Here is a 288358-nt window from a genome sequence, read left to right as displayed (position 1 = left end):
GCCTGAGCCAGAGGCAAATCATCCATCACAGCAGTTAGAACCTGAGTTCTAGCAAGTCCTGCCGCTGTGGACTACATTGCTCTGGGGTCTTGAATAAACTTGAAAGGAAGTCTAGGCCATAAGGACTACAATTCCTGTGGTGGAGTGGACTTGGGTACATATGACCTAGTGAGACACCAGCTAGGGTGGCCAAGGGAGTGCTTCTACTACCTCTCCCCCAACCCCAGCAGTGCAGCTCATAGCTCCAGGAGAGACTCCTTCCCTCTTTAGAAGAAGAGAGGGGAGAGTAAAGAGGACTTTGTCTTGCAACTTGGATACTTGTTCAGCCACAGTAGATAGGGCACCATAGTCCTGAGGCCCCCATTCCAGGCTCTAGCTCCAAGATGACATTTCTAAATATACCGTGGCCCAGAAGGGAACGCACTGCTTTGAAAGGAAGGACCCAGTCCTGGGAGGATTCATCATCTGCTGACTAAAGAGCCCTTGGGCCCTGAATATTCAGCAGTGATAGCCAGGAAATACTTGCTGTGGCCTTGGGTAAGACTCAGAGCCATGCTAGCCTCAGGTGTGACCCAGTATATTCTCAGCTGTGGTGGCTTATGGGGACGAACTCCTTCTGCTTGAGAAAAAAAGAGGGAAGAGTAAAGGGAACTTTGTCTTGCAGTGTGAGTGTCAGCCCAGCCACAGTGGGGTAGAGCAACAAGAGGGCTCCTGGAGTACCAAGTTTCAGGCCTTAGCACCTAGACAGCATTTCTGGACCTGCCCTGGGTGAAAGAGGAGCCCACTGCCCTGAAGGGGCAGATTCAGGATTGGCAACATTCACCGTAAGCTGACTGAAGAGCCCTTGGGCCTTGAGTGAATATTGGCAGTAGCCAGGCAATACTCACAGTGGGCCTGGGGCACTGAGGACCATACGAAGAGATTCTTCCACTTGAGGAAAGGGGAGGGAAGAGTGAGAAGAACTTTTCCTTGAGGCTTGGATGGCAGCTCAGTTGCAGTAGAATAGAGCATCATATAGATCCCTAAGATTCTCTACTGCAGGCCCTGGCTCCTGGATGGCATCTCTGGACCTGCCCAGGGCCAAGATGAACTTTCCGCCCTGAAAGGAAGGACACAAGCCTGGCTGGATTTGCAACCTACTGATAATAGATCCCTTGGGCCTTGGGTGAACATAGGTGGTAGCCAGGCAGTGTTCGCTCTGGGCCCAGTGCTGTACTGGCTTCAGGCCTGACCCAGAAAAGTTGTAGTGGTGTTGGACACAGGGGTGCTCTTTCAATACTCCTCCAGCTCCAGGTAGCTCATCACAGAGAGAGACTCTGTTTGCTTGTGGGAAGGTAAGGAATGAGAGCAAGAGTCTCTGCCTGGTAATCCAAGGAATTCTTCTGGATCTTACTCAAGACAACCAAGGTGGTACCTCTATGAGTCTGCAAAAGCAACAGTGATACTGGGCTTGGGGTTTCCCCTAAAGTAGATATGGCTGCAGTGAAGAAAGACTAGATCATAACACCCAAGTCCCTTTGAATACCCAGAAAGCCTTCCTAAGAAGGATGGATACAAATAAGCCCAGACTGTGAAGACTACGATAAATACCTGACTCTTCAATGCTCAGACACAGACAAACACCCACCTGCATCAAGATCATCCAGGAAAACACGACCTTACTAAACAAATAAGGCACCAGTGACATATCCCAGAGATACAGAATTATATGACCTTTTAGATAGAGAATTCAAAATAGCTGTTTTGAGGAAGCTCAACAAAATCCAAGATAACATGGAGAAGGAAGTAAGAATCCCATCAGACACGTTTAACAAAGAGATTGAAATAGTTAAAAAGAATCAAACAGAAATTCTGGAGCTGAAAAATGCAGTTGACATACTGAATAATGCATCAGTCTCTTAATAGCAGAATTTATCAAACAGCAGAAATAATTAGTGAGCTCAAAAACAGGCTATTTGAAAATACACAATCAGAGGAGACAAGAAAAAAAGGAAAAACAATGAAGCATGCCTAAAAGATCTAGAAAATAGCTCAAAAGGGCAAATCTAAGAGTTATTGGCCTTAAGGAGGAGGCAGAGAGAGATCAGTGTAGAAAGTTTATTCAAAGGGATAATAATAACTTTCCCAACCTAGAGAAAGATATCAATATCCAAGTACAAGAAGGTTATAGAACAGTATGCAGATTTAAGCCAAATAAGACTACCTCAGGACATTTAATAATAAAACATCTAAAAGCCAAGGATAAAAAAGGATCCTAAAACCAACAAGACCAAGGAAACAAATAACATACAAATGAGCTTCAGTAAGTCTGGCAGCAGACTTCTCAGTGCAAACTTTATAGGCCAGGAGAGAATGGTATGACATATTTAGAGTGCTGAAGGAAAAAAAATTATCCTAGAATAGTGTATCCACGGAAAATGTCTTTCATATATAAAGGAGAGATGCTTCCTCAGACAAACAAAACCTGAGGGATTTCATCAACACTAGATCTGTCTTACAAGAAATGCTAAAGAGAGTTCTCCAGTCTGAAAGAAAAGAATGTTAATGAGCAATAAGAAATCATCTGAAGTTACAAAACTCACTGGCGCTAGTAAGTCCACAGGAAAACAGAATATTTGTGTCAAAAAACAACATATGAGTGTAAACTATTCATATGTTGAGTGGAAAGACTACAAGATAAACCTACAAAAATAATAACTACAGTAACTCTTCAAAACATGGTATAATAAGATATAAGTAGAAAGAACAAAAAGTTAAAAAGAAAAGGGATGAAGTTAAATAGTAGAGTTTTTATTGGTTTTCTTTTTCTTGTTAGTTTTTTTTAAAGGCAATTAGTGTTAAGTTGTAATCAGTTTAAAATAATGATTTGTAAGACATTATTTGCATGCCTTATGGTAACCTCAAATCAAAAAAACCACAACAGATACAAAACAAATAAAAAACAAGGAATTAAAAAATACCACCAGAGAAAATCACCTTTACTAACAGCAAGATGCAAGAAAAGGGAAAAAGGAAAAGAAGACAACAAAACAACCAGAAAACAAACAAAACAACAGGAGTTAGTCCTTACTTACCAATAATAACATTGTAAATGGACTAAACTCTCCAATCAAAAGACATAGAGTGGCTGAATGGATAAAGAAAAAAAAGACCCAACAATCTGTTGCCTACAAAGAACACATGTCACCTATAAAGACACATATAGACAAAAAATAAAGGGATGGAAAAAGATATCTATGCAAATGGAAACCAAAAAGAGCAGGAGTAGCTATACTTATATTAGACAAAATAGATTTTGAGACAAAAACTATGGAAAGAGACAAAGAAGGTCATTATGTAATGATAAAGGAGTAAATTTAGCAAGAGGATATAACAATAGTAAATATATATGCACCCAACACTGGAGCACCCAGATATATAAAGCAAATATTATTAGAGCTAAAGAGAGAGATCAACCTCAATATAATAATAGCTGCAGACTTCAACACCCCACTTTCAGCACTGGAAAGATCATCCAGACAAAAACAACAAAGAAACATCAGACTTAATCTTTACTATAGAACAATGTATCTAATTGATATTTCTAGAACATTTCATCCAATGGCTACAGAATACACATTTTCTTCTCAGCACATGGATTATTATCAAAGATAGACTGTATGTTAGGCTACAACAAAACAAGGCTTAAAAAATTCAAATTATTGACATCATATCAAGCATCTTCTCTGACCACAATGGAATAAAACTGTAAATCAACAACAGGAGGAATTTTGGAAACTATACAAACACATGGAAATTAAATAATATGCTCTTGAATGACCAGTGGGTCAATGAAGATATTAAGAAGGAAATTAAAAAATTTCTTGACACAAATGTAAATGGAAACATAACATATCATAACCTATGGGATACAGTGAAAGCAGTACTAAGAGGAAAGTTTATAGCAGTAAGTGTCTATTTCAAATAAGTAGAAAAACTTCAAATAAGCAACCTAACATTGCAACTTAAAGAACTAGAAAAGCAAGAGCAAACCAAACTCAAAATTAGAAGAAGAAATAATAAAGATCAGAGCAGAAATAAATGAAATTGAAATGAAAAATATACAAAAGATTAATGAAACAAACATTGGTTTTTGAAAAGATAAAATTGACAAACCCTTAGCCCAACTAACTAACAAAAACAGGGAGCGCTCAAATAAATCAGAGATGAAAATGGAGACATTACAATTGATACCACAGAAGTTCAAAGGATCATTAGAGGCTACTATGAGCAACTACATGTCCATGAATTGGAAAACCTAGAAGAAATGGTTAAATTCCTAGACACATATAAACTACCAAGATTGAACTATTAAGAAATTAAAACCCGGCCGGGCACGGTGGCTCAGGCCTGTAATCCGAGCACTTTTGGAGGCTGAGGTGGGCGGATCACGAGGTCAGGAGATCAAGACCATCCTGGCTAACACAGTGAAACCCCGTCTCTACCAAAAATCCAAAAAAAAAATTAGCTGGACGTGGTGGCAGGCGCCTGTAGTCCCAGCTACTCGGGAGGCTGAGGCAGGAGAATGGCGTGAACCCAGGAGGCGGAGCTTGCAGTGAGCTGAGATTGCACCACTGCACTCCAGCCTGGGCGACAAAGTGAGACTCTGTCTCAAAAAAAAAAAAAAAAAAAAAAGAAAAAAAGAAATTAAAACCCAAACAGACCAATAACATGTAATGAGAGCAAGGCCGTATAAAGTCTCCCAGTAAGGAAAAGCCCAGGACCCAATGGCTTCACTGCTGAATTTTATCAAACATTTAAAGAGAAACTAACACCAATCTTAATCGAGCTGTTCTGAAAAACAGGGAAGAAATACTTCCAAACTCATTTTTCTGAGGCTGATATTACCCTGATACCAAAACCAAAAAAAGACACGTCAAAAAAAGGAAAGGACAGGCCAATATCTCTGATCAATATTGATGCAAAAATCCTCAACAAAATATAAAAATACTGAATTCAACAACACATTAAAAAGATCATTCATCTTGATCCAGTGGGCTTTATTCCAGGGATGTGAGAATGGTTCAACATATACAAATCCATCAATGTGATACATTATATCAACAGCATGAAGGACAAATATCATATAATCATTTCGACTGATGTTGAAAAAGCATTTTATAAGATCCAACATTCCTTAATGATAAAAACCCTACAAAAACTGGGCATAGAAGGTACATACCTCAACACAATAAAAGTCATATTCAACAGACCCACAGCTAGTATCATACTGAAAGGGGAAAACCTGAAATTTCCTCTGAGATCTGGAACATAACAAGGATGCCCACTGTCATGTTAGCACTGTTATTCAACATAGTACTGGAAGTCCTAGCTAGAGCAATCAGATGGGAGGAAAAAGGGAATCCAAAAAGGACAGGGAGAAGTCCAGTTATCTTTGTTTGCAGCTATTATATTTGAAAAAACCTAAAGAATCCACCAAAAAGCTATTAGAACTGATGAACAAATTCAGTAAATTTGCAGGATACTAAAATCAACATGCAAAAATCAGTAGCATTTCTCTCTCTCTCTCTTTTTTTTTGAGACAGGGTCTCACTCTGTTGCCCAGGCTGGAGTTCACTGGCATGATCTTGGCTCTGCAACCTCCGCTTCCGCCTCCCAGGCTCAAGTGATCCTCTCACCTCAGCCTCCCAAGTAGCTGGGACAACAAATGTGCACCATCACTCCTGGCTAAGAGTGAGTGTGTGTGTGTGTGTGTGTGTGTGTGTGTGTTTTGTAGAGACAGGGTTTTGTCAGGACAGATCTTTCAAGTTGTCCAGGCTGGTCTTGAACTCCTGAGCTCAAGTGATCCGCTTGCCTCAGCCTCCCAAAGTGTTGGGATTATAGGCATGAGCCACTGTGCCTGACCCAGTAGCATTTCTACATACTAATAGCGAAAACTCTGAAAAAGAAATCACGAAAGTAATTCCATTTACAATAACTATAAATAAAATGCATAGGAGTAAATTTACCCAAAGAAGTGAAAGATCTCTATAATAAAAATTATAAAACATTGATGTAAGAAATTGAAGAGGATATAAAGGAAATGGAAAGATACTCCATGTTCATGCACCAAAAGAATCAGTACTGTTAAAATGTTCATACTACCCAGAGCAATCTATAGATTCAATGCAATCTCTATCCAAATACCAATGATATTTTTCACATAAATACAACAAACAATCATAAAATTTATATGAAACCACAAAAGACCAGAAGAGCCAAAGCTATCCTGAGCAAAGAGAACAAAACTGGAGGAACAACATTACCTGACTTCAAGTTATACTAGAGAGCTATAGTAACCAAAATGGCATGGTACTGGCATAAAAACAGACACATAGACCAATGGAACAGAAAAGAGAACCCAGAAACAAATCCAGACATCTGCAGTGAACTCATTTTCAACCAAAGTGCCAAGAACTTCCAATGGGGAAAGGACAATCTCTTCAATAAATGGTGCTGGAAAAACTGGATATCCTTATGCAGAAAAATGAAACTAGGGCCCCTATCTCTCACCATATACAAAAGTAAAATTAAAATGGATTAAAGACATAAATCTAGACCTGAAATTATGAAACTACCAAATGAGAACACTGGGGAAACGCTCCAGGATATTGGTCTGGGCAAAGATTTTTTGTGTAAGACCTCAAAAGCGTAGGCAGCAAAAGTAAAAATAGACAAATGAAATCACAGCAAGCAAAAATGCTTCTGCATTGCAAAGAAAACAATCAACCAAGCAAAGAGACAGCCCATAGAGTGGGAGAAAATATTTGCGAACTATCCATTTGATAAGAGATTGATAAACAGCATATTTAAGAAGCTCAAACAACTCTATAGGAAAAAAAATCTAATAACCTGCCTTAAAAATGGGCAAAAGATCTGGATAAACATTTCTCAAAAAAAGACATACAAGTGGCAAACAGGTATATGAAAAGGTGCTCAATATCATTGATCATTGGAGAAATGCAAAACAAAACTACAATGAGATATCATCTCACTCCAGTTAAAATGGCTTTTTTCCCCCTTAAAAGACAGGCAATAACAAATGCTGGCAAGGATGTCGAGAAAAGGGAACCCTCGTACACTGTTGGTGGGAATGTAAATTATTACAACCACTATAGAGAACAGTTTGGAGATTCCTCAAACAACTAAAAATAGAGCTACCATAGGATCCACCAATCCCATTACTAGGTATATAAATATATGCACCTACTATGCACATACCTCATAAATATGTGTGCCTATTATGTACCCATAAAAATAAAAAAAAAAAATGCTGTGTATTATAGTGAAAGACAGTAGGCAAATTCCCAGGTTCAGATCTGATTGCTTTTGACATGCAAATAAGTCTCCAGAACATGAATAGAAACCTAGCCTCTGTACCAGAATCTGACTGTAAAGACTTGGACTTTCAATTGTCCTCTTACATCTTGGAACATTTAATTACCTGCTATCCTGAAATTTGTAGAATTCCCATACCTGATTATCTCTTGCTTTGAGAAGCTTGACTCAACATCAGTGTAATTTGACATCTTGTTCTCCTAATTCATCGTGGCTGAAAAGATTTTTCTCTTGTTCCGTCTTCATTGAGTTTTCATAGATTCGTTCCACTCTCACGGCTTAATGACTTTGGGTTGTCTGTTGGCCTTGTGAATCTAATTCCTATTAGCAATGTTTCTCTCCCTTGAACTCAATTTCTTCTGGCATTTCCTCCTAATGAGAACACTGAAGTAATAAATTCTCTCAATAAAATTCTCTATACAGTCACAGTCTGAGTAAGTGGAGCCAGACTACTTATGCAGGTGAGCCAGGTATAAGCATACCTTCTGGCCCAGACACTTGTAAATGAGACAGTATCTGCCTTGCAGAGCTTGTTTTAAGAATTAATAATAATTTTTACAAGATGTCTGGTATGTAACAGGTACCCAATAAATGGAAGATATCAGTATTAACATTAGGTACAGGGCTATCTCTTTGAAAAGCAATTACATTAATGTACCAAAATGAAATATTAATATGATAAAAGCTATCCCATGTGTGTACAGGGGAGCTGGGAGAGGGGTACAATTCAGTGAAGTCTAAGTGCCTTATCTCTTGGGATCTTGCTTGACCCAGGGCTATATTAATTCTTTGCCAAAACAGGCCCCTTGTTTTTCAGACAATATTTTCCTCAGTGTACCTTCTGATTAATATTGAGTGTGAGACTAATGGCTATTAGTGGGGGATGCATTGAGTATTGACTCATGTTAAAATCAATATTCAGAATAGAGGGAGGTTGAAGCTGAGATACAACTTACATCATGGAAAGCATGGCTAAGCCATTAGCAATTTCCACCTAAACTTAAAAGAATGAGACCTTTTTCCTGGCTTCCTATAGGTTATGTGAACAATTTTTAGAATTCCATTTTGACTTATCTACAGCATTTTTGAGTGTATCTCTTTGTTTAGATTTTCTAGTGGTTGCTCTAGATACTACATTCTATCTATCTATTTATCTATCTAATCTTAACAGTTTACTGACACTGACATTTTACCAGTTTGTGAAGAGTAGAAAATTTACCTCTCTTTAAGTTTCTTTACCTTCTCCTTTTTAAGATAGAGTTGTCTTAAATATTTCCTGTCTATATCTTGAGCACCACATCATATAATACTATAATTTTTGCTTTAGCTATCAAACATAATTTGGAAAACTCAAAAGAAGGCAAATATATTGTACTTCCCTATATGCTTACTCTCTCTGCTGTCTTTTCTTCCTGATGTTCCAAAATTCCTTTTTTAGCATTTGCATTCTGTTTCAAGAATTTTCTGTAGCCATTCTTTTCGGGTGTAGATGCTGATAACAAATTCTCTTAAGTTTCATTAACTGGAGGATTCCTTGGTTCTCCAGATGCAGGATGCTACTAGGTTCACAGTTTTTTCTTTCAACATTAGAAAAATGTTGTCCCTGCTCCTGTCCTCCAGGGTTTCTGATGAGAAATCTGCTGTCTTTTCAATAATTTTTCCCTATATGTCATACATTGTTTTTCTCCCTGCTTTTTAAGTCTTTGTCTTTAGTTTTCAGAAATTTTATTATCATATCTTAAATTTCTGTAGGTTTCTCTATCTGGATTCTGTGGATTTCTATCTTTTGTCAAACTGGGAATCTGTCAGTCAAACTATGTTTTTCAAATACTTTTTCAGTCCCAACATCTCTTTCTGTTCCTTCAAAGATGCCAATGACATGAATGTTAAAACTTTTGTTATAATCCCACAAGCCCCTGAGGTGTGTTCATTTTATTTTTTCATCATATTCTGTATTGTTTAGATTTAGTGATTTTTTTCTTTTACTTCAAGTTTGCCAATTCTTTCCTCTGTTTTCTTCATTTCTCTATTGAGTTATTATTATTTGTTTAATTTCAGTTGTACTTTTCCACTTGAAAATTTCCATTTGGTTTTTCTTTTTATTCATTCTTCTATTTCTTTGCTGAGACTTTGTAATTGTTAAATTTGCTATAAGCATGTCTGTAATTGCTCACTGAGACACCTTTATGATGGCTGCTTTAACATCTTTGCCAGGTAATTCCAACATCTGTGTCATCTCCGTGTTGACATCTGTTGACTGGCTTTTCTCATTCAAGTTAAGATTTTCATGGTTCCTTGGTATGATGAATGTTTTTTGTTTTTGAATGTATTCTGGACATTAACTCTGAGAGTGGTGAAAGTCCTTGCTTCTTAGTTGGTCTTCTTGACACCATCACCCGTGGGAGGTGGTGCCTCATTATCCGCAGGTGGTGGAGGATGTCCTGGCTTTCCACTCGGCCTTTGCTTATAAAAGTGGTAGTAAAGCCATAACTTTTCTAACAACATTTGGTTGGAGTAGAGTGCTTATTGTCCAAAAGTTTTTTGTCTTTCTCGGCTGTGCCTCTCTTGTTTCTTTGGTTAGAAAGAGCACGCCTTTATTGGAGCTTATTTTATCTGTGCCCATTAGAAGTTTCAGGTTGCCAGTTTCTTCTGTCTTGATTTTAGAATATTTGAGGCAAAAAACAAAAAAACAAAAAAACAAAAACAAAACCCAGAGAACTCACCACTGTGTTATTTCTCCAGTCCCAAGGTCTCTGGTTTGCCTACTTCTCTATCTCTAAAAGTCTTCTTATGTTTGTTTTATTTATAATACCCATGATTTTTAGCTGTCCTTAGTGAGAAGAATAGAAATAAGTATATCTACTCCATCTTGTCTAAAACTCTAGAAGTTTTTCTCTGAGATTTTTATCCTTGCAAAGACCAAAACAACTCAGTTTAAGACTAAAGTTTAGAATTAGGGAGAAATAACACAAATAACTTTAATAATACTACTCCAAGCTATTGAATGCCAACTATGTGCCAGAAATGTACAATCAGTTATTTCTAATCCTTACAATAATATTATAAAGCAGTTATTACAATTCCAATTGTATAGATGAGGTAAATAAGTTCATAGAGATTCGTAATTTGTCCACGATTTCTTAACGACTATCCGGGAACCTGCCCCGATATTCACGTAGGTTCTTTTCTATTTTCCTTAAGCATCGGCCAGCTTGAGAAATAAAGGGACAGAGTACAAAAGAGAGAAATTTTAAAGCTGGGCGTCCAGGGGAGACATCACAGGTTGGTAGGATCTGTGATGCCCCATAAGCTGCAAAAACCAGCAAGTTTTTATTAGGGATTTTCAAAAGGGGAGGGAGTGTGCAAATAGGTGTGGGTCACAGACATCAAGTACTTTACAAAGTAATGGAATATCACAAGGCAAGTGGAGGCAGGGCAAGATCACAGGACCACAGGACCGAGGCGAAATTAAATTGCTAATGAAGTTTCAGGCACCATTGTCATTGATAACATCTTATCAGGAGACAGGGTTTTGAGATCAACCGGTCTGACCAAAATTTATTAGGTGGGAATTTCCTCTTCCTAATAAGCTTGGGAGCGCTATGGGAGACTGGGGTCCATTTCCCCCCCGGCAGTCTCGACCATAAGAGACGGCTATGCCCGGGGGGGGCCAGTTCAGAGACCTACCCCCAGGCACGCATTCTCTTTCTCAGGGATGTTTCTTGCTGAGAAAAAAATTCAGCAATATTTCTCCCATTTGCTTTTGAAAGAAGAGAAATATGGCTCTGTTCCGCCTGGCTTACCAGCGGTCAGAGTTTTAGGTTATCTCTCTTGTTTCCTAAATATTGCTGTTATCCTGTTCTTTTTTCAAGGTGCCCAAATTTCATATTGCTCAAACACACATGCTTTACAATTTGTGCAGTTAACGAAATTATCACATGGTCCTAAGGTGACATACATCCTCCTCAGCTGAAAGGATTAAGAGATTAAAGTAAAGACAGGCACAGGAAATCACAAGGGTATTGATTGGGGAAGTGATAAGTGTCCATGAAATCTTTACAATTTATGTTTAGAGATTGCAGTAAAGACAGGCATAAGAAATTATAAAAGTGTTAATTTGGGGAACTAATAAATGTCCATGAAATCTTCACAATCCACGTTCTTCTGCCATGGCTTCAGCCAGTCCCTCCGTTTGGGGTCCCTGACTTCCTGCAACAAACGACTACATGTTGAAACCAGGAATCAAACCCCTGTCTGATTCTAAAGACTGAGCTTTTATTAATAAGTTAAAATATAAAGATGAGTGGGTGTAACCACCCAGCAGGTTCACCTAGCCCACTGCCTAGACAGAGCCAATTTATCAAGACAGGGGAATTGCAATAGAGAGTTTAATTCACACAGAGCTGGCTGGACGGGAGACCAGAGTTTTATTGTTGCTCAAACCATTCTCCTCCAAAACTCAGGGATTGGGGTTTTTAAGGATAATTTGGTGGATAGGGGGTGAGAACATGGGGAGTGCTGATTGGTCAGGTCAGAAATGAAATCACAGGGAGTCAAAACTGTCCTCTTGTACTGAGTCAGTTCCTGGGTGAGGATCATAAGATCAGATGAGCCAGTTTATCCGTGTGAGTGTTGTGGTCGATTCACCCAGTGCAAGGTCTGCAAAATATCTCAAGCACTGATGTTAGATTTTACAACAGTGATGTTATCCCGAGGAGAAATTTGGGAGGTTTAGAATCTTTCAGCCTCCAGCCACATGACTCCTAAACCATAATTTCTTATCTCGTAGCTAATTTGTTAGTCCTGCAAAGGCAGTCTAGTACCCAGGCAGGAAGGGGGTTTATTTTGGGAAAGGGCTGTTACCACGTTTGTTTCGAAGTCAAACTATAAACTAAGTTCCTCTCAAAGTTAGTTCGGCCTATGCCCAGAAATGAATAAGGACAGCTTGGAGATTAGAAGCAAGATGGAATTGGTTAGGTCGGATATCTTTTAGTACCATAATTTTCTCAGTTATAATTTTTGCAAAGGCAGTTTCAGGGAGAATGGAGGTTGGGCCTGCAGATGAAAAGGAGAGTGGTTATTCCCAAGTTTCAAGCTATTATCATGATAATATGACAATACAAATATTCTAAGATGCCCTCACATACAGATAGCATGTGCTGGACTACATGTATGGGCTGTCAGAAAATATTCCTATTAGTGGTGGTTAAAATATTTCCTCTTTTTATACTTGGGTTGTTGCGGTGAAGAGTTCAAAATATATGAAGATTAGGAGGGAATTCAACTCAATTTATTCAACTCATGATTCTTTGCAGCTCATAATGGTAATATCAGATAAATATTTATTGAACGAATAATTACTATTTATCAAACACTTGTTAGGGTCTAAGTTTGGTGTTTTGCTACATTATCCCTCTTCCTTAAAACAATCTGTCAAGTGGGTGCTATTATTAATAATACAATTATATAATTATCTACATAAAGCAATGGAGGTTTTGAAACAAATTAGGTAATTTATCTAACATAGGTTAAAAATGGCTGAACTGGAATTTGAATCTAGCCCCTCTCTAACACCTGGGTTCTTGGACGCAACATACCCTACCAACAAGTGCTGAGAGAAATTAGAGGAAGCCTGACTGCAGAGATGAGATAGGCCCAACAGAGAGCAGAAACATTCCTGTAAATGCTGCTATACTGAAGCCAGGAATCAGAGTATGTTGTTAATTGACACCTATTGGTTAGAGCCACCTAGGTAGATACTTCAAATTCGCCCTTTTAGAATGGTTGGTACTTTGTCTTTGTACTCAGATCCAGTGACATTTGCCCCTAATTTATCTTCCTGTGTTAGTTCTGTCCAGAAAGCTCCACAGTCACTGCATGACCTTTGAGGAGAGGATACCATTATTTATATTATTATTTTTCTCTGGTTCCTTTTGTTCTTTTAATCTAAACCTTTGTCATTGATGAGTCTGAGTAATTAGGTACAGCAGAGGGAAAAAAAAGTTAACTTTGGGTTGAACACTTTTAATGCTGCAACTCCATAAATAGTTAAGTGCCAGTTTGAAATAGTGTCTTTTGTGTTGCTCTGATGTCATGCTGTCAATTATCATTATTTTGGACTTTATGATAATATATATCCAGCTAGTTGATGTTAAACTTTGAGTAATGTTTAGAATCAAATGCCTTTGGAAAAGTGAGTCTATGCCAAAAAATGGTGTAAATAAGATTTCAAGTAGGAACATTTACTTATTTAAGACAACAAACTAATTAAAAACTTGAGTAGTTATAAAACCAAATAGCATTAGGTTGCAATCACTCTGTCTATACAGTTTATCTTATATATTAAAAACAGACCATTTTTATCCATTCACTAAAGTGAAGACTTTAACAGAAATTGGATAAGCTAGATCCAGTTACTGTCTAAACTTGAAGGTAAACTATACTTATTTTTAACTAGTTCATTTTGTATTACTTCCTGAAGTACAAATGAGCTATTCACTGAGAATCTGGGGAAAATTCCAGATCTGTTAGCCAATTCAGCAGTCTGCACAGTGGTTGACTGATGGTGTTGATTGGTGTCTGTGAGATTTTGAGAGCTCTGGAAGTATCAAACAGAACAACACACACGAAAAAGTAGGGAATGGATTGGAAGACCTGGGAATGTTTCTAACCCAAAGGACTTTCTATATCCTTTAGTATCTAAAAAATTCTTGTCCTTCTATAAATCTGTCCCCAGCAGCAGATGAGGGTGGCCTTCTCCTAACTAGTTACCTTCCCCTGGGGTCCTACTTGTAGTTCCAGATCAGAGATTGGAAAACTAGTTCAGATGACCTCCTACTCAACACCGGATTTGAATTTAGAAACTTAGGTGCAAATGAATAATGATGTTTATTCCAAAAGAGAGTGTTTTTCCTAGTTTTGAAGATAAGTTGAAGATTATAAAGGATGGACCTTTGAGTAGTCATCATTTACTACTGGGTAAATGTTTCTCAGTGTTAGGGTCTGAAATTTTTACTTCCCTTTTCAGGCATTAGTCTGAAGCAGCCAGTGTATTTAAATAAGCCAGGTAGCACTTGATTGGCCTCTGGTGATTCTGTTTAAGTCTATCCATCCTGGGTCAGATGACCTAGAGGTAACTGCAGAAACAGATCTCCTGGTAATTGTTGCTAGCTGCAGAAATATTTTAACTGCTGGTTTTCTTTAAATTATGATTTACTCCATGGTAAAATGGTAAAGTCAGCACTCTTAATTCCAAATTTTGACTCTAAAGGTTAAGAAAAAATCAGGGTCTCAGATATAGAAGCTTTTGGAATAGGGAAGGATTTAAATCAAAGGTAACTAGCTTTAGGTAATATAGAAAGACAGTTAAAAAAATAACCCCAAAACAAGAATGACTCCCACCACCCACCACTGTTTTATTTCTTGGCTCACTGTACTTTGTATGTGTGTAAACTTGTTCACATTTAAAATTACTCTCAAATGTATTCAAGTAATAATTTGGTTCTAAAACTAGTCAGGGTGATTTTGGCATTTGGTTATAAGACAGTGTTATGTAAACTCTTATTGGGTAAGGCTTTAGAAAAGAGTGTTTCTTTTTCCTTCTTTTAAATAGTCAGAACTAGCTTATTTGTGGAAAGAATGTAGCTTAATATTCTTAACTTGCTTTTGGATTTTCTGCTTGCGTGTCTGTACATTAAAAGTTGGTCATGCTTCTCAATTTAAGAAGGAAAAGTGTTTTTCTAACTTCAGCAAGATGTTAGGTAAATAGTCAGCTTCATAAGAGAGCTTTATGCACTACTTGGATGGAAGTATCAGTATCAGATTATCTTTTATAAAGTTTTATAATTTGTTTTGTGCTGTGACACATGTTTAAAATACTCAGGATTCCTTCTGGCTTACATATCAAACTACAACAAAAATCCCTTTATTTGACTATACTGAAAAAAACTTTCTAAATAACAAAATCTTACTAGCTCAATAAAATACTCTATTATCTGAGGGAAAGTGGAAAGGGCATGTTAATCTAGACAATATGAAAAATGTAGGCTGGACCTGGTGGCTCACGCCTGTAACCCAAGTACTTTATGAGGCTGAAATGGGCAGATTGCTTGATCATAAGAGTTTGAGACTAGCTGAGGCAACACGGTGAAACCTCATCTCTACCAAACAAACACAACAACAACAAAACAAAAAACAAAAATTAACAGGATGTGATGGCACGGGCCTGTAGTCCCAGCTACTCCAGAGGCGGAGGTGGGAGGATCTTTTGAGGCCCGGAGGGGGCGGTTGCAGTGATCTGTGATCCTGCCACTGCATTCCAGCCTGGGAGATAGAGTGAGACCCCCATCTCAAAAAAAAGAAAAGAAAAGAAAGAGACAAATCTAAAGATGTCCCTGAGGGAGGCTCAGGTCACTACCTAAGGAGAAGTCAAAGAAGAACAAAGAAAAATGAAAAAGTCTGCTATGTTAAAAGTTCTGAAACATTTTCCTGTAAATGTTTATTTTTTTTTTAATGGCAATATTAAGCTTCAGAAACATTGGTTTAACATCTATATTTATTCTTCCAGCCAATCGATGCAGACTACTTTAGATGTGTATATCTATTACTTTTTTGTCTTTATTGATTTCTGGAACTCTCTCTCAATATTTATTTCTCTTTGTTCAAAATTTGTGTTTTGTCACATTAAGAAATCTTCCTTAAGATATCTGCTGTCCACCCGTTTCAAATTAATTTATTTTTTTCCTCCCGGTTCATAATCTTTACAAAAATACTCAAAGTTAACCTGGCCCTATTTCAAACTCTGGCCAGAAATGTCTGGGTTATTTTTAACTTAAGTGTCCTCTGGAAGATAATTTTATAAACAAACCAAAAGTAGTCTTTGATAATAGAATGTGCATGAATTTGGGATGCAGGTAGAATTCGTTAAATTATTTAGACTGAGCTTTAGCTTTCTTATCTATAAATTGGAGGGAAATATACTAATTTCATAATGTTACAAAGATCAGATATTTAAAAAGTGCACATTCCACTAAGGCTCTTTGCACACAAGTGCACAATAAAGGACCACTATTTTTAAATCATAAGAATTTTACAACTTAGTCCTGAAAATGAACAGAATGCTTACAAATAGAGTTGTTTTTTGTTCATTTTCTAGGCACATGCTAGCTCGACTGAATTTTTCTCCTTACCTAGTTTATGATAAGTCCTGATTATCTATATATCTGAAAAAAACCTTTATTTTGTTTGTTACCTTTGCACTGCCTAATTTCAGAAGTGGCTTTGAAAAATTTGTGATAGTCCATTCTCTTTCAAAGTATAGAAGCCTAGTATGCTTTTAACAGTTCTGAATGAATTGTTGTGTTTAGGCAATGGTTATTTGACTCTTCAAAATTAAGTGCATCCTCAAATTGTTTTGTCATATGGCGGTGCCATTAGAGGTAGTCATCTTTCAGGTTGTCTTAAAAGTTTGTCTCTCACTATCTCTCTTACTCTCCGTCAGATTGTGTTTTCTCAATAGCTTGCAACAATATCTTTCAATTCACGTGCTCCTCTTTCAATGTTACCTTGACACTCCTTCCATTTGAAATGTGGGTTTCTTGTTTCCTCATAAATCTGGTGGTACTATGTGACACTATGTGACTTCAAACATGAGGTCATAAAAGTAATAAGACTTCTGCCTGGCTCTCTTTGGATGTCTGCTCTTGGAACCCAGCTGCCACGCTGTGAGAACCAAAACTAGTCCACATTGGGAGACCACATGGAGAATACACAGGTATGTTTCTGGCGGACAGACCAGCTGAGGTCCCTGCTGACAGCCAGCATCAACTGCCAGACATGTTAGTGAAGACTGCTTAAGATGATTCTAATCCTCAGCAGTTGAGTCACACCCTCCTCTCCTTGCCTTCAAATCTTCCCAGCTGAGGCCTCTGACATCAGGAGCTGTGCTCTGTGTGAAATACTGACCCACAAAAATCAGTGAACATTAAAAAATCACTCTTTTAAGATACAGAACTGTGTTTAGAGATGGTTTGTTACTTAGCTGTAGCATCTGGAACACTTTCTTTTCCTTTTCTCTGTTCCTCCTTCCACAGGCATGTCAATGGAACTTAATTCTGCATTACTGAGATGCATATTTTGAATAGATGTGCAGTGATAAAAATGGCTTGCCTTTTCTCAGAGCATGCTATGTGCTAGGCACCATTCATTGTGAACACTGTATATATATATTTAAATCTTCCAATGATATGACAAGAGAACTACTATTACCTGTATTATTTTCCCTACCTACAAATGAACAAACTGAGTCATGAAGAATTTGTATAACTTGTCAATGTCAACTATCTACTAAGCTTTGGCTCCAAAACCCTCACTTGAACATTGTAATGTATAGAGGTAAGTGAAAGTAATATTAAAATTCCAGGCAGGGAGAGTTCAGTTTACTTTTTAGGTGTATAGATTGAAAATGTTAAATTCCAAATATACTAAAAACTTTTTTTTTTTTTTTTTTTTTTTTTTTTTTGAGACAGGGTCTCACTCTGTCGCCCAGGCTGGAATGCAGTGGCACGATCTCAGCTCATTGCAACCTCCACCCCCCAGGCTCAAGTGATTCTTCCACCTCAGCCTCGCAAGTAGCTGGGACTACAGGTATGTGGCACCATGCCCAGCTGTTTTTTAAAAGAAGCATTTTGTAGACACGGGGTTTTGCCATGTTGCCCTGCCTGGTCTCCAACACCTTGGTTCAAGTGATCCATCCCTGTGGCCTCCCAAAGTGTTAGAGTTACAGTTGTATCCCCTTTTTTTAGTAGCTTAACAGTTTAGTAACTTAATCCACAGTTTCTGGGATCCAGGAAACTGTGAATTAGTAAATCTAAGCTTAGAAATCAAGATTAGCTTTAAATTCTGTCTGTTACAATTATATTTCTTCTATCCTCAGATGCACATTTTTTTCAACATTTTGCCAACTCAGAAATGAGAATGCCTTTTACAACTGGTCATGTTTTGTCATCGAATTGGCAATATTTTAAGTCATTTTTAGTGTTATATATAAAATAATGATCCTTCTTACAATAGGTGCTGTCTTATTTTAGTAAAATGCATATATTTTACATTTTTAACCTATCAGATACTGGAATCTGACATACACTATTGTTGCAAAAACGGCATACATAGATAAGGACAGGACAAATAATTCAAGAACCCTCCTAAGTCGTTGCTGCAATGTTAAACTGAATAGTGAAAGAGTGTCAGAGATCTAGCAGGCTCTAAAATAAGGCCAGTGTTAGCACCCATTGTTACCTTGAAAGTATATGTATGAAAGCCCATTTCCCTTGGGTAATTGTCTTCACATACAGACACTTGGTGATCAATATTTAACAAAGTCACTGCTAGAATTAGGTTTCATAAGGATACAGCCCAAACCCAGCCCAATTTACTTGGGGAACTGCTGGTGTTGCCAATTAGTCTACTCTTCCGTACATAAAGGCAGCTCCCGCATCAAAGTTCTCTGGTACCTCATTTTATTCTGACATTTTTCTTGTAATATTTTTTCCTAAATTGATTATCTTATATTTAGCTTTTTCCAAAATATCAGAGTACCTTGCAAGCTTTCATATCAACTTACAGTTTCTTTCATCGTTGGTAGTGGTGAAAGTGCTAAACATTGCTGATTCTTGTTTTCATCCACCGTATCCAATTTTCAGAGTTCAGTCATGTTCCTACAGGTTTAACTTAGTGATTTTCATGTGTTTAGTGATTTTCATGTGCTGGATTGGCCAGTCCAAGGTCCTGATATTCATTAAAAGAATGATCACATTATAATAAGAGTTGGGATTCTTTTAGGTAGTGCTTCTAAAAGGAAAGCATTGTAGTAACCAACCAGGTGGTAAATGGCTGATCTACTGGGGCCATTGTAGCCATAATCCCTGACTCAATAGCTCCACATCTTTTAGTTTACATTCTTTCTTTTAGTCGGGCTGTTGCTCTTACAACTGACTTTCTGGTCAGGTTTCAAGAAATTGGTTCTTCTATACTCCTCTGAGAATTTCCTTTTGTTTCAAAGGGAAAAATAGCAAGTAACTGTTTTTAGATTAAATGAAGCATCTATTTCAGTTCATAATGTATAAATTGTAGTAATTAAAGGTAGAATGACTTTTTAAGTAATTATATTGCATGTGATGCAATCCCAAAGAGATACAGTGCTTTCTAAGACTACATGGTTAGATGGTTGGTGTGTACAACTGCCAGGGTTTACTAAAGCCAAAGAGGCAGTGTTCTGAGTTTAGATGAGAGAACAAAAGGAACCAGTCATTTGAAGAGCTGCCTGGGAAAAAGTGTTTCAGGCAGGAGCAGCAAGTGTAAATAATCTGAGGTAGGAAAGAGATTCTCAGCATGATAGAACAAAGTAAGCAGCCAGTGTCCCTGACATCACAAGTAAGCAAGAGAGAGATTGATGCTCAACTGATGGAGAGAAGAGCAGGGAAACAGAAATGGATCATAAGCACTTGACCTGCTAGGAATCATTGATATTGTTAGTTGCCTCCTTAACTTCCATTTTCTTCTTTTTGATGTTCCCTACTTTTTGAGTCTTACCTTCCTTTATGCATTGATCATGTACTTCAAGAGGAAGCTGACTCCTCTCCATTTCCATGATTGGGTCCTGGTTGGCTTGGGCCTATCAGCATATTTCAACTCTGTGGTCAATACATTGTTTCCAGGGAAAACCACAGGACCCTTGCTCCTTCCTTTTGGACATGAAAACAACTTGTTGTCCTGATTGCATTTTGTAGACATCTTATGAGCTGTCATTGGGAGAAATTCAACACTGTGGATGGTAGAAGAAAGCAGAAAATGGGACTTTGATGACAATTTTGAGCTCTGGATTTTAAAAATGTAAGTTAATAAATGTTTTTCATTGTTTAAGCCAACTTGATTTGGATTTCCTTGTTTTGGCCTGTAGAGTCACAGTCCATTGAAAAGTAATGGTTTTATTCCAGGGAATGGCATTGCCCTTGTGCCATTTTTAAAAAGTTTATTCTAGTTTAAATAATAAAGGTATCTATTGATTCACAAAGGGAAAAACCAGAGCATGGAGAAAGGGTAAGATGTAATTGTAGTAATGTATGCAAGGGAGTAGTGATTAATCCTAAGCTAGTGACATTGCAAATAGAGGAAAACACATATGGAAAAAAATATATTTTGGCACTAGCATCAACAGGACTTGTTAAAGGGTTGTTTTTAGAAAACAAGGAATACAAATAATCATGGATGACCTCCCCAAAACTGTAGGAAGGTTTTGGTTTAAAAAATTAAGATGGTTTTAAAAATTAAGCTACTGAAATGGGAGTAGCTGGTTTGGGCATGGGTGGAAAACAAGGATTTCAGTTCACTATATGTTAAAGTGTAAAAGAACTGTTTTTCTTTGATGAGGATATGTCAATTATATAGTTTTATATGTGAGTGTGTGACTCAGTGGAGAAATCAAGGCTGGAGATATGGTTTGCGAGACATCAACATGTAATTGGGTTTTAAATAAATGAAATGAGATGAAGTAATCTATGGAGAGATTGTAGATAAAGAGTTAAGGAGAGCCTGGGATAGAGCTCACGTACTTCAAAGTTTGGAGGTTGACTAGAAGACCTTGGGACGAGATTAGGGAAAATTGGCCAGAAAGGCAGATGGGAAATGGAGGATGGAGAGTTACAGTAACAAAAAGAGGAATTGTTTCAAGACAGGTATTAACACTGTGGAATCCTGATGAGAGTTTGAGTAGGGAGTGAAAGATATGTAAATAATCAAAGAATAATTTAATCATGTTTTATATTTAAGACAGATATGTTCTAATATCTATGCTTTGAAGATATTTCATGAATGATGAATCATAATTAAGCAGAATGTCACTTATATGTCCATACATTTCAGAGAAAAATAAATAAAGTAAGCAGAATATTTTACCAAAGTAATGATTCTAATTCAAATAACTCTCAGGCACTATACGGCTCTATCCAATAAAAAGAATTGAAAATATTCCCATATTTAATTGCAGTTCTCAAAGAACATTAATGGAGATCTATGCCATAGTTCATAGCCTCATTTCTCTTAAGTGTCTTTCCTTTTCTCCTTTAATTCTCTCAAATTTGTAGAAGAGAGAGGGGAGAGGGGAAGAATGAATGTGTGTGTATACACGTGTGTGTCTGTCTCTAATATTTTTCCCACATCTCTTGCAGATACCCATCTCTTTTGTTTCTCTTTTATTCCACCTTCCCCCATGTCTTACCACACTGCCATCTCCCTGTGGTTGCTGAGATTTTTGGTCCTAGTACCAGCCATCAGAGACCATTCTTGGAGGATTAAAAGACCCAATTATTTCTCTGGACCTTCCTCCTGGAGGGAAATGCAAGAAGTTCCTTGGAAAGTGTGTATTCTTCTTTCACTCTGATTGATGTTTCCTTGTAGAGAAACTCAGATGAATCAAATTATCTTTCTTCTTAAATCTAATTTTCTAGCCATGTTGGATGAGAGAGTTTAGGGTTCAAATGACTTCTCTTTTTGGGGGAATATTCATTTTAAATAAATTTTCCTATTCATTGATTCCAAAAGTCAAAATGCCAAATTTTAGAGGACTTAAAACATTCACTGAATTTGTGAAATAGTTTTTCATTCCAGTGGTTGAACCTTGCTTTTCTTTTGTTGCTGCTTTGGAGAAGGTTAATGTGCTTCCCATAATGTCATCACCCTGTTGAAATCCATCTGCCCCATAGCTCGGCAGTGGCGCAGCCCTTTCAAGTTCTGCAGGGAAACCAGATCAAATAAAAATATCCAGCTCTTCGACAAGTATGTGAAAAACAAAAAGAAAAAGCCCATAAAGAAGAGACAGAGCAGATACCCTTGCCCTAAAGGTGTAATGTGAAACTAATGTTCTGTTAAACCTGTTGAGCATTACTCAGATTCCTTCATGAGTACATTCACACCTGGGGGAAAAAAATGACCACTGTCATACTATGGAAAGAAACAACAGAAATTACTAGAGAAAGAAAAGTAGATAGGCTCCATTTTCTGGTTCCAGTTGGAAATTTAACTTGAATCTTTTTGTTAGAGCTAAAATATGCTTAAACTGTACATTTTTAAGAGTTCTCTCAATGGGAGAAACATAGAAATTCCTGAATATAACTCACTATGCTTGTGCCTTCCAAACATTTTCTTTCATTTTTCAGGGCAGGTTTGAAGCAGAAGAAAAAGGAAAGATAGGAGTCACAGCTCATTCACTCACTTCCTATAATGTTTAAATGCTGAGGTGTCCTAAAACTTCTGATATTCTTTGGAAGCTAAGCTGAAGAATTTTTTTTTAATTTATTCTGGTACAGTGCAAATATTTGTCCATTGAGCAATATATGGCACATTAGAATCATAAATCCACCATCTGCTTAAAATGAGCCAACACCCACCTGTAAGGAGACGGTTACAGGCTGGTATCCTGTTCCTCTAGTGCTTAAGTGAAGGCCACTGACGCTGTGGGGCCCTGCTTTGTTTGAGCTGCCCTGTGCTAAGATTGCCTCATGAAATTCCAAAAGGGTGTGTACGTTTGCTGCAACCCGCAAAGATTACTTTCAGGTTCCCTTGGAGAAATCTTTTCACAGTAATGGGGGCAGAAAGAGGCCAAAATGCCATCAGCTTTGGATATGTGGGTGCATTTGTGGATTCTCCACTCTGATATTCTAGTGCAAGGAATGAAATGAATGAATAGATTCTTTGGCATTCTGCGATTATGTCAACAGGCATGACTGCTGTCACATTAACCGAGCAAGAAAGGGATATTCATCACCTTATTCCTAGCAAGTACTGAAAGCAGGGTAGAAAAAAGACACTCTGCTCATAGTAGTTTATCTTTACTTTTTATTGATTTATTTAATTTATTTTTTGAGATGGACCCTCACTCTGTCACCCAGGCTGGAGTGCAGTGGCGTGATCTCGGCTTACTGCAACCTCTGCTCCTCCGGTCTCAAGCCATCTTCACACTAGTTTATCGTTTAAATGACCGTAAGTCCCCATTTTAAACTGACAGACATTCGACTGATACTATACCTTAGAATTCTCCCTGAAATATTTGTTCTTGCCACTCAACAGGAAGCTTATAGAATCTGGAAAATGAATTTGTAGTGGAGGCTTGTTCCCTGAGGTAGCTACTATTGCTTTTAAAAGAAGCCCTCCTGGCTGGGTGTGGTGGCTCATGCCTGTAATCCTAGCACTTTGGGAGGCAGAGGCGGGAGGATGACTTGAGCCCAGGAGTTTGAGACCAGCCTGGGCAACATAGCGAGACCCTGTCTCTACAAAAATATAAAAAATTGTCTAGGCACGGTGCCATGCACCTGTGGTCCCAGCTACTAGGGAGGCTGAGGTGGGAGGGTTGCTTGAGCCTGAGAGGTCGAGGCTGCAGTGAACTGTGATTGTGCCACTGCACTACAGTCTGGGTGACAGTTAGACCTTGTCTCTAAAAAAAAAAAAAAAAAATGCTCTTTAGAGGACAAAAGTTTCAGATTCACCGTAACACATGAAGTGTTCCCCTGAAGGGCTTTCCTCTGAGATTATTGTTTGGGAAAACCCTAATACAAAATGAAGGCAAAAAATCCACTAGTTATTGTATTTTAGATTTTGAAAGTTGGTTGTCTAAGACTCCTGGGTGATTTGGACAAATTTCTACATGTTATTTGCCAAATCTAGGTATGAAAGCAAATCAGGCAAAACCTGTTCGTTTGAGGTATAGTGCTTTACTCTGTAATTTTTTATTATTTTAGATTCAGGGGGTATATGTGCAGGTTTGCTACATGGGTACATTGCATGATGCAGAGGTTTGGGCTTTTAATGATCCCATCATTCAAGTAGCAAACATAGTACCCCATAGACAGTTTTTCAATCCTGGCCTCTCTTACCTTTTGGAGTCCTCAGCATCTATTGTTCCTATCTTTAAATCTATGTGTACCCAATATTTAGCTCCCACTTATAAGTGAGAACATGCAGTATTTGGTTTTCTGTTTCTGTATAAATTTGCTCAGGATGACAGACTCTAGTTGCATCTACATTGCTACAAAGGACATGATTTGTTCTTTTTTATGGTTGTGTAGTATTCTATGGTGTGTATGTACCACATTTTCTTTACTCAATCCACTGTTAATGAGCGCTTGGATTGATTCCATGTCTTTGTTATTGTGAACAGTGCTGTGATGAACATATGAGTGCAGATGTCTTTTTGGTAGTAGATTTATTTTCCTATGGGTATATACCCAGTAATAGGATTTGCTGGGTCACAAGGTAATTCTATTTTTAGTTCTTTAAGAAATCTCCAAACTGCTTTCCACAGTGGCTGAACTCATTTGCATTCCCACCAACAGTGTATAAACAGTCCCTTTTTTCCAAAGCTTCAGCCACATCTGTTATTTTTTGACTTTTTAAAAATAACCATTCTGACTGGTGTGAGATAGTATCTCATTGTGGTTATGACTTGCATCTCCCTAATGATTCGTGATATTGAATATTTTTTCATATTTTTGCTGGCCGCTTGTATGTCTTCTTTTGAGAAGTGTTTGTTCTGTTCATGTCCTTTGCCCACTTTGTAATGGAGTTTTTTTTTTCTTTCTGGTTTGATGGTTAATTCTGCAAAAAGGCATTTTATTTAACAGGCAGCATGGACTTCATACACATACATTATCAGTGCCTTGAAAACCAAAGAATTTTAAAAGTTAGCAGTAGTTTCTAGTTTCTGCATGTACAAAAAAATACACATTTATTTATTTATTTATTTGAGACAGAGTCTTGCTCTGCAGCCCAGGCTGGAATGCAGCAGTGTGATCTCGGCTCACAGCAAACCCCGCCTCCTAGGTTCAAGCGATTCTCGTTCCTCAGCCTCATGAGTAGCTGGGACTACAGGTCACTGTAGGCCCTGAGTCTGGGCTGGCCACATCCTCCACAGGCCAAGAGCTGGTCGGTGAGGAAGGGTGCTTGTTGGTTGAAAAGGGTGGTAGAGTCCTTTGGTTCTGATGTTAGCAGTGCAGTGTCTCAGAGGTGGCTCATTTTAATTCCATACAGATCTTCATGCCCAACGAGTGGGCATGAAGCCTCTTCTTTGCCAGAATTGACCCATAACCTGTAACCTCTCTGAGGGCCAGCTATCCTTAGCATTGGTAATGATACGTTGATAACTTCATTTGCTGTATGTGAATCCATTACTGTTATAGTTTTAGAATAGGCATAATTCTCAATGTCCTTGGTGGAGATTTTGAGGGAAATGCCCTTTGGGTCCTCCTTCTCTTTCTGTAGATTGATGTATCTCTGAAGGAGAGAGAGCTATTTGTCCTTCTGTTCTGGAGAACTGAAAGTGGCCACAAGTTCACTGCGGGTCAGCCTAGAGCCAAGGATTTCATGGCATGGGTGTTACCTTCTGCCACTTCATCCAGACAGCTTGCTGCCCACATTCCAGTTAATCTAATTTTATTTTGTATCTTACAGTTATGTTGTATTTGAGTTTGGCCGCAACTAACAGATCATTGGATAGGAAAAGATGCTGCTCCTGTCTGTGCAGGCCTCTTCCGAGTTCTACCTGGCTGTCAATCCGCAGAGTCCTATTGGAGCACACAAATGATGACAGAATTGCACATGTGTGATGCTAGTGGAAGGACTTTCCCTGCTACTGGGCCGTTTTTGCAGGACTTTATCCGGGTTAAAAGCTGTGGCACTTCTCCTTTCTGTTAGTGTTTTCTTCTTCCAGGGCTAAGCGCACAGGCAGGCATTGCTGGCCCTGACGACTTCGGAGCTGATCCTGCTGAAGGGCCGCACTCACCCAGGCCACTGCGGGGGATCCGGGCACGCTGAGGGGTCGGGGAACGGGAATCCCCCAACTCCAGCCTGGCGCCCCCACTGAGGGAGGAGTCGGGGTGCTGATGAGGCGGGAGGCAGCTGGAGATGGGAGGGAGGCTGCCGGGTCTGCTCAAAGAGAGAATAAGGCCCTAGATACGGGGGGGGGGGGGTGGAGGGTTTCGGGGGAGGTGGCAGCAGGGCTGGCCGTGAGGGGCGGGAAAGGTCCTCAGATGCCCCCTGCGGGAGCGCACCTCCAACGTCAAATCCCAGTGGCTTCAGCCTCGCTCCCAGAGTGGGGTCTGCGGCTGCGGAGGGCACGGGCTCCACTCAAGCGTCCTCACCTGCTTCCGCAGCTCTCCCCCCAGAGCCTCCTGCTGAGGGCACATCTTAAAGCAAATCCCAGCCCCGAGGGAACCTAGGCGGTAGGGTCTGTGGTGGCAGGAGGCGCGGCTGCCGTGCTCAGGCGGGCAGAGCTCCCCATGTGGGCAGCTGCCTCCTGCAGGGGCCTGTGTGTCGCCGTGCCCTGCATGGCGGGGTGGAAGCGGTTACAGCAGCGACCGCCCTTTGTTTTTTTCTTGTTGATTTGCTTAAGTTCCTTGTAGATCGTGTATCTCAGTCCTTTGTTGGACACATAGTGCCTTGTAGATCGTGTATCTCAGTCCTTTGTTGGACACATGGTGCGCAAATATTTTCTCCCATTCTGTAGGTTGTTTTCAACTCTGTTGATAATTTCTTTTGTTTTGCAGAGATCTTTAAGTCTCATTTTTAATTTTATTGTATTTGCTTTTGGGGTCTTTATCATAAATTCTTGCGATTTTTTTTTTTTTTTTTGCTACCACAGTTCTGTGATTAGTGTTAGTAAGATTCTTAAGTGTTCCATGCAGGTAATAAAATCAGAAGAGTATGACCTCAATATGGAACAAGATCCAGGTTTTGGTAGATAGACTAGGTGATTTTAGAGTGTATTAGTCCGTTTTCACACTGCTATAAAGAACTACCTGAGACTGGGTAATTTATGAAGAAAAGAAGTTTAATTGACTCACAGTTCCACAGGCTTATCAGGAAGCATGACTGGGAGGCCTCAGGAAACTGACAATCATGCCAGAAGGCAAAGGGGAAGCAGGCAACTTTTTTTCAGATGGTGGCACAGTGAGCGAAAGGGGAGGTGGCACACACTTTTAAACCATCAGATCTGGTGAGAGCTTACTATCTGAAGAACAGCATGGGGGAAATCTGAGCCCCCATAATCCAATAACCTCCCACCAGGCTCCTCCTTCAACAAGTGGGGATTACAATTCCACATGAGATTTGGGTGGGACACGGAGCCAAACTGTATCATAGAGGTACTTGAAAGCCTCACTTACTCTCTTTCATCACTTACTATTGGGGCCTGGAACTTCTTAAGGCTTTGATTTCCTCAGCTTTCCACTGTTAAATATGGAAATACAGGTGGGAATACTGTTAATTGCAAATACCTTACAGAAGATATTTGCTACTTTAATCATGAATGATTTCTAAGGGGAATCTAGACAAAGGGCAGATAAGGTTTTGAAAGATATTGGGGTGGGGCAGGGGTTGGGGGGGAGCGTGGGCAGGAGGCTTGAGGAAAAGCAAAAGAGACTGAGGAGAGCAAGAGATCCCAAAGTAAGAGTTTACCTAGAGCAAGTGTGGAGGGGAGGGAGTTGAGTAGTGAGTGATGTTAAGAGGGCAATGAATGACTAGGGAAGAGGTCCGAAAGAAAGTTAAGAATGCTGCCAAAGATCACTTGTCTTCTTAAAAAATTTTTTTATGGGTAACATTGCATAGCATTATAGAGTAAGAACACTGGGGCATTTAGATCAGGGATTTTTAAATGAGGGTGCATGTGTACATGATATTAAAACAATACTACTTTGTCCCTCCCCTCCTGGCCCCCAAGCCTCTCAGCCTAAACATCACAGTTACACCGATCCACCAAAAACTGATAGAACCTTGCCCTTTGGTTTGTTGGGGGGCAGAGTGAAACTCGGGGCTGAGAAAAGAAGGATTGCCTATGATTTTGCTATAAAACATAATTAAAATCGATGTTAACTGCCTTTCTTTAATAAGGGATATACTCTAAGGATTTTCAGTCATTGTGAGAGATAGGACTAGCTGGATTTCCTAGGCCGACTAGGAATTCCTAAACCTAGCTGGGGAAGGTGACCGCACCCACCTTTAATCACGGGGCTTGTAACTCAGCTCACACCTGACCAATCAGGTAGTAAAAAGAAAGCTCATTAAAATACCAATTAGGCTAAAAGCAGGAGGTAAAGAAATAATCAAATCATCTATCGCCTGAGAGCACAGGGAGAGGGACAATGATCGGGATACAAACCCAGGCATTCGAGCAGGGAGTGGCAATCCCCTTTGGGTCCCCTCCCGTTGTATGGGAGCTCTGTTTTCACTCTATTAAATCTTGCAACTGCACACTCTTCTGGTCAGTGTTTGTTCCGGCTCGAGCTGAGCCTTCACTCATAGTCCACCACTGTTGAACGCCGCTGCTGCAGACCTGCCGTTGACTTTCACCCCTCCAGATCTGGCAGGGTGTCTGCTGCGCTTCTGATCCAGCAAGACACCCATTGCCACTTCTGATCCTGCTAGAGGTTCGCCATTGTTCCCGCGTGGCTAAGAGCCTGGGTTCATCCTAATTGAGCCGAACACTGGTCACTGGGTTCCATGCTTCTCTTCCGTGACCCATGGCTTCTAATAGAGCTATAACACTCACTGCATGGCCCATGGTTCTATTCCTTGGAATCCATGAGGCCAAGAACCCCAGATCAAAGGACAAATGGCTTGCTGCCATCTTGGGAGCAGCCCACCCCATCTTGGGAGCTCTAAGAACAAAGACCCATTGGTAACAATTGTACAGTGTCAATTTTGATTGTCTTCTATTTTTCACAATATGTAAAATAAATCAGAATAGTATTAACTCAGGAGCCAGACTTGCTGGGTTTGAGCCCTGGCTCCACTCATTAGCTGTGCAACCTTTTTACCAAGTTATTGAAAATCTTCAGCCCATAGCTAACTCCTTAGTAAAATGAGTATAACAATATTTCACATTGATAGTAAGATATTAATCAGATAATCCATGCAAAGACCTCAGCACAGTGACTGGAACATAGAAAAGGTTCAATATATGTTGGCTTTAATAAAAACAAAAATACCAAATATAGTAATTAGCCCTTTTTTTTTTGAGATGGAGTTTTGCTCTGTTGCCCAGGCTGGAGTGCAGTATGGTGATCTCAGCTCTCTGCAAGCTCTGCCTCTCTCATTCAAACGATTCTCATGCCTCAGCCTCCTGAGTAGCTGGGACTACAGGTGCATGCCACCACGCCTGGCTAATTTTTTTTGTATTTTTAGTAGAGATGGGGTTTTGCCATGTTGGCCAGGCTAGTCTCAAACTCCTGACCTCAAGTGATCCACCCGCCTCAGCCTCCCAAAGTGGTGGGATTACAGGCGTGGGTCACCGCTGCTGATGGTAATGAGCTCTTTCTCTGAGAATGACTGTTGCTTTTGAATTAAAACTACAGCATTGACTTTAGGTATTTCCTAGACTTGATTAACTTAAACAATGACATAAAACTCTTTGGTACTGAAATAATACTTAATAGGGCAGAAGTTTGTTTGAAGGATAGAACAAAAACCTGACGAACTTACTGTGAGAAATGATTCTTCCATTCTAGCATAGCTCCTTTTGAAGTGTGTGTTAGGAAGTTTTGGTGTTTCCCCACCTGTCATGGAAATCATGTAAATTGGAGAGGCAAGGAAAAAGCATCTGTGTTGGTTTGCTAGAGCTGTCATAAAAAGCACCACACATTGAGTGGCTTAAACAATCAATTTATTGTCTCACAGATCTGGAGGGTAGAGATCTGAGATCAAGGTGTTGGCAGGGTTGGTTCCTTCCGAAGGCTCTGAAGGAGAATCTTTTCCGTGCCTGTCATCCAGTATGTTTGCTGACAACCTTGAGCATTCTTTGGCTTCTGCTGCATGATCACACTGTGCTTCCTGCTCACATGGCAATCCTTCTGTATGCGTGTCTCTATATCCAAATTTCTTCTTTATATAAGGAACCCAGTCATATTGGGTTAGGGGCCCGTTCTACTCCAGTATGACCTCATCTAATAACATTTTCCTTTAAAAAATTAATTGACACATAATAATCATACATGTCTATGGGGTACATAATGTTATGACACATATAATGTATAGTGATTAGATCAGGGTAATTCACATATCGATCATCTTAAACATTTATCATTCCTTGTATTGGGAACATTCAATATCTTCTAGCTATTTGAAACTGTATATTGTTGTTTACTATAGTCATCCTACAGTACTATGGGACACTAAAACTTATTCCCATTTTTAATGACCTTATTTCCAAATAGGAAATACCTCCATTCTGAGGTACTGGGGGATAGGACTTCAACCTGTAATTTTTTTTTTTGTGGAAGGGACACAATTCAACCTGTTACAGTATCCTATCCTGGAAAGTAACTATGATATACTTCTAGAAGTTGCAGTAGTCACTACTTAGCAAAAATCTAGTTGCATTCCAGTGAATTCATTCCAGAAAAGATGTTCAGAAACTGAATCACTGCTAACAACAGGGGATCCAAGTGTTTAATGGCCTCCTATTGTGGGTGCGCTCCACAATTTTGTTGCCCTCCTAACACTCACTCAACTTATTTTGTCAGATTGTGTGTGGGCGTGGGTGTGTGAAAGAGAAGGGGGCTGGGGACAGGGACTTTCTGCTCCCAAGGACTTTCCATTTAGTGAAAAAGACAGATATTGCACAAGAAACAAATTTTAAAAGAGAAAAGAATGCTTATCTTTCTTTACTCAGTAAGGAGGTTCATGAATATACATATTGTATATAATTGCATTTTAAGAAGTACTACTTGTAAACTCAAGTAATCTTTATGTATGTATGAAATCAATGGGTTTAAAAAGTACGCTTCCCTGAGGCTTGGCCTACTCTTATTAACTCTAATCTAAAAGTCTGAAAGATCCTACCTAGAAAACTTTGTATACTTATGTATTGTAAGATTATACCAATGAACAATAATTTCTTCATCCTCTGTAATATACCTGATTTTCTATTTTATCATGTTGTTTTCCATGATGGTGAAATATATTCTCCTTTCATTCAGGATTCATGGATACTGCATCTTGTGTAAAGCCTAACGGTTCTACTAGAAGGTTGAGCTGTTTCTCTACGGATTTCACACTATTTTATTAGCTTATTTAGTAAGGAGTTATTTCCCACCAGTGATATATCTTACCACTAGACTGTGAATTTCTTTTATCCTCTATCTTTGGATCCACAATATCAAAGTTAGTATCTGGCAGAGTGAAAATTAATCACTGAATAATTGGGAAAGATTAAATGGTAGGAAATAATTTAGGTTTTATTTTGATCTCAGAAATTGAGAGCTTGATCTGAATAGAAATGTTGCTATTTTAGGAAAACAAATGGGAAGGAGGACAAGGAAGAGGTGAAGGATCTAGTGCAGTAATTCTAAACTAGTATTGACAATATTAGCAAATAAAAACACAGGCCACCCAGTTTACTTTAAAATATCACATAAACAACAAATACATTTTAGTATGTCTCAAATATTAAATAGGACATGCTTATATTTTGAAAATGTTGTTTATCCCTTATTTAAATTTAACCAGATGGCCTGTACTTTATGTGGCAACACTGGACTTTATCTGATTAATCCCTTTTGAATGTATAACTTTTTTGACTGTTATCTCTTTGAAATGCAAATGAAAACTCTGAAAGCCTGCATTAAAATGCTTTGCACATAGAATTGTGCATACTATTTCAGGTAGGTGATGTTGGTAACTTTTTTAAAATGTTGGCTGTGTTAGGGAAGGAATAATTTCTTAGAGTTTATAAGGGTAAAAGCAAATGGAAGTAAAATTATACACATACACACACACCTATATGTATACACACACACACACACACACACACACACACATTCACTAAGCATAGTCCTACATTTCCAAAGTAGGGATAACCTAAGAAGGAATGGAATCCAAACAATTAATTTTATGAGAAGATGTGGGGTAAAATATCAACTACAATATAGAAAGGGTTTTTGTTTTTTTTTTAAACACGTTGGGGTCTCACTATGTTGCCCAAGCCAGAGTACAGTGGCTATTCATAGACTTGATCATAGCTCATTGCAGCCTCAAACCCTTGGGCTAAAGTAATGCTCCTGCCTCAGCTTCCCCAGTAGCACATGCCACTGCACACAGCGAGGATTATAGAGTTTGTTAAAGTGGGTAGAGAAGGAAAGCTAAATTGGTTACAAGATTACAATGACTGAAACTGATTATCAAATATTTATATGTAAAATATGTGCATATTAAATGTTGGCATACATATAATTATATGCATAATAAAATTATATGTATAACAAAATAGAAATACATGCATACTAAAATAGAAAGGTATATACATTTTCATTACAAAGAACAATTTATCATTTAGTAACATTTTTATGCTAATTGAAGACAGATAAGTGAATGTTCAATGTTATTTATTAATTCTTAAAAAAACTAAATTGTCAACTGATCTCTTTTATAGTCCACTGCAAATAACTGCTAACATGTTGTTCCTCTGAACTATTTATGCAACCATGGAATCAGCTATATTTCTTTAGTCTTCATATGTTAAACTATTAAATCAGAGAATGCCAGTGCATTCTGATCTCTTAGCATTCATTAAAATAAAAACTCTATACTTTTATCTAAAAAATCAAAATAGGCTGTAATATAAAAATTAAAATAGGATATTTAATATTCTTTTATAAATAAATAGGATACATGGGTCTCTAGTACTGATAATCATGTAACCTATTTATATCCAAATAGATCAATTTACTACAAGCTTGCTTAAAATTAACAGAATAGTGATCAAATAAGACCCAAAGGAAATCTTTTTTTCTCTGACTCATCAAATGTTGAAATTACAGGTGTCTATATCATAGACATTGCATATCTATCTCATATAAAAGTATAGTTTTATATCACAAAGCAATTCAAATTTTGCTAAATGCAATAAAATCCTATGAGTTAGGAAAATTTTTGCCCATCTAAAACATTTTCTTTTTTTTTTTTTTTGAGATGGAGTTTCACTCTTGTTGCCCAGGCTGGAGTGCAATGGAACGATCTTGGCTGACTGAAACCTCCACCTCCCAGGTTCAAGTGATTCTCCTGCCTCAGCCTCCTGAGTAGCTGGGATTACAGGTGCTCACCACCATGCCTGGCTAATTTTTGTATTTTTAGTAGAGATTGGGTTTCATCAGGTTAACCAGGCTAGTCTCGAACTCCTGACCTCAGGTGATCCTCCCATCTCAGCCTCCCAAAGTGCTGGGATTACAGGTATGAGCCACTGCACCCAGCCTCCAAAATATTTTCTACCTTCTGATAATTGCTCCCAGCTGATTTTAGGATTTCTATTAGCAGGATTTTTTCTTCTTGTTGCTGTTATTTAAATAAATAGAAGACATGGTATTAACTCTCTGGAGGCTTCCTGTAAAGAACTGAGTTGATGATTGGATATTTGATCATTTCAGAATAAATATAATCCTTTCCTACTAGTTAATTGGAGAAATTCTTCAATTTTCCTGAAGCAGTTACACTTTTCTTAAAATTATTAAAAGTTTTAAAGTATCTACCCAATAATTAAGAAAAACATGTAGCTGGATGCAGTGGCTCAGGCCTGTAATCCCAACACTTTGGGAGGCTGAGGCGGTGGATCACCTGAGGTCAGGAGTTCGAGACCAGCCTGGCCAACATGGTGAAACCCTGTTTCTATTAAAAATACAAAAATTAGCCAGGTGTGGTGGTACACACCTGTAATCGCAGCTACTTGGGAGGCTGAGGCAGGAGAATCGCTTGAACAGGTAGTGGCGGGGACGCGGAGGTTGCAGTGAGCCAAGAGTGCGCCACTGCACTCCAGCCTGGGCAACAGAGCAAAACTTTGTCTCAAATAAATAAATAAATGTAGTTGAATTTTTAAAATATAATTAGGTTTTAAATGTCTATCTTAGTGTAAAGTAAGAAAAGTAAGTAAGTGGTTAGTGCTGAAATATGTAGCTAAAAGTTAAAATCACAAGTGGACGAAGATTTATCCACTTGTTTTGGTAACATGGAGATCATTTATGCCCTGGGTTAGCAGGTATGGTACAGTGGAGGAGACAGAATTAAAATTAGATTAGTTGGTGGTTAGACCAGGAACAGTGGCTCAGGCCTATAATCTCAGCACTCTGGCAGGCCAAGGTTGGAGGATTGCTTGAGCCCAGGAGTTTGAGACCAGCCTGGGCAACATAGTGAGACTGCATCTCAAAAAAAAAAAATTTAGAAAATTAAAAATAAAATTAGATTAGTTGATGGAGTGAAGGAGAGGTGAAGAAATAGAGACAGACAGTATAGGCACCTCTTATTTAGGTCCTCCTGTCTCCATTATAACTCTTGGAAGGCTTTCTTTGCTACTGATGAGGTAGAAATAAAACTATATTGTCAGTCTCAGATTTAAAAAACATTTATTTTAATAACACTATTGCAAACACATTAAAAAAACTAAATAGTAATATTACAAAATCTATATACTTGCACATTCAGTATCTGTCAATGTGCCAGAGGTTTTCTTCATGAAATTTGACTTCTCTGAAGTGAAGGCTTTTTTCCATCATCTCTTATAGCTCTGATTGAGTAAGTCTTAATGCTTTCTTCATGTTTTCTATCACTGAAATAAGAGTTAATATATATTATGCTATTAATAAATGAAAGTACAAATGCTATGATCTATTAACTCTAGAACCTGAAATTGGCCCATTTAAATGAATAGCTTTGAATATAGGAATTCGTCTATGACATTAAAGAATATGCTAAAAATGTATATGTAAATATAGGGATTAGACCATTGAGAGCTGGTTGGTCAACTTTATCTTGAACAATTTCATCAGAGGGGTTTTGAGGAGTACCTCTTTTTTTTTTAATGGATCACTTTGTATTAATATTGCTAGATCTTACAGGCACAGTTGTCTTATTAAATATAGTTGATAATGAATGTTGTAAAAAATAGATTTGGCCAGGCATGGTAGGGCATGCTTGTAATCCCAGCATTTTGGGAGCTGAGGTGGGAGGATCACTTGAGGCCAGGAGTTTGAGACCAGCCTGGGCAACATACCAAGACCCTGTCTTTACAAAAAAAAAAAAAAGAAAAAAAAAGGATTAAAGTCCTAAGTAAGACTGTACCTCCTTGCTTATAGGCATTAAAGAAAAATGAAATGATTTTACTATCATTTGATGAAATCGCATGGGATCTTTGATACTAGGAGAATGGACTGTCTCAAGTTTGTGTCATTTTAATGTGTACTATATTCTTTTTAGTAAGCTCAGAATTTAGTAATCATAAAATCCCTTAGACATCCCTGTTAAAATAGATTCTGAGGTACCCTCAAAATTCTGATTTTGGTGGGAGCTAGAAGTTGGCATTTAAACACCACCACTAGCCTCAGTGACTGGTGTGTAGAAGCACTGATGTAGGGCATCATTGGCCCTTAACAAATAGTCAGGGGTCAGCTATGACCACTGTTTGAGATCATTTGTGAATACTTACATAGGGGTAAATCCCGAGGCTCATATGTGTACAATCTGTTAGAGTATCTTCCAGCTATATCAGCTCTAACTGTTAAAGAAGGGTCTGTCAAGAAAAAAACCAAGTCACGAAAGTATAATTTAGCATGTTCTTTTCTTTACTCTTGTAACAATTTTATTATTATTTTATATTTGGGGGTTATGTGTGCAAGTTTGTTACATAGATATATTGTGTGATGCTGAAGTCTGGGCTTCAACTGAACCCAACACCCAAATAGTGAACATAGTACCCAACAGTTAGTTTTTCATCCTTTGGCCCCCTCCCTCCTTCCCCCGTTTTGGAGTTCCTATTGTCTATTTTTCCTCTCTTTATGTCCATGTGTAACCAGTGTTCAGCTCATATTTATATGTGTGAACATTCACTATTTGGTTTTCTGTTTCTGTGTTAATTTGCTTAGGATAATGACCTCTGGCTACATCCATAAAATGTTCTTAAAATCATTTTTGTTTCTTAATCTGAAACAAATGTCAAGCCAATTTATAAGCAAAATTAGTTTTCATACATGTCGGTTCATGATGAATTAACCTGAATTCTCCTTTTAGTGTGTCATAGATCTCCGTCAATCTAGTCTGGGGCACTGTGTTGAAAGTACATTGGGATATAGATTTAATAGCATACATGCTTTGAAAAAATATTTAAAATTTTCAAATTACAGATATAGTGGATTTTGATTGTAGAACTAACAAGAGCTGATATTATTGGATGAGAAATGACTTCTCTTTAAAAAGAATAGTACTTGAACTGGCATTTAAAAATAAAAGCAAGAATGCTGATTTCTACCAATTTTGTAGATCTGATGAAATGACATCACATACATACCTACAAACATGATTCTAGGCACATATTGCCCATCAGGTGATAAATTCTTATCAGTGGTTTCATGCTAGCAGGAGAAGAAGAAAAAAGAATGTTATTGGATTCATTTGTTTTTGATAATTTCAAGATTATTTTGTGTGACTGTCAGTAAATTATATTTTGGCCTCTTATAATTCCATATAACTTTCTGTATTAACCAACATTTAGCTCTTTGTGCTGTAAAAATAGAAAAAAAGGAGGCTGGGCATGGTGGCTCATGCCTGTAATCCCAGCACTTTGGGAGGCTGAGGCGAGTGGATCACCTGAGGTCAGGAATTTGAGACCAGACTAACCAACAAGGTGAAACCCCGTCTCTACTAAAAATACAAAAATTAGCTGGGCATGGTGGCAGGTGCCTGTAGTCCCAGCTACTTGGGAGGCTGAGACAGCAGAATTGCTTGAACTAGGGAGGCTGAGGTTGATGTGAGCCCAGATTACACCACTGCACTCCAGCCTGGATGACAGAGCGAGATTCTGTTAAAAAAAAAAAAAAAGAAAAGGATTCAAATTTTCTGTGAAATTATAATATTAAGAAAACATCATAAAGTTTATGTACCATAAGGTTTAGCATGATGAACTTATTCTGAGCCATTTCTTGTATTTCTTCATTTTGGGCAAATACTTTCTTTAGTGCTGTAGGGGAAAACAAAATTGCCAGTTAGTTTTAAGGATCAAGAGACCTTTAATGTAACATAGCAAGATAAAGCTAACATTTAGCATTTGTTTGCATATATAACTCAGGTGTAAATATTAATAGTTCATTGGCCTATTGCCACTTTGTCCCTCATTGGAAAGCAATGAGGGACAGTCCGTTCAAGGAGACATCAAAGGATAATCACAGTGAGAACACTAGTTTTATAATTTTATGTAACTCATTGACTCATTGGTTAAGACAACAACTTTTTTTTCAGTGTTTCTATACCATCTCAGCTCACCCCTTTCTTCATGGGAAGAAGAGGAAAATCTAATTCCCAAGGAAATATAATAGAAATATTCAGTAGATTGGTAACAATCATTGTGGTCTTTAAGCACTTTAGTAAAATGATGGTACTCTGGCAGTTGTCTATTTTTTTTTTTAATGGGATTTGCTGAGTGCCTTCTTAGCTATTATTACCAGGTCACTTTTCCTATTTTATATTGGAAATATTATATATTATAATAAGATATCAGGGGCTAAAATTACCTTGGGAGTATTGACAATCCTCCAGGTGATGAATAACCATTAATGGCTTCTTACTAAACAAAGAAAGTATGGAATTAAGTCAAATGATTAACTTTGGGTCAAAACATACAGTAGAGTTAGATTTAAAATTTTATTAGCTTCAATAAGACTTACAGTAGTAATCTCAGATTTACAAATCATAGCACTATAGTCAATAGCAGTGTTACTCTATTTGTGGCCTCAGAACTGATAGTATCAGTATCACTAGGTAGCTTATTAAGAACTTAAATTCAAAGGCTCCATTCCCAAATTAGGAAAGGCTCCATTCCAAAATTAGCTGGGCATGGTGGTGTGAGCCTGTAGTCCCAGCTGCTCTGGAGGCTGAGACATGAGAATCACTTGAACCCAGAAGGCGAGGTTGCAGTGAGCCGAGATGGCGCCACTGCACTCCAGCCTGGGTGACAGAGCGAGACTCTGTCTCAAACAGACAAACAAACAGAAAACCAAAGGCTTCATCCCAGACCCACTCAATCAGAATCTCTGAGGTTAGGGGTGGTTTCAGGGATCTGTAGCTTAACAAGCTTATTAGGTAATTCTTATGTACTCTATAGTGCGGTTACAGAAAATCAATTCTGTATCCAGAGATAAAGGGATATTATGAACAATGTATTCATTTCCAATGAACACTTAGTATAAGATTTCAGGAAAGTCAAAGACTTTTAAATTTAGTCTTTTAAAAAGTTTTTACAAAAAAGCTGTTAATATTTGGCTATTTGGCTATTTTCACATCCTTTCATTCTTGCACGTTGCAGAATGTACAAACAACCTGAGTGGGAGTTCCCTATTGAACACATTTTTGGGAGGTCATTTTGATTTTAACCATAAAAAGTTAAAAAGATAAAAATTCTTCCTCCTACTGCTAGCTTCTATAACTATGCTGTATTACTTTTTCTTCTATTTTCTCCCAGAGGTTTTCAGGTCATATAACTGAAAATCTATATGAATATGTTTATATATTGTATATACCCAGATGCATGTTCACATTTATGTGTATGTATTTCTTTTTAAAAAACAAAAATACTAGCACACAAGTATCTACATTTTGTTTTTAAAATATAAATCTTAGATATGCCACTGTTCTTTTATATTATATTCTATTATATGAATATATTTTATCTTATTAGTCTCCCCAAAGATGGATATTTAAATTGTTTCCAATCTCTTGTGTTTAGATTGTTCCTAAACATTTACATTTGTACATTTATTTGCTAAACATGCTGTTTTTTTTAAGGCACACAGTTTCTTTACATTCATAATTGCATCCTAAACTCTTGTATAGTTCATATTTACAACCCCCCATAAAGTTTTTGCATTCTGAATTAGTCCTTCACATTTTGATATTTGGCATAATGTTCAAACACACTTTATACACACTGACCTCTCCTTAAACCACTCATAGATTTAATAAATCCTACAGAAAAAGATTCAGAGATTATTTGAAGGCTTAATCTTCTATTTACTTCAAGGTGACAGAAGAGTTAGTTTCTTGTGATGAAATACTACAGGAACGGAGAATTAACAAACTATTGTGTAATTCATCAGAGAAGTATATTAACTCTGCTGAAGTACCACTGAATGAAACAAAAATGAATCTGTGAAGTAGCAATCTCATTAGCAGGCTGGCTTCTATGTCCCATCACTCTTATAGTCTTCTATTATTGTGTTTTCTTCCACGTCTCCTTGGGCTGAAAAGGGCTGAGGCTGGCTGTCAGGCAGTTCACTGGCACTATTCTGACTCAGAGGAAGAGATCTGGTTTCCAGCTCTGTGTCCTGTGCAGGTTCACCCAGAGATTCCCCTGCAGAATGTCCTCCATTAAGCTGGGCTTCATCTCCACTGTCAGGGTCGATCATTCCATGTTCCCTGTCAGTCAGGGCTTCCATTTTCAGTCTTCCAAAGTGTTGCTTCAGAGGGAGCCTTCCAATATCTTCGATAAAATAAATCTGAGCTTGATTTCTCTTTGGAATGGTTGGTAGAGCAAGATATGGCAGTAGCTGAGTTTGGAAGCTGGTAGGCAGAAGTCATGAAAAAGTGCTTTTGCTGCCAGGCAATTTTCTCGATACTTTTTATTTATTAGAAACCACTGGGGTGTGTGCAAGGGTCAAAAACTTGATCCTTCTCCTTGGCAATGAGCATATCCTCCGGCTTTGTTGGAATGTATCACACCTCTCATAGCTATAGGTGTCCTATATTTCCTGAGTAAAGAGCATGTATTCCAGTCACCACTGAGGTTATCTGCAAAACTTAGAAATTCACTGGCTCTCACAATATCATCAATTTCCATGAAGAAATCTATGTAGTTTTGGTGAAGATATAAATTCAATAAGTCTCCTGGCATGTGTGACATTTCTACTACCTCCTCAGGTTCAACAAGTATGTATCCCGTTCATATTCTGATAAATGAGAGGGCAACCTAGGTGAGTCTAATTCTGTTAAAGATGCCCTTTTACTATATAGAATTTTCCCCAAAGCTCGGAAGAGAAACAGAGAAACGTCTTTGCCACCAATAGCTTGGACTTCTTGATTTTCAAAAACTCTTATCAGTTTTTTTTCTTTGTTTTGATTTTGACAGCATAGCATTCGATTTTAAAGACATTCTTTTTTTCCTTGGCCATAAGTTGTTTTCTCCTTTTGAAGAAGAAATCTGGAGGCTGTTTATTGCACTTCTCATATCACCAGAACATCCTTGATAGAGCACCTCTAGAGAAGTTTTGTCAGGGACAGTAATTTTTCATCCATTCTTGTTAGCTTCTATAGTCACTATTTGATTAAGAAATTTTATCGTAATTGTTGGTGCCACAGGGTTGAAACTAATATTTGAGGTAGAAGGCTTTTCCTGAATTTCTTTGGAGAACAAGAAATTTTGATTATTATCACCACTGAGACTGTCAGAGATTGTAAATATAAGAGGATATCGACCAATCTTCATATACTTCCTTAGAACTTCATGTAAAGTATGAGAATCCCGATAAACTGGTTAGGTAAATCTTCAACCAGAATTATCTTCTTATCAGTTCTCAGATGATCTCCAAGCATTTGTAACTTGTTATACTTTGTTGCTGTTAGTAGAAACTCTTTGAAAACTGCTATCTGAGACTGATAGGGAAACATATGGAAGCTTGATTCAGTATGAAACATTTCCTTGAAATCATCTTTTTGGAAATCTGGTAAAACTCGGTTAATCCACTCTTGTACTTGAATACCATGCTCCTTTGACAGTGTTTTTTTGGTCATTGTCTTTCCACATCCAGGAAGACCTGTTATTAATAAAATAGTTCCATCCTGTTTTGGTTGCCTTTCTAAGACTTGAGCTTTTTACCAGGTTTCAACTTCAATTTTCTTTTCATGCACAGCAAGTTCATGCTAAGTTTCTGGTTTATATTTATCTACCCATGGTTCATTTTCAGACAGATAGTCTTGAATTTTCTAAACCATAAATCTGTTCTAAGGAAGACAGATTTCCTATTTTTCTAGCTGGAAATATCTTACTTTCGAATGTAGAAGGCTCATTTTTTCTCTATGACTTGAGTTATTCACACCTAATGATGTGGCAGTAATAGTAGAGATGACTCTACACTCTAGAAAATCATTGAATGATGGGTCAATCCAGTCTGTTACCTTTGTGGAAGATACCTTTGGTCTAAGAAAAGTTTTTGACATTATAAGCTGTAATAGTTCCCATCCGTAGTATAGGACCTGTAGTACATTAAACTATAATTCACCTCCTTTGAAAAGTGGGTAACTGTCACTGAAGATGCCAGGTTCCTGAAATGAGAGACCATGCTGTTTTTTTAAAAAATGATTTTGCACATAGGTGGGTATGTTTGTGAATACATTTCCAGAAGTAGAATTTCTGGGTCAAAGAGTGTGTGCATTTATAATTCTGATATATACTCTCCATAGAAGCTGTACCAATTCATACTCTCTCTGGTAGCGTGAACAGTAATTGTTTTCACTATTCTCACTAAAGCTGGTTGTTAGTCAAAATTTTTTTTGTCCAACAGGTGAAAAGAGGGAAATGAATGTGGTTTGTCTTTCTTATAAAAAGTAGTCAGTCTTATATGTTTGAGTTCCTTATTTTTCTGTTCTGTGAACTTTCATATTCTTTGCTCATTTTTTTCTGTTGACTTGTTGACCTTTTTCTTGTTAATATATAGGAGTATGTTGTATATTAGAGAAAGTCACCCTTGTAATATGTGCTGCAGTTTTCCATTTAAAAGAATATTTTTCCTTTGTTTACTGTAAGTTTTTGGTTATGCAGAAAATTCCATGTAATCGAAAATATTAGTAATTTCTTTTTAGACTTTTTCTTTTATCTTCTCCTTTTCTTTGTTTGGCTATGCTCAAGCCTAGCAGACAGCACTAGCATGAGGCCAGGGGAGCATCTAGAGGACTAAAATAGAGGCTTTATTTTTGTACCACCAGTATCTTTCTTGCCTCACTATAATCTTGGCTCTCCCCTATTCCAAGCATTTAAAGAAATAAAATTTTGCAGTGGTATCTTCTAGCACCATAATGATTTAATTTTCATAATTATATATTTCTAATTTATTTTTGCATAAATGTGAGATATGGATGCGAATTTTTTTGTTTTTCCCAGATGGCTATCAACTTCTGACACTAATTGTTACATAATCTGTCTCCCCATTACCGATTTAAAATACCACTTCCTATATTAAAAAATTCCTGTAGTATCTATTTATCTATGGAATTTATCAACTACCTATCAATAATCAATTTATTTATTTATTTGACAAGTAAAAGTTGTATATATTTATGGTGTACAGTATGCTGTTTTGATATATGTATATGTTGTGCAGTGGCTAAATCAAGCTATTTAACATATTCATCATCTCACATACTTATTTTTTGTGGTGAGAATATTTAAAATTTACTCTCAGCAATTTTCATATATAAAATATATTGTTATTAACTATTATTCCCACAATGTACAACAGATCTCTTCAATTTATTTCACTTAACTGAAATGTGTGTCCTTTGAGCAAGAACTCCCCATCCTTACCCCCAGACTCTAGTAACCACCATTTCCTTTGTTTCTATGAGTTTGACTTTTTTAGATTACACATGTGAGATTATGTGACATTTGTCTTTCTGTATCCGGCTTGTTTCACTCACCATAATGTTCTCTAGGTTCTTCTATGTTGTTGCAAATGACAGTGAACATGGGAGTGCAGATATCTCTTAGACATACCCATTTTATCTTTTTGATATATGCCCAGCAGGGAATTGCTGGATCATATGGTAGTTCTATTTTTAATTTTTTGAGTAATCTCCATACATTATGCTTTCCATAATGACTGTACTAATTTACATTCCCACCAACAGTGTAAAAGAGTTCTCTTTTCTCCACATTCTTACCAACACTTGCTATTATTCATCTTTTTGATAATAGCCTTTCTAAAAGCAGTGAGGTGGTATTTCATTGTGGTATTAATTTGCATTTCCCCGATAATTAGTGATGTTAAGTATTGTTTTCATCTACCTGTTGGCCCTTTGTATGTCTTTTTTTTTTGAGATGGAGTTTCGCTCTTGTTGCCCAGGCTGGAGTGCAATGGTGCAATCTTGACTCACCACAACCTCTGCCTCCCAGGTTCAAGCAATTCTCCTGCCTTAGACTCCCAAGTAGCTGGGATTAGAGGCATGCACCATTACGCCTGGCTGATTTTGTATTTTTAGTAGAGATGGGGTTTCTCCATGTTGGTCAGGCTAGTCTTGAACTCCTGATCTCAAGTGATCCGCCCGCCTTGGCCTCCCAAAGTGCTGGGATTACAGGTATGAGCCACGGCGCCCAGCCTGTATGTCTTCTTTTAAGAAATGTCTATTTAGGTCTTTTGTCCATTTTTAAAACACAAATTCCATTTTTGTTTTGTTATTGAGTTGAGTTCCTTGCATGTTTGCCTCTTTTCAGATGTACGGCTTTCATATATTGTCTTCTATTCTGTTGGTTATTTCTTCACTCTGTTATTGTCTCCTTTGCTGTACAGAAGCTTTTTAGTTTGATGTAATCTCACTTGTCTATTTTTGCTTTTGTTTCTCATGTTTTTGAGGTCATATGAAAAAAATCATTGCCCAGACTAATGTCTGGGTATATAGAATGATTTTTAAATACTGCTTTAATTTTAAGTGGATAGTGAGCATCAAAGGAGATAGGCTCTTTGGATAGCTATTCAGGATTTCCTTCATTTCAATTGCTGAATAGTATTTTATTGTGTACATATACCATATTTTATCAATTCATCTGTTGATGGTCAGAAAAGATACTTGATATAATTTCAGTCTTCTTAAATTTGTTAGACTAGTTTTGTATATCATGTGATCTGTTCTAAAAAATAATCCCTACGCTATGAGAATGTATCTTTTCTTGCTGTTTGATTAAATGCTCTGTATATGTTTGTTAGGTCCATTTGGTCTAAAGTGTAGTTCAAGTCCAATGTTTCCTTATTGACTTTTTGGATGATCTGTTCATTGTTGAAAGTGGAGTATTGAAGTCCCTTACTATTATTGTGTTGCAATCTATTCTTCTTTTCAGATCTATAATATCTGCTTTATGTATTTAGGTACTGTGATGTTGGATGAACATATATTTATGATTGTTATACCTTCTTGGTAAATTAATCTCTGTGTTATTATATAATGACCTTCTTTGTTTCTGTTTACATTTTTTGATTTAAAGTCTGTTTTATCTGATATAAGTGTAGCTACTTTTTTTGTTTTGTTTTGTTTCCATTTATATAGGATATATTTTTTGATCCTTTCAATTGCACTTAATAAACATCCTTCAAGGTGAAGTGAGGCCTGGCATGGTGGCTCATGCCTGTAATCCCAGCACTTCGGGAGGCCAAGGAGAGAGGATTGCTTGAGCTTAGGAGTTTGAGACTAGCCTGGGCAACATGATGAAACCCTGTCTCTACCAAAAGTACAAAAATTGGCCCATGTGGTGGCACACATTTGTAGTCCTAGCCACTTGAAAGGCTGTGGCAGGAGGATCGCTTGAGCCTATAGTTTGGTCTTGTGAGTTTTTTTTTTTTTGCAGGGGGCAGGAGGAAGCTGTTTTTTAATCCATTGAGTCACTCTTTGATTGGAGGTCCAAATCCATTTACATTCAATGTTTTATTTCTATACTTTTATTATATTTTATTTATTTACAAGTAGCATACTGTTTATTATTGCTTTGTAAAATGTTTAATAATGATTAAGGCCTAATCCCTATTGCTCTCTTTTCAGAATGTTCCTAACTATCCTAACTACTTTTCATTTCAATTTTAGAATTATCTTTTTAAAAAATCTTATCACAATTTATTGTGATCATCTTAAAAAGTTTTTTAACTATAGAGAGAATTGGCATTTTGATGATGTTAAGTCTTTCTATCCAAGAATATAATAGGCACTGCCATTGGTTTGGAAATTTCTTTTTTCTTTTCAGTGTATATAGGTTCATATAGATTTTGCACATCTTCTGTCAAGTTTATTCTGGGGTATTTTCTTTTTTGTGATTGTAAATGAGGTATTTAACAAGTTTTTTTGTATGTGTTTTTCTATATATAAATGCAGTCAATTTTTAAATATCAATTTATTCTCATCTAATTCAACAGAATTTTTGTTATTCTGAATATTTAAATTTTTTTAGTTTTTCATGTATATAAATTATCATTTGCAAATAAAGATAGTTTTAACTTTTCCTTTCTACATGTTCTACTTTTTCCTCCTATAATTGCATTAGTTAGTACTTCCAGAAAAATGTTAGTAATTGTTGTGATTGTAGATATACTTGTCTTATCCACACTTTAATGGGACACTTCTGTTTGTTTTCCCAGTAAGCATAATGTTGGTTTTTTGTTGTTGTTGCTACTGTTGGAATGCTATTGTTGGGATTAATTTAAAGAAATTAATATTGTCAAATACAAAGTCTTAAAAATTCAAATATAGATGTTTTATTCTATTAATGCATTTTCAGAATTGATGGAGATGAGACATACTTGTATGAATTGTCTCCTTATAAATATTAAATTATTTTAATTAGTACATTTCTTAATCCTAAACCACCCTGGCATTCCCAGACTAAACCTCAATTTATCAGAGTATATTTTTAAATGTTCTTCTGGTGCTCCTTACTAATATGTTGTTTGTTTGTTACACTGATATTTGGAAGTGAGATTCTTCTGTAGACTTCTTTCTTTTCTAATACTTGTCCAGTATTGAAACAATAGTTAATTTGGAATCTTTATTCATCTTTAAAGAGTATTGCAATAGAATGTTCTTTAGATATGTCATTCATTCTTGGGGAGCTTTTAATAATATGTTTCTCAGCTTCATTCCCAAAGACTTAGTAGGTCTTTAAGAATAAAAATGGTATCATACTTGGTCATTGAGCCTAGAACAGTGTGTGGCACATAGCAGTGGACATTCAAGGAATACTTGACTGATTAATTATAAATTTGGATTTTTAAAAAAGCTACTCAAATTGCTGTGATATTCAAACAGGCAGGCCGTAGAACTGCTGCCCTAAACCAGTTTTCTGTCTAAGCTTGTGTAATGCCTAATAAGTAATACTGCTTTGTTTATACAACATACTCAAAATCTTGACTGAGTAATGAAGACATTAATACAGAGGTATTTAGAGCTTTTGTTTATAAAATGCATTCTAATAGCAACTATTAGTCCCTTTGGCATACAATAGCAGAACAAATACTTGTGGCATCCTTTTGAAAACTAAAATGCTTTTTTTTTTATTCATCAATGAGGTATCTATATGATCTGTTAAAATTAACGGAGAGTGGATGATACAAAATCAACACGCAAAACCAGTAGCATTTCTGTACAACAATAACAAACTAGCTGAAAAAAAGAAACAAGAAAGAAATGCTATTTACAATAACCACAAAAAGGCCAGGCATGATGGCTAATGCCTGTAATCCCAGCACTTTGGGAGGCTGAGGTGGGCGGATCACCTGAGATCAAGAGTTTGAGACCAGCCTGGCCAACATGGTGAAACCCTGTTTCTACTAATAATAAAAAATTAGCTGGGCATGGTGGCATGTTCCTGTAATCCCAGCTACTCAGGAGGCTGAGGCAGAAGAATCACTGGAACCTGGGAGGCAGAGGTTGCAGCGAGCTGAGATCGTGCCACTGTACTCCAGCCTGGCGACAGAGCGAGACTCCATCTCAAAAAAAACAACAAACAAACAAAAACCACACACACACACACACACACACACACACACACACAAACCTAGGAATATATTAACCAAGGAGGTGAAAGATCCCTACAATAAAAACTATAAAACATTGATGAAAGAAATTGATGAGAACACCAAAAAATGGAAAGACATCCCATGCCATGGATTGGAAGAATGAATTTTGCTAAAATGACCATACTACCAAAAGCAATCTACAGATTCAATGCAATCTCTATCGAAATACCAATGATATTTTTCACAGAAACAGAAAGAAAAAATCTTAAAATTTGTATAGAACCACAAAAGACTCCAAATAGTTCAAAGCAATACTGAGTGAAAAGAACAAAACTGCAGGCATCATACTACTTGACTTCAAAATATACTGCAAAGCTATAGTAAACAAAGCAGCATGGTATTGGTATAAAAACAGACACCTAGACCAATGGAATAGAATAGAAAACCCAGAAATAAATCCACATATTTAGAGTCAGCTGATTTTTGACAAAGGTGGCAAGAACATACATTGGGGAAAGGACACCCTCTTCAATAAATGGTGCTGGAAAACCTGGATATCCATATGTAGAAGAATGAAACTAGACTCCTATCTCTCACCATATGCAAAAATCAATTCAAAATGGACTAAAGACTTGAATGTAAGACCCCAAACTATAACACTCCTAGAAGAAAATATAAGGGAAGCCCTTCAGGACATTGTTCCCTGCAAAAAAATGTATGGGTAAGATTTCAAAAGCACAGGCAACAAAAACAAAAATAGACAAATGGGACTATGTCACCTGAGAAACATCTGAACAGCAAAGGAAACAAAAGAATAAGGGGACAACCTGTAGAATAGGAGAAATTATTTGCAAACTATTCATTTGACATGGACCTTATATCTAGAATATACAAGGAACTCAAACAACTCAACAACAAAAAATCCCAAATGATTTGATTTTAAAATGGGCAAAAGATCTGAATAGACATTTCTCAAAAGAAGACACACAAATGGCCAAGGATATGAAGAAATTCTCAACATCTCTAATCATCGGGGAAAGGCAGATCAAAACCACAATGAGATATTATCCCACCACAGTTAGAACTGATATTATCAAAAAGACAAAAAATAACAAATGCTGGTGAGGATGCAGAGAAGAGGGAATTCTTATACACTGTTAGTAGGAATGTAAATTAGTACAGCCATTATGCAAACATATAGAGGATTCTCAAAAAACTAAAAATATAACTACCATATGATCCAGCTTTCCTACTACTATTTATTTAAAAAATCAGTATATCAAAGAGATATCTGCATCTCCATATTTATGGAATCACTATTCACAATAGCCAAGATATAGAATCAACCTAAATGTCCATCAATGGATGGATGGATAAAGAAAAAGTGTTATATATTCACAGTGGACTATTACCTAGCCATAAAAATAATGAAATGCTGTCATTCACAGCAGCATGAATGAGCCTGGAGATGTGTTAAGTGAAATAAGTCAGATATAGAAAGATAAATACCACAAATTCTGACTCATATAGGGTAGCTTAAAAAAAAGTTGTACTAATAGAAGTAGAGAGTAGAACTCTGGTTATTAGAAGCTGGGAAGGGTTCAGAGCTGGAAGGATAAGAAGAGGTTGATTAATAGATGCAAAAATATAGCTAGATAGGAGGAATAAGTTCGAGTAGTATTCTACAGCACTATAGGGTACATACAGTTAACAATAGTTTATTGTATATATTTAAAAAGCTAGTAGAGAGGATTTTGAGTGTTCCCACCAGAAAGAAATGATATGTTTGAGGTGATGCATATGCTAATTACACTGATTTGATCACTACACATTGTGTACATGTATCAGCATATCACTCTATATTCCATAAATATGTGCAATTATTATGAGTCTACTACAAATAAAAGGAAAAAAATGAGCTGAGAGGCATGTTACCTTTTTTGAGCATAAAAGAGACCTTCTTCGTAAGTTTGTACCCAAGTGATGTCATCTCCCCATCCTGAAATAGAAGAGAGAGATCAATGCAGTAACCCAGAACTAGAGCAGAGCTCTGAAATGGGTATCTAATAATCAGATATCTACCTACAGATATTTAACTAAGCCATCAAGCTGTTGGCTGACATATGGTGCAGAGGACACACAATTTTCACAAGATATGGAGGTGACTTCCCTTTAGATTGCAGTACTGAGGTTTTGCTACTGCATTTCAAACCTCGAGGCCCATGGCCTTGAACCCAGTAAGTGCTTAATACATGTTGTTATGATTAGAGCTGATTGAAAGGACATCTTTGGATAATGTAAAAGCTGTGGCTTTAGGAACATTTGGAAAGTAACAGTTCATCTTTGCATGCTTTGTAATATTAGGAATCCTTTGGGCTGTACTCTACAATGCCCTCCTATTTTGGGTCCCAAGAGAAGTTGACCTCTTCTAAGTCAGTATACATTGTGAAATAAGGGAATTCCAAGTTTTGCTTTGAATTCTGACATGGAAAAAATTCTTGCGTGGGAATTTCATGGCCTAGAGACATAATACAACACATGTGTTTTGGAAACACCCAAAAGAATGGAGAGAAAAAACAGAAAGCAATGAATATAGACAGAACCCATTAGCCTTAAAGAAATGGTATGAGTAGTTGGGAATGTATATTAGCAATTAAAGAATAAGATCATCAAGGAGAAGAATGTGCAGAACCTCCAAAAACATTACTGAGTATTTTCAGGAAGTGTCTCAGTCTACGAATGAGAGAGATTGAATTAATGTGAAAATTAGCAATATTTGGAAGTCAGTTTGGGCCCAGATTTTCTTGTACGTTTCAAATGTTGTCAGACCACAATTTCTGGCTTTAATATCATGGTAAATATGATAAAATTTGATAAATATGATTCCATAATTTTTGCTTGTTTTTCATGTTTGTTTTCTGGTGACAGCTTTATTGAAATAAAATTCATACGCCAATACAACTCACCTATTGAAAATGTATACTTTTGGCCAGGCGTGGTGGCTCATGACTGTAGTCCTAGCACTTTGCGAGACCGAGGCAGGTGGATGATTTGAGGTCAGGAGTTCAAGACTAGCCTGGTCAATATGGTGTAACCCCGTCTCTACTAAAAATACAAAAATTAGCTGGGTGTGGTGGCATGTGCCTGTAGTCCCAGCTACTCGGGAGGCTGAGGCAGGAGAATCGCTTGAACCTGGGGGTGGATGTTGCAGTGAGCCAAGATTGCGCCACTGCACTCCAGCCTGGGTAACAGAGCGAGACTCCATCTCAAAAAAAAAAAAAAAAAAAGAAGAAAATGTATGCTTTTTTCAGTATATCCATGAATTTGTGAAACCATCATCACATCAATTTTAGAACATTTTCATCTCCTCAAAAAGAACCCCTATACCATTTAGCCATCACCTGCTCCCCATTTTCTTCAAATGCCATAGCCCTAAGAAACCCCTAATCTACTTTCTGTCACTATAGATTTGCTTATGCTGGACATTTCATATAAATGGAATCATACAATATGTAGGCTTTTGTGACTAGATTTTTTCACTCAGCATAACCTTTTTAAGGTTCATCCTTATAGTGACATGTATTATTATTTAATTCATTTTTTATGGTCAAATATTATTCCATTGTATGACTATACCATATTTTATTTATCTGTTCACCAGTTAATGGATATTTGGGTTGTTTCCACTTTTTGTATTTTATGAATAATGCCGCTATGAACATACATATACAAGTTTTTGAGTGGTATACATTTTCATTTATCTTGGGTATATACCTAGGAGAGGAACTGTTGATCAAATGGTAACTCTATATTTAGCTTTTTGAGGAGCTGCCGGGTTATTTTCTAAAGTAGCTGCATCATTTTATATACTCACCAGCAACATATTTGTTTTTTGTTTTTTGTTTTTTTTTTGCCTGATTTTAAATCAGGCAAAACATCTCTTGTTAGTTTAATGCCACATCTTAACAGGAATTCTTGCTCTCTGTAATAATCCTGAAAGATTCTCTTTCCAACTTTGGTTGAACACATGCAATATCTATACACCACATTTTACTTTAAGTAAAAGTTATTCTAAAACAGCAAGTGAGACTAGGCCTCTGCTTAATTTTCCCTCTTCTGTTGCAAATATCATTCAATGCTGGAGCATTAGCAGTGGGGAACATTTCTATTCTCTGCTCCTGCTCAACTTAGTTCCACAAACAGTAAAGGAACATCTGCTGCGTAACTTACTCCACAAAGCAATGGGAATACAAACATAGGGCAATATAATCCCTATTCTCAACAAATTGTCCATAGCTCTGTAGGAAAGCCTTATTGCATTATAATGATTTTTTATATACTCTGTTATAATCACAATAGGTCAAAGCTGGTACACAGTGTAAATGCACTTCATGGCTTCTGCTCATTACTCTAATTTCTAGCCCTATCTCTATCTCTGGCTATATTTTCTTGTCTTTTGAGATTTTATTCATTTATCTAACATATATTTATTAAGTATTTACTATCTGCCAATCACTGGACTAGGTACTCAGCAATTCTGATTCAAAGGAAATTGGATTTTTTTGGATGACTCTATGTGTGTGTATTTTTTTCTCCTTGAACCTTCTACTACCTTTTTCTAATTAATCTTCCTTTTCTCCTTACTACCTTCTCTACTTAACTGGTGCTGCCCTGTGCTCCAAGGGGCTCCATATGCTACTCTTTATTCTGTATCCAGACTCCTCCCACTCACCGCTACCTTTAATCTTCATTCATTCTGAGCCTCATTCTCTCCATTTTCTCCCATGTAGCAATAGATGGTAAAAGACTTTGCCAAATATAAGCCAATTCTCAATAATGGTGCTCTCAGCTAATATCAGTCATCTTCTGTGTTAAATTAGTTTCCTATCAATGGAAATAACAGAACCTTTAAGTTGTTTAAAATAGGGCATACAAATGTAATATATTTTTCAAAACATTCAACAAGAGTTTTAAATAAATATTTATAAGTGAGCACACAGAATGTTGATGCCTTGAGGTATAGTTATCACAGTGCTGCTTAATGCAGACGTGGAAAATCTTTAAGGGCAATAACTAGTTTAGTCTTTGTCACTTTAAGGCTACGGAGCTTATTGTTTTACAACAATTATGCTTATATAGAGAGACAGAGTTATGTTTAGGAAAATATTTCAACTTTTTCATTCCTTTCTTTTGCAAAAATATATTGACTTTCTGTATATATAGTTTGTGTGTTTATTAAACTGAAGTAGAGTTAATTAGCTTAGGTAAACATTGATGAGCACTTGGCTGGCACTCTACATCTGTTAAGAAATGAATATACTTGGGAAGCAAGTCAATGTTTTAGAATTTGAAATTATATAATATGTATTTATAATTAAGCATATATTTATATATAATTTATTATAACATAAATGTATACTATAATATATATTATATATAATTTATGTTATAATTATATATAATATATATATATCAGAGGTAGGAACAGAATTATTTGTTCCCACATGGTTATTCAAAACTAGCAGTATTACTACAAGGCACTTGACCACTATTTGCAGTGGTAATGTGAATGGAGCAAACAAATGGTCAAGTACTTTGTGGTAATACTGCTAATTTTGAATAGCTATGTGGCGACAAATAATTCTGTTCCTACTTCTGTTACTTAGAGATATAGAAACTAACTTTGAGGATGTTTTCTTGGCTGGGCACGGTGACTCATGCCTGTAATCCCAGCACTTTGGGAGGCCGAGGCGGGCGGATCACAAGGTCAGGAGATCGAGACCATCCTGGCTAACACGGTGAAACCCCGTCTCTACTGAAACTACAAAAAATTAGCTGGGCATGGTGGCGGGTGCCTGTGGTCCCAGCTACTCAGCTACTTGGGAGGCTGAGGCAGGAGAATGGCGTGAACCCGGGAGGCAGAGCTTGCAGTGAGCCAAGATCGTGCCACTGCACTCCAGCTTGGGCGACACAGCAAGATTCTGTCTCAAAAAAAAAAAAAAAGAATTTTTTTTAAATAAAATGTTTGTTTACAGATGAATATATATTTGTTTCTTAGGCCAAAGTAAAACAGTAAGTACAAAAAGAAATGTTTCTAAACATGTAGCCAATGGCAATCCTTGATTATGTCTAAAATCACTGTCTTCCAGAGTCAATATAGCAAAGACTTAGTTACCCCGAATTCTCAGGGTTTGGGGTATAGTATAATTTTCTGGGAAGGCTTATATAAAATCATTCCAAATTTTTTTTTTTTTGGAGGACTGGGAAATAGAGGACTGGGAATTTGAGCAAATTTTGAGGAATCTTAAATTGCTATTAGGACACCAACATGATGTAGCAATCAATCATTATTTTCTAGGACTCTGGTTACCAAAGTTATAGACAGCAAGCCAATTCTCCATTATTTTGGCAAAAGATAATGCAAATTTATGTTATTGTTTGCTAGTTGATTTGATTCACTGCCTAAAATAAACCGATTCCTTCTGTTTTTAAAAATCCATTTTGAAGTCACACACAACAAAAATCATTCAGTTAGTTGAATTTGCTTTATAATTAGACTATGAGTGAAGACACCAGATATTTTAAAAAGCAATCCAAATGACTGAGTTTAGACAATAAAATAAGATTACAACACCTCTTGAGAGTGTCTGAGGAGGCCTCTTTTCCTTTTTTATTGCAACGGCAAGGTTGGAAGAAATTGTGACGAGTAAGAGGCAGAGACCCAAAGCTGAGTGTAGCATCATGTCTTCTAGAGAATCTCTCTGAAGAAGCTAGATGACAAAAAGGAATTCTCAGAATACAGTGAGTTACTTCAAGCTATTATTAGAAGATATTTGCTACGAGTTGGACCAATACTGTGATGATAAACTGTTCTACTTTTTTGGTTTGACATGGTATAACCAACCACATAGAACTTTCATTCACATTTTATTTTTAAAATACTTAATCAACTCAGTACATGCTCAGTTGGTGAGAAATCATATTCTGAGCCTCCTGGGCATAGTGCTGTATGATTAAAAGAGAGCTGGATCAGGGCACACAAAGTCGGCTTCTGAACCGCCCTGTAGTGTTCACACCAACAAGATGAAACTCAAATAAGATTATGTTTTTTAATGTCTTGTAAACCATAAAGTGACTTTTAGCATGCAGAAATATTCTTTGCCTTTTGATTCTCCTTCATCTAATAGGTCAAAACATTTTAACTCTATACTAAGATAAGATTATACATGAATAAATATTGCTTAAAATAGAAATCAGAGGAAAAATAGAATATGGAGGATTCTTGTCCTTCACTTCCTTTATAGTTTCTTACCTTTCTCATCCTTCCAACAATTACTCAGACTTTTGCCCTTCAGTTTATGATACAGCTCTTTATAAAAATCAAGTACTATCATATTACTATAAATTAGACATATGTATAGAGAAGAGTAGACATGTCATGATTACATTCTCTCCTGGTTATCTAGAATTCAAACTGATTCTTAACTCAATGTGCGTCTTTTATACTTTGCACGTTAAGATAAAAACTAAAGTCCAAAGTTGGGCCTGATCAGGTCATAAACCACTTGATAAATATATTACAGGAAGTCTTTAATACTTGTGAGATGTTTAGTTACAGCATTAGCATATAAAACTCATTTGAAAATGGTTGGCGCATGCAGTTTTGAAACTTTACCTCAAAATATAAATATATAGACATCCTTCACATTGATTTAAAGTTCCTTTAAGATGTCTTTCCTATTGACTTATATTATTTAGTATTGAATTCATCACCAAAATAGTAAAATTTCCTTAGCCAAAATGGCTAGTGACTGATTCTTTAGTGATTCTGTTAAAAGATGTTGCTATATTTTACTGTAGTAGGCATTGTGGAAAATGAAAAGATATATAAGACATAATGTTTTGGCATTGGTAAAACATTTGGCAATTTTAATCACCTAGTTATTGTAAAATAGCAACCGCAGTCATAGAGGAGAACAACAATTTGGTGGTAAAGAAGTTTACAGATTCTAGATTTCTCCAGACATTTCCTCATTCCTCCCATTATACTATTTTCCCCTTCCCAGTGATGTATCTATTACAGCCTCTCTATGGACTGAAAATGTTACCACTCCAGGTTAACCTTACTTTATTTCCCTCCCTAATCCCCAGTAGTCCCTCCCTCCATCCCTTCCCCTTCCCCTTCCCTTCCTTCCTTCCCCTTCCCCTTCCCCTTCCCTTCCTTCCTTCCCCTTCCCCTTCCCCTTCCTTCCTTCTTTCCTTCCTTCCTTCCTTCCTTCCTTCCTCTTTCTCTCTCTCTTTCTTTCTTTTATTCCTCTCTCCTTTCTTTCTTTTGTTTTTTTTTGACAGAGTTTTGCTCTTGTCACTTAGGCTGGAGTGCAGTGGCACCATCTCCACTCACTGCAACCTCCACCTCCCGGGTTCAAGCGATTCTCCTGCCTCAGCTTCCCAAGTACTTGGGACTACAGGTGCCCGCCATCATGCCTGGTTAATTTTTGTATTTTTAGTAGAGATGGAGTTTCACCATGTTGGCCAGGCTGATCTCAAACTCCTGACCTCAAATGATCCACCTGCTTCGGCCTCCCAAAGTGCTGTGATTACAATGGTGCGCTACGTCGCCTGGCCTCCTTTCCTCTCCCCTCCTTTCCCCTCCTTTCCTCTCCTCTTTCCCCTCCTTTCCCCTCCTCTTTCCCCTCCTTTCCCCTCCTCTTTCCCCTCCTTTCCCTTCTCTTCCCCTCCCCTCCCCTTGTCTCCCCTCCTTTCCTGTCCTTTCTTTCCAGGCATATAAAAACCCTGTTAAACAATTATCATGGTGCCTGATAAGAATTTCAGTTTAAGTTCTCATAACTTATTAAACCATAAAACATTTCAGAATGTCATCTTATACCTTAAGGCCTTGGTCATCTTGTACTTTAAAGACTGAAACAAAGGGTGGATTTTAGTAGAGGACAGGGACAGTTGACTCTGGAACACGAAGCCCAACCCAGGGAAGGCAGCCTTAGTTAGACAGGTTGGGAGTTGCAGTGGAGGAACTGAAGCAACCATCTAGGACAGGATCTTAACCTGGATCCAGCAGGCTTCTAGAAGGCCTGTGGGTGAGCTACAGAAGGCTCAAAACCCCTGGAAATTGTGTGCAAAATTTTATCTGCCTCTGTTCCTTTTCCATGGGAATAGGGTCCAAAACTTCATTAAAATTCTTCCAGGGATCTTGGATATAAAGAAGAGTTAAGAAAAGTCAATCTGGAGGAATCTTTAGAAAGATTTTTCTATGTTAGGTACAGAGACAAGCAGGTGGAATCTGCATTTAAAAAAGAAAAAGCATAACTTCATCATTTTCGCTATTTTAAAGCTGCCAAGTTTAGAGTTAAGTGGGAACCATTTTTTCTTTAAAATTTCAAGTATTTATGTATTATTGTCAAATACTTTCTAATTAAAAAATAAAAATCTTGGTTTTCTGGTTTTACATTGATAAATTATAAAATAGATATTAAATATATTCTGTGACAAAGCAATACAACTTGTACATTGTAGATTTTGAATAAATAATGCTTTCCTTGGTAAAATATAGTGTAAACTGCTGAGGGTCCTTTAGTATCAGTTGCAAGGTTAAGCTACTCGGGGGAACACAGATAAATATGGCGTGGTTACAGGCCTACAGCAGCTTAAAATGCATTTGGGAGGCACATAACCATATGTCAGCAATTAGATTGTATAAATATTGATCAGTTAGCATTTTCTGACACTAGTATTTTATTTTTCAAAAGTAGTTTAACATAAGTAACTGATATTATAAGTTCCTATATATTAAAATAAAACAAGACTTAAAAGAATATAAAGAAGAGCTATTATTACTTGTAGAATACTTTTTAAAGAGTCGTTTTTGTGGTTGACGTCAATTTATTCTAATACCATTAATATAAATAGAGATAAAACTATGAAACCAGCAAAGGAAATCCAGTTCAGTAAAAGAAGAAAAAGAAAAATTCATTTCACTTTCCTACCCTTTACTGAAAGCTTCACTTTTAAATAGCAAAAGGTGATTATTTAAATATGGCAAAGCTTGACCACTGATTAAGTAATCTGGAAACTTTGCTTGCTTACCTGACTTGGCCAGTGCTCTTGTTGGAAATGTATTCTGGATGTTTCTGGTTAAAAATGGGTGTGGATTTATAGACACACACACACACCTGACCTACAACCTCACCTGCATAGAAACAAGAGCATAGTTACCGGAAAACAAACTTAGAAAAATAGGCCGGTCTGAAAAACTCTGTACTTCTTTCCAGTTCTCATGCTTCTCACACTAAAAAAGCTCTATTCTTTTTCTCTAAATTAAGATTGAATGTCCTCATAAAATAAGGTCAAATACCATCTTTGTGCTTCTTTCTCTTTTACCTTTTATTTCCCAAGGTAATTTAACGTTTGGCTGAAGTTCAGCACCAAAAAAAAAAAAAAAAAAAAAAAAGAAAAGGAAGAAAGAAAACGGAATGAATTTAAGAACTGTGTGCATGCCATTGTTCAAATAGAAATTCCTAAGGGTTACTCTGTTTACAGGAATATAATTAACAGCTAAAGAGATTGGGTCCTTTTTTTTTTTTTTTGAGAGAGAAGGAAATAAAAATTCTGTTTTAAAATTGAACATTTTCATAATTTGATTATTCTTTACAATTTTTCTATAAAACCTTTACTGCACAAAAAATTAGAAAAACAGGCCATTAGATAAGTTTAAATTTATCTAATAGATACTGTTTAATTAATTGAGAGTAATTATTTAATTACTGTTAAAATAATGTAGGGCAGGGTGTCATCAAATTTGGTATACCTGTTTTTTGTACAGCCCAGGAAACAGGAACGATTTTGACATTTTTAAACGGTTGGGGAAAAACCAAAAGAATCATATTTTGTGACATGTGAAAGTTATATGAAATTCAATTTCAGTGTCCTTAAGTAGAGAGAGATGTGGCAGATGGCATGCAGCCTTGTGCATTTGCTTACTAGTGTCTATGGCTACTTTTGCACTGCAACAGCAAAGTCCGGTACAGTCCAGGACAGTGGATACCAAAATCTGTGCACACTCAAAGTCCCGTATCTGGCCCCGCGTAACCCACAGATATGAAAAGTTGGTTCTCCACATATGCAGGTTTGGCATCCCATGAACACAGTATTTTTGATCCACTTTTGATTGTGGATGCAGAACTTGCCCATGTGAAGGAATATATTTATTAAAAAAAAATCCTTCTCTAAGTGAACCCACGCAATTCAAATCTATGTTGTTTAAGGGTCAACTGTGCTTGTGACACGGACTGTATGATCTGCAAAACCTAAAATTTTTACTATCTTTAATAAATGTTTACAGAAAATGTTTGTTGAACCTTAATCCAGGGTATTGTTTATAAATTCCTTCCTTCCTTCCTTCCTTCCTTCCTTCCTCCCTCCCTCCCTCCCTCCCTCTCTTCCTCCCTCCCTCCCTCCCTCCCTCTCTTCCTCCCTCCCTCTCTTCCTCCCTCCCTCCCTCCCTCCGTCTCTTCCTCCCTCCCTCTCTTCCTCCCTCCCTCTCTTCCTCCCTCCATCCCTCCATCCCTCCATCCCTCCATCCCTCCCTTCTCTCACTCTTTTTTTGTTTCTTTTTTTTGTGGGGAAGGGTCTAATTGCTCTGAATATATTAACAAATATACTGTGCAAGAATGGGAGTGATGATTGTCTTGCTCCTGATGTTAAAGGGGGTGTGCTTCCAGTATTTTAACTTTAGATGTAGTGCTGGATTTGGCTGAGTTGACCATGTCAAGAAGGTAAACATTATTCTTAAACTACATCTCTTAAAAGCAGGACTGTTGGATTTTGTTCTATAAAGATGGGTATATGGATTTTCTCATTTGATATAGAAAATTTTACTGTTTTCCTAATTAAACTTTCCATTGTCCTGAAAGAAACTTCATGTAGCTAGGTTGTATATTCTTTAACTGTACTGCTGATTTGTGTACTTGTCTAACTGTGATTTCTTCCTTACATAGGATTCTCAAAGGGACCCTTCCCTGGAACATGCTATTCAAATGGAATCCTTCTTGCTGAAGGTTATGAAACTTGACATATAATTTTAATTTTAAATCCAGCCAGCCTTTGCAAAGCAAAGAAATGGCTGGGCAATAATCCTTACATCTCTCTGTTAGTGAAAAGTCTGGGAAAGCTTTCAACTTCTTGTTGACTGAGAGTGGTTATGGAAAAATCTCAAAATATTCTGCATCCGTGTTAAACTTCTCACATAATATTCATTTAAATAAATTTTAAGACTGAGAAAGAGCAAGTCGAGTACCTGTGGGGTAGTGAAACTAGATCCTGTAATGTCTGAGCTGATCAGTGTCTTTGGGTCTCTCCCACTAGGGTGATAATGCAATGTGTCCTCTAACCCAGGACAATTTTGAAAGTAAAAGGAGGTAATAAAGTCATTGGAATTATAGCATCTTAAAATAATATTTTGAAATATATATTTGTCAGCCAAAATTGGTTTTATTGTGTAATAGATCACAAATAGTTCTATGAAAGATTATTCTTAGAAGTAAAATTATTTAAAGTATATTCATGTACATGATGGCAAATTATACAAATTATTCTTTGTATATATTTATGTTAATCATTTTCTTAACTGTACCTATCTGATACCAGGTGGCTGGTATTTTTCTGGCATTAACTGTCTTTATTTTTTCAACGTGACCTCATATTTATTTTTTCATAAAATTGCCTGCAATAATCTTCAAAATCAATCTTACGGTTAATGGATTTGGAATTGTCAACAGCTTCAATTGACTCTTCCTATAGGTCGTGTTACATCCTATTTTTAATTAAGAAAATAATTTTTCTATAGCTGATGGGTTACCTGGTAATTTGAGAAAGTTCAGTTCACTGGAGGACAGTTTTAATTCCAATTTTAATCTTACTGAAATATTATCTCAAATATTGTCTTATAGCCTCTGCTTAGAGTACCTTCTTCAACAGAAAATTTTACAAGATGAAACAAGTAAAATAAGTCATCTTGCCTTATAATTATTTTAAATGTTTCATTAAATTTCCAAGCTACAAAATTGTAGGGCCTCTCTATTTCATTCTATTCAGGAACAGAATATAAGTGTGTCTAATTATATACTCTTTTAATAATAAACCAAGCTATTTTGCTCTTGGAGTTGATTCTTTTGAGGGCATTGTTCTATATTTTTACAAGTTTAATTGGTCACATAAATCATTAAATATAGGATTAGGATTACCTATTCACTTTGTGTGTGTGTGTGTGTGTGTGTCCATCTGTTTGTCTGTATTTCAGTTTATCAGTCTCTTACTAAGAAAATATATATACATTTTAAAAGGCTGACAGTGGAAAGTAGGTATTCCTCTTGCCCAGTCTATGGGTCTTCTTGAGGCAATAACGATTACTTTCTGAGCCTTCTTCCAGAAATACTTTCTCTCTGTTAAAGCATGTCTCTATCCGTTTATCATCTATCAATAATCTATCTATTTATCTCTTTATATATCTACCTATTTATGTTTGTATATTAACACAAATGGTGCCATTCAATGAATACTTCTGAACTTCTTTTTTGTGTAATAATATTGAAGATTGTACCATATTAGGACAGGTATTTGTGAAACTATTCGGTAAATGAAAGAGAATAATGTCTTGCAGAGAGCATTTATGTATTACTATTTTCTAAATCCTGTAGAGGCAAATAGTTATTTTAAAAAATATTGAGTTTGGAGAAAAAAAGACTCTTTGGATTAAAGGAATAGATAGCTCCAGAATTCATTATTGAGCGGTGTAATTTTATACCAAACATTTAAATGCATAGTGTTTTTATAAGCCTCTCATAATCGATGTCTGTAACCTACAGGTTCTTGCTCTGTCAAAATTAGCTACACTTCCCATTGCAAAACAATAATGTCTTATTTCCATTAAGCATAAAGTCCCTGAACTTTCAGGGTAGTACATCTAAACACTTGATAAACCTGTGGTATTTTTACAATATAAATATAAATGAGATTTATTCCTTGGTATTTGCCCTGTGAGCTAAATAAGATTAAGTAGAATTGTGCATGTAGCTTTTGGATTAGAGATTCAAGTCCTTCAATCAGGCTCTTACCTGTAGCTTGTCGTGATAAACTTTGTACTTTTTCCCATAAAAATGTTCTTACATCTTAAACAGGCCTAGCATTTTTTCCACCCATGATGGAGATCAGGGACTTAGCCTGGCCAGTTTCCTCAGCCCAGGTCAGGGAGGGCCTGTTTTGGAAGACATGAATAAAATTAAAATGGATTGTGCAGAGCTGGGAGGCAGCCATGGTAAATCTGAAGTGAGATCCCCAAATAGTTCTCAAGTAGATGAAGAATAGATACAGAAAATGGGAAGAAGAAAGCGCAGCCAGAGAGTAACAGAAGCAGGGAAAGGAGGGAGACAATAATGGGTTTGGGGAGGAAAGAGTGGTAGGGCTCTTGAGTGATGTGTGGGGCATTTGGCTCCATTCAACAGGCTGGAGAATATGGATGTGGTCTTACCATGAGATTAGAGGATAAAGAACCTTTTTAAGAAGGCAAATAAGGTGTTATAATGTGATCCGAGTTTTAAAAGTTATGTTTTAACATAAAAAAAAATATTCGTAAGCTGCAGATGTAAAAGCACCAAGCCATAGACTAAAGTATGTTTCTAGGGAAACTATGAATCTTTCCATAGGGAATCATTTTATTTTGATAGCTTCAAAAATTCTAATAGCAGATTGTCTCCTGAAAGAGAATATAGCTCCTCTAGTTGATCTTCTTCTTAAGGGCTAAATATTGTATATACAAATCTACAGTGAAAATTAGTTTTCAAAGATGTATTTCTAAAAGTCAACTAAATTGTATATTCTTATAAGTAAAAATTGATATTTTCTGTGCTTGATGATTAAACCATACACTAACAGTCCTCATTTGTGCTAAAACTCTTCATTCATTTCCCTCTTGATTTTATTTATTTATTTATTTATTTTTTGAGACAGGGCCTCACTCTGTTTCCTAACTTGGAGTACAGTGGCATGATCACAGTTCACTGCAGCCTCTACCTTCTGGGCTTAAGTGATCCTCCCACCACAGCCTCCAGAATAGCTGGGACCACAAGCACGTGCCACCCATAACCAGCTGATTTTTGTGTTTTTTGTAGAGACAGGGTCTCACTAAGTTGCCCAGCCTCCCAAAGTGCTGAGATTGCAGGTGTGAGCCACTACACCCGACCCCTCTTAGTTGATTAATACAGAATTTTAAGTTCATATTTTTACCATTGCTGTATATTGTTTTTAAAGAATTACCATACAAGATATTGTTGGTTGTTTACTTAAGACCATTTTTCTTTCATATAGCTCTCTTTTCTGAAGCATACTGATTTGGTTCAGCTTTTCCCTTTCTACGGTGCTGTTTTATATTTAAGATGGGCCCCATAGCCAGACTCAGGGGCTAGATTGATTAGTGTATTCTGGTAGTTCTTAACCAGGGGACATTTGGCAATGTCTGGAGACATTTTTGATTGTTGCAATTGGGGAAGGTGCTATAGGTATCTAGTGGGTAGAGAGCAAGGAGGATTTTAAACAATGTACAGAATAACTCCCTCCAACAAAGAATTATCCATCCCAAAATGTCATTACCCAATCATGGTGGTCCCCTTTCTAAATCACTGTTGGTTTAGGCATAAACATGTGATATAATTCTTGCTGATGAAATAGGGGAAATCTAAGGAAAGTTTCTTCTCATTAATAAAAATCAATAAATGTAAAGAAAATGGCTCCCTTTTCCACTGATACAGTCATATCTGGATGCAATGTATTGAACTCTGACAGCCACCTTAGTTTCATGAGGATGATTAGGAAGAACAATGTTGATGTACCTTAAAGAGCCTGAGAGAAAGATGGAGAGAATCTCTGTGTGTGTGTGTGTGTGCCTGTGTGTGTGTGTCTAAATATGAGAATCACCATTTTAACCAGCCTCCAGCCTGAAACTGTCATATCTTAGGGCTTTTTCTAAGAAAAAAATTTCTTCCTATTGTTTAAGCCAGCTGAGTTTTTGTTACTTTTAGCTGTCAGGCAGCGTCTTAATTGATAACATTATTTAGCATTTGCTTATTTCATAATTAAATATTTAACCTTTTTCGACATTTAGTTTCATTTTTAATTGAAATTTCTTTTATGTCATATCTTTATCATTATTTATTTTGCTTTACTAATAGGCTGGGTAAAATTTGTGTGTGTATAATTTTAGAAGTAGTGTACATTGGTGATATTAATTAATCTTTGTAAGTCTAAAATGTCTTTTTGTTCATCTCATGGGAATGAGATCTTGCTAGAATGTTGGATTATTCATAGTTCAGTACATTTTAGATATAGCTGTTGAGGGTTCTGCTTGTTTAGTGTACACCATCTTCTATTTGGTATGGAAGAAAGGTTTGAGGACCATCTGTCGTTATTGTGTGACCTATTTTTTTTTCTTGTCTAGAAGCTTATAGAATTATTTTCTTGTTCTTAAAATTAAAAATGTTAATCAAGGCCGGGCGTGGTGGGCTCACGCCTGTAATCCCAGCACTTTGGGAGGCTGAGGTGGGTGAATCACCTGAGGTCAGGAGTTCGAGACTAGACTGGCCAACATGGCAAAACCCAGTCTCTATTAAAAATACAAAAATTAGCTGGGCATGGTGTTGCACACCTGTAATCCCAGATAGGAGGCTGAGGCAGGAGAATCGTTAGAACCTGGGAGACGGAGGTTGCAGTGAACCAAGATGGCACCACTGCACTCCAACCTGGGCAACAGAGCAAGACTCTGTCTCAAAAAAAAAAAAATAATAAAAATGTTAATCAAGGCCATTTCCATCACGGTTATGGTGGCTAACACTAGTACCAGCTCCTTACAGCTGCTACTGCTAGAGCTTGTAGACAAATCTAAGAATCAAAAATTCTCATTGTGATGAAGAGTGATAAGGAAATTGTTGATACTCTTCTAGGATTTGATAACTTTGTCAATATGGTACTGCAAGATATCACTGAGTTTGAAATCCCACCAGAAGAAAGAATACTAAATTAGATCAGATTTTGCTAAATGGAAATAATAATGTTGGTTCATGGAGGAGGAGGACCTGAGGAATGAATGTGTTTCCTTGACTTATGCTGGATTCTGTTTTGTTTTGTAATGAAAAGAAAATAGATTTTTTTTCGCCTTTTAGTGTTTAGATCCTATAAAGCTAAGTTTCCTATTAAGGGAAATGTTTTGAAGATGTATACCCATTTTTGTACGTTAATCATGATTATCTTGGAAAAAAAAGAAAAGAGTTTCTTTGAAGACTAAAATAGAAGTGTTTTGGTTAAAAAATTTCATCAAGATATTATAAAATATAAATTGCTACTTCTTAATTTTGCCTAAGACTCAATCAATGTGTTTAATTATAAACACCCAAGGCTGTGTTCAGTTTCTAGAAGTGTTTCTTCTTATCATCTAGCTGGTTATTGATTTTCATTATGATCAACTCTTTATTTCTGGAAAATCTGTTTTCCAGATTTGAGATGTTCCTCGACTTATGGTGGAGTTACATCTTGATAAACACATTATAAGTTGAAGATATTGCAAATTGAAAATGCATTTAATATACCTAAACTACTGAACATTGTAGCTTAGCCTAGCCTACCTTAAGTGTGTTCAGAATGCTTAATTAGCCTTCAGCTGGGTAAAATCATCTGGCAACACACTGCACTGTAGAGTATTGGTTTACCCTCCACATCGCATGGCAGACTGGGAGCTGGGGCTCGCTGCCTCTGCCCAGCACAAGAGAGTCTGCTACTACATATCACTAGCCTGGAAAAAGATCAAAATTCAAAATTTAAAGTATGATTTCCACTAAATGCATATGGCTTTTGCACCATTATAAAGTTAAAATTGTAAGTCAAACCATAGTAAGACCATCTGTATTGGAAATCTGACATTATTATCTATGTGTCCTTTATAATTTGCATCTCTTTAGCCTGCCTCCACAGAGGCCTGAATTTCTCATTGTTTTTTTTTTAACCGATTTGATCCTTGTAGTAGTCAGTTTATTCTTTATTGTTCCCATTACAGTAAAAAAGTTAGCAATCACATTTTTCAGTTTGAAACTTCTTTTCTAGCTTCAAATTGTTTTGTTTATGACTACAGATCTTGTTTTTATATCTGTATGATAAGATGCTTCTATAAGGGGTTTAGCCAGCTATTAAATCTCCAGAGTGACCTCATTTCCTAAGTCAGCACCTTTGTCAGGTTTACACTGTGGGTGCCTTTGTAGCTCCCCACTGCATGAAGACTCCAGATTTTATTGTACTTCCTGGAAATGCCAGCAGAATGAACAATTTCTCCCACAAATCATCGCATGACTTAGCTTTATTTTCAGGCCCCACTGCAAACCTCTTGGAGGCCGGTGCTATCCCTTCCCTTACACCCTGCAGGCTGTCTTTTATACATATTAGATTATGGGCACGTCAGTTCTCACATCTTGTCTGTGCTGTCTTAGAGAGATTTCTTGAATTTTCAGTTTGACTAAGTACATCTTTCTGTCATTTCCAAGAGGGTATAATTGTCTCCTTACTATATTCAAAATAGAAGAATGTGGGCTGAGTTTGGCATCTTGTATAGAATGCTACCATTTACTCCACTTTAAATTGAACCTAACATAGGTTGAGTGACTTGTCCAAACTCACAGTAAATAGCAGAGCCTGGTCTTAAACTTAGATCATTTGAACCCAAATTTTGTGTTCTTTCCACTATGGAAGGCCGTATGCATACTAGTTAAGAGTGGGAGTCCTAGAGAAGGAGAGTAGACAGGTTCTAACATCTGGAGGAGTGGGCCCATAGGGGATCATGACAAGGAATTGATTCTCTAGTCAAGCATGAACATGAAAAGAGAATTTTCTTTTCACACCTTACCTCACAGTGTGACCACTGATTTCAATCCCACCTTTTGTGATGCTTCCTCTAACACTGTTGTCATTGTCTTAACAATTGTCATGACTTGTTAGTTATGTGAGGAGAAGTGATCATGGGGCCATTTGCTCCGAGCATCCAGCCTCCAGTTGTCCTTCTATTCTGGGGCTAGGATGGCTGGGTTCCAATCCTGCTCAGTAGCCACCATGATCCCAGACAAATTACTAATGCAAATAGAAATGATGATAATGTTTATCGTACAGAAGTGTTGTAATGATGAAATGTGAGAGAACATGAAAAGTGACAGAAAGCAGGCAGTACCTTCCCAAACATGTGGGCCTACCCTAGGGCAGGCTCTTTGGTAGTTAATGAAGATAAGACAGCAAATACAAAGGTCAAGTATTTGCTCCCTTTTTTGGAAGAGAAAATAAATGAGTATTTAAAAAATGGTAATTGATGACTTCCCAATAAATATTAGCTTCTCTTATTTATTATATAATTATTATTCAAGTGAGCCCACTAAGCCCAGCAACTAGTGAGAAAACTCTCTTAACAATAAGATGGACTGATGTATTAGGTATTTTCCCAAAACATGATTTTTTAGAGGGTAGACTTCTCTCAAGAGGAGAAGGAGCCAGTTTTGAAAATTCATGATTCAAGTACTAACTCCATTTCAATTTAAACAAGTTTAATTCAGTTTTGTTCATGTTTTTCTTGGCCCAACAAATTATCCTAGTGAACTGTCTGTCTGCCAAGGAGGTAGGTTTACAACCTGAAGAGTAAATTTGGAAGCTCAACAGGAGCTGAGCTGAGCTACTCTCTGACTCTGACATTAGATGTCACTACAATCAAAGGAAAGCAGAGCGGGCAACCTAGCAGTGAAGGGAAACTTGAACATGGTGGAAGAAAGAGACATGTTTACACTGTGGTGCAAAGTTCCTGGATAAGAACTTGTGACATGATTTGCCTATCCACCTTGCCACGGGGAAAAAGGAGCATTTTAATATATGTATGACAGCCGCATTCATTTTCCTAAGACACTGACTAGGAACAACTCCTAACCACTTTGCACATCTTGGTATTTCTTCCCCTAATAGATAATAGAACTGATAGAGGCCCCCAAGGATTTTCAGTGCAGAATATTCCTAATAGGTTCTAAATGAGAATTTTACTGGACCAGATCACTAAGTCTAGTTCTTCTAATGAGCTTAATGCTTAAAGCTTAAGTTGGCTTTCAAATATTCTTCAATGATATACTTTATCAGGTGTTTCCAAAGCTTCTTTGCTTAAAGATGTGAAGAACCCCGGGTTACTGGTATTTGTGTGTTAAGAGTAGAATTACCAGGTACATTCACATTTGTTTACTTAAGCAAAATATCTACAAACAGTTGGAGGGCAGGGGACCCAACTAATGTTTCCATTTATTGATAGGCAACTGGGTGAACTGAAAAGTCCATCCTCCCAAGGGATATTATATTAAATATATCTTTTTATGTATGTGAACTGGCACACACTATTGGAATAGGTTCAGAATACCTAACAATTGATGCGGCATAGGTACCAATGAATTAAATCTAGTGATGGCTAGGGCTTCCAGAGGAAAATAAGGGTGCTCCATATGGGTGTAGGGAGGATCTGATGGGGAACAACTGCTGCAGTACCTATTTATCAACTCCTGAGGGAAGTACTTTTGACATATTAATAACTGGGATGACTGTACCAGTATCGACTGGTTGAATATCAGCCTGTGTATACATAACTTGGCTTATCAAGAGCCCACAAGATCTCTGGTTTAGGTTCCAAGTACAAGTATCAAAGTTCATTCTCATTACCCTCTTGATAATGGTCTGGGCTGCTAATTTTTACATTGCTTTAGTGATAGGAATGTCCCACATGGAGGGAAATTTTATGAAATATGCAGAGAGAAGCTTGGTCTTTACATGTCTACATCTTTTTTCAAGCTGTGATGAAGGCCTTGATTCTGATGGGCATCAAGAGGCGGATACAGCTCTGAAGATTCAGAAAGGCAGATTCGTGTCTAGCATAACTACGTTACCTTGGTGATCCCGGGAAGTAGACTGATACTGGGGATAGGAGTGGGGTTCTCAGTATTAGTGACAAAGTTTGTTTTAAAGTGCCCTGATTTTTTTCCTTTGCTCTACATGAGAATTAATGAACCAGTTTGCAATATATGTAAACTGTTTCATGTAGATTGGTTGAAGAAGAAAGACTGGATTGCAAGGGACTAAGAGCAGGCAGTTTTCATGTTTAAGGTGTTTTCGCATCATGTGCGGTGCTTAGATTACTGAGCCCATACTAGTTACCTAATTCTTATTTGATACTTGATTGATATTTTTGTTTTCTGTCGATTATTCTCATTGAGAAGAAATGGACCTATGACTGATTTCAGACCAGTGATTTTGGTAATGTTTTGAATTTGCTATAATTATTTAAGCTGTTCTTCTGAATACTTGTATCATTTTCTTGGTGATTCAGAACCAAACTTACAGCCAAATTATCTGGGTTATATTAATCTTTGCATGCATTAAAACTGCTAAGTTTTTATAATGGAAGGAAAGAGGACTACTACTTATGTATGTCTCAATGTGCCTGTGCCACGTTGTTTTAATTATGCCAAGTTTTCACTGACAAAACTGTGAATGGAGCATACAATTTAAAAATATGAACATGTTGTTAATATTTGGCACTATAGCTTTAACAATCACTGATTACCATCATGATTAGGGACCTTGTCTCACCAATACCAGACACATGTTGATGTCACAACGAACTGTATTTTTCTACTGTTATGTGAAATTACTTTCTTTTAATTCCACTATTTCTCATTGTTTGGCCACTTTTACTTAGGGGTTTTCTCTCTATTTCATTGTTACATGTATTTTTTTTTTTGTACAAATGTCTCAAAAATTCCAGTTCTTAAGGTTGATTCCATTGCACATCTTTGAATTTCACAGTATATAGTTAGGTTGTAGTCTTGTCAAGATGAGGAATTACCATGATGCCATGATAGCTTCTAACTATGCTACTGTTTCAGAAGTCAGGATCCAAGGTCTCACAGATCAAATTAAGACCTCAAACTACATGGCTTATTGATTCAGAACACAGTGAGAAGCAAAGGACAAAGAGTAACATAACTTTGATGGGATGCAAATGAGATGGAGGGACTACAATACTTAAATCTAGAGCTGCGTAATATCCATATATCCTGCCCCTTTCCACTTCATTAGTATTCCCTGTTAATGGTAGGCAAACGATGACTGAGTTGCTTGTGGGAAAGGAGGCACAGCAGAAAAAAGGTGCTCAAAGTCACCTTGGTATACATATCTGAGAGACCACAGGGCAAAATGACCAGTAGCTATTTTTATATAGCAATGACTTTTGTCTGTATGGGGCAGAAAACATGAGGAACCAGAATAAGTGTCAACAATGGGTGACTGACTTAACTATGATGTTACTGAAGGTGGCATGATTTGAATCTTGAAAAATATATAAATACATATATATATACACACACTTATATGTTTGTGTGTACTTTTACATCTTTAATGATATTTAATTTGAAAAAAATGCATCCATTTAAAATTACATTTCTAAGACTTTTGGAGAAATTACACACTTATGTAACTTCTAGCACAATTAAGGTATAGAATATTTTCATCAGTTTCCAAAATTTCCTTGTGCCACTTTGTAGTCAATGGCCCACCCTAAACCCTAGACAACCACTACTCTTCTTTCTGTCTGTATAGATTAATTTTGTCTTTTCTAAATAAAATTATATAGAATGCCATCTTTTGTGTTTAGCTTCTTATGCTAACCACATTTTTGAGATTCATCCATGTTATTTCTTGTATTGGTAGTTCATTCCTTGTTATTGCTGAGTATTATTCCACTATATAAACAGATCTCAATTTGTTTAGCCACTCAACTGTTTTTTTTTTCTGATTTTTTTCTTTTCTATTTTTTTTAACTTTTATTTTAAGTTCAGGGTTATGTGTGGAGGTTTGTTACATAGGTAAACTTGTGTCATGGGGGTTTGTTGTACTGATTATTTCATCACCCACGTATTAAGCCTAGTACGACTTAGTTATTTTTCCCTCTCCTCTCCCTTCTCCCATCCTCCACCCTCCAATAGGCCCCAGTGTATGCTGTTCCCCTCTATGTGTCCATGTGTTCTCATCATTTAGTTCCCACTTAGAAGTGAGAGCATGTAGTATTTGGTTTTCTGTTCCTGTGTTAGTTTGCTAAAGATAAAGGCCTCGAGCTCCATCTATGGCCCTGCAAAGGATATAGTCTCATTCTTTTTGGTGGCTGCATAGTATTTCATGGTATATATGTACCACATTTTCTTTATCTAGTCTATTATTGATGGGCATTTAGGTTGATTCCATGTCTTTGCTATTGTGAATAGTGCTGCAGTGAACATACATGTGCATGTGTCTTTATAATAGAATGTTTTATATTCCTTTGGGTGTATAACCAGTAATGGTACTGCTGAGAAAATGGTATTTCTGTCTTTAGGTCTTGAGGAATTGCCACACTGTCTCCCACAATGGTTGAACTAATTTACACTTGCACCAACGGTGTTTAACTATTCCCTTTTCTCCATAAACTCACCAGCATCTGTTACTTTTTGACTTTTTCAAAATAGCCATTCTGACTGGTGTGAGATGGTATCTCATTGTGGTTTTGATTTGCATTTCTCTAATAATCAGTGTCACTGAGTTTTTTTTCCCAAAGGATTGTTGGCTGCATGTATGTCTTCTTTTGAAATGTGTCTGTTCATGTTCTTTGCTCACTTTTTATTTATTTATTTATTTTTTCTTTTAAACTTGTTTAAGTTCCTTATAGATGCTGGATACTAGACCTTTGTCAGATGGATAAACTGCAAAAATTTTCTCCCATTCTGTAGGTTGCCTGTTCACTCTGATGATAGTTTCTTTTGCTGTGCAGAAGCTCTTTAGTTTAATCATATCCCATTTGTCAATTTTGGTATTCATTGCAATTGCTTTTGGTGTTTTCATCATGAAATCTTTGCCCATGGTTGTCCTGAGTGTTACTGCCTAGATTTTCTTCTAGGGTTTTTATAGTTTTAAGTTTTATATTTAAGTCTTTAATCCATCTTGAGTTAATTTTTGTATATGGTGTAAGGAAGGGGTCCAATTTCAATTTTTTGCATATGGCTAACCAGTTCTCTCACACTGTTTATTAAATAGGGAATCCTTTCCCCATTGCTTGTTTTTGTCAGGTTTGTAGAAGATCAGATGGTTGTAGGTGTGTGGTCTCATTTCTGATTTCTCTATTCTGTTCCATTGGTCTATGTGTCTGTTCTTATACCAGTACCAGTGTTTTGGGTACTACGGCCTTATAGTATAGTTTGAAGTTGGATAGCATGATGCCCCCAGCTTTGTTCTTCTTGCTTAGGATTGTCTTAGCTATTTGGGCTCCTTTTTGGTTCCATATGAATTTTAAAATAGTATTTTCTAATTCTGTGAAGAATGTCAGTGGCAATTTAATGGGAATAGCATTAAATCTATAAGTTACTTTGGGCAATATGGCCATTTTAATGCTATTGATTCTTCCTTTCCATGAGCATGGAATATTTTCCCATTTGTTTGTGTCCTCTGATTTCTTGGAGCAGTGGTTTGTAGTTCTCCTTGAAGAGGTCCTTCACTTCCTTTGTTAGCTGTATTCCTAGGTATTTTATTATTTTAGTAGCAATTGTGCATGGGAGTTCATTCATGATTTTGCTCTCTGCTTGCCTGTTGTTGGTGTATAGAAATGCTAGTAGTTTTTGCACATAGATTTTATATACTGAGACTTCGCTTGAGTTACTTAGCTTAAGAAGCTTTTGGGGTTTTCTAGATATAGGATCGTGTCATCTGCAAACAAAGATAATTTGACTTCCTTACTTCCTATTTGAACACACTTTATCTTTTATCTTTATCTTTTCTCTTCCCTGGCCAGAACTTTCAATACTATGTTGAATAGGAGTGATGAGAGAGAGCATCCTTGTCTTATGTCGATTTTCAAGGGGAATGCTTCCAGCTATTGCCCATTCAGTATGATATTGACTATGAACTTGTCAATAATGGATCTTATTATTTTGAGGTATGTTCCCTCAATACCTAGTTTATTGAGAGTTTTAAACATAAAGGGATGCTTAATTTTATTGAAGGCCTTTTCTGCATCTATTGAAATAATCATATGGTTTTTGTCTTTAGCTCTATTTATGTGATGAATTAAATTTATTGATTTGTATATGTTGAACTAACCTTGCATCCCAGGGATGAGGTCAACTTGATCATGGTGTATAAGCTTCTTGATATGCTGTGGATTCAGTTTGCCAGTATGTTATTGACAATTTTTGATCAATGTTCATCAAGGTTATTGAGCTGAAGTTTTCTTTTTTTGTTGTACCTCTTCCAGGTTTTGGCATTGGGATGATGCCGGCCTCATACAATAAGTTAGGGGGGAGTCCCTCCTTTTGATTCTTTGGAATAGTTTCAGTAGAAATGGTACCAGCTCTTCTTTGTACCTCTGGTAGAATTCCACTGTGAATCTGTCTGGTCCTGGGCTTTTTTTTGGTTGTAGGCTATTTACTACTGCCTCAGTTTTGGAACATGTTATTGGTCTATTCGGGGATTCAGTTTATTCCTGGTTCAGTCTTTAGAGTGTATGAGTGTCCAGGAATTTATCCATTTCTTCTAGATTTTCTAGTTTATGTGCATAGAGGTGTTTATAGTATTCTCTGATGGTTGTTTGTATTTCTGTGGGGTCAGTGGTGATATTCCCTTTATTTCTGCTTATTTGATTCTTTTCTCTTTTCTCATTTATTAGTCTGGCTAGTGGTCTATTTTATTATTATTTTTTTTTTCAAAAAACCAGTTCCTGGATTCACTGATTTTTTGAAAGGATTTTTGTATTTCTGTCTCCTTCATTTTGGCTCTGATCTTGGTTACTTTTTGTCTTCTGCTAGCTTTAGGGTTTGTTTGGTCTTGATTCTCTAGTTCTTTCAGTTGAAATGTTAGGTTGTCAACTTGAGATCTTTCTAGCTTTTTGATGTGGACATTTAGTGCTATAAATTTTCCTCTTAACACTGATTTAGCTGCTTTCCAGAGATTCTGGTACATCATCTCTTTGTTCTCACTAGTTTCAAAGAATTTCTTGATGTCTGCCTTAATTTTATTATTTAGCCAAGAATCATTGAGGAGTAGGTTGTTCAACTTCCAAGTAGATGTGTGATTTTGAGTGGATTTCTTAATCTTGAGTTCTAATTTGATTATGCTATGGTCTGAGAGACTATTTGTTATTATTTCAGTTCTTTTGCATTTGCTGAGGCATGTTTTACTTTGGCTTATGTGATCAATTTTAGAGGAAATGCCATGCGGTGATGAGGAGAATGCATATTCTGTTGTTTTTGGGTGGAGGGTTCTGTAGATATCTACCAGGTCCACTTGATCCAGAGCTGAATTTAGGTACTTTGTTAATTTTGTCTTGGTGATCTGTCTAATATTGTCAGTGGGGTGTTAAAGTCTCCCGCTATTACTATGTGGAAGTCTAGGTTTCTTTGTAGGTCTCTAAGAACTTGCTTTATGAATCCAGGTGCTCCTCTATTGGGTTCATGTATATTTAGGATAGTTCCCTCTTGTTGAATTGAACACTTTACCATTATGTAATGCCCTTCTTTGTCTTTTTTTTTTTTTTATCTTTGTTGGTTTAAAGTCTGTTTTTTTCAGAAACTAGGACTGCAACCCCTGCTTTTTTCTGTTTTCCATTTGTTTTGTAAATTTTCCTCCATTCCTTTATTTTGAGCCTCTGTGTGTCTTTGCAGATGAGATGGGTCTCTTGAAGACAGCATACTGATGAGTCTTGGCTCTTTATCCAGCTTGCTATTCTGTGTCTTTTATTTGGGGGCATTTAGCCCATTTATATTTAAGATTAGTATTGTTAAATGTGACTTTGATCCTGCCATTATGATGCTAGCTGGTTATCATGCAGACTTGTTTGTGTGGCTGCTTCATAGTGTCACTGGTCTCTGTATTTCAGTGTGTTTTTGTAGTGGCTGGTAACAGTCTTTCCTTTCCATATTTAGTGCTTCCTTCAGGAGCTCTTGAAAGACAGGCCTGATGGTAATGAATTCCCTCAGCATTTGCTTGTCTGAAAAGGATCTTATTTATCTTTTGCTTATGAAGCTTAGTTTGGCTGGATTAAAATTCTGGGTTGGAAACTATTTTCTTTAAGAATGTTGAATATTGGCTTCCTAATTCCTCTGGCTTATAGGGTTTCCACTGAGAGGTCCACTGTTAGTCTGATGGGTTTCCCTTTGCAGGTGACCTGGCCTTTTTCTCTGACTGCCCTTAATGTTTTTTCTTCTATTTCAATTTGGAGAATCTGATAATTATTTGTCTTGGGGTTGATCTTCTCATGGAGTATCTTTCTGGGGTTCCTGCATTTCCTGAATTTGAATGTTGACCTGTCATGCTAGGTTGGGGAAGTTCTCCTGAATGATATCCTGAGGTATGTGTTCCAAATCGGTTCCATTTTGCTTGTTTGTTTCAGGTACCTTCATCTGTCATAGGTTCGGTCTCTTTACATAACCCATAATTCTCAGAGGTTTTGTTCATTCCTTTTCATTCTTTTTTCTCTGTTCTTATCTGTTTGTCTTATTTCAGAAAGATAGTCTTCAGGCTCTGAGGTTCTTTCCTCCACTTGGTCTATTCTGCTATTGATAGTTGTGACTGCATTGTGAAATTCTCGTGTTGTGTTTTTCAGCTTCATCAGCTCAGTTATGTTCCTCTCTAAACTGGCTTTTCTGACTATAAGGTCCTGTATTGTTTTATCATGATTCTTAGCTTCTTTGCATTGGGTTACAACATGCTCCTTAACTCAGTGAAGTTTGTTATTACCCACCTTCTGAAGCCTCTTTCTGTCAATACAACTATCTCCGCCTCAGTCCAGTTCTGTGCCTTTGGTGGAGAAGTGTTGTGGTCATTTGGAGGAGAAAAGGCATTCTGGCTCTTTGAGTTTTCAGAGTTTTTTTTCATTGATGATTTCTCATCTTAATGGGCTTATCCACCTTCAATCTTTGAGGTTGCTGACCTTTGAATGGGGTTTTTGTGGGTTTTTTTTGTTGCTGTTGTTGGTATTTTCTCTTTGATGGATTTTCCACCTTGGCAGGGACCTGGGGGTCAGAGTATGTAAAACTCCTAGGTCTCTGCATGTCTGAGTGGCTGCTCTGCCAAGACTCCATACAGCTCTGTGTATTGGACCCAAGGCCCTGTGGCCTGGGCTCACAAGGCGATCTCCTGATTCACAGATTGCAAAGATCCATAGGGGAAGTGTGGCTTCCTGGGCGGGGTTGCACAATCACTTACCACCTCCGCTGGCTAGGGGTGGGAGTTCCCTTGGTTCTGTGCCACTCCTGGGTAGGCTGCTGCCTCTCCCTGCTTCTCTTTGTTCTCCATGGGTCCAGCTGCTTGCCTATTTATGCAAGAACCTGGATACCTCAGTTGAAGGTACTGAATTCACTCATCCCTTTTCTTTCCTCTCTGTGAGTGCCGTGGACCCTAGCTTTCTAATCAGTCATCTTGCCTCCACCTATTTTGTCATCCAAACATGCCTCCATTTCTTTATTTTAAACGTGGTGGAATTCACCATAAAGACAATGGGAACAAGAGTTTTATTTGTGGAAAGTTTAAAATAAAAAAAAAGCCTTTTATTTTGAAATAATCATATATTCACAAGGAATTGCAAAGATAGTCCAGAGAGGTTCTGCATAGTCTTCAGCAGTTTTCCTTGTTGATTATATCTTACCTAACTACAATAGAATAACAATGACAGGAAACTGGTATTGCCACAAAATGTGTATATAGTTCTGTGCAGTTTTTATGCTGTTAATCTATACAACTATTCCATCATCACAAAAATCTCCCTCATACTATCCTTTTATAGTCACCCCTATCCTCTTCCCTCTTTCAACTCTAAGCCATGACAACCACTAATCTCCATTTATGGCCTTTAACCTTCCTCTTCTTATAATACAATTATCTTAAAAATTTACTCTCTATAAATTAACAGCTACTTCAGTGTTCTAATGTTTGCTTCAACCTTGAAACATAATTTAGAAAACTCGAGAAGTTAAGTCTGTTGTATTTACTTATATTCTTACTCGTTCTGTTGTTCTTCCTTCCTGATGTTCTCAGATTCTATCTTTTATTATTTCCATTATATTTCAAGAACTTCCTTTAGCCATTCTTTCAGGGTAGATCTGCTGGCAACAATTTCTCTTTATCTGATTTTGATTCCCCATCTAATTTTTAAAGGGTATTTTCACTGGATGGAATTTTGTATTGATAACTTTTTTCTTTCTGCTCTTGAAAAATGTTGTTCACTATAGTGTCTGATGATAAATCTGCTGTCATTTGAATTGTTGTCACAAATTAGTTGATAATATATTTTTTCCCTTTAGGTAATATATAATTTTTCTCTCTAGATTTTTTTCTTTGTATTTAGTTATTTAGAATTTTTTATTATGATATGTCTCTAGGAGGAGCTCTCTGGGTTTTTTTCTGTTTGAGATTCACTCAGAATCTTGAATCCGTGAAATTCTGTCATTTACATTTTTGGAAATTTGTTAGCCATTATTTATTTTAATATTCTTCCAGCCTTACCTTCTTTCTCTTCCAAAATTCCAATGACATAGATGTTAGGTCTTTTGTTATGTTCTCGCAGGTCCCTGAGGCTCTGTTTATTTTTTGCCAGTCAATTTTCTTTTTGTTGTTTGGAGTGGGTCATTTATTTTGTTCTATCTTCAGGTTCACTGATTCTTTCTTCTGTTTTCTCCATTCTGCTGTTGAGCCCATCTAGTTAGTTTTAATTTTTATTACTGTATTTTTCAGCTCTAAAATTTCCTTTTGATTTTTTAATACCTTCTATTTATCTATTGAGACTTTCTTTTCTGTCTTTTTAAAAAAGTTTGTTTTTATCGTGTTTGTAATTGCTCATTAAAGGATTTTTATTATCACTGTTTAAAAATCCTTGTCAGAGAATTTTAATATTTCTGTCATCTATTGATTGTCTGTTTACTTTTCTGGGTCTTAGTATAACTCATGATTATTCACTGAAACCTGGACATTTTTGGTGTTATGTTATGAGACTATCTTAATAAATTTTCTATTTTAGCTGTCCTCCTCTGACTCCACTCTTGTAAGGGTAGGGAATTAGGAAATAATGCCCACTTATTTTTAGGGGAAGATGAAATTCCAGTTTCCCCAAATGGCCTCAGTTGGCACCTAGGGCGGGAGTATGCCTTGCTACTATGACTCCCCACTATGCCTTGCTAATACCACTCTGCCTGAGAAGAATAGTAGGACTTTGCCACTTTTCCCCATGCAGCCTCCATGAGGCCACAGGGGAGATGACCTCATTAACACTGATGGTGAATGTCCCGACTTTCTACTAGGTTTCTGACACTAACCCAGAAGTGTATGAAAAGAGTACTTTGTTATCACCTAGTGGGTGTGGAAGTCTAGGCTCCCTGTGTGATCTTCACAGACACTGTGAGATTAGACCTCACTGTGACCTCGTGAATATAAAAATCCAGGTTTCTCCTTGGCCTTCTTTGACATCACTCTGACAGGTAAGTTGAGGTGATTTCTTCCAGCCTGGCAATGATAGGAATCTAGACTCTTTATTTGACCTGTGTTAGTGAGCGTGAATTTTTAGGGGTTTTTCTTCTATGGTACTTTGGTGGAGTAGAGTAGATATTGTCTAAAAATGTTGTGTATTTCTAGGTTGTCCCTTTCCTGCTCTTTGGTTATATGAACTGACTTTTGTTGAAATTTCTTGTTGATCAGCTCCTGCTGGTGTTTTTGACTTGCTGCCTTCTTCAACACTAAGTTTGGGATATAAGAGGATAAAAAAAATTCCCAAAACTCACAAACATAATCTTTTTCAAGACCAGAGGTCTCTAACTTGTCTGCTTTCTTCTCTCCATCTTTCAGAGTTGTCATATGCTAACTTTATATATAAATGTCCTGACTGTTTAATTGCACTTATTTGGAATAGTAGAAAAAAGTATTTCTTCTACTCCATATGTGCAGAAGTGGAATGAAAAACTTCTGATTATGGAATTCTGTTTTGTTAAGTTGATATTCTATGCAGATTTTCTCTTTCTTCTCGGGTCAGTTATTGTAATATGAATATTTTAAGGAATTTGACTATGTCATGTATATATTCAAATTTGTTGGAATATAGTTTTTCATAAAGTTATTTTCTTATGCTTAAAATCTCTGCCATAATGTCACTTTTTCTCTAATATTGGCAATTTGTTTCTCTCTTTTTTCTAGATAAGTCTATGTTGTAGTTTATACATTTTATTAATCTTTTTATTGAACCAACGTTGGTTTCATTGATTTTTCTCTATTTTCAGTTATATATTTTACTGGTTTATACTTTATTATTTCCTTATTTCTGATTCCTTTGTGTTTAATTTGCTCTTCATTTTCTGACTTCTTAAGGTAGGAGTTTAAGCCACTGATTTCACTTCTTTTCTAATAAAAAGATTTAATTTATAGATTTCCCTTTACACACGATTTTAGCTGCATCCCCCCAAATTTTGACCTTTTCAAAGAATTTTGATTCAGTTCAAAAGATTTTCTAAATTTCTCATCTTTTTTTCCTTTTTTACACATTGGTTGGTAAAATCTGTTAATTTCTAAATATTGAGAATTTTTTGGGTATATTTTTATTATTGATTTTTAATTTCATTTTGATGTGTTGAATTATTTCTGACAAAAAAATCTATGATAACACTTAGATTTATTCTTTTTTGGGTGTGTATATATATAAATACATAAACATATAGATACATATATATCACAGATATATAACAAAAAGATGTATGTTTTGTCATTCTTGGGTAAGGTGGTCTATAAATATTAATTAGATTAGAGTGGTTGATAGTGTTCAGATTTTCTATGTCCTTATTCATATTTTGCCTACTTGATCTATCAGTGGTTGGAACAGATGTGTTGAATTATATTTCTACATGTTTAAACCCTATAATACATTGAATTATTTTTGCTTTATACTGTCAATTACTATTTAGAGAAATTAAAACAGATTTAAAAAATGTTTTCCTACATACTTACTATTTTAAGCTTTATTCACTCCTTTGAGTAGAACCAAGTTTTCATTGTGATCATTTTCCTTTTGCCAAAAGAATGCCCCTAACTACTTGCTTGAGTGCATGTTTGTGGCTGATAAATTCTTTTCACTCCCACTTTTGAAAAATGTCTTTATTTTGCCTTTTGTTTTTTAAAGACTGTTTCTTTAAAAGTGGATTTAGAATTCTAGATAGACATTCTTTTCTTTCAGCACTGTAGGATATCATTACATTGTTTTTTGTGTTAAATCATTTCTGACACAAAATTTATGACAATACTTAGATTTATTCTTTTAAAAATATTGAATCCTTTAGTTCTGTCTGGTTTTTAGAATTTTTTTCTTTATCACTATTTTTCAGAAATTTGACTTGCTATGATTGACTTTGAGTTCTTCCTGCTTGGGCTAAATTGAGTTTCTTGTATATGTGAATTTAAAATTTTACCAAATTTGGAAACATTTTCAGCCATTATATCTTCAACTTTTTTTTTCACTTTCTTTCCTGTCTCTCTTCTATCACTTTGTGAATGTTTATATAATATATAAATATATATGTATTTGGCATTTCTTAGAATTGTCTGTACTCCAGTATGCATAGTTTCTGTTGTTGTATATTGTCGTTGATCATTTTTCCTAAAGTGTCTAATGTGCTGTTAATCATACCCCATGAAATTCTTATTTCAGATATTGTATTTTTTATCTCCAACAGTTTCCTTTGATTATTTTTATATATTCTATTACCCTATTTACTAGACTTATGTTTTTTCTTTATATTCTTAAAAATATCCTATTTATATTTATAAAAGCTTGTTTAGAATTATTCTTCATAAATTCTTTCATCACTGTCTTTCTTGGATCTGTTTATATTGATTGATTTTTTCCTGTATAGTGGTTAAATTTTCTGCTTCCTTACATGTTTGGTAATTTTTGATTGGATGATAAATATTTAAATTTTTATGTTTTTGAGGGATTTTAAAAAAATTTATTTCAAATGTGTAGGATCTTTTCATGACAGTCTTGATTATTACAGGCCATGTTTTTAAGCTTTTTGAAGGTGGTCCTGGTGTAGCTTTTATTCTAGGGCAGTTTAGTCTCACTATTAAGGTGTGACCCAAGGGATTTCTTGTGAATGTTCATATGTTCAATGAGGTCTCTTCACTCTGGCTGGTGGAAACTCAAACAATTCCCAGCCCTGTGTGAACTCAGTGAATTGTTTAGTTTACAGATTCTTGATATTTGCTCTTTCCCAGCAGTAGTTCTTCTCTGGCCTCCCGGAATGTCACTTTATGTGTTTGTAAATTGGCATTCAGCCAAAGACTTAAGGAAAACCCTATGCATATTTCTGTAGTTCTTTCAGTATATAACCCTTTCTATGCCTAACCCATCCTCTGGTCCACAATTTCTAACCCTCGTGGTCTCCCTGAACTTGAATCTTTTTCCCCTCAGCTCTGTTAATATTATCCTTCCTTGTGCTATGGTTCAGAAATTACCTCCAGGCAAAAAGCTGGGGTGATCGTAGAACTCACTTCATTGTTTATCCTCTCAGGAATTACCTTCTATATTGCCTATTGTGTAATTCATGAAAAACAGTTGTTTCGGTATTTGTCTACTTGTCTTGTTGTCCAATCTTGTAACAGTTACTCCTTTATGAAAAGAAGTGAAGGTTTGTGCCTTATGCATAGTTAATGTTTACCTTATCCTTCTCTTCCTCTTTATTCCTAAATAATGCTCTTGGGTTTTTTTCCCCTCATCCTTTTAAATCTATGTAAAAATATCATATGTGCTACTTGCTTATTTCATTTATTCTATGCTAACATGTTTCACAGGTTACTTACTTACTTACTACCTATACTGGGCACATCTTACACATATTTCCCACCACATTTTTTTGTTCTTTATAGTAATTCTTTGTATGTTTGAGGTTTAAAATTTTCAAGTACTTATTAAGAATTGTCTGGACAGCTAGTTTATGATAGATTTCTCCATAAATGTACACATGTGGTTATTTTCTTAGATATAAGGAAAGAATATCTTTAAAATTTTTTAGTCAAAAAGGTCCCTGGTACATGATGAGACTCGTTCATTTTTCATTTTTGGTCAAGCATTATTGGCATGATCTCTTCCTACAGTGGTTCTTCAGGTCAAAGTTACTTTGTAATATTGTTCTGAGTCTTTTTTTGTGTGTATAAATGATTTTCTCAAGCTGATTGAAATTTTGGAAAAAATTCTACCCTAGGTATTTTATTATGTATTTACTAAATCTCTTTGGCCTGCCTGGATGCAATTGTGAGAATAAAACTAAGCTTGAGTTATCCTTTTGCTATTATACTCTACATTCCTTTACAGTGTTCTGCTGGCCTCCCTGAATTCTGATCCCTTTTTTTGAGATGTTTAAAACTCTCTTTGCTTATTTTATTCCTTGCAAAGTAAAATTCTGACTTGGGTTAAGGGTGAAGTTTTCACAGAGCTATTGTACTAAAGGAGTGAATGTTTTGGTGAAGCTCAAAGAGGTAAAAGCTTCTGTTTCCTCATGGTATGTTCTGTTTGGCTACTCCTCTCAAAGGGTTTACATGAAGCAGACATGATAAAACAGCCCAAGGTGCTTTTTTCTTGGGAGAGCCTTATCAAGGAGATTGTGGTAGCTGGCTTAGCTCTGTTTTCTCTTATTGAACTTTTCCTTGAGTTTATATTTCTTTGGTTCTTCTTGATAGAGTGGAAAAATGCAAAGAGTCAAGATATGGGTGCAAATTTAAAGGCCAAAGACACCATTAGTTACAAATGGCCAACAAATATATGAAAAAATGCTCAACATCACTAATGATCAGGGAAATGCAAATCAAAACCACAATGTGATACCACCTTACTCCTGGAAGAATGGCCATAATCAAAAAACCAAAAAAACAGTAGATGTTGGCATGGATGTGGTGATCAGGGAACACTTCTACGCTGCTGGTGGGAATGTAAACTAGTACAGCCACTAGGGAAAACAGTGTGGAGATTCCTTAAAGAACTAAAAGTAGAACTGCCATTTGATCCAGTAATCCCACTATTGGGTTATCTACCCAGAGGAAAATAAGTCATTATATGAAAAGATACTTGTACGTGCATGTTTATAGCAGCACAATTCACAATTGCAAAATTGTGGAAACAACCCAAATGCCCATCAATCAATGAGTGAATAAAGAAACTGTAGTATATATACAGGATGGGATACTACTCAGCCATAAAAACGAACGAATTTATGGCATTTGCAGCAACCTGGATGAAATTGGAGACTGTTATTCTAAGTGAAGTAACTCAGGAATGGAAACCAAACCTCATTTGTTCTCACTGATATGTGGGAGCTAAGTTATGAGGATGCAAAGGCATAAGAATGATGGACTTTGGGGACTTGGGGGGAAGGGTGGGAGGGGGCGAGGGATAAAAGACTTCAAATAGGGTGCAGTGTTTACTGCTTGGGTGATGGTTGCATGAAAATCTCACAAATTACCAGTAAAGAACTTACTTATGTAACTGAATACCATCTATATCCCAAAAACCTATGGGAAAATAAAAAAATAAAAAGGTAGAAAAACCAGTGAATTAAAAAAAAATTTGGTAATAAATATCAAGGAACTCAAAAAAAAAAAAAAAAAAAAGACTTAGAAAAGTCTTCACCAAAGCAATTCAGTGCCTCACCAGAGCTGGCCGTTTTACATAAGATTTTGACTTCAATGCCTTATAGTACTGAAAACATACATTGTCTTGAGTGTCCACTTTCTGAATCTCCATAAACTAGTGCTGGTGGTAGCAGGTTGGCTGAAGCTTTAGCATTCCTTAACTTTGTTTATCTTAACTTTTCTTTTACCATGAAGACATGGGTAAGTTTTAGTATAGTTTGACAGATTGTAGTTAGAATGTTCAAGATCCACATATTTCAGAAATAAAGTTCCTCATAAAGTTTAAAACTGACATCAGGAGCAGCCTCTGCTGTTAATACTACAACTTGCAAGTACTGTAAGTGCTAGGTGTAGTTAGTAAAATCTGGACTGATGAAAATAGTAGTTCTGAAACTTTAGGTCAAAATTCCACGTGGAAAAACAAGTTTGACAATAGAGAATATCTTTATCTCTGCCTCTTGCTAGTAGAAAACTGGTACTAGCTAATTATTTTGGGGGACAAAAAATCTCATCTCAAAACAGGCAGCACTTTAATATGTAACACTTTGGATTTTGGATTGATGGTGCCATGAGTGTTGGATTGTACAGAAATTGATCACCTGGATTATTTTCTTTCAGTTTCAGCTTCAATTTTCCTTATGTGACTACAACTGATATCCACCTGTCAACATCAGGATGAAAGAGGCAATCAAACAAGGAATAAATTCCTAATTTCTCTCATTCCTCAACAGGCTATTAATTTAACTCTGATTTATTTCTTAGATATTCTCTAATTTCTGTAATTGTGTGTATGATCATATCCAAAGAGAGGAAAAAAATGACCAAGTGGTGCCGATTTGAGGGATTGACATGAGATACCCAAGGCTTTTATTTTTGGTCGGGGATCTTCAGTGGATAGTCATGAAGTCTTACTCCCAGTTGTCATTTCAGGAATTTAGAATAGAGGTCAGCCACTGTTGGAAACGAATGGAATTAGAGATTGGTGGTGTCACCAATGCAAATTCCTTAAAAAAAAATTTGTGTGTGCGTAGTAGGTGCATATACTTATGGGGTACATGAGATATTTTGATACAGGCATACATTGTGTAATAATCATCTGGGCAAATGGGGTATCCATCATCTCAAGCATTTATCTTTTGTTTATTGTTACAAACAATCCAATTATACTCTTTTATTTTTAAATGTACAATAAATTATTGTTGACTGTAATCACTCTGTTGTGTTGCAAATTCTGACTTTAAAAGAAAAATAGTTTATTTCAGATGCCAATTTCTCACCTCGCAATAAAATTGGTCTCTCAGATAAGGTGAATGAAGAACAGAGTGGTAGCATTTACCTCTTTAAGAAATATTCAACTATTTGTTTATTTATTTTTTAAATTTTTGTGGGTACATTATAGGTGTATATATTTATGGGGTACATGAGATATTTTGATAAGGTATGCAACGTGAAATAAGCACATCATGAATAATGGAGTATCCATCCCCTCAAACATTCAGCCATTGAGTTGCAAACAATCTAATTACACTCTTTAAGTTATTTAAAAATGTACAGTTATTATTGACTATAGTCACCCTGTTGTGCTATCAAATACTAGGTCTTATTCATCTGTCAAACTATGCTAAATTTACCCATGTCTTCATGGTAGAAACAGTTAAGATAAACAGCTCTTTAAGTTCATGAGTTCAATTGTTGTGATTTTTAGATCCCATATATAAATGATAACATACAATGTTTGTCTTTCACAATTGGTTGCTCATAGTAACCACCAATGATCCTTTGAATTTCCTCAATATCAGCTGTAATGTCTCCTTTTTCATTTCTGATTTTATCTATTTAGATCTCTTTTTTTTTATTTAGTGTGACTAAATGTTTGTCAATTTTGTTTAACTTTTCAGAAAACCAACTTTTTGTTTCATTGATCTTTTGTGTTGTTTTTTTCAATTTCATTTATTTCTGCTCTGATCTTTATTATTACTTTTGTTCTACTAATTTTGAGTTTTGTTTGCTTTTGCTTTTCTAGTTCCTTAAGATGCATTGTTAGGTTGTTTATTTGAAGTTTTTCCTCTTTTTTTGATGTAGGAACTTACTGCTATGAACTTCCCTCTTGGTACTGTTTTTTGCTGTATCCCACAGGTTTTGGTATGTTTGGTTTCCATTGTCATTTGTTTCAAGAAATTTTTCAATTTCTTTCTTAATTTTTTTATCGACCCACTGGTCATTCAGGAGCATGTTGTTTAATTTCCATGTATTTGCATAGTTTCTAAAATTCCTCTTGTTATTAATTTCTAGTTTTATTCCATTGTGGTCAGAGAATGTACTTGATAGTATTTCAATTTTTCAAATGTTATAAGGCCTATTTTGTGACCTAACATGTGGTCTATCCTTGAGAATGATCCATGTGTTGAGAAAAAGAATATATTCTTCAGCTCTTGGATGAAATATTCTGTAAATAGCTGAGATTCATTTGGTCTGTAGTGCAGGTTAAGACTGATGTTTCTTTGTAGATTTTTTGTCTGGAAGTTCTGTTCAATGCTGAAAGTGTACTGTTGAAGTCTCTTGCTATTATTGTATTGAGGCCTATCTCTCTCTTTAGCTGTAATAATATTTCCTTTATATATCTGTGTGCTCCAGTGGTGGGTGCATATGTATTTAAAATTGTTATATCCTCTTGCTGAATTGACTCATTTATCATTATATAGTGACCCCTTCTTCTTATACTTTTTGTTTTGAAATCTATTTTCTCTGATATAAATATAGCAACTCCTGCTCTTTTTTGCTTTCCTTTGGCATGAAGTATCTTTTTCTATCCCTTTATTTTCAGTCTATTTGTGTCTTTATAGGTAAACTCTGTTTCTTGTAGGCAACAGAGCAATGAGTCTTGTTTTTTCATCCATTCAGCCAGTCTATGTCTTTTGATTACAGAGTTTAGCCCATTTGCATTCAATGTTATCATTGATAAGTAAGGACTTACTACTGCTATTTTGTTATTTGTTTTCTGGTTGTTTTGTGGTCTTCTCTTCCTTCTTTCTTTCCTGTCTTCCTCTAGTAAAAATGATTTTCTTTGGTGATATGATTTAGTTTCTTGTTTTTTATTTTTTGTGTATCCATTGTATGTTTTTTGGTTTGAGATTACCATGAGGCTTGCAAATAATAACCCATTATTTTAACCTGATAACAGCTTAATACTGCTTGCATAAACAAGCAACAGGAAAACTATAAAAACTCACCTTAACTATATCCCCCCACTTTTTTTTTTAACATTTAGTTGTTTCTATTTATACCTTATTGTACTGTGTCTTGAAAAGTTGCTGTAATTATTATTTCTGATTGGTTTATTGTTCAGTCTTTCTACTTAGGAGTGTTAGAAAGAGTAGTTTTCACAACACAGTTATAATGTTATAATATTCTGTGTTTTTCTGTGCACTTATTATTACCAGTACGTTTTGTACCTTCAGGTTATTCTTGTCAATTGATTTCCTTTTCTTACTGATTGAAGTACTCCCTTTAGCATTTCTTTTAGGACGGGTTTGGTATTGATGAAACCCCTTAGCTTTTGTTACTCTGGGAAAGTGTTTCTCCTTTATGTTTGAAGGCTATGTTTGCTGGATAACTATTCTAGGGTAAAAAATTTTTTTCCTTCAGCACTTTAAATATGTCATGCTACTCTCTCCTGAAAGTCTTTAGTAAATAAGGTTTCCATTGAAAAATCAGCTGCCAGACGTATTGGAGCTCTGTTGTATGTTATTTGTTTCTTTTCTCTTGCTGCTTTTAGGATCCTTTATTTATCCTTGTCCTTTGGGAGTTTGATTATTAAATGCATTGAGGTAGTCTTCCTTGGGTTAAATCTGCTTGGTGTTCTATAACCTTGTACTTGGATATTGATATCTTTTTCTAGGTTTGGGAAGTTCTCTGTTCTTATTCCTTTGAATAAACTTTCTACCCCTGTCTTTTTCTCTGCCTTAAGGCCAATAACTCTTAGATTTGCTCTTTTGAGGGTATTTTCTAAATCCTGTAGGCATGTTTTATGTTTTTTATTCATTTTTCTCATGTCTCCTCTGACTGGGTATTTTCAAATAGTTTGTCTTCAAGGTCATTAATTCTTTCTTCTGCTTGATCCATTCTGCTATTAAGGGACTCTGATGCCTTCTTCAGTATGTCAGTAGGATTTTTCAGCTCCAGAATTTCTGCTTGATTCTTTTTAATTATTTCAATCTCTTTGTTAAGTTTATCTGATAGAATTCTGAATTTCTTCTCTTTGTTATCTTGAATTTCTTTGAATTCCTCAACACAGTTACTTTGAATTCTCTGTCTGAAAGTTCACATATCTCTGTTTCTCCAAGGTTAGTTCCTGGCATCTTATTTAGTTCATTTGGTGAGGTCATGTTTTCCTGAATAGTGTTGATGCCAGTAGATGTTCTTCAGTGTCTGGGCATTGAAGAATTAGGTGTTTATTTTAGTCTTCACTGTCTGGGCTTATTTGTAGCCATCCTTCCTGAGAAGGCTTTCAGATATTTGAAAGAACCCGGTAACACTGTGGTTCTTGCAGACTTGTAGTGATGCCACCTTAATGGTCTCAGATAAGAATTAGGAGAATTCTCTGGATTACCAGGCAGGAACTCTCGTTCTCTTCCCTTACTTTCTCTTAAAGATACAGAGTTTCTCTCTCTATTGTGAGCCATCTAAAGCTAGGGGTGGAGTGACACAAGCACCACTGTGGCCACTACCACTATGACTGTGCTGGGTCTTACCCAAGGCCTGCTCTAACCACTCCCTGTCTACTGTCCAGGTTTGTTCAAGGCCCTGGGGCTCTACAGTCAGCAAGTGGCAAAGTCAGCCAGGACTGTGTCCTTCCCTCCAGGGTGGCGAGGTCCCTCAGGCCCTGGGTGGGTCCAGAAGTGCCGCAAGTCAGGGACTAGAGTCAAAAACCTTAGAAGTCTACCTGGTGGTTTATTGTATTGTGGGTGAGCTGGCACTTAAACCACAAGATGGGGTCCTTCCCTCTCTTCCCTTCCCTTTCCAAAGGCAAAGGAGTCTTAGCCCATAGCACTACCACCCTAGGCCATGAGGAGTACTGCCAGACTACCACCACTGTTACCTTAATGCCCAAGGGCTCTTAAGTCAGCTTGTGACTTAAGGATGGCCTTGGCCTCACCCTTCAGGGCAATGGGCTCCCCTCTGACCCAGGGCAGGTTCAAAAATGCCATCCAAGAGTCAAGTCCTGGAATTGGGGACCCCAAGATCCCACTTGGTGCTCTGCCCCCTTGTGGTGGTATTGATACCTAACGTGTAACACAAAGTCCCATTAGCTTTTCCCTCTGCTTTTCTCAAGCAGGGGGAGTTTTGCCCCATAACTCCACAGCTGGTAATGTGCTGAGTCTCACATGAAGCCAGCAAGTCCCAGAGGCTCACCCGTGGCAGTTGATGTACTATCTAGGTATCGCTGTTGGTTATTCAGGGCCCAAGGGCTCTTCAGTTAGCAGGTGATGAATGTTGGTAGCACTAAGTCCTTTCCTACAAGGCAGTGGGTTCCCTTCTGTCCTAGGGTATGAGACCCCTGGAAAGGGGGTCTCACGACTCTGATCAGTATCCTATCCTGTTGTGGCTAAGCTGGTATCTAAGATGCAAGGCAAAGTCATCTTCAGTCTTCCTTCTCCTTTCCTCAAGTGGAAGGAAGGGGTCTCTTTTGGAGCTTTGAGCTGTGCAGTCTAGGGTTGGGAGGGCTACGATGCCAACACTTCCTTGGCTGACCCAGCTGGTGTCTCAGTATGTCGCGTGCTCCCACAGTCTGTAGTCTCTGGGCCTAGTTCAGCCTAGGACTCTCCTAAGAGTTGCAGTCCTTATGGCCTAGACTGCCTTTCAAGTTTACTTAGACACCAAGCACACCTTGATCCTCAGTGGTGAGGTTTGCCAGCACTCAAGTTTGGACCCCTGGGGTGAGCAATTCCCTTCTGGTTAGGACTGGTTTAAATGCTCCCTCTGTGGGTGTCAGCTGAGTTTGGTCTGTTTTTTCTTTCTGCTCTGACGGACAGCACGGAGTTCAGTGCCTCACAATTGCTGTGTTCTCTTCCCCCAGCTCCCAGAGAGCTCTCCGCACCACACTGCTGCTGTTGCTACTGAAGAAGAGGAAGGGGTCGCATCTGAGATTCAGGATTGTTTTATCTGCTTCTTCAGTGCCTGTTTCAGTGATATGAAGTTAAAACCAGCTACCGTGAGTGCTCACCTGATTTTTGGTTCTTAGGATGCATTTCCCTGTGTCGATAGTTGTATTCAGCCATCTTGCTCTGCTTCCCCCTCTTTTATTTATTTTTTAAAAGATTTATTTATTTTAAAACATTTTTAAATAATTTTTATGGATACAGAAGAGTTGTATGTATTTATGGGGGGTACATGTGTTATTTTGATACTAGCATACAATGTGTAATGATCAATCAGAGTAATTGGGATATACATCAGCTCAAACATTAATCATTTTGTTGTTTTAGGAACATGCCAATTTCACTCTTCTAGTTATTTTGAAATATACAATGTTATTATTAGCTACCCTACTATGCTACAGAACCCTAGATCTTATTCATTCTCTTTAACTATATTTCTGTACCTATTAACCAGCCCCTCTTTATCCTCTGCCTCCCCAGTTCCCTTCCCAGATTCTGGTAACCATCATTCTACTCTCTGCTTCTATGAGATCAGCTCTTTCAGCTCTCTCATATGAATGAGAACATACGACATTTGCTTGCCTTTCTGTGCCTGGCTCATTTCGCTTAATACAGTGTCCTTCAGTTCCATCCATGTTTCTACAAATAACAGGATTTTATTTATCACTTGATAGTAGATTTCTCCAAGTCCAAGCTCCTTTAAGTTTATAGATGAAAGACTGTGAAAAACTAAGATTTCTTGTAAAAATGGCAACAAGCAAAAATACAGTCTTTCTTTTAATCTTCAATTTCCTCTTCCTAATATTTTAGGATGACAGATTCCCTGCCATTGTGTATATGTGGCTCAATACCCTGCATCTAGATCCGTGATGGTAAATATGCTACATGAATGCAATCACTCCTCTGTTTCATAACTGTGCGGACCTTGCTCCCTGATCACAACCTCTGTTGGTGTCAGATGTCAGGGAGGAGCCCTCTGGCTCTGAGCACTGTGTGGGTCATCAAGAGACCTGGTGTGCTTAGACTCACTTGGCTATTTTCAAGTGTTCATTGGCTTGCACTATTTATGTTAGCATTTTAAGCATTCTATGATCACCAGAAGATATTTTTGAGGTACAACAATTCTCAAAGTCCCTATTTTAAGATTCTGATTGTTAGAGGGTTAAATTATTGAGGAAGAAGATCTGCAAAAAGTATTATAAAGTATTTAGCTTATGTAGACTTTAGTGACTATTATTTGACCTGAAATTAAGACGTGCCCTCTATTACAAGATGCTGGTACGTGTTATGAAGTAAATAAAAATCGTAAGGGCCTGCAAACCACAGTGGCTTCAGTCTTCAATATGTTACTTCAACAATGTCCAGGAAGCCATAACTACTTACTACGGGGAATTATGGAACTGGTTAAAGCATTGTCACAAAATGTGTGATGTAACATACACCCTACCCTGCAGGTACAAAATGGTCCAGAACCTGTTCTGCAACACTAGAACGCTAGTATCTTCACGAGTAGAAAGTATTTAGATGGGCTTTCAGTGCTGACTGTGAAGCTAGGAGAGTTGCTTACCCCAGGGTTTATCACAAGTGATGAGGAATGCATGGTTGTTTCTTGTGGTCTAGGTGTGGAATGTACTGGCAGATGCAAAGGTTTTCTACTATTTGCATGAAGACAGTGAGATACAGAACTTTCACAACAAGTCAGGCAAAGCAAATTTATTATTCACTGATAGCAAAAACACATAGTCTAGGATCTATGGCGAGCTGGTCCCCCAGGGCTCAGGAAAGCTCTCCAGTGTGGATAGAGTCTTGTCTGTGTGTGTCCCATATTGTACTGCAGTCAAGGGACCCCCAAAGCACATCATCTTGTATTTTGCACCTTGGGTATCATTTGCTCCCTAAGCTCAAGTATTGCAGAATATCCTGTTCTAGAAGGAACATAGCTCCGGCTATTCTAGCCTGTTTCTTTTTTTCTTATGGTAATGCATTCTGCACAAATTCTACAGTAATTCTGAGAACTACAAGTTGGAGAGGGGAGAGCTGGGTCGAAAAAGGCCACCCAAGGACCTGCCCTCCTACAGCAGGGACATTTGTATCCAAAGAGTGCTGCCTATAGGGGAGCAGCAACTTGGAAGAAAAGGCCTAATACTTAAGGGTCAAGGAAGGAGTTGCAAGTGATCACCCAGCATGGAGAAGCATCTGCCCGAGTCAAGGAAACTTTACAAGAGAAATCCCCAGTGTGCACTTCTGTGAAGAGCCTACAATGGTATTTCTACAAGAGTGAGTCATCCTTACTTCTGCCAGACCCAGAGAGTTGCAAGCTGTCTTTGGTACCTTTTCAGGTAGGATATTTCTCATCTAATTTCAATGCTTTGCTCTTTCTGATCCTGTACCCAACCCTTCACTCCATTCAGGAGGAAGAAGAAACCAGCTAGGAAACAGGGAAGGAGACAGGAGGGAGGAAAGTACAAGTGGGAGAAATACAAAATAATCCATCTGTGCCCCTTTCTCCTATTGTAGGTTTAGCCTGAAGCCAGCCTGGGCCAAGAAAAGGGAGAAGGTTTTGCTGTTTAATCAAAGTAGGAGTTTTGATTTATATTTTGTACTGAAAGTTTTATTTTTTGAAATTAGTCTGTTGGCAACTTCCAATGTATGTAGAAATGTATGTACCTAAGAATGAGCAGAAAAAGCATGGGACATGCTGTTTATCCAGCCGCAAAGAAAGATTACTCCCACTGGATATATTTTAAAAGGCAACAGGAGGCAAAAAATAAAATTGTGTTTTGCATACAACATGAGTTGTGCTTAGTCAACACACCAGAAATAGTATCAAAGGGAAGAAAACTGATGGGCTGTGGTGCTAGGAGTTGGGCAGGGGGCAGCGCAGTGTGAAGAATGAATAAATTGGAAGCGATGCTTTTGTGTGTTGGGGCCTCTTGGGGTTGCTTTTGTCCTTATGCTCCTTCCCATGTCACCTGTGGAATCTGCCATGCTTAGGAGCTTAGGAAGGCCTCTCTGTCCTGGGGATGCCTGAGAGAGGTTTCTCTCATCTTGGGTCTGTCCTGATTTGCTGTGGGAAAGGTAAAATGACAAGGGCTAATGTTCAGATGTGGCTTCCAGTAAAGGGACTCTGGGTTTTGTATTATGCCAGAGAAACAACATGGTCTAGTCCAGTCCATGACGGTTGATCCTAAGTGCCTGGGAATAAAATCTTATTGAATTTATTAAAACCACCATCATGTGCTTGAAGTGTTCCTTCTTCTCCTGAGGGTGATGGTATCAAATGATTGAATGAGAAAATGGAGCAATGGGTTCTGACCAGTCCTCAGTTATCTTTACTTGTGAGATGGCTAACGATTTTTTTTTTAGAGAGAAGAAAAAACTCTCATATAGTGTTCAATTTGTTAAAAACAGATAACCTTTATAGATCCTTACATAGGATGTGTCTATCAGAAAGATTTAGAATATTTACGCTGTGCTCTACTTCCTTTTTCTTCAACTTTTGCGTTATATATCAAACTGTTTACTCAGAATAGTGTCATAACAGCAAACGACTATCTGATCATGGAAAGGTCAAATTTTAAGTACGCAAATAACCTATTTCTTTCTCCCTTCTTTGCTGCTGAAGTTTAGCTTCCTTTTGTTTGACACAGTAAATGGAGTTGGCATGATTTCTGTGTTTCAGGGTGCCTTTGTGAATATCGTGCAAAGTCTTTGTCCTAGACAGTTTGACTCAATGGAATATCACCTTTCACTCTTAACTTTTCCCAAACAGAAATAAGGTCAAACTTGTTTTAAGCTTTGACTGAATTCTGAATACAACTGGTGCTTAGGAGTTAAATGAACTTAGCTGTCTAAATGGCTCGAATGAGGGCCACCTGCATGTTCAGTGGTTTCAGGTTATCTACCTCGATATTCGTCTAGTAAACCTGTCTTTGAATGTTTTTCCAAAATGCTGGGAATCCTAGGGCACTATGGCACTATGTGTGATGTGGGGTGATACGGTTGAGGATGTGGGCCTTGGAGGGAGTCAGGTCTCACTGGATCCTGGTTCTACTCCTTGCAGAGATGTGTGAGTTGGGCAGAGAACATACCTTACCTGTCTGTTTTCTCCTTTTTAAAATGAAAATAATACCCTTTAAATTTATCAAGATTAAGGAGAAAGCTGATGTGAGGGTGCAGTAAAGTGCCTACCCATAGAAAATACCCTATCCATGTTACTTAATAATGAAGATAATGTTTTAAAAGCTGTTTCCATGAGTTAATTGAATTAAATTTCTTAGGATTTCAGAACCTTAAACATACCCAACTAGTGCCAAGAATAGTAAAATGTATTTCAAGCATGAAATGGATTCAAAAAGTGAATTATTCCATATTTCCTATATAATAAAGGGCTTGAAGAAAATGGCCAGGCAGCTTTTAAATTTCAGAGTTATGTTGGCGGCGCCACCTGCTGTTGGAAATAAAAACACTTCTGGAATATTTTGAGAAGGAAGAAATACAATTATGAGTTCTTTTCTACTTTTTTCAGCAAAGGTGGACCAATCTGTCATTTTTTTAACTGAGAAATTTAATTTCATTGAAGAGCTAGGTGACAAATACCTATGACAATCTTTTGAAGTATCAGTCACTGTCTTTAAAGAAATGATTCCCTAATGATGTCATCATTAACTTCTTAATCTACTTAGTGACTAACCCTTATTATCAAGGGGTTAGTTTCTTTATTTTAAGGTATCTTGATCTCACATTAAAATGTTGAAATAAAAGACTTACATCACTCTAAATGTTTCATAGTTTTTCTCGCTTAGCCCAGAATCAGATTAATCAGGACACAACATTGGTTGGCTTTTTACTCCATTTTACAAAACAATCTATGAGTTTTAGGCCCATATGAAAGAACTTTTGAGTGTGACACTGAGAACACAGACAGGTATCTGTGTGTTATACACCCTAGATTGTACCCTTGCTAACAAAGGGATAACTCAAGCCCTAAAGCCACCTGGGGCAAGCTCAGCATTTTGGATATCTAACCATAAGTTGAAATGGTTATATAATAAATTGTCTATTAGTCATGTAGCAAATAAACGAAGATCTCACATGAAATATATTTCCCATCATCTTTTTTATTGTGGTACAATTCACATAGTATAAAATTCACCATTTTAACCATTAAAAAATGTACAATTCAGTAGAATTTAGTACATCAACATGTTGTACAACCATCACCACTCTCTAATTCCAGTACATTTTCATTACCCCAAAAAGAAACCCTGCACCCGTTAAGCAGTTACTCCTCATTTCCCCCTCAACCCCTGGCAGCCATGAATCTGCATTATGTCTTGATGAATTTGCCTATTATGGATATTCCATATAAATGGGATTGTACATTATGTAGCCTTTTGTGTCTTCTTTCACAAAGGATAATACTTTCTAGGTTCATTTATGTTGTAGCATGTATTAGTTCTTACTTTTTATGGGCAAATAATATTCCATTGTGTGTACATACTAAAATTTGTTTATCTATTCATCCATCTACAGATGCTTTAGTTATCTCCATCTTTTGGCTATCGTAAAGTAATGCCACTGCGAACTTTTGTGTACAAGTTTTTGTTTGAACACCTGTTATTTAATTTTTGGGGGTGTATACGCAGGAGTGAAATTCCTGGGTCATGTGGTAATTCTATGTTTAACTTACTGAGGAACCATCAAACTGTTTTCTGTGGTGGCTACACTATTTTGCATTCCCAGCAGCAATGTATGAGAGTTCCAATTTTGTTGCATTTTCCTCAAAGCTCTTTTGAGGATAACCATCCTCGTGGGTATAAAGTGGTCTCTCCACGTAGTTTTGATTTGCGTTTCCCCAGTGACCTTGAGCATCTTTGGATGAGCTTCTTGGCCATTTGTAGATCTTCTTTGGAGAAATGTTTATTCAAGTTCTCTGCCCCCAATGATTTTTTAAAATAGCATTATAAGGATAAGACTAGAGAGGAGAGAATCGTGGTTAGGCTCTTCAAAGTTGTTAAAAACAGGCCGGGCACGGTGGCTCATGCCTGTAATCCCAGCACTTTGGGAGGCTGAGGTGGGAGGATCACTTGAGGCCAGAAGTTTGAGACCATCCTGGCCAACATGGTGAAACCCCAACTCTATTAAAAATACAAAAAATTAGCTGGGCGTGGTGGTGGGCATCTGTAGTCCCAGCTGCTTTGGACACTGAGGCAGAAGAATTGCTTGAACCCGGAAGGCGGAGGTTGCAGTGAGCTGAGATCACGCCACTCCACTCCAGCCTGGGTGACAGAATACAACTTCTGTCTCAAAAATAAAATAAAGTAGAGTTGTAAAAATCAAAACCCACTCTGGTCATCTCAGGTGGGGAGTGATTATTATAAGGCTGCATGGGGAAATATGGAAGCACGAGAACCAATCTTAGCAGTAATGCAGTGGTGTCTCATAAAGAAATGGAATGCACTTTACTATTGTTCAAATGTTCAGCAGTCATTTGAGGGCCCCTGTGCAGGGTTATGGTAGGCACTGGAGCCGTGGAGAAGTGTGGCAGCCTGGTCCCCAGAAATTGGTGTCCCTTACTCCCTCTTCTCCTGACTCCATCCTATTGGCCCCTTAGCTTTTTTCTCCATTTTCCCTTCCTGTCTTTTTTGTACTTCCTGTTCTTTTCCTTATAATTTTATTGCCTTGTCAATGTCTTGCACTGAAAAGTCTCTGGGAGAGAACCTGATTCCTTTGGTTGGTCACTGTCCTTCCTGAAGTGTCTTCCAAGGCGGACTTTTTGCACCAGGCTTCCTCATAGCCATAGGCCTGTGTGTGTAGCTATAGGGGGTCCAATCAGATGTAGCCAGGCCGATGGACAGCTTATTCATGAGGAATGGACTGACCACTGTGCTCAAACAGCAGTGGAAAGCAAGGCAGATGTTGAGGGTGTTTCATGGGCTGTCTACAGTGATATTTCAAACTTTCATACATTTACAAGAAAGTTGCTGCTGCAACAAGTGTTTGCCACATACTTAGTGGCTACAAACAATACAAATTTCTTGCCTCAAAGTTCTGGAGGTAAGAAGCTTGAAATGAGTCTTACAGGGTTAAAATCAGGGTAGTAGGGCATCTGATTCCTTCTGGAGGCTCCAGGGCAGCATCTGTTTCTGGCTCTTCCAGCTTCTAGAGGCTGCTGTGTTCCCCGGATAGTGCTTTCATCACCCAAGTCTCTGCCTCCATCGTCACATTGCCTTCCCCTCGGCCTGACGTTCCTGTATTCCTTTTATAATCACCCTTGTGACTACAGGGCCCCACCTGGGTAATCCAGGACAATCTCCCTATCACCAGATCCTTAACTTAGGCACATCAGCAGAGTCCCTATTGCCATGTAAGACCACATCCAGTTCTCGGGATTAGGATGTGGACATCTTCGGGGGAGTTATTATTTAGTCTACCATAGGGTCATACTAAAAAGCAAACAAACAAGCAAACAAGCAAAAAACCAAATAGCTTAGGCCAAGGGATTTTAGTCTTTAAAGCACTGAATAGAACAATTCAAAGAAGTGAATGTAATTGAAAGTTTCTGCTATTTCTTTTAGCATTTTATTTATCAGACTGTGGTTTGCAAACAGTGTTGTTGCCTTAACGTTAGCATTTTGGAAATGAGCCATGAAAGGTCGAACACAGAATAAGTATTGTTTGGCAAAATTAATGAAGTGGATTACTCATAGGAATTAAGCAGTTCTAAAAGCAATTAGGCCACTCCAGGGGTTCTTTACAGCTGGTGGATTCATTAATATTTAACAAATCATGCTGCAGGAGGCACAGTGGATTCCTCCAGAGCAGCATACATTAGAAGGCCCTCTCTTTCTGAAAGAGTATGCAGTATTTAGTCTTAGAAATTACCTTCCATAGAGAGTTCATTTCTTAAGCCATTCATTTCCCACATGATTTTCTGTTTTCACCAGATAGGCCCAGTCCCCAGGCCATGAAGAGATGGGGTCAAATTGTACAGTTGCCCAAGGTGTTAGACTGGTTAGACCTTTTCTAGAGCCAAGCTGTCTTAGAGAAATGGGGTGGGGTGTTACCTCTACAAGGGAGATTAAAACACATCTTTTTTTTTTTTTTTTCTGTTTGTTTGAAATATTTGCTTAGGGAGTAGGCAGGAAATGTCTTTTACATGAAACACTAGTGTTTCTCTAGTGAAGCATTAATTTTTATTTCTGCTTATACATCACCCCATCCCCATTCCCAGGAAGTACAGGACTTCTAACCCAATGTAAATGTTTTTTTAAAATTATTATTATTATTTTTAAACACACACACACACACACACTTTCTTTTGTGATTGGTCACATTTCTTCTCATCACACTTTCACCTACTTAGCCCCAAACCTGTGCGTGTAGAACTTTTCTTTCCTTTGGGAGGTCGAGGCGGGCAGATCACCTGAGGTCAGGAGTTTGAAATCAGCCTGGCCAACATGGTGAAACCCCGTCTCTACTAAAAATATAAAAATTAGCTGGGCATGGTGGTTCGTGCCTATAGTCCCAGCTACTCGGGAGGCTGAGGCAGGGAATTGCTTGAACCAGGGAAATGGAGGTTGCAGTGAGCTGAGATCACACCACTGCACTCCAGTCTGAGCGACAGAGCGAGACTCGGTCTCAAAAAAAAAAAACCAAAAAAAAAAAAAAAATAACTTTCCTTTCTACATGCTCTAATAGGAGAAGTGGTTGGGTACTTGGTCGGGTTCCTAATCCCCATCAGGAAAGCAAATGAGGCCTGGTGACCTCAGCCTGCTAACAATTTGAGCATGCCTTGTTGTAAAATCCACATTTTAAAATCCTTGCTTTGGCTATAATCTATTTCTCTCTAATCAATACAAATCACCCTTCGAAAAACTCTCAGCCCATCCCCTCACTTCAGCCCAAAGCTGTCCTAGCTATTTTTTCACTGTATACAGTTTGGTAATAGGGGTCTGTCTCACATCTAAGTTCAAATTTCCATTTCTGGTGAAGAAGTCTTTCAGTTTCTATCTTTGCCACTATCTTTTTTGAGATCTCAAATATATTCAGTCAGAGTATAAGTTCAAGGCACTGACTTTCTTCACTCTTTCAGTCTCTGTTTGATAAACATGGTTTTTAACACCCAGCCTGAGAGTGAACTTGAACCCCACCTCATCTTCCCACCCACTATAGTTGATAAGCAGTCATGGCAGTGTCATGATAGTTGCCAACATTTGTACTGGAAATAGGCCTAGAGGAGTGTCTCCAGTGACCGGCTTCCTGGCCATTTAACGTAAGTTTCACTGTTACTGTGCTTTGGGATCTAGTCTTCAGCTCTGAAATGTCAGAAATTTGGCATTATCCTTGCAGCTGGGTTTGAGAGGACTGATTCACAAACAAAACTCATGAAAGACAAATATGTAAAACCAGAATACTAGTTTATTACTTTACCAAGGAAAACAAATTACTTTCCAGTAAGGCAGGTTAAAGGAATTACCTTTAGAATCAGACCACCATGCCTCTGAGTATAACAACTTCTCTAGGTATTGATTTAGTAAAATGGCAATGAGTATAATACATTATGGGGTTGTGTGAAGAATGATTGACAGAATGTAAGCAAGTGGTTTGTTTGGCGTAAAGGAAGTAACTGTTATGATCATTTATATCATTTTACAATATGATGTAGAGAGTAATTGATTAACTCCCAGGTAGCAGAATCGAGCTGGAACCAGGTTTTCTGACATGTGTTTCTACAAGAGCTTAGTGATCATGGATCTCAGCAGTTTGCTTCACATTGAAGGTTCTTTCCATGTCCAGTGCAGCCCGAGATTACCCATCACACTTTGCCTTCTATGAAAGTGCAAATCTCAACCTCAGAACTGACCATTCAGCAGTTGTGAAGAAGTAGTTCTGGAATTTTTATCTCTGTTAAATCGTTTTGCTACTAGATATAAAATCTTCTGATAAATTGCCATTTTATAGGCCAACATTTTTTCTTAGTTCAATATTTGTGACTAACATGATGTGTGGCAATTGTCTAAGTTCATGGATACAGTTTTAGAAATCTCCACCTCTCCCTTCTTTATTGCTTTCCAGCTAATCTTATCAACATTTTTTCTTTAAAGTCTGACTCTTTTTTTTTTTTTTTTGATGGAGTCTCACTCTGTCACCTACGCTGGAGTGCAGTGGTGCGATCTTGGCTCACTGCAACCTCTGCCTCCTGGGTTCAAGTGAGTCTCCTGCCTCAACCTCCCAAGTAGCTGGAACTACAGTCACACGCCACCATGCCTGGCTAATTTTTTGTATTTATTTATTTATTTATTTTTTGAGATGGAATTTTCCTCTTGTTGCCCAGGCTGGAGTGCAATGGTATAATCTCGGCTCACTGCAACCTCTGCCTCCCAGGTTCAGGCGATTATCCTGCCTCAGTCTCCCGAGTAGCTGGGATTACAGGCCCCTGCCACCATACCTGGTTAACTTTTTGTATTTTTGGTAGAGACGGGGTTTCACCCTGTTGGCCAAGCTGGCCTTGAACTCCTGGCCTCAGGTGATCTGCCTGCCTTGGCCTCCCAAAGTGCTGGCATTACAGGCATGAGCCACCGTGCCTGGCCTAAAGTCTGACTTTAAAGTCTGACTTCAGCTTTGAGTCTTGCAATAGATGACTTAGGATCTCGAAGGTGGCAGTAGAGAATAGTAGGAAGAAAGCAAGTGAGGATTCAGGAGATATGGTTCTACTCCTAGCTCCAGCTATTCTGGACCTTGGGCCAATTTCTTTCTCTCTGTATTGTCAATTTCATTACTTGTTAATTGGGAAAGATGTTTGTTTTACCCATATGGGAGAAATAAATGAAACACTACAGTGTGTTGAAAACTATAAAGTCAATGCAAATTATTGCAGAATGAGGTAATCCTGGCCTGGTTCTAGCCCTCAGCCACTCAGCCACTACCAAATCTTTACTCTTTCTGAGAGCATAATCACAGTCTCTAACTTTAAAGTGATGATGTGCACTCTACATTACAGCATTTTTGTAAGGTTCAAATGAAGGGGACAAAAGGACCTGAAAGCATTTTGTAAGCTGCAAAATACCACATGAATGCAAAGGTGGCATCACAGGACTTTACTGCTTCCTTGCTCTGTGTCCTCAGGCAAATTGGGCACCTTTTGGGTCTCCAGTTATTTACCTGAGGGCTTATGCAACTTTTAATCACTGTCTATTTAGAAATCTGTTTAAACTGACTACGTATATATATTTTTATGCAACTTTTAATCACTGTCTATTTATAAATCTGTTTAAACTGACTACGTGTATATATTTTTATGCAACTTTTAATCACTGTCTATTTAGAAATCCATTTAAACTGACTATGTATATATTTTTTTCTTTTGTAAAAAATTTTAAGGCTTGTCAAGTGTATTTTTAACAACAATAGTAATACTTCTGACTCTTAAATACCTTTCAAGTGCATTATGACAGGCTTCTTCTACTCTAATGGCATTTGTTACTAATTACTTCATGAAATCGTAATCCTTTGTTTATTACTTACAGAAATGATTTCCAGTCAACATTCTTTGACCCTAGAATAAGTTAAAATTCTTAAAATATTGAACAAATCTTGACGAATTATAATTTGCTTTTTGTTTGTCAGAATGGGAGTGAGCCATGACTTGGATGGACAGGGTTAGGGATGGAGGCTCTGGAAGATGTTCTTTGAAGTATCACTTTCAGCTTATTCTTCTCACCAAAGGCCATCCAGCAGCCCTCTCCTCTTCCCCACAGCACACATTTTGCATTTGTAACCACAGAAGGGAATGATGACGTGGTAGCATTGTCCTTTGAGTCTCATCTTCTCGAAGGCAGAGGTCACATTTTCTAGTGTTGTACATAACCTAGTTTTTGTATAGTTAAAAAAAAATCAGGCAAGTTGTCAATGTGAAAAATCTTTCAGCCTCGTGTTTGTACACATAGGAGATGAGAAATGTTTTAATGTGAAACTAAGAATAGTGGCAATTCATCTCCTTCCTGTTCCTAGGTTACAGTTGCTCAGTAAAGTTGGGTTGCATCTCAGGAACAGAGAGCAATTTATTCCTACAGCTGTGTGAAATGGGGCCAGCTTGCATCCATGGAGGCAGAGATGCCCTCAAGTTTTTGGCTTATTTTTAGTTCCCTTATATCAATGTACACACTTGTGATAATATAGTGTAGTGCATCCAACAGCACTTTTTAGGCCCCACATTTGGCATTTCAGATGGCAGCAGGAATTCTTATTTTTTGGTTAAATTTTGTGGCAGTCTAACAAATGGATTCTCTGAGTCATTGAAAGGTATGCTTAAAAACTGGTGCTCTGTATAAACAGCTGGTCAAGTTTTTGGATTAGAACCTTGCAATCAAGTAACATCTTGGGAGACTGTAGGAGCTGTACAGGCCACTTGGTGGTGCTCATGACAGGGCAGCTCTCTTCCAAAGGATATGAATCTTCACAGTTGTGACATTTTAGTTCTGCTTTACTGAACAGAAAGCGGTTACATTCCAAATTTGATCCTAAATGCAAAACTGCAGTGTGCTATAAAACATTGAACATTCCTGTGAAAACAGACAGAGGTGGAGTTTGTTTGCACAGATCCAGAAAAGTCTTCTGTCAACAACCTCTTCTCACAGAGAATCGTACATCTAATGTGTGGCTAAAAGGCATTTGAATATGTCAAGTCCAAGCAAACCATAACTAGCATTCTAATGACCTTCTATTGTTAGATAAATGATAACATTATAGAATAAATTTCACAAGGGAAAAGGAACATATTCTCTTCCTCACTCAGTAAATTTATGACAGCAAGGATCCAGAAATCCTAGGGAACACAGGCTGAATACACCTTTTGCATGAGGGGTCTATTTAACAAAATGAAATGAGCACAGTAGGGAAGTTTTTTTTAAAACTTTGCTTTATTTATAAGTAAACACTGGACACCAAGATTTATATATTATGTATGACCTGTACATACCTTGAGGGCTGTTTACGGTACCTTGTCTGTCTTTATGTTGTTAGTTAAATAAAACAGTGAGCCATAAAAATGCCCCAATAACACAGTTTCTATCAACTGTCCAGGAAAATCTAATTCCTTTACCACATAGAAGCAAAAGTGATATTCTTTAAAAGGAAAACCAGATAATGTCCTTGAAAAATGGCTTCCCAATGGTTTATGATGAAATCCAGACTCGATTAGGCTGACATAACATGCCTCTTGCTCATTTCTCTGCCCTCATTTCTCAGGATGCTTCTCTCCATTCTCTGGGCTCCAGGGTCCTGATTTCCTCAAGCTCCTGCAACCGACCTGGCTTCTTCTGGCTGCAGGATGTAAACACGCGCTCCTCACCCTTCCCTGGTTTGCCTTGCCCAGGTCTGTCTCTGAACCATCCTCTTTATCCTCCGGTTTTCAGGTGAAATGTCGTCTTCTCATAGAAGTCTTTCCCGTTGACCTTATCTTAAGTGGCTCCCTCGTTATTTCTGGACCTTTACTTGTTTTATTCATAGTATTTATCCAGTCATTAAAGTTTGTCATTTGTTGTTGTTTACTTATTTTTAAAAGGAATTTTATCTGCTTGCATTCAAATTGTGACTGTAAATATTATGAATTAGGGACCCTGAACAATAATGCGACTTCTCTAAAACTCAGTTTTCTCATCTAGAAAGTGAGCTTACTATTTACCTGAGAGGGTTGTCATAAAGAATTAACAAATGAAAACAAGCAAAGTGTGTAGAACCTGCCCTGGTACATAACAAAATATCAATACATATTAACTATTATTAGTGCTATTTTAATCAACACTGCCTCTGGGTGGTAGAACATTCCTCCCTTGCTAATTGCACCTTCCTCTCTTTTCCTTCCTTTAGGGAGGGCTTCCCTGACCATGCTTCATAAACTCAGGCCAGCCCCCCTAGTATTCCATTCCCTGTCCCATTGCCCTGCTTAATCTATCTCCACAGTATTTAAAAATTTTTGTATATGGGGAAAAACATTTATCTGTTTTTATTTATGATGTCTCTTTCCCACTATAATGTAAGCTCCATGAAAGACCCTGTATTTCAAGGGTCTAGTAGAGGCAGATATTATGCACTCAATGAATATCTGTTGCATGAGTAAATAATTGAGAAATAATTTTCATTATCACCATCATCATTTTCCCTCTCTAAAAAGTAAGCAGGGATTGTACCTGCCTACCTTATGTGTACATTCCTGACATGAATCACAGTTCTTGGCAAAAAGTCCTCTGTCAATATTTGTCAAAGGAATGAATTTTTTTTTTTTTTTGAGACAGGAATCTTGCCCTTTCGCCCAGGCTAGAGTGCAGTGGCGTGATCTTGGCTCACTGCAACCTCCTCCTCCTGGGTTCAAGCGATTCTCCTGCTCAGCCTCCCAAGTACCTGGGACTACAGGTGCCTGCCACCACGCCCAGCTGATTTTTGTATTTTTAGTAGAGGTGGGGTTTCACCATATTGGCCAGGCTAGTCTCAAACTCCTGACCTCAAATGATCCACCCACTTCAGCTTCCCAAAGTGCTGGGATTACAGGTGTGAGCCACTGCACCCAGCCTAGGAATGAATTTTTAAAATGTGAAAAAATTGTGTTTTGAGACTTTGCCAAAATCATAGACACAGGAAATCTTAGCAATCAACACATTAGTGATTATCACTCTGTATTGATGGTAATTATGGTATTTTGTGGTTAAATCAATTTTATAAAGGACTACATCGATTTTTGAAATCCTGTTACTTAAATTTTATTTTGTTGCTTATCCTTGCAGTCCAATTCGTATACATATAAATGCATTCCCTTTCTTTCTTACGTACCTCGAATGAGAGATGACACCATGCATATGGTACTTATATCATGATCCAATCAGATTATGTTTACCAAGGACTTGGTGCAATGCCCATACCTCCATCTTTATTTTTTTACCCCTTAGTTTTTCAAATCTCTCAAATTGATTTGATACAAGTAATAAGTTCGGTCACTAGACATCTGTTGAACATCAAGCATTTTCCTTTTCATCTTAAAGATATATTGGCAAGTAAAATATACTTTTCTCTATCAACATTTTGAGGGATACCACTAGCACGAAACAGATACCATTTCCTTTTACGCTGCAAAGACTGATGGAAGAATAAGAAGACACTTTCTTTGCACCCTAGAACCTTCAGATCTATTGGTGGGCGTTCGGATACCCACAAAAAGAGAGTTAAACATGTTAAGTGGAACACTGAAGGAGCTGAAGAGTCGAAAGAGGAAGTAGGTACTGAATAGTTCAGAAAAGGAAGCAGTTCACCGGTTCTATTGACCACAGTTTGCCATTCTTGAACAGGGTTGCCAACGTCTAGTGTTTGTATTTTGTTGTCTGACTCTACAAGTTCCAGAACTTCTTTTATAAATGATGTATGGGCATACCTTGGAGATACTGAAGCTTCAGGTCCAGACCAGTGCAATAAGGAAATATAAAGTCAGTCACATGAATGTTTTGGCTTCCCAGTGCATATTGTATACGCCATATTGTAGTATACTATGACTTCCTCCACTGAAGTCTTGGACCCCTCAAAGGTCATCCATCAAAGTTGGAATCAACTTCTTTCAAACTCTTGTTAATGCTGATATTTTGACCTTCTCCCATGAATCATGAATGTTCTTAAAGGTGTGAAAATAAAATAAAATATTGGGATGCCATACTAACTATGCCAAAAAGAAAAGTTAAGCTTAGAAACTGAGTCACCGAAAAAACTGCCTTTCCTTTTGTTCCCGAACCTGCAAGATAGAAGATCACTTATCTTCCCAGGTGGCCTTCCTCACCCTGACAAAGTAAATTAACAGCTTATCTTCACAGGTATGGAACAGACAGGTATATGACAAAGACATATTTGACAGCTTGGCTTCCTTTACTGTTTATTTTTATCTTGCGTAAAATGCCGACTTACTGATGCATGAGACAGATGTTTAATTGACTGCTCCTCTCCCTCCTCCTTTCACATGTAACATGTGGATTCACTACACGCTTATCAAAGCCTCACAAGAATGTGACCGCTTACCTCACTTTATACCCTCCCTTTTTTTTTCTTTCCTCCTTCCCCTTCTGCCTGCTCTTTCCCCTTTAAATATTGAAACCCTCAAAATCCTCTTTATAAAAAGTGTGAACCACAGATCCTATTGTGATTTGTGTCTTCTCCCAGGTATGTCCTCAACCTTAGCAAAATAAACTTCTAAATTAATTGAGACCTATCTCAGACACTTTGTTTTACGAAGCCATCTAGCATGCTGAATCCTTTCCAGAAGGTGTTCAATTTACTTTGCCCAGATCCTCAGAGAACTCACTATCTATCAAGCTACAGGCTTACAAAATGTATTTCTTAAATAAAACTTGAAAATCAAAATGATTCTCTGATGTATGGGCTACAGATAGGATGTTGTGTTTGCGGGCATGAAAACAACATTAACCTCCTCGTATAACTCCATTAGAGCTCCTGGATAATCAGGTGCATTGTCAATAAGCAGTAATATTTTGAAAAGAATCTTCTTTTTCTGAGTGGTAGCTCTCAACAGTGGATTGGAAATATTCAGTAAACCATGTTGTAAACAGATGTGCTGTCATCCAGGCTTTATTTTTCCATTTGTAGGGCACAGGCCGAGTAGATTCGGTATAATTCCCAAGGACTCTAGGATTTTCAGCAGCACAGATGAGCATTGACTTCAAGTCATCAGCTGCTTTCACTCCTAATGAGAGTTGGCCTGTCCTTTGAGGGTTTGAAGCCAGGCATTGACTTCTCTCTAGCTATGAAAGTGCTAGATGACGTCTTTTTCCAATATATGGCTGTTTTGTCTGCACTGAAAAACTGTTGTTTAGTGTAGCCACCTTCATCAATTAACGTATCTAGACATACATAACTCGCTGCAGCTTCTCCATCAGCACTTGCTGTTTCACCTTGCTTTTTTATGTTGTGGAAATGGCTTCCTCTCCTTAAAATCTCATGAACCAACATCTGCTAGCTTCAAAATTTTCTTCTGCAGCTGCCTCATCTCTCGTCACCTTCACGGAATTGAAGAGTGTTAGGGCCTTGCTCTAGATTAGGCTTTGGCTTAAGAGAATATTGTGGCTGGTTTGATCTTCTATCCACACCACTCAAACTTTCTACATATCAGCAATAAGGCTGTTTCACTTTCTTATCATTTGTAGATTCATTGAAGTAGCACTTTTAATCTCTTTGAAGAACTTTTCCTTTGCATTCACAACCTGGCTAATGATGCAAGAGGCCTACCTTTCGGCCTGTCTTGGTTTTTGATATGCCTTCCTCACTAAGCTTAACCATTTGTAACTTTTGGTTTCAAGTGAGAGATGTGGGACTCTTCCCTCATTTGAACACTCAGAGGTCATTGTAGGGTTATTAATTGGCCTAATTTCAATATTGTGGTGGCTTGGGGAATAGGGAGGCCCAAAGAGGGGAGAAATACAGGGAAATGGCTGTTCAGTAGAACAGTCGGAACACAAGCAACATTTGTTAAGTTTGCTGTCTTATATGGGTGTAGTTTGTGGTGCCCTAAAACAATTACAATAGTAATATGAAATATCATTGATCACAGGTCACCATCACAGTTAATAATAACAATAACAATAATAAAAGTATGAAATATTTTGAGAGTTACCAAAATGTAACACAGAGACACAAAGTGAACACATGCTGTTGGAAAAATGGCATTGATATCCTTGCTCATGTAGAGTTGCCACGTATCTTCAATTTGTAAGAAAACACAGTAGCCTCAGAGCACAATAAAGCAAAGTGCAATAAAACAAGTTATGCCTGTAGTATTACTTTCTTAACTTGCTCTTTAAATACTTTGAAGAATTAATGCCTTTACTATATTTGTTGCTTATGGCATTTTGATTCTTCAGGCTAGTCGAGATCTTTCTCCTGAACTATATCCTCTCTTCCGAATATTCTTTCCCAGCATGATGTTCCTATTTGATTCTTACTGTCAGACATAGCTGACAAGGGCATAGAAACCTCTTTCTGGTTTTCTTCTACCTTTTATCTTCTCTTTGACCTTCATTCCAAGCCCCTTGTTGTAGTCCTAAAGATGCCTTTACTTCTCCTTTCCTCATTTGAGTATTTTATTTCTGAATCTCATCCTTTATTTTTTCCTAAAAACCTTGATCTAACTGACGTAACTTATTTTACTTTTACTAGAAAGAAACATCATTAAACCCTGTAACTACTAAGAAAGACAAAATCGATTCCTCATGGAAGTCAATGCATGAAGAAGGAGAAGAAAGGTTTTTGGTGTTTATTTTTATTCCTCAAAAAAACCCCTTGGATTCTTATAGGAATCTCAGTTTTAATAATCTTTGCTTTCTGATTGTGACAACATTTTCCAGATCCTTGATATGTATCTTACACAAGATTTAGAATTTTTTTTAAAGAACTAGTCAGTAATATGAGAGAAGCAAACATTTTTTACATAACATTAAAATATTTTCAAAATTTAACTGTATTATGTATACTTAAGATTTAAATAGTAGTATTAACATTTTTAGGCATAGGTTGAGATAGCAAATGAATTAGTTTACTTCTTTAGTTGAGTTTACTTTTCAACATTAGAAATGGTCAGCATTTCTGGGTTTATAAGTTGGTTATGATTATAAATGCTTGAAACAATATGAAGAATATAATTTATTTTTTATTTAAATAGTACCATTCAGTGCAGAGTGTTTTGAGTGGTTTAGGCATGTTTGCTTTTAGAGAGAACTTTGCATTTCTCCTGGTATTCTTTGCAGCTGCTTCACTCTTACTAGTGAGAGGGTATTTTCAGGCTGAGCTGAATGAACATCTTTTCTTTTTTTTTTTCCCCGTGTCTCCCAGGCTGGAGTGTAGTACTGCAATCATGGCTCATTGCAGCCTTAATCTCCTGGGCTCAAGTGATCTTCCCACCTCAGCCTCCCAAGTGGCTGGGTCCACAAGTGCATGCCACCACACCCAGCTAATTAATTATTTTATTATTATTATTTTTTTGGTACAGACAGGGCTTCTCTATATTGCCCAGGCTGGTTTCGAACTCCTAGGCTCAAGCAATCCTCCTGCCTCACCCTCCCAAAGTGCTGGGATTACAAGTGTGAGCCGCTGCACCCAGCCTGAGTGAACACCTTGAAGACAAGTGTGCTACCATTGCTCCTAGTTTGTGCAGGCTGTCCAGTGGGGACAGTGATCTAGATTGATGGCAGGCATCAGCAAAGTATCTGCTGTGGGTTAATTTTTGCCCTATAACTTTTTGTTTGTTTCTACCAAATTATATTATCTTAGGAACTAAAAATAAAGAATTCATTTCTTCTTGACCTGTCTCAGAAGGAATGTGGCTTGTATTTCTCAAAGAGCACAGGGTGGGTTGGTTTCTCTTTAAGCCAAAATATAAAAAAGAACAAAGGGACATGGCTCAAACCTTGGAAGGTCAACAAAAATAACTAAAATGCTCACTGGATTAGAGCTTTGTAAAGTCATACTAATTGATTTCTTAAAATTAACTACAACTTAAAATGGTGAGACCAAATGAGAAATGCCTCCTCTGTACTAAGAGCCACAGGGCTTTTTATGTCCTTCTTTCCTTCTTGCTGTTCTCATGTTGGTTTCTGTCGTGTCTCGACTTCGAGTACCATTGTGATGAGACTGAACTAAATGTGCCAATTGTGCACTCAAAGCCTCAGGTGGATTTGCTTCACAGCTGACAACAATAAAATGAAACAACAACAAAAAATGCCTAAAATACTTTACATTAGGCCTCTTCTAGGTTGTCATCTGAGCCAGAAAACATTGTCAAAACAGTGGACATTTTCATGGTGCCATTTTCCCAAGTGGAAAACCAAAGGGGCACACAGCAGCCATTTGAGATGTTGTGAGACGGGGCATGAAGATGACTGCACTTTTCAGCATCTGTGCTGTGAAACATCTCCACCGAGGCTGGTGGCTTATTTCCTCTGTCTCTGTTGTGGGTTTGGGGGCAGGCACAGCCACTTCCTGTGCTCCACTACCTCTTCCCACACCCTTTTTATTCCTTCTGAGCTGCTTCCCTTTTTGATATCCAGCTTCCTCTTTCTCCTGGTGCCCCTACCTAAGGGTAATTCCTCCCTTCCCCTATCCATAATGTGTGTAGCTAAATACCGACAGCATACTCACACTTTGTTAAAATTTGAAAATATTATTTTTGTTTTATCAGAATCCATCCCCGTTATGGAGTCTGCTGCTTTTAAGTTATTTATAAAGCTGTTGTTGAAATACTAAAATGTCCAGTCACATTTGATTCTACCTTAAAATAACCTACCACTTTTGTTGATCCCTTTTTCGAGTGTGAAGGTAAGAGGATGTGCTGCACTCTTGTCTGGGAAGGTGCTGCTGCATGTTGTTTATGCATGTTTACACTTCAATAGTCATAAAGATGTTCATCAAAACAAACTTCTTTTCTGCTTTTTAAGGAAGAAAATCAACATTTTCTTATAAACAAAAATGCAAATATACACTATCCTGTGGAGGATTTTCTCACCTTTATGTATGGTGAATTAATTCTTTCTATGGATGTACACTTGCCGTCCTGAACCACCCATGCCCCTTCTAGAAAACATTGGATGCTAACCCATCTGGCAGGGAGGAATGGATTTTGCCCTTTGTGTGTGTGTGTGTGTGTGTGTGTGTGTGTTCATCCTACAGTAAGGTTATAAAGGAAAACAATGGCTCCCTAATTAAGGCATATTCTTGACAAAACTTGGACCCAACCCTTAAACCCATGGGCTACTTCAAGATTACACTCCCATAGTGTTAACTCCGCTCAAGGGGCCTAAGGCACTCCATCCACCAGGGTGTGCAGCTGCCACGCCACTCCCTCTGCATTTGACAAGGAAATGGAGTGGGGTCTTCCTCCCAGTGTCCTCTCCCCCAGCACATGGGTGGCTCAAGGCTTTTATTTTACATCTCTGACAGTACTTACTTATGTACAAATATTCAAGAACCAATTGTCACCAAGGGGGAACATGTTAAAATGCAGATGCCTGGGAGGCCTATTTTTAATTGCTTGGGTTTGGAGTAACACCCAGATGACTCGTTATTACCAAGCACCCCTGAGTGTTTGACTCACAGACCACACTTTGTGAAAACCTGACTTTGTAAAAAAAAAAAAAATTAAAAATTAAAAATCCATCAGATTTCCCAGGGACTAAAGAGTAAGCAAAGCAATAAGGACATATATTTATAATAGAAATATAATACGGAGACCTCCTGTGTATATAAAAGATTATAAAAATCAAGTAATGAATTTATATGCTAAGTTACAACAATTCCAAACAACACCGTGTAAATAATGCACATACTCACAACATGATCAAAATTAGGAGCAGTCCCAGGCTGGCTCTGATTTTTGTAACTTTCTTATAGTGTTCAGCCTTGTAAGAGCTGTGATGATGTAAATGTTAACTGTGCCAAGATTCTGCCTCTCCCAGATGCCAAGGTCATGCCAGCAGGTAAGGACATATTGAGGCTACACTCTACCTATGCTTAGTCTCTTGAGAGGCAGGGAGCAGGAAGAAAGTGCTCTATTTAGAGAGATGTAGACAAGATATGAAGAATTACTCATCTGTAGACAATGAAATAATCAAGTTAAAGAATACATAGCAGTTGAATAACTCTAAATGTACAGAGTGTGTTCAACAAGCATTTATTGAGTATTTAAAATGGTTGAGCATTTCAGTGTATTTTATTCCTTTGGGGTGCTACTTTCTCTTTTCCTGTGTTTTATTTTTTATTTTATATGAAGCAAGGGTCTCACTCTGTTGCCCAGGCTGCAGTGCAGTGGCACAATCATAGCTCACTGCAGCCTCAAACTCCTGAGCTCAAGGAATCCTCCTGCCTCGGCCTCCCAAGTAGCTAAGACTATAGGTGTTTTCCACCACTCCTGGCAAATTTTTTTCTTTTTAATGTAGAGATGGAATCTCACTATGTTGCCTAGGCTGGTCCTTTTTCCTGTTTTTCTTTCCTTATTATTATTATTTTTTCAAACTAAGGATGTCTGATATTGCCTCCAGTTCTCTTGGTGTGGTTTTATCTCTAACCCAAGCCCCCTCTAGGAGCCCTGACTGGGTAGATCTCCATTTTGTCCACAAATGTCAGCTTCCTGTATTCCTGACCGTCTCCCTCTCCTGTCACTGTGTTCAGAGCATAGAGAAAAACTATGAGGTTCCTCTTCTAAAATGTAAGACTCCCTGGGTCCTCTGGCCCTAAATTAAGCCCCTCTCCATTTTGGAATTGGGAGGCCTTCCTCACCCAAAGATTTCCTACCTGAAGACCTAACCAAAGCCAGCCAGTTCCAAGTTGTGCTCAGGTACATAGATTTATACAGAGAGAAAAGTAGTAGAGGTAAAATATAAATGCATATATTTGTATACCCAAGAAAAGGAATTCAACACCTACTGAGTAGAGAAAACCTACCAGCTACTTGGCAACATAATATGAGATGTCATTCTAAATTTAGAAAACATCCAAAATATAAGAAGAACACCAATGGCATAAAAGAGAAAAACTGATAAAAAGAACACATTTCAATAGAAATAGAGATAATTCAGTAAACAGAGGATAATGTCATACAAAAAAATTAGGAAACTATAAAATGTTAGAGGACAAGAACAAACTTGTAGACCTTAAATATGCCTTTACTGAAGTAAAATATTCTGTAGAAGAGTTTGTAGATAACGCTGATGAAATTTCTTAGAAAATAAAGCAATGAGGGAAGTAAAGGAAACTAGAAAGAAAAGATAAAACAGAGACAAGTCAATGTTAAGAGTTACAACATGGAGGATCCAGACACGGAAAACAAAGAAAAATGGGGGGTGAAAATCAAAAGAAAAGAAAGGCAAATTTCCCACAGCTAAAGAGAGAACTGAGGCTTCAGAGTGAAAAAGCTGCTGACAACCAGAGCAAAGGAAGAGGAGACACACTTGGATTCACATTTGTAAAATTTCCTGTACTAAGGATAAAGAGGTCTTATACACTTCTAGAGAGTCAGGGAAAATGCTTTCTACATATTAGGAAGAATCACAACAGCATAGGAATCCTGAACACTAGAAAACAACAGATTAATGCATAAAGGCTCTGAGGAAAAATCGATTGAACCTAGAATTGTATACTCAGCAAAACTATTAATCAAGTGGGAAGGCAAACTAAAATGTGTCAGAAACACAGGAACTTAGAAAGTGTAATTTTCATGTACCTATGTTTGGAAGAATTTACTTGAAAATATGTGCTAAGGAAAGAAAGAGAGAAAAGAAAGAAAGCAAAAAAGAAAGTAAGATGAATTCAAGGAGTATAATAAACAGTGGCACTAATCCAGGAGTTTGGTTTGTGTTAATTGTAGGATAGCAGTTGTATTAGCAGATCTGAAAAACAATAGTTCCAAAGAGTAAGTCATATCATTTTAAAGGAGAAATTTTAAATGGATATAGTTAAGATGCTGGATGGTTAAAGATACAGTGACAAAAGCATATGTTGGTTTCCATCAACAAGAAAATAAAAAGTTCAACTCCATGAAAAACAAAGCTGTGGGTCAAGTGCGAGGGAATCGTAAATGGGGCATGATGCTGAGCAAGGCATATGGGGTAAGTGAATGTTTCCTTTGCATGCCACAGAGGTAATGCCATTGGACCTACAAAGAAGGAATGTACTTCTAACATGTTACTTGGCTCTTCTGTGAAGGAAATATTTATAAACATATACCAGTCAGGTTTCAGTGTGGAAAAAACACTGAATAGTCTTTTAAGGAGAATGAATTTTATGGCAGGGGATGAGGTACTTAAGTAATCATTGAAAGGGCTGAAGGGTGAAGATTACGGCACCGCCAGTAGGATCTTTGGTCCCACTTTTACAATTTGGACTTAGAGGTTTGGCAGCTTCAACCGTCTCTTAGGGGAGAAAGCTGCAGGAAATCCTCACAGAAGTCACAAGGCACTCTGCTGGCCCTGGGGCAGGGACTGGCAGGGGACATAGAATCTAGCTAGCTGGCTGCCGCAAACACTCATGTTTCTGCACTCCAGATGTGCCCGCTGCTATCTCTGCCTGGGAAAGAATAGCTTCTCTCCTGCTCTGGCTTCTAACATTTATCGAAGTGCATCTCATTGGATGACTCTTAAATTGATTCTAGAACCCTCTAGCTACAATATCATAATCTATACTTAAGGGACTGGAATATCTTTATTTTATGAGAAAAATACACTGAGCTATCAAGGTAGAAAATAAATTTGCTAAATACAAAGGGATTTGCAAAATTGCAGATCTTAGGGTAGGATGTGAACTTACACATAACATGGCCAAGCAAAATGTAGTAATAGGAGCACCATTTTGGATGGCTCCAAGAAGTGATTCCAGAAGTGAATTAGGGAATTGGGTACAACTGATTGGTGAATATCTGGTTGCTGGTAAAAACAGCCATAGAAATGACTGAAGGAAAGCGCCCTTATGCTTTGATGAGGAAATGTGGTTTGAGGCGTCCCACTCCTACAAGAGTAGGCAGAGTTTAGAACAGATTAAGGATATATGTGGAGTACCTATAAGCAAAATCCCCTATTAAAGATCATAGTAAATTTGTTTTCAATTTTTAGAATGGACCTATAGGCAAAATATGGAAGATGTAAAAAGTAGCCTTAGTACAGAGCATAAATATTAACATTGTTTAAAGTAAATGCAATAACAAAATATTTAAATATACTATTAACATATATGAGTGTAATTAACTAAAACACAACCAAGAATGATAATTCTATTTCTTAGAGCAGAGTGAATAGATAACACTTCAAATACTTAAGAAATTATGCTGTAGGTATATTCTTTTGAGTAGAAGAGGTAACCAATATGAGAAATAAAAACAGAAACAGAAGTAGGAAGTGGTGGGAGTGGGTGGGTAGAGGTTGGGCTCAATATTTTTGCTTTTCATTTTAAGATCCTTTTATAGTGCTTGATTTTTTTAACCATACACACATATTGTTTTAATAAAAAAATTAAAAAGGTTGTTTTTTTTAATCACAATCTTCAAGTAAGGATATTGCTCATAGCCAAAAAAAAAAATTCAAGAAAATTTACCTCTTTAATGATATTCATACTCTGAAGGATTATCAAAACTACTTCATTCTATTTGAATCAAAGTTACTAAGATTTTGTTTTTCATTAGCGTTGGAAATGATTCTCACTAGTTGCTGTATCTACCTTTTGCATCACGCTGTGGGGCCCCTCACCTGTGGCAGGTGAGTCACTGTCAGAGATGTGCTGTTGCCGAGCTCTGCCTCTCCTGCTGTTTGTTTTCAGGAAGACATGCATGAATTGGACTTGTAACTCTATTTCAAGCAAAGGGGATAGGACCAAGATCCCAATGTGCCCAATCATAGCAGATATCATCTGAAGGCAAATGGGGAAGGAAGTTTAATGGGGAATCACTAGTTGAAATATGTGTGCCTGAATTGTCTTAATAGTGAGCATGTATTAATTCATAAAAAGAGTTAAATAATAACGCAGAGAAAAGTAACAAAAGGAATGTATATGCCCAAATCTATGCTAATATGATGTACTTAATTTTGTTTTCCCTTTAAATAAGACAGCTTTGGTTGATTTTTGCCTTCTCTATTCCAAGCAAGTAAAGCTACTGGGATCCATGAAACTAAGCTAAACGGAAAAGACTCTCTTTCTCAAAGCACACAACAAAGAAGAATTCCAAGTCCGAATAAGTTTAGGAAATGCTGGTTACACATAACTAAATAGGCTTCTTTACTGCAGATTTTCTCAGGAGGGGCACTGTGAATATCCAAGACTGATAACATTTAGGTAGAGTAGTTGGTATTTCAGAAAATAATTGAAAAAGGAAAATTATGTTTTAGTAAAAATGGGTTTAGTCATATTGTGCAGGAAGGATTCAAGATGCAAGGAAAAGTAAATGTAGTAAACGCAGTGATAAGACCATTGTAGCGATCCCTGGTGATATAGTTTGGATATGCATCCCGGTCCGAGTCTCATGTTGAATTGTAATCCCCAGTATTGGAGGTGGGACCTGGTGGGAGGAGGTTCGATCATGGGAGTGAATTTCTCATGAATGGTTTAGCACCATCCCGTTGGTGCTGTCCTCATCATAGTTTGTCACTTCTCATGAGATCTGGCTGTTTAAAAGTGTGTGGCACCTCGCTTGCTCTCTCTCTCTTACTCTTGCTTTTGCCTTGTGATGTACCTGCTCACTCACCCATCACTCACCTCCTGCGGTGCAGCTGGTTTCTAACAGGCTATGGACCAGTACCAGCAACATGGGGTTAGGGACCCCAGCTTTTTGGCATACTTTGATCAATTTTGATGATTTTTTGTTTTTAATTGCTGTACAAAATCTTAATCTGTTGGTTATTACCTATATAAATGATTGCCAAACAACTACTTGATAGGTAGAAAACAAAGCATGCTACTAGATAAAGAACTTATATATTTACTTCATTTATCTATAAGAATTAAATACTATATAATTAATATTCTAATATTGGGAAGTAGTCTAATCTCTTGATCTATCTATCTATTTATTTCTTTTTTAGTATACTGACAATTTAAGGTAGATTCTAGATTGACTCAATGCGTGTGATCCAGTTAACTGAATGCAATTTTGGTATCAATTCTCCAAGCAAAAATTTCTTGATTTGTAAAAATAAAAAGTAGCTATTTGTAGCAACACTAGTTATTCTAAAGCTGCTTTCCTGGATCACTGATTTCAGGAACAGAAATGTAAGAACTGTAACAATCTAGCTAGAATTTAGGCAAATGTATCTAACACTAATAAGAGATAAAAGTTGTTATCTTTTAAACAAGAAACAGCTGATGTTATCTAGTCTAGACAGGACTTCCTTTTAGTTAATTGGAAGCTTTGTGGCAGGAACTCCGGCAAGCCATAGGAAAGAAAGAATAGGAACACACAAAGGAAATATGAAGATAAGAAACATTTTCATAATATAACAGCTTTGTTCTCTTCTCAGTTTTTTAATCTGACAAATTCCCCATAGAGTGCAGAGCTTTCTTTACCATTTGAAGTACAACTTTAAAGAAAAGGCATAGCCGGATAGGCTAATATTTACTGGATTATTTCAGTAGATGAGGCTGCAGTGGTGGTTTGGTATTGTGTGGACATTAGACGATGGAAACTTGCTTGTAACAGATGCTCTCTTATCAGAGACATACACAGGTTATTAGTGGAGACTTTTAGTCCCAGAATGTCCTAGTGCATGTTTAAGTGTTTACCGAAATACACATGACTGTTCATTGACTTTCCCCTGAGATTATTATGGGGAAAAAAGGCTTGCTATGCCTGAATCTCATTTAAACTCATTGTTTCAAGTTTTACTTTAAAAAAGACATTTTCCAGGAGTGCTAAAATTATTGATATGAAGCATTTTCCACTTTTTCTTTAATGATTTAACTTTTTTAAATTTTTTCATTTCACAAGAAATCCATCATATTTTGTTGGCTATTGTATAAAATACAGAACAATCAAAACAAGTAAAAAGAAAAGGTAAAAACTGAAATTTAACTATTATCGTTACTCTACTATCCAGGTGGAAAAAGAAACATTGTAATCTTTTGGCTTTTAATACCCACATTTTATTTCTAAGTAAACACACACAAACATAAATGGCAGGATACTTGGCCATTATTATCTTTTTTACTCTCTGCCATATGAATCAGAAAAAAAAAGTAAAGAGCTACCTCTTGTGCATCCCATGATGTAGCCACGTGTACTCCAAGATTCTTATTTATGACTTTTGTGTTTACTGGCCAGAAGCAAGAGTTGCCAGGTACTCAGAAGATAATCTCCACCTGTGCTTTTCTTTTTGGAAAAACCTAGTGTGAGAAAGACACAAGCATACAGTCTTTTGGAATAAAAATATTTCTTGTAGTTTTTTGTGATTCTTGGTATTTTCTTTCTTTCTTCTTCTTCTTCTTTCTTTTTTTTGTTGTTGTTGGTAAGTTATGGGTCATATGGCAGGTCGTGAAGAACAATTGTCCCAGAGATTGCCAAGAGCTGTGGCCTTGGGAAATCAATGAAGAATCTCCAGGTGATACAGGAGTTAAGAAGAAATTATTTAGGCAGATAGTGAGGGTAAGGAAGTCCTTGGTAAGGTTTTCCTTTTAATGAAAAGCAACCCCTAAATCATTTTCTTTTCTAACAAAGAGCAGCCGGTAAAATCGAGCTGCAGGTATAGACAAGCAAGCTGGAAGCTTGCACGGATAAATGCCAGCAGCTGTGCCAATAGGAAATGGCGATGTGGGGGCTGGGCATGTCCAACATGGTGGCTCCATCTTCTCTTTTCCTTGTCAACCACGTGCACAGTAAGGAGTAGGCAACATGGCATGAGTCAGGTAGAGACCCATTTGCAGAAGAAGATTACGGTGGGGTGGGCAGCTTCTTTGCGCCCTATGTAAACATCACACCTGGTCCAACCAATCTTTGAGCCCTATGCAAATCAGACACCACCTCCTCAAACCTGTCTATAAAACCCTGTGCACTCCACCGCAGGCTGGAAGTCCCACTCAGGCGCCCCTCTCTGTCTTGCAGGAGAGAGAGCTGTTCTCCTTTCTCTTTCTTTTGCCTATTAAACCTCTGCTCTTAATCTCACGCTACCTATGTCTGTGTCCTTGATTTCCTTGGCTTGAGGCAATCAACTTTGGGGATTTAACCCAGACAATGACACTGAGAGGTGACAGCGTGCTGGCAGCCCTTGCTTGCTCTTGGCACCTCCTTGGCCTTGGTGCCCATTCTGGCCATGCTTGAGGAGCCTTTCAGCCTGCCGCTGCACGGAGGGAGCCCCTCTCTGGGATGGCCATGGCTGGAGCTGGCTCCTGTGCTTGCAGAGAGGTGTGGAGGGAGAGAGGAGCGGGCGGGAGCCGGGGCTGCGTGCAGTGCTCACAGGCCAGCACGAGTTCCAGGTTGGCGCGGGCTCAGCAGGCCCCGCACTCAGAGCGGCTGGCCGGCGCCACTGGCCCCGGGCAGTGAGGGGCTTAGCACCCATGCCAGCAGCTGCAGAGGGTGTGCTGGGTCCCCCAGCAGTGCTGGCCCACCAACGCTGTGCTTGAATTCTCTCCAGGCCTCAGCTGCTTCCCCACGGGGCAGGGCTCGGGACCTGCAGCCCACCATGCCGGAGCCTCCCCACTGCTGTGGGCTTCTGTGGGCCCGGGCCTCCCTGACAAGTGCTGCCCCCGCTCTGTAGCACCCGGTCCCATCAACTGCCCAAGGGCTGAGGAGTGTGGGTGCACGGCGCAGGACTGGTGGGCAGCTCCACCTTGCGGCCCGGTGCAGGATCCACTAGGTGAAGCCAACTGGGCTCCTGAGTCTAGTGGGGACTTGGAGAACCTTTATGTCTAGCTAAGAGATTGTAAATACACCAATCAGCACTCTGTGTCTAGCTCAAGGTTTGTAAATACACCAATCAGCACCCTGTGTCTAGCTCAAGGTTTGTAAACACACCAATCAGCACTCTGTATCTAGCTAATCTGGTAGGGACTTGGAGAACTTTTATGTCTAGCTCAGGGATTGTAAACCCATCAATCAGCACCCTGTCAAAACAGACCAATCAGCTCTCTGTAAAATGGACCAATCAGCAGGATGTGGGTGGGGCCAGATAAGGTAATCAAAGCAGGCTGCCTGAACCAGCAGTGGCAACCCACTCAGGTCCCTTTCCACAATGTGGAAGCTTTGTTCTTTCGCTCTTTCTAGTAGATCTTGCTGCTGCTCACTCTTTGGGTCCACACTGCCTTTATGAGCTGTAACACCCACCACGAAGGTCTGCGGCTTCACTCCTGAAGCCAGCGAGACCATGAACCCACCAGAAGGAAGAAACTCTGAACACGTCTGAACATCAGAAGGAACAAACTCCGGACACACCATCTTTTAGAACTGTAACGCTCACTGTGAGGGTCCACGTCTTCATTCTTGAAGTTAGTGAGACCAAGAACCCACCAATTCCGGACACAACACCACTTCACAGGTGACAGATTGGCAAGGAAGCTGTGGAACTATGCAAATTCTAGTGAGTGTCCATGAAAACAGGCAGTGAGAGTGTCAGTGGTGTCAAGTGTGGACTCGGGTAGGGGCCTCTCTCCAAAGGTTCTAAGTTGTGTCAAACACTTGTGATTCTTCCAAAACACTCCATAGAAGTTTCCTTCTTTACATATGATAGAATTTCTTGACAGCCAAGTAGATGTGGTTTTTTGGTAGATTTATCTGATTTAGATAAAGATGAACAACATGGCCTTAATGTCCCCTCAGGTAGACTAAACTTTAGACAGGTTTCTTGCTGACTGTGGGCCCCTGATCTTCCTTTTCTTAGAGAATTTACATTAGAAAATTTGCAAATTCTAAATTTCTGCCTTTCTGAGATGTAAATCTACAGTTGGGAATGTCCTTCTTACAGATCTAGGAACCATTCCTTTGAAACGTAATGATCAAGAAAGATAAGACCCCTCTTTCCCAGTCTATGGGAAGGTAAAGTTTAACTTTGTTAAGCACAATTAGCAAACACAGGTGACCTGATCACATTGACCAGCCTCCCCTACCCCTAAACTTACTCTAGCTCACCCTAGGACTTAAAAACTCTCTGGAGTTGAGCTCTGTAAACCAAAAAGTGACATAGGCCGATCTGAGTCAATTAGAGGTTTATTTTGCCAAGGTTGAGAACAAGCCGGGGAAAAACACAAATCACAGGAGCATCTGTGATCTGTGCTTTTTACAAAAAGGGTTTTGAGAACTTCAGTATTAAAGGGGAAAGAGCAGGCAGGAGGGGAAGGAAGAATGAAAACAGAAGTCAGAGTAGGCAGTGAGGCAAGTGGCTACATTCTTGTGAGGCTTTTATTTGCTTCAGTAAATCTACATTTTACAAGGGGAAAGAGGGAGTAGAGGAAAAAGTCAGATTATGCATTCTCTCTCTGACAGGAAATCTCCATTTTACATGAAATAAAGTGAACATGTGAAAAGAGGGAGTAGAGGAAATGAGGCTATGACACAGGGAGTTGCACATGGGGTTGTGAAATTATAGCTATCTGTTTGGGAACAAAAGGAAGACAGTTTGGTGACTCAGTTCCCAAGCTTAACTTTCCCTGTGGCATAGTGAGTTTGAGGTCCTAGATTCTATTTTTCTTTTACAGTTCAACCTCTCTTCCCTATTGAAGTCTTGACCCTTAATGCAATAGCCTTGAATAAACTCCTCCTTAACATTTTCAATAAGCATCTGGTACAATTTTTCTCTTTAACAACAAAAAGTGGCATTACTTGCAGCAGAGTATTATTAAATATAATCTCTCTTTTTATTTTTTCCCCCATTGCTCCCTCTGGATAATTAGCTCTAATATTCATTCTGATCTTGTTTTCCTGTTGTAAGAGATGTGAAAGATTATTCCATTCCTTAAATCTGGAGGAACAGCCAGGCCTCTGTTCCAGGCTTCCCTTGCCTGAGGTGAAATTAACTATTTTCAGTGTTTCCGAAACCTTCCTGATAAGGCTCCCCACCAAAGCTTTTGTTTACAGATTCTGGGAAACTATGAGAGAGAAGACAGAAATATCCTGGGATGGGAACTGGGAGGAGTCTGTTGCTGAGTGAAAGGGCCTGATTGGCCAGGTACTTGATAAGGATTTCGGCTTTAGGTGTGGAAGCCACAGAGAGAAGTTCCATGCTCACGTTTGGCAGAAAACGAATGAAGCTATGGACCTCTGGGTGGAGGGCTTGATGTATAGGCAGGGTGGATACACTCTCAGAGGCCCTTTTTCTATTTTTCTTTCTCCTATTTTATTTTCTTGTTTCCTTACATAGAAAAATAAGTTATATAAAAAAACTATTCCTCTAAGAATATAGGATACAATTTTTTTAAAGACATTCTATATTGTAACTAGCTTACTAGTTAAGACTAATAATCAAAGATATGAAAGTTAAACTGTGAGATAACTTACTACACATATCAGAATGGCAGTAACTAATATTTGTGAGAATATGTTTAAATCATAATATGCTTGTGAATGTCTAGCCAAAACATGGACAATGTTGGATCTCAGGCAAGTTGCTTAGGTACCCTAAGTCCCTAAGTCTCCATTTCTTTATCCATAAAAATGGGAAAAAATGTGTATACTCCCACAGTGGTTTTGTTTTATTATTATTAAATGAGATCCAGATAAGCTACTAAAACAGTACCTATTACATAAAAATATCAACCAATAGTAGTAGCTCTAATAATATTCCTTTATTTTAATCTTTAAAGTGATTATATTTAAGAAGAGTCTCTGTAGAAATGTATGTGTTTATCTAAGTGAACTTGGCAAGTCCCAACCTCTCTTAAGCTCGATTTTCTTATTTATAAAAACACTAAATATATTTGCTTGTCTCACATGGTAGTTGTTGCTCTTGTGAAATAATCAAGTATAATCATATGTGCAGGAAGCAGTTTTGCAAGGCAGCATATTATTATTGTTATTGCTGTTCTTTACTATTTAACTGCTTATTAAAACCTCCATTAAAAAAAGGTAAAGGGCAACAAAATAGACAAAGTTCCAGAAAAATTAGTTGGAAAGAAAAAAGTAAATTCATAACTGCTCTTTGATAGATCTAGTCAGATATAGATAAGATTAGAAATGGAAACTTTTGGTAATATAAAAAAGTGAAAGAAGTAAATACCTTTGAAAGGAAAAAATTACACAGTGAATTGTAAATAATCTCATGAAAATATAAAAAAGTATTATAAAAGATAAGTCATCTTGTACACCCTCCAAATATGAATACCTTTTATTTATGCACTGTGATTTTAAAATTTGTTATTTGGAATCATCTGGTAAATCACAGCTGTCATAAATATATCATCAACTAATATTTGAGCTTGTCCATCATCATGGAGGGTACATGTCAGGCATTGTAAGAAATGAGTAATGATGACAAAAAACAAAACAGTAATGTGTCTATCTAAAGGAGGTTATATTTTCAAAAACTCTTGTCAGTTTTAGGGTGAATTTGATTGACATAGGTTTAGAATAGACATAATAGTAGATTGGAGTCATTGATGATCAGACATTATTTAGTTTTATAATGATAGTAAATTGTTAGGCTAGGTTTTTTTTTTTTTAGTGACAGATGACATTTTGACTTTACTTTCTTATGTGTATTATAATATTCATGAGAAATCATTACCCTACTGATACTGTTTGGCTGTGTCCCCACCCAAATCTCATCCTGAATTGTAGCTCCCACAATTCCCATATGTCATATGAGGAACCCGGTGGGAGGTGATTTTATTATGGGAGTGGGTCTTTCCTGCACTGTTCTTGTAATAGTGAATAAGTCTTACGAGATCTGATGGTTTTGAGAATGGGAGTTTCCCTGTACAAACTCTCTTTTTGCCTGCTGCCATTCATGTAAGACATCACTTGCTTCTCCTTGCCTTCCACCATGATTGTGAGGCCTTCCAGCCATGTGAAACTGTGAGTCCAAATAAACCTTTTTCTTTTGTATATTGCCCGGTCTTAGATATGTCTAATCAGCAGCATGAAAATTGACAAATACCGTAAATTGGTACCAGTAGAGTGGGGCGTTGCTGAAAAGATCCTTGAAAATGGGAAGCAACTTTGGAACTGGGTAACAGGAGGAGGTTTGAACAGTTTGGAAGGCTCAGAAGAAGACAGGAAAATGTGGGAAAGTTTGGAACTTCCTAGAGACTTGTTGAATGGCTTTGACAAAAACTCTGATAGTAATATGAACAATAAGGTTCAGGCTGAGATGGTCTCAGACGGAGATGAGGAACTTGTTGGGAACTGGACAAAGGTGACTCTTCTTATGTTTTAGCAAAGAGACTGGTGAGATTTTGCCCCTGTCTTAGAGATTTGTGGCACTTTAGACTTGAAAGAGATGATTTAAGGTATCTGGTGGAAGAAATTTCTAAGCAGCAAAGCATTCAAGGGGTGACTTGGGTGCTGTTAAAGGCATTCAGTTTTATAAGGTAAGCAGAGCATAAAAGTTTGGAAAATTTGCAGCCTGACAATGTGATTAAAAAGAAAATCCCATTTTCTCAGGAGAAATTCAAGCCGGCTACAGGAATTTGCATAAGTAATGAGGAGTCGAATGTTAATCCTCAAGACAATAGGGAAAATGTCTCCAGGGCATGTCAGAGGTCTTCATGGCAGCCCCTCCCATCACAGGCCCAGAGGTCTAGGAGGAAAAAATGGTTTCATGGGTCAGGCCCAGGATGCCCGTGCTGTGTGCAGTCTAGAGACTTGGTGCCCTGTGTCCCAGATGTGCCGGCTGTGACTAAAAGGGGCCAAGGTACAGCTCAGACTGTGGCTTCAGAGAGTGCAAGCCCCAAGCCTTGGCAGCTTCCGTGTGGTGTTGAGCCTGTAGGTGCACAGAAGTCAAGAATTGAGGTTTGGGAAATTCTGCCTGGATTTCAGAAGATGTGTGGAAAAGCCTGGATGTCCAGGCAGAAGTTTGCTGCAGTGGTGGGGCTTTCATGGAGAACTCTGCTAGAGCAGTGTGGAAGGGAAATGTGGGGTCAGAGCCCCCACACAGAGTCCTTACTGAGGCACTGCCTAGTGGAGCTGTGAGAAGAGGACCAATGTCCTCCAGACCCTAGAATGTTAGATCCATCGACAGTTTGCATTGTGCTCCTGGAAAAGCCACAGAAACTCAACACCAATCTGTGAAAGCAGCTGGGAGGGAGGCTGTACCCCATAGAGCCACAGGAGAAGAGTTGCCCAAGACCGTGGGAGCCCACCTCTTGCATCAATCAGCATGACCTGGATATGAGATATGGAGTCAAAGGACATCATTTTGGAGCTTTAAGATTTGACTGCCTCACTGGATTTCAGACTTGCATGCGGCCTGTAGCCCCTTTGTTTCGGCCAATTTCTCCCATTTGGAATGGCTATATTTACCCAATGCCTATACCCCCATTGTATCTAGGAAGTAACTAATTTGCTTTTAATTTTACAGGCTCAAAGGCAGAAGAGACTTGTCTCAGATGAGTCATTGGACTGTGGACTTTTGAGTTAATGCTGAAATGAGTTAAGACTTTGGGGGACTGTTGGGAAGGCGTGATTGGTTTTGAAATGTGAGGACATGAGATTTAGGAGGGGCCAGGAGTGGAATGATAGGCTTTGGCTGTGTCCCCACTCAAATCTCATCTTGAATTGTAACTCCCACAATTCTGAGGTGTCATGGGAGGAACATGGTGGGAGGTGATTGAATTATGGGAGTGGGTCTTTCCTGTGCCATTCCCATTATAGTGAATGAGCCTCGCAAGATCTAATGGTTTAAAAAATGGGAGTCTTCCTGCACAAACTCTCTTTTTGCCTGCTGCCAACCATGTAAGACATGACTTGTTCCTCCTTGCCTTCTGCCATGATTGTGAGGCCTCTCCAGCCACATGGAACTGTGAGTCCAGTTAAGCCTCTTTCTTTTGCAAACTGCCCAGTCTTGGGTATGTCTTTATCAGCAGCATGAAAACTGACTAATACACCTACTCTATTTAAAAAATAGTTCAATTACACAAATGCATTGTTTTAAAATAGTCTATAAAGATAAAAAGTGTACATATAGCTGCACAAAAGCTAGTCATCTTTTCTAAATCTGAGGCTTTCTTTATTGGTATATCTAACCTGGATCTAGCTAATAAATCAATTTTTTTTGTCTTCCTGTTTATATACTTTTAGTTCCTTAGCTAAATTAGGTAAAGTGAAATCCCTAGCATTCTAAACATATTAACTTGTATATAAACAGGAAGATTCAAAGGAGGTTAGCTGGACCAAGAGCTAGATCTACTCTTGAATTATAGTCATATGTTGTAAAGGGAAACATCATTAGCTTTGGTGCATTTGCCAGAAAAAATCTCTATGGTTTTATTTTTTTTTGCTTTTGTCTCTTGTGACCATGCAAGAAGTTTAAAACTGGAAATCTGTCATTGGAAAACATCCTTTTTAAAAACAGGTGTAGAATAGAATTGAATGTGTACTTCCAGACCATGTAAGAAGTCAAGGAGATAAAATTGCACTTTCACTCTGCTAAAGCCAACAGCTATTTACAAGGTTTCCTGCAGGAGCAGGAACAAGACTATGAAAAATTCACAAGATTGTTTAGCTGGGGAAGGGTGAACATATTCCAGAAGATTTTGAAACACGCAACTTTAAATCTAAAGCAATAAGAAAGACCAAATTGTATACCTATAGCTATTGTTAATTGCTTATTTGTTCATATATATAATATCAACAAGGATGTTACTGACTTAAGGTGGTTTGGTCATTGTGAATGATTATTACAAATTTAATTTCAGTCATATAAAAGACAATTTTCCTGAGTATTATTTACTTTAATAAAATGTTCTGGTACTCAGTGTTAACATTATTGGATAAAATCAGAGCTACTGACTGTGGCTGTATAGCAAATGTTTTCTCAATATGGAGATCAATGGGTAAACTTGACATTGTACCTGTGACCTTGGAAGGCAGTGTATATTATTTTAACTCCTTCCTGTAGCGATGTATGTGTTTCTTATGAAGTTATGGAAGGTATTTAGAATACTCTTATTTTATCTTGGGGAACCTTTCTGATGTGTTCCCTAACAGGCTTATTGTACCGTTTGTTTCATTAAATTGCATACATGTGTGGGGAAAGGATGATGGTTCCAGTTGGATTGTCTAGCTCATTGTAACCTATATTAAATTTAGGTTGTGGAAGTTCTCTTTATCTCCTGATTTCCCCATCTACTCTTGTCTCATGAATACCCACTTCTAGCTAAGTAAACATAACTTCAGAAGATTTTCATTAGCAGGAGTAGGAACAGTTTCCGTAAAGGCAGCAGCCCAAAGACTAAATAGGTTGCCAATCATCCTCATTCTCTCCATTTCAAAGTACCAATGGCATGTAAAATTACGTGCATTAAGCTTAAAACAGAAATTAATTCCTCATCCTTGTGTATTTCAACAGGAATGTGAATTTTCTGTTTAAAGTTTTTGGGTACACTAGGCATAGGATTTAATTATCTAGCCTGGCCAACACTTATGGCAAAATCCATGCCATCCACTTCATTCTGTTTTTCAGACAGGTATATCTTCCTGATGGCATGATTTTATAGCCACCCACCGCCCCCCCCCCCAAAAAAAAAAAAAACAAACTCCATCCAACATTTGGAACTCTTCTCAAGTATGGTACTTTGTCAGTAATCTTTATCAATGTTGAAAATGTTACCCTTGACATGTGGAGGATTTAACTATGTAAAGACTGCAAAATACCAAGTTTTTGCTTAGTTGGTCTGACGTTGTCTTTGAGACAGTGATACATAGCAAAACTTTCATTGCCCTTGAAACTTGGTTCTTGAACTTTAATATGAAACAAACAGCTGAGCTCACAGTAAGAAGCTATGAAAAGGCATCTTCATGAATTGAGTCATTAAAAATATATGCCTTCATTTCATACATTTATGGCAATACACTAAGTCTAAGCAGTAAACATACTGAGATGGCTATAAACTTTTCAGATGTGGTCGTGGGTTATAGAACATTGAGACTGATTCATTCTTGCACGTTGAGAAAATAATGGTCGTGTGTGTGTGTCTGTGTGAAAATGAAAAGTACGTAAAACTAAATTGTAGTTAAGATTCAGAATCTTAACTTAAGACATAGTGATAGCCTTAAGACTTTTCTTTTTAATTTCCTGTAAAAAGGATAAAAATGCACAAAGGAAACAATTGTAAGACATGAGAAATTCCAACAGGGGATAAGTGTCTTGCTCAATGCTCTGTGTGTTCCCGGGAAATCAAAACTCTTTTCATCTGTTCTTTCTTTCATTTCTAAATCAGGAAGAGAAGCGGAGTATTAGAGACCTGGGCCAGGGACAGAATGGATTCTTTAGGGGCATTATGGGATAACAGCACTGGGCACAGGCATTTTAAGTAAAAATGGAAGTGGCTAAAAGTGTGTTTATACATGGCTTATTAATTAGATTCTGTCTTCTTGGAGTGATGGCGTCTTGCTGGTGATTAACTTTTACTTCAGATTCACTTTCTATTTTTCTCCTGTGTAGCTGGACAGAACTGAGGGGCTTCTTTCCCACACACCCCTCTAGCTCCCAGAGACAGCCCAGACAGCTTATGGAAAGCTCAGCCGAAAGCACACCTGGATGGAATAGTTTACACTACTGTTCAGAGCCTGAGGGAAAAATGCCTTCTTTCTCAGCATACTTTTTCTGGGTTCTTCTCTCTTTCAGAGTGCTACAGTCTATGGGCCAAGGTTAGGGTCCGAGCTGAGGGAAATGGGGCCAAGGGAACAGAGGATGACAAGGAACCTCATTCTCTGTCAGGGAGAGGGGTGATGGACTCAGGCCTGTCTTTAGCCTAAAGGAGAACTTCGCTTCTTAAATATAACAAACTTGCTATGAATAGGAGCTTTGTATGTATTTGGGTCCAAGCCTTTACTTTAAATTTTGGGTGTCCTTCTTTTCCTCTTTGTTTATGAGTGTGTACATGCACACACATACACACACACACACTTAGAATACATAGGAGATTCATTGTGGTGGATCAGGCTATGAAAGACAGCCAGTAATGACTCTCTGTCTCCATCTTGAACACAATATTAATATCATATAACTTTCTCTCATAGTACTTATCATTTTCTCTCTTGTTTTACCCTTGTACATATTCAAGGTTTATCTTCTTCATTAGGCTGAAAGCTATTTAGAGGCTGGATCTATGATTTACCTTTCATTCTCAATAGTGCCTTCACATAATAGCCACTCAAACATTTATTGATTAATTAACTGATATTTCCCATAGCAACATTTAGACAAGCACTAAGGAAATATTTATGAGAAATCAACAACTGATTCTTTGATTGGGGAACTTTTGATTGGATATCTATAGAGATAGAGATTAGAGTTGATGTCCTAGTAACTACCTGCATTTTTCAAAAACATTTTACGTTGGAAATTAGACACATACAAAAGTGAGTAAAAGAGTATATAGTGAGCCTGATCTACTTATCACCGAGCTGCAACAATTATCTACACATAAACAATCTTATTTTATCATACTCAATCTCCATAAATGCAGATTAGTTTGAAGCAAATTCAAAACATCATTTCATTTTAGCTGTAAATATTTCAGTTTTCTCAATGCATCTTAAATGCTATGCTGCATAGCATTTAAGAGATATCTCTGTTGGGTCACTATGCAATATTCTTCTGAAATGATTACATATAATGTGTGCTTGAGTGTTAATTGGGTGAGTGTTATAAAGTTGCCTTAGAAACTTACTGTGAACCCCTTGGTGAGGCAATTAAGATTGTGATGACTTAGCTGTACAAGAAGACATGAAAGAAAAGCTAAGAATCCAAAAAAGGGATGTTCTGTTTGTTCCTTGTCACACTGATTTGAGTGCCAACATCCCAAAGTGGAATCAATTTTTCCAGACCAAGCTCAAGTTTAGCAATATATTGTGATGGTAAACAGACCAGGTGACCCCTATTCTTGGGTCTGCCACAGGCACCACTTTCAACATCTGGAATGGTTAAAGAATAACCCCCAGAAACCACAGTGAAAAGCCAAGTAGAGATAGGATCACAAATACATGTGTTCTTATGTATAGCAGTCTGTCAACCAGCCACCATAGCAGGGCTCTCTGGTACTCAGCTTGGTTGGATCACGGTTTTTTTTTTTTTCTTGAGATGGAGTCTCACTCTGTTGCTCAGGCTGGAGTGCAGCGGTGTGATCTCGGGTCACTGCAAGCTCTGCCTCCTGGGTTCAAGTGATTCTCCTGCCTCAGCCACCCAAATAGCTGGGATTACAGGCATGCACCACCATGCCCATTTAATTTTTGCATTTCGTATTTTTTTTTTTTTTTTAGTAGAGACGGGATTTCACCATGTTGGCCAGGCTGATCTTGAACTCCTGAACTCAAATGACCCACCTACCTCGGCCTCCGAGTGCTGAGATTATAGGCATGAGCCACTGTGCCCAGCCAGATGAGGATATTTTGTAAGCAACTCCTGACTAGTCAGTTAAAAATCTCTTTAAAACATGTTTGCATCTCCACAACATTTAGCAGAGTGCCTATAGGTGCACAGTAGGTACTTAGTATCTATTTGCTGAATTCAGTAGTGAGTGTGAGCAAAAATAGAATAGCACTTAGATATCAGGGCAGCAATAGCTACCTTAAGGAATATCATGAAATACTGCTTAACTGTTTATTTTTAGAAAATACTAACAGAAGCAGAAATCTATTTTTGACACATAACAAACAGCAAAGAAAGGATGACTGTGCTTTAATATTACATAGTCAAAAATATATATATACTCTGAATAGTTTTACATAAGACAGGTGCATTTGAGATGTAGGTACACAGTGGCTGGAGCATGCCTGGCTCATAAACAGTCTGTGGAAATCACATTAATGGATTCCTTCCAGCAGAGGCACTGATATAAATAGATTCAATTCCCACTGGGGAATTGTTTTTTGGCAGCAAAAGTATCCATCCAGGGGTCACATTACCATTCACGATATTGTGCTGACAGGGAACGGGGAGTTTGATAAAGATTTGTGATATGGAATAGTTCTCTGTGATCCTGTTGTCCCAAAGTACCTATCTAAATGATCATCATATAGATTCTCACAGCCTTCAAAATTAATGGAATTATTTAGGCATTGTTAGGAATGCAGGCAGAGAGTGTTAAGATACTTGATAAATATACATAAATCTTGTCTCATGAATCATTTTTCTTTCATGTGGGCTAAAAGGGATGTTAAATAACCATATTATTAATAGCTGAAGAAACACCTATTATTGCAAAGTAGAGCTTCGGTCACAGGTCAGCTTGGAGTGTATGACTTAGACTAGAGGTTTAAGTGGAACTTCCTCCCCCATTCACCCTCTTCCCATCCACTTCTACAACTTGGGACTAGCGTATTTTGCTGTGCCTATACGCAGAGAAGGATGGACAGTCCTACATGGGCTGTATGAAATCTGTGAGAGAGAAAGGGTTAGGTCTCTGAGAGGATGTTCCAACCTCACTCACTAATTCTGCTGTAAGGAGTGGAAGAGCAGTTTTAGAGGGGGAGGACTCACAGGTCCGCGTCTTGTAAGGCACAGGGACTTTACCCTAGAGTAACCATAACCAATAAATACCTCTGTTTCTAACCAATATGATTAGCAACTCTTCCTATTTTATGGAGGAAAGCTGCCAGGGAAGTGGACAGAGACATGAAGGGTGAATATATGAATGTAGCTTCCTCTTTATTATTTACTAGTAGTTAATAGTTATGTCACATTAAAGCATTGGCTGCAACAAATATTAGTATTTATCCATGTTCCCTAACTTATTGGTACAAATAAAATCATAGAACAGCCATACTTAAATTTTGTTGGTTAAATGTGTATACCTGGTAATACAAAACCTCCATTCCCCTGATCATTGTCTCTAAGTATTTTTGTAAGCAGCTAAATCATGTGTGCAGTACTCCTTCAGCATCTACGCAGTCTATATTGTTGCTCAACAAGGGGCTACATCAGCTTTTCCTGCTTCCTTGTCAGACACAATTCCCTTTTAATGTCTGCTTGTGTTCTAAAGGTGATAACATTTCCTGGTAGTTTGCAGTGGAGTGAGGAAGAAAGCTCTTTTCTCTTAGATTCACACTGTACTAGCAGCCCAAGTCAATGCTGCTTGGCCACACATGGTTCGTCAAACGAGTCTCTCCATAAAACTCTCTTAAACTAGGACCCAAACGTGTCCAGGCTCATCGAGGTATTGGTTGAAGTAACAGCCATCATTTAGTGTCTAGGTAAAGAATCACTTTACCTCTTTTGACACTAAGGTTTTCTAACTCGATAAAGGTTGTTACCTGCCTTCTGCTTTTCCTTTCGGAAAGAACTTTCTAAAGTGGGTTCCATTTGCCTTCTGAAAACAGATTTCTATTGGGTCACATGCTGAAGCTCAGCATGTGGCCAAAGCTTCAGCTTGTTCCTTCCTTGAGTATTCTCAGGCCCACTAAAAATGGCCTTATCATGGCCTCTCCTGTCTAATGTGCCCAGATTCTCAATCCAAAATTAGACTTAGTTGACATCACTGTAGGTGACTACTCCTCTATCTCAGACCTGTCACTCAAACATCCAACACATCTGACTTTGACCCATAGATTTCTCAGGGCTCCACTTGTACATCCAATTCAGCCCATGTGGTTTGCTATCTTGGTGCCTTGACTGCTTCAGAATTTAGGATTTGGAGGAGATCTAATTTTTTTTTTAATTTGGTAATGTTCCTTTGTCTCATTTTCTGTCTGCCTGTCTCTCGTGTTTTTCTTTTTAACTTTTATTTTAGGTTTGGGGGTTTGTCAACATACCCCCGTGACACATGTTTACCTATGTAACAAAATAATTGTGGTTTTTGCATTGTTGAAGGTTGCTGTTTGATATTGGAATACACTCTTAAACGTAGTTACGTTATATTAATATATCATTTTAATGCACATTTCTCACTTTAATTTTTTTTCTAATGGCTTACTACTTGCTGTTTATGTTTATTTTGGACTATGGAAATGATGTTAGACAAAAAGCAAATTCAAGCAATTTTCTTATTCGAGTTCAAAATGGGTAATAAAGCAATAGAAACAACTTTGCAACATCAACAACGTGTTTGGCCCATGAACTGCTAATAAATGTACAGTCCAGTGGTGGTTCAAGAAGTTTTGCAAAGGAGACAAGAGCCTTGACAATATGGAGTATTGTGGCTAACTACTGGAAGCTGACAATGACCAATTGAGAGCAATCATCGAAGCTGATCCTTTTACGACTACAGGAGAAGTTGCTAGAGAACTCAGTGTCAACCATTCTATGGTCATTTGGCATTTGAAGCAAATTGGAAAGGTAAAAAAGCTTGATAAGTGGGTGCCTCATGAGCTGAGCAAAGAAAAGTCATTTTGAAGTGTCTTCTCTTATTCTACACAACAACAACAAACCATTTCTGGGATTGGATTGTGATGTGCAACGAAAAGTGGATTTTATACAACAATCAGTGACAACCAGCTCAGTGGTTGGACCTAGAAGAAGCTCCAAAGCCCTTCTTAAAGCCAAATTTGCACCGAAAAAAAAAAGTCATGGTCATTGTTTGGTGGTCTGCTGCCAGTCTGATCCACTACAGGTTTTTGAATCCCGATGAAACCACTACATCTGAGAATTATGCTCAGCAAATCAATGAGATGCACTGAAAACTGCAATGCCTGAAGCCGGCATTGGTCAACAGAAAGGGCTCAATTCTTCTCCATAACAATGCCAGACCACATGTCGCACAACCAGTGTTTCAAAAGTTGAATGATGTGGGTTACGACGTTTTGCCTCATCTGCCATATTCACCTGCCCTCTTGCCAACCAGCTACCACTTCCTGAAGCATCTTGACAGTTTTTTGCAGGGAAAATGCTTCCACAACCAGCAAGATGCAGAAAATACTTTCCAAGAGTTAATCGAATCCTGAAGCACAGATTTTTATGCTACAGGAATAAGCAAACTTATTTCTCATTGGTAAAAATGTGTTGATTTTAAGGGTTGCTATTTTGATTAATAAAGATGTGTTTGAGCCTAATTAAAATGATGTAAAATTCACGGTCTCAAACCACAATTACTTTTCCACAAATCTAAGATTTCATCATCCAGGTATTAAGCCCAGTACCCAATAATTGTCTTTTCTACTCCTCTCCCTACCTCTTCCATCCCCGCTTAAGTAGGCCTCAGTGTCTGCTGTTTCCTTCTTTGTGTTTGTAAGTTCTTATTATTTAGTTCCCACTTATAAGTGAGAACATACGGTATTTGGTTTGCTGTTCCTGTGTTAGTTTGCTAAGGATGATAGCCTCTAGCTCCATTCATGCTCCCACAAAAGACATGATCTTTTTTTTTCTTCTTCTTTTTTTTTTTTTTTTTTTTAAAGACGGAGTCTCCCTCTGTCGCCCAGGCTGGAGTACAGTGGCGTGATCTCAGCTCACTGCAACCTCCCCCTCCCAGGTTCAAGTGATTCTCCTGCCTCAGCCTCCTGAGTAACTGGGATTAGAGGTGCCTGCCACCACAACCAGTGAATTTTTGTATTTTTAGTAGAGACGGGGTTTCACCATGTTGGTCAGGCTGGTCTCGAACTCCTGACCTTGTGATCCACCTGCCTTGGCCTCCCAAAGTGCTGGGATTACAGGCATGAGACACCGCATCAGGCCTACATGATCTCATTCTTTTTTATGGCTGCATAGTATTCCATGGTATATATGTACCACATTTTTTTAATCCAATCTGTCATTGATGGGCATTTAGGTTGATTTCATGTCTTCGCTATTGTAAATAGTACTGCAATAAACATACGTGTGCAGGTGTCTTTATAGTAGAATGATTTATGATCCTCGGGATAAATACCCAGTAATGGGATTGCTGGGTCAAATAGTAGTTCTGCTTTTAGCTTTTTGAGGAATCACCATACTGCTTTCCACAATGTTTGAACTAATTTACGCTCCCACCAACAGTGTGTAAGTGTTCCTTTTCTACGCAACTTCACCAGCATCTGCTACTTTTTTTTTTGACTTTTTAAATTGCCATTCTGACTGGTGTGAGATGGTATCTCATTGTGGTTTTGATTTTCATTTCTCTAATGATCAGTGATATTGAGCTTTTTTTCATATGCTTGCTGGCCACATGTATGTCTTCTTTCGAGAAGTGTCTGTTCATGTCCTTTGCCCACTTTTTAATAGAGTTGTTTTTTTTTTCTTGCAAAGTTGTTTAAGTTCCTTATAGACATTGGACACTAGACCTTTGTCAGATGGATAAATTACAAATATTTTCTCCCATTCTGTGGTTGTCTGTTTACTCTGTTGATACTTTTTCTTTTGCTGTGCAAAAGCTCTTAAGTTGAATTAGATCCTACTTGTCAATGTTTGCTTTTGTTGCAATTGCTTTTGATGTCTTTGTCATGAAACCTTTGCCCATTCCTATGTCCATGGTGATATTGCCTAGGCTGTATTCCAGGGTTTTGGGTTTTACATTTAAGCCGTTAATCCATCTTGAGTTTATTTTCGTATACGGTGTAAGGAAGGGTCCAGCTTCAATCTTCTGCATATGGCTAGCCAGTTATCCTAGCTCCATGTATTGAATAGGGAATCTTTTCCCCCTTGCTTGTTTTTGTCAGCTTTGTTGAAGGTCAGATGGTCATAAATGTGTGGCCTTATTTCTGGGCTCTCTATTCTGTTCCATTGGTCTATGTGTCTGTTTTGGTACCACTACCATGTTGTTTTGGTTACTGTAGCCTTGTGGTATGATTTGAAGTTGGCTAACCTGATGTCTCCAGCTTTGTTCTTTTTGCTTAGGATTGCCTTGGCTATTTGGGCTCTGTTTTGGTTCCATATGAATTTTAAAATATTTTTTTCTAGTTCTGTGAAGAATGTCATTAGTAGTATGATAGGAATAGCACTGAATCTGTAAATTGCCTTGGGCAGTATATCCATTTTAGTGACATTGATTCTTCTATCCATGAGAATGGGATGATTTTCCATTTGTGTCTTCTCTGCTTTCTTTGAGCAGTGTTTTGTAATTCTCATTGTAGAGATCTTTCACCTCTCTGGTTAGCTGTATTCCTAGGTATTTTATTCTTTTTGTGGCATTTGTGATTTAGCTCTTGGTTTGGCTATTGTTGGTGTATAGGAATGCTAGTTTTTCTTTTGGACATTGATTTTGTATCCTGCAACTTTGCTGAGGTTGTTTACCAGCTGAAGGAGCTTTTGGGCTGAGACTATGGGGTTTTCTTTTCTTTTCTTTTTTTTTTTTTGTGATGGAGTCCTGCTCTGTCACCCAGGCTGGAGTGCAGTGGCATGATCTTGGCTCACTGCAACCTCCGCCTCCTGGGTTCAAGCAATTCTTCTGCCTCAGCCTCCTGAGTAGCTGGGATTACCAGTGCCCACCACCACACCCAGCTAATTTTTGTATTTTTAGTAGAGATGGGGTTTCCCCATGTTGGCCAGGCTGGTCTCGAACTCCTGACCTTGTGATTCACCCGCCTTGGCCTCCCAAAGTGCTGGGATTAGAGGCGTGAGCCACCACTCCCAGCCAAGGGGTTTTTCTAGATGTAGAATCGTTCATCTGCAAACAGAGATAGTTTTAATTCCTCTCTTTTTATTTGGATGCCCTTTATTTCTTTCTCTTGCCTGATTGCTCTGGCTAGGACTTCCAATATTACGTTGAGTGGAAGTAGAGTCAGAGGGCATCCTTGCCTTGTGCCAGTTTTCAGGGGGAATACTTCCAGCTTTTGACCATTCAGCATAATGGTCTTGGGTTTATTATAAATGGCTCTTGTTATTTTGTTCTTAAAACTTAAAATTTATCTTAAACTAGGTATGTTCCTTCAACACCTAGTTTATTGAGAGTTTTTAATATGAAGGGATGTTAAATTTTATCTAAGGCCTTTTCTGTGTCTATTTTGATAATCATCTGGCTTTTGTCTTTAGTTATGTGATGAATCACACTAATTGATTTGCATATGTCAAACCAGCTTTGCATCCTGGGGATGAAGCCTACTTGACTATGGTGGATTAGCTTTTTCATATGCTGCTGGATTCGGTTTGTGAGTACTTTGTTGAGGATTTTTGCATTGATGTTCATCAAGGATATTGGCCTGAAGTTTTCTTGTTTTTTGTTTTTTCTCTGCCAGGTTTTGGTGTCAAGATGATGCTGGCCTCGTAGAATGAGTTGGAGAAGAGTGCCTCCTCCTCAAATTTTTGGAATAGTTTTTATAGGAATGGTACCAGCTCTTCTTTGTACATTTGGTAGAATTCAGCTGTGAATCATCTCTTATAAAATGATGAGATAATTATAACATTAGAATCTCTTTTTGGAAATGTCTGAAATATTAACAAGTTTTGAAACTCATCAACTAATGCACTCTAAAATGTATTTAGAAGTAATTATAATTTTTTACCATATGCTTATTATATATATAAAATGATTATATAAAATAAATTTTTTCTATTTATTTTAGTGTTTGTCAACTTAATAATATATACTTATTTATATATTAAGCTTACATTTTTGTATTTATATATTATTTGCTTATTTATTACATATATTTATTTAGTGTTTGTTTAGGGGTTGTAAAATCAGCATCTGTTTATAGAAGATGATGGACTCAATTATCTTTAGCTCCTTTTGTGGCCTGAGGATTCTGTTTATTTTCTTAGAACCTTGTCCCTAGCTTCTTATTGTTCTTATTTCTAAGCTAAAATGATGGGATTAAATTGGCCAGAAACTTTTAGCTCATTTGGAAAATTTTGATAACTGGATGCTTTTAAGTTGTAAAAATGTACACTTCCATATAAGAGTAAAAGTGTTTGAAGTTTTTCAAATTTAATATTGATTATGTAATTGAGAATGCTTGCCATAACATTTTTATAAAATTGCATGCTTTTTATTTTAATAGTAAGAATTTAGATTTTGGCCACGTGTTCTGTTTGTCATGGGGATTTAGAGCATTCTAAATCTGAATTTAAGGAATATACTCCTAAAGAGAGCAAAAAGAGTTAGCAAAATAAATTCTTAAAAATCCACAACTGCAATGCAGAAAGAGTATTTTGAAGAAGTGCTATTATATGGGAGAAAAAGTATTGTAGGCAGTGCTTTGAAGAAGTGAAATATAAGCAGTTGTTTCTGCCTTTTTATAAACATTTGCCTCACACTGGAGATGTAACTCAGGAAGGGGTGTGCAGCGCCACTTAAGAAACAGATGGCTATCCTAATAGCTATCCTGGGGATGGGCTGGATTTAGGAAACATAAAAGCTGCAGAGAGGGGCCTGGCAGAGCTCTATTTTGAGTCTACAAAGTAAATGCTAAACTATGTAGTGAATCACAGGCTTTTGGATGGCCAATAAAGGCAGTTGAAATTATAGACTTGGAATTAGTAAGACCTAGTGGATAGAAGAGAGAATAGCTAGGGTCTATTTTTTCCCCCCTCTGGAACAATAAGTATTTAATGGGATAGCTGAGTTTTATTATTCCTTTCTGGAACAAGGAAGTTATAATGTGCAGATTCCTAAGTTTGTCCATCTAAAACATTTGGATTAAATGCTTCCTATAATATAAAGGCATTGTAGAAGTTTAGAGTAATGTGAATATGAGAAAATGCCAGAGTTATAGAGCTCGAAGACATTGGAGATTCTAGTCCAAATGCCTTCATCCAATGGAGGCCTAAAATATCAAGGCCATTCTGCAAGTGGTAGAGTCGGGGCTAACGCTCAAGTTATTTACATCTTACTGTTTCTTTTGCAAACAGAGGAAATGATGACCAGAAAATATGAAACACCTGTATTATTATATATCAATGTAGACAAAAGGGTGTTATAACTTTGTGGCCAGTTTCCTGGAGTTAATGAAGGAAATAATTTCCTTCAATGAACTTATATTATAGGTAGTAAAAAGGGCATTAAAAAAAGAGTGTTATAACTTTATGGCCAGTTTCCTGAAGTTAATGAAGGAAATTATTTCCTTCAATGAACTTATAGGCATTAAACAAAGTCAGGAGAATATGAAGGCTATATGTTTGCCTCTGAACATCATATAATCAATGATATCTGGGAGCATATCAGAGTGAAGAGACTAATGGTATAAGCTTTGGAACGAAATGGATCTACTTAGGTTCAAGGCCTGGTTCTAGCTTGGTTCAAGAACTTTCTAATTTGGCTGGCTTTGGCAATTTAACTGTTTTTGCTGAATGAAATGGGTAATAATAAAGACACTTATCTCATTTGTTAATCATTAGATGAGTAAATATATGTAGTGTCTGGCGTAGAGTAGCTAGCACATTACGAGTTCAAAAATGTTAGTTATTATTATGGTCTTAATTTAAAAAATCCCATTAAGAAGACAAAACAAGACAAAATAAAGCAAGCAAACAAAGAAATAAATAAGAGCAATTCAGGTATGGTATGATATATGCTATGGTAGAGAATTACAGAATCATAGAGGAGAGGCATTTTAACACAGGCCTGGAGCAAGGGATTCAAAACTTGAATCGTGATCTACATGTATTTTAATTGATTCATATTCTAATGTTTACCTCATCAAACCCACTCCTATGGCCTCAAATCTTTATCTCTTCCGGTATTTCTTATCTCAGTGGTTGTTTACGTCAGAAACATAAAGCTCATGCTAGACATATTGCATTTCTTACCTCCTGACTTAAAACCTTTCATCAAGGCTAATAGTGTTTGGGCAGGGGCTAAGCTCTTTATCCTAGTAATCACAGCCTGTCAATTACCATAGTCTCAATTTTCATTATTCTCCATACATATTGTCTTAAGTCCATTCATTCAAATCTTTTGCTGTTTCAATTCATGGTATTCTTTCAGCAGGCTATGTTTTGTAGGCTGGACTTTCTGAAGTATAATTTTTGGTCTTCCTGATTCTTCTCTCACTCTCTCCTATCTACTCTTTTATGATTTTTCCTCCTTATCAGAGAAATCTTGCAGAGAAAGAAGTGAATGTTTTGGGGGATGGTATTAGAAGGAAACCAGACTACCCTTCAAAAAAGTCATCCCTCCCTATTGGAAGATGTGTTGACAAAGGGGAAATAAAGACTAGTTTGTGTCCTGTAATTACATTGCTGATTGCATCATGAATTCATGCAGAAAAGTATATTTTAGTTTTTGGAAGGAAGGAGATGGTACAAATGAATTAGAGGGTTAGAAGGAGAGTGAAAGAGTTGGAAAGTGGCAAAAGGCCACTAGGAGTTGAGTATTTAGCAGAAATCTTGTGTCAACAGCTCTCTAAGACAAGCAACCAAAGAAAGTTCCTGTATAAGATAGATACAAAATAATATTGGATAAAATAAAATAAAAACATTGGTGTTCCAACTTATTTCCCCACCTTCAATTGTTGAATATATTTAAGAAATATAACATCTATTTTTTCCACATATATATAAAACTGATTATCAAATGGCTTATCGATTACAGTACTTACGAGTAGTTTCATCAGTTTTCAAAATGCTAATATTAAAAAAAGCTTGAGCTATAATCTGGAGAATCTTAAATATGTGATGGTGATCCATTCCTGTGAAGAAATCATGTTGTATAACCATAATATCTATGCTGTGACATCGTCTATACATCCCCAAATCTGCATAAAAGGAGGCCCAGCTCTATAACATTTTGAAAGAACTAGTCAAATCAGGCTGAGTGTGGTGGCTCAGGCCTGTAACCCCAGCACTTTGGGAGGCCAAAGCAGGCGGATCATGAGGTCAGGAGATTAAGACCATCCTGGCCAACATGGTGAAACCCCATCTCTACAAAAAATACAAAAATTAGCTGGGCATGGTGGTGCTTGCCTGTAGTCCCAGCTACTCGGGAGGCTGAGGCAGGAGAATCACTTGAACCTGGGAGGTGGAGGTTGCAGCGAGCTGGGATGGCACCACTCCACACTCCAGCCTGGGTGACAGAGTGAGATTCCATCTCAAAAAAAAAAAAAAAAAAAAAAAAAGTCAAATCAAAGCCAAAATGAGACCACTTGCTTTACCTATTGTAGATGAGAAAACCAAAATAGTTGACTGAAATCTGCTTTTCCAAATGGTGGAGGTAGCAGCATTAGAGTCATTACATCTTGGCCCTGGGTCATGGCACCGGCTGCACTGCCCTCTGGTCACCTTCCACACAGGATGTGGCTCCTGCTAGAGGTTCCCAAGGTTTACACCTTCACTCACCATCTGTTGCCACTTATTGACTCTGGTCCTCTTGGGTCCTGAGCTCTTCCTCATTTTCTTTAGGCTGGTCCCTTGAATGTGGCAACTGCCGTGCCTCTTCTAAAACTGAACCTCAATGTCTTCTCTGAATCAGAATCTGTATTTGCTCTCTGAGAGTCTGTCATTGCATCCAGGCTAGGCCTGAGCCCCAAAACCATGTTGGGGTGCCAGGGAATCCTAAAATTCCCGATTGTTGTTGTTTTGGTTTTTTTTTGAGACAGAGTCTTGTTCTGTCACCCAGGCTGGAGTGCAGTGGAACAATCTTGGCTCACTGCAACCTCTGCCTGCTGGGTTCAAGGGATTCTCCTGCCTCAGCCTCCTGAGTAGCTGAGGCTACAGGCACATGCCACCACACCCAGCTAATTTTTGTATTTTTAGTAGAGATGAGGTTTCACCATGTTGACCTGGATGGTCTCCATCTCTTGACCTTGTGATCTGCCCGCCTCAGCCTCCCAAAGTGCTGGGAGTACGAGCATGAGCCACCACACCCAGCCTCTGATTGTTTCATACTTTGTGTAAGCCATTCACTGACCTATACTCATATCAAGAGTATAGGAGAAGTATAGCTTCTCCTATACTCTTATAGCATACCTTGTACACTGGCACCAAAACCCTACACACACACACATACAGACACACACACACACGCTGTCTTTTTTAAAAATATTCTTTTTGTAAACTTTTTCTTCAAGCTGTTCCTTCTGTCTGGAAAACTTCTGCTCCACAAATAATTTCTACTGATTAATTGATCAAAGGCCATCTCTCTGTGAATCCTTCCTGGATTCCCTCAGTTGAATGTGCTATGTTCCCACTGAAAGGTGAAGCAAGCTGGACTTCCTGGGTCCAGTGGGGACCTGGAGAACTTTTCTGTCTAGCTAGAGGATTGTAAATGCACCAATCAGTGCTCTGTGTCTAGGTAAAGGATTGTAAAAGCACCAATCAGCACTCTGTAAAAACACACCAATCAGCACTCTGCCTCTAGCTAAAGGATTGTAAACACACCAATCAGTACTCTGTAAAATGGACCAATCAGCAATCTGTAAAATGGACCAATCAGCGCTCTGTAAAATGGACCAATCAGCAGGATGTGGGTGGGGCCAAATAAGGGACTGAAAGCTGGCCACTGGAGCCGGCAGCACCAACCCGCTGGGGTCTCCTTCCACCTTGTGGAGGTTTTGTTTCATTCTTCACAATAAATCTCGCTGCTGCTCACACTTAGGGTCCACACTACCTTTATGAGCTGTAACACTCCCCACAAGCGGGTCTGTGGCTTCATTCCTGAAGTCAAGGAGCCCATGAACCCACTGGGAGGAGCAAACAACTCTGGATGCGCCACCTTTAAGAGCTGTAACCCTCACTGTGAAGGTCCGCAGCTTCATTCTTGAAGTCAGCGAGACCATGAACCCACAGGAAGGAGGAAACTCCGGATCACATCTGAACATCTGAAGGAACAAACTCTGGACACACCATCTTTAAGAGCTGTAACACTCACCGCGAAGGTCTGCGACTTCATTCTTGAAGTCAGTGAGACCAAGAACCCATCGGAAGGAATAAATTCCGGACACACCACCACCCATTCATGAGTCTCGTCTCCCATGGCACAGCGTATGGATCTCTATTATCATGTTTCTGAAAGCCTGCTTTGTAACATTTTCCTGATTGTGTTATGACTGTAGGTGTCTGACTCCCTAACCAAGATATGATTCTGCAGGGCTGAGGGTATGCCATTCATTTTTGTGTCCCCATAGAACCTGACATGGTGCTTTGAAGGCCACTGTCATTCGGAAAATATCCATGGAATTTAATACAAGCAGGGAACAAAATATGGCTAATTAATCCAATTGGATGATTGATGTTAACAGACATTAGTTGCTAAACAGTGGGTACTCAGAGAGGTGTGGGCGGCTGTTTTAAAATGGTATTTTAGAACATTGTTTCCGATTTTTTTTTTTTTTTTTTTTTTGAGACAGAGTCTCACTCTGTCGCCCAGGCTGGAGTGCAGTGGTATGATCTTGGCTCACTGCAAGCTCCACCTCCCGCGTTCACACCATTCTCCTGCCTCAGCGTCCCGAGTGGCTGGGGCTACAGGCGGTCGCCACCACGCCTGGCTAATTTTTTTCTATTTTTTAGTAGAGACGGGGTTTCACCGTGTTAGCCACGATGGTTTCAATCTCCTGACCTTGTGATCCGCCCACCTCGGCCTCCGAAAGTGCTGGGATTACAGGCGTGAGCCACCGCGCCTGGCCAGTTTCAGATGTTTTGAGGCAGACTGCTAGAATTATTACGGCTTATAATTTAGGCACGTAATTTAAAAATTTATTATCACATCCTCTCTTTTTGTCTTAATATTAAAGATTTCAAATTCTAACAAAATAGGCTTCTCATCAGTTTTCAAACATACTTGTGTTTTTTATTCTTTAAAATTAACATTCATAAGATATTATTTGAGTATAACTTTATATCTTCTAACACTTTAAAACTATGAAGCTGGAAATCATTTCCCAAGGGAAAAGTGAAATGGTATTCTTTGTGACTGCTTCAAAATCTAGGGCCCAATGAGTTAGTAGATTCTAAACTTGGCAAGCCAATGTCTACTATTCCTAGTTGGAAATATTTTGGTTTTAACTTCCTTTGGATAATCTCCCAAGCTCAATGGGAAATAAACATACTCCAAGAATCAAGGCTCCTTTTAGAAATTCAATTTAAATTTTTTTTCAGGGATTCTGGCTCTGGCTCTTTTTAATTTTTTTCCCGTCGTAATCAACATTTCATCCTTTTCTTGTCTGCTGCCAAAACCAGCCTTTTCCTGGGCTCCTAGAAATTTGAAACATTTTGGCAGGCTAAAGAGGAAAATGGGTGGGAGAAACTCTCAAAGAGGGTAAATGAGTAATGATGTTTCCACTTCCCAATATTCTAGGCCAGATTGTTTTTCTATGTGGGGGAAGAAAACCTCTGGAATCACTTCAAGTACTCCATAGAGATTCATAGAGCTGGACTTGTAGGGCTGGACTCACTAAATCAACAAATATTTAGCATGTTCTGGGAGATTTAGTGCATATCAAACTTTTAAAAACTCAGTCCATACTCTTACAAAGCTCAGATTGAGTTGCAGAGATAAAATGCTTGCCATGTTTAATGGCAATGTAACAAATGAAAATACCTCTGAAAAGTACATGGTCAGTCGCCAGATGCATGGTAAAGACAGTAAAAGAAGAACTTGGAGAATGAGGGGATATTTGTAGACTTCATGGTAACATGAGGGTGATCTTAATTTCCAGAGTCCTTGGAGAGGAAATTGAAGTGTTAGAATTATCACAGAAGATGGATATTTTGCTGGGTTTTGGAGGATTAGTAATAAATATTATTTTTTCTACCCATAAAGTGTTCAACACTGAGTTATTTGCTTTGCATGTATTCCGTTTAGTTCCAACACTGTGCAACGTGGGTCTCACGGGATTTTATTAATGTTTCTCTTTTGTTGGCCTGGAAGTTCCATGAGGACAGAGATGGATTTATCTGCCTTTGGTCGCCCGTGCATCCTTAAGCCTAGTACAGTCTTTGGCAGATGGGAAGTACCTAATAATTATTTGTGGAGTACAGATGAGGGTCTGAGACGGAGGGTCTGAGGTTAAATAACTTGCCCAGGGTCACAGTGCCAATAAATGGCAAAGCTAGCATTTGCATCTTAGTCTATGTGGTTGCAAATCCTAAGGCCTCTTGTGGTATAATGCTCTGAAGTGATGGATAAAATTTAAATATCTGGAGAAAAATGAGATGGACAAGTCAGGTTGGAAAATAAGCACAAAGAAGATTATGGAGATAACAACGGCTGATTTAGCTATGGGAGATTTAGGAAAACTAGAAAAACAAGTTGGAGTCAGAATATGTAAAACTGTATAGTAGGCTCAAAACTTTTCATTTTTCTTTCAGTTAATGGAAAATAATAAAAAGTTTTTGTTTTAATTAGAGAAACATATGACAAAAATAACGTTTTAAGCAAATTTATGCAGCAGCTGTGCAAAGGAGGCTTTGGAAGGAGGAGCAGCTGAAGTCTGAGGCCAGTGAGGAGACTGTTGCAGTACTCTTGGCGGAAAGTCATAGTTACGTGGTCAAGGATAACTGGGGCTCTCTTATAGGGAAATGGGTCCTTCACTGGATTAGTGAAAATAGAAATAGTGGGAGTAGGCAAGAGATAATTTGAAGAAAAGATCTTCAGGTGTTCATGACAAGGTATGGACACTTAAAAAAATAGAAAATTTAAGGACAACTGGTTGTTGTGAGCCTGTGTAATTGGGCAAATAATAGCACTGTTGAGAAGGTAGAAAGAAATCTTCTAGCAGAATTCAGTTTTAAACCTGTTACAATGGGATCATGAATGGCATGTCTAATAGGAATAAATTTCATTGTTCAGGACTGGTACTACAAGTAGATGTCAGAAATATGATAGAGTTACAGAGCCAAGGCATAGAGGAAATTACTGAAACCATAGTAGTAGATGAGGCGAAGCAAGGAGTGATGTTAAAGATAAGCTCCATTGAACAAAAATTTAATTGCTTCTTTTGGTAAAGTTTGTATTTAAATAGAGCATAGTACGATGTACAAATTTTAAGCAAGATTTTAGAAAGTGATACAGTCACGTAACCCAGAAAATTATGATGTAGAATATTACCACCATCTTAGAAGTTTTTCTCATAATTCTCTTCCTGCAAAGATAGCCATTATTCTGATCTCTGTCACTAGAGATGATTTGGAACCTTATATACTTGAAGTTGTCTAGTATCTACCCTTTCATGTCTGTCTTCTTTGCTCAGTTTTATGGCTGTGAGATGTTATCTTTTCTAATTTGACCCATGGGCTATTCAGAATGTGTTGCTTAATTTAAACAAATTTAGAAATTTTCTAATTTGCTTTCTGTCATTGATTTTAGCTTAATCCCACAGAAACCAGAAAACATTCTTGGTATTATTTCAATCCTTTGAAATTTGCTATGACTTGCTTTATGGCCTAGGAAATTTTCTATTTTGGTAAATGTTCCATTGCTTTGGAAAAGAATATGGACTCTGGAATGTTGAATACAGTGTTCTATAAATGTCAATTAAGTCAAGTTTGTTCATCATAGTGTTCAGACCTTCTACAATGCTTCTTTAATGCCTTTTTTGTTCTTTCAGTTAATGAAAGAAGTATGTTACATTTTCCCACTCTCATCCTGAATTTGTTTAGTTCTTCTGTTAGTTCTGTCTCTTTTTTTCTTTATTGATTTGGAAGCTTGTCAGATATATTTAGACTTGTTATATCTTTCTGTTAAAATGAGATTTTTCTACTACAAAATATATCTACTGATCTTTAGTATCATTTCTTAAAGTTTGCTTTTTCTAATATCATTATGGCTCTACAATTTCCTTTTCATTGGCGTTTTGCGATAAAGCATTTTTTCTTTCTTTTTATCCTATTCTATATCCTTATACATAAAGATATCTATTAAATCTTAAATTATAGTTGTAGTTGGGGAAGCTAACATTTAAGGAGGAGGAGCAGGCAAAGATAGGAAAGAGGCAGAAGATAGAAAGAAAAAGAGACAGAGGAGTAGGAGAAAAGGCTAGAAAGGAATTCATGGGACTATGAAATAATAATTTCAAGGAGGATGGATGATTAAGCCTGCACTGCTATTTTAGCAGAGGCACATGTCAAGTGCTGTAGAGATAGATACTAGGTCAAATAGACATAAAGGAAAGCCCATTAGGTAGTAGTCATGCATTCATTCATTATTTTTTGAGTAATCTTATAGTAGATAACAGGAAGCAGGTTTAAAAGTTAGTGACAAGAAAATAGAAGCAGCAGATTGAGACATTATTTATGAAATTTAGCTATAGAAAGAGTAATACTGTGCTTTTATTTTCTGTAGAAAGCACTCTACCACTTTAGACCTAATAGGGTCGCATTCTTCACCTTTCTAATAAGTTATTCAAGCGTTCACCTGCCTTTTTAGTGGGTACTTTGGTTCTTCCTTCCAAGTCAACACCCTCCTCTTCAATTATACAGGACTCCCATGGGCTAACACAATCCATGCAGGGTGTCGGTCTACCCTGAGCAGTATGAACAGTCAAGTGCCACTGCTGTCTCTGACCCACAGGGTCGGGGGATGGAAGCTGCATCCTGCACAGTGTGACTTCCAGGGAGGGCTCCCTACTGGGGTGGTACTTGGCTGGTTCATCCCTGGTTCCACTTGTTTCCCTCTTCCCCCAAAGATAAAACAATTTTCTGTTTTGCTTCAGAACACAAAGTATATGGTTAAATAAATTATGATTCAGCCATCCAAAGGAATTGTTTGCATCTGCAAAGAAAAAGAAATAGAATGAGCAAGCTGACTATTGACCTAGAAAGACCTCCAAGACCTACTGGTACTGAAAAAAGGGAAGGTGCAGAACAATGGATATAGAATGCCATGCTTTCCCTGGATAAGGGGATTACTTACCAACATTTCTAAAGGAGGTTGCCCTGGGTGATCTCGCACATCTGTTCCTCCCCTTCTGAGGGGGATTCCCGAAGTGATTCTAGGATATGCACACATTGCTGGTTAGAAGAAGTCAGTAGACTTCAGTCATCTCAACTTGGTGTTCCGATACCTCTTTTCATAGAGAAGAGAGAAATAGAAATTGTGTCCTGTGATTCATCCCTTTGCTAGGTGGCTATAATCTGCAAATATATTTTAAAGCTATGTCAGCTTGTGCCTCCTTGAGTGCAGATGAGATTTATGAAACACATATAAAATGCTGTAAGGATAATTGGATAGGTTCTTGGAAAAAGCGAGGGGAGTTAGTTTTGAAGGAGAGGACAGACAGCTCTTTATTCAAAACAGAAAGCAAAGAAGACTCACTCAGACCAAATGCAGCACGTCCTTGAATAATATCGTTTCATTCGACTTGTTCCTTATAACCTGGATGAGAAAAACAAAATTAATTCCCATCTGGGGCCACTATCTGTGTGGAATTGACACATTCTCCCCATGTCTGTGTGGGTTTCCTGTCATATTCCAAAGCTGGGCACATTGGGTGAATTGGCGTGTCTAAGTGGTCCCAGTCTGAGTGAGTGTGGTTGTTAGTGAGAGTGTGCCCTGCAATGCAGTGGCATCATGTTTAGGCCTGGTTCCCTGCTTAACTGCAGGGAAGAGGTTAAGCAGGAGAGGGCTGGGAGAGGCTCCAGCCACCCTCCACCCTGAACTGGAATAAGTAGGTTGAAAAATGAATGAATGAATATAAATTATTGTAAAATACCAATTTGTAAAGTGGACAATAATCATACAAACACATGACAATAAACAACAAGGCAGGAAATCCCTCAGAGAGTCCACAAGATTTGTGATTCTTTTTGAACTTTGTGGTGGGTAGTAGGTATTCCTGACGATTTTTGCTTTGCAAATTTTTGTTCCTTAATTTAACCCACCTGCACTAAATTTCTCTAATTTAATTAAGGTATTTATGACAAAAATGACAAATAATTGATATAAGCACGGGAAAGAAAGAAGTTAAATTTTCTTTGTGCTGATGATACAAATTCAAGATATTATGTTTAAAAATTTTAAAGTTAATACAAAAATTGAATAAGTTGCATAGCACAATATAAATCTATGAAAATCAATAGACTTTCTCTACTAGCTATACACACCTAGAGTTGGAATATAAAAAATTCTATTGAAATATAGATGAGCCAGGCGCAGTGGCTCACACACCTGTAATCCCAGCACTTTCGGAGGCTGAGGCGGGTGGATCACCTGAGGTCAGGAGTTCAAGACCAGCCTGACCAACGTGAAGAAACCCCATCTCTACTAAAAATACAAAATTAGCCAGATGTGGTGGCCAATGCCTGTAATCCCAGTTACTCAGGAGGCTGAGGCAGGAGAATTGCTTGAATCCAGGAGGCAGAGATTGTGACGGGCCAAGATTGTGCCATTGCACTCTAGCCTGGGCAATAAGAGTGAAACTCCATCCCAAAAAAAAAATATATATATATATATATATGAATACCATATAATAGATTTAACAAGAGAAGCACAGGATATATATGAAGAAACTATCACATCTTATTGACTTACGAAGGATATAAAAAAAGATCCAAACAAATGAAAAGACACCGTATTCTTGAATGGAAAGACTTAACATAAACAACAACAAATTTACAATTAGAAAATAGACAATTCAATAGAAAAGAGGCAAACAAAATGAAAAATTTAATAGATGAGTAAACTCAATGTAGGAAATGGGTACTCATGAATGACTGGTAGATATATAAATTGTTACAGCATTTGGGACAATATATTTAGTGGAACCTCTTAAATTTAGACACACACATACCTTTCATTTCAGCAATTTCACACCTGTGAATTTAGCCCACAGAAATAAAAAATATTCATAAAAGACCAGTATATATGATATAGGAACAAGATATTTATAGTGAGCCCGCTTGAAATGGCAAAAAAAGAAAGAAAAGTATATTAGTCTGTTCTCTCACTGCTAATAAAGACATACCTGAGACTGGGTAATTTATAAAGTAAAGAGGTTTAATGGACTCACAGTTTCACATGGCTGGGGAGGCCTCACAATCATGGTGGAAGGCGAATGAGGAGCAAAGTCACGTCTTTCATGGCAGCAGGCAAGAGAGCTTGTGCAGAGGAACTCCCATTTTTAAAACCATCAGATCTCATGAGATTTATTCACTACCACAAAAATAGTATGGGAGAAACCGCTCCCGTGATTCAATTACCTCCCACTGTGTCCCTCCGATGACATGTGAGAATTATGGAAGCTACAATTCAAGATGAGATTTGGGTGTGGACAGAGCCAAACTGTATCAAAAAGCTAATGCCCAGGAATAGAAGAATGTGTCAATGTGTGAGTATAAAGTATATATAATATCCCATTTTGGTAAAACCAGTAATGTATATATATTTAATTGCATATAATAACATTATCTCAAAGAAAAATAAGAAAGAACAATAGATTATCAAAATGGGATAACTAGTTGGAAAAAAATAAGATTATATTCTTATTAGAGGGAAAGGCAAGGGAGGAACTATAAAACAATTTTAAGAGACTGCACTAAAATCTACACCAGTATGTGTAATGGACTATTTATGCATTTTTCTAAAAACAAATTTTTTACACACACATATACATGTACATGCACATACACACACACTTTTTCAAAATTAAAAACACAAGACAAGTTTTCTGTTTTTAAGTACCTTGGAGTTTACTCTTCAGGTTATAATATAAAGTAGAAATTGAAGAAACGGAATAAACCTGCTTAGTTTGACCTTACAAATCACCTTATTTAATCATCAAAAATTCTCATTAATAATAATTTTTGGGAACATATTTTCTGAGTAGGCTATTGGTCAGGGATTTGGTTTATCCTACACATTTTCTTCCTTGCAGGAGTTTTCATATAGAGAATGCATACAAGCCACAAACTATAAGATGCTGTACTATTACTTAGAGCTAGGACTAAAAGCCATCCAATGATGAGCTTTTTGGTTAAAGAAAATGTAGCTTAGACTAGAGGTTAAAGTGAGGTATTCTTCCTCCTATGCTGAAAATCTAAATCTCAGAATGAAAATGCTGAGGGGTGCTTGTTGGAGGAGTAGATTATGATTAGGTAGAGTAGGCTCTAGGATCCAGTTGCCCAACCAGCTTTTATGGAGTAAGTCTACAGGCCAGTCTCACATCTACTCTCTGAGAGTGGATGTGGGGTGAATGGCATCCTCCTCCCAGCCTTTGGGTAAAGCATAGTCCACATTTCCTAACTACTTGAAAGAAGCATTTGAGGAAGAGGTCACACCTCACCTAAGGGTAAGAAGAGAAAGAGGAAGTGCTTGCACTAATTCTTGCTTTTGAGCTGCTGCAACCCTCCAACAGTGATACGTAGTCCATGAACATCAAGTTCAGAATAATCAAATTAGTCATTCTTTTCTTCTGGAGGAGCAAAAAGGGCATCAGAGAGAGGAGCCAGAGACATTCCATCTCAAACTCCTCAAAGAGAGAATCAAGGGAAGATGCCCCTCCCTCTGCAGGCTGCCTGCAACTTGAAAAATTGTCCCTGACACTGTCAATGATATTTCATAAGAATGATAAGATCTCATTTCATAAGCATGATAACCATTAGGTGATAGTCTTCAAGCAGTTTTTGAAATGTCCACAGATAAAAAGAAAAAACATTTTTGACCTTGTTTTTGGTTATCTATTTACCTTAAATGTTTGATTTCAATTATGCCAAAAAATGTGCAAGAAATGAGAACTCTTCAGGAATACTGCTAACAGTGTTAACTTGAAAGTCACATTTGATTATTTTGTAGACATAAGATTCTCCTTACACTGATGCAGGAGTTACAGACAAAAGAATTACTATTATTATTGTTTAAATTGTGTAATTAGAAAAGATGGTTGTATTGTGCTAATAGTTTGCATTAACAACTTGGAACCAGTTTTAAAATGACTGGGATTGTTGTTTGCTTGGAAACAGCTTGAGGGATTGAGTCTTGAAATTCTCAAAGGTTATAAAAGTGTGCAGTAACACGTATGAGGGTACAGATTGGTAAATATGTGCGTTTATATCTGAACACTTTCAAGTTTGCTTTAATACTATTTTTTTCTCTTAGTGTTAATGCAAATATGCATCTAAATATTTACCTAGTACTTACTATGCTTCTAGAACAATTCTCAGCTCTGGAGATTGACAAATTAATGTCTCTATAGTTGATACTTCTAAGGGACAAGTGCATGGCTTCATATAATTCACTTGTCCTGATACTGGAAGAAAAAAGTAAGGCTTGTGTCTCAACATGTGTCCGGTACTTTTATGGCATCCAAGCCACAGATCTGGGAGTTTCCATGTGTTTCTCCTGACACTTTACCCTCTCTAGCTTGAACTACACTGCAGTAGGCCACATACTGGTTTTTTATCCCCAGTTTTTTTCTTCCTTGCTATCTCCACTGCCCCTTCATTTGACATGTCACTTCCCACATTGTACTTCCTCAATGAGTTAATATCCAGCTACGCTCCAAGAGACATTCGTAACTCCAGAATCCGAGTTATAAATACTGCCTCTCAATAAAAATCAGGGTCTTATGTTTCCCTAGTTCCTAAATCCTATCCAGTCTAATTGGTTGTGTCTTCTTATACATCTCTTCCTCTTTCCCTGCTCCTACTTTAGTTGGCTTGTTTCAGGCTCTCAACATTTTCTACTTGGATTATGATTAACAATCTCTTACTTCCAGCCTTGCCCATTCCATGCCATTTAACCAATAGCTGGTAGCATGGCCTTATGAAACACAAATTTGATCAAGTTGCTGCCTTAAAGAAAAGGCAACAGCAACCATCAGCACCCATTGGTGGTTTTCAGCAGCTTTCAGGATGAGGTCCGCATTTCTTTGCATGGCACCCTTAGCACTTGATCTGCCCTTAGTACTTGATCTGGCCCTTGCCTAACTCTCTAGTCTCATCTTTTGCTGCTCTGCTTCTCCATCAGCCACAGTCAATTTCACTGAATTACCTGTGAGTTTCACAAGACCTTTTCCCTGCTTTCTTGGACTCCTGCAGTTTTGCTCTCCGGTTAGAATTCCCATCCTCTTTTTCTCCTCACAATTATTTTGCTGGTTAACTCCTAGTTGTTTAAAAAACATGTCTCATTTTTCCCCAGAAACCTTTTCCAGCATTAATTACCTTTTTTATGAGAAGACCACAGCTCATTTATCATATGTACATCTTCAAGGTGCAGCAAGTCGCCCAGCACAGGCAGACCCGCCTAAAGCTAATAATCTTCCTGACCCGACTCTCCAACGGACTCTTCGTAGGATTCTGCTGAAGAGCTGGTTTTGTTTTCTTTCTGTTATTATTTTTTGAGACTAAAAAAAAGTAGTTGAAGACTGAAGAGTGAGATCAAATTGTTCCCTAAATATTGGAATATGTTATCAATTAATTTATTTGGAGGTATAGATTATTTAATTCCACTATAGTACTTGGATTGCAAAGTAACCAGAGACATTTTCACATAGGCGATGCTGAATTTCTTCAAAAACAGCATCTGTATTATTTTTATGGACTTTTGTCATAATCACCAGTGCCATCATTATGATAATTTTTTTCATCTATAGGTAGAGTTAGTCTGAGAATAGGCTTATTTCTGTTTTAAATGATAGCTTCATTTTTGCTAAAAATACTTTTTGATTAACTTATTTTTAAGACTTTGCTACATGGTTTGTCAGGCCCTGGGTTTCTGGATGCGTTGTATAATTAGTGTAAACTTGGAGAAACTTGTTTTGTTTTGTTTTTAATGATCCAAATTTAGTTGCTTTTAGTCACAGAATTTCTGTAAATACAAACTTATGTCAGAAGAGGCCTTTATTTACTTTGTGATTCAACTCAGCATGTTTATTTAATATGCAATGATTCAGCTTACTGGCTCCTTTAGAAACTTGGAGTGTGTGTTCTCATGATGGCTGAATAAGTTGATGACTTTGATCTGAACTGTAAAGGCTCAGAGGGCATTTTTTCCTTGCAAATTTGCCTTTGGAATTTCTCTTTCTTTTCTGTTAGGAAAGCACTATTGTTTGACCGTAGGGCCAATCTCATGTAGTTTAGATTCCCCATACTTGCAGAATTAGAGTTTTTTTCTTCATTATGGGATGCTTTTTGGTGCTTTCGAATGGAAAAAGCAGAGTCATTCCAGGCACTGACAGAAATCTGTGCTGTTGATTTTTGTTTCCTTCCTGGACCTTCCAAAGGAAATACAAAAGAAGATATTGATATTAATCTGTTAGATCACAAAAAAACCAATGTACAACTAAATGAATCTAGATTAATTTTTTCAAAGCCCAAACAAGAGAAAGATGAACAGTACATAGTTCTTTTTTAGGCAAGACAGACTTGCACAGTCTGTCCCCTGAGTCACTAGGCTTCCCACCTCAATTAGTCTGCATTTGCTCATTTTCCCACTCTAACATTTCTTAGTAGTAACCAGCTTCTATCTTCTCTTTGCTTTACATGGTCACTCTTCCTTTTGTGATCATCCCCCATATATCTCTTATCTCAGTTGGCACTCACTGCTGTCATTTATCCTCTCTAATTACCTGAACTCCTAGGTGTTGGGTGAACCTGTCCCTTAGGCTACCGTAGCTTGCAGAGACTAGGCTTTCAGCCTCAAGGTTCAACATGCTGCTGGAGTTCCTTCCATCGCCTCCATCTTCCAGGCAGCTGGAAGTGGAAGGAGCAAGACATCTCACCACCAAGCCAGCTTTCTGTAAGTACCCTGCTTACCCTCTCTTACCAGAACTTCCTCAATGGCCACAGCTTTCTAATGATCACTTGTAAGTATAGCTATAAGAGAGGCTGTAAAATGCAACCTTTGTCCAGGAGCATTGCAACCCCAGTGAAAATGGATTTCTATTACTTAGAAGATGAGAATAGCTATTGGGTAGCAATGAGCCGTCTCTGCTAAAACTCAGAGAAAACAAGCTAACTAGGAGTTCAAGAGTTCTTTTTTATGTCCTTCAAAAACACATTTGTCTTGAGAAATAAGGCTAGGTTTTTAACCACCTTTTTCTTTCAAACATGAGTAATAAGTCCATTTTATTGACTATAAAAGTATATTGACATTCTTTCTATTTTGAAAGTTAGGCATCTTAGTGTGCTTTGTTTTCTGCAATGGTTTCTGTGTATCTTTACTGGAGTCTTTAGCTTCCCCCTCTCTTTAATCCTCTTTTGATATTCAGACTTACTCAGCCAGAACAGCATTTTTGCTGGTTCTCCAACCATGTTGAGTTACATTCACTTCCAGATTCTTAATTCATAGAATTATGAATCTTTTTATTTTTGACAAATGTCTTCTGTGAGTATTCATGAGGGTGTATCTGACCAGTAAGCATTTTTCTTTTCCTGCCAGTTTCTCGCCCCATTTTCCTTCAGTGTGATTTGCTGGGAGCTTCCATCCCTTTCTCCTAGGGCTGAGCACGGGACCCTGGTCTGGTTAGTATGTTCTCCTTTCCTGTTCAATGGTTGCTTCAGGGACAAACAAATGACTCAACCAAAGTCTTCTACTGAAACCCCTGCAAGGGGGACTGTCTCTTTTTCTGAGATTGTTAAGGGGCCATCTCTAACTCCTCAAAGAGAGAGAAAAAGAGCTTATGTTAGAATGAGACCAACACAGAGGAAAACAAAGCTGATAGATGGATTAAGCAACTTTTCTGGGGACATCTTTGTAGAACTTGAATCTAACCTGCCTAATGCTGTATCACTCCTTGCTTTTTTGTATTACATATGCCAATAAAGATACCTTTCCCCCTTTAAGCCAGTTTCAGTAAATTTATGCAACTTGCACCTAAATGAGTCTTCATCAATTCAATTTGGTAACTTCTTCTGGGCTCCTATTCATTCCACTAGCCAACTCCTTTTTCTTATTGAAGTGTACCAGCTTTATGAGATACACATGACCCTACATGTGCTAGATAAATTACATAAAGTGGTATGAAATAATTCTATCACAAAACCTGCTGATGTCTGTTTAATGGTGCTACTGAGAAATAATCAGGTTCTATATTGACATGAAATAAAGGAATTCATTTCAGCTTGAATGCAATCGCATCAGTTTCTCTGCTGTCACTCCTTAGCACACAAAGAATGCAGAGGCAACTGACCAGACATGTAACTGCGTACCAGAGAGAGGGTAAAGCAGAATGAGGCACAAATAAATGCATTTCAGAGAATGCAGGTATGTTCCCGGTTGTTCTTTGAACATTATTAATGCTATCAAAACACGTTTTCAAAATGTTTTGAAGAAAATTAAAATCTCTTCCGAAATCAGGGAATCATGTCTGCGTTCCATGAAACTTGACCTTTGAGCAATTATGGAAAACAACAAGGAGTTTGTCAATATTAATAAGGATCTTGATATAGTTAATCTACAGTTAATTATTCAATCTAAAATAAGAAGGAACATGGAGAAAGGGAAGCAAAACTAACATTTGTTGAGGTCAGTTATGTACTAGGTATGGTCTAGCTTTCTTTCATGCAGAATTTGATATTAAAGAAAGCAGAGGCATTTTCAAAGCCATAACTGTCTAAGGAACATGAATACGTAAGGAAAATGGTAATATATTGCCTGATACATAGGAAATATTCGATAAATTATAGCAACTATGGTTATTGTTGATGATGATGATGATGATGACATGCCTGGATAAGATAAACCCTCCTGGAGCACTGAGGTTGGGGTTTTTAGTACCTGAACAAAGAGGCCAGGTACACAGTGGCTCTTGTATTCTAATTAAGGGGAATAAAATATCTGCACCATTGTCTTCTAAAGGTAAATATTAAAATGAATATTCTGAAGTTTATAGTACAGTGAATCAGAATCCTTAACCATAGAGCAAAAGTCATTTGTATTTTCACAAGCTCCCTAGGAGGTTCTTGATGTCCATTAAAATGTGAAAATCTGGTCTGGGGGAAGGGGATTGACACCATGGGGAGGAGAGGATGTCACTGTATTTCATTGACCTTTAACTTGCCTCTTTTTTTTTTTTTTTAGAGTATAATTTTTGTTTTTATTTTAGATTCAAGGGGGTACATGTGCAGGTTTTTACGTGGGTATATTGTGTAATTCTGAGGTTTGGGCTTCTAATAATCCCATTGCCCAAGTAGTGAATATAGTACCCAATAGGTAGCTTTTCAACCCTTGTTCCTCTCACTACCTCCCCACTTTTAAAATCCCCAGTGTCTGTAGTTCCCATCTTTGTGTCCGTGAGTACCCAGTATTTAGCTCCTACTTGTAAATGTGAATATGCAGTATTTGGTTTCTGTTTCTGCATTGGTTTACTTAGGATAATAGTCTCCAGCTACATCAATGTTGCTGTGAAGAACATGATTTCATTCCTTTTTTTTTTTTTGAGACGGAGTCTCACTCTGTCACCCAGGCGGGAGTGCAGTGGCACAATCTCGACTCACTGTAAGCTCTGCCCCCTGGGTTCAATTTTATTCCTTTTTATGGCTTTGTAGTATTCCATGGTATATATGCACCACATTTTCTTTATCCAGTTGACCACTGCTGAGCACCTGGGTTGATTCCATATCTTTGCTATTGTGATAGTGCTGCAATAAACATATGAGTGTAGGTGTCTTTTTGGTAGAATGATTTATATTCCTTTGGATATATACCCAGTGATGGGATTGCTGGGTTACATGGCAATTCTGTTTTTAGTCCACTGAGAAATCTCCAAAATGCTTTCCACAGTTGCTGAGCTGATTTGCATTCTCAACAGTTGTATTGTGTTTCCTTTTCTCCCCAACCTTGCCAACAAGTTATTTTCTGACTTTTTAAGAATAGCCATTTGGACTGGTGTGAGATGGTAATCTCGTTGTGGTTTTGATTTGCATCTTCTGATGATTGGTAATTTTTGAGCACCTTAACTTTGAAAATCTTCTAAATTAATTTAACATCACCAGAAAATAATTTCAGAACAGTTTCAATCCAATATTATTATCTTTCAAGTCTGACAAACATTTCTTTCCAATGAAAGCACAATCTCAATTTACTAAGCAACCATAGCTATGTGGCAAACACACTATATTTTTAATGTGCGCCATATCCTGGGGGTTAAAGATTATATGTCTCAATTTAACATATTTATTTACTTTCTTTTCCTTTCCTTTTTTCTTCCCTTTCTGCCTCTCTCCTTTTTCCATTCCCTCACAGTCACTCATTTTTTTTTTTTGAACCTTCCTTTCTGTTTTCCTCATGGTGCAGTGTTTCAGTGTGACCAGCAGAGGACACTATGCTGCAGCAAGTCTGGGCATCAACTATCTAAAAGATAAATTGCTGATTGAATTCAAAGAAGATAGATTAAAACAAGCTTGTAAATGTTGTTAAATACATGAATGCCTACTGCATTTTAATTATGGTGATTTACATGGACCTACCATGATCACGTACTTCATAAAACAAACTTTGCCTTAATAGCTGCACTTAACGATGTACTCTCTCCTTTATGAGAATTTAATTCTCTGAATATGATACGTTTTTAAAATAAGACAAACTCAAACCAGTTGCCAATAGATCTGCAGCTCCTCCTGAGGTCCTTGTTTTATGGGTCTGTTCTACTGTGTAATTGTTTAGTTTAACTTGGTAAACATGTCAGTTTTCCCAGGATAATTAGGTGGATAAACAAAATGTTCAAAAAGAAATGGAGCCAATTAGACTTTTTATCAAAGACATACACACAAAAAAGCCTTTACAAATGAGTGGACTTTTCCTTAGAGGTTTGATCTTAAATTAGAGTTCCTGGAATTTACAAGGGACCAAGGAGGCAGTTTTCCTAAATATAACGAAATCTTAATTATCTGGGGAGGAGAGCAAATAAAAGATACAAACTCTCACATGCTTTGAAATCATACTTGGGTTGGAAATGCAGAGAGGCATGAGTTCAGTAAGAGCATAATTTTATCCGCACCTGCTCACAGCCACTTTTAAACAGGTTGGGCAACTGGAAGAGAATGCCCTGTGGCTTTGGGTAATTTTCTTAGAGCTAGCTCAAAGTAGACAGGTACCCAACATATACTTAATACTATTAAATAGGTGGCGGTACCTGTTGTGGACAGTTGTGTATTGTATAGATGGAGACTTCAACAATTGTTTGTCCTAAAATCAACAGTCCATTAACATATTGAGTGCTCTTTCTGTAGAGCTTAATGGTGTTTTAAGAATCATATCACTTTATTCTATTTCTTATTTTTGGTCATTGAAAATAGACTCTTATTTGGAGTATAACATATGATCTGACTTCTCTATCCAGATTTTGTCTCATGTTTTCTGCTACTTCTCTATAAAGATAGTTTGGTCCTCAGGTGATGGTTTATGTTGCTGTGATTCAAGACTGGGTTCTGTTAGTACAGAATCCAGACATATGTTTGTTTCTCTTTGAAAAATTTCATAATGTAACCCAGTGAATAAAATGTTTACCGATGTTTTTTCTTTATCACTTCCTACCACAATTTTTACATTTTTCCTAATTATTATTCTTTTTTAATTCTGGAAAGCCACTCAAAATAAAATATCTTCAGAATTAACAAAATAAGTTTCTAAATTTAAGGATTCCCACAACTACATCCTGATTATATAGTAATATTATATAGATACTGCCACTTCTTCACACTTTAAGCTTGTGTACTTTCTGTAAATTTCTGTATTTTTATGAGCTTCATTTGGGGTGGTAATAAAATATGATCCAGAAAAAAAGCCCTTTTATTCTGTAATTATAGCCTCTGTTTTTCTACATAGTTCTCTCAGGATTTCTTCACCTTGCTCCTAGGCTTGTCTGAATTTCTAACTGCTTTTTCTGTTGGTTGTCTCAAAGTCTCAGTATAGTACTAAAGTGCTTTCTATTTGTTGCTGTATCCATTATCACTGACAACCTCAGAAATCTTTGTCTCTTGGGTGCCATAGCAATAGGCTTGACACAGCTACCCAATGTCTTCTGAGATTAATTCATCATGCAGTTAGGAGAGTAAACTGTTGTTTGACATGTAGGAATTAATAAGTGGGTAGTGTACAAAGCCTTTTGTTTTTATTTATGGAGGGGACTTTAAAAGGGTAAAACTAGGAACATAGTCTAGGCTATGTATAGAAAAGATTGCTTGACAGTAGTTACGGGATAATGCTGAGAGTCCTCATGTTTGAGACTGGTGTGTGCTATAAGTGTAATGATGTAATCTGAAGAGAGGGTGGCCGCTTCTCTCAAAATGGTTTTATGCTAGTTTTACCTTTCTAGAGACCGACATCTACACTCAATATTGCAGCCCTTGAACCAGCAATCTAGGGACACATTTTCCAAAGAGTCCTTAAATAGTTTGATGTCTTTACAAGGATTTTTTAAAATTTTACTTTTTTTTTGGCTTGTCTTTAAAAAATGAAACAGCTGTATTTTGAATAGAAATTTGAGAACAGCAAGGTATCAATAAATAATAAAAGTCATCCTAAATAAAAAACCAAGGAAAACCCAAAACCCTATTTAAGTTTGAAGATGTAAAATATATATATATATTTGGACAGTTGGGTAGGCAGATGGGCAGAGACATTGCTATAAAAATGTGATCATACTGTAGTGCTATTTTAAAATAATGAGTTTACATTTAATTTTACTACAATTTAACAGAAGAAAGAAATGAAGGGAAACTGAAGAAAATGCTACACTTCAGATAAAAGTTTCTTTACTATAAAAGGTACTATGCTATAAAGAATCTCAGATTTTTAAAAATACATTTAAAAAACCTACCTATGGGCTGGGTGGCATGGCTCACACCTGTAATCCAGCACTTTGGGAGGCTGAGGCAGGTGGATCATGAGGTCAAGAGATCGAGACCAGGACGGCCAACATGGTGAAACTCCGCCTCTACTAAAAATACAAAAATTAGCTGGGCGTGGTGGTGTGTGCCACCTGTAGTCCCAACTACTTGGGAGGCTGAGGCAGGAGAATCACTTGAACCCTGGAGGCGGAGGTTGCAGTGAGCCTAGATCACACCACTGTACTCCAGCCTGGTGACAGTGAGACTCCATCTCAAAAAACAAAACAAAACAAAACAAAACAAAACACAATAAACAAAACAAAACTACCTGTGAAAGAAACTCAAATCAATTGGAAATTTCTTCTAAACTCTGGGCTTGATGAATCAATCTCAACTTTTCCTTTTATCTCATGTTCTTGGAATGAATTCTTAACTAGATATGAGTTAAGCCCTTTTGCAGGAAAAAGGGCTAGTTGCATTACCTAGGAAAAAGGAGACAGACCATTCCAGCATTATGAACAGGTACCCAGGTGTGAGTAACATTTCAGAGCCCATATCAGATAAGGGTAAACAGACTCTAATTCATTCTATTGACTCTCAAAGTAGTAGACACTCAATAAGGGCTGAAATGGACTGAAGCCAGAGAGAGGTGATCTCTGGATTTTTCCTCCTATATTCCTTGTATTTGGCCTTTATCTGGCTTATGGTTGAATTCAGGAATGACACAAGAAGTTGTGGTTTTCCTCATTGAATAATGGTCATAGAATCATCCCAGTGACTTCTCCTGAGCTAAGGATAACTATGAGTTAAAGATAACAAAGAAGAATATGGTTTCATCCAAAGGCTTGTTGTCATCTGTGTAAACCCTCAGTGAGGGGGGCTAAGCAATTACCAGTAGTGAGAGGGCAGGGAAGAGAAGCACCTGGCTCTGATATTATCCCGGCAGCCCCTGAAATCTTGCAGCCAACCACTTCCCAAGCAGTCTCTCAAAATAGAATCTACCAACAGAGAAGTCAGAAGTTACTCTATGGCCATAGCAACTGGGTTCAGAAATCAAAGAATACCAGCCATGTTGCTACAGGATCTTGCACCCTTCCATGCTTGCTGGAGGTGGCAAGTGTGAACAATTTAGCATTTTTGTCATTAGGGTTTTTCTGAGGAATATATAATTTTTTATCAAAAAAGGTGGGAAATCCTAAGTGAATTCACAACTTTTTGTTTGTTTTTTGTTTTCCAAATAAGACTATGAAATCCTCCAATTAAAAAAAAATTTCTGTTCAGCAAAAGGTTTATGAGACCAGCCTCAGAAACCAAGCTTCCAAATCTGATGGCAACATTACTAAGTTTATTAAATTCATGGTTTCATTAATAGTGAATTGAGCTGTAAGCAAATGTCACGGGTGGAAAGATCAACAGCATGGTGTCTGTTATATTATGTATCTCTCTCTCTCTCTCTCTCTCTATATATATATATATATGGTGCCTTAATTATATTACATGGATAATTGCATAAGAACGATGTAGTAATGCTACTGAACAATGGGTACATTGTCCTTTCAAAATGAGGAAGTACACAGTTTCCAATGTTGCCATCACAAGTTGAACTTATGGGGACATTTGGTCCTATGACTTTATCCAGAGAGTTGGATTCATCTCCTGCTAAATGGAAAAAAACTTCAAACTTCATTCCACATCTGTGCTATTCTCACCGTATCCTCCTTTGCACATGTATAACAGGAATAAGAGCTGAAATCTGGATAAAGTCAAAATCTCTACTCAATCTTTAAATACTTAACGAATATTGATTGAGGAAGCAGATGATTCTCAAAGATAGTTCTCCCCAAGGATGAGAAACAAATGATCTCAACCTTGTAAATTTTAAGTTTTGTTAGGTGGGATTAGAACAGCCCTTAGCCTAGAGCTAATTTGTCCCTCTCTTGGGGTGATATCCTTCTGAATGCTCAATTTGATGTCCTGTGACTTATAAAGTTTCTCCACTTGGGCTGGTGGGAACCCAGTCTATTCCTGTCCCTGTGTGATTTTTAAATATTGATCCTGGAGGGGCTTCTTTTGCTAGACTTGCGTAGTTTCTCATCAGTTGTGTGCTGATCAGAATTCAGTTGAAGGCTCAAGAGGGACCCTCTGCACACCCTTGTGTGTGGCTTTCTTTTGGGAATTTGCCTATGAACTCTAGCTGTCTTGGCCTCCCAGCTCTGTTTCCTCAGCTCTGGGACTCTACTAGTCTCCTCCTGGGTTTCTATTCCCCGAACTGTGGCCCAGAAACTCTCTCCAGGTAGAAAGCTGGGTCAATGACAGGGACTTCACTTCTTTTTTTTTTGTTTCCTGTCTCTTGGGTCACTGTCCTGTGCTGCCTGATGTCCAATGTCTGGAAATCACAGTTTCATATATTATGTCCATATTTTTAGTTGTTTCATGGGAGGGGATAAATTTAGTCCCTCTTACTCTGTCTTGTCTGGAAATAACCATGTCAATTTTAAATTAGAAAACATTCTTTATTGCTGTCTCTATTAAAAATTGCCTATGACTCCAAAAAAATGTTATCTTTTACACTGGTGAGTTGGTTTACCATCTTCTGCTTTAGGGTAAGACGTTGTCAAGAGAGAGTGTCAAGTGTCAGAGAGAGTTGACAAGACTCCTTAATGGTACTACAGATGTCTCTGCAAAATTAGTTAGTTACAGGTTGATCACTATGATAAATAGCTCCGGTGTTGAGTTTCACTTCTATTTAAATAAAATAAAATTTAATTTTGAAGATAAAACTTATAGAATTCATTTTATAAGGTCTCTTCTCTCTCTCTCTTCTCTCTTTTAGAATAGCTGCATCTCTAGAGCACATAATGATTGCCTATTCTCAGAGGTTACTTTTAGGATATGTAATCATTAGCAGATCTGTGAGTGTAAATGCAGGTCACTTTATTCTAGGCTTGTGTTTTGCCTTATCCAGTTTATTTTTATTTTTATGTTTTGCCTTAAAACATATGTCATTTGCCAGTTTTAATAACAAGTCCTGGATCATATACTACATATCTAGAAGAAATTAGAGTAGTATCTATACAGACAGATGATGAGACAATAAAATTGAATAGGCTTTATGCTTTCTTTAACTTTACTGTTTGATTCCATTGAAAGCTATTTTAAGATGTGTTAAACTTAAAACTTATTTGTGGCAAGTGAATATGGTGTATGTGTCTGTGTATGTGTACAACGTGTTGAAAATGAAAACATGACTGGCACAGATGACATGAGTGGGAACACTGCAAATTCGGTGAAATCCTAAGAATTTTAGAAGAAAAAGACTTCTCACAAACAAGGCATACAACTGTACAAAGTAAGGATGTGTGTTAGTTTCTAGAAAAGTTATAAGAAAACAGGAGAAATGTATTATTGCTATATCTTTCACATAAAGATACTTTCAATGACCTTTTTTTAAAATTTATTTTTTATTGTATAAATTTAAGGCATACAACTTTAAGCCTTTTAAGCAAAGCTTAAACACACTGTCATTTTGGGAAACAGAAAATACAAATATGAAGAAACAGTAGGTAAAAAAATACTTTGGGATGATGTTAGGAGTCAGGGGACCAGATACAATGGCTCAATATCTTAAAAAGTCACTTATCTTGTGGTAATTCTGCTATAATCTCACTAGAAATTTGGCAAAGTATCTCTTCATAAGCATTTGTTTTTAATTTAATAGGTCTCCAAATTACTCAGGAGAATCAGATCGTATTTTGGTTAACCTCAATGTTAACCATGATAAAGCCATTTGGTACTTATTTTTTATCTAAAAGATGGAATTTTTCTTGATTACCTCTCCTCTTTACAAGTCAATACATTATTTCTTTTTTCTTACAGTTAATCTGAAATTTATTCTGTTTTATAAACCTATGCCAAATAAGCCCATTAATAGTAATGTGTTAATTTTTTTCTAATTATTGCAGTATTTATAGCTAATGTTATCCAATTATATATATTGGACTGGATACTGTCTTGCTTATGTATGATACTTAAGTTTTGTCAAGTCATTTACAAGGTTCTTGAATACAGAGTCCCTATAGTTTTCTTCTACATATTTTTCTTCTTTCTCTTAGGCCACTGCTAAGTTGAGAGTAGATGCTTGATAATTTGTTGTCTTGAAATCAATTCTAAGAATTTAAAACTAGATATAAACCCCTTCCCCCTCCACTATTACCACCTTAATCCCATCAACAGTTCAGAAGAATAAGACAGGAAATAATTGCTTGTGACGGGCCACACAAGAAGTTAGGTATAAAACTACAATTGGACCTCAGACTTTCAAACCCATAATTCTAAACTCAAAACAAAAGGCCACACAGCCTCCCTCTATGTAATTAGATTTAGAAAGCACTCAGAAAAGCTAAGCTGCTCTTGTCCTGAAGGAAAGTTTGTGACTGTGTATTCTTTGCGGAAAGTAAGGACTATGGATCTCATTAAAATGTCCCCAACCTCAGGATGCTGAAGATACTATCAGTATAAACATTCTTGAAGGGGAACATATATTCTGGGTCTGCGAGACAAATCCCGTCTGGTCTACCTTGGATGGAAGGCTCCCCTACTCTGTAGTGGTTGGTTGTTTTGTTGTGTGTGGACAGCTGAGAGTCATTTCCTCATCTGTATTCCAAACGAAGCTGGACACTCCCTTTTCATTTTTGAAAAGTAATCTGTGTGAGAAGGCAGCCAGCATGTTTACCCACTGGGCTTGGAGCCAGACTTCATTCCCTGGTTCTTCCTCTGTTTCTCAATCTCCCCTGCTCTAAGATGGCCAGATATGAAAAGCTGCCAATCGGGATGCCAGAACATCAAAGAGATCTCTCATGAGAGCACACAAAGTCCCATTTGTTCAGCACTTGGACGGAGATGCCAGCAGCTTCCAGGCAGAGGGAGAATCGAAGGTTTGTCTTCACTTGACTTCTCGCTCGCACCATCTGGCTGATGGAGAATCCTTTCATTTCTTCCCATGGCTGGACCAAAGTGAGAATGACTGTGAATAGAAGTGCCTTTTCAACCTTCACTTGTATCCATTTTTAAAAGGACAAATAAGGTCATCTCTGCTTCTGAAATTAATTGTTAAGATTTCTTTAAAAAATTCTTTTTGCTATTAATAACCCTGACATATTGGATTCTAGATTTAAGGGATAAACATGGTATTGGTATCTGGTAATATGGAGTAGTCTGATTTTTATGTGTCATAAAAGTATTTTATCAGTGTACCTCCCAACCATAAATTCTCCTTCAGATGTTTCACATGAAGCGTACAATTCTAGTTAGAATCCTTGAGATTCTACTCTTACTGCTCCTTCTTTGGCAAAAGCTTACTTTCAGAATTGAACAGTGCTGGGAGTATAGTGTTAACTGGTTGGCAGTTATTTTATACTGGGTGAATATGTTTTAGATTTGTTTCAAATTACAGATTTTGAGGACAGATATGGTGGGGTTGGAAAATGTAAGGATATTTGTAGGTGAGAAGGAAATCCATCTAAAGACATAAAAAGTACTGGATTGGAAGACTTCTAAGCAGGGCCAGGATTAAGTGAGGCTGTCAGCGTGTGTGTGTGTGTGTGTGTGTGTGTGTATGTGTGTGTGTCTGACAGTAGTGGTAAAATCACTTAACCTGAGATCTACCCTCTTAATTTTTAAGTGTATGATACAATATTGTTAATCATAGGCACAATGTTGTACGGCACATCTCTAGAACGTTTTCATCTTGCATAACTGAAACTTTGTATCTGTTGAACAACAACTCTTCTTTCCCCTAATCCTCAGCCCCTGACAGCCACCATTCTACTCTCTGACTTTATGAGTTTGGCTATTTCAGATACCTCATATAAATGGAATCATGCAGTATTTGTCCTTCTGTGGCTGCTTTATTTCACCTGGCATAATGTCCTTGGGCATAGTATTTAAGGAGGTATTTGTTCTCAGCCTCATGTAAGTGCAGGCTAAGCATCCGAATTTGAGTGCCTGGTTACATTTTGCACCTTGAGAGACCGTTTTGCCTCATCCTAGTATCGGGACCTACTTCTAAGACAAATAGCCACTTGCCACAACTTTCACCAAAACTATTTTCTGGTTCCACAGAAGCAACTATGGCTGGGGCAATGTATGCTGGATGAGGGTGACAAGAAATTTCATAAGTTATGTGATTTTAGATGACTCAGACTACTTCCCTGAGCATAATTTTCACCCTGGAAGCAGAACTAATATTTATTATCTATTTTATCCATTGAGAACTGGGGTGGGTCTGAGATTTTGCCCTAATAATTGCTGCTAAGCTAAGAAATTAGCCTCTCACAGTTCTATGGATGCTAAAGGAAGACACGCAACTCCTGGGTCAGAAATACGAGGCTGTGTTACTCATAGCAGCCACAGTTGCTAAGTAGCAGCATTTGTAGTGTTCCCTTGAACTCCAGTTCCCACAGGGTGACATGAAGAGGGCCAGATACAAGCAGTGAATCGCATTACATGAGATGAACCCAAAATCTAGGAACCAAAGTATTTTATAATGGGCAAATCAGAAGGCCTGGCCTTGCTCTGCAGAGGGATATTATTTTTCGTAGACTGGACAGTAAGCATACTTATTCCTTGCTCTGCGGGGATTCCTAGCATATTTGCCCCCAGAATTTTCTTTCTTTCTTTCTTTCTTTCTTTCTTTTCTTTCTTTCTTTCTTTCTTTTCTTTCTTTCTTTCTTTCTTTCTTTCTTTCTTTCTTTCTTTCTTTCTTTCTTTCTTTCTTTCTTTCTCTTTCTTTCTTTCTTTCTTTCTTTCTTTCTTTCTTTCTTTCTCTCTCTCTTTCTTTCTTTCTCTCTCTCTCTTCCTTCCTTCCTTTCTTTCTTTCTTTTCTTTCTTTCATTTTTTTGAGATGGAGTTTCACTCTTGTTGCCCAGGATGGAGTGTAGTGGCGCAATTTTGGCTCACTGCAACCTCCGCCTCCTGGGTTCAAGCAATTCTCCTGCCTCAGCCTCCCAGGTAGCTGGGATTATAGGCGCCTGCCACCATGCCTGGCTATTTTTTTTGTATTTTTAGTAGAGATGGGGTTCCACTATGTTGGCCAGGCTGGTCTTGAACTTCTGACCTCAGGTGATCCACCTGCCTCGGCCTCCCAAAGTGCTGGGATTACAGGCATGAGCCACTGCGCTCGGCCGAAAATTCTTTTATATGAGAGAAAAACAAACCCTATCTTGTTTAGACTCTGTTATGTTGGGATGTTTTATTTGTACACAAACTGAATCCTAACAAATACAGAATTTGGCATCTGGAGGTGGGGTGCAATAACAGAACTCAACAACATGTGGGCTGGCTTAGCCGTGAGGAGGCATTTAGGTAGTGGGTACTCAGATAGCAAAAGCTGGACAACAAATAACTCTTAATATGGCATAGGAAAATATCTGGTCACATGCTCAGTTTTTAATCCTTCAGAAGTCAAACCACATGTGAATTAGAGTGAAAGCAAAAGGGAGGGAAATGGTAGGAAAACATCAGAATATTGGTGGGTGTTGTGTACCTTTTGCCATTTTTAGCGAAGTCCTGAAGGAGTGAGAGAGGAGCTCGGATTACAGTACGCCAGACAGGAAACACATCGTTTTTTACAGAGGCTGTCTCTGAGAGTATCCTGTGGCATAAATTGCCTGTGTGTCCTGCAATTTGAGGTGCTGAAATTTTGAAAAAGCCTTATTTTCCCGTAGCTCAAATCAGAGCACTTATAGGTGATGGAAGCTAAGTAGCCCTCCTTAGCAGGAGGTAATACAGTGCCAGCAAGAGCTTACAGCAAGAGCTACAGCAAGCAAGCTTATAGCAAGAGCTCTCTGCAGACAATGGGAACTAGATTGAAAGTATTAGCTTAGGGTTCTTATTTTCCCATCCAAGCCTGTTTTATCAAATAGTGTCTTAGTGGCTCCTACTCATTTGAGAGAGAGGGCAATAGATAATGAAGAGAAGACAGCAAATAAAAATGAGAGTTGCCAGGCTGAAAAACTTAGTACACACAGGATCTTGGTTATTTGTATGTGGAACTGACTGGAAACAAATAGAAGTCTACTAAGATTTGAAGAATGACATTGGCAAAGAGACCCCAAACTTGGTCTACAGTGCCCTGTGACAATTAAACCTTTTGAGTGGGCTTTGGGTCCCAGTTGGAAGGGAGCTGTGAAAGCTGTTCAGGTTCCCAGTAGGCCATTCACTCCAGAACCTAGTTCACTATGTCCATAGCTGATAGTGGACATAGAGAAGTCCCCCAGGAGAAAAAGCCAAAGGGTCACAGAAAATGGCTAAGAGTGCTTTCCCAGAAGGCAGAACCAGAGGCTACAAGAAGGGTAAACCAAGGAACCAACCTCACTGCTAGGACTGGGCATCTTTCAACTCTACCCAGATGGATTTTATAATTGCTTCAGCCAGTGAGTGTGCTGTGTTGGTCATCCTTCTCATTTCCATCTGGGAGGCTTTATTACTGTTTTGCTGTTCCTTTTCTGCCAGAATGTAGCAAGTTTGCCTCAGGCAGGATTTTCTTAGTAATCAGATCACCAGATTATGACAGCCAACACTTTGACCTGATGGAGAGAACTGTACATCACCCAGAGATCCTGGGCTTTGAGCTGGATGCAGTAACTGGGGGCAACTTTGGTTCATCTCTGCTGGAGAGGAAGCGTGTTCTTTTTGTAGGAGAGGAATGCGCATGGAAGGAGTTGAATAACCCAAAGCGCAGGCTATCACAAAGACGGCTGATTATCTCAAGAAATCCATTGTTCTTCTCCTTCTCCATCATAAAACTGCAAGTTCACTTTAAGGGCCTATTGACTCAGCTAAATGATTATATTTCCCAGCGTCCCTTGCATCCTTGTGCAGCTATGTCACAAAGTCTGACAAATATGCGGCAAGAGGCAGTATTGTATTATACTTTTTAAAAGGAAAGATTCAGATTCTTCCTTTTGTTCTCGTCAATCCTGCTTACTGGAACATGGGTGTAATGGCTGACACTCTAGTTGCTATTTTGGATGGTGGAGATAAGGCTCCTCACTGTAGGGATATTGGAATGAAAAATTGCACAAGGTAAAACACCGATGAATTTGGCCGGGTGTGGTGGCTCACGCCTGCAGTCTCAGCACTTTGGGAGGCCGAGGCGGGCAGATCACGAGGTCAGGAGATCGAGACCATCCTGGCTAACACGGTGAAACCCCGTCTCTACTAAAAATAAAAAATATTAGCTGGGCGTGGTGGCGGGCGCCTGTAGTCCCAGCTACTCGGGAGGCTGAGGCAGGAGAATGGCGTGAACCCTGGAGGCGGAGCTTGCAGTGAGCGGGGATCGCACCACTGCACTCCAGCCTGGGCGACAGAGCGAGACTCCGTCTCAAAAAAAAAAAAACACTGATGAATTTGTGGATCTGCTAAGTCAGCATTGGACTGCCAGCCTTCATACTTTCTTTTATGACAGAATAATGCCTTTTGTGTTTAAGCCTTTGTTAAGTTGGCTCTTCTTTCATATGCTGCTGAAACTAATTTTGACAAAGTAAAACTATACAAATATGAGGATATTCTTAACATTATGAGTCAGGAAATTTGTCAGAAAGAGTGGATGCATCAGTCTTTCTAACAGAAACAAAGTAAAAATTATTCATTAAAAGTAACCTTGACAATGGATTTAAAGAGTAGTTTTATTCTGGTATGAATGCCTCCATAGCCTGGACCATTTCTACGATTCTAAAATCTTAAGTCCATAAGGGCATAGTACCTTGTCATACTCACTGGGACCTATAAGGTATTAATGATTGCTACATCAGGGATCTTGATGAAGGGACAGTAGTAGGCTCAATTATTTGTATCATATGACGCTACCTATTGCAACACAACTAATTAGGCCAAAGGTGGGAAACTAACCAGTGCAGTCAATGCATAGACTAACGGTTAATGGCCTATGATTGACATGTTCCAGTATGAAAAGAAGATCTAGGTCAATCAGCATCTCTATATCAGCAGTTTGAAGTAGAACATCCAGATAGATATCAGTTAGCAGTGGAAGCTAAAGCTAAAGTCAGCAGAAATGGTCAGAGTCAGACTATGATGACCATATATAAGACAAAAGTAGAGGATGGAAGAAACCATAAATGAACAGAAGCTTAGGTGAGTAAAAGACATAGGGTAGAAAATGAGGATGCTGCTGAAAGTAGTATGAGAAGAGAGGAGGAACACACAAAAAGTAGAGATGGGGAGGAAAACTAAGTCTTGTCATTGACAGAGATATTTGAATTTTGTGGCTGAGGTTCCTGCAGCTGTTGAGCAACCATTTTTGTTTCTATATGGCAAGGTAAGACTGAATTATTGGGTTTTCTGCTTCCTTTATCTTTTGCACAACTATTCCCCCAATATATATGTATAATAACACATTACCCATTGCTGAAAACGTGTTTTTCTATCACTAGCAACAAACCTACCTAATTTTAAATTACTTGAATCCTATTTAACTTGTAAAAAGGACTGAATTGAGGCAATTTATCATATTAAACCCAATGTCATGCAACACACTTAAAATAAGGTTAAATGGGAGAGAAAGATAGTTATAGCAAGAAACTAAAAGGAGGTACAATTTTTTTATAATTTCAACTTTTATTTTAGATTCAGGATGTGCATGTGCAGGTTTGTTACATAGGTATATTGCATGATGCTAAGGTTTGGGGTATGATGGATCCCATCACCCAGGTAGTGAGCATAGTACCCAATAGTTTTTCAACCCATGCTCCCCTCCTGCCCTCCTCTAGTGTCTATTATTTCCAGTGTCTATTATTGCCATCTTTATGTCTATGGGTACCCAATGGTTGGTTCCCACTCTAAATGAGAACATACAGTATTTGGTTTTCTGTTCCTGCATTAATTCACTTAGGATAATGGCCTCCAGCTGCATTCATCTTGCTGTGAAGGATGTGATTTTACTCTTTGTTATGGCTGCTTAGTATTCCATGGCATATATGTACCACTTTTTTAAATCCAATCCACCACTGATGGGTACCTGGATTGATTCCATATCTTTGCTATTGTGAATAGCTCTGTGATGAACATAAGTGTCTTTTTCGTAGAACAACTTATTTTCTTTTGGATATTGTATGAGTCCATTCTCATGCTGCTAATAAAGACATACCCAAGACTGGGTAATTTAAAAAGGAAAGAGGTTTAATTGACTCACAGTTCAGCATGGCTGAGGAGGCCTTAGGACACTTACAGTCATGGCAGAAAGGGAAGCAAACATGTCCTTCTTCACGTGATGGCAGGAAGGAGAAATATGAGAACCTAGCGAAGAGGGAAGCCCCGTATAGAACCACCAGATCACGTGAGAACTTACTATCTTGAAAATAGCATAGGGGAAACTGCCCCCATGATTCAATTACCTCCCACTTGGTCCCTCCTGTGACACATGGGGATTATGGAGGCTACAATTCAAGATGAGATTTGGGTGGGGACACAGCCAAACCATATCAGATATATACCCAGTAATGGGAATGCTAGGTCAGTGGCAGTTCTGTTTTAATTTCTTTGAGAAATCCCAAAACTGCCTTCCATGGTGGTTGAACTAATTTTCATTCTCACCAACAGTGTGTAAGTGTTCCCTTTTTCCCTCTGCAGCCTTGCCAGCATTTGTTATTTGTTATTTGCCAGCATTTGTTACTTGTTACTATTCTGTTATTTTCTGACTTTTTGATAATAGCCATTCTGATTGGTGTAGATGGTATCTCACTGTGGTTTAGATTTGCATTTTCCTGATAATTAGTGATGTGGAGCATTTATTCATGTGTTTGTTGGCTGCTTGTATGTCTTCTTTTGAGAAGAGTCTGTTCATGTCTTTTGCCCACTTTTTAATAGGTTTATTTGTTTTTTGTTTGTTGAATTGTTTAAATTCCTTGTAGATTCTGGATATTAGACCTTTGTGAGAGTTTGTAAATATTTTCTCCCACTGTGTAGGTTGTCTGTTTATTTTATTGAGTTTCTTTTGCTGTGAAGAAGCTCTTTAGTTTTTAATTAGGTCTCACTTTTCAGTTTTTGTTTTTGTTGCAATTGCTTTTGAGAACTTAGTCATAAATCCTTTCTTAAGGTTGATGTCCAGAATGGTGTTTCCTAGGTTTTCTTCTAGGATTCTTAGAGTTTGAAGTCTTACATTTAAATCTTTAATCCATCTTGAGTAAATTTTTGTACATGCTGAAAGGCAGAGGTCCAGTTTTATTCTTCAGCATATGGCTAGCAGGCTATCCCAGCACCATTTATGGAATAGTTCTTTCCTGATTGCTTATTTTTGTTGACTTTGTTGAATTTCAGGTGCCTGTAGGTGTGCATCCTTGTTTCTGGGTTCTTTGTTCTGTTGCTTTGGTCTATGTGTCTGGTTTTGTACCAGTACCATGCTGTTTTGGTTACTGTGGCCTGATAGTATAGTATGAAGCTGGATAATGTGATGCCTCCAGCTTTGTTCTTTTTGCTTAGGATGGCTTAGGCTATTTGGGCTCTTATTTGGTTCTGTATGAATTTTAAAATAATTTTTTTTCTAATTCCGTGAAAAACGATGTTGATAGTTTGATAGGGTAGCATTGAATCTGTAGATTGCTTTGGGTGGTATGGCATAGGGGAAACTGCCCCCATGATTCAATTACCTCCCACTTGGTCCCTTCTGTGACACATGGGGATTATGGCCATTTTAATGATATTGAGTCTTCCAATCCATGAGCATAGCATGTTTTTCCATTTGTTTATGTCATCTATTATTTCTTTCAGTAGTGCTTTTGCAGTTCTCTTCGTAGAGATCTTTTACCTCCTTTGTTAGGTGTATCCTTAGGTAGTTTCATTTTTTTTTTGTGGCATTGTAAATGGGGTTGCATTCTTGTTTTGGCTCTCAGCCTGAACGTTATTGGTGTGTAGAAATTCTACTGATTTTTGTACATCTTGAAATATTACTGAAGTTGTTTATCAGTTCCAGGAGCTGTTTGGGTTGATCTTTAGGTTTCTCTAGGTATAGAATAATATTATCTGTGAAGAGAGGTAGTTTGACTTCTTCTTTTCCTATGTGGATGCCTTTTATTTGTTTTTCTTGCCTGATTGCTCTGGCTAGAACTTCCAGTATTGTGTTGAATAGGAGTAGTGAGAGTGGTCATCCCTGTCTTGTCCCAGTTCTCAAGAGGAATTCTTGAAGCTTTTGTCTGTTCAGTATGATATTGGCTGTGGGTTTGTCATAGATGGGTCTTATCATTATTTTGAGGTGTATTCCTTTGATGCTTAGTTTGTTGAAGGGAGATAAAAACCTTAATCATGAAAATAATAGTCCTTATTGAGCAGTTTCAGGCTGGTGGTAAGCATTTTATGTGCATTATTTAATTATTATTGTCATTATGATGATCACATTTAGAGCAGCCTTATGTAGCTATCTTTCTTACCCCCACTTCACAGATAAAAACATTGAGGTTAAAAGGGTTAAATACTTGCCATTTCTATCAAATGGCAGATCTGGAGATTTGTGCTTGTTTGACCTTGAATCTACATTCTTAAGCACTGTGTGTTAGTGACTGTATTTACCTTGAAGCTTTCCAGTCATACTCCCCACTGATAAGTAGCTCCAAGCTGTGGCAAAGTATAAATAGTTAGCATCTGCAGGGCTGCTGTTGATGAAGCTGGCAGCCCATGAGCCCTGTCACTTGGGACTCCAGGAAATGTCTTGGGTCTGCACTTAAGAGGCCAATTCTTAGGAAATTTTGCAAGAGACAAATGGTCCTCTTCAAAGACATAGTGAGAAAATTCTCATTCTACACTCCCTTGACACCTAGGAACTTAAGGTGGAATTGAAACCATTGTGAACCCGAGAGTCTAGTTCTAGTTACCAACGTGAAGTCTGGGGCCCAGGCTATGCCACTTAGTATGACCATGACTTTAGGCAAGTTGCTTAAGCTGTCTGCCCCTGTTTCCTCATCTATAAAATCCTTCAAATAGGATTTAATTATATTTTATAAGAACTATAAGTTTTAAATAATTTAATACAAGTAAAGCCCTTGAAAGAGTACATGGCAGATAGAAGAGCCCGATAAATGAGGGTTGTTATAATTACAGTTCTTTTCTTTCTCATTATATCCAGTTGACATGTCTAGTGGACAGAAGACTTCATCGAGTGCTGATAGAGCTATAATGTGGGTGCCTGGGAGTGTCAGGCCTCATTTTTACTCCTTCAGACCTGAATGATTGAGTCTATTCATAAAGCTAGACCTATCTTACCCTAGCTCAAGTTCTTTGCCGCAATCTTAATAACAACAGCTCAACTAACATCTAAATGTTTAATAGGAGATGTTATATAATTTTATGGAGATGTTATATAATAGGAGATCTTATATAAATGCCAAGCACTTTAGTAAACACTTTGTATAAATCATACCCTTTACAACAACCTGACAAGGTAGGTGCTATGGGTATGCCCACTTCACAGGTAAGAAAAAATTGTAACTGTTTTGAAGTGATAGCATTGAAAATAAAAGGCATTTACTCAATTAAACTGTGTCTGAGTTTCTGTGAAACCACCCAAGGAAGTTCTACTCTTTTTCTTTTCTTTCATTTCCCCTTTCCCTTTCTCTCCTCTCCTTTCTCTTCTCCCCCACTCCTCTTCCTTTCCCTCCCCTTTCCTTTCTTTTTCGTTCCATTCCATTCCACACCACTCTATTCATCAGCTGAGAAGAGAACTGACAGTACAGATTGGTGTCACAAGCATATCACAGAATGAGGAGCTGAATGGAAAGTACATGCATTGGCACACAAGACCCAATTAGCTTGGAAGCATTAGTGTTTACTGAAAGTATGATAGGTTAACACATTTCCTTCCTCCTTATACTGTTTGCCTCACTTGGGCCTTCATCATACCACTCAACCACAAAAGTCAACTCAGCTTGAGAAGTACGAAGATTCCTAGAAGTGAATGTGAGCAAACCATGCAATGCACCCTGTATTTCCTCTTATTCACACCTTACTAGAGATGAATAAACCTGGTCCCCATCCTTCCAGCACACCTCTTTTTTCATTGAAGATCATTATTGCTTCATTCCATAGATGTTATATAAGTAGAAATTTATAAAATGTAATTTTTTGTTACATGACTAAGCTTTTGTACACTCTCAAAATGAAGTGCTTTTTGACTTGTTTGTGATATGTTTTTCTTAAACTTTTTACTATAGAATTGTTCAAACACAAATATTTGAAAAAATACTAAAACAGTTACCTGCATCTACCCAGGTTTCATACATCTACATACATACGTATATATTCATTTTTTTTTGCTTTTCTATGTGAAGATAAGTAGACATTGTGAAATTTACACCAAAATATGTCAACATAGATCTCCCCAAAGTGATCATAATTTATTACAAAAACACAGTACCCTTACACACCTATGAAAATCTAGTGTCAGGTTCAATTGAGATTTTCACAATTATCACCAAAAGGCTTTTTACTATTTTGCTAAAAAGAAAAACAACAACAATATCCAATCTAGGTTTATGCATTGAAATTAATTATGTATTTTTAGGTTCTTCTAATTTATAAACAATTTCCTATAAAATATTTTATAGTTATCTACAGCCAGCTTCACTTTTTTGATGTATAGTTCTGTGACTTTTAACACTTGTTGATTCATATAATCATCGCTACAGTCAGGACCTCAAAACATTTCTTCAAAAGTCCCTTTTGAAGTTCCTCCTTTTGCCCATAAACTCTGGTACCTATTGATTCTGATAACACTATTACCTGTAGGTGACTGTATCCTACTGTTTGGTTTTTACAGAACATCTTATAAATGGAATCATACAGTAGGTAATCTTTTGAAATTGACTTCTTTCACTTATATAATGCATTTGCGCTTTATTCATGTTTTTGTATGTATCAATAGTTCATTGCTTTTTTATATTCCATTATATAGATAGACTGCAATTTGAAATTATTTATTTTAGTTAACATATGATAATTGTACATATTTATGGGGTACATAGTGATGTTTTGATACATACAATGGATACTGATGAGATCAGGGTAATTAGCATATCTGTTATCTCAAACATTTATCATCTTTCTGTGTTGGGAACATTCAATATCCTTTCTTCTAGCTATTTGAAAATATGTAGTATTATTAACTATAGTCATCCTACAGTGCTATAAAACACTAGAACTTGTTCCTCCTATTTAGCTGAAATTTTGTGTCCTTTAACAAATCTCTTCCTGTCCCCATTCTCTGAACACTTTCCAGCCTCTAATAACTTCTACTGAGCTTTTTACTTCTATGAGATAAACTTTTTTTAGTTTTCACATACGCGTGAGAACATGTGGTGTTTAACTTTATGTTCCTGGCTTATTTCAGTTAACATAGAGTTCTAAAGTTCCATCCGTGTTGCCATGAATGACAGGATTTTATTCTTTTTTATGGCCCAATAGCATTACATCCACATTTTTTAAAAATTCATGTATTCATTGAAAAACATTTGGGTTGTTTCCAGTTTCTAGTGATTATGAATGATTCTACTATAAACATTTATACCTAAGTCTTTGTGTGAACATAACTTCATTTCTTCAGGGTAAATACCTAGATGTGGCTTGCTAGGTCATGTGGTAAATGTATGTTTAATTTTTCAAGCAACTTTCAAACAATTTGCCAAACAATTTTGCCTTTCCACCAGCAATATATGAGAGTTCCAGTTACTCAGTACTTGGCTTCAATTTGCCCTTCCTTCATAACTAATAATGTTGAATATCTTTTCATGTTTTTACTTGCTGTGTGTATGTCTTCTTGGTGAAGTGTCTGTTCAGGTCTTTTGGCTATATTTTAATTGGGTTGTTTCAAACTGTCAAGTTTTGAAACTTCTTGTTCTAGATAAAACTTCTTTTTCAGATATGTGATTTGTAAATGTTTTCTGTCTGTTGTTCATCTTTTTATTCTCCTACCAGGATATTTCACAGAGCTAAAGTTTTAATGTTTATGAAGTCCAATTTATCAATTATTTATTTTTTGGATTGTGCTTTTAAAGGTGTCTGAAAACACTTGGGCTAACCCAAAATTAAAAAGATTTTTCTCTGCTGGGCACAATGGCTCAAGCCTATAATCCCAGCACTTTGGGAGGCCAAGGCTGGAGGATTGCTTGAGGCCAGGAGTTTGAGACCAGAGTAGGTAGCACAGTGAAACCCCATCTCTACTAAAAATACAAAAATTAGCCAGGCATGGTGGCACATGCCTGTGGTCCCAGCTATTCAGAAGGCTGAGGTGGGAGGATTGCTTGAGCTTGGGAGGTGGAGATTGCAGTGAGCCTGGGCAGCAGAGCAAGACCCTGTGTCAAAAAAAAAAAAAGTGTTGCTTTTTTCATTCTTATTTAACCTCTTGATAGTTTTAAATGGCATCATTTGACTTTCTCTTTTAACTGTACAATTTATTATATTCTTCATTACCCTATGTTTTATTTTTATTTTTTATTTTTTTATTTTAAATTAAATTAATTAATTAATTCATTAATTAATTTTTTTGAGACGGAGTCTTGCTCTGTCACCCAGGCTGGAGTACAGTGGCATGATCTCGGCTCACTGCAAGCTCCACCTCCCAGGTTCACGCCATTCTCCTGCATCAGCCTCCCGAGTAGCTGGAATTACAGGCACCACCACGCCCGGCTAATTCTTTGTATTTTTAGTAGAGACGGGGTTTCACCGTGTTAGCCAGGATGGTCTCGATCTCCTGACCTTGTGATCTGCCCACCTCGGCCTCCCAAAGTGCTAGGATTACAGGCGTGAGCCACCATGCCTAGCCTATTTATATTTTCTCTACATATTTTATAGATGCATTCTTTCTACTTTGTCAGAACATATGATTTTATATGCTATTTTTTTACCTATACTCTCAATTTTGTTTTATTCATAGATTTCTAGTTAAACATATTAAATGTTCACTACCAGTATGTTTTCTTGTTACTACTATTAATGTTATTTCTTGGTTGCATGAAGATCATCCTCTAGAAGACTTCTTGTCAAAGGTTTATAGGTTCATTATTTCCTAAGTTTCTGTACTTTTAAGACTATTTTGTTATAGTCTTGATATTTCAATTTCAGCCTAGATACAAAATCTCTGGGTTTTGCTTTCTTTAAATATTGGAGGAAATTCAGCCGCCGATATTTCACGTAGTTTTTTTTCTCTTTTCCCTAAGTGTCAGCTGGTCTGAGAAATAGTGGTAAAGAGTACAGAAGAGAGAAATTTTAAAGCTGGGTATCCGGGGAAGACATCCCATGTTGGCAGTTTCCATGATGCCACCTGAGCTTTAAAACCAGCAAGTTTTTATTAGTGATTTTCAAAGTGGAGGGAGTGTACGAATAGGGTTTGGGTCACAGAGATCACGTGCTTCACAAGGTAGTAAAATATCACAAGGCAAATGGAGGCAGGGCGAGATCACAGGACTACAGGACCAGGGCAAAATTAAAATTGCTAATGAAGTTTTGGGCATGCATTGTCATTGATAACATCTTATCAGGAGACAGGGTTTGAGAGCAGACAACCGGTCTGACCAAAGTTTATTAGGCAGGAATTTCCTTGTCCTAATAAGCCTGGGAACACTATGGGAGACCAGGGCTTATTTCATCCCTTATCTACAACTGTAAAAGACAGCCGTCCCCAAAGTGGCCATTTCAGAGGCCTTCCCTTAGGGACACATTCTCTTTCTCAGGGATGTTCCTTGCTGAGAAAAAGAATTCAGCGATATTTCTCCCATTTGCTTTTGAAAGAAGACAAATATGGCTCTGTTCCACCCAGCCCACAGGCAGCCAGACTTTAAGGTTATCTCCCTTGCTCCCTGAACATTGCCATTATCCTATTCTTAAGGTGCCCAGATTTGATATTGTTCAAACACACATGCTCTACAAACAATTTGTGCAGTTAACACAATCATCACAGGTACCTAAGGTGACATACATCCTCCTCAGCTTACAAAGATGACAGGATTAAGAGATTAAAGTAAAGACAGGCATAGAAAATCACAAGAGTATTGATTGGGGAAGTGATAAATGTCCATGAAATCTTCACAATTTATGTTAGAGATTGCAGTAAAGACGGGCATAAGAAATTATAAAAGTATTAATTTGGGGAACTAATAAATGTCCATGAAATCTTCACAATTTATGTTCTTCCGCTGTGGCTTCAGCTGGTCCCTCTGTTCGGTGTCCCTGACTTCCCACAACATTTAAGTTTCTTGAAAATGTCACTCTATTGTTGGCTTTCTTTGTAAGTTGCTCTTGAGAATTATGGTTGGCTTGTCTTACTCTTATACCTAATTTGCTCTTTTTCGTCTGGAGGGTCTACTTGTGGATTTTTGTTCTTTCTGTTTTAAAAAGTCTGGTATTTTGCAAGGCTATTTCTCAAGTTCGATTATCCTCAGTAAAATTTTCCAGGTACACAGGAAGCCCTTTCAATGTATAGATTTAGATTTTCTTGGGTTATTGGTTTAAATATTAGCTCTGTTTCATTGTCTTGTTTTTCTTCTTCAGGGATTCTAAGTGTACACATATTGAATATTTGTCTACCTTAGATTCCAACCTCCTTCTCTCTGACTTTTAAAAGTTCTTTATGTTATTTTCATTTTCTTCGCTTCTTTCTTGCATTTATTCCTTAGTAATGTGTCACTTAAATCTACTTTCCTTTGGATACCTTATAATTTATTCTTCATTTTAGGGATGTTTTATCTGTGTAATTTCTTTCCTGAGATCTATCAACTCATTGCATTTCTTTCTTTATTTGTATACTTCTGTGATTACTTTTTGCATTTTTTATTAGAAACTATATATGTATATCTAAATGCTTATTTGAAGATATTTAATTAAGACTTGAGGTTATATTATAGTTTCTTCTGCTTTGTGGTTGTTTATGGTGGAAATTTTTTATGATATGTAATATCTTTTTTTTACAATAGCTTTGTATAGGGTTAATTTGTTTTGCTTCTATTCTTATGCATTTTCTTGATGGGCTTTTTAGGTCAAGCATATTCTCTTCAGTGGTGTAATAAAGTTAAATATCACTAACAGATGATTTTTTTTGGTGATGAGTGGTGGTAGATGGGAAATAAGAAGGGTCTACATGTACTATGATAGTTTTTATATCTGCATGCTCCTTAATTTTTCCTGCTTGCTTCCTGCTTTCACTTCACTGCCAGTCTATGACGGGTATTTCCTCTTCTCTATTTTTTTCCATTTCCCCCAGAAGCAATGCTTCAATGTTGCCAATTTCCAACTCACTCAGTTGTAAACCCCTTCCCTGTAGCTGTTGCTGTGAACTTTCCATTTCCAAACCTATGTTCAGTATTTTGGTATTTAGCTTTGGACTTTTCTCTTTCTAAGGGTAATTTTGTCTTTGCTTTATTTAAAAGTCCCCTGATATTTTTTTTCTTTTACATGAAGTGTTTAAAGGCTTTCTACCCTACCTTTCCCAATCAGTGAAAATCTGCTGGAATTGTTTGTGTCTTTATATGATGGGAAATTGAAGTTTGTAGTATTCTTGGTCTCTTAGTAATGCTGAAAATGTGGGTCAAGTGTCATTTGATTTGAGCTCCTTTTTCTTTTCTTCCCTCTTCCTCCCCTTCTCCTCCTCCTTCTTGGAAATTGTGTGGAGAGATTTAGATTCAGGTATCCACTTCTATGGCCAATTGGATTGCCTACTTTCACATTTAATTTACACTTTGTCTGGATTATTGGTTAGTAGTTGGAAATCATTTTTCTTTTATTGTCTTTAACATCTAGAGCTGATACTGAAAAGTTAAAAGCCATTCTCATTCTTGGTCTTTTGTATGTGACATACTTTTGTTCTCTGAAACTTTTAGTATTTCCCCTTTTCCCAAAGTGGTTGCATTTTCCAGGTGGATGTCCTGCTGTGAGTTCCTTTTTCTCCATTGTTCAGGTTACTAGCTGGAGCATCTTGATCTGAAAACATGGGTCCTTCAATTCTGGAATAATTTTTAGAATTATTTCATTGATAATTTTGTCTGCTTATTTGTATACCCTCCTCACTGAATCCTTATTATTCACCTGTTGGACATCATAAATAAGTTCTTTAGGTTTATTTTTCTCTTCTTTGGCCTCCTTTTCTTCTCTCTCTGTTTCTCTGTACCCCTCTGTCTTTCTCTCTCTCCATTCTCTCACTTCCTTCCTCTCTCCTTCCACTTTCTAATGTTTTCTTTAATTTGAAGTTTTCTATTTTTACCATCATATTTTAAATTTTAAGAGATAATTTGGATTTTTCCTTCTATTTATATTTTAAAATAAAATTTTGTTCTTGTTTGTAGATATATCCTCCTTCATTTTTCTGAATAATAATGAATTTTGTAAAATTTTTACTCTCTGTGTTGTCATAATGACCTCCATTTTGGGTTGCTTTCATGTTAGAGTTTTGCCTAAAGTTTAGTAATCTTTGGTTTGGCTGTTTGTGTTAACAAGTGTATCATTAAGGAGCTGATTGCAAGCTGTAGGCAATTTCATGAGTCTTGTTGAATGTAGACTTCTCAGTAGGAGGGTATAATTTGGTTATTTTTGTTTAGGAAACACCTGATATTATAATCATTGAGGTTTTTTGGGGGGATAGTTGGATTCCTGAGAGAAAAATTTTCCATTGCCCCCACTGTACAGCCAAAAAATGAATAATCAAAACCGATCTTGTCCAACCTATGGCCTGTAGGCCACATGTGGCCCAGGATGGCTTTGAATGCAGCCCAGCACAAGTTCGTACATTTTCTTAAAACATGAGATTTTGTTGTGATGTTTTTAGCTTATCAGCTACCATTAGTGTTAGGTTTTTGTTTTGTTTTGTTTTGTTTTTTCTTTTCTTTTCTTTCTTTTTTTTTTTTTTTTATATGGAGTATCGCTCTGTCACCAGGCTGGAGTACAGTGGCACAATCTCAGATCATTGCAACCTCCGCCTCCCGAGTTCAAGTGATTCCCTTGCCTCAGCCTCCTGAGTAGCTGGGACTACAGGCACATGCCACCACACCCAGCTAATTTTTGTATTTTTTGTAGAGATGGGGTTTCACCATGTTGGCCAGGATGGTCTTAATCTCTTGACCTTGTGATCTGCCCGCCTTGGCCGCCCAAAGTGCTGGGATTACAGGGGTGAGCCGTTGCACCCGGCCAGTGTTAGTGTATTTTATTGTGGCCCAAGAAAATTCATCTTCTTCCAACGTGGCCCAGGGAAGCCAAAAGATTGGACACACCTGATCTAAACAAATACACTCACAACATTGACAAATTTCACAAATATAATATTGATTTAAAGACACAAGATAGAATGGAACTCATATGATGTGGTTCCATTTTTATGCAGTTCAAAATGGTGTAAATGTGTCAGTTGTGACTGCATTCATAAGTGGTAAAATTATTTAAAAGTTTTCATTTAGGGTTTCCTGAAAGCAGAACGTAAGTCAAAGGCTTATGGCAAGTTGTTTATGTAAGAAGAGATCTTAGGAAGCAGGGAGACTGAGAAAAAAAAAAGGCAGACCAATGTAAGTATGTATTTTCCAGGCCACTGATAAAGACAACAGGTTGTATTACACCAGGATCTCTGAGCGCTGGAAAGATGCCTTCCAGAATTAGGTCTGATGAATAGGAGGTTGGGGAATTTATCCATCAGCTCCCATTTACCATTGTGAGAGGGTTGTACTCTGGGGTGATAACTCCCCTTCCTATATGTGGTGGTCTTGGAAATTTCTTGGAACAGAAAAGCTGAGATTGCAAGCCAAGCACTTCAGGTGCAGCATTGTCAGCATTAACTGAGCTTACAGATAACTGTCCAACAGAGCTGTGATTGCAATTAGGGGCAGGCTGAGGAATTGTGACACATAGCCCAAAAGTGTCTGCCACAAAAGGCAAGATTATGACTAATAGCAGACTCAGCATTGCTGGTTATCTCTAGCAAGGAGGGAAAAATTGTAATGGAAAAGGTGTAAACTATGGGCATGGAGGTGTTTTGGCATGCTGTAATACCTCTTGATTTTGAATTAAGCAAATATTGCGTTGTAACTTTTTAATTGGATTTATAACAATTGGGTTATTATGATGTAACCCTTAATAATAAAAGAGGGAACTAGATTAATGGTAATAGCCCTGAAGTCCAAGTATTTAGCCTCGTTTCTTTATTCAAATTATGTATGATGTGGATGGGGCATTCACGATTTTATTCAATGAGACATTAAAAAAGTAATACAAGAAGATAAACTCACAGTTCTGGTGAGTACTGAGAAAAAGATAACATGGAATACACTTAAGAGAGTATATAGTTTTGGTGTTTGGTAATAATGGTCTGAATTAGTGCAGTGGCAGTGTGAATGCAAAGGAAATATTGATATAAAAGCTCTTCAGATCAGTTTGACTTGATGAATAAATCAGCAGATATATTAGTGAAACTTAAAACTATCCTTTTCCTCAACCACAGAGAATTGATTATGCAATTTTCTATGTGTGCCACAATATTCCATACCTTAGACATACTTTGATTATAGCTCTTATCTCACTGAGTTTGGAACACGTGTATACGAGTCTACCTCTCTATTTCAAAGCCAACATTGAGAGGAGAAATTATGAGTTTCTTAAATATATTAGTTGCATAATAATGTTCATTGAATGAATGAATGATTTAGTGCAATGGCTTAAATGAGACTGAAACCCAAGCTGGGTGTTAACTTCATCAATGAGACCCTTTGCTAGTGCTAATACTGAGCTATAGAGGGAATAGGGGAATAGACAGAATGATGAATAACAGAGATGAGATTTTTTTTTTTATTGCCTCTTCTGCAAAATAGCAAAGGTGTGCTTTTCCTTTACTCATTGGATCAGGCAGCTGTAAAGATAAGACCAATCTTCTTATTTGGTATTTTGGCTCTTACATGGTTGGACAAGAAGAACAGACTCATTAACTTTTATTTTCTGCAATGAAATTGGGCTTGCACGTGAATTTGTCTTCTCTTACTTCCTACTTTAATCCAACCCTTCCTATAGGGGGAGCTAAGGGATTTCAGTACATTAGATGTAATAAGTTCACTGTTGGCTGAATACAGCATCACTACTTTTATATTAAAAATATCATAACACTGTCAGTAATGTTTGTTGAACAGATGTAAATGACTGGGATTTTTTTGTCACCTACCATGAGTGATTTAGTATATCGAGAAGTACCCACAGGGTAGGATGAGTGAGAATGGATATTAGGACCCCGTGTCAGTCAGATAAGCTGCTACTCCTGGGAGCACAGTTTCTGAGAAGTTACCCAAGATCAATGTCTCGAAACTAAAAAAAGGGAAAAAATACTTCTCAAAATCTATGCCAAGGAAAATTATTTCATAATCTGTATTTTGCTATTGTCATAGTGAATGGGTAAGCAAATAACAATACAGACAGCATGTGCCTTGTTCTAACATTGCCAAAATTAGATCAGAGTCTGGGATAAGATCACTAGCAACAGACATTGATTTTTCACATGGTACCTCTTTGGTTGCTAAAAATGGTGCATAAAACTGTTTTACTCTAATCAACAGGTCTGCATCCTCTTCCTTTTCCCTGCCTCACTCTCTTAATGACACCTTGGCCATTTGAAAACAGTAGGATAGTCAGCAGCAATTGTTAATAGTAAACAGGATCATAGGACTACCTCTCTGTAATAACAATTCCATCTTAACTTTCAGGAACTTCTGCTTTTTTTTAGTATCGTGAATGCCTGATTCCAAAGAAGCTCCTGCTTATGGCCCATATACCTCTGCCATAAAGTCAGAAAGAAATGCTGTGCTCACTTCACAATAGGCAAAAACTACAGTTTAACAAGCTAGCTGTTCACCTCTCCCCATCATACTTACATGATGCTTTTACCTTCTTTATTTGTGTACTCCCTAAGAGTGTCGTATCTGGGCTTTAAATACCTTAAATGACTCAAACTGTTGTGAAAACATTTAAAACTATTTGAAAACAGCAGGTTAGTTAGAAAAAGGAAATGGAATGTAAGAATAGAAAGGGAGGGGATACAACTTGGAAAAATATACTTGTCACACCAGTCTTGTTTACATTAAAGACTCAACAGTGTTTTAATAGATGAAACATAAAGGAACTTAAATTGTATCTATTAAATGCAATTTATTAAAGTGAATAAACTATTCTACAAAGAGCAATTGCCAAATTTTTGGATAACTTCATTCTTCATCATAGAAGTGATATTAAAAACTTTAGTGATATAATTTTACGAATTTAATTGCTTGTGATTTATCTCATTTTATGTTGAACTTTTTTCATAGAATTTTCTTCTGCTTTCTTTAAAATTTCTTCTTGGCCAAAAGAATCATCAGTAAAATTGAGACTGGTGAAAAATGAATTGCACCTTTCATTGTGGTTTGCTTTTACAAGCAATAAAAGCCACTGGTTTTTCCTCCTTTAAATAAGGAAAATGAATTTGGCTTGATGGGAAAGATTTGTGGGTCGGGGAGGGTAAGGGAGAGGGAAGAAGGACCAATTTTTATTTTGTTTTTGGGGATGGAAACAAGGCAGGTGCATTAGTATCATCAATGATACGGTTTCCTGTGCTTTGCTTACTGACATAGTGACTTCCTGTGATTGCCTTAAGGGCTGTGGAATGGAGCTGCTGGTGCACTCCCTGACCCTCTGCTCTACGTAGCCACATGCCCAGGAAGGGCAAGGTGGCTGACATTTCTCCTCTATAGAAACTTGCTGTCTGTACCCCCAATTTCTTCTCCTCTGCCCCTTAGTCCCCTGCTTCAAGGGAATGGCAAAAGATTGCTTTGAAGGTTAATTAGGATTTCACTTTGTGTGTAAGAATGGAAAAGGGAAGGATATATAGAACAGGGGAGAACAAGATGTTTGCATACAAAAGCCACTGGTAAATCAGGTTTGGTAGAATGGAGTTTGCACAGAAAATAAAGAATGGATTGCAATTATCAACTGAGATCATAGAAAATATATTTTAAAGTATAACTATTCTTAGGAAGTGTTAGTGTCAATCTCTCAGGAACCATTTTTATATATAACATATGTGTAATTACTTCATATAGTGTGAAAGCTTTATATAAATGTCATTAATATGAGATACTACGGTATTAGCAAGATTGTATGAGATCGGGGAGATAGGGTAGAATATTTAAATGTTTCTCTTGATCTGCATACTTCACACTGTTTATAAACTAAGAAGTAAGATTAATTTACCATTTTAAATCCCCTGTTTAGATTTCTATGTTGTCATACATTTTAGTGTCTATAAAAATATAGCAATCCTGGTTATTTTCCATTAGTCAACCATAGTGCATGTTAAAAATCTGGAGTTATTTTTTGTTGCCTACCCATCTTCTCCAGCTGATCTTTTTCTTAAATCTAAAATATTCTATAGCTATTTCTCCTTCTATGTATATTTTTAGCAATCATCCTATTTCATGCATTGTCACATCACTTCAACTTTTCTTTTGTTTTTTGAGACAGAGTCTCACTCTGTCACCCAAGCTGGACTGCAGTGGCGTGATCTCGACTCACTGCAACCTCCACATCCTGGGTTCAAGCACTTCTCCTGACTCAGCCTCCCGAGTAGCTGGGACTACAGGTGCCCGCCACCAAGCCTGGCTAATTTTTTTTATTTTTAGTAGAGATGGGGTTTCACTCTGTTGGCCAGGCTGGTCTTCAACTCCTGACCTCATGATGCGCCTCCCTCTTCCTCCCAAAGTGCTGGAATTACAGGTGTGAGCCACTTCACCTGGCCCACATCTAAACTACTACAATAGTTCTTCAGTTTCTCTATCTTTAGCATTTTGTACTCAAATCCACATTTCTCAAAACGACTTAAAAATCTCAATACCCTTTTCATCATTCAAACTAAGTATATGCAGACTTGCTTTACAGCTGAAGCAATAAGGCAGGAAATAGGAGGTACAACTTTTCAAAAGAATAAAATAACATTATCTTTAAATGAAGATAATATGATTGTGCACTAAAAAATCAACTGAAGAATTATTAGCATTAGTAGAAATTTGTTAAAGTGGCCAGATACTAATTAAATTTGTAAAAACCCATGATTTCCTTGCCCTTCAGGCCTAAGGACAGATCTACTTGTGCTTATGCACTCAATGAAAATGGTTTCATTGCCTTCTGAATCTCACCAACTCCCTCATGAGACCCAGGCGAAGAGGTTGGGCAGACACCTTGACATATATGATCACTGTTCTTTTTCTTTTTTTAGCTAAGCATATTTTCCTCAAATATAACCTGGTCTGCAGAGGTGCAGCTCTGACTTCAACATCACCATTGATAACTTCATCACCAAGCAATTTTACCTTCTTGGAGCTGAAATGTCAAGCATCACCACTTGTGTGGAGGGACTTTGTAGAGCTAAAAAGCCTACTGGAGTTGTTTCAGAACAACAAAAAAACCACCCCCCAACAATTGTTGAAGAGTATTTCATTTGTGTAATAAAAGAGTGGAAAAAAATGTTCCAATTGAGGATTCTCTGGACACCCACAGTCTCTTGGCCTTGAAGAAATAGTTGACCTTACTCTGGGATGGGGCATTAACAAAAGACAAAAATTAAGTCCTGAGAATCAGAACTAAGAGTCAGAAATACTTAAGTGGTCGACATCTTTGTGTCTCAGCTTTCTGACCTGTATCCTAAACATGATGTGTATGAGACTCTTCATTTGTTGTCTATGAATATATAAATGTTATAATGTAGGAATGAAAGAGAGTTGTGAACTCCCTTGATTCTGCTTCTCTTGTTTGTTCTTTGAAGCCCAAGTGCCCACAGATACTCAAACTTACTTTCTTAGGATGCTTTGAAGATATGTGAGGAATCTTAGCATCATACCATGCAGGATGGGGTTTTCTTCCTTCTTGCCTCCTGCTGGCTTTCTGGAGATAAGTGTTTTACCCACTCCTATCCTGAGACCTTGTCTCCTAATAATTAAAAAAAAAAAGGATCTGGTAAAATGGAGAAGCTATGAAGTGACTGTGCGTCATAACTCACTGGAATTATGCTAGTGATAAGGTGGTCAGACTTATCAAGACATCAATTGTTGGCATTATTGCTGTGTCTTTCCGAGGCCAGATCAGCAAAGGTTGTTTCCTTCGATACTTTTCTCCTACTTGAGGAGTAAAGGACATCAAGTGTTAAGGGGAAAGTGGGTGGGTGATTCACTATGAGCTTGAGCCAGTGGCTGAAAGAGGTTAGATTATAGAGGAGGGTGGCAGAGGATGGGAGAGCAGGGAGGAAGGATTTTCTGCAGCTCATCTGAGGTGGGGACTGATAGGCATTGCTGAGAGCAGAACAATATGTTTATGCTGGTGTTCTTGTTATGTTAGAACACATTCTTCCTTTTGGTAACAGGTTACACTTTTCTAGTTTTCCACTAATAAGGGCCTAATTAAGAGGATTTATTTGCAATTTGGGCTACTTTTCCTGATTTCTTCCCTTTGCCTCACTCTACTCATGTCCTTTACATCAGCAAAATGGGTGTCCTTTATTTCTGTATGCCTGGCAGGGAGGAAGAGATAGTTTCTCTATCTTGGGTCAGTTGATTCTTCTATACTCAGCTATCTCACAAGGAGAGGTGTGCATCCTGGGGAAGCGTCGTCCATGTATGCAACACTTTTGGCGTGAAAATTCTTGAAGGAGCACAATCAATTCTGAGGCTGCCCACAAGATCTGACTAGAGTGGGGACAGAGTAGTCTAGTTGCCTTAAACCCATTCAGGTTCAATGACTAAAAGAGATGGAAAGAGTTTAAGGGAGAGGCAATTATTAATAGTTCTTTCAAGTGCTTTCTTACAGCTGTCCTTTTTTTTTTTTTTTTTAAGACAGTGTCTCACTCTGTTGCCTAGGCTGGAGTGTAGTGGCACGATCTCAGCTCGCTGCAACCTCTGCCCCACGGGCTCAAGTGATCCTTCTGCCTCAGCATCCTGAGTATCTGGGACCACAGGTGTGTGCCACCATGCCGGGCTAATTTTTGTATTTTTTGCAGCGATAGGGTTTCTCCATGTTGCCCAGGCTGATCTCAAACTCCTGGACTCAAGTGATCTGCCTGCCTTGGCCTCCCAAAGTGTTGGGATTCAGTTGTCTTTTAAGAAAGGAAAATTTGTTCTTCAAAAACACATAGAAAAATGTCAGACTTTTTTGACACTTGAGCAGATACCCTATAGAAAGAATACTATCTTGTTTTCTCACCACAATTTCTAAGAAAGTGAGTGGGAAAAATCCAGTGTTTTTTCAGACGGCCTCCAGAATGATTCTCAAGTGGTAGTTGAATAGTGAGAGAATCATAAGAGAATTCAGGTGTGAGGAATTACAGCATTAGAATTCACATATCACATGTTGAATTTGTAGCTATTATTCTTTGAAATGAATACAGGTTATTTGTTACCATGTTTTTCAACACCTTCTTTTAAAAAGTTATCAACCTTTCACACATAGATAGCTATATCAAGTAAACCCTATATAGTATAGTAAATAAAAGTTGCTAATTCTTCGGACAGCTAATTGGCAAACAATACTACATCATCGTTTAGAGCAATTAGGTGTAGATTTGACTAAGGTTATAGTTCAAGATGAATTTGGGAAACTGAGTAAATTGCCAGATCAATCAATCTTCTTGGGGTAAAACTTCTACAAATACGATTTTTGCCAACTCTGCAAAATACGAGAACTGAATTAAGATACTGTGAATAGCTCTTACTTTATTGGGCCACATTTATGTATGAAGGAAAGATTTTTCACATGAATAAGATTTCTAATCTGGGCAAGATCTTAGTGTAAGTGTTTCTAATATAAAATTTCATCTTTTATAAACTTTCCACTTGTCAAAAAGTTTGATAGGGTTAAACAAAGGGCAAAGAACATACTGATAATAAAAGAAATGAATACAATTAAATAAATTTTAACAAGTTAAAATTAAACAGAAAAATTAATCGAATCCGATGACAATATGATGGCAGCTTTTCTCAAAATGCCAATACATTTATGTAATTCATAGATATAAGGTTTTCTTTTCAGTGTTGTAGTTAGGATATTGCAGTAAATGTAAGGATCTAGTGGTGGATGAGGGAAATTGAGGGAGTAGTTATATATATAGATACACACACACATACATACACACACACACACACACACACAGTTAGAAGTATTCCTTGTTGAAAAACCCATTGTATTTTATTGCACTATTAAGGGAAATGGTCCAAATTTAGTGTGGTCTTGGCCTAGATTTTAGAGATAGTTAATATTGAGATATGTTCATATTTTAGTTTTGATGAATCAATTTAAAATAACTTAGAGATGACAATATTGTCCCGGTTCTTCTGAGAATTGTATCCCCTCTGTTTGTGAATCTGTTACTTAAAAAAAAAGAAAGCAATGCATTTAAAAATCAGTACTAATAAGTGGCAGTGGAGTCATGCTGTCTGGCAAAAATAAAAAAGAGCAGCGTTTTTGGAAACGGACTTTTTGTGGTTTGGGCTGTCTTTTAAGTCTCACCGGAAGTTAATTAAAATGAGCTGGGGTTTTTTTTGTTTTCTTTTTAAGTTTATTTTATCATCTTTGAGTTTACTCACTTCGTGGCAGATGCCAGAAAATTCCTCAATCCGTGTTACTAGTTGGAAAACAACTCTCAATCTGGGAGGAGAGCTCAGATATTCCAGATATCTCTTTCTAGTTGGATTGAAGGGTTTTCAATCTAAATATCTTATTTGGAAGAAATGTGAGGAATTTCAATGTTCCCAGTCTTAAAACCATGAACAAGAGGGTCAGCCATGCCAAGCTTATTTCTCCAAATTCTTTTGGAGCTCAAAAGGTGTGGTCTGGACTAGGATGCCTGTGGGTGATATCCAGGGGTTTCATATATATACATATATATATGTATATGTATGAATATATATGATTTAAAAGTATATATATGATTTAAAAATATGTATATTGATTTAAAAATATATATATGATTTAAAAAATATATATATAGATTTAAAAATATATATATGATTTAAAATATTTATAGATTTAAAAATATATATGATTTAAAATATATATAGATTTTAAAAAATATATATGATTAAAAATATATATATGATTGAAAATATATATATGATTTAAAAAATATATATATATATACACACACACACATTCATAATCTGAGTGTATCCTTATTTTAAAAACATGTATATTACTTCATATCCTGATTCCTGTAGGGAACTTCAGTTTGCTTTGATCAGTAATTCTAAGGGTCTATGCTATGTTTTCTGGCTAGCCAATCACTTAGACTTCTGCCCTTCAAAGATAACATTCCTGGCAGTGATTGCTATCTCTGTGTGGGGGTATGTTGCCAGCAGTTATTTCACATTGTGCACCTTGAGTGTTTGTTTTGATGTAGTTGCAGATGATATTTCCAGTTGTCATTTTTGTCTCAAGGTTAGCTAGACTTTTCTCAAAACAGAACAGCCTCTGTGTTGTAGCAGTGTACCCACGGCCTACAAACAGAGTGAGTTCCAGATATCTCTAATGCTTTTTTGAAGAGATTTCTTTCTCCTTTCCTTTTCTTGTTTAGTAGTTCATGTCACATCATAGGGTGCATGTTTGGATAATAAGATTGGTAATACACTGGGGATGCCTCTGAATAGTGCCTAATTTAGCAAAGCACTTGTTGTTCCCCCCACCCCATAAGGCACAGTGAGGCTGTGCAGAGTGAGCCATTGATTTTCTACTCCAACTTCAGTGGCTTAGGCTGGCAGATAGAATAAAGTGAGTGTACGTAGGGGTGGGGTCCCTGGGGAATGTCTTAGGAGCATCAGTAGAAGTCAGATAAGAAGGTAGGGAGGTTTTCAAGGAAGATCATAGTAAAAACATGCTGTTCCAACTTTAAGAACTGGGAGAAAGAATTTCAACCGGGGGTGGTCAAGTCAAATATACTACTTAAGAAAGTTATAAAAATGATTGTAATGTGGAAACAGATTCCAGAATAAAAATCCTTTTGTGAACACTTGATTTGGATTTCTGAATTTAATCATTTTCAGCTGCAACAACAAATGCTTGAACCATGTAAGACGCTTTGGCTTTCCATATTTTAACAGATTTTTTTTCTACACATTAGTTTGTTGTTTTTTTTCTCTCATTTCATGATGTTTCCATTCAGCTGTTGGCATAATAATGGATTACAGTGTGGTGAAGGAAAGAGTTGGGGTTTCAGATTAATACTTGAGTTTTCAATCCCTGCTTTTACAATTACTAACTGTGGGACCTTGGACAAATCACATTAACTCGCCAAGTATCAGTTTGTCTATAAAATAGGATGAAAATATATAAAACACCTACTACATGTTTTCTGCAACATATAAGACGGGAGAAATTGTTGCTGTTTTATTATCATGATTACTGTTTTGAAAATTAGGCTAAGATAATATAAAAATAGTATTTAGTGAGATTTGCTAATAGATTAAAGAGAATGAAATAAAATCTAAGGGTCAATATGCAGCAAAGTGTGCTGCTCAACATAAAATCAGTCTTCTTGTTGAATGTGACATACATATCTTATTATATGCCATATATTTTCACTCTCAAGCTCATCTGTGTTCTGCATTAAATAATGAATTTCTTTGGAATGTGACTGAAATTTTCCAGAAGTTATTAATTTAAAAGTTAATATGGAGATCAATTGCATGCTGTATCCTTTATTATTAGCTTGGAGTTCGTCTGAGTTCTGTACGGCCTTTTAGTTTTCGTGTGTGTGTGTGTGTGTGTGTGTGTGTGTGTGTGTGCGCCTGCCTACCTGGTGGTAGTAGGGAGGAAATTGGTCATTTTGCATAAACTTATACTAAGATGTTAATTAAGAATAATATATAGCTTTAACACAGGTCTAAAAATGTATTTTTATAAAAGTTCTTCACCAGCTGAAGAAGTAGAGTTTTATTTCTTATTCTGGGTATACATCCAAAATAATTGAAATTAAGATCTTGAAGAGCTCACTGCACTCCCGTATTTGTTGCAGCATTATTCACAATAGCAAGATGTGGGAACAACCCAAGTGTTCATCAACAGATGAGTGGATAAAGAAAATGTGCTATACATGTACAATGTGATATTATTCAGCTTTACAAAGGAAGGAAATCCTGCCATTTATGGACAATGTGGATGAACCTGGAGGACATTATGCTAAGCAAAATAAGCCAGTACCAAAGGTCAAATACTGCATGATTCCACTTGTATGAGAGATCTTTATAGTCAACATCATAGAAGTAGTGAGTGCAATAGTGCTTGTCGGGGGCTGCAATGTTATTCATCAGCTATGCTAGATGAATATGTTCTAGAGATCTGCTGTACAATGTTGTACCTATAGTAAACAATACAGTATGGTGTATTTCAACATTTGTTAAGAGAGTAGATCTCATTTTAAGTGTTCTTACAACAAAAATAAACAAAAAACACAAAAACGAGACACAAAGAAACTATGGGGGCTGGGTGCAGTGGCTCACACCTGTAAGCCCAGCACTTTGGGAGGATGAAGCGGATAGATTACCTTAGGTCAGGAGTTCTAGACCAGCCTGGCCAAATCTGTCTCTATTAAAAATATGAAAAAATTAGCTAGGCATGGTGGTGTGCACTTGTAGTCCCAGGTACTCAGGAGGCTGAGGCAGGAGAATAGCTTGAACTAGGAGTTGGAGGCTGCAGTGAGCTGAGATCATGCCACTGCACTCCAGCCTGGGTGAGAGTGAGACTCTGCCTCAAAACAAACAAACAAACAAACAAACAAAACAAAAAAGAAACTATGGGAATTGCTGGATCTGTCTACTACCTTAATAGTGGTAATTGTAACAAGAGTGTTTGCATATGTTTAAACTTATCAAATTGTATACTTTAAATATGTGTACTTCTTTATAATATCAGTTGTGCTTCAATAAAGCTGTTAAAAAGTTTTAATTTATTTAAATTTGTGTTAATCTGTCACTTTGTGAGGGTCATCTACTTTTTATACAAAGTCACTGCAACCTACATACTTAATTCTTTTGTACTGTTTTGAAATAAGCATACACTTGCAGACACATGTTTCTACAACATTCTTTGCTTTCCCAATAGGCAAGTTCAAACTCAGAAGGCGAAAGTCCAGCGGAAAGTACCGGAACTGAGGGAAAACTATTTGCCTAACCACCCACACCACTGAATGCTTTCTTGGAATCTGCTGTGTGTTTAAGATGATATCCTACCCACACACATGTAACCTTTACCTTTTTGCAAACCAAATCTGATTCTACAAGGAAAGCACAAAAGTAAAAATATTTTTCTCTCAAATTATATCAGATTTGTTTCCCCTCAAATTATCTCAGGCTAGTTTTAAAAATTGTAAACTCTCCCATATCAAGCATCTAACCATCCACTGAATTTGGCTATGCAACTTCAGTTTTTAGAGAAGGTGGTAAAGTCTCTATTTTTAATTGGGAAAAATTAAGGGTTACTAAGAGATATAGAAATAAAACTGGATTTTTTTTTTTTTGCTTTGTTTTAGAGTGTTTCTGGAACTTACTTTCTTTTCATTCCTCAGTAGCTTTCTGGACTCTATCCTGAACTAAATCTTCTTTTGTTAAAGTTACCTTTGACCTGTGACTTGACTAAACATGGGCTTTTTACAGTACATGGTGCTTGATCAGTCTATGAATTCAACCCAATTAACATTTTCTCTGTGGAAATTGCTGCCGTTGGCTCCCATGACATCATGCTTGTGTCCCTCTTTTAGTCTTTCTGACAACTTTTACCCAGTCTTATTACTCCCTCTTTTTACTTCACGTATTGTTTAATTATTGCTTCTTCCCTGGGGTTCCATTCTAAACTCTCTTCTTTTTCGTTTCTACATACATTCCCTGAAAAAATTCACTAAGCCATAAATAAAAGTATCAAATGGACATTGATGAATCCAGACTTTCAGTCTCCAGCCCCATCTGCCTGCCTGCCCTGGCAATACAAACACTTGAATGATTATTACATAAATAAATATACTTCTAACTTCTACCACTGTTTTCCAAAACCACAGAAGCCATCTTTATTTTGGTTGGCCATTTTATCCTTGGCAACAAGCACAGTCCCTGGCACATGGAAGGCTCTCAAAAAATCGTCTTAGATGTTGAAGGAGTGACCTCTTTTTGGCATCTCCTGATGCCCTCTAACTTTAATCAGTCACTATATCTTTTTGCTTCTATCAACTCACAGATATTTCAAATCTGCTTTTTCACCATCATCCCCAATGACATTCCTTGGAGGATACAGTATCTCCTGCCTACCATCAGCCTTGACTCCATCCACCAAACTATCAGTGTTCTTACTTTTTAGACACGAGTATGGTAGATGTACTCTCCTGTTCTTGAATATTTAATGGATCCCAAATTCTTCTAGTAACAAATCTAAATGCCTTAGCCCATTCTTCAGGGTTCTCAAACCCTAACCTGACTCCAACCTCTCTTTCCAATCCCATCTTTTCAGTATATTCATCCTGTAATTCAGTAACTGCAGATGTCTCAAGTGCCCTGAACAGTCCGTATTCTTTTTTTCCTATGTTGGTTTCCTCTGCTCTTTTGAACTTCTTTGTCATCTGTGTCTTGAACTCTAACACCTATGTGCATCTTATACTTTTAACTTATAAAATCCTATTTTTTGACAGGTTGTTACCCAGTAGTCCTTGGGTGCAACTGATGAATGATGAATAGAGTCATAACATGAATGTAAGCTCACTTTCTCTGACTTTAGACTCCGTCGTCTTTTGTGCTAAGGGGACCCTGGTTCCAGTTCCCAGCATATACTCACACTTTGTTCTTAGTCATTTTTCATTGTCATCCCTCTCTGCTGACTGCATTCAGGTCACCTTTTCTGTATCACTGTCTTGACTCTGCTCAAACCATGATCATAAAGAGATTTGTGGTAAATATCCTTTTATCACATGCATTGATCTTATTACTGAGTCAAAAACCAGGGTGACCTCATTTTCTTGTTTTTCTACTGTACCGTTAGTTATAGAGTGCATTTCTTGATTCATTTTTAGTATATCTCTCCACTCTTGAAAACATTGTCACAGGTCTTTGAGAGGCTGAGTTGGAGGACAGCTTACATAGGTAGCTGTCTTTCACATGCAAAATCAAGTCTTTTCATTTCTCCCAGCCAAGGTCCTTGGTCTGGGTTTGTCACTCTGAGAGTCTCACTTGAGGATTAAGGCTGTGGGAGCCAGCTGTGAGTTCCATCTCCAAACATCGTTTTCCCATGGGTCTCACTGAATCCTCAGCCCAAAAAGCATTTCTACTAGGCTTCTTAGATAACTAGCTTATTAAAATGATTCACAAACTTAAGCCAAGAAGTATAAAGCCTGTATAGAAAAGGTATCTCAAAATTAATATACTACTATGAAGGCTGAAGTGGGAAGACCACTTGAGGCCAGGAGTTCAAGGCTGCAGTACGTTATGATCATGCATGTGAATAGCCACTGCACTCCGGGCTGGACAACGTAGCAAGATCTTGTTGCTAACATAATAATAATAATAATAGTAACTTATAAGTGACCCAAGAATGATTAGCTGTTGTAGTTTTAAAAATGAATTATATGTATTCTCTGACATTGATAAAAAAGTACCAATGGTCCCACAGCATCCTACAATGATAGATGATTTGTGAGGAGTTTATGTCAGATTAATTAACTAGACAATTTATAAATGTAGCTACTAGCAAGGCAGATTCTGGATATCTTGAAGGACCAGGGGAAGAAAAAGAGATTTTCCCATATTCAGTGAGGTCATTTCTGCAATTAGTGGTTTGGAGTGGGTCCCCTTAGCGGAGTTTAGCTGGATGGAATTTGAACTCACTCTGATATAATATGATGGGGTAAAATGTTTTGATCATCTGCCATTTATTGAGATACTAATCTATTATCTATTTAGGCTTTCTTCAATTCATTTCTAAGTAGCAAAAAGGAAAACATCTGTAGGTTCATGGTGATTATAATAATGAAAGAAAACCTTTTGTTCAGAAGTAGAGCTTTCCTTTAGGCTGAACCCCAGGAAAAATGTTTTATTTGCATCTTTATTATAAAGAAAAAATGGCATAATATAGTGGATAACTATAGTGTACATATAAGGTGTATAGTCTACAACTTTTCTCTAAGAAATATAAATGTAGTAATAGTCATATGGCTGTGTTTATCGTGTTTTTAAGGTAATCATGAAATTCAATTGAGTAAAACTCTATAAACAGCAGAAATACAGTCTATGTGTGTGGTTCTGATGAATTAGCAAGAAGACTTAAGATTTCTCAAATTCATAAAAGAGGTGAGATTGTCGAAGGTGTTTAGGGAATGTGTTTACATAAATGTTACATAGAAAACATAGGCTCTTTGAGGATTAAATGCTTCTATAAGCAAATTTAGTAAAAAGATACCCTTAATTGCATAAAGATTACTGGGGACAATAAAAATACATACACACGTCATGCTATTATGAAATCACAGGTGATCTGTGGATAATTTACGCTTGGTTAAACCCCAATAGATTTTTTTCTCTGTATCATGTTGATTCATTATTTATATTAGATTGGTTATCTATATTGATGAAGTTAAACAAAGGGGCTGAATTTGTCTTTGCAAGACATTTTTACATTCTAACTATCCTTCAAGATCCAACTCAGGTACCATCACTTCCTAAATTTTCTTTCCCCTCTTTGTTTATACGTATAGTCTATTTTGCACAGCATACCTAACTGTATAATTTTATGCTTCAATTGTTTGAATCACGTGCACAGTTCTGTTGTAGTTGAAAAATTATCCTAATGTAATACAGTTCAATAATATGAGACTTTTAACATATGCCTTACATAAAGATGGAGTTTAAAGCCAAGACTCATGTACTCTATCTGGAAATCTAGGCAGCACAAATTCACTCAAGACTGAATGAGCCTTACAGAATCAGATCAAGGTGGTAGAGTTTTGGAGACATTGAATGTTGTTGTTTCAGCACTGCTCAAAAAAGCTCTGCGTGAAAATATATCTGTAACTCTGTACAAAATCATGTCCATTGAAACTTTTCACTGTTGCTGGGATATAGGTTTTATCTAACATTATTCTATTATTGCTTTTTACTACAGTGCATAAACAATATAATTCTGCTTGAATTTTGAATTTTCTACTAGTATATATTTCATATGATTTATTAGTTATTCAAAATATTCTGCTATATTTTAATTGTGAATCTTGATACTTCTCGATTTCCATAGTCCAGATTCAATACACACAATATTCCAATGGGTCATCATTGCTTCCATTAAGATTCTCCATCTCTGTCCTGGAATTTACCCTATCATTGAAATTACGGTTATGTGTAATGAACAAGCTAACTGCTCTAGCGTGGAAACATGAAACCTTATTTGTGATAATGAGATTTGACTTGTCTTCTTCCTCTCACTTTTAATAATATCATAATGTTGATGCATCTGAATGTAATTGGCATAAACAGTCTTAAGAAATGCTTTACTGCACCAGAAAACATAGATTATAATTTAAATTATTATTGTTTTTCCAGACATTGACTTTTGGGGCCAGGCCAGATGGATTTCTGGTTCTTGGATTGTGCTAATCAATATAACTGTAGCTGTATGTTTTCAAGATTAATTTTATGACCATATTTTCTTATCTCAATAGCAAGAACATTTTTCATTCTGTTGTCTATTGGAATGAGCAAATTATTTTTGTAGAACATTAGAGGGTAAAAACTATAAGAAGGCAAGTGAAAAAATTCCCTTTCACCTACTTTATCTTTTGCCCCTCCTTTATTCCTTTTCTTGTAGAAGAAGCAGGGGAAAGAGGAAAATCCCATTTTCCCTGCTTCTCCTATGTGTAGATAGTAGGAAATTAAGTAAAAAATAAATGTTTTACTTGACCTCTTATTGATTATTTATATTAGATGAAAAGATAAGAAATAGATAATGGGGAGAATAATCTCTAAAAAATATTAATTCACAATAAGTTTGGCTAAAACATCTTAACAGTAACCAATAACTGACCTGTATTTGACCAAAGCTATATCCTTGTCATATATACTCAGACACCCATGGACAGTATTTTTATGTGGAAGTATACTAATAATTGCTTAAGGTAGAGCCTCATTTGGGAGGACAGGTACCTAAAGCCTTCAGTGTCTTGGGAAACCTCTGAGATCAGTGGGCAGCAGCCATGGCTTGTCTCTGTTTGGTCTAGTGCTTAAGTGAACTTGCTAACTAAAGCCTTCCTTCCTCCTGTGGGAGTGAGTGAAAAACCTCTCTCATTAGTTGCTATCCTGGCTAAGTGAGTGAATCTGATGTTTTTGGGTTGCATCCACTGGGTCTGAAGTTAAATGTTGAGGTTTACTACTTATTATCTGAAGATCAGAGATCTTCAACTTCAAACTACTATGAATTTTGAGTTATTTGTAAATTTCTAGAGATTTTTGAGGGTGCCCAGCTGGAGTGACATTTATTCTTGGATTTTATCATCTCAAATACAGCACAGAGCATTATCTATAAATTATTCCCGTATTCTTCCTTTGTGGATATGTGTAATGTCATTTATAAAAAGAAATACTTCATTATACCTTTGGTCTTAGTGTAGGTTCTGTTTTATACCTTAAGAACTTTGAAGAACTATGTGTATGTATGAATACGTGTGTGTGTTTGATATCAATATGAGTATGCTTATGGTAATGAAGGAAAGAAAGAAAAGAATAAAAGTTAGGTGGGCATACAGAGTAGTAAGCATCTCGAAAATAAATCAAAGTAATAAACACATGGCTTAGAATGCATAATAATTATACTGATTTTCAATTTGTCAAATAATCTGGGCTATCATATTCCTAAAGCAGGCATGTTAATAATAGCATCATGCTGATTTAAAAGTGTATACAAATAATCCTCCACCAGACACATTCCTTAAATTAAACATCTATTATACTAAATTTTTGGTATAGCACAGTGTGTAATTATTTGTAACTTACTCACATGTATAGTATAGTATTGGAATTAGTGTGTTATAGATAGACTAGATCTTAGAAACCATCTAAACCTGGGATTTTAAATAGGTATTTTTTCTTGTGTTAACGCCATTGAAATGGTAGTGGTTGTGTGGAATATTGTTTGAGAATTCTGGGACTGCATGTAGATTAGGAAAAAGGAATTCTATAATTGATTACTTATGTAGGCATCAACCCAGCATAGAGAATGTTGGCAAGTATATTAGGTGTTTTGGCATCTCTTATCTATTTCAATATCCTGAACCACAGAAAAAAAAGACAGGCATTTATGTAACACTTCAGAGATTGTGCAACTCATTCACATATGCTGGCACAGTTTCTTTTCAACAGTTTTGTAAAGTATGCAATATTTCAAAGCCCTAGAGAAAAAACAGCTGCTTTTGTCCCTGGCTGGCAGTGATCATTTGTGGATCTTGGATCTGAATTCCAGAAGCTCCACAATACTATTCTCACAACAGCATATGCCAAAAGATGTCCCCACTGGTAGCCACTCATTCATATTGCTTCTGTCTACATTGAAATGTCAGGTGAGATTCATCTGACCAATGAAACCTGGATATTTGTCCTCCCACAACTGCAAAGGAGTCTAGGAAATGTACATGTCTTAGACCATGTTCTCCAGAGAGCAGAGCCTGAGGCAAGGATTAACATGTTGACACTTTCTTTGAGAAGTACAAATCCAGCAGTGAGGGTGAAGAAAATGAGCAGAGAAAGGTGCTATGATGCATTTCTGTGTTGGTTCCTGTGTTCAGGATGTGTATCCACTGGTCTGTCATACTTCTCCAGAGCAGTTATAAAGAGGAGTTGATTCAGGGTAATCTTTAGAAGGGAGAAAGGAGGAGAAATTTATCTATGGCGCTTTCTCCCATATACATTTCCTGTTTTACTAGACTGGCCTCACCATGGGCCAGTTGCCTCAGATTTTCAACTTGTATAATTCAGGTCACTGTTGAATCCCACTCCTGGTACTGTGGCGTTTCCTCTAGGTCTGGAAATGTAGGGGAAACTTAGGGTGGATTGCTTCAACAACTGAGGGATGTGGACCATGTGCCCAGAACTTCATCTCAGCCTTCTCCCAACCTGCAAGCCCAGCAGAGTGGTGGCACAGTTCAGATATGGGTGGCACCTTTAGAAGGAAGAAGGCAGTCGAGGGAATCTAAGGATACATACCACGTTTTTACCCTATATAGTCAGGTTTTTGGTTTCTACCTTAAGAAGGCTGTTTTCACAATGTAGAAAGCTACCATGACATAGGGAGGGTACTCAAAAGATGTTGGGCACCCCCAATGGCAGATATTCATTACCACCTCCAGCACCTGATCACCCAACTAAAGCATGTCTCCCTTGTCACTCCCTCCACAGCTCCCTAGGGTTTTTCTTCCTTAGAACTTACCAAAATCTAAGCTTCACTAAGGCAGTATTACTTCTGTTTTCATCATCATTGTATACTCAGGAGTGAATACAGTGCCTGGTACAATACAAGTTAGGATAAATATTTGTTGGTTAGATGAATGAATGAATGAATACCAGATAGCAAATTATGAGCTAAACAATGGTATAGGTGGTTATTACAGGGATGAAGATAAAGAAAACAATCTTCACCCAACTTGGAAAAGTTTCACAGAAGAGGTGGGACCTGGGTTAGGCCTTGGCATATAGTTTTAACCAGAAAAGTAAAGAGAGTAGAGATACTCTAGGCAGAAAAGCTGTGAAAGTAAAGATACATATGTGGAAATGGTCTTCATTTGTTCATAAGATGATGAAGAAACCAATGCTCTATCAAATTTCTGGCAAACGTATTAATACATATATTTATCTATGGACTTCTGCTGATCTCTAATTATTTTCGTGACTGAGAGGTCTACAAAGCATTGTATTGGAAGCAGGCCTTAATCTATCATGTCCAAACCTCCCCTGAGAGACATTTTTCTTCAGTGACCTGGGAAGCTGAACTTTCTTAATTGGATTAGTGGCATTTTGCTGTTTCAAACTGAAACAGGATCTACTGCCCTATACTAGCTAGCGCTTTATAATCTCCATCATCTATTTTGTGGTCATTGTCGAAGCATCAGAGCTAACCCAGGGAGACAGGAAGTGGCATTAGAACTTTTTCTGTTTTAGCCCTGCTTAGAGATGTAGTCCAAGACGATAAAAACAATGTGACCTTTCTAGATCAGAATACGTTTTCGCTGTAGAGCTGAGGTTCACAAAGAAAAGCCTAAAGGAACTTTTCAGTGATTCAGGGTGGATATCTCCTGGGCATTTAATATTGCAAAGGGCCTTAGATTCAACCCACTTGCCCTCGGCTATTTTCTTCTTGAGAAAGTGGATCCTACGAACTTTAATCCCATTTACCGAAATATCAAAGCAATCTGTACTTTATATCAAATAATTATATCTGAGGTAAGCTTAGGAAATTTAGTCATTTGTTGAGGGTTGTTTTTCCCATAACAAAGTCTCTAAATAGAATTATCAAGACTATCAAATGTTAATTTGTCAAGAGAAACAGAATAGCTAATAAGGATAATTAGATTTATATTGTAAATAGAGTATTATCATGAAGGCTTCCATGTCTCCTGAAGGAAGTATGACTGAAATATGACTGCAGGGAAGTCTTAATCAACCAAACTCTAGAGTCATTTTCTCTTCAACGTACGACAGAATCTTGCTCTGAGGCAGCGTTAGGGAGAATGCCACCCTGGCATTTTAGAACTCTGGTCTTCAACTGTGACTTATCTCCTGAAGAAAAGCACCCTTATTCATTAAATAGACAGGGAAAGGTGGCTGCCTGGCTTTCCTGGCTTTTCTGATTAAGAAGAGAGATGAGCATACAGCTTCTATCCCTGCACAAGGGCAAACACCAGCCTGCTGGCAGAATTTCCAAAGATTCCAAGATTTCTCATGGATGAGGCTTCCAGTGACTTTTCCCTCCAAGAGTAGACATTGATCACCTTGTAGCAGAAGCTCTGAATACCTAATGCCTTTTCTGCCCTTCTAGGACTCTGAGAGCATTTGCTCTACACCTTGTATTCTATCTAATTCTGCCATCTCTTGTTCTCCTCCACTCCGAATGTTTCCTCTTATAACATTAGCCTGGTGAATTATAATTTTTTGAGAAGTTGGTCTAAGGTACAATTTTAAATTGCTTTTGTGAAAACCAGTACCTGTTATTTGCATTGCAGGTAAGTTATTTCAATTTTAGGGCAGGGATTACAAATTTTTTTTCGTCAATAAAATCCCAAAGAGGACAGAAAGAGAAGGAGGTGTTTGCTAAAAGAATGAGATTAGAAAGACAGCTGCTGACAGTAAGTTTTTTTCCTCAGGAAAAATCAGAAAACTTCCCTTGTTCTCCTTCCTTGGCCCCTAATTAACGTGACTACCCATGGGAAGAGCAGCTGTGTCAGCCACTTCCCTTTCCTGTCTTTTTCAATGAAAATGACCAGAAACTGAAAGAAATTCACCGTGTGGCAACTGCACAATCTCAATTAAATAGCCTTGAAGACCACAGGTTAATCAGTTGGATCCTTGGTTATTGAAAAACTGATTGAAGAGGGACAGCTTCCCCTTGCCATGTACTGGCTAACACCACTAGTTTTCTCACTGTTCTCTTCCACATGACTGTTGGACTCCATTCCATGCTTCTTGCTTCCTCCTCTATATTCTCCATTTAGTTACTTTTAAAAAAAGCTTTATGTACATATAAAACTTTATATAATATATACATACACACTCAGTTTTGAAACTGTGAAACAAAACACCCATAATCCTATTGCCCAGAGATAAGCATCTTTAACATTTTCTTTGGCATTTGCTATGCATATATATGCAGTTAGTCTTGTAAAATTGGAATCATTCTGTATATTTTATGATAGTATAACTATTTCTCACATGAATATACACTTCTATAGTAAGATCTTATATGACTATATGTTCTTCTATTGTATGAAAATCCCATTATTCGGTGTAATATTGAGTATTTATGTTGTTTTGAAATCTTTTGTCATAAATAAGACTGAAATGAACATTTTAGCATTTAATATTTTATAGATATACCTGGGAATTTCCTTAGGGTAAATTTCTCAAGGGAGAATTTTCAGATCAGATTATAGATATTCAAAGAGTCTCCAGAAAGCTATTATTTATTTATTTCCCATTTAATGCCAAATAAGTGTTGATTTTTCAACATAGCGTTATACCATACAATATTAAAGATGAAAGGTCTTAAGTTTGATTCAACTTTTTAAAAATGGAAACTTTTATAAGGAAAAATGTAATTTCTTTAATTTATATGAACATTCTTGACTTCTTTGGTTTTAAAATTAATTTGGACAATACTGCCACGAGTTTAATCTCTTTACGAAGTATTGACAAATTAAAATTAAATACCTTTCCTTTTATTTTAGGATCTCAGATAATCCTCCACAGAAGAGCCCATATGTAGGATCTATGTGTCTGAACACAAATTCAAAAGTCCCATCCCTCCTTGACCTACCAGCAAATGCATTAAGAAAACAATATCTGCCCCCTCTATAGCAGATAGCGGCAGAACACAGGTTATGAGCAGCCATGCTGTGCTAGAAATTTAGTTTCTTCACCACTCAAAAAGAAAGAAGGAAGAGCTTTATACTAAACCTCTGTGGAATCTTAAGTGCCCCAAACCAACAGGCGTGTTGCATTTTACATGAATGGATTCATTACTACTATTATGACCAAAGAGCAGTTACAAGGCATCCTCTTGTGGTACTAGTACAAAACGAATAGAGAATTATGGCCCCTACTCTGGAGCTGCTTGCTGAAGTCTAAGATCTGCCAGTAGCAAGCAGTGCTCATAACAAAACCATGACATTGAACTTGACGCAAGTAGAGAAAACAAAGGAAAACATGCTACCCCAGTAACTACCATATAACCACCTAAAACAGGATAATTACAAAGTGAATAGGGACACAGAAGAAAAAAGAATATAAGTAGTTTCCTGATGCCACAGTGTGGCATTGCTATATAGGACTAAGAAACAACTAAGGCGGACAAACCAGTCTGGCATGGAACTAAGAGGGAAGGTGGTTCCTTCTCAGTTAAGCTTTATGTTAGTGGTGCATTTAAGAGGTAGCATCACATCAGCAATAGCTGGTAACAAAAAATAATGATGGGATGTAATTTAATGTATGCTTAGGATCAAAAGAATCAACAATCTTTGCCCATTAACAGTTTAATCAGATGTACACATGGATCATATCACATGTACATATTTAGTTTAAGTCATTTATACCAAGCTAACAGAAAAAAGGATAGCAATTCCAAACATTTTGCTAGCACGTAACTTTGCAAAAAAATTAAATTGGTGAAGAAAAGAACCATGCAATTTTACATTTTTGGTGCGTGTTTTCAAGCTGCTTCCAAATTTATAAAATCACTTCCCTTTATAACAAAGGACTTTCAGAATCTAAATATCAAGTGAAATACTCCTGGCACTTAAAGAGTTTATTAGACACATACAATTACATTCAATGAAGTTATGAGTGAGCTTCAAAGTGGAAGATTAAGAATTCACACTGATAAAACCTCAAACGCATCTCAGAATAAATTAAAGCTTTTTAGCTAACATATGTGTCTTTATCAATTTTTTAAATGCAGAAGGGCCCATGAAACACACAGCAGAATTCAATGTTCTATGCTAAATGCAGAGAATTGTATAGTTCACAGCATGACTTACATATATTATCACCTTTCCTCCACAATGCTTAAAGCTATTAACACAAAGCAGAACACATCTCCACATTAACCTATGTTTTGCTGTATGTAACAAAGACTGCCTTCCTGCACCAAGGAAAGAAGTGACTCGTGAAATACTGAGTGGAATTTCTTTATCCAAAATAAGATTGAAGCACTGGCATACCCACAGCAGATGATCAGGAGCCAAATGCTTAATGGACAAGACCAATTCTTTGTATTCAGTCGAATAATTGTGTCTCAAATTTTTAGACTGTTGTGTTTGTTGCCCTCCTAGTCCAACCTCTTCAGCAGCAATTGGTGCTGCTTCAGCTCCAGCACTGGTACCTAGGCCACTTTCTGACACAGGCTGGTCAACAGGTACCGGCTGATGAGGAAGTACAGCTCCGACTCCAAGACAGGCACTGGGCATCTGGCCACGAGGGCTTGGCCGAGGCTGGGCACAGGGCGAGAGATGGGAACAGGTGGTGGGCAAAGCATTCAGGCCCCATGAGGCCGGACCAGGCCAGGGCCAGGCCTCCACCCCAGGTGCATGCCACAGCCAAGCCATGCAACTCAGAAGGGTATAATTTAATGTATTTTTACCTGCAGTATGTGAACTTACTTATAAACAGTATTGATAATGTTACCATTTTTTTTTTTTTTTTTTTTTTTTTAGACGGAGTTTTGCTCTTGTTGCCTAGGCTGGAGTGCAATGGTGTGATCTCAACTGACTGTAACCTCCACCTCCGGGGTTCAAGCAATTCTCCTGCCTCAGCCTCGGGAGTAGCTGGGATTACAGGCATGCACCACCACCCCCAGCTAATTTTTGTATTTTTAGTAGAGATGGGATTTCTCCATGTTGGTCAGGCTGGTCTCAAACTCCCAACCTCAGGTGATCCGCCCACCTTGGCCTCCCAAAGTGCCGGGGATTACAGGCATGAGCCACCGTGCCTGGCCTACCTCTTTTTATTTTACCCATTTTATAAGGAAAGTGATGTGGAGTTAATTTTTATTTTTTGACTAAACTTGAATTAACTTTATTCATTGACATTTTATATATATACATAATATGCACTAGCCATTAACATAAAATATCAAGTTTTTGTGTGTATATGTGTTTATGTAAATTTTATCTTATTCCCTTTCAATTTTAACACATAATGCTAAATTTAACATAGTCAAATTTGTCAATAATTTCTTATATGATTTTGGCCGTTTAAAAAAGTGTTTGGAAAAAGACCTTCCCCACCACAAAATCAGATTAATACTGAGCTACATTTTCTTCTGGTTTTCTATGATTTTGTTTTTTTTACAGTGCACTATTTAACCAACTTTGAAAGTTTTTTGGCAAATAGGATAATGTACAGGCAATATTTAATCCTCAAAGAGATAAGAATTACTCTTATACACTATTTGATTTTTCCCTGTCTTGTTGTGGGATACTCTCTTGATGTGGTAATTCATTAGCTGAAATTTAATTTCTTATTTTTGCTGAGAATAATCAGCTGAAGGGCCTTAGGATTCTGGTGGCAATGGGAAAGTTTGAACGACAGTGGCCAGGTAGTTACCTCTGGCCCCACCAGAATTGTTGTAGACTTGTACAAGGAGCTATGAACTCACATTCTAACAGGTAAAGGACAGATGATGGAGCTACCAATATCCAGCTCTTTTGGGGCCCAAGAGAAAGTAGCTTTCATAACTGTTGCTATTATTTCAACCACTACTCATACTCTAACACTACCACATCCACCACTCAAAATTTATTGAGATCTTATAATGTTTAAGATCATACCAAGGACTTTATATACAACACATATGTGAAGATTACAAATATTTATTTTTCACACACACAACAATCCCCTCCATTATTCCAACTTTATAAAGAGCACATTTGAGTTGTGTCTTAGAGAAGTTAAGTAAATTGTACAAAGCTTAAAATCTGAATTTGTAATCCTTATTCTATGTTGCATGTTAATAATAAAAAGTAAATTTGAAATAATATGTTTATGTGGAAGAAATAGCAAATACCTAATGATCAGCAAGATGACTACAACTTTTAACACCCTACACAGCTCTGAAGCACTGTGTCTCAATGTTCCTTGTAGGAATCTGTCTGCTTTTCAATTCTACTTTTGTCAAGTTCTAATTGGATCTGTTATCTAGTGGACCTACATACTTTTTAGGGAATAAAATATTATTTTGAGTTTTTCTTTAAGATTTTGTACCAGATTTGTTATGTTCCTATTATTAGGCTATTGTGAATGGCAGACTGTAAGCAATGGCTTTTCTGTGGTTTTCCTGTTGTCTAAAACATGAGTATTAGCCATAAGTGGAGCCTGCAACTAGTCCATTTGCTTTTTCAACCTATGTTGGGAGTTCCTTCTACCAAATATTATTAGAGAAATAACGAGGGTAACTGAAAGGAAGATGATGACTGAAAGTTTAATCCACTATGAGAATTGGGGCAAGACACATAAGTAGCTGTGAGAATCAAGGCAAGGCATGTAAATGGTGGGGTTCTCAATTTCTTTGTCTGTAAAACAGAGAAAATAATCCTTGCCTCATTAAATTGTTTTGAAGAAAAGATGATATTTTAAAAATATAAAATATGGAAAAATCCTTTTGAAATTTTGAAACAGTATAGAAAACATGAGGAACTAACTTAAGCTTACCAAGAGAAGAGTGTGGCTTTCTGCTCTTAGTGTAGTAGGTTGATCCTGGTTTACTCCTAGTGGCGAAGACATTAATTCAGACTTCTGGATATGGCTTTATGTTTATACACTTACACTTTTATTATACCCTATGAAACAGAAAGCATGAGAATATATTGCTAAACATTAGTTTATTTTGTCTTCTAGAGGTAGTTTCAGCTTCTGAAAAATAGCAGAAACAATTATATTTAAATCTGAGCCCCAATATATAAAATGCAGAGTTGCATGAAGTGAATTCCAAATCCTTCTTAACTCGGTCAAGTTTCCCCCTGGATTAGCAGAAAGTATACCCATAGCATAAACATTGTTCTTATTCTAAAATTTATATTAAAATATATCATTCAAAGATGTATTAGTATAATCTTAGAAAAGGATAATTTAATAATTCAGTTAATGGCCAAAATTTTAGAGAAAAGAGACTGAGAAAATACACAATGGAGGAAAAGTTGCCTAGTAACTTTAAGTCTTTATAACCCAAATTTATTAATATAATGCTTTCCAAGAAATAATTGTTTCGATATGTATTTTTGATAATAAAATAGTCCTAGACAAATGGAATATTGTGACTACATAACATTAACCTCATTCCAGTCCCACGATGTGGTGGTAAACAATGTGCCACTGCCACTAACACTTTTCTACTTTTAATATTAGCAATAGAGTTCTAGTTAAACTATCTCTGGAAGATTATTGATTTTCATAGGTAGTTCAGGTCTTCATACTCCAGGTTCAAGATTTGATATCACCCAAAGTATGGATCCATTACTTTGAAATTAACCATGCCACTAACTACTATTGCATGTCGTTAAATTGTGAATATTTTGTCTATGTTGCATGTTCTTTGAATGTTTTAGTATGTCACACTTTTTCAAAATAAGCTTCTTGGAGGTAGTAGGCCACAGAGCTGAGTAATAAAATTTGAAATTTAAATCTGAATTTATTTTACTTACTATCATTCTGCATTGATTTTGTGTGTCTTTTTCTCTGTCTATGATCTCAGATTGGCTATTCTTTTCTGTAAGCTATTATCTGCATCCACAATATACTGCTGACTATTGCATTTGCATGGATTGTGTCACATTCATCATTCATTGGTAAAAATCAGAACTGAAACTCAATAACTACAGTTTTATTTCTTCATTACTTTATGTTGTTTTGGTATAAAGACAGGACTTCTATCATTGTCTAGTGACAATCATGAATTACCCTTTCTACAAGGAGGGGCTCAGAATAAATTCGAGATGAAAATATCAACACAATTAGTTGAAATATTGAAGCCGTTTGAGAACCAGATAATAAATATTTATTGATCTGCTAACATTTATAGGATATAATACTTGTAGTTCTTAGGAAGCAATGTAGTACAGTAAAAGAAAATGTAGGATTTTGCATCCAACAAGTTTGAATTTAAATGTAGGCTTGCGGTGTAAGTAGTTTGGGGACAATGGGTAGGTCGCAGCTTTTTTGATTATAAAAGGCGGGTAACAATACTTACCATGCATACCTGTTGTGAGGGGTCTAGATAATGCATATAAACTTCTGAACATAGTGACTGGTACATAATAGGCTCTGAATACACTTAAACTACTCTTCTTGAAACCAGACAGGTCTCGCTAAAACCATGGTTTTGCCTCTTAGTAGCTTTGTGACTTGAATCAAGTTCTTTAATCTCTCCAATTCTTTGCCTGCCATGAGGGAAAAAAAAATGATAGTCCTCACTTGAATCCCTTTCCCCTACAACTACATTGCCAAACCCCAAATCAATTCTGTACGGTGTATTATTTTTTCTTCTAAAAACTAAACATATTAGCACGGTTTTCTGGAAGATCCTTCCCAAACTGAATTATTGCCAAGATCCAGCTGGGCTAAGCAGTACAGAGATGAGTTGATTGAGTTGTTCATGCTTAAAGGTAATCGGCCATTCAAACCCCGGAATGTAATTCCCAGAAAAGAGTGAGGCACGCTTTCCACCTGACAGTATTCACTTTTCTAACATGTGCTATTTCATGTTTCTCACCACATGTGGCAAAAGTGGTAGTGGAAACATGGAAAGAAGGCAATACAGTTTCTGGTAAGGAGACAAAGCTCAACTTGTCGTTTTCCCCTAGATTTTCTAATTGCAATGCATGGTAGTCATTTTATTTCAGAACAGTTCATTTGCAATTTTCTTTACTCTCTCTTCTAGTAATCTCAAGCCTGGTTAGCATATCCTTCAAATCTTTATCTAGATTTATGGTTTGTGTAGGTCACATGCCTTATAACTATTTAAAGAGAGATTTAAGATTCATTTATTTGGAGACAAGAAAGGATGCACTGATGAATGATATTTAGAAAGGGAAATGGACACTGCTCTCCAAACAGAATGTGACATGAAGACACATTTTCAGTGATTTACCACAGCATGAAAAAGCATTAGATTCCATTCCTATTCTACTGAACACTTATCTTCTATTCCTTGAGCTTATACTTTTCTCAACTGAAACTTTGGAGGAAGGAGAAAGGCAGTTAATGTTTTCTGAGAGCCTATAATATGCAGCAATCGGGGACACTTTGTCTAGGCTCTCTAATTTAGAACCACCACCCACTTTGTAACGTAGATGACATTTACCCTACTTGTCAGATGAGGCAGGACGGTTAAGAGAAGTTACCAGTGTGCCTGTGGTCAGTCGCTATTAAGCCACAGACCTGAGCTTTGTGCCCTCCCCACTGTTCTTGTACTATATGCTGCTTTCTAACGTGCTATGCTTAGATATTTAGTTTTTGGTAAAGTTCAAGTCCTGGTTTTAGGTGGGCCAAAATAAGTGAAACTATTTCTTTAACCTATTTTCTTTGATGCTAGCCTAACCTATGTATCAGCGAGATTGAAGTTGTTAAACCATAAAACCTCAGGCAATCAACTCAAAGGGCATTATTAGGTAGATCAGATTAAAGATTCACGGGAAATATCCCAGAATTTGAAGACTTTTGCACATGGAAGTAAAATGTTAGAAATTTCCCTTTCCCAGAGAATGCCAAAATAGGAAATAATTTTTCTCATTGATACATCTTGGGGTATTTTGGAAAAACAGAGTTGTGAATTGCAACGCTATATGAATTAAGAATTACTATTTTTAAGGTAAAACAGACAGCAGACATTTTGAAAAAATGTGAGCAAAAGAAAGCAATCTCTTTAGGAATGCTGCTGAGCAAGATCTTGTACTTTTTTCAGCAGTAACTGATGGGAACAGATTTTTCTGGATTTCTCTGGAGTCATAATTAAGAGCCTTGCATCAAGGAAGTGATCATTCTGATGTGGTCCCATGAAGGAACATAAACATCATAGAACGGACCAGTTTAGGAGAAGACAGAATTAGAAAGCAAGAACCAAGAAACATCAGAAACAACCAGAGTGAGAGAATTCTCTCAGTCAAACCAGTTTCACTACTTCTCTGTGAAGAGTTTAAAAGTTAATATCATGACTCCACTAATCTTAATTTTTTGTATACATATTTGTATCTACATAAACAATACAAGAGAAATTATCCAGCTCTCAATCTATATTGCAACTCCTGCTTTTTGTTGCCTTTATATGTGACTCTAAATTAAAGAACTCCTTTCAAATACACTCAGATATTTGGGTCAGGAGGACCTCTATTGATCATTATAGGCAAAATTTGGTTGTCCCTAGCAACCAGGTAAAAAATGGTACTCATAATGGAGTATTGCTAGAGGGAGGCTTGGTCAGCTTGGCTAGACATTCCTAGATATCACACTATGGCTAGTTAACACCAGAAAATACTTGGATCTTTAATATTTGTGAGCCTGAGTCACTCAACTTTTAAGAATCGATAAAGCTTCCTGCGTCTCTGTTGGAGAGCATTCTCTGACCATGGAAATGTGGTAGGTCCAAGAAGTGCAGACCAGGAATCTGGGAAAATCAAAACCTTAGGAGTGACCCTCACCATGAGGGATGAGATCTGGTGGATAAACACTCCAGCTTTCTTGCCATTGCTGGTACAGTACTGAAGAATGTTCTGTACAGCTTCTTAGAGAATCTCAGTGAGACTGAGCCTACATTCCCATAGTGGTAATTTGCTGATTAACAATACAAATATTAGCTATATTCACTTCCTTCCTTCTTTGTTTTACTTCCTTATTCTTTCACTGTTCTTCCTGGGATCACTGCCTAGATAAACCATTTGTATTTGGATTATCGTCTCAGAGTCTGCTAACCCAAACTAGGAAATCCACCTGATTTTTTCTACCTAATATACAGAAATATACTTAACTTATCCAAGTTAAAGTAGATTTTTAAAAAATTTTTTTGAGCACATAGTAGGTATATATATTTATGGGGTACCTGAGATGTTTTGATAACAGGTATGCAATGTGAAATAAAGTAGATTTTTAAGAGATTGTGTAAAGAGTCCTTGTCATGTTTTGTCTCCAGTGAGACTAGTATTTTGGGGAGTGTAATGGAATTGGTGAAAATATCTTGGAAAGATGTGGCAGTTATAGGACTTGATGGCTATTGACCAGGAGAATCTAATTTTCAACAACATTCCAAGGTGGGCACACCTATGGCGCTTACTGTATGCTGGTGCTATACTGTGTTCTTGCTGCGTGTATGGTAGTGTGTGAGTGTGTGTGTGTGTGTTTGTCTGTGTGATATGATGATGTGCTATGTTTGAACTATGTTTCTTGTCCAGAAAATTTGAGAAAAGTTTAGCACAATGAGGCCAGGAGAGTTTTATCACGCAGTTGACATCAAAATGTGCCTCTTAATGTTTATATTACGCACAGTAAGCATTTAGATCACACTTTAAAGTTCACATTGAAATTGAGGCCAGAATATTTGAGATTAAAATTCATAAGACCTTCCTCTTCTAAGATGTATATTCTTATGTGTTCATTTTCAAAAGAGACCCTATAATTTTACTTCAAACAAATGCAGTGATTTAACTGAAAAAGCTGGGATAACAAGTGGTTAATATGTTTTTAGGAATTGTTTAAGTATTTTTTATTGTGAATCCGTCTGCTTTAGAAATGTTTGCTCCAAGAACTTTTTCCTTAAAGAGAAGAGGAAAGCATTTGGAAGCATTTAGGTGGTCTGAAGAACTTTTGGTAATAAATAGTTACTGATACAGGTTGAAACCATATTTCCAAGCAAACTATTATAACGATTTGGCAATTGACCAGAAGATAAGCAACCTCTGGTTCATTCTAATTCTTCTATTTCCTGGAATTTCAAGACTCATTCCTTCTAATTCCACTCCAGGAAGTAGAATGATATTTTAAAAACTATCAATAATCCAAATTACCATGAAGAATCCCATTTTTAAAAGTTCAGTTCCTTTCTCTAAACTAAGGAATCTGTTTCTTCATTTTTTTTTCACTAAAATAAATTTTGGTCGTTCCTTCTGATTTCACCAGTAAAGAACTAGCTATGAAATTTGCACAATTTCACACAAAATAAATTTAACAGCAGTAACATAAAAAAGTTATTTTTCCTACCTACATAAACAATTGTAGTTATATTCTTACATGATGTTGATCATAAGAGATAAGAACTAAAAAAACTAAAACTAACTGGAACAAAAGATTTGATTAGAAATGACAGTTGTTTGAGTGTTTATTTTTGTAGGACAAAAGCTAGCATTTAATTGTTTATTTTACAGTTAGGGAGTTTACATTATGGAGGTATTCATATCTCCATTTCTTTCGTTGTGCTGTGACACACTTCCTGAATATTTCAAACCACTTTGTTTTGCAAGACTACTTTGCATTCTGAAGAGGTTTCCTGCTTAATTTAGTTCCATCAACTGATTGCCATGGAAACTCTTGATAGCCTTTCCTCTTCCTGGAATGAGACACTGGCTCTGTTTCAAATAGATCTTTTGGCACAGAAATAGAGTATGTTTCATAGAGCAAAATGTGCTGTCAATAAAAGAGGGTCCTTCAGAGTGATCTACTGGATGGACAGGAGCCACAAATACACACATCACTACTGAACAGAAAGGTAGTTTAACAATTAAAACCAGGTAGCAGCATAGTTCAAATCAAAACGAAATGGTGCCTGACCGACTTTTTAATTTTATTGAGAAGTAAGTTGAAATCAATGCTTTATTGCATGCCAACTGAGCAAAATCAAAACTAAACAACCAATGATATATTACCCTAAAATTTTATGAGAGTGAATCAATCTGAATTTCTCAAGGGCATCTCAAAGCAGATTAATTTGGTGAATGTGAACAGTTGTGCTGGAAAAATAATTTCTATAGTTAACTATAACACAAAGATCTACCATTTTTCTTGCCATGGATTTTATTTTAAAAGTACATTTCTCAAGCAATAGTGACTGTATTAAATGCATTGGGTCATCCTATTAAGCCCTCCACTTTGAAATGAGGATCATATTCTGAGTTTATTCTACTCATATTCAACAATTTTTAAATATGGAATTTGGAAAGTTAGAGCCAGTTACAATCATGAAAAAGAGAAGAACGATTATGTTTACAGTGCATTTACTACATTACTTTGTGTATGGATCACTGAGAAAAAAACTTCAATTGCATGACTATATATGCATGTGTGTTTACAACTGTTGTGGATGACCGTGTATGTGTTTATGTATTGCATACAGACAGGTAGTTGTCAGAAGTACAGATTAATAGAAAAAGAAGTAGGTATATATTGGGAGAAAGAGGAAATTCCTTTCTGATGACTCTCTGTAAATTCAAATATATGATAGCATCTTTAAAGTTAGAGTATCATGTGTTAATCTGTTATTTTTCATAATATTCAGATTTTGTATATCCTTTGGAAAAAATGAGTGGATGACAGCTATCTCCACCCAAACTTGTAGAGAGCTCTGTTTTCCTAAGACATTAAAAGTGAGAAGAGGCAATTTTGCTTCCTTGTAAACCTTGAATTTAGCAGCAGACACATAATGGTTTCTTTTGATGGCTTCAAGTTTGTCTATATAAAAATCATTGGTTATGATTTTGTTTTTTCTGATTAAGGTGGTAGGCACACATTATTTTCTTTTCCCACAGTCAATTTACATCAAGAAAATGTGTTGCCCTACAAAGTTTATTTACAATGAAAATTCATGTGCATGGAGAGTACTTCCTAAAAGGAATGCATATTTAGCAAATCTGGAAAAAATAATAAAATAACTGTATAAATTCTAAATATTATAGGTAAGAGATTTTAAAACTCAGTTTATTGTTTTTTGGGTCCACTTTGATTATCTAAATTAGAAAAGTATATGGTATCTTCAAATTAACTGCAGCCTTAGCTGATTTGTCAAAATGTATTATAGCAACTCTGTTTTAATATCTCACCATGACAAAGCAGTAAAGCTCTGGTTATCACAGTATGTTGCTCACTTTCAGTGTGATTTACTCTTAGCAGTCTGTGCATAAATGAAGCATAGTTTCACAATGTCTGCTTTTTGTTGTTGTTGTTAAAACAAATGCCTTAGTGTCTGTTACACTCATATCTCTTCTTGGACTAGTTTCTCCAAATACATTTTTTTTTATCCTGCACGGACAATTGGAGTGCATACTGAAGATTGCATGATGGAAATCTCTGATCTAATTCTGCAGTCATGAGAGGTTTGGAGAACAGTGATTAAGATCTAAACATGGACATACATGTTTCAGTGAAGTATCTTAACTTTATCAGCCCCTTAACCACAGTCGAGTTATTTTTATTTGCTTTCTTTTTTGGATCTTTGCATATGCCAACATCTTTCTTTCCCTTCCTTCCTTCCTTCCTTCCTTCCTTCCTTCCTTCCTTCCTTCCTTCCTTCCTTCCTTCCTTCCTTCCTTCCTTCCTTCCTTCCTTCCTTCCTTCCTTCCTTCCTTCCTTCCTTCCTTCCTTCCTTCCTTCCTTCCTTCCTTCCTTCCTTCCTTCCTTCCTTCCTTCCTTCCTTCCTTCCTTCCTTCCTTCCTTCCTTCCTTCCTTTCTCGTCTCTTTCTTTCTTTCTTTCTTGATTTCTGAATGTGACAGAGAGTTCTGAGGAGGTGGGGAGCTTTCCTATGACCCATTTTCATTCTTTGAACCTAATTTAGCAACTTGTGTATACATTATTGTCTGTGTTTGTAAAATGCACAAACAATACCACGACTTAAACACCAGATTCATACTAAGGAATTGATCCTTACACTAGTCAGAAAGCACTTGCCTAAAATGAATATGCTCTGACATGGAAACTAAAGCTCTGTTTCTGGAGAGGGCAGAATAGAACCAGTGAGTGGAAATTATATAGACACAGATTTTAGCTCCATCTGAGGAACAGCGCATCAATAAGTAGCGATAGGATTCTTTTTTCATGATGGAGCAGAGCTTGCTGTCTCTTGGATGGGTTTTTGAGGTGTTGGTGATGAGTTAATTGTGTGGTGAGAGACCTTGTTTTCTGTCCTCTTTTCTGTTTGTCATCTGTCTTTTTTTCCTCCCCTCTTTTTTCCTTTCCTTCCTTTCTCTCTTTCCCTTTCCATTCAGTCTTCACACATGTATTAATGTCCTATTGTGTGTCAGATACTTTGCTTCTAAACCTAGAAGTCTGTTATTGAGAAGTAATAGTTAATTATGTGAAGAAAAACATTCAGTACTCCTTCTGAGAAGGGCTTGTCTCTATTTCCTTTCCACTTAATACTGACAATTTTAGAGCAAATTAAAACTGAGGAAACTAGCAATGCTGTTTCAGAAATTAATTTTTAAAAGAAAACCAAAAGTCTTTTTTTCATTGATTATATATCTTAATTTGCTGCTGGAAGTAACCAGGCAACCACAGAAACAGCAAAAGGTGGACAATGAAAATGAGAAAGCATTTAAACATGGGCACCTATCCCCAGTGAGCCTCTCCAGTTTTATCCCTGCAAAGAGTCAATGAAGGTAGAACAGAAGGGCAGAGCAAGCAGCTGTTTTAATTTTTAGTGGGGACAATCAGTAAGAATGGACATATGTCAAGTTACCCCCTCTGCTGTCCTTAGATAAAAAGGCCTCTGAGACACAGACTGTGATGCCAAACCAGGTCCATGCTGCCTGTCATATGGAATGCCAATCCCTGAGATGGTAAGTTTTACAGAGGAGAAAGAGTTTATTCATGAGGCAGTCAAGCAAGGAGATGGGAGAACAGGTCTCAAATCTGCTTCCCTAAAGATGGGGTTTTAAGGATATTTATGAGACAGAGGAGTGATGTAGTCTGAAGTATGAGGAAAAGTCGTTGGTAGTAAAGAAAAGTGAGGTTATCAGTGAACTACGCAAGCATAGCCAAGCTTCATGGCTCTTCATGGGATGCATGTTCACGTGGTGGTGGTGTTAGCATGATCTGTAGGTGGAACATCAGACGTGTGTCTATCGAACACTCAAGCAGGGTCAGTGGTCGCAAATGGCTTGAACTGGACTAGAGCTGACTCTAAGTTCCTGAAAAACAACTTCAGTAACCATCACCATGGTGACCTATATGTCAGAGATGTTATCTGTGAGGAAGCTAGTGCAAGTTCAGTTATATATTGCTTAGCCACATGACTTTTAGCTACATAGATTTTAAAATCAACTAAAGGCAAGTAGCTAAAAACAAGAAAGGCAGGTTAAGCTTGGCAGACCTAATCAGGTTAGCCCTTGGTTTCAACTGTAAGTTGTCTCCCAATAATCCACCTTCCCTTTCTCCATTTTAACAGAAATTTTAGTCTATCATATGACCACTCAGAATCCCAGTCCCACTACATAGCCCAGTCTCCCTTGCAGCAATATGATGCCATGTGTCTTAAGTTATGACCAATATGATAGAAGCCAACTATCCTATGACAGCTTTTGGGAAACTTCCTTAAGGCAGCTAATGTACACCGTGGCCCTTCCTCTCTTTGGCTTCTTCTCCATCCTGCTACCGGGAATGCAGATGCTACCATCTTGCACTGTGGGATCCAGCTATGGCAGAATGGTGGCTGGAAAGAACTAGGTCCCTGAAGAGATCATGGAATGGAGCTGCCATAGTCATCCCAAATTGCCTCTTTATACCTGCCCTCTCTAAGTAACGTTATTTTGTTATTTTAAAAACGATTCATAGTCAAACACAATCCCAACTAATATGGGCACCTTATAGGAAGGCTAAAGGCAGACTGTCTCCATTTCTAAGATTGACACTTAGCATTCCTAGTAGTGGAGGAACATAGTTTTTCAGAAAGTTCTATAAATTATGCTTTTACTAGGGATTTTACATATGTTTTTCTTCACTTCATCCTCATAGGTGGTACCAGGCTCAAACTATGAATGATAATATAATATGTTATCAGAGAGATAACATAGGAACTTTGTTTAAGTCTGGGAATTAAACACAGATCTACCTGACTCAAAACTTACATTTTTTCTATCATTCTACATTGCCTTCTTGATATTCTGCTTTAAGATTCTTCTTCAGTCACATATTTCTATGGCGGATAGACTGGTTGGTATCCACTTAGCCAGTAGCTTTGAGAGAAGGCTCCAGAGTAGGTGAAAGAAGTTTTCCTTTGTATTAGCAAGTGAAGACCGATTTCCAATATAAAGAGAAAATGTCAACCGTGACTTCTATTTGAGAAATATTTGAAAATAAATGCTAGATCTGATTTTATATTATCTATAGATTATTGGTTTTAACTGGCAGCCCAGGCTGATTTTAGAGTTAGGTATACATTTATATTGTCTCATAATATTAAAGAAAAGTAATTAGTTGTTAAACTTTAAAAGGGAAAATCTGGGTTGCTTTCCCACATGACAGTCAGCTGATGCTGTGTATGGCTGTCTTTATCAGTGGGCTTGCTATAGTTAGTCAGCCCACTCCACTCATTTTCATTACTGACCATTTCCTGTTAGTCATTTGAGAAGTTTACAGCCTTTGTGTGGACACTTTTCCTTGAAGATGATTAAACACACAGCAGATTGTTAACGGTTGCCAGAACGTTTGGCAGATTAATTTATCAATCTTAACTTCAGACTTACAGTCCTTATTTGTAAGTATATAAACACAGGTGTATTCTTCTTATTTTTAAGAATAATTTGGTGACCTCTAGAGAGGTCTATATGGTCTCTTCAGAGCACCTATAAACTTCTTTAGAGCAATTCATAGATAAAACAAATTATCTCTGCATTTTAGAATATAGACTTGGATTATTTCAAAGTCTTAGACATTTTCTACATGGTTCTGTTTGCCCAGTAGGCTTTGAGCCCAGTTGGAATATAGTCCAGCAAAAGGAGAACTCTTACAGTGGCGGGATTTTTGACAAAGCACTCTCTCTCTCATAACATGATGAGGACATGTTTTTTTTTTTCCACTAAATATAGTTTTCCTATGTCTATTCTAAAAGGGTTATAATATTGGCAGTAGTAGAGGGAATTTAGATATAATTGTGTGTAAGATGCAAGGAAAAAATATAATGAATTTTGTTTCTTTTATGTTCTAGGAGAGTACATCATTATACCCTTGAATGTCTAGAGGGAAAACTTCAATAAATATTGATGATGATGACCATGAATTAAGCATTCTCTGGAATAGTCAATTAACTATAATGCAATTAGAACAAAGCTCGAAGGCCTACTAAAGGCATGCAGCCAGCCCTTTAAAAATGACTGCTGTGGGAAGAGGTTATTGAGTATGTGAGGTACAAGGATTTGTTAGATCTCTGTGCTCCATGACTGCAGAAAACATTAGTTCATTTGCCTTTACCTATGAACAGGGAATGATATGAACTTCTGTGTCTACTATTGATAATCAAAATGACAGTCCTATGCCATTTGCTCTTCTTTTACAGTTGACAAAGTCATGGTAATGAAGCACTTTACAATGACACGTTTTGCATGTTTTAAGCTCAATCATATCTTAGTCAATTAAATAAAATAGCATTTTTATACCATTTGGCTGCTTAGACATTTTCTGTTATTCTATTAAGACAACCACTTTCAACTTAAACTCCTGACCGATTTTCACAGCTCTCCATGCTCTGATTTCATGCACAAAGCCAGTCTTATTTTCTAATAGAAACCTTCTGCCTCCCTGACCCACAAACCCATCATGGTCTTTACCCCATACATTTTGTTCTTCCATGAATGGAAATTCTTCCTCTGCCCTTATGACAGAAATCCAAAGCCTCCTTAACCTGCTTCTCATATTGACACCCATGGATAATCCCAACTATACAAGGAAGAAGGGCAGATATTATGTAGTTGTCAAGGGCCTAAACTTTGAAGTCATACTTCCTAGGTTCAAGTCTCATTTCAGTCAGTTGCCAGCTTTGTTTGGCACTTAATAATCAATCTTAACTTATTTTCCTGGACAAACCGAGAATAAATATATCAACTTCATGGGTTTCTTGGGACCAGTAAATGTAATACTGCATGTAAAGTACCAAACATTATATTAAACCTTCAATAAGTGTTAACTAGTATCATCATTACAGGGCCTATAATTATATACTGTTGTATTAGTCAAAGTTATTGATTACAAGCAACAGAAATAGGTTCTAGCTAATTTGTACAGAACTATATTGGGCATCTCACAGAATCAACAGGATATATTAACAAAAAGGCATAAAAATTGGGTCACAAGCAAGAGCCTAGACAGCAGGAAGCACAGGGGAGTTGCTGCAGAAACAGTTGGGTTAAGTCACCATGGCTGAGTACTGTTGTACCTGCTCATTGCATGCTCTCATCACTCATGAATTCTCAACCTCTGTCTCCCTCTCTTTTTGGTGTTTGTTATTGTTGTTGTTGCATCAATTGTTCAATGTTAAAGTTCTGGGTGGAAATATGCAACCAATCTCTGTCACACTCTCAAACTATAGCTGTCAGAGGATAGGGAAATCTCCTGGCCTTCCACCCAGGCTCACAAATAAAAGAGGAATTTCTTCCCAAATAGGACAAGGTTCAGATGTTGAGTAGTTAAAAAGTATTCTAACAAACAATGATGCCTTTTATTGTTCTTTAACTGTTTTTCAAGTTGGAGTGCTAAGTCTTTGAAGGCAGAGGTTATGCATATTTCACAGGTCTCATCATATGATAGGTTCTCAATGAATACATTTCGACATAGAGCTTAAAGTTTGACAGATTTGTTTGGGGGATTTGTTGCTTTCTATGCTCCACTTAGAGTTTAACAAAGTAATGAATAGTGAGAATTTTATTGTAATATAAGACTGTCAAAATGGTGATTACAGTATGGTAAGAGAGCCCTAGAATATCTTTTCAAGCTAAATAGACTGTCTCTATTAAAATTAATATCCTGCAGATTGGAGAGTCAAAATGAGAGGATCATGGCTTGTGGGGAATACAGTCCTACATTGTGTAAAGTATCTTCAGGGAAAATTATAATGGAAAATGAGAGTAGGGAGGGATAAAACCTATTAATATTATTTAATAAAATTTTGATTGTGAAAGCAATAGATGATTGTTATAGTAAATTTTTAAGATAAAGAAAAACACAAACACAAAAGAAAATTTTTTTAAATGTTAATCACCACAATTTTGGGGGATGCATTCATATATTGGTTTGTGTGTGTGTGTGTATGGTGTGTGTGTGTATATATGTATATACTGTACACATGTATGTATAGTATATAGTATATATGTACACTATACATACACACACAAAACTGGCCAAATACCACACACACACACACATATGGTGTATACTTGTGTTATATGTGTGCTTAAAACCACAAATGTATAACAAACACACCCGTATATGCATAGTTGTTATGAAACTGTTCTTATATACAGTGTTTATTAATGTGCTATGAAATTGTTTTCTTAAAAATGATTCTTGTTATAAGAGAAATAAATGTTTATTGCAAAAAACCCAGAAAATAAAATAAGAAAGTATGTAATACATGCAAACTCTCAGCAACCCAGAAATAACCATTGTTTTTATCTTCTGGTATAATCTTTCAAAATTCTAGTATATAACAATTACACAGTTTTTTGCAAAACAGATTATCTATTTTATAGGATATCTTATAAATAACAATAGGTTTTATAAGAATAACAATAGGTTATAATCATCTTTCCATGTCAATAGGTCTATTTTTGCACCATCATGATTTATGGCTATATAAAATTCCACTTTGAGGATATACAAGCTGATTTTCTAAAATACAATAATGGATGTTTAAGTATTTTTTGTTATTGTTTTTACAAGCAATACTTCAGTGAACATCCTTGAAACATATTTATTCTTCAAACATATCTATAACTTTATTTCCTTAGGACAAATTCTCAGAAGTATAGTTATTGATGCCAAAGGTATGCATATATTTATATCTTTGTATAGCAAATTGCACTCTAGGACACATATCAGTTTGAAAATAAAAACAGGATATGAGTGTGCATTCTCCTAAAACTAAATATTGATATTTTAAATAAGGTTTTAAAGTAGGCAGATAAATCATTTTGACATACAAAGTATTATAAAGTTTTCTTATGTGAGTAGGCATTTTAATGTAATTTAAAAGCCTTGAGTATATTATCTTATAAAGCAACACAATGAAAATGGCATATTATTAAATCTCTGCATATATTTATGAGTATTTTCTTGGGAATATTACCAAATAGTGATATTTCTGGGAAGAATGTATATTATTATCCTATAGCATGCTGACTTTGGTTAATTTGTCAGGAAAGAATAGTAACACTACAAATGAAGCATTCAAATTAGTATATAGTTATGTGTGTTTTGTGGATTAAAAAGTTATGTTTGATCTGTTTTTGGTTTTAGTCTTACCAAATTATAAGTGGGATTCCATTACAAATAAAATAAAACATGAATTTACTACTATTACCAATAAGTTTCTACATGATGTGGTTCCTGTATGCCTCTCTGATCCCAACTATGAAATCTTCCAGTTTTCTTTTTTTTTTTTTTTTATTATACTTTAAGTTTTAGGGTACATGTGCACAACATGCGGGTTAGTTACATATGTATACATGTGCCATGTTGGTGTGCTGCACCCATTAACTTGTCATTTAACATTAGGGGTATCTCCTAATGCTATCCCTCCCCCCTCCCCCCACCCCACAACAGGCCCGGGGGTGTGATGTTCCCCTTCCTGTGTCCATGTGTTCTCATTGTTCAATTCCCACCTATGAGTGAGAACATGCGGTGTTTGGTTTTTTGTCCTTGCGATAGTTTGCTGAGAATGATGGTTTCCAGCTTCATCCATGTCCCTACAAAGGACATGAACTCATCATTTTTTATGGCTGCAATAGTATTCCACGGTGTATACGTGCCACATTTTCTTAATCCAGTCTATCATTGTTGGACATTTGGGTTGGTTCCAAGTCTTTGCTATTGTGAATAGTGCCGCAATAAACATACGTGTGCATGTGTCTTTATAGCAGCATGATTTATAATCCTTTGGGTATATACCCAGTAATGGGATGGCTGGGTCAAATGGTATTTCTAGTTCTAGATCCCTGAGGAATCACCACACCGACTTCCACAATGGTTGAATTAGTTTACAGTCCCACCAATAGTGTAAAAGTGTTCCTATTTCTCCACATCCTCTCCAGCACCTGTTGTTTCCTGACTTTTTAATGATTGCCATTCTAACTGGTGTGAGATGGTATCTCATTGTGGTTTTGATTTGCATTTCTCTGATGGCCAGTGATGATAAGCATTTTTTCATGAGTCTTTTGGCTGCTTAAATGTCTTCTTTGGAGAAGTGTCTGTTTATATCCTTTGCCCACTTTTTGATAGGGTTGTTTGTTTTTTTTCTTCTAAATTTGTTTGAGTTCATTGTAGATTCTGGATATTATCCCTTTGTCAAATGAGTAGACTGCAAAAATTTTTTCCTGTTCTGTAGGTTGCCTGTTCACTCTGGTGGTAGTTTCTTTTGCTGTGCAGAAGCTCTTTAGTTTAATTACATCCCATTTGTCAATTTTGGCTTTTGTTGCCATTGCTTTTGGTGTTTTAGACATGAAGTCCTTGCCCATGCCTATGTCCTGAATGGTATTGCCTAGGTTTTCTTCTAGGGTTTTTATGGTTTCAGGTCTAATATTTAAGTCTTCAATCCATTTTGAATTAATTTTTGTATAAGGTGTAAGGAAGGGATCCAGTTTCAGCTTTCTACATATGGCTAGCCAGTTTTCCCAGCACCATTTATTAAATAGGGAATCATTTCCCCATTTCTTGTTTTTGTCAGGTTTGTCAAAGATCAGATGGTTGTAGGTGTGTGGTATTATTTCTGAGGGCTCTGTTCTGTTCCATTGTTCTATATCTCTGTTTTGGTACCAGTACCATGCTGTTTCGGTTACTACAGCCTTGTAGTATAGTTTGAAGTCAGGTAGCGTGATGCCTCCAGCTTTGTTCTTTTGGCTTAGGATTGACTTGGCAATGTGGGCTCTTTTTTGGTTCCATATGAACTTTAAAGTAGTTTTTTCCAATTTTGTGAAGAAAGTCATTGGTAGCTTGATAGGGATGGCATTGAATCTATAAATTACCTTGGGCAGTATGGCCATTTTCACGATATTGATTCTTTCTACCCATGAGCATGGAATGTTCTTCCATTTATTTGTATCCTCTTTTATTTCCTTGAGCAGTGGTTTGTAGTTATCCTTGAAGAGGTCCTTCACATCCCTTGTAAGTTGGATTCCTAGGTATTTTATCCTCTTTGAAGCAATTTTGAATGGGAGTTCACTCATGATTTGGCTCTCCATTTGTCTGTTATTGGTGTATAAGAATGCTTGCGATTTTTGCACATTGATTTTGTATCTTGAGACTTTGCTGAAGTTGCCTATCAGCTTAAGGAGATTTTGGGCTGAGACGATGGGGTTTTCTAGATATACAATCATGTCATCTGCAAACAGGGACAATTTGACTTCCTCTTTTCCTACTTGAATACCCTTTATTTCCTTCTCCTGCCTGATTGCCCTGACCAGAACTTCCAACACTATGTTGAATAGGAGTGTTGGGAGAGGGCATCCCTGTCTTGTGCCAGTTTTCAAAGGGAATGCTTCCAGTTTTTGCCCATTCAGTATGATATTGGCTGTGAGTTTGTCATAGATAGCTCTTATTATTTTGAGATACGTCCCATCAATTCCTAATTTATTGAGAGTTTTTAGCATGAAGCGTTGTTGAATTTTGTCAAAGGCCTTTTCTGTATCTATTGAGACAATCATGTGGTTTTTGTCATTGGTTCTGTTTATATGCCGGATTATGTTTATTGATTTGCATATGTTGAACTAGCCTTGCATCCCAGGGATGAAGCCCACTTGATCATAGTGGATAAGCTTTTTGATATGCCGCTGGATTCGGTTTGCCAAGATGGCTGAATAGGAACATCTCCAGTCTAGAGCTTCCAGCGTGAGCAACGCAGAAGACGGGTGATTTCTGCATTTCCAACTGAGGTACCGGGTTCATCTCACTGGGGAGTGTCAGAAAGTCGGTGCAGGACAGTGGGTGCAGGGCACCGAGCGTGACCCGAAGCAGGGCGAGGCATCGCCTCACCCGGGAAGTGCAAGGGGTCAGGGAATTCCTTTTCCTAGTCAAAGAAAGGGGTGACAGATGGCACCTGGAAAATCGGGTCACTCCCACCCTAATACTGCGCTTTTTCAATGGTCTTAGCAAACGGCACACCAGGAGAATATATCCTGCGCCTGGCTTGGAGGGTCCTATGCCCATGGAGCCTTGCTTATTGCTAGCACAGCAGTGTGAGATCAAACTGCAAGGCGGCAGCAAGGCTGGGGGAGGGGCGCCCGCCATTGCCCAGGCTTGAGTAGATAAACAAAGCCGCCAGGAAGCTCGAACTGGGTGGTGCCCACCGCAGCTCAAGGCGGCCTGCCTTCCTCTGTAGACTCCACCTCTGGGGGCAGGGAATAGCCAAACAAAAGGCAGCAGAATCCTCTGCAGACTTAAATGTCCCTGTCTGACAGCTTTGAAGAAAGTAGTGGTTCTCCCAGCACGCAACTGGAGATCTGATAATGGACAGACTGCTTCCTCCAGTGGGTCCCTGACCCCTGAGTAGCCTAACTGGGAGGCACTCCCCAGTAGGGGCAGACTGACACCTCACATGGCCGGGTACTCCTCTGAGACAAAAATTCCAGAGGAACAATCAGGCAGGAACATTTGCTGCTCACCAATATCTGCTGTTCTGCAGCCTCCACTGCTGATACCCAGGCAAACAGGGTCTGGAGTGGACCTCCAGCAAACTCCAACAGACCTGCAGCTGAGGGTCCTGACTGTTAGAAGGAAAACTAACAAACAGAAAGGACATCCACATCTGTATGTCACCATCATCAAAGACCAAAGGTAGATAAAACCACAAAGATGGGGAAAAAACAGAGCAGAAAAACTGGAAAGTCTAAAAATCAGAGCGCCTCTCCTCCAAAGAAACGGAACAAAGCTGGACGGAGAATGACTTTGATGAGTTGAGAGAAGAAGGCTTCAGATGATCAAACTACTCCGAGCTAAAGGAGGAAGTTCGAACCCATGGCAAAGAAGTTAAAAACCTTGATAAAAAATTAGACGAATGGCTAACTAGAATAACCAATGCAGTCTTCTTAACTGTGCTGGTTAACTGCGTTCCAGAGTTTCCATCCTTGTTTCTTTCCAACACGCCAAGCTTATTCACTCCTAAAATTTTGTGCTTCCTCTCTGCTGATCTATTTATGACTGGCTCTTTATCATTCAGGTCTTCATTTATCATTACTTCAGAGAAGCATTCCAAGACAAGGCTAATTAAAGTGGACAGTGATTATTACTATTGCTCTTCATCGATATTTGTGGTTCTCCTTCTGCCAAGCATGCAGTAGGATTGCATTTCCCTACCTCTTTGAAGTTAGTCATGGCCATGTGACTTGCTTTGGTCAATGAAATGTGAGAGCACATATCTGACACTGTTCGGTGGAAGCCACTAAAAGCTGGTATATAATTTACCACATGTCCTTACCTATGTCACTGCAATTGATGACATTCAATAGTGAAGCCTCCCTCATCCTGCATACCTGAGAGAGGACGTGGAACTAAGCACTACACTGCACTGTGATGGACAAATACTGTATTGGAAAAAATAACTTGGTTTTTAAATACCATTCAGACTTTGGGGTTGCTTATTAGTACAGAATACCTAACCCATCCTAATACACAGGTTCCTTCTTCTTTTAATCAATCTCAATACTTTCCTATTTTATTTTATACAGAGCTTTCATTATTACATAAAATCGTCTTATTTATTCAGTTATGAGTCCACTCACCTCCACCAGTAGCATGTAGAATCCTGAAGAGCAGGAGCTTTGTCTGTCTTGTTCATTGTTGTATCATCATTGTATGCAATACTGCCTTAAATATTTGTTGAGTAAATGCAAGAAATGAGAGGAAGGTCTCAACACACGCCTCTGGAATCTAGACTAGACAATTTCTTTCCTTTTAAAACAATTGTTCCCAGATTCCAAAATAGCCTTTGGCAGACAAAACTGAGAACATGCTCAGTTAGGTTTCTGATGGCCAAGAGAGGTTAAATATTTTCTCACCAAGATGTAAGAGCTCTTAGCCACTTTAATCATTTGGTCTTTTCTTCCCCCAACACTATGAACATTTTCCCTCTGTGTGGATGGAAAACAACCATGATTTCAATTATTTTATAATGTTCTGTTATCTCCAAAGCTTTTTTTTTCAAGTGAATAACAATTTAGCAAGGCCTTAAGTATATTTAGTGAATAGACAAGTATATTTTCCCTGACCTTCCAAAGGCAAGATATGGCATTATATTTACAAAGTCTAGGCTCTTATAAGACACTCTTCCATGTTGGCACTTGATCATTCTTTCATTATAACTATTATGTCCCAGCTACCCTGTGGTCTGCAGATGTGTATCAATTACAAAGATACTTTGAGTTAATGATTTCTAAAAAGCCTTAAAACAAGTGGAATAGATGTGTTTATCATTGGGTAGTTGGTGAATAGTGTTTCTGAGCTAGAGGTAATAGACTTATACCTCATTGCCTCATCTGAAAGAGGCTCAGCACTTGCGCCAGATGACAGCTATTATTTGGTCTTAACACACGTTGAGTTAGAGTAACTATTAACAGCTGTATATGTTGGTATCTTCTCAATCAGCATATGCCTTCTCTTGACCAGAACAGAATAGCACAGATGACATTGCTACACATTTGTATCTTCCATTTGGCTCTAAAGCTACTTGTTGCATTTTCACATGCCAGGCAAAGGGAAAGAATGGCAAAAACTCTCACGTTGAACTGCAATGTGGCCATTTGTTTGCTTGGCAACTAGTAACACATCAGCATGGATCTATGTGATTTTAGATCATCCATACCCTTGGGTTTACCATCACATGGCTCAGCTTCATGAGCTCAGTTGTTACAGAAAAAAATTACTTCTGATTCTTTTGTGTTTTGATGTTGTATAACATTCTGGAACTCCTTGCCCTTAAATGAACTCTTCATGGTCCTCTCAAACGTGCTTCATATTTGTTTCTTTTCCTCTATTGCACTTTTAATTTATTTTGACATTTTGTTTTTATATGTTTTACTGTATATCAGGAGTTTTCCATGTTTCCTTGATTACTAAATGGAAACAGGGTAGTAATTGAATATAGAGCATGGAATTATTTTCTCCCGTCATTAAATTACTCTGGCATCCAAAATAGTTCAAGTAATTTCAAGAGCATTACATATCAGATAAATCTGAAAAAATTCACAGTGATGTTTTTCTAGTTTTGATATGTGGAGCAAAGAAGAGTTTGTGGTATATAGGACTTTGGAGTCAGACAGTCCCATGTTTGAAAACTAGCACATTTACTGACTATGGGCTTAAGAGTGTTATTTAATACTTTGGGGCTTAATTTCCTCATCTGTTAAATTGGGAAAAAGTATTTCCAATCTCATAGGGTTGAGGTGAGGATTAAATCAGATAATGCATTTTAAATCCAGGGCCTGGCTCATAGTGAGCACTAAACAAATGGCAACTATTATCTTGCAGAGAGTAATGGCACATACCTAAAAGATTAGTGTTCCAGAGATTGTGATTTCATCAATGCTGTAACTAAAACTGTGTATATGACATGTGCTATCCTAGCAAGATTCCAATGTGTAGGTAAATCAAATTCATTCTAAAGAAATAAGGAATAATGCCAATAGATATTTATTATTAAAATCATAATAGTAGATAACTTTATTTGATACCTATAGTTAAGGAAACATTTGTACATACATGTTTTTATGCAATCCATGAAAGTCATCTGTTTATTGGGCAGAAAAATCATTCCAGACAGAGGGAACAGCTAATGCCAACATTTGAAGAGAAACCATACCTGGCATGTTCAAACAACAGCCAGGAAGCCCGTGGGGTCAGAGCAAAGAAGGGAAGAGAAGTAGAAGATAATGCTGAGAGAAGAAACCCAGGGCTAGATTACGTAGGTCATGGTTCGGACCTTGACTTTGTTTTTAGTGAAATGGTGGGTCTTTGCAGGGAGTGAGGCATGACATGATTCCATTTATGTTTTATGGAGTGGCAAAAGTCACTCTGGCTGCTGGTTTTAGAGCAGATTGTAAGGGAGATGTAAGGGTAGAAGCAGGAACACCAGCTAAGAGCCAAACATTACCCAGTCTTGAAGTGGTCAAACTGTGGCTCTATTTTGAAGGTAGCAGTGACAGGATTTCCTGGCAGACTGGATGTGCAGCTGTGAGAGAAAGCAAGAGTCAGGACAGCCCTAAGTCTTTTGGCCTAAACAAATGCAGGATGGAATCACCATTCTCCAGGTAAATTGGAACAAGTTTCAAGGGATGCATTAGGAGTTTAACTCAAAGCACATCAAAGAAAGAATGAATTAATCAATTAAATATTCATAGAATGAACCAGAGCACTGAAAATAAATGAAGAAGCAATGGATTTCATGGACAAATACTAAAAACACAGCATCGTGCCAAAGAAGTCAGATACAGAAGAATATATACTACCAGTTTCCAATTTTGTAAAATTTAAAAATAGGAAAAAAATTACCTTGTTTAGCGATGCATATTCAAATAGCCAAAGAATAAAGTAATGCAAAGCTATGATTCCCATCATATTTAATAGAGTAGTTATCTGTAAGGTGAGGATGAAGGAATGAACATACTGTTGAATGCTGAGGCAGGTAGGATGATGGTTATATGAATATTTGTCTGATAATTTTTCACTTTATGCATTTTAATGTCCCTGTGTTATATTTAGCAAAAACAACAAAAGCTTTAGAAATACTATGCAGCTTTCAACACCTACTTCTCCATGAAATTTGTTCTGATCACCCTGTTCTGTGAGCTTTCTTTCTGTTCTAAAGATAGAATCATTATTAACTGTATAGGTCAATTGATTAAACATTACCTTATAACATTGCTTCAGTGGTTATCTTGAAATATTAGGAAACTATTTGGTAGTGGTTCAAATAATGTTTTATTATAGATCATCCTTCCATCCAGCTCTTGAACCCCATGGCAAGGATTTACACATACAAAAAACCCAATTTTTTGTTCACAATAGTAACTTGATGTCTCGTAACTAATACATACTTATAGATTGCAGATCTAGGGAATACATTATTCAAGTATTTATTTTTGAAAAGTTCTAATGGCATCACACCATGAAGGGCAATATTGTGCCCTGGAAAGAATATTAGAATTAAGGTAAAGAAGTCTGAGTACTTCTTCTTCTCTTGCTAGATGTTTGCTTAACCAAGCTATTTAACTTTTCCAAGTATTGAGTTCTTTGTGTGTTTAATGTGGTATTTGGGCTAAATTCAACTTTTCGGTTGTGATATTCTATGAATCTTTGAAATACTATATTATAAAAGGATACAAGGATCACGGTTCAGAATCTGTTAAACAAATCATGTCAAAAAGTATAGAGATTATAAGGGCCAATTTTTGAAAACAACAGACCTGGTATTTTTTGAACAGGTACAAATAATTGTTTTAATTGAAGGAAAGCTCAATACATTTAAAGTAAAAAGACACATAGAAAATAGAGGAAAAAAAATTGTGACATAAGCCACACAACGATAAACCACTTTTTTTTTTTCCCAAGAAGAAATGAGGAGATGAGTCACCAACTGACTCTATGACCAAAAAGTCATAGAGGAAATTCAGAAACAGAAGCTGGATTAGGAGAACTGAAACAATCATCAAAGAAATAAAGTATGCATATTTATTTTTCATGGGACAGAACATTGTATACTTAGTTGCCCCAATTTTGCTGTTTTATTTTATGGGTTTATTTGGGGAAAAATAGCCTATTCAAATTTAGGTGGAAATTATTAGAGGTTATTGATAAATAATTTGAATAGTCATTAAATTGAAATCTCTTAAGAGAGAATTTAAAGCTTGTTTATTCCTGATACCCAGTTATTAAATGTATTTGAATCAGTTTCTATACCTGCTGAATGGTCAGTCACTAAGCCTATTACTGAACACCTCCAGTAACAGAGGTCTTAGTATCTTCTGTTGCTGCAGTTTTAAAGACTTACTGTATTTTCACACAGAGGGCTACTTTATATGGAGAGATTATTTTACAGCTGTTCTTAAATGGTATCTTTTTTTTTTTTGGTTGGTTTAACTTCACAATATATATGTCTGATTTTCCTCCATTTTATTTACTGTTGCCAATGATACTTTTAAGGATTACTACTTACTGAGAGTGAGATTACATGCTTATATTTCATGATTTGGGGGACCAATACTCTAAATCCCATATGTTGGGTTCACAGAAAGAATAACTATCTATCTCATTGCCACCGGAGCATTCTATTTTATATTAGTTGACTGAATACAGTTTGACCAGATCATGGCAAACTTGCTTGTCTGTTGGTTCCCTACACATATGGACCCTTTTATATTCAAGGACAAAAATGAAGTCACCAAAAGAAAAAATTAAAGTATTTTAGAATATGGCTGGGCATGGTGGCTCACACCTGTAATCCCAGCACTTTGGGAGGCTGACCGAGGCAGCCAGATCACCTGAGGTCAGGAGTTCAAGACCAGCCTGGCAAACATGGTTGATACCCCGTCTCTACTAAAAATACAAAAAGTAGCTGGGTATGGTGGCATGTGCCTATAGTCCCAGCTACTAGGGAGGCTGAGGCAGGAGGATCACTTCAACCGGAGAGGTGGAGGTTGCAGTGAGCTGAGATTGCACCATTATGCTTTAGCCGGGGTGACAGAGTGAGACCCCATCTGAAAAAAAAAATGAAAAAGAAAAAAAGAAGAAAAAGTAGTTTAGAACACAAGAACACAAGTAAAATGCCATCTAAATACCATGCACTTTGGAGGCTGAGGCAAGCTGAACACCTGAGGTCAGGAGTTCGAGACCAGCCTGGCCAACATGGTGAAACCCTATCTCTACTAAAAATATGAAATTTAGGTGTGTTGACATGCACCTGTAATCCCAGCTACTCGGGAGGCTGAGGCAGGAGAACCGCTTAAACTCAGGAGGTGGAGGTTGCAGTGAGCTGAGATCGTGCCACTGCACTCTAGCCTGGGCAACAGAGCAAGACTCCATCTCAAAAAAAAAAATGCAGACGACATAGTTAATTTCAATTACTTCCTCTTTCTGTTTTTTACCTTCTTCATTATAGAGCGTTTCTCCCTAAATCTGAAAATGATACTCTGAAAAATTACAACTTTAGATGTTTTGCTATAGGAACAAGATCAATATTTACTCAGATAAAATTTACTACTATTCTGTTTGTAAATAAATACTTGAAGAAATGGATCCAAGTTACGTGGTTTCTTATACAGAATGATTAAAAACAAAAGGGAACTAGATAATTCTATTACATTTATGGAAACGTAGGACCAGAAGGTTAAGTGTGAATGCACTATGTGCTCTAGGTTATGTTGAATCTGACACCTTAATCCTGGCACCAGCAGTGAAGTCCTTGCCTTAGGGCATTAAGGGTGTCCCAGCATTCAGTGCACTCAATGCGTTTTACCTAAGCCATGCAATAATGAGGCATCCTCATATTTTCTTTGAGCTTTCAATCAAATGATAAGTAGAGTTTTAGTGAAGATTCTCATAATGTGTTCATTTCTTGCTATGAAAAGTTTTCTTTATAAGAAATATGATCTTACATTCTCTCCCAAATGAAGCTTTTGACTGTGTCATCTTCTTTAGTAAAGCAATTCATTCTATATCATATGTAGAATGCTCATGTTTTTTCTATCATTTATTATGTTAAGCACGAACTTGAATGAAATGAGCGATTTTTGTAGGCACAAAAGAGGCGTGCTGTTTTTGGAGAGTTTGACAGCTTCCCACCAAGAGGTACCTTTTAACGTGACGGTGGGCTGGAGGGCCCTCCTCTAGGGAGTAATGTTAGTAGCATGTCCTTAAAAACATGCCTATCACCTTTTTATTGCCTGAAGAGGTCTTCAAACCTTGGCCTTCTGCAGATCTGACCATTCACCTTCATCTTTTTAATTTCCTCATTATGTAGGTCAGTGAATAGAAGTACTCTGTTTCAAGCAGGAAATCTTAGGACATGTAGTGTAGAACCAAGAAATTTGTTACTGTCTGATTTATTAAGTCTATCACATAAATCACAATACTGATAACCTAAAACATAAATGTTGTTGTCTGTGTGCTGCAAAAATTTTGGCCAACTTAATATGTAAGAGGTATTTTTTTCTGCTGCTTGATTATTTTGTTTACTAAATATGTGTCACCTTTATAGCTTTTTTATTTTATTTTGTTTTATTTATTTTTTTAGACGGAGTCTTGCTCTGTTGCCTATGCTGGAGTGCAGTGGCGCGCTCTCGGCTCACTGCAACCTCCACCTCCCGGGTTCAAGCAATTCTCCTCGCAAGTAGCTGGGACTACAGGCATGCACCAACATGCTCAGCTAATTTTTGTATTTTTAGTAGAGACGGGGTTTCACCATGTTGGCCAGGCTGGTCTCAAACTCCTGACCTTAACAATCCACCTGCCTCGGCCTCCCAAAGTGCTGGGTTTACAGGTGTGAGCCACTGTGCCCAGCCTATAGCTAACAAAGGTAAAGCACCCATCTAATTTCAACTTTAACTTCTAAAAAAAAGAATAAACTAGTAAACTGTATAGTATGTAAGAAGGTGATAGGTGCAGTGGGAAAAAGTAAACAGACAAGAAAGTCAGAGCATTCTAGAAGGTGGGGAGGAATGTTAAGTACTTGCAAATAGCCATCAGGAAAGGCCCAATTGTAGCTTGACAATTAAATGCATCAAATGTAACTAATACTGAGTTATTCCTAGTAGAACATCAGGGTGTGTGTTTGTTTCTATGTAAAAGCTGTTACTCATAGACTCTGGTCAGGTGCATAAAAAGGCTGCACTTGTCTAGGAGAGCACTCAATGTTTCCTTAACAGGTAGATGTAAAATGACTCTTGGTCATTCATCAATTTCATACTAGCCAATACGGAAGTTGAATCAGAAGTATTAAATTTTAGTATTAAACTGAACTAACTTCACTTTTATCACTGTGGCAGCTAACTTTCTTCTTTTACAGATGACGATAGTGAGATAAAATACATAAAATCAAAGAGCAGATGGAGGTTAAGAAAGTACATCATCATTGCTTAAAAAATGAAAGTTTCATAATTAAGCTGTATTATTGAAAATTAATATTTTAAAAAACATAAAGTTCAGCCACTTAAAACCCGAATTCAGTGTATTACTTGCGTATTTGAGCAAATAATCATGCTGTTTTATTTTATAGAAGACATTTCATAAACCTCATTTTTTTCATTTCTGCTATGCAACTCCAAAAAAGAAGCCAGAAGATTACCTAGCTGAATCTAAACCAATAAAATGTTTCAATACATCACATCTCACATCCATAAAAATACCCATTTTTAATTTTTTGTCTCGGTCACTTGAAAAGCCAACAGAAATGGGGCTGTTTATGTTCAAGATAAAGCAAACTAATCTTTATAACATGAAGGTATCAAATACATTTTGAAATTTAAGTGGACATTCCTGGAACAGATTAGTTCACAGATGGATTTATTGAGGTCAATGTCCCTCACACTCTTTCTGAAAGCAGAGCCAGCATCCAGAGAATAGGACACAAATATTAATGAAAACTCACTTTACTTGCCTTTAGTTGAATGATGTTCCCTAAATCAGCTCACATGTGAAGTAATCCAGTTAACTCCTCCTGAATGTAGCTCTGCTTTACCTTTTTTGGTTTATAGTAAAGGGCAGTATTATTTGAAATTGTTTTAAAAGCTTTTAGCCTTACTGCAACTCACTTCAGTAGTACACAGAAGTGGAGATCTGAGGAGGTAGCAGACACAGTTATTTGCTCACTCTCTACCCACTCATCCAGGCTTTCTTCTTTGCTCATGGAGCCCCAAATTCGTTCAAGTATTCACCTCTTCAAGAGCTGGGCCCTTTCCTTCATTTTAAGAGGAAATTCTGATTAGTCTAATATTTAAAGAAATTCATTTCTCCTTAACACTAATTCGTTTAAGTGATCAAATTCTGGTCAAGTTATTAGGAGCTTCTGCGAGTGTTGTCTTGCTTTTGAAAGAGACTTTCTGGCTCTCTCTTTCTGGCCATTGTCTTCTCGGGATATGCTGCCTAGAACTGCTGCAGCTATCACGTGACCGTAAGGTTTTACTTTAGGATGAAGCCAGCACCAAGAATGGCAAAGCAGAGACGAAAAGGACCTACTCTGATAATATTCCTTAGCTACTGACTTAATTAAGCCTACTTCTGGACTTATTGTTCATTCATTCATAAAATATTCATTGAGGGCTTGCTATTAACCAAGAACTGTTCTAAGTGCTGGGGGTATAGCTTTAAAAAATAGAAAAAAAGTCTCTATGCAATGAAGCTATTATTCAAGTAGGGGGAGCTAGACATTAAATAGAATAAATAAGATATATATGTATATATATAGTTGTTAAAGTGATTAATGCAATAAAAAAATAAGATGTGGAAGTGTAAGAGGCATTGGAGTTGTACATAGAGTCATCAGGGAAGGTCTTAGTGTGAAGGTACCATTTTATCAAAGAGAGCAAGATGTGAGAGAATTAAATTCTCTAGTGAGTATCCGTCCCCTGTTATTTGCTCAGTGCACACTTACTGACATTGATGTCATGGATAAGTTACTCGGTTTTCATAGAAACTAATAACTCCCTGCCTCTCCATACATGTGTATTTGTGTATTTGCATTTCTTGACATTTGCTGTCATGCCCAATTCAAATGACTTGGGCAAGTGGATTATCTGTGCCTGTGTGCTGGGACAAACTTTTTGCTTTCCTCCATTTCTGAATCAACTTTTTGCTACTTCTGGCCATTCAAGTTCTAATAAGGAGAAGAGAGAAGGCATTTGCAGGAGGATATTGGAGTGAGTTTTATTTTATCTATACCACTTTCATCATAGTAACAATAGCTAACATTTATTAAGCACTTACCATTCTCCGGATAATATTCCAAGCCCTTTGAGTTTATTTTCTGTAATTCACTTAGCAGTCTTATGGAGGTTTATGTTAGTATTATTACCATTTTTTCATATTGGAAAACCAAGGGCAAATAGGTTAACTTTGCAAAGGTCACAGAGCAAAAGGTTAGCATTGACTCACAGCAAAGGGTTGGATTTCAGAGCCCCAGAAAGTAGATATAAGATAAATATTTGTACTTTTCAGATGAATGTTAATAACTTTTATAGAGCTTATGAAAAAAATGATCATATTCACTGAGGTATGGAAAAACCAATGCAAATCATGAAAACCCAATAGTCCTTTAGCACGGTGAATACCTAGGCCATTTTTAAAGCTAGTTGTGTTACAACTGGATACAAATATGCAGTCATAAGTTTAGTAAACACATATTATGATAAAATCGCTTACTAATCTTTATTCTTCCAAATTTGTATCCAATGAAAGTTAAGGAGAACTAACAATATTGATTCAGTTGGCAGCTAAATTACGTACCCTATGTATTTTCCTGTAATCTATTAAGAGGGATCATTGCAACCACAAAACTGTAAACATGTTTACATTTAATCCCCAATCTATTTCTAAACTTCTGAAAAAAATAAGCATCTGTAGTAAAAGTTTCCAAGAAAAACTCAGTGATTGGGTCGTATCTGATAATGACTCTGGAGAAGGGAAGGAAAGAATGGTTTCTGGAGAAGAAACTTCAGAAAGGAGAGAGGGCAAGGAGAATTGAACTTCTATTCTGGTTGGAGGGACGGCTAGGAGTAGAAGCAAAAAAATGTGTGAATGAGCTCTAGGATATGATAAAATATTTTCTAAAGTGTATGCAAGATATTAATCCCCAGGGTATTAACAGGCTTTTGGTTAATAACCAAATAAAAATTTAGTTAAAAAATAATTTTGTGCAGACCCAAAGTATCAGATCTTTAATGTAATAATTTGTATTATAAAATTTCACTTGAGGGACCATTTTACACTATGCTTTCTAAAGTTATTTATCCAAGGAGAAATTGCCCCTCCCCTGCTTCCTTCTATAGGGAATCTTACAGGACTAGGATTCCATAGTAGACACGTTAAGAAACACTGAAGAGTGACAGAAATATCTGAGCATAGCTGAACATTTTATTGTGTACCTTAGAGAGTTGTCCAGAAACTAAGAAAAGATGGCTGCTGTGGAAAAGGGAGAAATAAGCTGAATCATCCCCATGCATGATCCTAGCACTGGGACTAGAATCTTCTTTAGCAGGTCAGCTTCATTAGAGAGGCTCCTTGCTGGCAAGGTGGTGTTGCCAAGTAGCCAGGCTCTTAGGAATCACTTATAGTTCCCAGGCAACGGTTGAGTCCTTATAACTAGCAACCAGATCATTAAAACTTCTGTGTAGAAAGTAAGTAGAGAATATTTCAAATATATAAGTGAGGGCTTAATATTTTCTTATTAAATACTTCATTTTATGATGTCATGACCTGTTTGTCCATGAGTTTTCTCACGCCCCATGTGCTCTAAGCAATGCTTTGCCAGTTAACATTTTAGCTATAAAATGAGCCTCCTTGGCATACCAGTAGAGTTCTGCACAGATTTCAGATCTTGTGTTAATGCTAGCCACCAGCCAGGCAATGTAGAATTGAGTACATGTGGCTGTACATTTGTACCAATATTCTTTTAGTCCAGATTTTCTCCTTTTTATGTATCGCAGTCCTCTTTATAAATATCACTTCCATATTTGAAAAAATTGGTCAATATTTTGCATCCTTTTCTCAGTGATACTGAGAGATAGGACTAGCTGGATTTTCTAGGCTAAGAATTCCTAAGCCTAGCTGGGGAAGGTGACTGCACCCACCTTTAAACACGGGGCTTGTAACTGAGCTCACACCCGACCAATCAGGTAGTAAAGAGGGCTCACTAAAATACCAATTAGGCTAAAAGCAGGAGGTAAAGAAATAGTCGAATCACCTGTCATCTGAGAGCACAGGGGGAGGGACAATGATTGGGATATAAACTCCAGGCATTCGAGCCAGGAGTGGGCAACCCGCTTTGGGTCCCTTCCCACTGTATGGGAGCTCTGTTTTCACTCTATTAAATCTTGCAACTGCACACTCTTTTGGTCCGTGTTTGTTCTGCCTCAAGCTGAGCTTTCACTCACCGCCCACCACTGCTGTTCGCTGCCGTCCACCCCTCCAGATCGGGCAGTGTGTCCATTGCGTTTCTGATCCAGCGAGGCAACTGTTGTGGCTCCGTTAGGACTAGAGGCTCACCATTGTTCCTGTGCAGCTAAGTGCTTGGGTTCGTCCTAATTGAGCTGAACACTAGTTGCTGGGTTCCACGGTTCTCTTCTGTGATCCATGGCTTCTACTAGAGCTAAAACACTCACCGCATGGCCCAAGTTTCCATTCCTTGTAATCCGTGAGGCCAAGAACCCCAGGTCAGAGAACAAAAGGCTTGCTGCCATCTTGGGAGTGGCCGCCACTATCTTGGGTGTGGTCCTCCACCATCTTGGGAGTGCTAAGAATGAAAACTCACCCGTAACAACATGCTATTATGGAAGTAAGTTTTATTAGCACAGTAAGTCAGTGGATCAGGGGTTTTGCGGATAAAGTGTTCAGTCATTAAGTAGTAAACTTGGTCTCTGAAGACAGGGATCTGGGGCAAGAAAGAAGCAAACTTGGTATTTTAAAAATATACATTCCAATTATTTGGAAAGAAAATATGAGATTTGGAATTATGGAAAATTGATTAAAAATCTCACAGTTGAATGTAAAACATACGCTCTAATACAGATGGATGTCAATACACTTAGTAATGTCTATATAAATGGATTTTATTTCTGTATTTTTATCAAGCATGCTAAATGCATTCATTGATGCCACCTTATAAACATAAGAATAGTTGGCTTCCATATTTAAGACTATTAGTCCAGATGATGGCGGGGTAAGACCCCTTAGGGGAAAAGACTTCCTGAGGTACTTGTTCAGGTATTCTTTAACAGTGGTCAGACTAAAGGAATTGTATTCAAAATTTTGTATGTGTTTCTGCATTTTTGGATGAGAATGTCTAGGGCTTTGGTGAGAATCTCAGTGCTGGTTTGATACCCAAGAGGAGTAAAGAATCACTGCTTCAGGGCTCCACAAGATATGCTGAGCTGTGGAATCCCCAGGGTATTGTTACTGAGCTGCACCTTCTGGACCGATCATTGTAAAACAGTTTAAAGGACTATTTTATTTTATTTTATTTTATTTTATTTATTTATTTGAGATGGCGCCTCGCTCTGTCACCCAGGCTGGAGTGCAGTGGCGTGATCTCGGCTCACTGCAAGCTTGCCTCCCGGGTTCACGCCATTCTCCTGCCTCAGCCTCACGAGTAGTTGGGACTACAGGTGCCCGCCACCACACCCAGCTAATTTTTTGTATTTTTAGTAGAGACGGGGTTTCACCATGTTAGCCAGGATGGTCTCGATCTCCTGACCTCGTGATCTGCCTGCCTCAGCCTCCCAAAGTGCTGGGATTACAGGTGTGAGCCACCATGCCTGGCCAAAAGGACTTATTTTTAGTGTTACTTCAACCATCATTTGATCTCTTAAATTAAAGCAATGCGATTATTTATTATAATTGACTCAGTCAAATCCACACGTCACCCGTTATTCCTGTGTTATTTCCCAGCTGACTTGACTCGTGTGTGTGTGTGTACACGTGTGTGTGTTTGCAACAATAAACCTCTCAATAGACCTTTTGGTGATATCTGACAGACCAGAGTTATAAGTCCCAAGGCTCTCAGTTTGGGGAAGAAATGCTTCTATTCATGTATCCCTTAGCATTTACAAACTAGAGTTTGTATTTTCCTAACAAATTAAATGAAAGCTTAAGTTCTTAGTTCTAAGATTATTTGGGGGGAAGGGAATATGGTAAAGGTTTTAGAGTATTTTTAAGACTATCACAATCACTATTTCTCAATTTAAGGATGATTTTGCTTGCAACCCTGAAAAGTACCAAAAAAAAGTTTAGATCTGGAATTTTAACATACATGTACATATGCACACACACACATAATCACAAATAAGATTGTTTCCTGCATTTGCGCTTCTACTTAAGCATCTACAATTAGACACATTTATTACAGAAATAGAGTGTGATTCATGATTGAATTATACTAGGTCTCTTTGATTGCTAAGATGAGGAACTGTAAAATCTCTTATTTGGTCAGCTTCAAGAAGAAAATGATTGTCTTGAGAAGTCTTCTTCACTAGGCATATTGTAGTATAGAAGGGATCAAAGCAATGAAAGCAGTGAATTCAATTTTCTAAAAATAAACACTCTCAAATATTTTCCCAAGCAATTGTCATCTCGTGTTTGACTTGGGGGATGGCGTGTTAATTACTAAACTCCAAGTCCCTCCACAATGTTGGGCATGGCATCCTCCTGGCTGCTGATCCGGCTATTTTCATTCAGCATGTGGCTGACACTTTCAGTGATTCTCATCATAAACATTTTGCTGCCTCATCACAAATGAAGAGTAGAAAACAAAGCAGCACACAGAGGCTGAAAAGGGTGGGTTTCCTTCATTTGCCTTAGTCAAAACATCACATGACCTTCCTATCCCACCCTCATGATTCATTCTATTAGTCTTCTTAAAGCATGGCATGTTAAGGATTAGTGAGGACCATTTTAATATAGTTTAGTTTGCTTGCAATTAACTACAGGTTGAATATCCCTTATCCAAAGTGCTTCAGATTTAAGATTATTAAAAATAAATTTTGGGATATTTACATTGTACTTACCAGTTGAGCATTTCTCATCCAAAAATCTGGAATCTGAAATGTTCCAGTGAACATTTCCTTTGAACATCTTGTTGACCCTCAAAAAGTTTCAGATTTTGGAGCATTTCAGATTTCGGATTTTCGGATTAGGGATACTCAACTTGTACAAAGGGACCGCACTTAAAAGCATATTAGAAAGATAATACAACAACTCAGGGCATATAGAGTCTCACAGAGTTTCATAAAGCAAAATTCAGAGCCACATAATAATAGTATGTTGAATTTATAATTTGCTTTTAAAGCAGCTTAATTACACTGAGCTTGGATTGCCTAGTGCATAACCTACATTATATATAGTAAGCACCATCTGCTAGCATGCTAGCAGTCATCAAAGAGAATCATCAAGACACACACCACATTCCAGTAGCACTTAATCTACTTAGGTACTTGTTCAGGTATTCTTAAACGGTGGTCCAGACCGAAGGAATTTTATAACATTCCTTGTATAACTCTGGAATTTGTAATATTACTGTTAAGAGACTAGAAAATATTGAAAGTTTGTGTGTAAAAGAGAGCTCATTATAATAAAGATACATATTCGCAAGGTAATGCGGAAAGTGATTCTCTCCATGGATCTTTTATTACGTGACACAATGTACCACAGCAACTAAACTGCTCTTCAGCAGCTCCACCCTCAGCCAGCCTGGACAGAAGGCAGCATGGAGACACACTGGCACAGAGATCAGTGCTCAAGCATTGAACCCAGATCTGTGCCTGTGCAAGACAGGGCAGGCATATCAACTATGGAGGAATGTGATAGTGGGTCACAGAAAATACAGTTTGAGTCATGAGAAGTCACGGGGAGGCTTCCTTATTTCCATTTAGGTTCAGCCTCTAAACCTCTGCCCTGCACACACCCACACAGGTCCCACAGTCTGCAAAGGGATAGTTTGTATTAGACAAAGAGAAGCAAACATGTAACAGCGTTTATTCATTGATTACAAATATTTATTTTGTACCTACTTGTTCCAGGTACTCTTCTATGTCTTAAAGATAGGAATGACAAAAAAGTTCCCATAGAACTTTCACACTTCTCAGAACTTCACATGACTTAACCCATTTACCGCTCATAAAAATCTGTGTGGAAAGTGCAGTCATCCCCATTTTATAGATGAGAAAACAGAAGACTTGAGAATGTAGCATAACTTGCCAGAAACAGCTTACAGACCCATTTCTTAACCATTTTGCTGCTTTGTGGATCCTTGGAATGGAAAGGTATGCTGGGGAAGAATGGGGGCAGGGAATTGAGAAGGTGGAAAAACAGCATTTTCTGCTGAATGTAACAGGCACTGAGCTAGGTGCCACGTGCGGATTATCTAATTTTGTTCTGTAACATTTTACAAATGAGGTCAGTTTTCTAAGGATCACAACCAGTTAAGCGGAAGGATCAGGAATTGTTAGATTTGAAGGGCTTGTGATTTTTCCTTTATACTACACTGCCACAAAAGAGAAAAACAAAACCAGAAAATAAACATTCGAAAATCTATTTTTCAAATTTGTTTCAGTACTTCTTCAACAATCCATGTGTATGTTGTGTGTGTGTGTTCATTCAATTGTTTTCTTTATTAAAACCATAATTAATTAGTATCCTTCAGAACTAGTATCAGATTTAGTAGCTTAGTGAATGTGTGAATGAAATGAATAGGTATTTCTGGCTTTAAAAAGAATTCTCATTTTATGTCCAACATGTGTGTTGGCCAGATTTTTCACATCCTTTTTTATTTTTGAGAAAAGAAAAAAAATGATGTGGCAACATCATTTGAAAATTTTCACATCCTATTTCACAGAAATTTTCAGTCTTTGAGAGTACAAAACATGAATTTTTTAAAAACAATTAAAAATGGACTAATGGTATCACATAACAGTATGTTTTTGTATTTTCAGTTTTTCCCCGTGCATCACCAGCACATAGTGACAGATGCAGTCACATAAATGGTAATAATTTCCTTGGCCCCATCCCTGCTTTCTGATAGAAGAGCTCAGCTCTCTGGATAGAATCCCTCTGGTTTTCCTGGGAACTCCCTCCCCCAGACTGCCCAGCACACACTGATGATCAAGTTGGCTTTCCAGTCCTGGTTCGGCATCTGCTGGGTGCCTCAATGTCTACCAGACCCCTCCAACCTCATGGCAGCTGGGGTACTGGAGGCCTTCATGTGTTAAAACTCCTTAGGTTTCTGCTTCAAATGGGAAAGGCTTCTTTCAAGGTGATCAAAGAAGTGCTGCTCCTCTTCTAAAGTCTTGACTAAGATGTTAGTAAATGTTCTCTTCTGATTTTTTTCTTCATTTTCCACGTGTCCCAGCTGAGAGTCCAGCAGGGCTGAAGTAACAGGTAAATCCAAGGAAGAGATGCCATGTTTACTCAGATCTCCTCTCACCTCCAGTAACCAAAGCTTTCTGTTAAGCTCATTATTCCAGACTATCTTTTCCATCAGAAAAAGTATTTTCTGGGGGCCACCCAGTCCCATTGCAAATAGACTTCTGGAGGGTCCACCTTGCCAATTTCCTAAACATGCCCCCAAAAGTCTAGTGTACTCTCAGACTCAAATTGAGATACCTCACAGCACTAGCTACTACCTACCAGAAACTAAACATGACAAACATTATTCTATTTCATCTTTACAACAACTCCATGAAGAAAAAATATTTCTATGAGTCAGCTGGGCTAAGAGAGACTAAGAGACTTGTCTAAGGAGATGGAGAGTAAGGGACAGAAATGAAACATTCATGGTTTCTGAATCCACATTCAAGACTTTCCCACTGTATCACAGTGTCTTAAGAAAAACAAAATCTGACAAACAAATTTTAGCTTTTAAAAAAATTGTCCAAAAATTCTCATTCTTATAAGTCACACAGTGATATTTATGGTAAACTGCATATTGAGGTAACCCAGAAATCTGAAATTCAGACACAGTAGTATTCAATTATGCTATTAAAACCAATTGTTTTCATTTTCCCTTTTGGATTGTCATTAGTTGCATGTGGTAGATAAGACATCAGATTTAGAAAAAAAGGCATTGATTTGATTGATTCCAACTGTAAATCTTAAATGCATTTTTCAATTTATGGGATCATAGTTACTCTCCTAGGCCCCTGGGTTATAGTACATAGGCCTCTGGATTACAGTATAATTTCCTATGCAAACCAGGTTATTTCCTGACAGTTTTTAAGACTCAAGATTGGAAAAGATAGAAATTTAAAATATTTCCACTTTCTTCTCAGTGACCAATTAAAATATAAATTTATATAGTAGGGTTATTGAATTACATGAGCATTTATGTCTCAATGAAATAACAATCTATAGCACACTACCACTGGAAAAAAAAAAAGACTGTACCTGTCTCCAGTTACACATTGTATATGATGTTAACTGTGTCTCTGTGAGTGCTCACATACATAAGCACTCCACATGGTTTAGCAGTCAGACAAATGTTTTGCGTGGGTGATTTGAGACTCCATAACATAAACCACTTACTCAAAAAACCTATTGGTATCTCTCTAAATCTGTTCCAGCTGGACAAGCTAATAGTTATATTGAGAGTTTCTCTTCCCTGGTGCTTATCGCCTACATAATAAGCTATTTGACTACCAGAAACTATTTGAGTAGGGAGAGATTGTAGTAAAAATGTTTGCTAAAATGCTAGAGGTCAAAGACATAAGCTTGATTTCAAAATGAGAACTAGCATGTTGTGGACTAAAAGTCTACAAAATATTTTAAAATAAAAAATACACATAGACATATATAAATATATTACCTAGATTTGATAGCAAAACTATAAGTCCATCTCCTCTTGCCGTTTTCTTTCCTTACCATATGTGCTTTTTAGCCAGATGCAGGAGTGTTGGAGCTTCTGGACCTGTGGCTAGTGTTTCCATACTTTCCTGTTCTTCCTAGTTTATAGGAATTTCACACTTGTCAACATATATCCGCTCCATAAAGGATGTCTGAAGTACAATCATCTTAAGAGAGGTCTTCTTTCAGAAAGATGTTAAAGTTAGGAGATTTTTGCATATTTTTTGTAGTAAGTTATAATGATAAAAATAATAAAATTTATAAAGAACTATACAGTTAAAAAAATTCACATACATTTTTATATTAATATATGTCATTTAATATGTCACATTCTTGCAAACTCTATGTTATAGGTTTTATTGTCCTTATGAAAGAGCACTATTTCATTCTTTTTTCAAGGTCACAAATGGAAAAAGTGACTCTAGGTCTCAACCTCTTCACTAGATGGTTGTGCAAAGCATGCAAAGTAAACAAGTATATACTAGACACAAAATGCTTTGAAATGAACAAATATCCAGAATTTTGTTATTACATAGTTTATCTTTCTTTGCTTTATAAAATTCATTCTTCACAGTTCAGGGATGGTTTGATAAATGTTGAACTCCAAAACCCCATTTTATGGAAAGAAAATTGACTCTGAGAGAGAAAGTGATTTTCTCATTTTCTGCACTCACAATAAACAATGAAATTCAAATTGGATTCACATACCAAGTGAAGTGTATTTACCTGGACTTCACACTAGATATACAACATAAAATGAGAAAAAACAATGAATTGTGCATGATAGGACAAAGGCAGGCAGATTGCATATATTTTCGTAGTTACATAGAGATGCCAGCTAGCCACCCAAATTCAGGACTGCCTGCCATAGTGTAACGTTTAGTTGGGAATAGCTGCTGAGTTGGGAATTGCAGTTCCCTTTCCATTTAGTTGAGGCATGAGAGTAGGTCTCTCCAGTGGTGCCATAAGCAGCAGCATGGTCAATGGTGTGTTTTCTCTAAGTTTTCTTCTCCTTCTCGCAACATAGTGTAAAATGAGGCCCCAAGTGAGGGGAGAGCCCTAAAATGGAAGTCATGTAGGTCTTTGAATCACCCTGTGAAGAAAAACAGCCTACCAGGAACACCCAGGTCAGACTGTGGTATAACCGAGAAATAAACTTTTGTTGTAGGCTGTTGAAACTTTGGAGTTAGGATAGCAGCTAATGTTATTTAACTAATATAAAATTGAACATGTATTTAAGTAAAAAATTAATATCATTAAATGATGGATAAAACTATACCCTAATTAAGTTTTAAATTATGAAAGAAAATAAAAGTAAATTATTTTTAAAATTGTAAATATTGCATAAGCTAATGCATATCTCCCTTTTTTAGAGATGATGGATAAAAGATTACTTTTTACTAGTTGATATAATTTGTAGATGGAACTCTAGTTATATAGGCATTATCTCATTATTTAAAGAAGTGATATGTAACAAGGATTCTTTTCTGGTAGCTAATCTAGTTTATAGATGGAACTCTAATTATACAGATACTATTTTATTTTGCTCTGAAATGCACAAACACAACCTTCTGCCAGTACTATGTTATTAACCAGAGAAGTGATCTTTAAGCAAATTGGAATTTGGAGAAATCTTGTCACATTTGAAATAATTAACTAATTGACAAATAAGAAAATGTATATATTTATGGTATACAATGTGATGTTTCAGTATATGTACACATAGTAGAATGATTCAATCAAGCTAATGAACAAGTTAACATATCCATCACATCACATACATATTTTATTTGTGCTGAGAACATTTAAACTCTACTCTCAACAATTTTTAAGTAGCTATATATTATTATTATGGTCACCATGCTGTACAATAGATCTCCAGAACTTATTCTTTCTGTGTAATTGAATACAAATTGTACCCTTTAACCAACATCTTTCAATTATCCATCCCACTTTCCAACTCCCAACCCCTAGTAACCATCATTCTACTCTCTGCTTCTATGAGTTCAATATTTTTAGATTCCACATATACATGAGATCATGTAATATTTGTCTTTCTGTGCCTGACTTATTTCACTAAGCATGATGCCCTCCAAGTTCATCCACATTGTCACAAAGAACAAGATTTCTTTCTCTTTTTTTTAAGGCTAAATAGTATTCCATCATGCATGTATATCACAGTTTATTTAGCCATTCATCTGTTGATGGACACTCAGGTTGTTTCCATATATCGGCCATTGTGAATAATGTTGCAATGAACATGGAAGTGAAGATATCTCTTTGACATATTGATTTTACTTACTTTGGATATATATGCAGAAGTGGGATTGCTAGATCATACAGTAGCTTTATTGTTAATTTTCTGAGGAACTGCCATATTGCTTTTCATAATGGCTATACTAATTTATATTCCCACCAACACTGCAAGGATTCCCTTTTCATCACATACTTATCAACATTTATCTTTTTATTTGTAATAAAAGCCACCCTCACAGGTGTAAGGTAATATCTTGTTGTGGTTTTAATTTGCATTTCCCTGATGGTTAATGATGTTGAGGACCCTTTCATATACCCATTGGTCTTTTGGATGTCTTCTTTTGAGAAATGTTTATTCAAGATTTTGCCCATTTTTGAATTGTGTTATTTGTTTTCTTGCTCTTTCATTGTTTGAGTTCCTTTTATAATTTGGAATTAACCCATATCAGATATACGTTTTGCAGATGTTTTCCTCCCCTTTTTGTAGGTCTCTTCACTCTGTTGATTGTTTCCTTAGCTGTGCAGAAGCTTTTTAATGTGATGCAATTCCATTTGCCTATTTTTGCTTTTGTTTCTTGTGCTTTTGGAGTTTCTTATCACAATTTAAAAGGTATCTCATTATCTCTAGTTGTGTGTAGATTCATGTTGGATGCATTTATGTGCACATTCACAATGTTGGTGGCCAAGAGCCAAGAATAAGAGATAGAGATCTAGCTAAGCATTTTCTATCTCTAAGACTTGGACAATTAACTTTACCTCCCTGAGTCTGCTTCCTCATTTGTAATATGAGAACAGTAATAACTAGACTATAAGATCTGTGTGACAGTAAAATGAGATGACACAAATAAAACTATCTTTTTCTCCGTAAGTCAAACTTTAAATGTTATTTGTTATTGTTATTTATTGGCATTTGGTATTCACGACAAAAAATAGAAACTCATAGGAAAATTTGGCTTAAATTCAGCAGAAATTCACTTTCTACCTGAATATGTATATATTTTAAAATATTTTTATGCAATGCCTGAATATGTATATATTTTAAAATATTTCTATGTTTCCCTGAGCTTTTTTCTTTCTTCCAGTGGGTTAAAGAAAAAGGCAAGTTAGTCATCTGAGATGACCCACACAATGTACTCTTGTAGGTCAAGATGGAGACATGTTAATGGAGAGAAGATAACATTTATTTACAAACATTTCAGTTAACTGAAGAGACTCTACGCATAGTCAACTGAACTCAGAGCTTCCAGAGGTCACTGCGCATAGGAAAAAAAACTAAGTAATCATCAGAATTAATCATACTGATGCCTGTTTGTCTGATATTTTTTAGAATATTATGGGAAGCTAACAGCAATGAAATTTGGCAAGCAATTTGGAATTTGTGTGTGTGTGTATGTGTGTGTGTTTTATAAAATGTGGTCTTTAGATGGTACTTCAGCTTTGGCCCAAACCCCATCCTCTAGAGTCTGGGCAAACCATGTTTTCAAATACAAGAGATGCCAAACAGCAATTTGTGAAAGGGAAGAGGGTGGTGATAAATTTAGTATTCGTGCATGCTGTGAAATTTTATAAATTTGTTATCAATTAGAGAATAACTATACTAGAGAGCTCATAAAAGGTGATACTTGATACCAGAATTTAGGCAGAAGAGACGTATTCTCTAAGTAAAGTTATAACTTGATTTATTAACTGAACACTTACTTAAGTTTTACTCAGAACCCTTCAGGCAAGACACAATATCTGGGTGTCCCTAAGAAATCAGAAGATAGGGCTCAAGATTATAAGCCACAGACAGAACCACAGAATGTCTATAAAAATAAATAAAATGTACAGCTTATTAGGAATTGGAACAAATATGGTTAGCCATGGAAATAAAAAATGGTGGTGGTGACACAATGAGTTTTCATTTGAACAGATATTCAAGCTATAATAATGATGGAAGTTTGTTATATGTCAAGTAAGAAAATGAAGAAATCTCAAACGTTCCACACATTATGACAATTACTTGGCATTTTTCTCTATGGGGGCTCTAGAGTTAAGGATTAAAATCCAGTGCTCCATGGAAACAACCGTTCAGAAGAAAAATTTAGGAAATTAAGTGACAGGAGTCTCACAGTGACATTTGTACAGTATATTCCACAGCACTTAGATGACCTCCTGCTTTGAAAATGCAGAAAACACAAAGGGTTTGCAGCTCTTATTCCTAACCACAGTGGAGTAATGGAAGACTTGGATAGAAGGCCATAGATAACAGCTGTTCAGCTGTCTTGAGTAATTTGAAGTTTAAGTCCTTACTTGTTTCCCTCTGTCTAAATGTTTCTCTTATTATTAGATCCCATTTTTCAATCTTTTAATCATCTTTGTGGCTCTTCTCTAAACTTGCTTCAAATTCTCGAACTTTCTGGTAAATCCTGCAGCTCAGAACTGAACACTTTTTTTTATTATTATTATTATACTTAAGGTTTTATGGTACATGTGCACAATGTGCAGGTAAGTTACATATGTATACATGTGCCATGCTGGTGTGCTGCACCCACTAACTCGTCATCTAGCATTAGGTGTATCTCCCAATGCTATCCCTCCCCCCTCCCCCAACCCCACAACAGTCCCCGAAGTGTAATGTTCCCCTTCCTGTGTCCATGTTGAACACATTTTTTAAGCCTTCTATAATTAAAGGTTTTTTGTTTTGTTTTGTTAACAGTTACATGGATGCTCAAATATTTTAAGTATAATTTTTTAAAGTTTCTCTTGAAAGCGGGAAGATATAGCATTTTAATAGTAACCTAATGCAAATACATGGAAGTTTAGTCTTATTTACCCTTGGACACAATAATGACATACTATTATTTCCCCAATTATATTAAGCCAGTGGTAGCTTGATTTGGATAGTGACATATTCAGACATACTCAAAGACTGTTTACTAGCCTTTTGTAGTATAATAAACTGGCCTTTCTAAAAAGGTTTTTATACAGTTAGGTTGATTGAACAATTTTTTTAGAAGCAAAAACAGACATTAGAATTTACTAGTGGAAACAAATAGCATGGTTGTCATCTCTAATTCAGTTTGAATGACTGACTTCTATTGAAGGTGTTCTCATGAGCAATGATGCATCCTACTAGTGTATATAAATAGACGATTCAGTTCTTTGGGGCATATTTTTCAGAGCTGAAAAGTATTCAATTTCTAAATTACACTATATGTTCACCATAAATGCACAAATTTATTCCTTGACTTTAAAGCCTGACATTTTAAGCTTTGTATGAAATACTGTTGCCTTGAGGGAAAGGAAGGACAGAGATGGGTAGACGTCAGGATAAATTTTATATGTAGTTTTAGAATTATTTACTGTAAAAGATTATTTATTTCCCAGAATAAAAGATAATTCTAAAAGGAGATTCCTTTGCATCTTGTAATAATGTATACTTAGAATATATTCTTTTTAATTTTTTTAAAGACTAGCACAGTTGTATATTTTAATTAAAGGTACTCCAATTCAGATCTACCTATGTTTATGGCACATGAATATATCTAGAGGACAGAAAATGAACTTTTAAAACTATTTGATAGATTAGGCAGTAATTATAATCACTGGATTAATCTTGATGTGTTGTTGAAACTTCAGATAACTATTTTTGTGGGATTTGCTGAGTAAAATAAAAGATCTGAGCATGCTGAATTGTACTTTAAATTTCAAAACTTTTTAAGATATGATTTAAAGGAGAAATTCTGAGGTTGGCATGTCCCAAATAATGAGGTTTGGTGATACCTGTCAAGGCCATGGAGCTCCTGAAGACCAGTTACAATATAGATTTTCACTACTGCTTCTCTATAATGAATACTTCTGCTCCCTTCCAAATTTATATTTCATATCACATTTGTTTAACAACTGTTTAAGTGAATCTGCTTTGAGTATGTCTGTTAGATCCAGTTCTTATTAGAACAATGCCTGACATCTTAGACTAGCATAAGAAAAAAAGAAAAAAAGAACAACGCTTGACAGTTGCTTAGAAACTAAATTGAAAGTATTAAAAAGAAAAGAATTGTTCACACAGTTATTCATTGACATGATATTGCTTATTGATGAGGTCATGGGATATATAGTTTCATGATCAAGCATTCCGTCAATGCCAAAAGAAGAAAAATAATATTTTTTTCAGATTTATAGAAAACTTGAGTTGATATCACTGATTCAATGTGTTTGTATGAAGATAAATTTCTTGATCTGTCATGAGGCAAATTCAGGATTAGAAATTCAGCGATTTACTATTAGGTTATATTAAATGCTTTTTAGGAAGATTTCAAATAAAAATGAGATTTTAAAAACATGACAGTTGTTCTTTTGCTGTTGTTTTTAGAGCAAATATTTTTTCTATTTTGTTGATTTGGATTAGGTTAATAGATACAGAAAAACAGCAAGAAAAACTAGAACTTATGTTATTTGAGAGGAAAAGCAAATTCCTACATCCTTCTGTCTTCAAGTGCTGTCAATCTTCCTTTGAAATATGGGCATAGTAGGTTCTCCCATTTCTGCTTCCAGATTTAGACTCTTTTAATCCCTCATGCAGCGTGTCATAATGACTTCCTAATTGTCCTCCCTTCTTTAATGGCTGGCCAGTAATCTTGTGAACCACCTATGCAAGTTTTGCTTTTTCAAAAAAAAAATTAAAATCACTGCTCTTCATTGCATTCATCTATTCATTTCTATAATTTTGCTATTTCAAAAATGTTATATAAGTGGAATCATATACTGTGTACATTTTTAGGATTTTTTTCACTCATAATTCTCTGAAGGTTTATTCAAGGTGTTGCATGTATTAACAGTTTATTCTTAGCTATTACAGAGTAGTATTTCACACAGTTTGTTTAATAGTTTACCAATTGAAGGGCATCTGAGTTGTTTTCCGCTTGAAACTATTACAAATAATGCTATTATGAACATTTATGTACAAGTTTCTATGTGAATATAATTTTCATTTCTCTGGGATAAGTGCTCAGAGGTGCATAGGATGTGCCATAGGATAGTTGCATATATATATATATATCTTTTAGAAACTGTGAATGTATTTTCTAGAATGACTGAGCTATTTCATATTCTCACCAGAAATATATGAGTGACTCAGTTTCTCCACATCCTCACCAGCATTTAGTGTTTTCATAATTTTAAAATTGTATTCATTCTGATAGGTGTGTTGTAATATCTCAGTGTGTTTTTAATTTGTACTTTCCTGATGGCTAGCGATATTTATCATTTTTATGTGCTTATTTGTTATCTGTGTATCCACTTTAATAAAATATCTGTTCATGTCTTTTGCCAATTTTATAATTAAATTCTTTAGGTTCTTCTTTTTTTTAAAGTTTTTCCTGTCACGTTTCTAGAGTTCTTTACTTATCCTAGATACTAATCCTTTTGCCTAATATATGGTTAGCAAATATTTTCTCTCAGTCTGTAGCTTGTTTTTTTTTCATTCTCTTAATAGGGTCTGATGCAAAGAATACGTTTTTAATATTGATAAAGTCTAATTTATTATTTTTTTTCTTCTATAAGTCATGGTTGTAGCTTCAGGTTTAAAAACTCTAGCTCTATATTCCAAAGACATTTTTTTTCTAAAAGTTTTATAATTTTGTATTTTACATTTAACTTTGTTATTCCTTTCGAGTTCATTTCTATATAAAGAGTAAGGTTTAGGTCAAAGTTCATTATTGGTCCAATTGCTTGTCCAATTTATGTCCAATTGCTTCAGCACCATTTTGTGGAAAGCTATTTTTCCTCTGTTGAATTATTTTTGTATCTTTGTCATGGAAAGTTGGGTATATTAGCCAGCTGCGGTGGCTCACGCCTGTAATCCTAGCACTTTGGGAGGCTAAGGCCGGCAGATCATGAAGTCAGGGGGCGGAGACCATCCTGGTCAACATGGTGAAACCCTGTCTCTACTAAAAATACAAAAATTAGCTGGGCATGGTGGCACATGCCTGTAATCCCAGGTACTTGGGAGGCTGAGGCAGGAGAATCACTTGAACCAGGGAGTCGGGGGTTGCAGTGAGCCGAGATCATGCCACTGCACTCTAGCCTGGTGACACAGCAAGGTCGTCTTTGATTTTTTATTAACATTTTATATTTTTCAGCATGGAAATTCTGTGTTTTGATAGAATTACACTGAATTATTTAATTTTCTTAAGTGATTATAAATAATGTTTTTATTTCCAGTTTATTGTTAGTATATAGAAATGCAATTGATTTTTAAAAATGTTTATCTTGTATTTTGTGACCTTGCTGAGCTCACTTTTTAATTTTAGGAGATTTTTTCTTTGCATGTTCCATAGGATTTTCTATTTCAATAATAATGCCAAATGCACACAGCACAGTTTATCCCTTTTTTTCTCAATCTACATGCCATTATTTCTTTTTCTTGTTTTATTGCACTGGCTAGAACTTTGAACACTACGTTCAATAACAGTGGTAACAGCAGATGTTGTTGCCTTGTTCCTGATTTTGCAGAGCAAGCATTCAACCTTTCATTCTTTATAATTTTAGCTGTGATATTTTTGTTGATGCTGTTTATCAAGTAGAGAAAGTTATTCTCAATTTTTATTTTTCTGAGAGTTTTAAAAATTATAAATGCATGTTGAATTTTTCAAAAATCTTTTTCTTCATAGAGTATATGATCATATGCTCTTTCTTCTTTAGGGTGTTCATTTGATGGGTTATATTAATTTATTTTCAAATATTAAATTAGTCTTAAAATCACTTGGTCGTGATGTATAATGAATTCTATTTGCTAATATTTTGTTAAAGATTTTTGAATCTATATTCTTGAGGGATATTGGTCTGAAGCTTTCTTTTGTTTCGTTTGGTACTGTCTTTGGTTTTAATATCAAGGTAACATTAACTTCATACAATGAATTATGAAGTGTTCTGTTTTCTTCCCTTCAAGAGATTGTGTAGAATTGGTGTTAAATTTTCTTTAAAAGTTTGGTAGAATTCTCCAGAGAAATTATTTGGCTTGGAGATTAATTTGGGATAGAGATGAGTTTTTAGCTTATGAATTCAATTTACTTAATATTTAAATATCTGTTCAAATTTTCTATGTCCTATTGGATAAATTGTGGTAGTTTTCTGTATTTTTTTCCTGAGGAATAGTAAAATTTCTTCTAAGTTATTAAATTTAGTTATGCAGAGATGTTTGTAGTATTCACTTACTATCTTTTTGATGTCTTCAGGATCTGTTTTATTCCTGATGTTGGCAATTAGAATCATCTTTTTCCTTTTTTGTCAGTCTTGCCAGAAGTTTGTCAATCTTATTGATCATTCAAAGAAACAGCTTTTTGTTTCTATTTTTTTTCTGTTTTCGATTCCATTGCTTTTCTGCTCTTATCTTTATTATTGCTCTCCTTGTGCTCACTTTATTTAGATTTACACTGGTCTTCTTTTTATAGATTCTTGAGGAGCAAGCTTGAATTATTGATTTGAAGCATTGTCTCTACCCTAATCTAAGTGCTATCTATACATCTGGTGCTATAAATTTCCCTCTTAGTCCTGCCTACATTTGTCCTCAAAATTTTGGTATGGTGTGTTTTTATTTTCATTCAGTCGAATATATTTCTTGGATTTTTCTTAAATCTTCTTTTTTGGCCAATGAGTTATTTGGAATTGTGTTGTTCAGTTTTCAAGTCTTTGAGGATTTTTCTTTCTTTCTATTATTGATTTATAGTTTGATTTCCTTGTTATCAGAAAACATACTCTTCATGGTTTCAATTCATATGGCCCAGTATATGGTCTTTCATGGCATACATTTTACGGGTGCTTAAAAAGAATGTATATTCTTCTGTTGTTGTGTCCTATAAAAGTCTATTAGAGTCATTTAGTTAAGAGTGTTTTAATCTTCTATAATCTTGTTGATTTTCTGTCTAGTTGTTCTATCAGGTGTTGGATAGGGGTGTTGAAATTTCCAACTTTTGTCATGGATTTGTATAGTTTTCCTTTTAGTGATATTGCTTTTCATTTCACATCTTTTGCATCTTGGTTGTTTGATACATATACTTTTATAATTGCTATGTCTTCTTGGTAGATTGACCCTTTTGTGATTATACGATGTCTTACTCTAATTCTTTTATTTTCTCTGGTCTATTTAATCTGATATTATTATAATAGAAGCTATTGCCACTGTCTTTTTATTAATATTTCCATAATATATCTTCTTTATCTTTTTACTTTAATTGGCTTGCATTGTTTTATTAATATTTGAAGTGAGATTCTTGTAGAAACTATATTTGGGTGGTATTTTAAAATCTGCTTTGCCAATCTTTGTCTTCCCAGTGGCATGATCATAGCTTTTTGTAACCTTGAACTCCTGGGCTCAAGCTACCCTCCCAACCTAAGCCTCCTGAGTGGCTGTGCTGCACCACTACTCCTGGCTAACTTTTTAAAATTTTTTGAGAGATGGGGTCGTTCAACGTTGCACAGGCTCATCTTAAACTCCTGGCTTCAAGTGATCTTCCCACCTCAGCCTCCTCAGTATCTGGGATTACAGGCATAAGCCACTGTGCTGGGCTCTTAAACTTTTTTTTTTTTTTTTTTTGAGACAGAGTTTCCCTCTGTCGCCCAGGCTGGAGTGCAGTGGCACGATCTCAGCTCACTGCAAGCTCCGCCTCCCGGGTTCATGCCATTCTCCTGCCTCAGCCTCCCCAGTAGCTGGGACTACGGGCACCGGCCACTACACCCGGCTAATGTTTTGTATCTTTAGTAGAGACGGGGTTTCACCACATTGGCCAGGCTGGTCTCGAACTCCTGACCTCGTGATCTGCCTGCCTCGGCCTCCCAAAGTGCTGGGATTACAGGTGTGAGTCACCACGCCTGGCCAAACTTTTTAAAAATAGTTGCATTCTGACTTATCTGTATTGTTTCTAGAGTTTATTTCATTGTATAATTTTTTGGTGATTGCTTTAGGTGTTACATTATACATACAAAACTTATTACAGTCTAATGGTAGCATAATTTTACCAATTTGAGTGAAGTTCAGAAGCCTTAATTCACTTTATATTCATTCACCTTCCCCCATTTATAATTGTCTTAAATATTTTCTCTATATACATATTGAACCATGTCAAACACTGCTATATATTTTTTAATTGCTTCAATCATCAAACACAGTTTAATATTTTACCTTTATTTTAAGTGTATTGTTTCTCACTGTGTTCTGTCTTCCTTCCTGGTGTTCTAAGATTCTATTTTATTCTATTTTATTTTATTCCTGTTTAGAGAAATTTGTTTAGCCATTCTTGTAGAGTGGATTTTCAGCAACAAATTCTCTTCATTTTTCTTCATTTCAGAACATGGTGATTTTCCTTTCATTCCTGATATATATTTTTACTAATTAAATATAGGATCCTAGGTTGATAGTTGGTTTTTTTTTTCCTTTCAGCACTTGAAAATGGTACCGATACTTCCTCCTGGCTTTATGGTTTCTGCTGAGAAATTTGCTCTTATTCAAATATTTTCCCGTATAGGTAACGTGTTATTTCTCTCTTGTTTCCATAAAAGTGTTTCTTTTTCTTTAGTTTTCTAAAGTTTGACTATGCTGTGTCTTATTTTACATTTCTCTAGATTTATTGTGTTTTTTATTCACTCAGCTTCAATCTGTATGTTTATGTCTTCTACCAAATTGGAAAGTTTTTCACTTGATTATTTGATTTTATATTACTTTGATCAATTCTTCAGTTCCTCTTTTTTTTTTTTTCTCATTTATTTCAAGGACTCCAATGGCAGAAATGTTTGATTTTTGTTTGTTTGTTATAGTCCTCCAGGTCCTTGAGGCTCAGTTCATTTTTTTTCAGTCTATTTCCTGTCCGTTGCTGAAATTGCATAATTTCTATTGTTCCATCTTTCAATTCACATATTCTTTCCTGTAGCTCCTCCATTTTGCTGTTGAGCACTTTCATTGAGTTTTTAAAATAATAATTAATAATTTCAGTTATTGTACTTTCTGAGTTCTAAAATTTTCATTTGGTTCTCCTTTGTATCTTTTATTTTGTGGCTGAGATTTTCTATTTCAGAGACTGTTTTTCTGTTTCTCTCAAATGTGTTTGTAATTGCTTATTGAAGAATTTTATGATGGCCTCCTTATCATCTTTGTTAGCTAATTTTAATATCTGTCATTTAGATGTTGCCATTTATTGATTGTCTTTTTTCCCTCAGTTTGAGATCTTCCTTGTTCTTTGTGGGATGATTAATGATTTTCTATTGAGACCTGAATATTTGGAATATCGTGTTGTAAGAGTCTGGAACTTACTTAAACCTTCTGTTTTAGCTTATTTACTGTAACCCCACCTCAGTAAGACAAAGACAGGGGCACCTCGTCACTGTCCAGTTGGGGGAGAAGTACAGGTGTCCCCCTCAGCCTCCATTGATACCTGAGGAATGAAGGATCCATGTTACTCCTGGATCAGAGTGGAATTGCTGGCTCCCCACTAGGCTTTTACTCATACCTCTCTGGAAGTAGGTGGAAGAGTAGTGCATTTCCTTGTTATCAGAAAGCACACTCTCTACAGTTTCAATTCTTATGACCTGGCTAAATTTTTATGGGTGCTTAAAAAGAATGTATATTCTTCTGTTGTTAAGTTGTGTTCTATAAATGTCTGTTAGATTCATTTTGTAGTCAGTGTTGTAATCTATACTTTTGCTGATTTTCTGTCTAGTTGTTCTATAAATATCAATGTTGAGATAGGAGTGTTAGAATTTCCAACGGTTAGTGGTGGATTTGGAGAAATGGCCTCTTTATTGCTGGGAGTTGCTAAAGTTCTGACACTCCACTTAGCATTCTCTGACACCATCTCTGTGGAGGGAGGTTGAGGCACCTCACCATAGCCTACCATGGGTAGAAGTACAGGCACTTTGGTCCCTCCCTCAGTATTTGCTGGTGTGGGAATGAGCATAAGTGGAGCTGTAGGTTTTTTCTTCACTCCCCCCGATGGTGTTTGGCTGGAATAGTCATTGTCTAAATATTTGTTTTTGTCTTTATTTTTATTTGGTCTTAGACTACCTCTTTCCTGGTCCTTTTCCTACAGAGAGAAGGCTTTATTTCTTATATATTAATTTTTTGTCCATGCCTATCAGTGATTCCAGCTTCTTAGCTTCTTTCTTTTCTTTTCTTTCTTTCTTTCTGTTTTTTTTTTTTTTTTTTTTGAGACAGAGTTTCGCTCTTGTCACCCAGGCTGGAGTGCAATGCAGTGATCTCAGCTCACTGCAACCTCCACCTCCTGGGTTTAAGTGGTTCTCCTGCCTCAGACTCCCGAGTAGCTGGGATTACAGCTAATTTTTATATTTTTAGTAGAGATGGGGTTTCACCATGTTGGCCAGGCTGATCTCGAACTCCTGACCTCAGGTGATCCACTTGCCTTGGCCTCCCAAAGTACTGGGATTACAAGTGTGAGCCCCCGTGCCCAGCCTACTAGCTTCTTTAACTGAAAGTCTTGGATATATGAGACCAAATGAACATCTAAGGAACTCAGCATCATATCATTTCTTAGGTCCCAGGGTTCATAGCCAATCTGCCTTCTTCTCTTCTTTTAGAATCATCTGCTGCTTGTTTTACATGTAAGGTCCAGGGTTTTAGTTTAATTAGTGGGAGAAATAGGAACAAGTGCATCAACTTCATCTTCTCAGAAGTGGAGCCAGGAGTTGTGCATATTTAACCAGCGGTATATTTTTCTACCACATCAGAGAGTTAATTACTGCCTAATCTGAAATGCAGTTCAAATCTTATGAATCTCTACAAATGAATGATTTATTTCAAGTCTAAATTATTCTCTCTACTCAGCAAGTACACTAAAGTAGAATGCAGTACTGATACCCATAACATTGTGAGTTATGAAAAGTAGAAAGGTTGTTTTCCTCTTACATAAATATATCAAGATATTTAAGGATTCTGATATAGAAATGAATGGTATAGTACTTCAATACTTAGAAAAAATAAAATGTTTTAATTTGTTCAAGAAACTTCTAGGGTCTTACTATTGATATCATGATAAAACATTTCAGACAGTCAAATGAGTTAGAGGGTAAAGCACTAATTCTTACGTCCTGAGAGTTTCCAGCCTGCTTAGGCAGATACCAGGAACGTTTGTTTTGTTCCTGAACACGTTAAACACCAAAAAATATCACAGAGTTAAGCATTAACTAGACAGTGATTTCAAGCACATAGAAAAACATTAGGAAAGGACAATCAACAAATCCAAAGAAATTTTGCCTAAAATTAAACCCTATAGTGTAGGTCAAATTTTATTCAAATTTTTAAAGATTATAAGATTGCTAGGATAAAACAAAGTCACTGCAAAATAAGTTAATTACTGAAATCTTGTGGTCTTTCTTTCTTTAAAAGTTATGTCAAGTAAAATAAAGCAAAACCTTGATTATCTATCATATTCCTAGCTTTGTGCTACCATTTTGGTTTTTGCAAAATAAACACTAGTGAAGCTGATTTTGATTTATGAAATTCAGCAGAACTTTGCCCATTTTGAAGATCTCTTTTGACGAATAATTTTCAGGAAAAAATATAATTATATTTCCTCTAAGGTTGTGCTGCCAGGCCATGCATGGTAGGCTACCTATACACAACAAGGTAATTACAGAAATGAAATGTATGCATTTAGAAACTTTTGTAGAAAGTTGACATTGCAACAACATCCAAATATGTGGTCAGTGTATTCATCTCACTGTACAGATTCTGGACCAGTCCAGGTACTACTGAATTTATGTGTGAGTCTATGGGATACATACTGCTTACTAGGCACGTGCATGTGGAACACATATTAGTTCTGGCAGATAAGAAATTTAAAAAACAGAAAATGGTGCCAGGCATGGTGGCTTACACCTGTAATCCCAGAACTTTGGGAGGCTGAGGTGAAAGGATCGCTTGAGCCCAGGAGTTCAAGACCAGCCTGGGCAACATAGTGAGTTGTCTCTCCAAAAAAAAAAAAAAAAAAAAAAAAAAAGTGAAATAAATTAGCCTGGTATGGTGGCACACACCTGTAGTTAGTCCCACCTACTCGGGAGGCTAAGACAGGAGGATTGCTTGTACCCAAGAGGCTGCAATGAGCCATGTTCATGCCATTGTACTCCAGCCTGGGTAGCAGAGTGAGACCATGTATCAAACAAACAAACGAAAAATGGAAAAATGGGTCCTTTACAGATATCTTAGCACTGTTGCAAAGCACATATTATGTGGGTCTTACACAAACATATTTATTTTAGAACTATAAATACATTATAGCTAATTTAGCAAATTTCTAAATCAACTCAAGTAAAATTTTTTTATTTTGTGATTAAAATATTGACTAGAATAAGAAAACACAGCTAATCATTTTAATCTTATAAAAACCCTACCACAAGACCAGTGTTAAGTCAGAAATCATAAAATGTTAAGTTAAATTAGATTTCATTATTCCGCAAAATTTCAAAGAACAAAATAACTATTCAAGGGAAATTTTTAAATCATTTTACTCAGGAGACTTTCCTGTGCATTGAAAATAAGAATATACAAATAATCTGTCCACTTCTCTCACCTCCATTCCACCATCATTACTCTTGACCAGTGGTCTTCAAAATGCAGTCGTCAGACCAGCAATTTTAACATCACTTGGAAACTTGTTAGAAATACAAATGTTTGTTCTTCATTCCAGACCTAGTGAGTTTAAATCTCTGAGGCTGGGACCCAGCAATCTGTGATTTAATAAGTCATCCAGGTGATTCTGATGCACACCGAAGTTTGAGAACCACTTCTCTTTACCAAGATATTTCCATTACTCTTGGTTACCACAATAGCTTCCCAACTCTAATTCCCTTTCATTCCTTTCTCAACTCTATAGTCTGATCAATATTTAACAACAACAACAACAACAACAAAAATCATGTTTCTCTACCTATTAAAAAAATCAATGATTTTCTAATACTCTCAGGCTAAAGACCAAAATGTTTAACATGATCTGTAAGGCACTTAAGGTCTGGTGTCCAGTCCACCCCTCAGGTCACTTCTAACAGCACTCCCTCCGCCTCTCAGCCCTTTCCCCTCTGGCTTCTCTCACGCCTCTCTACTGGCTTATCCCAATTCTTTCCTGATTGATTATCTCTAACACACCCTTTAGGAGAAATCCTTTTTTCAGGAAAGTCTTCTGTAGCTTTCCAGGTTAAGAGTCTCCTGCATAATTCTGTAAATGTATAATTCCGTTGTTTAATAGACCTTGTATCTCCTAGCATCTATCCCAATTGCAATATTATATTCACATGTGATTATTTGACTGTTTGCCCATCCCAATATCACAAACTAGTGTGTAAGCTCCTAGATAGAAAAGACCATGTCTGTTTTTTGGTTTTCATTGTTTCCCCAGAGCCTGGCACAGTGTTTACTCTGAGGTTGACATTCAAGAAATATTACATAACTTAATAAATGACTGACTGCCAAATAAATGGACCCCTAACCTAGGAGTGGCTCACACTGCAATGGGACAATGATGGATGACTCTCTGGCTGTGCTCCCTGTTACTACAGTTTTTTTTTCTTTTTTTTTTTTTTTTGAGACGGAGTCTTGCTCTGCCGCCCAGGCTGGAGTCCAGTGGCGCCATCTCGGCTCCCTGTAAGCTCCTCCTCCCAGGTTCACGCCATTCTCCTGCCTCAGCTTCCCGAGTAGCTGGAACTACAGGCGCCCGCCGTCACGCCCAGCTAATTTTTTGTATTGTTAGTAGAGACAAGGTTTCACCATGTTAGCCAAGATGGTCTCGATCTCCTGACCTCGTGATCTGCCCGCCTTGGCCGCCCAAAGTGCTGGGATTACAGGCCTGAGCCACCGCCCCTGGCCGTTACTACAATTTTTACCTTCCATCCACCTCAGGAACAGATACTGTACTGACACTATCCCAGGAGCAACCATCTTTGAAAAACGGCAATTCTTGCTCTTTTTTTCTGCTGCTACAATACAGCAGAGTATCAGCAGGGTCCACCATACTGGAAGAATTTCCATCAAGTATTACAGCTCAGTGTAAATTTTCCCATACCAAGAATTGAACAAACCAGTCATCAGTGGCATTCTTTTTATGATTCACTGGGCTAAACTGGGGATTCACCATAATTTACAACTTTTTGTGGAAAAAATGAAATCCCATTTTTAAACAATATCCTTACAAACATACCTACTTGTTTTTAGGGATTTACTATATAAGCAGTAATTTGTTTATTTTTTTCTCTCAACACTCCCACTTCTGCCAAATTCAAATGTTTTTCACCAGCCCAAAACCTTCTGCATCCCCCTCTAAAATTTAGGACAGAAATTATTAAATATTATACTTGATGACTTTTTAAAATCTATTCCCATTTATTCTTCCTCTGGTAATCCTTAAAGGGTAAGAGCTCCTGAATATGCCCCTTAATTAGTGATGTTGGGAGAAATTCTGTATGGCAAACCTAAACTAAAAATAAATGTTTCTAAATTCTAAAACAAACAGAGCTTCTATCCCTTCTTAAGGAGCTCAAAGACTTCTTTGTCTCTCACTCTGGGGCAAATCAGCATGCCTCAGCCACTGAATGTTTTTCCCACTGTGTTGGAGGATTCCAATAATTTATTAACTTACAGGAGTGAACAATGGAGTAACTCCCCTTAAGGCCAAATCAGATGCAATCTGCTCAAAGTCCCAAATCAAGGAATATTTTAAAAATGTGGTTAACATAATGGATATTATTCATGCTTTGATCTTTTCAGCATCATCCTCAGAAAAACAATCATCATCTGCATCATCATAATAAAATATGAAGGTGTAATTTTTATGTGTGCCTGGTAAATAATGTATATATTTATAATTCACATTTTATAAGTTGCAAGGAATGAGTACATATTTGTGAATAAATAGAGTATGTTTATGTGTATATATGTATGTATATCTTTCTACCTATGTAGAAAGTCATCAAGTATGTTATGTGTATATATGTATGTATATCTTTCTACCTGTGTATAGGTAGAACCTCCCATATATGCATGTGTGTATATACCTGTCTTTCTAACTATACATAGAAAGATACCTATGTATAGGCAGAAAGATAGGTATATACACACATGCATATATATATATATATGTATACACGTATATATATAAAGATATATGTATGTGGTTCTATATGTGTGCATGTGCATGTTTGTGTATATATACACACATGCATATATATATACACCCATATGTGTATATGAAGATATTTATAAAGAAAATATAAATATATTATCTTTATATACACATATGTATGTATATATACATAAACATGCACATATATAGAGCCACATACATATTTTATTGAAAGACTAAAGGCAACAAAGTGGGGCTGTAAACGTGAAGGGTAAATCATTTCATACCTGGAAGAGTGCTGTCTAAACACTGCCCATCACCTAACCAAGAGTCATCATCCCTAACTTTTTTTGATAACTGACTATTTCAGGTAATAGCCCTAGGCTTCAAGAAAGGCTGGGCATCTTGGAAGTATTAGGGCATGAGTCATGAGTCTTGATTCTTCCAAATAAAATATGGTAACTCTTTCTAGTGATTTGTTTAGGAATGTATGTGTAAGATGATGATGGGAAGTCTACTGGAATCTCTGAGAGAAGATTTTTCTTGCAAAAAATAAAAAGACCTAATGAAAGAACACTCTCTTTGGACCGTTAGTCTCTTTTGGTGAACAGCAAGTGGTAATGAGAGAGGCTTAGCTGAGTTTTTGGCAGTTCTTTCAAAGCATGGGAGCAAATCTTATGTCTTGAAATCCATAAGGTAAATATTACTCAAATGTCTAGGTTGTAAAAATATATATTGTAGTCAAGAAGAAGTCAGTTTTTTAGTTATGTATTATTATATGATTCCCTGAGAGGCCATATGAGATAATACCAAAACCACACAAAGAAGAATGAGGACACTGATGTAGGACAGAATCTGGAACAGCCCAGAAACATTAAATGTGTCATTATAACAAGAAGTGTAGGTATCAGGTATGCAGCGGGGAGAAGCCAGATCTTAGAACAGTCAGGAAAGTTCCCAGAGCATATTCGGAGTTTGTCTAGACTCAGGAAGTATGCCTAAGTCTAGAAACATCCTAGAGAGCTATGTCCAAGAAATCATTCGATATTTATACTTTCAGTACTGATAAGACGAGGCAGACCCTACAAAATTATTCCTCTTTTTCTTTACTAGGTTATTTCTAAAATGAGATGAAATTGAAAATAATGATATTCTATATTCCTTATAGATAAGGATCTGTACTTTTTAAAAAATTATCTTTGATACAAAACATTGGTGTTGGTGTAATATTGACCATCATCTCTGCTTACCATTTATTTTATGTCCAGAAAAATAATGATCTTGTCTCAAAATGTACACAGTCAAGAGACTTAGAAAGTTAGTGGCCAACATGCTCAAAAATCTCTTGAGTTAGAAAAATAAATTTTCTTTTCTATGAGGTCACCCACCTAAAGTGTAGGAACATAAGTGTGTCCTCAAAACCCAGCTCTACACAGGTTAGAAACTCATCCTCTTAATTTAGTATTTTAAATTTAGTGATCCATGCAGTAGTGGACATGTTAATGTACATAAGGAAATTTTCATTTTATGTAATATCTGTGGTTTATCTATAGGAAATTTCTTTTTATATGAAAAAATCTTTCTTCAACAAATGGATTTTGTAGTATTAATACACCTTGAGTCGTTAGGTGTCTCCAGTTGATAAATATTATGTAATCTGGTGGTCCTAAATGTATTGGATCAGTTGTATGACAATCTGTTTGATTAATTGGCAATAAATATAGAAATGGCTCCAAAGCTGGTGATATTGTATCACTCTTTTGTTGTGGTATCAAGTATTGGCAGTATATAGCTAGAACCCTCACCTTGTCTTAATGTACATTCTTGAATCTACCATCTGAGTTATTTGGCCCATATTGTCAATTACATTGGCTGACAGTCTTTTATTTTTTGAGAGACAGAATCTCACTCTATCACCAGACTGTGCAGTGGTGTGATCATAGCTCACCGCAGCCACAACCTTGACCTCCTGATCTTAAGTGATTCTCCCACCTCAGCCTCCCTAGTAGTATGCCACCGCACCTGGCTAATTTTTTTTAAAACTTTTTTTGTAGAGTCAGTTCTCTCTATGTTGCCCAGGCTGGTATTGAACTCCTGGCCTCAAGGATCCACCTGCCTTAGCCTCCCAAACTGCTAGGATTACAGGTATGAATCATGGTGTCCAGCTGCAACATTAACTCTGCTCCAACTGGACCTGAAGTGGAAAAAAATTGTTACTTGCCTGTGGTATTTATTTTATACATATCTTCTACAGAAGAGATTTCAGAATTTATAGAAATATTTTTAAAAAATCATTTAGTGACAATAGAAATTTTAGTGTCATCTTCCTTATACACGCTTAAGCTCTTAAAATTTCATTCTCAAAGAGGAAATCTGGATGTAGATAATGAATATCATTAAAATGCATATGTAGTAATTCTTGAAACTGACACTCATTTCAGCAACTGGCGAACAACCTCTACTGGAAACAGCCCTGGGCTAAGAGTCAGATGATTTGCACTCTGATTTACCAGCTAGAAACCTTGGATAAGAGACCTAACCTCCTTAGTCTTATATTCTCATTTGTTAAATGGTTATGACCATATCTTCTTTAATTGATTTATGGGGTATGTTGTAAGCATTAAAATGATGAAGGAGGTAAAAGCTTTGTAGAACATGTATGCTATTTAGATACAGCCATTTTAACATGGCAATTTAGACTCAGTTGATCATTTTGATATTATTTAGCATAGTTTTTAAAATGATGTATTGATTAGGAGAGATTTGGATAAATACTTTAGAAAAACGCCACTAAATGATGGCAGAAACAATGTATTTTTCTCTCCCAAAAAATTCTCAGAGGTACTAATCCACGGCTGGATTGGCGGCCCCATGATGCCGTCAGTGGACCAGGGGGCTGTCTCTCCTCTCTCTTGTCTTTGTGTAGCTTCCATCCTTAACACTGCCTCAGTGAGTTCTAGCCACTTCATTCGTAGTCTCTGCAGGAGGAAGAAGGAGTTGGAAAGGGTAAAAGGACTTCTTTCTTAGCTGAGTCATTCCACTGCAAAGCAAAGTGTCTTCCTGGAAGACACACACAATGACTTCTGCTTGGCTACTCCAAGAGAGTCAAGAAAATGAGTCTTTAGCTGAGGTCATCAAAAGTTTACTGTGGTCTATAAAACAAATTATCAAACTTCTGCTTTTTCGTTACCAAAAAAATAGTGAAAAACAAATCTGTATCTCTTTCTTGAGACCCACTCTTTCCTATCCCTGAACCTCCTACGTCCCTACCTCTTCTCCCCAAGCTAAGAAATGGGACAATAATGCTCAGATGGAATGAGAGATGGGCTGATGCTCAGAGATACCTCAGAAATACCTCAGAAATATGTACTTGGAAATAAAGAACATGTTTTTAATTTTTGACATGGTCACTTTGATTATGTGAAAATATTAAATTTTCATTTGTTAATTAATTTTTTGGAAAATATTTATTGAGCACTTACTCTGTGGTAAATATGACAGAAAATGTTTATACAGATGGTTATTTCAAAATGTAAGTGCATTAGAGATATTAAAATATGGCAAATTCAGAGCATAAATGAGGTAGGTAGGGGCAGTATTTAGATGAGATGGAGAGAGGTAGAAGTTAGACTGAAATCAAAAACCAGTTCTTTACAAAATTGTAGTATTCCTACTATTAACACTGATGGCAAGCCTTATAACTCATTGGACACAAATGCATGTGAGATCTTGTCACTTTTGTTTCTTTTCCATGTACGTCACTCTAGAGGACTGTAAGAGAATTGCCAATGGTGGGTTATACAGGGGAAAAGAAATTATGAGAACCAGGCCCACATAAATATTTCTTCTCTTATTGTATTAATCCCTTACCTACTGAACTGATTATCACTGCATATGTTACTCTAATGTAATTAAACCATATTCAAACGGCATTGCTAACATCCCATGAGAAACTCAGTAAAACTCCCAACAGACCTAGGCAGTAAAAGAGAGCATCAATATAATCTTCCTTGTTTTTACTTATGATGAAACAATACCATTTTGATTTTAAAATCATCTTGTTTTAGATTATGTATGAATGTAGTTATAGTATTTTTCACCAGCAACTGTTTGCCTTCTCTAAAGCTGACAATTCTCTTTTTTTAGTATGAGGATTTAGATTCTATTTAAGTATTGTAACTATTAACAATAAAGTGACAGTTCCATCCAACAGCAGTCGTTGGGCACTTGCAATATACCACGTACTGTACCAGAACAAGATAAGACAAAAATAAAGTATCAGGAAAAAGCCTAGATTTCTTAAACCCACTTGCCCACGTCATCATGTCATATTTATGGGACCATGGCCACACACTGCCTAAACCCATTGAACCAACAGTAAAATTTCCATTTCAACCTAGTCTACTTCAATCTATTAATGGCTCCTTTTTCAATGGGGAGAGTCTAGGTGCATTCACTTTAGATCATTATCTATCTTTGTGGAATCAATTTGTATCCATTTTAGACTATGGCCTATGCCAAGAAGAGGGGAGTTTATTACTTGCCTTCAGGGCTCTTGATTCATCTCCTTGCGTGAGCAGCCTGTGAGCCTGCCCAGTGTTTGAGAGGAAGCTCCTTGTATTGGAGCACATGTGGTTTGGCAGAGCCTGGTGTGAACATGTAAGTGCCAGTAACCAGTGCTGTGTTCCAACGCTGCATGCTCATTATAATCTCAGCCTGATCATTATCATGCTTCTGGCAGGGCCTGTTTCAAAGGAGCCTTCTTGTGATTTGAGGGAAAAAAGCCAATAGAAGACACATCTAGAAAAACTGGTTGGCATTGCTTTGTGTGATTCAGCCCTGGATTATTCCTATAAAGGAAGAGAAGGCAGAGGAGGATGGTCTCAGACAATGCACCATCATTACAGTTGGAGGATATTGGGATGTTTCTGCTTCACATAGCTTTGAAATAAATGCATATGCATTTATTCCATGATTGCCATGTGCAAACCACCATGGGGGATCATAAAGGTGTAAGACAAACATCCTGATCTTTGATGAGCTACAGTTTCATTGGGGAGACATGATAAATATACATGAAAGAGGACAATAAAATGAGAATTTATGATAATGAAATAACTAATGAGGTTCGTACTGTAATTGCTATGAAGGCTTAGGCAAGAACTTTATTTTTTAAGGTTTACAGTGTACTTGTTTCATGTTTTGGATCAAGCAGAAGCACCACAAAATGTTTTCATAGGTAAATAAAGGGCAATAACATATTCATTCAACAAATACTTCTTGATGAATGACTGACTTAATATTCACTCAGAGGTAGATTCCATAAAGGTAGAACCTAAGAGGAAATCTATTGTGACATATATTACTTGCGATATGCCAAGGCTTTGTTTTGCAAATGAAAATTCTTATAGTGCTAGACAGGGTGAAGGGTGATGACAGTAGCCACCGAGGCAGCCACTAATCAGTTCCAGTTCATTGTCATCAAAGATGAACGCAAGCTTAGTGTTGCTGAGTCTTCATATCATTTCAAGAGAAGCCAGAAATAAGAATTTTGAAATTCCCTAATATATAAAGCATTCATTTGTGGGTTGGGAGGAAGTGGTGGCTGTGGGCATGTGCCTGCTATTTCCAAGAGCCATCGATGTGTGGTGCTCTTGGCAGCAGTAGATCTCCATCCAGCTTTCCTCACCAGCTCTGGGTATCAAGGACAGGATTGTAATGTGTTTTATGAAAACACTACACTGGAAACATGCTAATCAATATGTAAAATACCCAACCACTCCATACTAGATGTAAAATAAGAGATGTATTTGAAGGGATTTTGGAAGCAAACATCTAAATGGCAAGTAGAAGCAATTATCTTTCTAAATATCATCCTTAATAGTTCTTTCAATTTGGAGAAAAAAAAAAGCTGTAGCTGCCTTTTCTTGTTAGAGGTCTTACATGAGCTAATCTTTCTGATTTGCACAGATTACTATGTGGCAAAGCCTTGCAACTTGCTTTAAGCTTCTGTGTGTCAGGAAGGTAAGCAGGGATTTCAATTCTCTCATGGGCTCTTGAGTGGATGTAAGTGTTGAGTAACAAAACACACCTTTTCTTTGCACCTGCTTTAACTGAAGAATTCAGGAGGCTAAAGAAATCGGTTTCCCTTCCTTTCCCCATTCTGTAATTTTTTCATCCACCAAATAGGATTGGATAATCAAAATAAATGATATGAGACCCTCATTTCACATTTTATGATAATTTCCTCCAAAGGATGCTTGTTCACTCTTAACAGTATCTCTTGGTTACTGTGACAAGGAAGAATGGGAAAACCACTCTCACATTGAAAGGAATCCCTTGTTTGTTTTGTTGTTTTGTTTTGTTTTGTTATTGAGTTGTACTACTGTTAACAAAAGACATCACAATTAAGCACATCCCATCTAATAACCCTTGTGTAGCTCTAGTCATGTTAGTGGTTCTGTAGTCCTGGTGCCATCCAAGCTCCCCAACAGAATCTCCCATTGCCACTGAAGTCCAGAGACCCAGAATGTGAAGTATAACTGGTCCACAAACGAAGCTGTTTTTGGTGGCCACACTGCCATCTCTGACATTGAGCAATTATCTAGGATCAGGCAAATGGGCAGAGAGGGACTCCTTCCCCTCCTGGTATCCTAAGTGACAGGTGCTCCATGTCACCAAGGCTCTTTTTTTTTTTCAGATCAAATCCCCACTTTATGAAAACTAAAATTTAAATTAAAGTGTCTGTTTTGGGGGATGGATTATAATTATATTTCTATTCAATGATTCATATATAATCTTTGGTCTTACAGAAATATCTTAAAACTTCCACATTTTTCATCAATATTTTTCTAGCAGCATAGGTTTTGTGTTCAGCCATTTGTGAGGACTTTTACACATAATTATTTTTCATTTGAAATGCCTTCTGAGAAGAATAATAGTAAAAGTATGATTAATTAAACAATTACAGAGTGAGTCAATTTCTTGATTTCAGGTTTCTGATGAAGATAGAATTCTCCCCAGCCAAATTTCCAGTGAACTCTCCAAATTATTAGAATTAGGGGAAATACATTTTTATTTCTGGAACCAATATTAAAGGTAACTCATATTAGCTAGATTTTTCTCTGAGAATGAACTAAGTTTGCAGGAACTCCATATATATGTGTGCATAGATAGATAGATAGATAGATAGATAGAGAGAGAGAGAGAGAGATAGACTGACAGGCAGACAGATAATCTCCAAGAAGCCCCGAAGAAACCTGCCTGCTGCATTTCTGCATTGCTTTCAACCAAAAGCCCTGTGGGAATAAGGCAATACCAACACTGCGATGCATGATTGGCCTCAACCAGTATTTAAACAAATGAAGGGCTGAGAGGAGACAGGATGTGGGAGAGACCCCCACCACAAGCCCACCACCTTCACCTGTTGACATTAAAATATTCTCAGCTCCCGGGTCTGTGTTTTCAATTCATGTATATTAAATGATTCAGAGTCTGGCAGGAGGAAACACTCGTAGGAGTGTTTTGTTTAGTTGTGTTTCGTAGCTGTGATGTTTTGAAAATCAGGTTTTTTTGAGAGCACACAGCTAGATAACAAAACTGGCACAGAGTTCCAGGATTGAAGACAGAGAAACTGAGAAACAAGCCATGGGACCTGGATTATGTGGGTCATACGGACAAGAATGCATCCGTGGTATCTTCTCACAGTATTCAGGGACTTGTTATTGTTGTCATTGTTTTTAACTGGGATTTCTGTACAGATTCACTCAGTGTGACTACATCTGGATTGTTCAAGATTGTTCAGTATTTCCTCTTATGACCTTAAGAAGAAGAAGAATTTTGTCAAGGAAAGTGCTAAATTAATAGGGTATTTTTAATGTACTTAGACTCTGAGAAATTTTTGATGATTTCTGAAAAGTTTAATAATGTCATCTTAGGCAGAGCATAGTCTCTCATACATCCAGGAAGAAAAAAAATGAATTAAATCTGAAATCTTAAGCAAACATAAAGGATGCATTTATTTAATATCACAAAGAGTAAATTACCATTTGTTCAATGGTAATAATTGCTTTAGAGGGGGAAAAAACAGGATAGAAGGACTAGCAAGTGCCTGAAGGGTAAGGATTGTGGGGTGTGGTTTATAATTTTAAAGTGGCTATTTGGCCTGCAGGGTGGCTCACCTCTGTAATCCCAACACTTTGGAAGGCCGAGAGGAGAGGGTCACTGTAGCACAGAAGTTCAAGACTGCAGTGAGCTATGATTATACCACTGCACTCCAGCCTGGGTAACAGAGTGAGAGCCTATTTCTAAAAAAATAAAAATAAGTTAAATAAATACATAAAGCAGGTGTTCAAGGAAGTGAACTGCAAAGTGACACTTAAGCAAAGACCTGAGGAAAGTAACAAAATATATAGAAAAATATTTCATTTTTACTTTCCTTTCAGAAGGAGATAAATTAATTTGTAAGTATTTGCAAAGAGCAATATTAGAATAATTCATTTCATTAGGCATTACCTGAGAAAGATGTAGACAGACTACTGGAGACCTGTGATCACCTCGAAGGCTGGACCTGGATGAATCTTCTGTAAGATCCTAGCAACTGCAGCTTTGTTCAGGGTAGTTTTAGGATTCCATGTAACTTTGTTCCCCCTTTTTGAGAATTAGAAATGTAGTCCTTCTATGTTTGTATACTTAAGGACTTTTATTTAATAAACCGAAACATCCCATTCTCTGGGCAGCATAATAGCAACAAGAACAGTGTAAAGAGTCCCAGAGTGGAATTGAAAGCCAAGTTTTGGGCTGAGTGGCCCCTTAGTAGCCTTGGGACTCTGAGCAACACATTTAATTTATCTGTGTCTCAGTTTTCTCATCTGCTAAGCGGTAAGTAGATATCATGGTCCTTAAAGCTTTTTTGTAAGTTGTAAATGTTTATCATTTCCGAAATTCTGTTATTTTACCACTTGTTTCTGAGCCTTTGCCTGAAACAAAGGGCAGCAGGATAGCAACTGTCTTGTGGAAAGTTCTGTGGGTGACTCAACAGGCCAAACAAGGAATCGGGAACATTCCTTTATACCTGTGCCCATGTAAATCCTCTCCCTGAGTTTTCAGCTATAGTCATTTATTGCACAACTTGTTAGTGACCTTGCCAAAGTCCTCCTTATCCATTACTCAACCCGCATGCCAAGCTGCTTCATCTCCTGCTATTGTTTCCCAGGAGTTTATAGCTGCCCTTCATTGCTTGAAGCTGCACTTTGAAGTGTCCTCACACTTGTGGTTGTCCTGTTTTATCTTACCATGCCCAGATTCCGGGAATCCTAAGGTAATTCCTCATCTAGAAGGTCAGTGAAAATTTGGTGTGGTATGTCTTACTAAAGAATTAAATGGGCCGGGCACGGTGGCTCACACTTGTAATCCCAGCACTTTGAAAGGCCGAGGTGGGTGGATCACCTGAGGTCAGGAGTTCAAGACCAGCCTGGCCAACATGGTGAAACCCAAGCTCTACTAAAAATACAAAAATTAGCTGGGCGTGGTTGTTCGTGCCTGTAATCCCAGCTACTCTGGAGGCTGAGGCAGGAGAATTGCTTGAACCTGGGAGGCAGAGGTTATAGTGAGCTGAGATTGCACCACTGCACTCCAGCCTGGGCGACAGAGCCAGACTCCATCTCAAAAAAAAAAAAAAAAAAAAAAAAAAAGAATTAAATGAAGACTGGCTGTATTCTGGCAGTGTAATGGTCTTATTTATTTACTTTCTTTGATTTTGGTGCAAAAGGATGTTTGCTGTTTAGCAGCGCTCAAAAGTCCAAAGTTCAATTTAATATTCCATTTACTCTTTCTTGCTTTTACAAAGACTAGTGATGAATATATCAATCCATATTGGTCATCTTTCTTTTCTGAAACAAGGAAGCAGTATTGTGGTATAGCAGAAAGAGCACAGGTATAATGTGGAGATGAACAAATTGGATTTGAATTACAACTCTGCATTTTACTTGGCTGGGTATGTGGAAAAGTACTATTGCTGCTACAATTGAGTATTGATGGTAATAATTTTATGTGTGTATATATTCCTCACTACTACCTGATAAGGTTTCATTTTCTTTAAAATACAGATTGTAATATCCATTTCACAGAATTTTGTGAAAATTAGTAAGAGAGAATATGTGTATAAAAACATTCAATCACTAAATGCCCAATGTTTCAAACATACTAGATTTCTCCTTTTGAACATTTTTATTCAATATTGTTAGGCTTAAAACAATTATTTTATAATTATTTCATGCCTGTAAATCTTGTCTCATTAATCTCCTAATAAAATTTGTAAAAAAAGAACCAATGCCACACATTTCTTTAGTGTCTCCAGTGCAGTGTCTGAACTACTTGAGGACTTTTTAATCTGTTCATAATTTTCAATTTAACATTAGCATGTTAAATTTTTAGCATTTAGCATTTTATGTGCCAGGCACATAAAACTTGCTCAATAAATATTTTATGAATAAGTAGGCTTCCTCATTTATTTGCCCATGAATCTCTTCAAATTCATGGGTCCAATTAACTGCCCTTAAATTAGTTTTCTTTCAATCAAAATTCCACTGGAATTTTGCTTGGCTGGCCATAGTCATCTGGACCTATCATAACTTGCTTCGGAGTACCTCAGATCACCCAAGGCTTCTAGGCCCACATTCTGGAATACATTAGGTTCTGTTCTAGTGCTTTAAGGGAGTTAGACTGCCCAGAAAGTGACAAGCACATACAAGGATGTGTTTTAAATTTAGGTAATGGTATATATATTCTCATGTAAGAGACATATCCAGGCTTAACCCCTTGCCAAGTTCTGTTAAAAGTCAACATTGATTATTTTGTCACCCAGGTAATAAGCATTAGTGCCTTATAGTGTTGCAATCTTTCTACTCCCTAGCTCAGCTAGGTCCGAGTTCTTGTCTCACAACCAGGAAGAATTAGGCACACGGACACCAGAGAGTGAGTGGAGTAGAATGTATTAAGTGAAAGGAAAGCTCACAGCAAAGCAGTGACACGGAAGGTAGTTCCCTTACCCAAAGGCAGAAAAGTCCCCTTCCTGTGGCTGGGTCTGGGTCCTCTTATACACTCAGAATGGGTAGTGCATGCTTATTGGTTTGTGAGTAGGCAAAAAACGTTAAAGCAAAGGCATCACTCAAAGGTGGGCACAACAGTGTAGAAAACCAATTAGGAAATGATAGTTATATGTAAAATAGGTGAAGGGTGGGGACCAATAAGAGGAAAGTGAACCAAATGAGAAGACAAGTTCTTAATCCATTCTGAGGATTTAACTCGTAGCTTGGCTTTCAGGCTTTAATACTGCCTTTGGCTTGGAGGTGGGGTTTTCCTGGGGACCCACCCCTATCTGCCTAGCCATGTGGCTGCCTCCTGCTGTTCTCAATAGGTCGTTAAATAATCTGTATACCAAACTCCTGTAACACACAATTTACCTATATAACTAACCTGCACATGTACCTCTGAACCAAAAATACAAGTTAAAAAAAGGTCAACATTGTTACAAATATAACTGGCAAATGTCCAAGAAGACAATCTATGTTCCTTAGGTTGCCCAACTTGGTTTTTTTCAATAATATTTTTAATATTTTTGAGGAAAACTTCTGCTACATTTTTGCTTGTATATCCAAGAATCACAATGACAGTAATGATTGCTGAGTGGTTTGCTATTTTGGGATCTTTTTATTTGTATTCCTTGCACTAAAAAGAAGAGAGGAAGGCCAAGTTGTCAGTCATCTAAATAAATATAATGAGGTAAATTTAAATGTATTGAGCAACTATAAAAGAAATGTGTTTAGCCTGTGGTCTCAAATTTTACTTTGGATAAGAATCAGTTGAGCAATTTATTAAAATTACAGTTAGTCTGGGTGGAGATCAGGAGTCTGCATTTTATCAAGGGGCCCAGATGATTCTGACACTAGTAGTCTATTCATCTCAGTAAAAGAAACCTGTCTTAGACTATACAGTATAGTCACTACTTAGGGAGAGCGTGTATTATCTATAGCCAAACAGAACTCATTTCAAATTCCAGAACCGCCATTTGCTATATTTGTGAGTATGGGAAATTATGTAACCTCTTTGAACCTCAATTTCCAACTGTAAGACTGGATAGTTCTTACCATGCAGGTAAGATAAAATGAGGTATATGCCTAGACCATTTTGTATATCAAAAAGTAATCACTGAATGGGAATTATATATTTCTACATATGTAATATGTAGAATTGTTTCTTTACTGTTTGTGCCCTTCTAAATGTAATAGCTCACCAGTAATTCTAATCAGGAAATATATTGTGAATGCTAATGTTCTAACCTAGGTTCAGCTCCATAATTCCTCTATGATTACTCAGGGATGGAAACCTTGAGAACCACCTGCTAGTGGGATCATGGGATCTAAAGGTGGTGTTTACTTTTGAATCAGATCAAAGGATTTTTTTTTCTATGTTACAGCAGACAAAAGTTGTTAAAGAAAAGGTATAATTTTATACACTCCATTGCCCTCAATTGTAATATAAGAAAAATACTTCATTGATTTCTGGCTCTGTAACTCCATTTAACTCCTGACGCAATTTCCCACAAGAGTAAATTTACCTGCAAATTAATCTGCTTTGAGGCCCCCTAGAATTTCTGATGCAAATGTGGGTAGAGGCTGGAAGGTTTAATAAATAGGTTGTTCCAGTGCCAGCCCAGAGCTCTTCATTGCAAGAAGGATACTGAGGGGAACCCAAGCCCCAGAAAAGACTGAGATGTTGCTGACCTAGGATTACACTGAGAACACCCTGTGAGAAGTTTTCTTGATACCCCAGAGGTCAAGTCACTGCTCCTCTCCTTCTGTCATGCACTTGATCTTTGCACCTCCACAGCCTTGTGTTAATGCACTGTCCTTGATTGTTCCCACATCTATCTCCCACTGAGGATGTAAGTTGTAGTTTCCTCATTTTTAACAGCTGTATAGAAAACACTGCCAGGCCTCGAATGAATGAATAAAGAAACAAATAAATAGCTATATACCAAACTCCTCGACTGAGTAGATCTGTCCTGTGTTTATGTAATTGTACCAATGCTGTGCATAAATATAAAAAGGCAAAATTGGTTCCATTTCTACATGTAGTTCTTTAAAACTAACAAAATATTTTATACACTAGTGCTTTAGCATTATAGAGAAAAAAAATTGCCCTTATGATTTGTTAAAATAGACAGATGCAAAAGAGTTATTTCATTGTCGTCTACTTTATACTGAAGTACACCAGGGAAATTTTTAGCAGGTATACCTTTAAGAACAGGTCTCAAAGCACAAAAAGCCAAGGAAATATTTTATGATAGCTTCAAATTTACCATAAAAAATTTGAAGTGAATCCAACCCATAATTATCATTAAAAAAGATTTTCAGTGGCCTTCTACTAATCAATTATATACAAAATGTGTAGAAAAGAGCTATTGCAATTTTGGAAACTTTTAAATAAAATAAATACTGAAATATTTTTATAAATATTATCCTGTAATTTATGTATTTCATAACAATGTTACAAAATGCCAAAAACTACAATGTGTATTTAACTTGAAGCCAAGTAATGACATGCAAGGGGAAAACTTCATTTTTCTAGACAACATTCTTGCTAGTTCTGAATGAGCTATACTTAATCACAGTGTGCCTGAAATAAAGTCAGGTTGGACAGCTCCCTAGACGAGTAGGTGCTCCAACCATAACTTACCCTCCTTAATGTGGTATTTTCTCTCCACTAAAAGGTTTAGTCCATTTTAAAATGGTAACTCAACCTCAGGTATAATCAACAAGATCGTTGATGGCTCCCTTTCATTAAGAGAATATTGGCCAAAAGCTCATTATACCATTTCCATTTATATTAAATTAAAGGAGAACTAGTTGTACTCTTAAGCTTCTTATATATAGCTCCAGATAATAAATATGCCAATAAAATTAAAGGAAAGAATAAAGCATATTTATGTAAATTCTAAGTTTATAAGGAAATACATTAGTAGGCATTAAAAAAACTATCCAAGGGGAAAGGTCTAGGGAGAAATGTGAGGCTCTCAGGGGAGCTGTATTGGTAAATGATGGTCTCTCCACAAGGGCATCTTGTTGTTATAAATCATAGTGCTGAGTATGCTCCAGGACATGAATGTGTACTGTCAATTTCCACTTAGAAAACGGTAAACCAAAAACCAACGTTGAGACCTTCAGATAAGAAACAATACTCTTGAATTTCATCAGTGCATACAGTTTGTTACCACTCAGTTACATTGAATTCACATGTGGATTGGTATTTTATTTTTACTGTGGTATAATTAGCCCAAAATAATGCCAACAGCATTGTTTCTGTTCCTCATTGAAAGATGGGATATTTCCAAAGTATTTTCCAAAAGAAATGTTCAACTGTGAATCACTATGAATATCAGTATATAAAATCACTTGAATATAGATCCTTGGAAAATACCTTTAAGTTAGCTTATTATTGGCATGTAGAATAAATACAGAAAATATACAAATCATATGTGTACGGCTTGTTCTGTTTACTTCACAAAATGACATCTGTGTGGCACAAGCAACCAGATGAAGAAACAGACTATTATCTGAATCCAGAAAACTCCTTTCTCCCCCTTCCAATAATTAATACCCAAGGATAAATTACTGTTCTGAATTTTTTTAATTAAGTAAAATCTTCCTATAAATACTGTTTTGTATCTGATTCTTTCACTTCAAGTATGTGTATGGGATCCATCCATGTTTTTAACTATAGTTATTGTTCATTTATTCACATTGCTAAGCAGTAATCTATTGTGTCAGTATACCATAATTTTTATGTCCATTCTACTATTATAGACACTTGGATATTTCCAGTTTCGAGCTATTATTCTATTGCAGACATGAATATTGTCATTGTCTTTTGGTAAACACAGGTGTCCTGTCAAATACGTGTCTAAGAATGAAATTGTGGGATCATCGGATATGTGTCTTTAGCTAGTAGCTTTAGTAATTTCTGCTAAAGATAGGAGTTCCATTTGATTCATGTCCTCTCCAACATTTGGTATTGCGTGTCACGATGACCACTAAAACACCTTTTTATATATTTAGGGGGTATTTAGATCTTTTTTTGTGTGAATTGCCTTTTCTAGTCTCTTGCCCACCTATTATGTTGTTTACATTTTTCTTATTGATTTGTAGGAGTCATTTTTATCTTCTTTATACATTCTTTCACAATGCATTTATTAAAAAAACTTTATATGCACTATATAGTTTAGTTTCTTAACGGTGTGTGAATAGTCAGGGTTCTCCAGAGGGTCAGAACTAATAGGATATTGTTTATCTGAAAGGGAATTTATTAAGGAGAATTGAGTCACAGGATCACAATGTGAGGTCTCATGATAGCCTGTCTGCAAGCTGAGGAGATAGAAAGCCAACAGTGCAGCCTCCATCCTGTGCCCAAAGGCCCAAGAGCCCCGAGAAAACTACTGCTGTAAGTCCAAGAGTCCAAAGGCCGAAGAACCTAATGTCTGATGTTCAAGGGCAGGAAGCATCCAGCATGGGAGAAAGATGAAAGCCAGAAAACTCAGCAAACCAGCTTATCCCACCTTCCACCTGCTTTCTTCTAGCCAAGTTGGCAGCTGATTGGATGTTGGCCACCCACACTAAGAGTGGGTCTTCCTCTCCCAGTCCACCAACTCAAATGTTAATCTCTTCTGGCAACACCCTCACAAACTCACTCAGAAACAATACTTTAACAGCTATCCAGGCATCCTTCAATCCAATCAAGTTGACACCTAATATTAACCATCGCAGTGTCTTTTGAAGAACAGAAATTATAGTATCATTTTAGCATAGTCCAATTAATCATTCTCTTTTATTTAACCCTTTTAGAATGTGTGAAAGGAAAATAAATCCTGGGGCCCCCAAATCACCAAGCTAAAGGGAAAAGTCAAGCTGGGAACTGCTTAGGGTAAACCTGCCTCCCATTCTATTCAAAGTCACCCCTCTGCTCACTGAGATAAATGCGTATCTGATTGCCTCATTTGGAGAGGCTCATCAGAAACTCAAAAGAATGCAATATGTCTCTTATCTACCTATGACGTGGAAGGCCCCTCCCCGCTTTGAGTTGTCCTATCTTTGCCTCGAGTTGTCCCACCTTTCCGAACTGAACCAATGGACATCTTACACATACTGATTGAGGTCTCATGTCTTCCTAAAATGTGTAAAACCAAGCTGTGCCCCTACCCCCTTGGGCACATGTTGTCAGGACCTCCTGAGGCTGTGTCATAGGAGCAAGTTCTCAACCTTGGCAAAATAAGCTTTCTAAATTAACTGGGACCTGTCTCAGATATTCAGGGTTCACATTTTGGCAATCATGAAGGGATTCTGAATGGAGATGCCCTGATCTTTGACAAATCTGCTACCAGTGCTTGGTACCAGCATGAGCTAACTTTATGGCTCAAACCAATAGGATAATTTGCTGAGGTCTAGGAGCACCCCCTTCAGAGAATCCCTGACCTCCCAAAATTTGGTCAAGATCTAAAGTTTATTTTGCTGTACAACTCTCCTTTTTTGGAGTTTTACTTGCTTCCAACAAGGAAGGCAAGATTTCCTGCTTCCATGATGATGGAAGGCAGGTAACTCCTTTATGGAGTGTGAACTCACTCCTATCAGGGAAGACAAGTTTGAGATGTTTGAGTTTTTTTTTTTTTTTTTTTTCCCCTGCTTCTAGGATGGTAAAAAGCAGTCTTCAGCCTGAGACCTATTCCTAGTTAAGTAGATGAATTGGGGTTTTGTGTTTGCTAAAGTTTAACAACTGGCTGTCTTAATTTCTCCTTACCATTACAGTGCTCAGTGATCATATTGTTGAGTTTTTTTGGTGTTGGTGGTGGTTCCGTCTTTCTTCCATCAGATTTGACCAACTCTACCTGACTTGGTCAAATCCAAGTGAGAATTCCAAATTATGGGTAACAAAGCCTCTCTAATTTGGCTAAAATTCCTCACAGCTGCAAAAGAGGGAAGAAAACCAAAAACCAAAAAACCATGTGCTTGTTTTCTGTGTTTGCTTCCTATCTTAATAAACAAACAAACAAAAAATGTTCTTTTATTTACTTTTCTTCCACCCTATACCTCCTTCCTATTTTGCCATCTGCAGTACCAAAAACATCTAGAGAAGACTTCTAATGACTTGAACCCCTTTCAAGAAATCAGAGCAAAGGTGCCACTCACCTGTTTTGGGGTGTTTTGTTTTCTTTGTGTAGTTTCAAGAGTCATGGGCAGAATTTTCTTAGGTCTAAAGCTCTGTTTTCCTGTATTGCATGACCTGATCTCTTTGGCTTGGGTACTAGAGATTACCTTGTATTGGGAGAGGACTTGACCTTGGCATGTGTAATGGTAAAAGGGAGCTACAAAGTTAGGGGTGGCTGAGCAGTTCACAGGGAGTGGTCTTGGCTGTTGTTATTTATTTTTTTCTCCTTGGAAGTTGTTTAAGGATCTTAATTCTAGTTTGGAGATGCATCCTAAGGGGTCTTCTCTATTGCTTTTTCTCCCAACATTAATCTTGATTAGTCTTGTCTATGTGCATTTGCATGAGAAACTGAACTGTTGTTTTCATAGGTAAATGTGAGACTGCATTTTCACAGCTCTGAAGAAAAAGGGCATTTGCTCTTCTCAGCTGAAAGGTGCCCTTGGGTGACTGGGGTCCCTGTAGGAGTGTCTGGGAGGTTGATCCCCAGTGGCCCTGCAGGGAAATCCCCAACAAAATTCATTTTTAAAAAGGCTCATCCAGGAAAAGCATATAAGGGCTGATCACCCAGTGTTTTGAGCCCTCTCACAGGTCATAGATTTCTGGAGAGAGAAACTGAGACACATAAGAGGGTGGAAATGACTTGCCCACAAGCAGCACACATCAATCCACCACACAAAAACCCTAGGTCACAGCTCAGTTCTTCCTTTTAAGAAAAAAAGTGGAAACAAATAATCTAAGTGTTGAGGAGAAAACAAAGCAAATGACCCCCTTTCGAGCACTCCGTAGGTTTTATGGCACATCTACTTGCCAGAGTTTATGTAAAATGAAAGTAATATGGTCTTTGAACACATTTACATTAAGGAAAAAGATCCCTAAGGTCAGTCTGCAAACTATAGAGTTCCTAAGTTCTCTTTTTTCTCTCTTTTCTTTTCTGTCTGCTTTAAATCTGCTGTTATTTTTCTATTCAGATAAAAACCACTGTTTGGATCCAACAGGTTTTTTGTTTGCAAGCCAGGGAATTTGTATTTATCTCGTGGCTAAAGTTCTGAAATAAAAGCTATAGGATCTTTATGTGTGTGTGTGTGTGTGTGTGTGTGTGTGTGTGTGTTTAAAAGGCTTTTTAAAATTTCTATAATTTTATGTTTAATTGGTAATTGAATCCATTTTAATTTCCCTTTACCACAACAGAATTTTTCTCTCCATACTTTATGATGTAAATTTTACAATTATTGGTAAAGTAATGTTAGAAATGTCTTAAGAATTGCCAACATAGATTTTTGTTTGCATTTATTAATCAAACAGTTTCATAATTATCCCCACCAAATACTATAAGGTGTCAAAATTTGACATAAGGATCACAAAACTATAAACCCAGCCCAAGGCAGAATGATGTTTGCTTATGTAATTTTTAATCATCTTCAGGCCTGGTAGAAGATGCCAATAAAAATAAACTGCAGTCCTGAGGCACAAGGCAAGAAATTAAAGCTATTCAACTCCTCAAGACTCAGGAACTATTGCAGAAGAGGTAGGTGTGTGAGTTGGTAGTGGCCGATTTTGAGAGATAAATTAAGTTCAGTTTCTCTATAATTTAATTATTAATGTCGAGGGCACACTGATGCAAGACCAGCATATGGACCCCTTTGTCAGCTTAAGAAGGTTTTCTTGAAGAATTAACTGACATCTAATAAAGGTTATAAAGGTTATAAAAGGCTTATGGAAGTTATATTTTATGGTCAAAATTGGAATTTTATAAATTATGAAATTTTGAAAAACAAATTTAATTGGCTTTGTGCTGTTTTTATTGGGGCTTATTGTTTGGAAAACTAAGTCTTTTCTCTCAAAGAATGAAGTTTTCACCTTTTAAAAAAATCTTTGAATTTATCACTTTGGTCAAATGAATTACTTATTTTACAATGAAGTGTGATATCAAGTGTTTTAAGCCTTTGATATTTGATGAACTTTCCAAAATCAAATTATAAATTATATCTTTTTCTTACCTAATTAATACTTTAAGATATTAGGTTCCCTAAAGTCCAGAAATGACATAATTTGGCTTATTATAAAAATTATATGGCCGGCTTTGTCAAATATGAAATGGTGTTTGGTTTTCTTTGGGCTGATTTGTATAAATATATTATTGATATGTGTTCCAAAATTATGGGAAAATTATATAATTCTGATATGATGTATTGTACATTATCAGTAATAATTATAATTGTTATGTTAAATTATTGTATACCACAGAGGTAACAAATATCCTTGTCAATTGTGTCTTTGACTCTGGCTGCTCTAAAACTTTTTGTCATCCACGGACAATTATTGTCTTGTTTTGATCCACTTTAAAATGTAGTTTTATAATCAGCATAAAACTCTAACAGGTGCTCTTGAACACAAGTTTCTGATAACTTTGGAGACTGTGACATCAGAATAGAAGAAAAACTTTCAGGGCTCATGGAGAACTGAAATGTTCATGAATATCAAGCAGAACAGGAATTAACTACATGGACTGAACTAATAAAGATTGAAGGAATCTTTTTGACTTTTTGCTTAAAACATTGCTGATCCTTTGTTTCATTTTTTTTTTCAGAGTCAAGGAAACGTTTCTTTTGAGCTACTGACAGCTTTTAACAAATTTGTATACTCCTGTGAGCAAAATTTAGAACATATTTGTTTCTTTCTACCTGATTTCTGGAGAATTTGGAAACTGGGATTATTCTTAACTTATGGCAAAACAGTTATTTGCACAAGTACAATAAGAATTTGTTCTCATTCATAACAGGACACAATTGGAGAAACTGATTATTTTACTAAGGCTTTGACTGGGATGGTGTGCTTTTCCTTAAGGAATCAATTGACTTATACAGCAAATAAAAGCCCCTTGGGAAAACTGGCCTCATGCCTTGTCTACACAGTCCCTACACATCATTCCTGACCTGTGGTAAGAAAAGACTGTCACTTTCTAACAGGCCCAGGAGACCCAAGTTTATCTTGGAACCTCACATGGAGAGGAATTCCCCAACTCATAGGTATTTGATGGTACAAATCCATGGCTGGGCTCGGCTTTAAAAAAGTCTTACCTGAGATTCCTTCTATGGAATAAAGTTCCATCAAAGCCAATTTAAAAGCCAATGTAAAAAAATCATTATTCTTGCTGCACTGTATACAAATAATCAGGACAAGTATAAGAAAGCAAATCAGTCCAACCATGATTTGTCTTTAATAAAAATGGGAAACTGGAGAGAGAAAAAATATGTTTGAAAAACCATAGTACACCTATTGTTAGATTCTAGTCTTGCCTAACGTTTTTCAATTTTTGTTATTTTCTACAGATTGGACCAAACTCTAATTTTTCTTGGCTACAAGTCTTCAAAATAATGTTTTCATTTTTTTTCCTTCTTTTTCTCCCAATATTTCCTAATTTGGAGTCACTGAAAACTAAGCTGTGCTTTCATAAAGCCCTGCAACCAAAGCTAGACAACTTAAACTTCAGAAGAAAGTAACAGCAAACTATTTACTTACATAAGCCCCTTTCATACCTGCCTACTGATGTATGGACTTCAGAGTAATGTGACCTATCTCAGTTTTCCAGAACTGTTCTTTTGTTTCTTGTTGTTTTTCTCCTTTTCTCCTCCTATTTTCTCTTCATGGGACATGAGACTTCACAACCTGCTAAAAATGGACTTTCCTAATAACTCAGGACCTACCTGTCTAGGAATAAACCATTCTAGCCATGAGAGATCAGATGAAACCTGAGACCATAGACTCATTTTCTCCTAAAATGCTTTCTCCCAAAGATTTTTTTAAAAAAGTTGTGGGGTGGGGAATGTGAAAGGAAAATAAATCTTGGGGCCCCTAAATCACTAAGCTAAAGAGAAAAGTCAAGCTGGGAACTGCTTAGGTAAAACCTGTCTCCCATCTATCAAAGTCAGCCCTCTGCTCACTGAGATAAATGCATATCTGATTGCTTTATTTGGACAGGCTAATCAGAAACTCAAAAGAATGCAACCATTATGACTTGGAAGCCTCCTCCCCACTTCGAGTTGTCCCACCTTCACCTCAAGTGGTGCCCCCTTTCTGGACTGAACTAATGGACATCTTACAAATTGATTGAGGTCTCATGTCTCCCTAAAATGTATAAAACCAAGCTGTGCCCCTATCATCTCAGGCACATGTCATCAGAACCTCCTGAGGTTGGGTCACAGGCGTGTGTCCTCAACCTTGGCAAAATAAACTTCATAAATTAACTGAGACCTGTCTTAGATATTCAGGGTTCACAAATGCTATTTACGAAATGCATTTATCCCTCAGAATTCATGGGTGATGGGTTCCAGGACCTCCTGAAAGATATCAAAAATTGCAAATGCTCAAGTCCCCAATATAAAATTGCATAGTGTTTGCATATATCTTATGCATATCCTGCCATATACTTTAAATCATCTGTAGATTACTTATAATACTGAATACAATATAAATGCTATGTAAATAGTTGTAAATATGTAAATACTGTATTGTTTAGGGAATAATGACAAGAAAAAAGTCTGTTCATATTCAAACCAGACACAATTTAAAAAAAAAAATTCAATCTGCACTTGGTTGAATCCATGAATAAAGAATCCAGAGATACAGAGTGCTAACTGCTTTCCTACCTCAAGTTCATAAAGATATTCTCCTGTTTCCCTAGAAAAGCTTTAGTGTTTTATATTTCACATTTAGATCTATAATCCATCTGGAATTGACTGGTGTGTATGTTGTGAGGCAGGGATCAAAATTTATTTTTTACATAGATATTTGGATGATCCAGCATGCATATTGAAAAGTCCATGTTTTCTGTAAAAGACATTTTTCCCAACTGCACCATAGTATCACTTTGTCATAAAATGATTGAACCTGTTATATATAGCTATATATGATACATAAATGTATATCAATATATGAAATATGATATAGATACATATATCTATACATATCATATATATCATATATGATATATGCTATATGTCTATATCATATATATCATATATGATATATGCTATATGTCTATATCATATATGGTATATGCTATATGTCTATATCATATATATCATATATGATATATGCTATATGTCTGTATCATATATATCATATATGATATATGCTATATGTCTGTATCATATATATCATATATGATATATGCTATATGTCTGTATCATATATATCATATATGATATATGCTATATGTCTGTATCATATATATCATATATGATATATGCTATATGTCTGTATCATATATATCAGATATGATATATGCTATATGTCTGTATCATATATATCAGATATGATATATGCTATATGTCTGTATCATATATATCATATATGATATATGCTATATGTCTGTATCATATATATGATATATGCTATATGTCTGTATCATATATATGATATATGCTATATGTCTATATCATATATATGATATATGCTATGTGCTATATGTATCTATATCATATATATCATATATGATATATACATACATATCTATATATATCATATATATCATATATGATATATCATATATATCTATATATCTATATGATATATACATATATATCTATATATCATATATATCTATATGATATATACATATATATCTATATATCATATATATCTATATGATATATACATATATATCTATATATCATATATGACATATATACCTACATATATACGCATATGAATTCGTTTCTGGATTTTCAACTCTGCCCCTCTGTTCTCTTTGCCTGTCCTTCCTCCTGAACTAAACCATCTTAATTCCTATAGCTTTATCGTAAGTCTAGCATACTGATAGTACAATTTTTCCAGATTTATTTTCTTCTTCCAGTTTTTCCTGGCTATTATTGGCCCTTTTCATTTTTATATATATTTTAGAATCAATCTCTCAACTTGTAGCAACAAAAGTGCTGAAATATATGTTGCATGATTTGATCAACTTGAAAAAAATTTATATTTTTACAACATTGAGTGTAACAATTAATGAACATGGTGTATTTCTATGCCTATTTACTTCCTCTTTTATTTCTCTCAGTAATGCTTTCTAATGACATATTTTTTGTTAGATTTATTTCTAGCTAAATTGTTTTAGGTGTTTTTCAATTGGTTTCATTTAAAAGTTTTTATTTTTTGCTTTTCTTGGAACATAAAGTGCAGTTGATCCCAAACAGTGACCTTGTATCTACAGATCTTAACCTCAATTCAGTTGACTCTAATGGCTTGAGTGTGTATTAGTTGTCTTTTTGTCACTATTTTCATGTATGCTCCCAAGTTATCTGAAAATAGTTACAATTTTATATCTTCCTTTTCAATCCTTTTGCTTTTTTGTGGTTTATTTATTTATTTAAATTTTACTTTAAGTTCTGGGGTATGTGTGCAGAACATGCAGGTTTGTTACATAGGTATATATGTGCCATAGTGGCTTGCTGCACCTATCAACCTGTCGTCTAGGTTTTAAGTCCTGCATGCATTAGGTATTTGTCCTAATGCTCTCCCTCCCTTAGCCCCCAACCCCCGACAGGCCTGGTGTGTGATGTTCTCTTTGCTGTGTCCATGTGTTCTCATTGTTCACTCTCACTCATGAATGAGAACATGCAGTGTTTGGTTTTCTGTTCCTGTGTTAGTTTGCTGAAGATGATGGCTTCCAGCTTCATCCATGTCCCTGCAAAGGATATGAACTCATTCTTTTTTATGGCTGCATAGTATTCCATGATGTATATGTGCCACATTTTCTTTATCCAGTCTATCATTGATGGACATTGGTTCCAAGTCTTTGCTATTGTAATTAGGGCTGCAATAAACATATGTGTGCATGTGTCTTTATAGTAGAATGATTTATAATCCTTTGGGTATATACCCAGTAATGGGATTGCTGGGTCAAAGGTATTTCTGATTCTAGATCCTTGAGGAATTGCCATACTGTCTTCCACAATGGTTGAACTAATTTACACTCCCACTAACAGTGGAAAAGCATTCCGGTTTCTCCACAGCCTCGCCAGCATCTGTTGTTTCCTGACATTTTAATAATTGCCATTCTGACTGGCATGAGATGGTATCTCAATGTGGTTTTGATTTGCATTTCTCTAATGACCAGTGATGATGAGCTTTTTTTCATATGTTTGTTGGCCACATAAATGTCTTCTTTTGAGAAGTGTCTGCTCATATCCTTTGCCCACTTTTTGATGGGGTTGTTTCGTTCTTGTAAATTTGTTTAAGTTCCTTGTAGATTCTGGATATTAGACCTTTGTCAGATGGATGGCTTGCAAACATTTTCTCCCATTTTTTAGATTGCCTGTTCACTATGATGATAGTTTCTTTTGCTTTGCAGAAGCTCTTTGGTTTGATTAGATCCCATTTGTCAATTTTGGTTTTTGTTGCAATTGCTTTTGGCATTTTAGTCATGAAGTCTTTGCCCATGCCTATGTTCTGAATGGTATTGCCTAGGTTTTCATGGTTTTGAGTTGTACACTAAGTCTTTAATCCATCTTGAGTTAATTTTTGTATAAGGTGTAAGGAAGGGGTCCAGTTTCTGTTTTCTGTGTATGGCTAGCCAGTTTTCCCAGCACCATTTATTCAATAGGGAATCCTTTCCCCATAACTTGTTTTTGTCAGGTTTGTCAAAGATCAATTGGTTGTAGATGTGTGGTGTTATTTCTGAGGTCTCTGTTCTGTTCCATTGGTCTATATATCTGTTTTGGTTACTGCAGCCTTGTAGGATAGTTTGAAGTCATGTAGCATGATGCCTCCAGCTTTGTTCTTTTTATATAGGATTGTCTTGGCTATGCAGGCTCTTTTTTTGGTTCCATATGAAATTTAAAGTAGTTTTTTCTTTTTTTCTTTCTTTTTTTTATCGTTTTTACAGGTGTTGACTTTTGCTTTTTTAAAATACCTTTTTGTATTGGCTAGTCTTTCTATTA

At 37.1% G+C, this 288358-nt stretch overlaps 1 protein-coding gene, 2 long non-coding RNA genes and 2 pseudogenes across 3 annotated transcripts; 3 read left to right on the top strand and 2 right to left on the bottom strand.

Moving 5' to 3' along the window:
- Window positions 1-17031: 17031 nt before the first annotated feature.
- Window positions 17032-20267, top strand: LOC134761770 (uncharacterized). The gene is made up of 3 exons (XR_010140868.1): window positions 17032-17149; window positions 17904-18021; window positions 20163-20267. It is a non-coding gene; the product is annotated as an uncharacterized LOC134761770 (long non-coding RNA).
- A 14521-nt stretch (window positions 20268-34788) lies between these two features.
- On the bottom strand, window positions 34789-57351 carry AGR3 (anterior gradient 3, protein disulphide isomerase family member). The gene is made up of 8 exons (XM_009242962.3): window positions 57312-57351; window positions 53845-53980; window positions 49146-49209; window positions 37962-38014; window positions 37335-37411; window positions 36743-36806; window positions 35885-35968; window positions 34789-35008 (listed from the first exon to the last, which is right to left on the bottom strand). The coding sequence occupies exons 2-8, from the start codon at window positions 53951-53953 to the stop codon at window positions 34959-34961; spliced, it is 501 nt and encodes a 166-aa protein (XP_009241237.3). The 5' UTR covers window positions 53954-53980; window positions 57312-57351; the 3' UTR covers window positions 34789-34958.
- LOC100434150 (cell cycle checkpoint protein RAD17-like) lies at window positions 39562-41704 on the bottom strand (annotated as a pseudogene).
- Window positions 57352-64090: 6739 nt separating the features above from the next.
- LOC100437278 (U6 snRNA-associated Sm-like protein LSm5) lies at window positions 64091-64472 on the top strand (annotated as a pseudogene).
- A 3768-nt stretch (window positions 64473-68240) lies between these two features.
- LOC134761769 (uncharacterized) lies at window positions 68241-282173 on the top strand. The gene is made up of 3 exons (XR_010140867.1): window positions 68241-68579; window positions 89077-89211; window positions 281841-282173. It is a non-coding gene; the product is annotated as an uncharacterized LOC134761769 (long non-coding RNA).
- Window positions 282174-288358: the final 6185 nt, after the last annotated feature.

Source organism: Pongo abelii, chromosome 6, assembly GCF_028885655.2.
Source record: "Pongo abelii isolate AG06213 chromosome 6, NHGRI_mPonAbe1-v2.0_pri, whole genome shotgun sequence".
In the NCBI taxonomy this organism is placed as follows: domain Eukaryota; kingdom Metazoa; phylum Chordata; class Mammalia; order Primates; family Hominidae; genus Pongo; species Pongo abelii.
The sequence above is the reverse complement of the archived record's forward strand: the minus strand, read 5'-3'. Positions and strand labels throughout refer to the sequence as shown.

Bases quoted from the DNA above. Each gene is read 5' to 3' on its own strand.
- AGR3 (XM_009242962.3), bottom strand. From the start codon at position 53,953: ATGATGCTACACTCAGCTTTGGGTCTCTGCCTCTTACTCGTCACAATT. The intron at 49,210-53,844 runs GTGTTGTAATCT...CTTCTATTTCAG, and splicing joins TCCTCAGACACTCTCAAGAG to GATGGGGAGATGACATCACT. The intron at 38,015-49,145 runs GTAACATGCCTC...TTCTTTGTTTAG, and splicing joins CTCTTTTATGCTCAAAAAAG to TAAGAAGCCATTAATGGTTA.